This window comes from Colletes gigas, unplaced genomic scaffold (genome assembly GCF_013123115.1).
Source record: "Colletes gigas isolate AHSC1104 unplaced genomic scaffold, ASM1312311v1 Colletes_gigas_Sc00011, whole genome shotgun sequence".
Lineage (NCBI taxonomy): Eukaryota > Metazoa > Arthropoda > Insecta > Hymenoptera > Colletidae > Colletes > Colletes gigas.
This window is the reverse complement of record NW_025106640.1, coordinates 8,109,859-8,387,957: the sequence shown is the minus strand read 5'-3', so window position 1 is coordinate 8,387,957 and position 278,099 is coordinate 8,109,859. Positions and strand designations below refer to the sequence as shown.

General features: G+C 41.6%; 26 protein-coding genes across 67 annotated transcripts; 11 read left to right on the top strand and 15 right to left on the bottom strand.

The window, feature by feature from the left end:
• Positions 1-56,953: 56,953 nt before the first annotated feature.
• LOC122398582 (multiple inositol polyphosphate phosphatase 1) lies at positions 56,954-59,154 on the bottom strand. Its single transcript, XM_043398609.1, has 9 exons — positions 59,024-59,154; positions 58,643-58,922; positions 58,270-58,580; positions 58,070-58,195; positions 57,853-57,997; positions 57,684-57,784; positions 57,474-57,583; positions 57,202-57,396; positions 56,954-57,122 (listed from the first exon to the last, which is right to left on the bottom strand). The coding sequence occupies exons 2-9, from the start codon at positions 58,809-58,811 to the stop codon at positions 56,954-56,956; spliced, it is 1,326 nt and encodes a 441-aa protein (XP_043254544.1). The 5' UTR covers positions 58,812-58,922; positions 59,024-59,154.
• On the top strand, positions 59,068-61,426 carry LOC122398583 (protein lin-37 homolog). 2 transcript variants are annotated; one of them, XM_043398610.1, is made up of 7 exons: positions 59,068-59,113; positions 59,429-59,462; positions 59,565-59,643; positions 59,817-59,955; positions 60,021-60,239; positions 60,459-60,642; positions 60,750-61,088. In XM_043398610.1, exons 3-7 carry the CDS (start codon positions 59,565-59,567, stop codon positions 61,086-61,088), a joined length of 960 nt encoding a protein of 319 aa, XP_043254545.1. In that variant the 5' UTR covers positions 59,068-59,113; positions 59,429-59,462. The 2 variants fall into 2 exon arrangements, with proteins under 2 accessions (XP_043254545.1, XP_043254547.1); XM_043398612.1 differs by lacking the exon at positions 59,068-59,113 and having other exon boundaries at positions 59,326-59,462; positions 60,750-60,898; positions 61,027-61,426.
• A 791-nt stretch (positions 61,427-62,217) lies between these two features.
• LOC122398581 (ankyrin repeat domain-containing protein 13D) lies at positions 62,218-66,889 on the bottom strand. 2 transcript variants are annotated; one of them, XM_043398607.1, is made up of 14 exons: positions 66,620-66,889; positions 65,743-65,878; positions 65,544-65,668; positions 65,425-65,470; positions 65,207-65,350; positions 64,987-65,058; positions 64,306-64,486; positions 64,003-64,228; positions 63,795-63,923; positions 63,554-63,704; positions 63,308-63,469; positions 63,099-63,199; positions 62,935-63,023; positions 62,218-62,457 (listed from the first exon to the last, which is right to left on the bottom strand). In XM_043398607.1, exons 1-14 carry the CDS (start codon positions 66,716-66,718, stop codon positions 62,220-62,222), a joined length of 1,899 nt encoding a protein of 632 aa, XP_043254542.1. In that variant the 5' UTR covers positions 66,719-66,889; the 3' UTR covers positions 62,218-62,219. The 2 variants fall into 2 exon arrangements, with proteins under 2 accessions (XP_043254542.1, XP_043254543.1); XM_043398608.1 differs by lacking the exon at positions 64,987-65,058.
• A 275-nt stretch (positions 66,890-67,164) lies between these two features.
• LOC122398109 (kinase suppressor of Ras 2) lies at positions 67,165-72,322 on the top strand. 2 transcript variants are annotated; one of them, XM_043397709.1, is made up of 16 exons: positions 67,165-67,507; positions 67,998-68,138; positions 68,225-68,372; positions 68,438-68,701; positions 68,799-68,952; positions 69,060-69,238; positions 69,361-69,624; positions 69,691-69,830; positions 69,975-70,098; positions 70,187-70,374; positions 70,453-70,629; positions 71,057-71,242; positions 71,380-71,513; positions 71,587-71,724; positions 71,836-71,965; positions 72,102-72,322. In XM_043397709.1, exons 1-16 carry the CDS (start codon positions 67,355-67,357, stop codon positions 72,252-72,254), a joined length of 2,673 nt encoding a protein of 890 aa, XP_043253644.1. In that variant the 5' UTR covers positions 67,165-67,354; the 3' UTR covers positions 72,255-72,322. The 2 variants fall into 2 exon arrangements, with proteins under 2 accessions (XP_043253644.1, XP_043253643.1); XM_043397708.1 differs by having other exon boundaries at positions 70,166-70,374.
• A 12-nt stretch (positions 72,323-72,334) lies between these two features.
• Positions 72,335-74,292, bottom strand: LOC122398110 (lys-63-specific deubiquitinase BRCC36-like). Its single transcript, XM_043397710.1, has 7 exons — positions 74,152-74,292; positions 73,677-73,842; positions 73,375-73,579; positions 73,190-73,278; positions 73,016-73,120; positions 72,844-72,946; positions 72,335-72,770 (listed from the first exon to the last, which is right to left on the bottom strand). Exons 2-7 carry the CDS (start codon positions 73,788-73,790, stop codon positions 72,625-72,627), a joined length of 762 nt encoding a protein of 253 aa, XP_043253645.1. The 5' UTR covers positions 73,791-73,842; positions 74,152-74,292; the 3' UTR covers positions 72,335-72,624.
• A 644-nt stretch (positions 74,293-74,936) lies between these two features.
• LOC122398312 (E3 ubiquitin-protein ligase TRIM37-like) lies at positions 74,937-80,400 on the top strand. The gene is made up of 17 exons (XM_043398046.1): positions 74,937-75,060; positions 75,143-75,314; positions 75,568-75,833; positions 75,913-76,123; positions 76,191-76,507; positions 76,568-76,777; positions 76,887-77,066; positions 77,192-77,306; positions 77,368-77,558; positions 77,632-77,956; positions 78,042-78,156; positions 78,709-78,811; positions 78,894-79,408; positions 79,493-79,685; positions 79,774-79,946; positions 80,028-80,100; positions 80,288-80,400. Exons 2-17 carry the CDS (start codon positions 75,246-75,248, stop codon positions 80,322-80,324), a joined length of 3,093 nt encoding a protein of 1,030 aa, XP_043253981.1. The 5' UTR covers positions 74,937-75,060; positions 75,143-75,245; the 3' UTR covers positions 80,325-80,400.
• LOC122398313 (F-box only protein 21-like) lies at positions 80,342-84,700 on the bottom strand. Of its 2 annotated transcripts, XM_043398048.1 has the most exons (10): positions 84,287-84,700; positions 83,578-83,850; positions 83,061-83,496; positions 82,841-82,971; positions 82,617-82,767; positions 82,323-82,538; positions 82,161-82,244; positions 81,832-82,078; positions 81,541-81,759; positions 80,342-81,319 (listed from the first exon to the last, which is right to left on the bottom strand). In XM_043398048.1, exons 1-9 carry the CDS (start codon positions 84,451-84,453, stop codon positions 81,569-81,571), a joined length of 1,896 nt encoding a protein of 631 aa, XP_043253983.1. In that variant the 5' UTR covers positions 84,454-84,700; the 3' UTR covers positions 80,342-81,319; positions 81,541-81,568. The 2 variants fall into 2 exon arrangements, with proteins under 2 accessions (XP_043253983.1, XP_043253982.1); XM_043398047.1 differs by having other exon boundaries at positions 80,342-81,759.
• Positions 84,701-87,860: 3,160 nt separating this feature from the next.
• LOC122398179 (general vesicular transport factor p115) lies at positions 87,861-91,767 on the bottom strand. 2 transcript variants are annotated; one of them, XM_043397845.1, is made up of 12 exons: positions 91,595-91,767; positions 91,139-91,379; positions 90,809-91,065; positions 90,515-90,716; positions 90,287-90,438; positions 90,011-90,201; positions 89,760-89,932; positions 89,247-89,674; positions 88,991-89,171; positions 88,707-88,891; positions 88,223-88,606; positions 87,861-88,138 (listed from the first exon to the last, which is right to left on the bottom strand). In XM_043397845.1, exons 1-12 carry the CDS (start codon positions 91,670-91,672, stop codon positions 88,028-88,030), a joined length of 2,583 nt encoding a protein of 860 aa, XP_043253780.1. In that variant the 5' UTR covers positions 91,673-91,767; the 3' UTR covers positions 87,861-88,027. The 2 variants fall into 2 exon arrangements, with proteins under 2 accessions (XP_043253780.1, XP_043253781.1); XM_043397846.1 differs by having other exon boundaries at positions 91,139-91,367; positions 91,595-91,766.
• Positions 91,768-98,424: 6,657 nt separating this feature from the next.
• LOC122398535 (protein charybde-like) lies at positions 98,425-101,960 on the top strand. The gene is made up of 4 exons (XM_043398506.1): positions 98,425-99,350; positions 100,004-100,190; positions 100,282-100,437; positions 100,532-101,960. The coding sequence occupies exons 1-4, from the start codon at positions 99,302-99,304 to the stop codon at positions 100,620-100,622; spliced, it is 483 nt and encodes a 160-aa protein (XP_043254441.1). The 5' UTR covers positions 98,425-99,301; the 3' UTR covers positions 100,623-101,960.
• Positions 101,961-102,010: 50 nt separating this feature from the next.
• LOC122398534 (glutamate synthase [NADH]) lies at positions 102,011-123,284 on the bottom strand. 7 transcript variants are annotated; one of them, XR_006259194.1, is made up of 35 exons: positions 118,918-119,157; positions 117,796-117,924; positions 117,269-117,399; positions 116,470-116,596; positions 116,262-116,387; positions 115,989-116,132; positions 115,825-115,913; positions 115,552-115,756; positions 115,318-115,478; positions 113,376-113,481; positions 112,394-112,516; positions 112,132-112,134; positions 111,644-111,867; positions 111,420-111,519; positions 111,005-111,339; positions 110,661-110,901; positions 110,428-110,565; positions 110,029-110,214; positions 109,674-109,960; positions 109,426-109,591; positions 109,155-109,355; positions 108,684-109,073; positions 108,269-108,603; positions 108,049-108,187; positions 107,653-107,966; positions 107,414-107,573; positions 107,164-107,327; positions 106,821-107,086; positions 106,336-106,733; positions 106,013-106,258; positions 105,756-105,923; positions 105,573-105,683; positions 105,344-105,500; positions 103,316-105,246; positions 102,011-103,236 (listed from the first exon to the last, which is right to left on the bottom strand). XR_006259194.1 is itself a non-coding variant. In XM_043398502.1 (35 exons), exons 3-35 carry the CDS (start codon positions 117,913-117,915, stop codon positions 105,107-105,109), a joined length of 6,201 nt encoding a protein of 2,066 aa, XP_043254437.1. In that variant the 5' UTR covers positions 117,916-117,924; positions 122,830-123,055; positions 123,154-123,284; the 3' UTR covers positions 102,011-105,106. The 7 variants fall into 7 exon arrangements, 6 of the variants coding, with proteins under 6 accessions (XP_043254437.1, XP_043254438.1, XP_043254436.1 ...); XM_043398502.1 differs by lacking the exon at positions 118,918-119,157 and adding exons at positions 122,830-123,055; positions 123,154-123,284 and having other exon boundaries at positions 102,011-105,246; XM_043398503.1 differs by lacking the exon at positions 118,918-119,157 and adding exons at positions 122,830-123,055; positions 123,266-123,281 and having other exon boundaries at positions 102,011-105,246.
• A 233-nt stretch (positions 123,285-123,517) lies between these two features.
• LOC122398533 (afadin) lies at positions 123,518-145,522 on the bottom strand. 10 transcript variants are annotated; one of them, XM_043398489.1, is made up of 26 exons: positions 144,972-145,522; positions 140,599-140,710; positions 140,317-140,509; positions 139,859-140,143; positions 139,492-139,775; positions 139,224-139,323; positions 136,572-136,668; positions 135,828-136,122; positions 135,569-135,687; positions 134,766-135,053; positions 134,187-134,466; positions 133,406-134,062; positions 133,071-133,319; positions 132,865-133,005; positions 132,718-132,783; positions 132,562-132,635; positions 132,372-132,490; positions 131,847-131,999; positions 130,092-131,693; positions 129,423-129,527; positions 129,007-129,148; positions 128,652-128,915; positions 126,600-128,581; positions 126,243-126,514; positions 125,907-126,019; positions 123,518-125,816 (listed from the first exon to the last, which is right to left on the bottom strand). In XM_043398489.1, exons 2-26 carry the CDS (start codon positions 140,707-140,709, stop codon positions 125,528-125,530), a joined length of 8,280 nt encoding a protein of 2,759 aa, XP_043254424.1. In that variant the 5' UTR covers position 140,710; positions 144,972-145,522; the 3' UTR covers positions 123,518-125,527. The 10 variants fall into 10 exon arrangements, with proteins under 10 accessions (XP_043254424.1, XP_043254426.1, XP_043254422.1 ...); XM_043398491.1 differs by having other exon boundaries at positions 140,317-140,469; XM_043398487.1 differs by lacking the exon at positions 144,972-145,522 and adding an exon at positions 142,448-143,124.
• Positions 145,523-145,623: 101 nt separating this feature from the next.
• LOC122398526 (general transcriptional corepressor trfA-like) lies at positions 145,624-149,945 on the top strand. 3 transcript variants are annotated; one of them, XM_043398476.1, is made up of 4 exons: positions 145,624-145,706; positions 146,070-146,312; positions 146,393-146,586; positions 146,653-149,945. In XM_043398476.1, the coding sequence occupies exons 2-4, from the start codon at positions 146,250-146,252 to the stop codon at positions 149,501-149,503; spliced, it is 3,108 nt and encodes a 1,035-aa protein (XP_043254411.1). In that variant the 5' UTR covers positions 145,624-145,706; positions 146,070-146,249; the 3' UTR covers positions 149,504-149,945. The 3 variants fall into 3 exon arrangements, with proteins under 3 accessions (XP_043254411.1, XP_043254409.1, XP_043254408.1); XM_043398474.1 differs by having other exon boundaries at positions 145,647-145,782; XM_043398473.1 differs by lacking the exon at positions 145,624-145,706 and having other exon boundaries at positions 145,941-146,312.
• A 378-nt stretch (positions 149,946-150,323) lies between these two features.
• On the top strand, positions 150,324-152,183 carry LOC122398532 (novel acetylcholine receptor chaperone). Its single transcript, XM_043398486.1, has 4 exons — positions 150,324-150,583; positions 151,614-151,752; positions 151,861-151,967; positions 152,045-152,183. Exons 1-4 carry the CDS (start codon positions 150,473-150,475, stop codon positions 152,156-152,158), a joined length of 471 nt encoding a protein of 156 aa, XP_043254421.1. The 5' UTR covers positions 150,324-150,472; the 3' UTR covers positions 152,159-152,183.
• Positions 152,184-154,406: 2,223 nt separating this feature from the next.
• On the bottom strand, positions 154,407-156,226 carry LOC122398528 (vacuolar protein sorting-associated protein VTA1 homolog). Of its 3 annotated transcripts, none has more exons than XM_043398478.1 (7): positions 156,127-156,226; positions 155,958-156,047; positions 155,846-155,891; positions 155,539-155,669; positions 155,012-155,446; positions 154,641-154,805; positions 154,407-154,569 (listed from the first exon to the last, which is right to left on the bottom strand). In XM_043398478.1, the coding sequence occupies exons 4-7, from the start codon at positions 155,645-155,647 to the stop codon at positions 154,415-154,417; spliced, it is 864 nt and encodes a 287-aa protein (XP_043254413.1). In that variant the 5' UTR covers positions 155,648-155,669; positions 155,846-155,891; positions 155,958-156,047; positions 156,127-156,226; the 3' UTR covers positions 154,407-154,414. The 3 variants fall into 3 exon arrangements, with proteins under 3 accessions (XP_043254413.1, XP_043254415.1, XP_043254414.1); XM_043398480.1 differs by having other exon boundaries at positions 155,539-155,665; XM_043398479.1 differs by lacking the exon at positions 156,127-156,226 and having other exon boundaries at positions 155,958-156,120.
• A 260-nt stretch (positions 156,227-156,486) lies between these two features.
• Positions 156,487-158,057, top strand: LOC122398531 (39S ribosomal protein L46, mitochondrial). Its single transcript, XM_043398485.1, has 4 exons — positions 156,487-156,860; positions 157,002-157,337; positions 157,427-157,569; positions 157,642-158,057. Exons 1-4 carry the CDS (start codon positions 156,803-156,805, stop codon positions 157,912-157,914), a joined length of 810 nt encoding a protein of 269 aa, XP_043254420.1. The 5' UTR covers positions 156,487-156,802; the 3' UTR covers positions 157,915-158,057.
• Positions 158,058-158,352: 295 nt separating this feature from the next.
• Positions 158,353-159,882, bottom strand: LOC122398530 (probable 18S rRNA (guanine-N(7))-methyltransferase). The gene is made up of 5 exons (XM_043398483.1): positions 159,572-159,882; positions 159,471-159,508; positions 159,212-159,390; positions 158,595-159,021; positions 158,353-158,512 (listed from the first exon to the last, which is right to left on the bottom strand). Exons 1-5 carry the CDS (start codon positions 159,608-159,610, stop codon positions 158,368-158,370), a joined length of 828 nt encoding a protein of 275 aa, XP_043254418.1. The 5' UTR covers positions 159,611-159,882; the 3' UTR covers positions 158,353-158,367.
• Positions 159,883-160,198: 316 nt separating this feature from the next.
• Positions 160,199-168,214, bottom strand: LOC122398525 (GTPase-activating protein and VPS9 domain-containing protein 1). Of its 4 annotated transcripts, none has more exons than XM_043398472.1 (16): positions 168,206-168,214; positions 167,264-167,397; positions 165,830-167,177; positions 165,311-165,510; positions 165,005-165,164; positions 164,750-164,923; positions 164,520-164,681; positions 164,184-164,451; positions 164,031-164,119; positions 163,509-163,939; positions 162,903-163,380; positions 162,558-162,790; positions 162,203-162,459; positions 161,915-162,126; positions 161,452-161,837; positions 160,199-161,374 (listed from the first exon to the last, which is right to left on the bottom strand). In XM_043398472.1, exons 2-16 carry the CDS (start codon positions 167,393-167,395, stop codon positions 161,243-161,245), a joined length of 4,662 nt encoding a protein of 1,553 aa, XP_043254407.1. In that variant the 5' UTR covers positions 167,396-167,397; positions 168,206-168,214; the 3' UTR covers positions 160,199-161,242. The 4 variants fall into 4 exon arrangements, with proteins under 4 accessions (XP_043254407.1, XP_043254406.1, XP_043254404.1 ...); XM_043398471.1 differs by lacking the exon at positions 168,206-168,214 and adding an exon at positions 168,102-168,191; XM_043398469.1 differs by lacking the exon at positions 168,206-168,214 and adding an exon at positions 167,508-167,954.
• Positions 168,215-168,313: 99 nt separating this feature from the next.
• On the top strand, positions 168,314-171,404 carry LOC122398527 (sec1 family domain-containing protein 2-like). The gene is made up of 11 exons (XM_043398477.1): positions 168,314-168,435; positions 168,529-168,866; positions 168,951-169,193; positions 169,276-169,545; positions 169,608-169,793; positions 169,900-170,157; positions 170,245-170,373; positions 170,448-170,679; positions 170,754-170,862; positions 170,963-171,112; positions 171,197-171,404. Exons 2-11 carry the CDS (start codon positions 168,666-168,668, stop codon positions 171,402-171,404), a joined length of 1,986 nt encoding a protein of 661 aa, XP_043254412.1. The 5' UTR covers positions 168,314-168,435; positions 168,529-168,665.
• On the bottom strand, positions 170,734-172,682 carry LOC122398529 (DNA repair protein XRCC2). 2 transcript variants are annotated; one of them, XM_043398481.1, is made up of 3 exons: positions 171,435-172,682; positions 171,040-171,273; positions 170,734-170,848 (listed from the first exon to the last, which is right to left on the bottom strand). In XM_043398481.1, exon 1 carries the CDS (start codon positions 172,278-172,280, stop codon positions 171,441-171,443), a length of 840 nt encoding a protein of 279 aa, XP_043254416.1. In that variant the 5' UTR covers positions 172,281-172,682; the 3' UTR covers positions 170,734-170,848; positions 171,040-171,273; positions 171,435-171,440. The 2 variants fall into 2 exon arrangements, with proteins under 2 accessions (XP_043254416.1, XP_043254417.1); XM_043398482.1 differs by lacking the exons at positions 170,734-170,848; positions 171,040-171,273 and having other exon boundaries at positions 171,441-172,347; positions 172,517-172,682.
• A 586-nt stretch (positions 172,683-173,268) lies between these two features.
• LOC122398523 (protein purity of essence) lies at positions 173,269-197,980 on the bottom strand. Of its 4 annotated transcripts, none has more exons than XM_043398464.1 (45): positions 197,444-197,980; positions 197,190-197,287; positions 196,651-197,102; positions 196,034-196,558; positions 195,799-195,962; positions 195,454-195,688; positions 195,257-195,374; positions 194,962-195,137; positions 194,689-194,857; positions 194,376-194,605; positions 194,174-194,297; positions 193,871-194,097; positions 193,292-193,501; positions 193,011-193,198; positions 192,782-192,923; positions 192,421-192,698; positions 192,023-192,329; positions 191,778-191,935; positions 191,458-191,691; positions 191,148-191,359; positions 190,900-191,077; positions 190,541-190,798; positions 190,262-190,453; positions 187,696-190,177; positions 187,443-187,603; positions 187,209-187,358; positions 187,071-187,103; positions 186,755-186,956; positions 186,485-186,674; positions 186,019-186,414; positions 185,347-185,936; positions 185,137-185,253; positions 184,735-184,947; positions 183,698-183,877; positions 183,454-183,628; positions 183,200-183,350; positions 182,753-183,131; positions 182,361-182,663; positions 182,065-182,297; positions 177,702-181,974; positions 177,156-177,610; positions 176,758-177,082; positions 176,515-176,674; positions 176,369-176,443; positions 173,269-173,392 (listed from the first exon to the last, which is right to left on the bottom strand). In XM_043398464.1, exons 1-44 carry the CDS (start codon positions 197,563-197,565, stop codon positions 176,382-176,384), a joined length of 16,227 nt encoding a protein of 5,408 aa, XP_043254399.1. In that variant the 5' UTR covers positions 197,566-197,980; the 3' UTR covers positions 173,269-173,392; positions 176,369-176,381. The 4 variants fall into 4 exon arrangements, with proteins under 4 accessions (XP_043254399.1, XP_043254398.1, XP_043254401.1 ...); XM_043398463.1 differs by lacking the exon at positions 173,269-173,392 and having other exon boundaries at positions 176,334-176,443; positions 197,444-197,718; positions 197,783-197,980; XM_043398466.1 differs by lacking the exon at positions 173,269-173,392 and having other exon boundaries at positions 176,334-176,443; positions 194,962-195,116.
• Positions 173,283-175,776, top strand: LOC122398524 (protein will die slowly). Its single transcript, XM_043398468.1, has 8 exons — positions 173,283-173,418; positions 173,486-173,582; positions 173,670-173,833; positions 173,911-174,000; positions 174,378-174,517; positions 174,597-174,828; positions 174,906-174,993; positions 175,062-175,776. Exons 1-8 carry the CDS (start codon positions 173,323-173,325, stop codon positions 175,160-175,162), a joined length of 1,008 nt encoding a protein of 335 aa, XP_043254403.1. The 5' UTR covers positions 173,283-173,322; the 3' UTR covers positions 175,163-175,776.
• A 2,029-nt stretch (positions 197,981-200,009) lies between the features above and the next one.
• On the bottom strand, positions 200,010-205,642 carry LOC122398190. Its single transcript, XM_043397857.1, has 5 exons — positions 205,071-205,642; positions 204,317-204,547; positions 204,013-204,162; positions 203,079-203,298; positions 200,010-202,691 (listed from the first exon to the last, which is right to left on the bottom strand). Exons 1-5 carry the CDS (start codon positions 205,290-205,292, stop codon positions 202,375-202,377), a joined length of 1,140 nt encoding a protein of 379 aa, XP_043253792.1. The 5' UTR covers positions 205,293-205,642; the 3' UTR covers positions 200,010-202,374.
• Positions 205,643-206,590: 948 nt separating this feature from the next.
• Positions 206,591-210,444, bottom strand: LOC122398128. Of its 8 annotated transcripts, none has more exons than XM_043397757.1 (14): positions 210,363-210,444; positions 210,060-210,213; positions 209,817-209,945; positions 209,640-209,698; positions 209,351-209,492; positions 209,139-209,267; positions 208,962-209,020; positions 208,673-208,814; positions 208,461-208,589; positions 208,284-208,342; positions 207,999-208,140; positions 207,787-207,915; positions 207,654-207,703; positions 206,591-207,147 (listed from the first exon to the last, which is right to left on the bottom strand). In XM_043397757.1, the coding sequence occupies exons 2-14, from the start codon at positions 210,201-210,203 to the stop codon at positions 207,126-207,128; spliced, it is 1,335 nt and encodes a 444-aa protein (XP_043253692.1). In that variant the 5' UTR covers positions 210,204-210,213; positions 210,363-210,444; the 3' UTR covers positions 206,591-207,125. The 8 variants fall into 8 exon arrangements, with proteins under 8 accessions (XP_043253692.1, XP_043253685.1, XP_043253689.1 ...); XM_043397750.1 differs by having other exon boundaries at positions 206,592-207,118; XM_043397754.1 differs by having other exon boundaries at positions 206,592-207,118; positions 210,060-210,210; positions 210,363-210,426.
• A 1,173-nt stretch (positions 210,445-211,617) lies between these two features.
• On the top strand, positions 211,618-213,426 carry LOC122398603 (torsin-1A-like). 3 transcript variants are annotated; one of them, XM_043398652.1, is made up of 4 exons: positions 211,618-211,947; positions 212,065-212,316; positions 212,428-212,693; positions 212,810-213,426. In XM_043398652.1, exons 2-4 carry the CDS (start codon positions 212,130-212,132, stop codon positions 213,410-213,412), a joined length of 1,056 nt encoding a protein of 351 aa, XP_043254587.1. In that variant the 5' UTR covers positions 211,618-211,947; positions 212,065-212,129; the 3' UTR covers positions 213,413-213,426. The 3 variants fall into 3 exon arrangements, with proteins under 3 accessions (XP_043254587.1, XP_043254586.1, XP_043254588.1); XM_043398653.1 differs by having other exon boundaries at positions 211,651-211,719; XM_043398651.1 differs by having other exon boundaries at positions 211,618-212,316.
• A 672-nt stretch (positions 213,427-214,098) lies between these two features.
• LOC122398602 (protein vav) lies at positions 214,099-218,485 on the bottom strand. 2 transcript variants are annotated; one of them, XM_043398650.1, is made up of 9 exons: positions 218,196-218,485; positions 217,500-218,020; positions 217,355-217,423; positions 217,028-217,154; positions 215,770-216,132; positions 215,374-215,694; positions 214,903-215,307; positions 214,558-214,829; positions 214,099-214,467 (listed from the first exon to the last, which is right to left on the bottom strand). In XM_043398650.1, the coding sequence occupies exons 2-9, from the start codon at positions 217,907-217,909 to the stop codon at positions 214,110-214,112; spliced, it is 2,325 nt and encodes a 774-aa protein (XP_043254585.1). In that variant the 5' UTR covers positions 217,910-218,020; positions 218,196-218,485; the 3' UTR covers positions 214,099-214,109. The 2 variants fall into 2 exon arrangements, with proteins under 2 accessions (XP_043254585.1, XP_043254584.1); XM_043398649.1 differs by lacking the exon at positions 217,028-217,154 and adding an exon at positions 216,329-216,518.
• Positions 218,486-219,067: 582 nt separating this feature from the next.
• Positions 219,068-222,624, top strand: LOC122398165 (plancitoxin-1). Its single transcript, XM_043397828.1, has 7 exons — positions 219,068-219,163; positions 219,655-219,771; positions 219,997-220,174; positions 221,387-221,879; positions 221,943-222,045; positions 222,115-222,253; positions 222,326-222,624. The coding sequence occupies exons 2-7, from the start codon at positions 219,665-219,667 to the stop codon at positions 222,428-222,430; spliced, it is 1,125 nt and encodes a 374-aa protein (XP_043253763.1). The 5' UTR covers positions 219,068-219,163; positions 219,655-219,664; the 3' UTR covers positions 222,431-222,624.
• The last annotated feature ends 55,475 nt before the right edge of the window (positions 222,625-278,099 follow it).

Below are 278,099 nucleotides of genomic sequence, written 5' to 3'. Positions count from 1 at the left end.
TTCCTAATAAAATGAATATTTATTTATTTAACGAGAACTCGCGAGATAAGAACGCGTACACAGACGGGGATGGTCGATGAGATTCAAGCCGCGTTAGACCTTCGAAACAAGCTGTTCGGATAACTCTGTTAATACGAAACCAGCCTTGTTTGGAACAGTTGCATCGGAAATCGTTACGTCCGAAAGAGCTGCGACAAACAATGCGTAACAAGCTCGCGTCGCGTTACTTTCGTGCGCGAGGGAAAAAATTGCGTTTCTCATTTTCGAAACGAATATTACTTTTAATACGCGGCGCGCGCACGGGCCGTTTCATTGCGGAAAATTCGTCGTAATTAGCGCATGGCGGCGAATTATACGCACCCGCGTATCAGCGAGTATTAAATTTCAATTTATCCGAGTTGGTCTGGCTGGTAACCGCCGAGACACCGAAACTGGACGAATTCGAAATAGAGAATTTGCCAGCGGCGGTTAAAGGGGCGGCAGCAGGGGGAGGGGAAAAAAAAGAAGCAAAATAAAGTTCATCGCGGGGGAACGAAATTTACATTTTTAAATTGGATTTATCGCTAGCTACCAGCATAGCTATTCAAAAGTATTACAGAAAATTGAAGCCAACTTTTCCTTTCAGTGACTCGTAATTATTCCACGGGAGTGCAAAATGTAAAATTTAGAAAATCGTTACCGTCAGGGAAGAGCTGGTCGATTGTTTTTTGGGCCTTGATAATAGAAATTCGTTAGATTTTTTAAGAGAGAAAAATAAAACTCGCATAATGGGTACACTTTGAAAGTCCTGATCGGTTCTCGAAAGTTTCAATGAGACTTTTTAACTTCGAACAATAATTAAATTTACAACTTTGTAAATAAACTTAAATAAAATCGGGTACGAGAAGCGATCGATCAGGGGATGACCTTTTTATTATTAAAACAATTAGAAATTAAAGTAGGAGAGAGTAGGCGATTCTCTAAAAATATCGAACGTTCGTAAAAATGCAGGCAAATGGCCGCCGACATTTTAAGCCACTAATGGTATCGCGATAATTAATTTCACGGTGAAATTGCACGACTCGCGCGGACACGGAGAAAAGGAGAACGCGAGGAAGTAACAAGCGCGAAAAATAAGAGAATCGTGAACATTTTTTTCTTCCAACCTATTTTCCCCTGGCCGAGAGGAACGACTCTCGCGATAGAAGCTGAGAAGCTGAGAAGTTGCATCGCCGAAAACTCGCGCGAGAGAGAAAATAGCGAAACGCGTTAGAGTAGGAAGAGAATACAAGCCGTCGGATTATACGCGGCGTGGAAATTAATAAGAGAAACGATGTAAACACGTGCCACTGTAATATGCTGAAGAGACATAATTAATTCAAGACTCTTCTCCGGGGCTGCTCGTCCGTGGATCATCGGGTGAAAGATTAGAGTCACGTGACTCCGTAACGTGACTTAACCTTTCATGCTCTACGTTGTTGCTGGCTGCGGTAGCTCGGCGTCGAGTGATTTATTTAATTAACATAACGTAATTTCAATCGCGTATTCCGTTTTACATCGTCCTAAAAAAGACTAAGTTAGATCTAGAAGGTTAGGTCTAGAAGGTTGTTTATGATGTATGTTGCAAGATGCAGCTACTGTTTGGATGATTTTAGCTTACTGCAACGCGAAGCGCAAGATAACGTCGAGAGTTTGCGAATCTTATTAATAACCGATGCTCTTTGAGGTATTTTAGCAAATTGCTAGGCTTTTGAATATAGAATATCTGTACTTTCGAGACTTCATGAATAAGAATAGATGGTATTGAAGACGGTTCGCGATAAATTATAGCAAGATAATAATAAATTTCCGCAAGGGATGGTTTTTATACACTCGTGTATATATTTTTCTCTTTTTTTTTTGCTAGGATGCTTATACATTTTTATCTCGTGTATCAATGTGATATACGCGAGAACGGGGGCGTATAAATCTAGTTTAAATCTGGGAAAAGCGTGTACCGAGCTATGGGTACACACATATTTGCGCGTAATACAAGTACGTTCGGGGTTTATCGAAATACGAGCAACAAAAGTAACACAAAACCCATTCAGATCCCGTCTTTTATACGTTCGCGCGTCATTTGCATACGCTTTTGCAACCGTCGACGTTTTCCGGATACTACCGAATCGTCTACAGCCACCTTCGCGATCCAAAGGATACAAAGAGCACATATTAGAGCCGATGCAAATGCAACAACATCGCGGGGTAATAATATAAAGCCAGAGATTTTTCGTGAATGGGCTCCGGGGGGGAAAAAAGCAGGCAAATGATAAAATGGAGATTTTCGAGGCAACGCAAATATTGAAATATTGGGAATCACCTTGATACTAGGGGAAACGATCACGAAACGAATAAACAAATGAGAATTCTATAAATATAGATCTAAGTCTAATTTATGTAGGCACCGAATAACTTTTGAGCTTCGATGGGATTTTTTTACCTAGTTTTCGGACAATCGAAATATGAAATTATTCAAATAATGGGCCAGCCCCTGAACGAAACGCGACGATATCACGGATTCATTTCGAAACACGCGCACCGTGGCGCCGCGCCATTAATTTCGACGCGATCCCTGACCGAAATAAAATTACACGCTCGCGCGTTACCGCGCGAGCGAAACGGACGAGATCACGCGCGACAAACACGGGTCTGATTGATACCTGACGCGACAGCAACGCGAAATTCGTGTTCGCGATGCGATTACGACCGCGGCGCTGGAAATGTCCGCGCGGAATTGCCGCGGCATTACGTCTGCAAATAAAATTACAAAATCGTCATATTACACCCGTACACGGTCCGACGAGCGTGGGAAGAGAACTGTTCCTGCGCGAAATATAACATTTCACACGCTGCTACGGTCCAACTTAATTTTGTATAACCGGGGGGGAAAAAAAGGATATTGATTTTGCCCGGGTACGAATCGAATGACTCCATTTTTAAAATCAAACAGAGAAAAAGAGTCGTTGAACGATTCACGGTACACATCGCTCGACTCTGGCGCCGTTTACACGAAATTTTTAAACCCTTTATCTGATATTTATGATCGCTGCAGCTAATGAAATATACATTTCGTTAAATTTTCCAACAACCGGGGATAGAGAATTGATAATATTTCGACTTTGCAGAGAGCGTGATTAAAAGTAAGCGTCGATACCGCGTAAAAATTTTGCCTTCGCGATGGGAAAACGTGTCCAGCCAGAAATCCAATTCCCAGGAGCGCATCTACTCGGAGGTGCACGTATATCTCACCGCGCGATTTCTCTGCCGTGGATGTTTCCGTCGTACGTCCGCCAATCCGCTCGAGGAAATCCTCGGGCTGACGGATGTGGCAATTCGTCGGTAAAAATGCAAAGATGTCGCGGGAAGGGGGAAACGAAGTTCTCCTAATTCAGGTTTCAGGGTTTCGCGAATATCGACAGGCTGTTTCTTAGCCCGAGCATTTTACCGCGACGCGATTTACGCAAATTCGCGCCAACAACGATGAAGGGAAGCTCTTGGAGCTCGTATGTACAGACAGTAGGTAGAACGATTGCAAAAGCCTACGAGACGAATTCTAGTCTTATCCTCGAAGCAACTTACACGTGGACTCTCCTTGTAAGAATAAATTTATTAGATGTATTCGGAGTACAATTTTCTCTGATATCTCAAGAAACCCTTCGTGGCTAAGTAAGATCTGTGAACAGAATCGTTAAGCAATCCTCCAACTTGTCTCGCAGAGACGCATCTAGTTCGACTCCTTCCTGGAACGCAACTACTAGGCCAGTATTAGGTAACTTCAATAGAATCCCTGAGGGAATGCTCTGAGCGGAGCGTAGACTATCTCCTAGAGCTGTATCCTAATTAGAGGATGGCGTATAATACTGTTTGAAAGAGTCGAACAGAATATTTTGATCCATCGTCAACAGAAACAGAAGACTGAGGAATGTTCGCTCATTTTTGTTTGTTCTTTTTTTATTCCGCGCGGACAACCCGCGTTCCGTTCCGTCACGAACGCCGGACGAATCATAATTTACGCGCGCTCGTCTCCGTTGTCCGCGAAACGGCTTTTTTCCCTTCCGCTTCCTTTCGCCGGCGTTCGTCTGGCTCATCGATCGCCGGATAGACGAGACTCAATTTGGTAAAAACGATCCAGATACCCGCGCGAAAACGCGATCCCCTTGATGGATCGTTGCTTTTTCAACGAGGCGACGATCATCGATCCCCCGCGCGTTTTGTCGCGAGCACGCCGATGACGAGATTAGAAAAGAACCGACATAGCCGGGGGATCGAAAGCTAGCGTCCGATAATCGATGTTTCGGCGAAATCGGATTTGTTGCAGCGCGCGAAACCTTCTGCAACGTTCCCGTTTCCTCTTTTATCGACAAAAATTGCGAAGAATACGTTCTCGCTGTGTTCTTCATATACAAAAGCCGCGCACTTGACGTTGGTAAATTCGACGTATTTGTCTCGATTAATTAATTAGATCGCGACGGTGTTTCACGAGCAGGTATAATCGTCGAATTATCAGAGGATCGGTACCTAAAAACCGACAGGAGGGTCGTGTCGGAGACCCGGGGAAGTAAATTCGAAGGGAACGATAATCGAGAAACCGTCGGAGAGAGCTCGAGATCGGGGTTGCAGTCTCCTTCGTCTTCCGATTCATTTCCGTCTGCCCACCCTTCCTGCGCCGTTGTTGCCGAAACTCTCGGGGTATCGTGCCGGCAAATACCGCGATCCGCAGGTACCCACATAGGTGGTTGTGTGGGAGTCACCTTGCTGCGCGAGTGTCGGTACTGTAACGCGCCGCGGCTGAGGAACCGAGATTCCGCGAGTTCTTCGTTGCTGTTTACACGAGATAGGGGTATCACCGGGGTACTAACTAGGGCGTCGCGCCGCGCCACGCCGCCCCGACGCTGGATATTAATTTTCGAGACGCGTCTAATCTCGCGTAATGCGCGCGTGATTAAATAGCGTGCCGTCTACGGCCCCCCTCGCGACCCCCGGCTTTTCATACCTGCGCCTCTTTGTCCCCCTTTTTCCGCGTTAAAAACAAATCGCGAGGCGATACCGAGTAATCGATACCAACGTGTAAACTCCGCGTGATCGAAACTGAGGTAATCGCAAACGAAACCGTGGAAGAGGAAATCCTCGAGTTTGGTTATCAGCTTTGGCCGAAATTTCTTGCGAACGTTCCCCCCGCGTTGCTTGGCTGCGTTTAATTTTCCAGCGCAGGGAACCGATATTCTGATGCCTCGAGCTTTAATCCTTCCCTTAATGCGTTTCATTCGCTGCAATTCCACCGTGTGGAAGGAAATAAATACGGGAGAATACGGTCTACCGTCTAGCAGCGAATTTTTCACACGTATTCTGGTTATATTTCATCTGGATGCACATCTTATCCAATCCGAGACAGCATTCTCGTTTCTATATTACTAATTTCACCGATGAATCCTTGCCAGTTCTTATCTAAATTGTTGCATCGAACGTTCCTTTCCTTTTTACAAAGTAACTGCTGGGTCGTTCGATGATGTGTTTGTTCTTACGTGACGGCGGCCAATCAGCGGATTCCATCCCCTCCCGCGGTAATAAATTAGGTAAATTACTCAGGATCGAATTGTCGACGCGGTTGAATGCACACTCGAGCGCGTACGCTGGTCGAGCAACAAACCATAGGGAGCAAAAGTGAAACACGAGATGGGAAGAGGGAACGATGAAAACCTAGCTTTATGGAGGGCCATTCAATCATGTAAAACGAAACTTTATTGCTCGCGCACGCAGTTACCTACTGAGAGAGTTAGGATTGTCATGGCAACAATGCACACGGTGGTTCGCGTAATCATTTTCACCATCTGACGCCAGACATAGTCATCCGATGAATTTTCACGCATGCACGGCAGTGCATCGTGTATCGAAACACCAATTATCCGAATAAGATTTACTCTCATGCTCGCTATAATTTAATATATTTAAATATTCGAAGATTCGAAAGATTCGATAAATTCAGAATTAATTTCCCGTGGAAAATAGCGAGATAAATTTTAATTCGCGCGTCTCTTATACGGGATGAATTGTTTTCTGGATCATTTGGAACGGAAAGGGGATGGAAAATGTTTTTGCTGCGGCAAAACAGAACGTTCGATAAATTTTGAATTTATTTTGTGCGAAACACGAGGTATTAAATTTTAACTCATTCTTCTCCGAAACGGAAATAACATTTCTCAGGATATTCCTGATGGAGGGCGCAATTCAGAAGCTTTTACTCCTCAAACAGAACGTTTAATAACTTTCGTTTCATTTATTAACATATTATAATATAGGGCGTTCCTATATAATTTACCCCAACTTCCTCCTCAAACAAAACGTATAATAACTTTCAATTCCTGAATTAATATAATCGTAGAATGTTCTATACTATTTAACTAAACTTTCTCTTCAAACAGAACGTATAATAAAATTTAATTCATTAATTTACACAATACAGAGTGTTTCCATACTATTTAGCCAAACTTGCTTTTCCAAACAAGACGTACAATTAATTTTAATTCGATAATTATTATAATATAGGGTATTTCTACGTTACTAAATTCAATTTTAACAGAACTTTTAATAGCTTTAAACCTCCTCTTGGAACAAAACATAATATACAGATTATTCCTGTATCGCCCAAACTTCCTCTTCCTGAACTTTTTCTAATAGTATTCGTAATAAAACCAGCTGTTATTTATGAGAACGGTGCACCTTTATTTTGACGAATGGTCCGTTTTCCTACAATTGTTCGTATTTCGTGGAATAGGATCACGGCGAAACATCGTCCGTGTTTTCCGTGTCGGGTAAGGTGAGGATAATGTTTAAAAAAATGATTGCGCAAAACGTGGGTGGTTAGCTACCGTTGAAAAATCACGGACCAAGGAGAACGTTAATTTTTCCCTTACTGTCTCATTCCACGAACATTATCTCGCTATTTATCTATCCCCGGTGGACGGTTTTCTGTCTGAAGGAAAAGCTGAACGTACACCGGCCAGATGAGAAATTGCGCGATTTAATAAAGCGGCCAGTTCTTTTCTAGAAAATAATTGCTGAAACGAGAGCGTTCGCGTCGTTTCCTTCTAGCTGGCAATTATTTCGTTTTTTCTATTTTCCCTTCCTTCCCCCCACCTCCCCACCTCCCCTCCCTCCCTTCCAGTCGTTCCTTTTATTTTTTTCCACTCGGAGCCTGCCGTTCTTTTCAATTTCAGTCTGTCCGCGACAACGCTTCGTCGAGTTTATTTGCGATTTTTCGTTCAATCGAAAGACCCCCCTCCAACAACCCCGGGAACGGTCCAGAATGTTTTTCAATTGGAAATTGTCCGAAAAACGCGCGGTAGAATTCGTTTTCTTGTCGACTGCCGTTCGTGCTGAACGCGACACCGCCAATTTTACATGCTGCAAGAACTTAGGCGGGCTCTATCGACCGGATAACGAGAACACAATCACGACACCGACGATTCCGAAACGGTTCGATAAATATTTACCTTTCATTCCCACCCGGTGTGTATCTTACATTAATATTGGTTCCGGGTGTGTTCTCCCTTTACGGGGCGGTGAAAAACACACGGCAACATCGTCGAATGCGTAAAAGAACGATCTTTTGTTGGCGTTTCCTACAAGACCACCGGTAAAGCCTTCCGCAAACCCAAGTTTATGGCGCGGAAAGTAGAAACACGGTATTTGGAAGAAATATACTGGGTGTTCGGTCACCCCTGGGAAAATTTTAATGGGAGATTCTAGAGGCCTAGAAACTTACGTAGAAATACGTACTTTCGAGACAAAAATTCTTTACCGAAAATATACTCTGTGGCTGGAAATATTTCTATAACCGACGAAGCCCCAATCAACAAATTAGTATCCTCGATTTTCCTCTTATTTTGGCCCCCAGAATCTTCTGCATATTCGAAGTTTATTTGGTCTGTTTTGACTATAAAAAAAAAATAATAATTTTATATTTTTCCTCGACGAGGCGATAGGCAGCCCCCGTTTTATCAATTTAAAAAATTTACCTTTCACGCGCGTAAATAATAATTCAGCTCCTCGCTGTATCTCGTTTAAATTTTTATTCAAAAATATTCCATAAATTTGTAATTCCTACGACAGTCGGGAAACTTAGCCCACGCATCGCCGAGAATCCTCAAATTTCCCACGGGGCGCTGCTCCAAGTCTCCGGCTAAAAATTCAGTAACCGTCTGACCGCGAACGAAAGTCGCGATGAAAATAGAAATCGCTCCTATCAACTTCCCCCGCGCTATCGTCCCGGTCAGGCTTTTCCTATTCGAACCGCCACCTAAATTCAATCGCGTTCCTAAATAATTTACATCGATAAAACAACCCTGTTCGATAGTAAAAACATTGAAGCACCGGTGCCCAAACTTCTCTAATCCCTTGGTCAATTTCTGGACGTAAGATTTCGATGATGGAAAACTTTCCAAACCTACATTTCTGACCTCTTCTCGTCTCCAGAAAAATTGGAACACGCGAAGTGACGTCCATCTTGGACAGAGAACGCATTCGAACTTTGCAAATTCGTTGTCCAGGAGTCGGTAGATTGCCTCAGCGTTCGAGGACGTCGTCTGTTGGTCGTCGGAGGACTTGGACTGCTGGTCTCTGGCGTTCCATTTGCGGGTCGGCCCTTTTTGCGGGGCTGTTTCGCATAAGAGCGGTAACGGAACACGATTTACAGGTCGAAAATAGAGCCGCGAGTGAAAAGCTTTTAGTCCTTCGTACGTCGGCAAATATGTGACTAACCCGGAGCTCCGGGGTGCACGTGGGTCAGACCCGCTTTCATCCACCTGTGTAATCGTTCCCTCTGCCACCACGCCTCCCCCCTCGACGTTCCACGGCCGTACCTACCGTGTCTGACCAAAATCGCACCCCTTTGACCATCGGGGTTCCTCTGTTCCACGGCCCTCCATTCGCAAACGAGCTTTTAATAGACCTCGTGCTCCTTAAACAGAATAATTCTACGAATAAAGCGACTGTTCATCGAATCGTCGCACCTTCTTCGAGGCGTCGGTCCCCTTGGCGATACAACGACTATCTAGGTTTACCCGGTGCTCCTACAAGATCTCGTATACGTAGATAGAAGGTCCTTAATCCGCGTAATTGTATTTGCTATCGGGTACCTTGCCTATACATATAGTTGCTAGATGATACAGGTAAATATCTAGGTTTGCAAACCTGGCGGTTCTACGGGATCTTAGACATCTAGTTTAAGTAATTGTAACGGATATACGATCCCTAATCTGTGTAATTGCGTTTGGCATCGAACACTCGGCCCTAGACATCCGTAGACAGTCGCAATTTCGATGGGAATTAGCGTTAAGCTTAGATTTGACAGCGTGGTGCGCGAGAATTATAAAAATTTTTCCAATTTTCGCGCAGGATAGACCAGTCCCGGAAGTTTCTGTGTGTCTTGGGTTCTCGATCGAGCCGGTGGAAGTTTCCTATTATATTTTTCAACTCGAAGTCCCGCGGAGGAGGAACTTACCGGTGAAAGTTTCTGTTTATCTAAGAAGGGAAACTCCGAACTAACGACCCGGGGATGCAAATAGTCGGTATTTAAAGAGAGAATGGGCCGCGTCTAGTTCAAAGCCGAGTGATTTTCTTTTCCATGTCGGATCTTCCGCGTCGGCGGTTCCTCGCGGAAATTTAATTACGGAGAAGAAACGTTCGACGTTGCCCCGTTTTAATCTCATCGCGTTACCAACACCATCGGCTGATCCGATGAAAATGAGAGTCGACGAGTTTTAATCTTTAAGCTTTAGCCTCGTCTCGGTGCAAAAGATTGCAAAGTAGTCGTAACCAAAGAGTTTCCAGGACACGCTCGAACTACAATATCGGTTATGATTAGGATCCCTTTGGAAATTTTCAAACAGAGCCAGAAGTTCTCCGATGCTGAAATAGATTTCTAATTCCGTCTACGAGAGAAAGATCATAAATTTGTTCTACCTTGGAGAGTATTTGCGACTGAGAGGGAAAGCATCGTCCTCCTGCCTCCTCTTTAGTAATTCCCTTTGGCAGAAAGCCGCGGACATTGTCCCAGGGAATAATAAAATCTGCCTTGGTCCTATCGTTCGCATCCCTATCCGGTTAACTCGTATTTCACCTGACAAATATTAATTACGGAATGGTAAAAGGGATCCCGCTCGTACGTCCCAAACGGAACGATATTAGCGGGAAATTGGAAGTTACGTGCTGACGAGAATTAAAGGCGAAGTATTCGAAATGGGCTTCGACGTGTATCGCGGTAATCTAATTAATGCGCGAGAATTCGATTCATTACAACGACGGGTAGCTCGAACACGCCCGCGCAAGTCGCGAAAACTATTCCGGAACGAACCATTCGATGCTGCAGTTTCTACAATATCGTTAATCAGATTTGCAACAAAATGTATGACTCCGTTTAATCTCACGGCATCAAACTTATACAAAGTATACGTACTAAATTAAGAAATATACTCGATACACGATACATGTAATTAATTTAGTCCAAAGGCAAAGTAATATTTTAATATCAACTGTTCCGTTTTATTCGTTTCACGGGCAATTTACGAGTTTTTTTCAAGCAGATTACACGTACAGTCGACATAAACAATTATTTTAAACGCAAACAATCGTCCCGGCGTTCGTTCGAACACGCGAATGCGCGAGACAGAAAAACTGTCCGTCGCGTCAAATTTATTAATTGATTTATTTCGATCCTCCGCAGTAATTCAGTTTGTTCCTCTATCACTATTTTTTTGTATTGGTTTATTTCCATCCGTATCCCATTTATATCGATGTATCGCCCGATGGCCCTTCGATCGATTATCAGTGCATCATCGATTATCGCGCGGACGACAAAATAGCCGCTCGCAGGGGAGTCTCTGCTTTCGAAAAACGTTGAATCGGTCATTCGCGTTGAATAAAAGCGGCGATTAGGATAATCTCGGATCTCGAATCAGAATTAAAAGTTTAGCAGAAACGAAAATACTTGTACGAAGGGAACACCGATGCAACAGCGGGGAAATTGAGGGAACGAAATAAGAATCGCGGAATAACGGGTGAGAAATTTAAAGCGGATCGACGAAGCGGAAGGTAGAAAAAAAAAAAGAAAAAAGAAAAAACGGAGAAGCGGAACGGGGAAGCGCGTAGAAAAAGCAGTAGAAAAATTAAAAACATAAAAAGGCTAGAAGGTGGAGGACGACAAAGGAACGGGGGAGGGATGGACCGGGATAGAGGGGAAAAAAGATAAAGGGAAACAAAAAATATGCGCTCTCCGTGCGTCGAGCGGGTTCAATTTGTTACGAGTTCGCCGGTCGTCGATTTTTCCTCGTGCCGGTCGGTCGGGAATCGAAAATCGCCTTGGAAAAAGAGTGGAAAAAGGTGGAAGCCGCGAGTCGTTGGCGGACTCGTTTTCGAGTATCGGATCCCCGGACCCGGGGTCAATCCGTCGAGTGGCCGAGCTGTTATTTTCATTTCGAGGGGGACACGTGTTGTCGCGGAAAATGGAATCATTCCCGGTGCAGTCTGACGAGCGTGTTGTCGCGTACACGCATTAATTTACGAATTACAGCGCCTGCCTCGCGCACCTATTTAAATTTCTGTTAAAACGAACCGGGAACAATGCGCAGATTCACTCGTCGATCGATTAAAATTCCAATTCCAAAAGATTAACGCGTAAAATTAAAACGGTTAATCGTCGAGAGAAAAGCGGCCCGACGTTTTGAACTTTCGAACGACGCCAGAAATCACCGAGGTAGCGTTCCCGACCGTAAAACAGACGCGTTTTATTTATTCCCCGAGAAGAATTTCGACGATTTTCTAAAACCGGAGTCCGGCGTCTTGGATGGGACGTTATTTAAGTTCGACGACAAGAGGAGCCTTCCTTTTCCGATTCGCGAACGGGGAAAAAGTTTTTTGACGGCTGCTTTCGAGCACCGTCCGATTACCTTGTTTTTCAGCAAGAAAGTAGGAGGACGGAGGGGGATTTAGGACGAGGCAGAGACGGAAAGAGGGGAAAACTCCATCGGTTGGGAAACTTGAAGGAAAATTATGACGTTCGTTCGACGGAGAGGGTCGGTTTACCATGACCCTTTTGTGACCGCCTATTGTCCCGTAATGAAAACCTCCGCGTCTCTGGATCTTGTAAGCTCTCCGCCGACACGTTGATCACTTCCGCGTGCCCTTCTGGCTTTCATCGTCCTTGCCCCGTACGATAATCGTGTATATTCCCCACGGACCTTGTCCCGATCGAGTCCAAGTCCTCAGACGGTCGTATTATCTACGGCAAAACTTTCTTATGGCCCGTTTCCTTTCGACGATTTCCCGCTCGGAGAGAGATCCCTTTCGAACTAAGTTGGAATGATCCCTGTTGAGTCCACGCCTTCGTTGTTAAGAAGGTTCAGAAGACGATTTCGCCTCTTCGATTTCGACTCTGGTTCGCTTCCACGATTCTGTCAATTCTGGTTAAAACGTTCTTGATCAAATCAGAATATAAATTTGCATCGTATGATCGAAACTATAGTCGACAACTCCTACGAGTTCCATAATTAACTTGCATCCAAGAACTGCAAGTGATCCTTATCGAATTTCCAGAAGAAGAAGTCGGACGACTTTTAAGCAGAGTGGACCAATAATGGGTCAGACATGGAGCCGATTCCTAAGTAGAACGGATCAATCATAACTGCGCCAAATTTAGTTTGCTCGACGTCCATTCCCCGCACGAACCAGAACCGTAAGAAGCGTTTACCGTGCACTGGTAATCGGGAAAATCGTTTCAGTCAGCCGTGTTTCTGTCACGAAATGAATCAATTCCGTTTAAACTAGTCGCCGATTATTATCGCAATTTGCGACCGGTCGATTTGTTTGCCACGTTTGCGGCACAGTTAAACGCAATAATTCTCAATTAATTAGTATACGCGCCGCAATATGAAGTAATAAGTACAATCAGTGTTTAACCATTGCGCCATACAACGCACGGAGTGCGCCGTAATGGCGCGTTTGCACAAGAATTAGCTAAATTAACGTACATCTGTTAAATTAATTTCGACGCGTCGGCATCGCGGAAAATGTAACCGCTATCGTAACTGCGTTTTAAAAAATTCTGGCAAAGTATCTCTCCCGTTTATGAATCCCTGTGCTGGATGGAAACCAACGTTACATCCTACGCTTACGATTTATTTTTTTCAACCGTGTCTTCTCGATCACGCCATTCACCGCGAGGATTATTTCTAGAAAATTACACGGGGTTCGTACGTCTCCCGCTGTCTAGTTATCCTCGTAATCGTTTTCGGATACCACCGAATGTCTAAAAGAGTTTCTCCAAGGGTATTTGCATGTCCCACGGGATCCAACCCCTCGTATAAACATACCGGTATCCCCTTTTCTTTCGACAAGTAAATACCCAGATGTGAATTGTGGCTGTGCCACGAACGATACCGAAAGCTCGCCCTAATAGCTGATCCTTAATTCCGTTAGCCCTTCATCTTTCCCAAGGTAAACGAGTCTGACGGATAAGCGAGTCGACGGATTATCGGAATTTATCGATAACTCGATGAAGACGATACCGCCGGGACGAAACACATCTCTGAAACGAAAAGCACCGATAGACCTCCGTAATTCTCGTTCGAGCGGAATTTTTGCTTAGACGATCGACCCCCGTTTCTCTCGTCCTCTTTGCTCGGAGAGAATTTCATCGGAGTTCAGAGGAGCTATTTTCGAAAGTAAATTCACCGGGTCCGAAGTTCCGAATTTATTTTCACTCGGTGAACACCACGTTTCATATTTCCCCGGCAAATTCGTACGATCTTGTTCTACGTTTTATTCTATAAATTTTTCGTTCGTCCGCGCAATTTTCGAAAATGCACGAACGTCTTTGATATATTCGTTCCTGTCGCCTCCTCTTTCGCCGCACTTGCATTAAGTCCTTCGCACGGGATCACCGTTGCTTGTCGCATTTGCGGCGCATCCTGCGTGATTGAAAGCTGCTCCCTTTATGCATTTTCTAAGGCGAGCGTCGGGGTGGCAAATGGTATGGAAAAAACAATCGATAGAGTCGAAAAAAAAAAAAAAGAAACGAGATTGCAAGGATACGCTCTGAAAGCATCGACGTGCACCGTTATTACGCTGATCGATCGACGAGCACAGAAAAATGAGTCGAGCAATTAAAAACGAGAACGCTGAAACGTCTTCGTATATTGATAGAATCGTTTCGTAATTTCTAGACGCGTGTTTCTTTGGAAATATTAATGTACAAGTTGATAGAAACAGGATTCAATAGCCTTCGTCCGTACAATCGCGTAAAGAGGATACTGAATAATGATGGTTCGAAATACAATTAGCGAAACGTTCGTAAGGAGGGCGAGACCGTTCGACCCGGTGATATCGTATTTTAACCGGGATCGTCTTGTTTAATATAATTCGTCGCCAAGGTGAGCGCGCGAACGCTCGTAAAAGCCCGTGGAAACTGTCGAAACGAACGAGTCCGAGCAGTTACTTCGAAGAGGTTTAATGGCCACTTGAATCGAGTTTGCGGGCTCTTTGCTTCTCCTCCGCTTCTTTAAAAAAGAGGAGGAAAAAAGGAAAGTAAAGAGCCGGAGGAGGAGAGTGATGGGGAGGGAGGAGAGAAGGAATCGTGAAACGAAAGATCCAATTTACTCGTAATCGCGTCACCGCTTTCGGCTCGATTAATCTCTCGTTTCTCCTTTTATTCCTTATCTTTCCTTCCCCGGGACGATATCGTGTTATGTTTTTCCTTTTCGGCGACGAACGTACTAAGAAGATTTCAGACGGTTTTTGTCCCGGTCCTATTGAAATCGAATCGACCGGCAAGAAGCTGGTAATAGAATCCGACGAGAACGCGGGAAACATTTTATTCACTGGCAGGACTCCCAAGTTTTAGGTGTTTTTGAAACATTAAAAAGCATTTATTAATTAATTTCATTTCAGTTTTATTCTAATGAAATTATTTGCTAACGCTGATAGGAAATCCCACCTTAAACGCAATTTCTATGGTCTTGATCCCCTGCTTAATTAAGATATGAATATTGCCAGCAGATGTTTCTGCCAAATATCGTGTTCCTGGAGGCCTTAACACCACTTTGTTTACTTTAAACCGCGCATGCTAAATCGCCATTTATTTGCATCAATTCCAAGTCACACCCGTATTAGGAACAATATCGCTGCAGCCAGTTAATTTCGAATTCCAGAGACAGTTTTGTGGCGTCGCCTCCCATGCTCGCCACCAGAGGGGTCGCGCTCTCACAAGCGCTCGACCGGCCCCTCCGTTGCTATATATACACTCCTCGAACGACTTCCCAATATCCCAGTCGTCTAAGGCAGGGCCTGCTAGAAAGCCTTACTGATGAGTCCACTGGCAGGCCCGGACGAAACGCGCCCCCTCCTTTCCTTTTCTGTCCTCCTACGAATTCTCACGAGATCCCCTACCCGCAGCGAAGCAGCGCCACAGTTTGATAATCCAAAGAAAGCCCTTGCAGAAGCGAAAAACATTTACTCGAACGAATGCTCCCGTGTCTCGATCGAATATATCTCCATGCGGCAGTTTATAATTGAAATTCTCGATGTCTCCCTCCGAGACCGTGCAACTAAAATTATTTGAGAAGCACGGAAAAGTTCCGAGTCGTATTATTAAACTTCTTTAATCCCGATCGGAGATGTGCAGATAATACCAAAGAAAAGATGCATGGTAGCCCCGCGTCTCGTAAGAAATAAAGTTCGTATCGCTGGAAACGAATGGAAGTTAAAGGGTCGAGAGATTTCGTCACTTTGCTCCTTCTATGGCCGGATTGTATAGCCAGTTGTATCGGTTTCGGAGCTCCAGTTTCATTTGAAACAGCCTCAACGGACCGTGGAAAATCTTTTACCCGCGAACGTCCGTCCATCTTTTCATTCGACCGTTACTCGATCTTCGTGAAAGTAGCTTCGTCATCCGGCGAGTCGAAATCCGCCATCCGTCTTTCTTTTCCACTCCCATCAGATAGTCCTTCATTTTTCACGGTTGCCCGATCCTTTTTGTTTTCCACGCGACCTTCTTGTTCCCGCGACCGAGCTTTGTATGTCATTTCTTTCAATTTGCTCGTTCCGTTGTTTGGTACGGTGCACGTCTCTCGAGCACCGCCCCCTGCTAATTTCATCGTTTTATTTCCACTCTGCTTCAGTTTCTCCATTTTCCGTTCTTACTGCATCCTTCCAGACTGAATCGTTTCGTTTGCTCCGTTTCTCCTTCCGTCTCCTTACACTCCCCGACGCTACGCCTCCATTCCTACCATCATTATGAATTAATTTTGCATTGTAACGTGCATCGTACGCTCCTAGCTTTCTAATTTCTTTTTCATTTATCGCTAATTCTATGAATACTTGCCAGGAACAACATTTTTCGATGGATCAAAGCGAGACAGATTAACAGCCGAGTCGTCAACATAGCTCATCCCCACCGTTCCGCTTCCCTGCCACGAATTATAAACACTACTTTTGTCGAACATTCCACAGACGCTCCTGGACTGACGAAGCGGATCGATCTATCGTCTTGGATCGTCATCGCCCATTGCTGACCAGCGCTGACCAAGGGTGAGGGTGAGTGCTACTTAACAATTCAAGCTCTACCATTTTGCAATATTTCTGCATTTAATTTTATTATTCGAACATAATTTTTAGCCATTTACCTGTTACAACATTTAAGTACACATGCGTACAGTGTTAGTTACATACCGATTATTTATCGTATCATGGTAGTATCGAGCTCAAAGTTCTCAACTGTATCGTTAGAAATCTCCTGGTTTACAATGCTCGAACGTTCATAAACATCTACTTTCGCGAATTGAAACTCTGCAAGTACCGCATCAGCGACTTAAAACTTTTAAAAAGTAAAAGATCCAGTGGCCTCCCTCTTTCTTACTACCATTTCTTACGTACTACCACGTTGACGGCCATGAGCGTGTTGGGTGCACGTACGTAGGGAATCAATACCCCGATGACTGGGAAGAAAAACGCCGAACTTCCATGGACAATTCCGTGCACAGTAATTTCGTTCGTCGACGTCCGTTCTCAGCGGGCAGAAAGCCCGACGAGACCAGGAAGGAAGTGGCTTCGTTGTTTCCCGTTGTTTCTAGCGAACCCTGCTCTCGAGAATGTAGGTACACATTTACTCTTCCTACCCTCCGAACCCCCCATCCCATCGCCCCTCGCGTTATCCAGTTCTTGGAGGTAATATTACCGAATTAGCAGCCGAGCCGACGTAAATCGATAATATCATCGACCCGGGTCGACGTTTCATTGCGATCTCTCGCGATATCCCGGAAGTTGGACGGCCCGTTTTTCCATCTCTGCACCGGGTAGTTGTCGATAAGCATTACTCGACCCTGTAATGGGCTTCGCGAGTTGTTCGAGCGTGCAGAACTCTCTCGCGAGGTGGAGAATAATTTTATCGACACAGAACGACGCACTGTAATGAAAAAATTCTTGATCATCGAACCGTGGCATGCTCGGTGCCGATCGTGCTCGCGTCTTCGTCGCAGTTAAATCCAAGGAATGCGAAATTGCGACGGGAGTTTCGAATTTTCTCAAATTTCGTACAGTTTCACGAAAAAACTTTCGCCCCTTTTTGTATTGAATTTTTCTTTTGGTATAACTTCGAGTCGTTTGCTCTAGTATGAAGCCAACATTCAATACAGCGAGCTGAATTATCCGCGAAGGAAAAAATCAATCAATTTCGCAAACAGCTCGATCAACTTTCATCCGAAAAAATAAAGCCAGCAAATTGGCCGATACATTGTGCTCCGCGCGTTCGCGTTTATCCTAGAATAATTCCGTGGATAGATTTAAACAGCTGGCAAACTGGCCGGCAAAGGCTGAAACGTATTTCACGGTAATTTCGGGGTTTGGGGGAGAAAAACTGGAACAATGGCCGGTCTAGAACGAACGCTGGAAAGCTCCGTTATCGCCGCAAAACAACGGAACAATAGGAAACCCACCGACGATCTTTATTATCCCGAATCGCTGGAAATAGCGCGCCCGGGCCGCAAAGATTGAAAAAGAATGGCGAATTCCGTTTGAAGTCGCGCGAACAATCGGGGACGAACGAATCGTGCCAAAGGATTGTGCGTCAACGTGTCCCATGATCAGACCAGGATCAAAGTAGTGGCTAAAAACTTTTACGAATGCCCCAAACGAAACGATTAGTTGATTATTTAAAGTTTAAAACGGGGATCGGGTTTCCCCGTTTTTTGGAAAATACATTTTTAAAGATAGGAAAACAGGGCAGCACAGGTGGTAGTTTCTCTATCCGTGTTTCAACCAACCGTACCCACGACTCTGTTTTCATTCTCCTGTTGTTTTCTTTGTTCGTTCTTTTCTCATTAAAATATTCTTTCCTGCTGGCTGGGTGTTTCTGTGAAACTCTATACATTTTAATACACTTCGTTGCTAAAATATCAAGTAATATCAACGAGAAAATTGTTCATCTTGTTTGTACGTTTAACTGATATTCTATGGAAAAAGCACAGAGTCAAGAACTTTTCCGTGCAATAACAGTTTTTTAAGGAATTTATTCGTATTCAATTTACGACGAATAAATTTAGTATAGTTTCTCCTTTCTCAAGTCGCGCGGGAATGGTGGGCGCGATCTATCGGGACCATCCGGATTAAACCGGTGAAAAGTTCGATCGAAAAGGCGTGGGATCGTTTCGAAAGGGCGCGTTTTACGTATTCGTAATCAGCGTCAGAAATTTCGAAACTCTCGTGACGCGGACGAAAAAGAGAGAGATCCGAAAAGCCGTCGCTTTTGAAACGACGTGTCGTCGGCTCGGTCGGAATTAGTTTCCAACTAGTTCGACGGGATCGCTGATTGGTCGTTAGGCAACCGGAAAAAGATTCAAAGGGTCGCGTTACGTACACGTGGACAGGGTGTATCCGGTAATCGTGGCACAACCGCGAAACGGATGATTCTACGTGCAGAAACTAATTGAAAATGTAAACTGAAATTCCGCCGCGCGACCCTTTGTCATCGAGAAAAACAACTATTTAAATTTATCGAGTTTATACGCGCGGTAAACAATTTTCACGCGACGAACGCAACGTTGTTCGCAATTTTTTCGATTATAATTAGTTTTAGGAGGTAATAGCTGTCTGTTTTTTTTTTTTATCATTTCGCTAACGAGTAACCCACATCGTACGTGGAATTTTAATCGAACTTTCGACGACGTAGTATCAGTAGACGCAGTATCAGAGCCGACTCGATGCTACGAGCCATTAACACGAGACGTCTTAAGTTCGTCACGCTGCTTGACTTCTCCAAAGCTTCCAATACGCTTGATCATGATCTGTTGATTGCCGAACTCCGAGCTATTGGCTTGTCGACACTCTCTATCTTGTGGTTACGTTCATACCTAACTAATCGCGCAAGGTAGATCATGGCCAATGTTAGTGCTCCTCGATTCCCATCCGTTCGTTCAACTACGCGTGGAGCACCGCAAGTGTCTACATAAGACCGCTTCCATTTGACGTATTTGTCGCAGATCTTGGAGCTCGCGAACACCTCCAGATTTATTCGAGGTATTTAACTACAAAGATGATCTCCGACAGAGGCAATTTCATCTGCCAAAATAACTTCGCGTCTCTGAATAAATATTTCTACTTGGTTTCCTCGCAAAGCATCTTAAGAGAACGTAACGTTGCGATTAAAATCGAATCGGTCCCGTTCGACTACCGATTTCCAAGAGAAAATAATAATTACCGGGGCGTCCCGTGCATCCTGAGGGATGAAAGTTTCGGGTACGTACGGGGGGGCGGATGCGTGGCCGGTTGATTGTCGAAGTGTGAAATCGCTGTGATTCGAACAGCTTCGAGAGCTTCGCTGGCAGAACGCCGGGGCACAGGAAGCGTGTAATCACGGAATTCCGTGGAATTAGCCCGGAACTCCGGGGAAAATTCAGGCCGCGGAATCGATTTCGAGAGTCCGGGAGGTTTTCGCTGATTAACGCACTTCGTGGAACGTCGAGACCCAGTTTTCGAGACCCCGGAACCCTTTAAACGGCATCAGGAATCCGCGGCGAATGGCCAAGTCCGAACAGGCATCGCGACGTCCAACGGCTGTGAACAAAGGATTCCTTGGGCGTGTTTACCGGAGGGGTGGAGTTCTTTTAATAACGAGAAAGCTAATTAAAATCTCCGCGGAGATGAAGTTGGGCGTCGCGATATAAACGAGCTATCTTTTCCCTTATTCTTTCTGCCACAAAGGGAGGAACAGGAAAGGGACCTCTTTTTCAGGCACAATAGTGGGTTAAAGGATGTTCCTTGGAACGAAAGTATGTACCCTCGGTCGTGATGGAATACGCGATTAATTAAGACGGGTGCCCTTTATTATTTATTTATGCATTCGAGGGACGCGTCGTTTCGAGACGAAGGACTTTACTTCTTTTCGTATTTATTATCGGCCGGTTGATATTTCTTTGAACCGTGTTTTCGAATCGAAACTTTATCGAAGAATAGGTATTAATTCTGACTGCGAGCGAAAAACGCAGAGAATCTCTCGGTGATACGCTGTCTCTCGTGATTTCCACGACGACGCGTAACCGCAGCAATTTCCGCAGGCTGTTAGCGAGGTGGTAAGGCGGGTAAGGCGGCGAGGTGGTAAAGGGATGCACACGAGCGAGCCTCTCGTCGACGTTAATTAAGAGGCATTAAGAGACTCCGGGAGACGATGCCGGGCCTTTAATATCTGTCGGTCGGCGAGCAAGCCGTAACCGGCGATTTTCCACCCGACGGTTGGCCCAGATTTCGTTATTCATAACTGCTGCGCTCGCTACTCGTCTCCTCCAAGGCCTCTCGTTTCTTTCCCGACCCTTGGCCTCCACCACGCTGCTCCGTTCCCGCTGTTTCCTCGAGCGTCCTCTTCGCCAGCCGGTCTTCGAACAATCTGGCAAACTCCACTGAAAATCATTAACTCGATCAACCCCTAACGCTCAACACCGAGAATCGAATCTATTCTCTTTTATAATTTCTTCTAATAATATCCCCAACGTCGTTCGTGTCCGAGATTAAATCGTCGAACAATAAAATATTCGATAATTCCAAGATTAAGCATAAACCTTTCGAACGGAAAGTTTTCTAATCTGAACCGAACGTCGGGGGCTAGGGGTGGGGAGCCGGAAGGATTAATATTTTAACGAAAGAGCCGGGGGAGTTGGTCGAGAAACGACTTCCCGGAACGGCCTTCCGGAGAGTCCCGAAAGCTCGCGAAATTTTTTAAGCTTCGAGGAGTGGCTGCTCGACGTTAATTCGCCGAGATCGAGATTAGTTCCGCGACCGGGGTAAAGAGAGAGAGAACAAGATGGTCGATGGGGAAGAATCGCGAGACTGGGAACACACCCGGGGAACAAAGCAGGAGCGAATACTCCCCGCCGGGTCGGAGGAAAGAAAGGACGGGAATAAACTGAGAAAACGCCGGCGTTCCCCGCAAGCTCAATTTCCACGGAATGCGAGCGCCGCGCGATCCACTTTTCTACTTTATCGTTCGAAGACTCGCCCGTTTAAGCTATCCGCGCGATCGACAAGGAAATTTCTGCACGAGTTCCTCAGGATTATGTTGTTCTCGGAGTCGTAAATTGCCGGGTCTGTAGTTTAATAAATTCCCGAGGACCCTTCGAGACCCTGGCTACTTTCTCTGCGCTTTTAGCCAGTCACGCTTTCGCGAACCACTTTAACGCGAACGTTCTCCTTGGTCCGTGACCAGACCGGTGTGAATATTAACTTACTCGATACCTGCTGCCTCTTACCCCGCCGCCCGAAAATTAATTCCACCCCGGTGTCCTTTTGCTTCTTGGCAACCCTTTAGAGACGCGATCATATTTCTATTTTATTCCCATTTGCTCGAGTCCCGAGCGAAATTATTGGACGATCGACCCTTTCCGTATACTCTATTTTTGAGAATGAAAATTTCCCCGCGAAGATACGGAAACTCGTTGGAATAAATCTGGATCGATGGTTTCCGTCGAACGGGTCAATCTCCCCCGGAAAGTTCCGAAGATATTCGACTTGGGGGAATGCATGGTCAAAGTCCCGGTGCCATAAACGCGCGGACCGGCGACGTCTCGAGCGGAGAGCATTCAAAATTCCCCAGGATCCGTCTGGCAAAGTGGATTCCGAACGTAGACGTCCCATGGCCCACGGAATGGATTGTCTCGAGTCAAACGTCCTGTCGTTCTGGCCTCTAATCCTCGGCCCGGAACGTCTGTCTCTCTAAATGGCCATCCACTCGGCTGTAGCGGGATTTCACGATCCTTGCGGCGCATTCCGGGGCTCGGGGGGGTGTACGGATGTCCCGTATTACATCGCCGCAGCCACACTCGAATCGATCCTCGTACACTTTCCCGACATTACTTAACCGTACCGTCACGCTGGCAACCCTGGGGATACCTAACGATGTAAATTACAGGGCCAACGTAGTTTCCCTTCCTCTTACCTCCGTCCTGGCTCTCGTCGTCCACCTCGAATTAATTTCGAAAGACCGATCCTCTTCGCGAACCATAACGCGTGAAACGGCAGTATCTCTTCGTCCTTCGTCGTCGCAGGACCTTGGTCCTAGCGCCTGTCCCTCGATCGGTTAACACTAAACCTACCGGCACTTCATGTATATCCATTCCAAATGACCAGTCTTTCTTTTTCTCTCTTACGAAACAACGTAATTTTTGCATTATATAGATTATATAATATATTATATATATGCAGGATAAAACGCCCTTTAAAATGAGCGTTTGTACGAGTCGATAGCTTTATTAATTCCGAAGATATAGCGATTTTAATTTCAAGTCGATCCGGTGGCTAGTTCCGGAGATATAAGGGTCCGAAGCGTTTGTTTACTACGGCCTTGTCAAGGTCGTTGACCGGCACGTGACGCGTGGGAACTAGGTCATTCGACCACTCGGTCACGAGTCACGTGCGAGAAAGAGAGGTCCGGCGCGACGCGTCAGACGGAGACAGAGATAGTCGAATTAGAAAAATTACCCCTTTACATAAATTACGATATCTCGAAAACGGCAAGTCGGATCGTCAAAAACCAAAAACCATTTTAAAGAGGAAGGTTCACCGCTGCCAACAGTGGATCAATAATTAATAAATCACTAGTGGTTTCGGAACTGCACTCGTCTAAAGTTTAACTATTTTTAATACGCGGTGTTAGACTGTTTTAAGACAGTGGAAACTGAAGATCCTCTCCTTTCGTCTTTACATCGGAAGTTAATCAGAATTTAGTACCAAATTTTGTCCAGTCTTTTACAAAAAAAAATATAAATCATTCAACCGATCATTTGACGGATATTTGGAACATTCTAATCCTTCGAACGGTGGCTCGCAAATAATGTCTGCGCGAGTGGATCCAGTATGCATGGAAAAAAATGTGTTTCCCCTTTTTATCGCTGCTCAATTTCCTTCGCCATCGAAGGATTCGTCCCACGGCGGCGACGTTTTATTGTGTTCCCCGCGCGACGACGCGCCGATACGTTTTTCCCTCCTCTTTATGGCCGAAACGAAATAAAATTCGAATAATATTCCGCTCCCGTTAGCCCGGGATATTTTAGTTTGCTCCGTGCGGGTATACGATGGCGGAATAAACCGAACGTTTCGGCTTTTACACGAGCAAATAAACACTGGGAGAGTTCGTGTTACAAATATTTTTCTTTTCCAAGTTATGCGCGTCGCTGGGCGGGAGTATCGCAACGCGAGTTTGATGCAGATTGAGTCGAAAATATCGTGGAAAAATACTCGCGTTCGGCGCGTAATCGTTCGCAGAATTTATTTAATTAAAATTAATAGTTCCCCACGTCCTCTCGAAATCTTTGTGCGCCCTCGGGGTCCGGAATGTTCCATAAGACTAACCGTTGTCCTTCGAGTGGATAAACACTTATGAACGTATAGTGTGTATATTGCTGTCGGTACTGTCACAGCGTGATTCGAAGTTTGTTCAAGCAATTTGACACTGGAGGGCTTTCGGCGAAATTGATTCCGGGTCGGGGAAGTTTACCGCCGCGCATACACCACCTTCCTGATTTACATTATTAAACCGGGGCTGACTTAGCCGAGTAATTTCGTGCGCGGAATTACCGTTAATTACGAATATCATATTCCCTGCAACGTAATCTGTCGTTTGATGCTGAATCAGTGGCCACCGATGCCGCTGATTAAACTGACCCAATTACAGACCGAAACGCCACGAATGCCCCCGATTAGAAATTCTTTCGCGATTCCATAGTTTGGTATCTCCACCCTTTCGATACTGGAATATATGTATAACAACTCTAGCCACCATTAAAAGAATCTTCTCGAGTATCATCGAAGCTAAGGACTTTTTCCTCTGATCCAAGTATACGTGTAAGTCGAGAAATAATTCGAGATCGTTTAACGTGTAATTCGACCACGTGTCTTCGGACTTAATTACCTCCCCAGAGCCGGTCGGGGAGAATTCGTTTGTTCGTCGCGTAATTACGTAAGCACATATTCGGTGTCAAAGGAAGAGAGAATTGGCCGTTTCCTAGGTTCTCGGTTGTCCCAGTTAGGAATTTTTCCCACGAACACGCTGTCCCTCGTCGGCGGAAAGGGTCGTAGTAACAGGAAGCGAACGTCAGAGAAGAAACGGGATAATACAGCTCGTTAACATGGTCGTCTAAATGCAAAAGTGTCCGGTAACGATACCTCCTTGTAACTCTCGCGGCAGTTTTAATTCCATTCCCTCCTTTCTCGAAGTTCCAGGGATCCCCCGGAGAAAAATTGTTCCCGGCTAGGTTTCGTTCGATGGGAAAATTGTTCGGTCTTAATCTTCGCGGTTAAACGTTGATTAGCTCCTCGTGAAAGAAGTTTGCCCGACGAGGTTGAAACTTTGACGCAACAATTTAAGGTAATTTCGACTTTCGAGCAACAATGTCTACTAGGCGACCTAGAAAGCACGAGGGTATCGCGTTCGAGATTTTAGACGACGTATCGTTTATGAAACTGTACGTTTCAGCGTCGTAAAATATGGTTTTTAATAAATAAAGAATATGTGGAGCAACGATGAAATTCTATCGATACCCGTGCGTTGGAATGTAAAATAATAAAATTTAGATTCGAGCAACGGATCGGATTTCATTCGCTAATGAAAGTTAAAATTTTTACAGTTGTCATTAGACTTTTACGAGATGAAATTTTACGCGCCAATGAAAATAAAAATATATCGCGAGATACATCATCGCGTGAGAATAACCAATGGATCGGTGAGGTTTTTGTTCGACTCTTCTGTTCGGAAAATTCATAGTTCGTACTCGTTTCACGGTTTACGTTTTACGCACAGACGTTATTGTTCGTGGTTCAGACAATGCTTGGATGGGCTTTCACGATATTCGAATTAAACGTATTTATGTACCGTAAAGTATCTCATTGAAGTTGCATCACGTTTTGTCGCTTTCTGTTACGGTGGTGCTGCAATTATTTTTATTAAGTTTTTCAAGAATCCGCAAAATTAGAGACGTAATGTTATTTCCGACGTTTGTCCTTCCGCGTGATTACTTAATTTAAATCCACGTGACATTCGATACTGGGAATTCTCGACACGGGATAATCGAGATTCGACCGACGCATCGATAAAACACATATACAGAGTAATGACTTGTATAATTACCGACCGTTTCGCCGTGTAACGGCGAACAAAAACCTATTATTATATAGCAATAGAATTTGAATATCGTCTCGTTAATTAATGCAACTGAATCAATTATCGGCGCTGATTTGGTTACACGGTAATATTCATGCGTAATGCATGTGGATCAAACGGTTTCCACGCGACCACGTTGTAGCTTGTGTTATCTAATGGATCTCTCGTCATTCTCCGGTAATACATAATAAACGATACTGAAACAGTGGCTGAATCCAACGCAACAATATTGAACTACCAAACGTTGCCTTTTATTAGCAACAAATATACACGTTCGTAGTCTTCGTGACTGGAACGCCAAAAATTAGCTCGTGACACGTTTCGTAACGAACAGTCTGCTTCCATAGAAAACCAGAGTCGCGTCGACCAAAAAATTTGATTATTCCTTCCTCTCGTTGTCCTTATTTACGTCTGTTGGAGGGCATCGTGTGCAGCCTCTGTTCTGTTTTGTGGCCCCGCGACACATCAAAGGATCAGGGGCCCTCAAAAGTGGCTCGCGAAGAAGAAACGTCGACTAACGCTAATTAGAACCACTAGAGGCCGGCCACTCAACCTCCTAGACAATAATTATCGCCAGAAGTACCGAGGCGCCGTGACTGGCAAAACGCGGCAGCCGCCAGCAGCCGTTTCGAGACCCGGAAACGGATGCCAAACAACGCGTTTCCGAACGATCGTCGACGAGGAAGCTTCGACTTTGATTACAAGTGCGGCTTTTAATTAGAAATATCTTCGAACGCGTAAAACGCCTTCTCTCGTCGAGACGCTAGGATTTTCACTCCGAAACGTTTTCAGAAGTGGCCCGAGGTAACTTTTTACATTTTAACGCGAGGAGATTGAGTGTTTCCGCTTTAAAATACGGGGCTGCGTAGAGCACGCGCGGGGCGAATATAGAAACGGGACGAAATTAACTGAAAGATGAAACTCGTACGACTTTTATTCAGACAGTTCTCGCGCGCGGGGGTCGTGAAAGGTGTTAGTAATTGCTGAAGCCGGCCGAACTTTTAAACGCATTTAAACCGCGCTATTAGGGTAATGGAAGAAAAAGTAATTTGCAGGAGTTTGAATTTTAATCGCGCTCTAACGACACGGCCCATCGAAAAACCACTTAATGCGAATTAGCGCGTTTAAACAGTTCCCCGTGAACGTACAGTTTGAACAATTGTTTTGGAAGTCGAGCGCAAATTACCCGTGCCATCAAGAATGCTGATAAGAACGTTTCTCTTCGGATATTCGTACGCGATTTTAGTCGAGAAAATAGATCAAAGTTGTACGAATACTCCTACCCACCCACTTGTACCGATGATATTTTATTTAATCGGTCGATTCATGCTATAGTATAACTCCGACCCGATAAAGATGCGTTATTATCGCGATTGTAAATTTAGTTATGGAGGTCCCGTGGTCAGGTCCAGCTTCGTCGAAACGATGATCCCGAAGTTTCAGCGACGCGACGGTGCAGCCAATTGCCCGGAAAATGAGAAATGCCGACTCGCGCTAATTAGGGTCGCTGTTCCGACTTTCGACCCCCCCGTCCCCCCGACCCCGGTGTATACAATAATTATTACGAGAAATCCCCTTTAATCGGGCGGAATCTGAAAACGTATGCAACGGGACGTTCCATTAATAAGGGATCGCAGTTTACGGAGCTTATTTGCAAACGTAATCTCGCGACTGAACAACAACTACGTTCTTTTCATTCCTTTCGTAACAAAGTCTTGAATTAGTTTCGAGATACGTAACACGGAATCCCTCTGCAGATCTCTGAGCCGTTAAAGATAATCCTCGTGCTTTTCTCGTGGATATTTCACGTGTTAAGAAATCATGTTTGCTGCGGTGAAAATAACCAAAGTTGAAATATGAATTTAAGACCTCAAAACAAACAGAAATTTCCTGTCTAAGTGCGTTCGCAAACGCTTCCGTTCGAGAGATATTGACTTCCGAAGTTAGAAGACTCCCGGGGAACGAATACCGATATGATTTTATTTGCGCTGTAAACAAAGTTTCTTTCCACGTGAAACGGATTTAACACCGTCGAATTTTTTCTTCGCTCAAAGTTTATTGTGCATTTTAATTAATCGCAGAGAGACTAATAAAAGCTCGGATCCTTTTGGAAGGTTGTTAAATTTCATAACTTCGTTTCGAGCGATTTTCAATGCATGCCGTGACAAACAATCATCCCCCAATTCGATGGGTCATTATTAGTAGAAACGCGTGCACAAAAGATGAAAAGCACGATGGAGTTTACCTCGAAATTGTTTCGAAAACATTCTACGCAATATTTAGGTCCATACAAATTTTTGAAACGCGTTTCGTTCACACTTTTGGTGAAACGCGTTTGAGAAAATCGAATTCAACGACGTGAAATTATGAGGTGGGCTAAGTGGAAACGCGCGATAGTAATAATGATAAGAGGATGCAGATTTATACGCGGATCGGTGGTTTCGTTGTCGATCTGTCCGAACCTTGGAAGTCCCACAGCTTATCGCGTGGCGCAAGGAGAAGTAATCCCAAAGTTTGATCCCCGCGAGCCGAGTCGCCAAATTGCCTCGCAAATGAGGGACGCTCAGGGACGGTTAATTAGGAGCGTCGGACACGCGAGCTCGCGATTGCAGCATCGTCGTTACATCGATTCAAGGTTCGAAACCGGTGGCTTCGTTAAAACTTGCCAAGCGGCTCGACAATGTTCATAATATCGCGTCGACGTCGATCGAACGAACGATACGCCCACGCGCGACCAACGGATGTATCTAATTAACAATTAACGCCGGCGATAAAAAGGCTCGTTCTGCGTCCAGAGGAGGGAGAGGGGGGAAGAACGATATCGAAGCGACCGGGAGAAACTTTTTTAATCAACCAGTTCCCTTTAATTTCTCACTCTTTATCCGAGGCTCGTCCTTTTATCCCCACGAATTGGCTGTCAACTGTTTTTACGCTGGTTCGAGAGGATTTTCAAACAGCTTGTACCCAAAGCGAGGCTCGCCAGGTGCCCGACGAAATATTCTTCCTGTAGAGCATTTTCAGCAACGCGAGTTAAAGCCAGCCAGACGATAGGTCATTAAAATGCAAAGCGAGGATCAAAGCACGGGATTGGATCTGCTCGGTGTCACGCCACGCGGAACTCTTCCGTACACGCGGATCGAAATCGAACGCGCCCGGATACCTAAGGGTGGAAAGTATTCGTAATCAAGAAAACTGTTCGGGGGAATCTTTCAACATTCCTGGAAGGGTTAAGAAGGACCGTCGTTTATGTTTGTTGTTTCATTCTTTCGTAAAGTTGGAGAAATTTTCGATATCTCGGAACAGAAGGCTGTAAATAAAGCGTTGAAAAATCTTCGGTGATCGTTCGTCGAGATCCAATAACCACCGCCTGGCACGGCGCCTTAATTACTCGGATTTAGGTTTTTTTTTTTTCTTGTACCCATCACGACTCGGACGTTAAGAAGCGTCGATGGTCGGACGCCGCGGGGCGAAAATCGCCGTAGGGAATTCCGTTCGGGTTTGCAAAAGCAACGACATCCTTTTTCCAGCGTTGGCGGGTCCCTCGAATATTCCCCCTTGGGCGAGGACCGTGCGCAAACCGCCGACCCACACGTACAAACACGCCGGGCTACGAAGGGAATAGACACACTGGGATGGAGTGACAGGAAGTGGAAGGATATTAGCCTGGATGTCACTCGACGTAATAGGAAGAGGTGAGCAGCTCTCCCTACCCTCTTCCTCTCTCGATGCGCCCATTCTCTATACGTCCCGAGGGTGCGAGACACCCCCAGAAGCGGAAAGAGGTCTCTCCGGTAACGACAGCTCGGCGCTTCCACGCTTCCACCGATGGATTTTTCACCCAATATCGATATCTTTTTCTTCACCCGCGTCAGCTTTTATTTCGTTCCCTAATGGCGCGAGTACTCTCCCACCGAATTTCGTCGAGCCCGTGTTGTTCCAACCTGTCGACCGAGATCTCCATCGCGGTTGAAAACCAGCCTCGAAAAAACAGTAGCTCTTACAATTAATTTATTATTAGTCCCACTAGTCACCTTCTTGCCGATGCACAGTAGGTACATAGATTATTTCTCTTCTCGTACAATTTATCGAACCGAAGGCTTTTACCTGACTTTTAGCGCAATATACGCGTTTCAACGACCGCCCCGAATTTGTGCGAACGGTTTTGTAAAAATGTTTTCCCTGAATTTCGCCTAGAAGTACGCGCGAAAGGGAATATCGAACGCGTCGGCCGTCGATTCGCGCAGCTATCCTTTCAATTACAAATTTACCGACGGATAGCAGAAAAAACAAGCTTCGCATTCAAATGTAAAATACGCATCTGGCCCCGTCGAAACTCGCGGAATAGAGATAACGTAAAAATGCTCTACGCAAATGCCGGATCAATACGCGGATTTTCGGGGGCTAAAACTTTTGTACGGTCGATCGCGCGACCGTTCCAAAAAATCATTCCAGGGGGGGGGGGTAGGGGGGAGGAGGGGGACTGTTGGAAAATACCCAATGGAATCCTCTTAGTTGGGTCTGGTATCGGTTTATAAATGAATTTTTTAAATTGCACGTTAAATCCGCTAATCGATACGAGGAAACACGAAAGAAAAGCGCAACGATTCGGTTGAATTTCTTCTCCTGGTTATTGCGAGAAACTTACGTAAACTGTGCGAGCTGATACCTTCTCGAAGAACCCTTTCGGGAAAAGTAACCAACAGAATTTGAAAAGTTAGACTTTTTCTGTCTGGTTCCCCGAGTAATCCTTCCTTGGAGTTGGCGGAATCATTGGCACAGAAAGGGTTAACAAGCCAATACTCGGATACGCGGCATCGATAATCCGTTAATGTATATCGCTCAGCCGGAAATCTCATTTGGATCCCGACCACAGCCACCGAACGACTGTGCTTCCACGTTCGCGTCGTCGTGCCGGGCAACATTAATTCGCAAAACGTCGACGGCTCCTGATTTCGCTCCTAGCTACGGAGCCCGCGAATATTCTCGACGCTCACTTCCTGCCGGGCGGAAGTTTGAACGTGTCCCGGCCGAAAACTTGCTACTAACGAGATAATAATTTTGACACGCGCGGAACAGGAGATAGACGAAGTTACGAAGGAAGTTGCGTGCGTAGATACACGAACGAAATTTCACCGAGTATAATTCACCTTCAACCGGCGCGAAAAACCGGCCCCTCTTGTTTAGAGCTCGCGAATAATATCATTTATTCGTGTATAGCTTCGTTTCTAAAAAGATCGATTTCCCAAGACACGTGCGTCTGACCATTATGGGTTATTTCTACTTAAATCGATGCTTTTAAACGTTGATACCAACATCTACAACATGCAAGTAGAAATGGCAAATAATGATCAGACTTTTCAGATTTGTCTGCCAATTAGAGGAAATGCTCGATAACGTTATGACGTTGATAACATTCATTGACGCGTGGTTTCATCTTTGGAAATACAACTCTCCCGAAATAAAAATCCAGAGAATTTAATCATTAAACACGAGATATTCCTCTGCTCTAACGAGCAAAAAAGGATATAGAATGTTCCTCTCGAAAAATTATTCCGTCGAAATATCTGTGTGAAATGATCAGCTTGCCGATATAAGAAGAGTTTGATAACCATAAGCAAGCGTCCACCAGAAAATTTCGAAGCGTTTTATACCAGAGATGAACTTCCCCCGACTTAAACGGACAGGTTACGATGATTGTTGTTAAGCGGTATCGCCGGGATTGAGACTCGACGGGCAAGAAGGGATAGTAATTATCGTGTACAATCAAAGTCGCGCTTATTAAAGCAGAATTGTAAGCCACGGGATTGCGAGATCGCAAAACCGTGAGCCCGAATTGCGCGAACCCTCCGAGCGTGAGGGAGGAGCAACAGATGCATAGAAGACAGAATATTCGCAGTTACAGGGGCAGTCGAGCGTGCAAATGAACGGCAAACGGCACCGACGAGCCGCGTTCCAGCGATCTTGGCGACGAAACGACGAAACGACGAAACGACGAGGGCGGCCCCGATACAACGGAGACGATCTCTACGCTCGCGGTTGTCTCGTCGCGTCGCGACGCGCGGAATACGACGTCCCAATTACGCGGGAACACGCAGACGGGGCTTGTTCACCTTTTTAAATCCTTGTACCGATGACAACCGTACGGCGCAGACCGTCGTGAAAAATGATTCCAACGGGCACCGAGCGTGTGTGATGCTTTTGAGCCCGTCGCGCGAACATCCTGCGGTAAATTGGAAAGCCACCGCGGCATTCAGACCTTTGTCGAGCAGAGCTTCCCGCGGATCAAAGCCTGGCGGGAGTTTCGTTTCCATGGTGCGCGCGCGACGCTCGAGAGCTTTTCTTTTTCCTTTCATTTCGAAAATTGTAAGGTTCCGGCGCCACGGAATATACAGGGTGTTCGGCCAACCATGGGAAAAATTTTAATGGGAGATTCTAGAGGTCAAAATAAGACGAAAGTGAAGAATATCAATTTGTTGATTGAGGCTTCGTTAAAAAGTTATTTAAAAAATTAAATTTAAAAATTTCAAATCATTCGCGGAAAAATTATTTTCCGTTGCGGGGGTCAAATACAATCATTTTTTGTGAATAGACATACCCCCGAATTCCTACGCACTTTCGAGAAAAAAATTCCTTACTGAAATGTCTGACCATACCTTGATACGTTTCATTGAAATTTCGTGCGAATCTATAAAACGTCATAACTTTTGAACGGAGTGGGCGATTTTAATGTTTAAAAAAGCAAACGACGCGTATTTTATTGTAGAATATGTAGAGATTCTAAAAATATTCGGAAAGTTGTTCCTTGACTCCGTAAAGTTAGAAAAACCCCATAAGAATGGTTCAATTTTCAAATTGCCATAACTCCTACAATAGTGAACGTATCTCATTGAAACTTTTTTCTGAAGTAGAGCTCATGGGTACCTACAAAAAAGTATTAAACAACTTTTCCGTACAGCGGCAACCAAATGTATGAAAAATGAAAAACGAATTTCTAAGAAAAATCGACAGGGGGTAGGTGCCTAAATTTTTCGGCGAAAAAAAAAACTTTCAAATCGTTCTAAAAAAATTATTTTCAATTGCAGGGGTGGATTACAAGTATTTTTGGTGAATAGACATACCCCCGAAATCCTATCCACATTCGAGAAAAAAATTCGATAAAGTATGAAATTTTTTGACAAAATTAAAAAATTTCAAATCGTTCTGGAAAAATTATTTTTGGTTGCAGGAGTCAATTACAATCATTTTTGGTCAATAGACATAATCCCGTATTCCTACGCAGTTTCGAGAAAAAAATTCAGAAAGGTGCCTTAATTTTTCAGCAAAATTGAAAATTTCAAATCGTTCTAAAAAAATTATTTTCAGTTGCAGGGGTGGATTACAAGTATTTTTGGTGAATAGACATACCCCCGAATTCCTATCCACTTTCGAGAAAAAAATTCGATAAACTGTGAAATTTTTCGACAAAATTAAAAAATTTCAAATCGTCCTGGAAAAATTATTTTTGGTTGCAGGGGTCAAATACAATCATTTTTGGTCAATAGACATAATCCCGAAATCCTACGCACTTTCGAGAAAAAAATTCCATACTGAAATGTCTGACCATACGTCGTTGATATGTTTCACTGAAATTTCATACGTATGTTTAAAAAATCATAACTTTTGAATGGATTGGACGATTTTAATGTTTCAACCGGCAAACGAAGCGTATTTTAATGTAGAATATGTAGAAAAAAATTCTTTACCGAAAATATACCGTGTGACCAGAAATATTTCTATAACTTTTTAACGAAGTCCCAATCAACAAATTAGTATCCTTGATTTTCGTCTTATTTTGGCCTCCAGAATCTCCCATTGAAATTTTTCCCAGGGATTGCCGAACACCCTGTATATTCCAAACGACTACCGACTCTGCACGTAGCGATTCGAACCACTGTAGTCCTCCAGGTTACCTATTAGGGTCGTTCCGCCAGCATCGATCAACTTTTTGCGGTCGAACTGCCGGGGGTCTCTTGAGGTTTGAAAATATTATTTATTTCATTAAAGTTACAGTCCTGGTCATTTTATTTTCTTCTTCGCGATCTTCTGATCGACGAGGTATTCACTGAAACGCTGAAGAGGTTAATTATTCTCCAAGGCAGGGGAATTTTCAGAGGTCGTCGCTAATGATCGATCTTGCGAAAAGATAAATTTTACCGACGGGATACAAAGAGGATTCCATTCCGCGTCGAATCCTCGACGGATAAACTTCGCGCGGCCACTTGATCGATGCGTCCGCGTCGCAGGTGGGGTGAAAAAAAATTCAGCCCCGGCAATCAAAGTTCGAGAGTGCATCGACGTAACGTTTTACTCGCATTCTCGCGGCAAGTTTGATACGGAGGTCTATTTCAAAGCAAAACGGAAGGAATCGAAATAAAAAGCGGAGACGATCGAGCTCGCGTGTAAAGTCGAAACTTTTTCCACTGGGAAAACAAACTGCGCGAAAAGGAGGGAAGTCCTTGGCGGATTATCAGCATCGAGTTTCGGTATTCGGTCTTTCATTGCCGTTTAGAGTTCTTCTCGCTTCGAACCCGGGTCTCGGTCTCGTCTCTTTTCCGCGGAGAAGCGGCAACCGTCGGTCGCGTTTGTCCCTCGATAAAGTTTCACCGTGGAAAATCCTTTGGAAATACCAGCCTCCTGGTTAGATCGCCGGAAAAATATCGCGAATAATTTACACCGTCCGTGTGGAAAAGTTCAAGGTCCTGTCCCGCTAGAATTTCGCGCGAAGACTGTACAATCGCGACTCTATGTAAACTGCTTTATCTCGAAGGAAAAGTTAAAGGCGAGTGTTCTTTATCGTAGTCGGTGCTGATCGTCCGACCGAATTCAAGTTTGTCGAGCAATTTATTATGCAAGGTGGTCCCTTTAACCTCTTCGGTTACACGATTTTTCTCTAACCGAGTAAAAAAATATCTTCTCTACGCGCTTCGAATAATCTCTTGGACTATAAATATAAATGGATCTTTTTCCCGTGCGAGGTAATTAATAATAATAAGGTCTCGAATTATTTTATAGATATCGACGTTCCGTTTAATTAACTTGAATCGATTGCAATTAGTCTTACGCATTTTCTCGTCGTTTGAAACGATTAACAGATGTACGGTGACTACACCGAACAACTTCCAGACGTCTGCTACTATTAGCTCTGTTCCCATCGAGCGGGGTAATTGTCACGAGGAAACATTTCGACACGGTCCCTTGAGTAGTCGAAACCGATTTTCACGCGCCACGGAGCAATCGACCAACGATTCGCGACCAAACTAAGCTAATTCAAATGGATGCTCTAATAGCAGTCTACTGTTTATGCACGCATATGAACACGATTTAGTTGACACGGTTTCGAATGTTAATGATTAGAATTCTGATACCGTTCGTTCACGTCCGACCAAAGTCGTACCGGATTCACTTTCCACTGAAAGTTTTCAAAAAATTTCTATGGAGAACACTTTCCGGGTTTGCATTTAGTTAACGAGAGACCTTGGCTATTATGCATGCATACGAACACGTTCGAAAGTATGATCAGAATGCTGACGCTGTCCGGACATGTACGACCAAAGTCGTACCAATTTCACTTTCCATTGCGGACGAAGTTCTCGATGGAAAATATTTTTCAGACTTGGTCAACCGTGACGCGTTCTAGTGTGCGTTTGCATAGTAATTAACTTAAATAGTGATGTCCGACCAAACTCGTACCGAATTCACTTTCTACTCGCGAAAGACTTTTGGACGGAGTTATCGATTTCATAGAGCAGTGGTTCGCAACCATCTTTGGAAACTCGATCTCGGTACAGATACAGCTAACGATATTTGTGGAAGAGGACCGTTGGAATCGATAGCCCCGGACATGGACGCGACAGTGTACCGTTGGTATGCAAAGCTAGGAGCGTGTCTGCTCGCAATCCTCTTCTTGAGCTCCCCGATGGCGCGTGGAACAAAAGGGTGGGTGAAACCGAGTCGGAAAAGAGCCGGGCGCGCGGGAAGACCGGTTACGGAAGGGGGTCGATGACAAAGGTGTTGGATGGAGTCGGACGTTTGATCGATAACTCGAGGAGTCCTGGCGCACAAAGCTCGCGATCAAACGGCGAGCTGGTTAACGCTGCTTTAACGTCGACCGCGCGTTGCACGCACAGCCTCGTCGCGGCCACGGTTGTGAGCGTCGTCTGTGTTTATCCACGCGCTCGTGCGCGCAACGATATTTGCCATAGGAAACCGCACAATGGTCCGTCACACCGCACCGCGACCCTACCCAAACGCCGACGAACCTACGGCAATGCGGAACACGACGGCGATATACCTGAATTCGAGTGTCGATACCCGACACAAACCAAGCCTCTTCCCCTCCCACGCGCGTTCTTCCCTTTCATCCGCGAGTCGACGAGAAATGAGGATGTTAACCGGAGGCCGTCGTCTACTACCCGACCACTCTTTTGTACGCCGGCCACGCGTTGTCCCGAGGAAACGATTACCACTTTGATTTGTTGGCAAGGCGTCGCTTTCGAAACCGATCCGGACCATCGTCTCTTTCTTTTCCATCCACCCGGGATGGGGACGTTGAAACTACCGATGGGACCAATCCAACGATACACCACACGGTTCTACAATGGGGAGCGTTAGAACGTCGTTCGTCATATTTTATATCGTATAGAAATAGAATTTTGTTTTTGTCCATTCTAAAACGAAGCAGATAATGGAAATCGGGATTACGGCGGAGGGAGTTATAAAATTGGCTCGCGCCGGCGGTCCACAATGGGGTATCCATTTGTTCGAAAATACTGCTAATCAAGCTTCTAATCCGTCGCGTAAAACGGCTTGAAATGAGGAGATTAATCGGTTTTTTTGTTCCCCCCGACCTGTCAGCTCTTGTAAGTACTTACGAAGGATTAGAGCGCGCGCGCGCGCGACGCTGCAAAAAAAATACGAAATCCTGCAAAAAAGTGCAATTTCGAACGAAAGGGAACCTCTACGATCCATTCGATCGATTCTCCAACCCCTTCGATTACGAATCAACTTTTTCTTTTTAATATCTCCAAGGTATTTAACAAATTGTTGCGACGATTTATTGGAAAAAAGTTCGAATCGAAGGGATTTAATATTGTAACGTGATTCGAGGTAGAACCAAGGGTCGCGTGTTTTCGAACGAACGTTACCAATGTTATGAATTCGCTGGGAAAAAAAAGGGAGACAAATTAACGAACGCATTTACAGGCTGTTAGTATTTTCATTCAACGTATTTTCCGCGTTCCAACAAGGAAATTTGTCGTGCACGTGTTGCTCAGTTTCACATGCAAATAATTGTTCGATAACAATTCAACGATCCGCAGTCGCGCGCGCTTTTACGCGGAACAGACGCAATCGATGCAGCACTCGTGCCAGGTTTAAACGCCGACACACGGCCCACAAAAGCCATCCATCCCGGCTCGATACACACCCGTCGAGATCAGAAAATTAATTTACATCCCCCTGCCACTCGTGTCTAGTGTAGGTTTCACCGAGCCCGCGGTAATTGTACAAGCCTCGCCCGGAATACCGTAGCGAAGCTCCATGACGAGAGCTTTAACGAGACTCGCTTTGTTTTACAAGAAGCTAGTCGCGTCGGCGATGATCGGTTATCGTAACTTTTCTAGCCCGGGGAAACGAAGGACGAATCGTATTTTTTCGCCTTTCCAAAGCATAAGTATTAGTCTACGAGAGAACATTTTGGGTAGTCGATGATGTAAAAAGGCTCGAGTTCGACGACAGAGAATAGGCTTGGTTGGTTGAAATATTAGGTGGCCAGGACACGGAAATACCCTTGATTCAGATACTGCGTAGCCTGGTATAAATTCCAAGTTTCGGCTGCTGGCTAGAATCGCCAAGCCGTTACGTCGTAAATGTATTCGCGTTAGGAAATGGAACTGTTGGCCACAAATACCTATCTGCGGGCCTTAGTTTATGATAGCACGGTTCTACAAGGTCGGTAATGCACGTACGGGAAGCTGGGTAGTCGGTGCCGGGGCGCGCCAGCCGAAATTCGATAGCGCAATTCGATGCATTGACCCGCCAAAGCTTCGGGTAACTACGTATACACTCAGAAGCAAATAGTGTCTCGTGTTCAAAGACAAGAGATCAATCGATTCCGGCCACCCCTCCCCGACCCATCTATCTCTTCGGTACGTTTCCCGGGTCACAGGCCAGACCGCGTCCTTGTCAATCGAAGCAGTAATTAATTCCGGGGACCGATAAAGCGACCCAAAAATTGCTCGTCTAATTTCTTAGCGGCGATTGTCTGAGCCCAATCCTCCACTCGACCTTATTGGAACGTCCGCTCGCTGAACCGAAGAAGCACGTTTTTATCCCCGGGGACCAATCGACTTCGTGCATCGGGTTAAAAAAAATTCGTCGCAACGAAATTTCATTCCGGCTCGAAAATCTCTTGAAATCGATTGAATCCCGGGTTACGAGAACGTCAGAGGGTAACAAAGCGGAAGAGAAATATTTTATATCAAACTCGAAACATCCAGAGGCGCGATAATACGTTCTAATCGTTTCTAATCAACGCGTTCGACGTAGCAACGGAATTAAACATCGCGATACTCGATCGCGAATTAGGGGCGTTTCGTCCATTCGCGCGACGATCGATGCAATATGCATCCCGGTCTGCATCACGCTCGATGAATAAGTTATAGTAATTAGTCCCGCGTCGCTGGCGAACCTCAACGTCAAAACGTATCAACGACGTCGGCATTCTTCGTTCGGTGTCATGAATTCGTTACGAGCGTCTCCCTTTGACGGCGTCCATTTTCATCGACGGGGCCAGCCCCGGCGCACGTTTACATATTTATACGTCCTTTCGCGGGGGCTGTCGGAACCGTGAAACATTGAAACCCCGATGCTGGCGGAAAAAATCATTCGCAAGATCGCTGATGGAGACAGGGGGGGGTCTCGAGTGCGTACTCGTGGCTCGAGGCCCCTGATTGCAGTCTGGACAGAGTCAATTGGCCGCTGAAGGTCACTGAGAGCCTCTGCCCCCCCATCCAGCGTTTGGTTACGCCCACCACTCTTGTATCAACTCGTTTTCAAGATATTCCGCGATCCATGTGTCCTCGACGGAAGCTCCCGCCTAATAGCGGAACTCGAGAGGGCACAAATCACGTCTCGCGACGCGGTGGAAATTTTTACAAGAGTTACAATTCGCGGGACCATTATGAAAGTTTGTAGGAACGTTTTTCTCCCTTTAATACGCAACAGGAAGCGAATGCAAATCACGGGAAGACTCGTCTTCCGCTCTGGCCTGGTTGGAAACTTTCTCGGCGACAGCCGCTTCTTCCGAAAGCAGTGTGTATGATATTTCACCGGGTTTCTCCCGCGGCAGCCAGTCCTGTCCTCCGTTATCCGCGTTTGGGGTCTTTCAATCGTATGCCCTGTTTCGTATCCGTGGCACGGAAGCTTCCTTACTCTTAATCCTTAATTAACCCCAATTCGAACCAATTCCCGGCAAGCAGTTCCAGTTCAATTCGAACTTTAATCTCGACCCGTCGAGCGTTTCGAATAACCAGCACGGAAACGTGGAAGTCGTGTTTTACCTCTTAGGGCGTCGTGGAATTCCGACGAAACAATAATTCCAACTTTGGGGACGAAGTGCTTGGGAAAACATGGACCGTCTGCGCGATCCTTGGTCGGATCGAATCTGGGGAATCTATCTGTCGACCGCTTAGAAATGGGTGCACGATATCGCTCAAGCATCTAGGTCTTTTATTCTTTGGATAAGGTATAAACGGGTATTCTAGGAGATAGTAGTTGTAGTATATCTTTTAAATGGACACACGATATTACCGAGTTATTCAGGTCTGCTTTAGATAAAACGTAAACAGGTATCGTAGCATGTCTTAACCCTTCGATGAATGTTATTAAAAACTAAGTAATAACAATATATGGAGAAAAGTTAGTCGGTACTCGGTTGGCAAGAAATTGCAGCAGCGAACTTTCCGTCGTATCAAGATGATGCGTTGCTCCAACGATGCCCCCGCGTTCAAGGAAATAATAATAATAGTCATCCCCTCGTTGGTCGTGATAGCAAGAGAAATTGTACCGGCGGAAGCCCTTTCTTTTCTTTACTGCCACTTGGAAGCCCCACCTCGAGTTGTTTCATCGAATTCGAAGGCGTAACGCGATCTTGCGCAACGGTACCGTGGCCCCTTTCGTGGAAGTTCGTTCTCATCGCGATCAAACCGTTCCGACATTTGCATTAAGAGCATCGCCCGGCGAACAATACATGCTAATTACGAGGTCGCGATTATAAGTAGTCGCCTCGCTCTTCGATGAACGTATATATCTGGGATCCGGGTGAAATATGGTGCAAGCCGGGAGAACTTTCTTCGAGTGTAACAACCGTGCAGTTTAAAAAGGAACAGGGAGTCGTAAAATTGTGTAACTTCCGGCCGCGGTAGCGAGTTCGATGGAAGAATTACAGGGAATAACCGGGGAAAAAGGAGGCGGAAGCGTGTCGTTTGAAAAATTGGAAAGGTCCGTAACGACGATGCAGTTAAAACTGCTTCGAATTTATTGCTTACCTTTGCCATTGCTCGATAATTCCCTTCCTTTATAGTTCGGCTTACTCGGTGACGTTTTTCCCTTTTTTTTTTTTTTTTTTTTTGGACGAAAGAGTGGAGAGCGATAAGATTCGTTGTACAAACTACCCTCCCTCGGAAGGAAACTCTTAGATTTTAAGAAACGGTAAGACACGCTCGGGTAACAATCAGCGGCTATTATTGATTCGAATACCATTAGGCTCCGCTGAATAGGGAGTTATCGATACCTGGTATTCCGAGCCGGGAATTATGGTAATCCGATCTCCTCAAGTAGGGTTATCGCTACCGAATCTCTAGAGTCGAAGGGACGTCAATATCCATGCTCGTAAATCAGTCATCGTCGATATATGCTCCGCTCGAACGAAGATGCAACGTGTCGCGCGCGAATACGCGTGTTCTTTCGAATCTTCCCAGTGTAAAGTTACTCGGTGCAAAGACACTTGACATTAATATCCGCTATTAGTCTTGGGTCATCGATATCAGCTTTTTACTGTTGCACGGATGACAATACCGAGTCGTTAGAGAATAAAGCACCGCTGCCAGTGGGGTATTGGCCGCTGTCATAGTTACGCGAGTCATAAAGGAACGAATTATCGAAGATTCGTCAGTCTCTAGCCGGTGCCAGGAAGTTTCCCCTGGATTCTTTTCATTGCTGGAGCATAATAAAATTCCTCCGAGGATATCCCCCGAGTCATTGTCGTTCAACGCCGTTACGCTCTAGGAGTACCGTAGCTAAATGCAGCCTCTAACCTCCTGGTCCAAAGGACTACCCCTTGGCTCCCCCATTACCAGGAGATTATTGGACCCGGAATAACTAGCCCTCTCTTCGTAAACCGAGTCGTAAAAAGAACAGAACAGGTCTAGAGGAGACCTATTCGACCCTAGCGTACGACTGTAACGACTCCTCTCCGACAGAGCATGTGGACGACTCTCGAAAATATTGGATACTCTGCTTTTTAGCGTAGCTTAATCATCGCCTCCAGTTAGTTCGAGACTCGTCTTCGGGGATATCACCCAACAAGATGTTCCCTCGAATCAAATATAACCGGCGATTTGTAAGGTCGCGAACTACATCAGCTTTAAATCCGAACATTTAACAAATGGCTCGTCATTATTCTCGTTATGTAACCGCCGGTGCTGGCCGTCGCGCTCAGTTTATTTTCCCTGGGTGCTTCAGCCCGTCTTCCTCGCAGAAACTACCCGCATGATCTCTCCCTCGCGTTCGCACACGTACGGAAGATGTTCGTTCGGGGGCGTGTGCGGGAATCGCGCACGGGAGAAGAATGGGACACCGTGGCCGCACACGGAGACGCCAGCCGGGGCACGTAGCGACGACGCCGAGCGTCGGATTCGCCCGAGGGTGGCGACGACCGTGTGCGTACCGTAGAATACTAGAAGGGATTTAGCAAAGTCCGGCCATAAAGAGTAAATTACGATGTCGGTCTCGCTTCACAGTTTTACGCCGTCCCGCGCTACCCGTTGTCGTCGCCGTGCATTCTCTCGTATTGTGAACCCGCCGGCACTTTCTGATGTGCCACCGTCCTCCAAATAAACTGAACTCGGTTCGCGATATTGCGCATGCAGAACCAGACCGCCCCATCGTTTCACCCCTAGCAACGGAAAAACTCGTTCCTCTTTCGAAACTCTTTATGTATTAGAATACATAAGTACACGAACGCTTTCTAATCGTAATTATAATATTCGAAGTTTCCTTGGCGGCCCTCGAATGCCTAGGAAATATAATACCCCCCCGCGGATCGATCGTCGGAGAACTCGAGGGTCCAAACAATCGAGGATTTTAGGAGAAACAAGAAGCAGACGGTATTGTTAGCCCCGGGCGACTGAAAAGCAATTAATCCGCGAGCTTTTCAATTTCTCGTTTGCAGAAGTCTGGATGTTTCGAATTCGACGGAGGGGAATAAAAGACCCGTGAGCTTTGTTCCGGCTGGGAAATATAAAGTGTGAAAGATACGCGCGCGGGGCCGTATATTATAACGCGAAAATTAATTCCCCCGCGGTCCCGGCCGTTACCGTGAAAATTTGTAATTCGAAGAATTTGCCGCTCGCAAAGTACTACGCTGAATCCGCTGAATACTTTTCGAAGTAATTCTCTGGCACCAATTAAGTTTGTATTAAACTACGTCGCGTGTCCGTTCGAGGGACACATTTTGCGCTGAAATTGCAGCCATTCCCGAGCAAACCGCGCGCGTTTACAGGCGCGTGCAACGAAAGGGGTTGCGCGAAACGTTCCATCGTGCGTATTATTTCGTTATCGTACATTTTCATAAACACTTCCCTTTCTTTGTTTCGCGCAACTGCTCGCCGCTCGCGTGGTTAACCTTTACAGGAGTCCCAAGTTAAGTCAGTAAAATTAACGTACAGTGATTTTTTACGGTCGAATACAAGTACAAGTCGGTCTTATGGCAATATAGCGAGGAACAAGACTTTGATCCAGGAAACTCGTCGATAGGGCTACTTGGTGAACCCTTCGCCGCAAGAAGAAGACCCCAACTTCTCTGGCAACGGGAATAATGCCTAGCCTATGAAATTTTCCAATTCGTTTGCTATTTATATCGCGATCTATGAACGATGAGAAAGCAAGATATGAATTCTGGAACCGTGACGCGCGTTACAATTTTCTCCGGGGCAGCCGGGATCGAACAGTTTTTAATTGAAAGCACGAGTACAAAGGGAACGAACGAACGACGTTTCCCTGACCCCGAGGTCTCCTCGCGGCAAGAACACGCCCTGTCGAAAGAGAAGCGAGGCAAATCGAACGCTTGGACGATCTTCCAAGAGCAATTAAGATGCAATTTACAATTTCGAAACGAATCGCAGGACGCTCGAACGGGTCTTTCTCGATAATATTCCATCCGGCGAGCAAGTCGCCGCTTTGCATATTTTTTGCATTACGTCGCGACTGTTTCTGACCGACCGAAATTTAAACAATCCCGGTGCGTTGGCAACCTTTTTCCCCCGTGTTTTTTTTTGTTTAATAGGCGAGGACGTCGCGTTACCGCAGGTGGTGTATCGTTTTCGCGAAGCCCGCCATATCGCGGGAGCTGGAACGGAGTGAGTTACCGAGTGCCTTTTATAAACTGTACACGCTCAACTAAAACTGAAAGCGAGACAACAAAAAAAAAAAAAACGCCTGGCGCATTTGCATGGCTATGCAGCTCTCCGGGCGTCGAAGCAGTCAGGTGTGACCCACTTCACCGCCGACGCTTCGTTAATGCTACACGAGTCGCCTTTCTTTCTTCGTATTCCGCGACGGAGTGCCCGCGAAATTGCACACCTAATTGCTATATTGTTCCGACGGTATTCTCAATAGTCGTTGAAACGAACCAATTTTTTTTTTTTATCACGGAAACGAAAGTAACTTTCCCGATATCGTTGTCCGCGATCAAAATTTCAATACCCGCGCTAAATTGCTTAAAAAGACTGTGAACGGGCGCGTGTGACTGTCAGTCGATACACGACGACCCGGTTCGATCATTATGGACGTATAGGCACCAGTGAACTCGATTACATAATCTCCATAACTGATTATACACGAATGTAATAACTAATCCAGGTTTAATCAACTTCGTCATCGACAATTCATTAATACCATATTAGTCGTAGCATCCTTAATTCCAATACCGTGCACGAAATACTGCACGATGAATATATGAAATATGAGGATATTTGTGTCTCGATTGTTTGAATTTAAATACTCCACCCTATTAAATACGAAAAGAAAGGGAATTCGTGCAGTACAATTTGTTGCGTTGCAGTCGCCTACAAAATGCCACGGAACACGTTTCCTTCCAAAATTGCGAATAATCGATGAAAGAGTGTATTTGTTCGCCGGGGATACAATGGACAATGTCGCTATTATTATTTAATCGTAATTAAACGGGAAACCAATACGCTTAACAGCCGCGCGTACAATGATCGTTTTTGAATGAAACGCGGCATTTTAATCGCTCAGAACGGGGCAAAAGCCTGGCGCTTGCCTCGTGAGAATGAACGATAACAACGAGGGAACTTCCGCGAAATCGCATTCCGGGGGCGAGACGACGCCGACTACCGCCTGGCGAGAGCGCAAAACGAATTAGCAGAAAGCGGCCGCTATGCCGCATTTGCATGTCTGCCACGGTTTTCCTGTCGCCCCGCGAACCAGAAGAAGACATAGCTTCCGCCTCCGTGCCCGCAGCTTGCTGGCTTATCTTGGCCCCGGCCTGGCAATGAAAGAACTCCTCGAACGACGCGACGCGACGCGACGCCGGGAATCAAGAAATTTCCCGAGCTGGGAAAGAGCGAAATATCGAGGGAAAAATCTTATTCGACCCCTCACCTTTGGATTTCATTTCGTCCCGTAAAGTATATCCCCCGGAATAATTTTTTTTTTTTAAGCCGAATAAAAAGCTCCCTCGATACCGGAGGGGAACCGGCCTCGCAGGGCGAATATTGAACTGCGAAAATTTCAATTCCTCTCGAAAGAATACATTCGTCCTCTGGTTAATCGAAATTTCTCCACCTTCGAGTCTTCGCGCGTCCCCTCAAATTCGATTTCACTTTTGCTCGGTGCTGAATTTTTCACGAAATGTGACTGGCTGGTGGCTACTTTTACGATAACGTCGAGCGATGGAAAATGATTACCACGAGAGCAAGACATACAGTTCTTTTAGATTCGTTTTATTATTTATCGATCGCTGTAGAGGCTTCTTAACATGTTCGAAACAAGGGACAAAGAATTTAACGAAGTTGCCGAAAAAAACTGTTTGGGAATTCCTGAGAGATTTTTCCGAGACGTGAGACGTATTTGGAAACAAAGATCGAACGAGGGAGTTTCATTTCCTTTCGAAAGGATATTGTGGATATATAAGAAACGATAGAAATTATTCACCAACTGTAACCTTAAAGAACATTTATTGTGGCCTCGGAGAAATCCAGCGTGGCCCACTGGGGGACCAAATGGGCCCCGTTGAAAATCCCTGTACCAGAAGGCTCATCAGTAAGGCTTTCCTGGCGAATCCTGCCTCAGAGACGCGCCTCCCAGTTGGAAACCAGTTTCCTCTAACAGACTTCTTGTCACACAGTTTGATCTAAGGGCTCCTATAGGAGACTGTTCCCAACCAAGGAAGCACGTCTAAGGCAGGATCCGCTAGAAAAGCCTTACTGATGAGTTCTCTAGCGAATTTAGGACGAAACGCCACAATATTGTTGCTACCAACGACCTACAAAATCTCCAGCGAGCATGCTTCGTTCCTACAACGAAACCCCTACGTGATTTCAGCCCTGAAGTTATAAACAATCGAAGTTTATCGGTGCACGTAAAATTCTTTCGTGAAACCGCGGAAACTCCTTCTCCCACGATCCACTCGAAAAAAACGATTTGAGGGTTTCTCGAAGGATTTGTATGGAAACGCGTTAACTACACGTGAAAGCGCGAGGAACCAGCAGCCAACTTATTTGCATGGCCTTTGTGTGCTTTGCACCACGAAAACACGGCATCGTATCTTATACATAATGCTCGCTCGCGTACGTGTCCTACGAAGACGAAGTAGAAGAGTGGAGAACGGGCAGCCTCAAAATTCAAGGACCGACGTCTGCGTTATCCGGGCTCCACCCTCTTCCCTCCGTTTTTACATTCGAGGGGAAAATCGTGGGATTGAACGGAGACACCCTACGATGGTCGAAGCCTCGCGTGGAAAACGAAAACGAGGCGCGAAGCTGAAACGAGGAAACCGACTATTAATTTTGTTCGTTGAGATCCACGTATCAACGTAGATAAAATGTTAATGGAATATAAAAACGAAACGGACAGAGTACCGGGAGACCTACTGTTAGCAGTTACCCGAGACAGTCAGGATATGGAAGAAGAATATGTTTCTGGAAATAACATCGCTAGACATTCTAAAGCTCTCGTTGCTTTGGAAGCAGACCTTGGGTGATGCGAAGTACAAAAGAAAAGCAGCTCCGCTAAAGCTGCCATCCAAAGAAAAATATCCAGCTCGGGGGGGCTAGGAAAATAGAATGGCGCGCGGAGAAGACTATTAAATCATTGTTGCTATTTTGTTTCGTTCGCAAAAATATTCAGACTGTTAATAATTTTACAGTGGAAATCAATTGTTCAAATATCGTTAGATCGTGCTTAGAATTGACATATCAGTTTTGGTTTTATTTTCTCTTGCAACTGGTACTGCTCGCTAATTGATCAAGGGGGGAATGAGTTACACGTTCGGGGGATCATCGAAAACGAACGCGATCACGCGTCTGAAATCCAATAATTTGCAGCCTCCGTCGAGAACCGGGAGTCCGAGACGAGATCGAAATCGTCGGGAAAATTTTGAACAGCCCAAGAACCCGAGCGCACAGCGATGAATAACACTCCGCCGTGTCTGGAAAGCACAATGTTTCATCCGCATCGTGGAAATCCCCCAACTATAACCACATTTTACTAATTCTTTTTTTTCCCCACCCCTCCGCCCGTTCTTTCTCCCTTTCTCTCGGCGAGTCTACGAACCGGCTGTATTTTTCAGCAATAAACAACGGAAACTTTTATCCCGTGATATACAACGAGCGAAGCTGAACCCGCGCACCACCCTGTTCCAGAATAGTTTATGAAAATATCTCTCTTCTCTTCTCCTGCGGGGTCTAACACCGAACGTAAACAAATCGAACATTTTTTAATAGAACAATCAGCAATATTATTTTGATTTATCTATTCCACCGAGAAGAAAAGAGCTTTCATGTGGCTCGTATGGATCATTCCTTGTAGTCAGCCATTGTAGGTAAAAAATTACTCATCCTGTCTACGTTCTACTTACTCGTAGTACCATAGTTTCTGGAATTTGAATCTGTTCTTCCTTTCTTCCTAAAAACTTATCGCTTAATCGTGAGTTTGCAATTCGATTAGGATTGTTTAAGCAATTGAGAACCCTTCGTTCACTGAACATTATCGCGAAGAGAGAAGCCTGTTTCTACGAAACTCGGGGAATTAATTCTGAGAAATAGGGGCGTAAGGGGTTGCCTGTACGGCGGTAAACAATTTTTCCCGGAGAAATTAAATTATTCTTCATCCTTTCCTGGTTCTATTTGTTGAGAGTCAACACAGAGGGAACGCAAGCGGGGAAAAAAGTAACCGACAAGCGTAGAGGCACGTTGAAAGAACAGTGTACGGCGGCATAATATTTCTAATTTCTGTTTTTCTTTTGGGCGGCTTCCGAGTGATTCCTAAATTACCGCGCGGAATTCTTCTTCGGAGTGTCGTGTCTGATTAATTGCAATTGTCATTTACATAGAGCTTTGTACACTCGAGCTTCGGTCCATTGTTGTGTTTTGAGTCTCGTAAATAATTGAAACGCGCGAACGTCGCGCAAACAAGACGTTGAAATTACACGATAATCCGTGCCGTAAAATGGAAAAGATTGTTCTTGCTCGGGGTACTATGAATTTTTCCAATTTTCTCAGGGAAAAAATTGAACGAACGACTATTTTCGAATGCACGGGTATCTTCCTCGACATCTCGAAATTACTCTTCTATCTCTGCCCGCGACGAGGGCGTCGCGCCGTCGATGTCGATGTATTTGAAATTCATGAATCTATCGACAGCGGAACGCGTCGGTTTAAAATTCCAATCATATTCAAAATAAATAATCAAATATGCATTTTATTGGTCTATATCGTCGACGCGCATACGCGTTCGTATTTATATTACATTCATGTCGATTTAATTGGAAATGGTGTCTGACGCTTGGCTAGTGTGTTCTTCCCCATCGATATTAAACGCAATAACAAATTTCGACAAGTCGAAACGAATTTATGAAAAATTATTACACTACCTTCGATCGGAATATTCAATCGATTACGTGACACTAGATTTTATGTTTGCGCAACTTCTGTAACGTTTCGTTTCAACAAATTCACCGAATTTTTAATATACGGTCGTATTTGTAAAACACAAATCAACGTGAAAGTAACAGCGTTTGGTTATTATTGTTTGAAATTTCGTACAAACAGATGGATAAATTTAAATTTCAAATTTCGTTTAGTTTGTATTTCATGGAATAAATCGGTTTTACGAAGAGTTTACGGCCGTCGAACGTTGGTTGGAATTTTTTTCCACCACCCTGTACAATCCTCCCTTAATTCGACGCGCGGAGACGTTCGAATAATCACGATCCGTGCTGTGTGTGCAGCTGCACGTGCACGTGGTTGCAGGGGGTGCGTTAACGCCTACGTTGATGCACCGACGGAGGCATCCTCCATCCACTTGTCAGGTAATTGCGTTATGTATTGACTTGGTTTACCGAGGCGAACGGGAAGGTTCACGTAAGGGAACGAAAGGGTGGGGCGCAGCCGACGAGTTGCATATTAATTATCTGATAATTTCCAGCTTAACGAGCCCGCCACCCTCGCCCGTTCGCGACTTCGTCGAGCGTCGCGCTTTTTCGCGTACGCGTTGCCGGCTCGAGGGGGCTGCGATTGTTCGATCCCGGAGTCTCTTTGTCGAGGAACGTCGGGAGATCCCCTTTCGAGGGGATGAAGTCATCGCTCCGCTGAAAACTGACTCTTACTTCGACGAAGTTTTTAAGCTGCGCTCGACGATCTCCAACGAAATTTCTTCTCGAGATCGGGAGACGCTAAACGCGAGATTGATTTGGACAAAATTAACTTATTCGAGTAATTTACATTTAAAAATAATTTCTTTATTGTTCAAAGTTATCGGGGATTAACTCTTTGATGATTCCCCACTTCTCTGCATGAAAGATTCCGCGTTGTTGCTCGCCAAAGATTTAATTTGCTCGAAAAGTTTCGCGGTAATTAAGAACCACCGGAACGAGGGATTAAAAATTGTAATATAGCCCGAAGTAGATTTCATCTGGTTTTATATCCATATTTCCAGACACAGGGGTGCTAGAGAACGCATTCATCCATCGAAAATAATGTCGTTAATACAAGGAATAATTATACGATTGCAACGGGGCTAGAATCCGCCCGTCGCTCGAGTAATTAATTATTGGGTAGCTACGCACACGCACCTGCGTGCCTCGATCGCAGACCTTGTTTCCTGAGGGGCGGGGAAACAAGAGACGCCGTCGATGAATTCGTGCAATCCGGTCGAGGATTTAATGAAGAATCGTTCAGAGACCCGGTCGTCGACTCGTTTTTTTAAGCACGCAATTAGAGTAATCGAGAGGACTCATTGTTTTCATTTCGCGGGACGTCGAGTCCCCCGCTGGGATAGGTTCGATTTTTGTCGGAATCGAATGGAAAAGGGTATCCTTCGTTTCGTCGACGAAATTATTGGTACTCCCGTTGCTCGATGAATTTCTACCGAAAATTGGGAATAACGATTTCGACGTTTTAGTCAAGAATCGATTGAATTCACCGCGTGTACGTAGTCGCGAATATCGTGTAAACTTTTTTATACACCGAAAGTCTGCTCGATGATCAATTGCCTTAACGTATAGACGACAAATTGCTTTGCCTAAACAATGTCATGCCCATAAGTGACTTCACAGACAACGATCGAACGTGTTCAGACAATTAGTCTTTACCAAAGGGAATATGGAATGGAATTGCATGTAGCTTAGAGATGAATTTAACAGTGAAATCGGTGAGAAATTGGTATGTTAATTCCAGAATATCGTTAATTACGTGTTCCCATTGAATAAGTAAACAAATAGATGTTTATTCCGTCGGTACGCTGTTAACCCTTTGCACTCCGGTGGCTCGGGAACTCGGTTCGATCGACGAAATAATTAGAACTTTGTACCGTAACGATTCGTCGCTAATTACAGCGTCGATAAAAGTCACGGAAAGAAAAGAGCTCGAATCTCGTTTAATATCAATCAGTCGAGAATCGGTGGTCTATTGGAGATCCGAGGTTTCCCGATAAAAAAAAAAGAAAGTCGTACCACCTCCCCCCCGTAAAACAAATAAATTGATGGACATCCGTTGGATGTGCACCGATACGGTTGACTTTAGCGGGCCGTGTAAGCGATATTGCTCGGCTGATAGATGCGCGACCGTGCCCGCGATATCGCGTACAATATACCGGATGATAGATGCCGCGTATTTAAGCGAGAGAATACGGAAACGTGCGCTGCCCGAGTAAGATACCTTTTTATAGGCGATCATTGATTCCATGGATACGGTATCGAAAGCTCGTAAAAACGGATTTACGGTTGCCGCGAATATAATGCCCCGGGAATCCGAGGCGAGGTTAAATCACGCGTTTCTGCTCGACTTCTGCGAAAAGTCCCGACAAAAACTCGGGAACAACCGTACTCGTTAGCGATCCGGGGATGCTGCGTTCCGCGCTTCACGACAGACGTGTCAAATACGCGATCCCGATCCATCTAATTTCGCTTATTTAATTTTAAATATCAAGATCTCTACCTTTCTTCAATTTCGATAATATCAAATCTCTATAGAAGTATTTGCAAATTTAAACGCGACCCGAAAGTTTCCATGCTCGAAGAGAACATTTGCCGCACCAAAATTGCACGCCTAACGGCTTAACCTATTTCACCTACTAACTAGGATTTAATCCGGTCGTTGCCCCAATTTGGTTTCCTCTTTCTCTCGCTGATCAATCCGCCGTCCCCTTTCCTTCGTCCAGGGTTATTAACCTATTTTTACCTTACTGTCGCCTAGCCTCTATCGTCCCTCTTCTATCTTTTTACGATCCGTTTGCCATAGCATTGGAATCTTTTGCATTATCATTTATGAAGCGATCGTAATGAAACCTGGAGCGTATGTAATATCGAGTACAAGAAAGTATGAAACAAGCTTTTGCATTCGAACGGTATTTCCTGTTCCATGGAACTTGGGAATAACTCGGCTAGCGAATCGTATTATTAGATTCCGAATAAACGGTTCCGCCTTGCCATCGAAGCGACGCTCTTTACACAAGAGGATTAGCGAAACGAGACAACCGGCGGAGAACACGTTCGATTGGTACAGGATATATGTATAAGCTCGCGCGCGACCATGCGTAAACGTCATCCTAAATGTAGGCTGAAGAGCGTGTTTAACTCCGTTCAGCCGTGTAACCGCATTGACTTCCGATGCACGTGCGATGCATCATGAGTCTAAGGAGCCGATATAGCGCGACGAATGTCTTCACTGCCTCGAGAGAGCGCGCAAAGTTTGCGATCCCAACGATGCGCGCGAATTAAAGCGCTCCCAATTATTCAAACGACTATGTACTCGCTGGCAATCGAATTTATAGCGTCGCTTTATTTGAATCGCAACAGAGATCAAGCGTTCACGAAGAAACACAGGAGATCCAAAATATGGTAAAGAAATCATTTAGAAAACTGAAAAGAATTCTCGTTATGAGCGTAAAACAAAATTGGTTTCGACGGGACGCGATGACAAAACATTCCATCGAGAAGAGAAATTTTCAGTAACGCGATACAGAAGATAGAACAATGTCAATAACGAAAGGAATGCTTTTAACGAAACGTTTGATTTCAATAACAACGCAAACTCGCGAGGGAAGTAATTTTTATCGAAAAGCTCGGCGTTATTAATAAAGAAATTTTTATGGGACGGCTCTTTTCGTATTTTGTTTTTGAAAAAAATAATTTTTAATATTCGTGGGATTTCGTGTCCGACTATTGCTCGATATTTCTACTTTCAGCATACCGGAGTATGTTCCGACTCTGTACAATTTGTAAAGCAATAGGATCACGAATATATAAGTCGAATAATGTTTTTAAAACTTGACGCTTCGAGCGAAGGTAGAAAGGAAAGGGTAAATTTTTTTTTTATCTCCTAACTAGACAGACTCTTTAACGAAAAACCGATATCGCGGCAAATGTCCCGAACAATAGTCGTACTCGTGCCATTGTCGAGGCGCCAACTCTTCCGAGAAGTTTGCAGTTCGAAACGTTCGCGTCTGTCAGACGTCTCGATGTCGTTATGGGAACAAGATGTTCCTCCTATTCGGAGATTCTACGTAATTATCTCGTTCAGACCCGTCGACGAAGGCTCCGCCCGCGGAACGGAAACTCGTAAGGTGGAAAAAAAGTATGCCCGAGAGAAGAATTGCGTAACGAAAAGAGAAAAGAAGTTCGTTTAATTAGAAACGGGATTACGCGAAGATGCAGGTACGCCGATGAAAGTACGCCGAATGTATAATTAAGTTGCGTTTCAGCTGGAGCGTAGCCTGTTCTCCGTTGATGAAATAACGTGGTCGGCGAGATTACTCGGACAGACTTCTATACAGAATTACGTCTCGACGACTCCTGGTATCGTGACAGAAGTTTGAAGGGAAAATATCTGTAGAACGTGGCGAACGCCAAAGGGTACGGTTTAATCACTCTTTTATGAACCAAGTTGGTATACCGTAACCATTGATAAAGGTACTTTATAACTATTAATTAAAACCCTCCGACTATGGGACGCGCGACACTATCGCGCATAGTGGACACCTGGTTATATTTGACCAGCAAAATTGAATTTCATATTGAGTCGCTTTCGACGTTCAACTTTTTATCAAGGGTGGTTCAACCGATTGAAAGAAAAATTATGCGCGAGAGGATTAAATTTGCGTCATTAATCCCAAGCAAATCTATGACATTGTATCGAGTAATTATGCTCGAATTGTTGCCTTCTTTGCGTTCCCATTGGCAAAGTTGGAGACCTTCGATCGGGTGAATGGGTGCGTTGTTCCGTGGAAAATGTCGCCCGACGGAAACCATCGACCCCCGTTCTCGCTGGGCGTTCATAACAGCCCCGGACGGGGTGATGAAGTTTATAGAGAGGGTTTTGCGCGTTCAAAAGGGCTCGATACGACGTGTCACGGCCGCCGTCGACGACGTTCGTTCGTTCAGAAAGCCTAGCCCTTCGGGGGACGCTTCGTTAATGGAGCGGCGCGTGATCATTAAAGTGATTGCTGCCACGAGAATCGCGTGGAAATCGTGGAAACTGCGCTGCGTTTTGACGACGAACACGTGTTGCCATGCTTAAATGTGGCTGGCTCGGGGATAATTGAACGTAATAGCAGTGGCTGAATCGCGAGGCACCGCGTTTAATTTATTTAAGGATTGCGTTATAAAATCTAAATCGAGAAAAATGCGTATCGGTTTATCAGTATTTTTTAAGGGTCGAAAATGTATCGTTTGCTCGATGAAACTAACGAGCACATTAATTTTGTTTGTTTCTTCGGTCACTGTAGTTATTATCGTTATGCAAAAATCGAAACCGGAAACTTTTCGAGGAACGTTGCTAATGTGAAACGCGTGTCATGCTTTAGTACATGCAGTTTAGCAGCGTCGAACATTAAACTGCAGCACGCGCGAGCGAGCCAGTTCATCCTGCCGGTAGTTTATCGTTGCAGGATTTCCTCCTTTCGTCGTTTGCCTGCCGCGGCCTAATGGGAACATTTACACCGAAGGACTAAACCGCTTCTGAACCCGACGTTGAAGCATTACAAGGTTCCCGTGAAAAATCGATAGCCGGATGGCTGTTGCTGCGTTTGAAACGAAGAATTATTCAACGTACTCGGTCGCCGACAGAGTCTCTGTTTTTGAAGCACGGTGGCTCGCGCGATTTGTTCGAACAAATCTGGATTAATAAACTATTGCAAGACCTGGCGCGACGAAACGAAGACTCGAGCTTCGAAAAAGCCTTGGTAAAATAATACGTAAAAACTTATTATGGAAAATTTAACCACCGAAAGCGTCAACCACCTGGGTACGTGGTCAACTGCTTGGTACGTTTACTTTACACGGACGATGACGGTACGATAGCCGGAGGAATCCACGCAAACAGATGGAAACGTTAGATCTGAATTTTATATACTCCCGGCGACGCACAAGGAGAGAGCACGGCAGGAAAAACGCTGCGGGGCTTCCGGTGACAGCCGAGCAGCCTCAGGATTATAATAATTCGCGTCACTGCGTCCAATTTCAATTTACCTCTGGCCGTGCAGAATGCGTCGCGCGGGGGGAGCGAGACTACTTCGTTAACCGGGCCAACGGCGTGCTCGGTGTCTCGAATCAACGTTTTTTCCAGTTTATAAGTATCCCGCGACGATCAGGTCCCTCGAAAGAGAAACGTAATCTGCGAATATCGAGTTCGAATTAACCCCCGACGCCCAACTTCCCCTTTCGCGAGTCTCGACGATCTCTTCATTTTCCTATCAGATCGATTCGATGGTTTCGTTGCTTCGAAAACCGGTCACTGGTAATTTTAAAATTATTCTTCAATTCGCGACCGATTCGATGAATCACGAGATCGTTTAAACCTTCTCGTTGCCGCCTCATCCTTGCAAGTTTGAGTACGTATTTTCGGTTAAAACCTTCCGTGGATTTGACTGGCTAGGAAATCCACTTACGACTCAGCAGACCCTTCCGCGTTACGTTCCCTCCGGTGGTTACCGGTAAAACGAGAAAGTCACACGTTTGCAGTTGAATTTTCGAAAGAGCACACCCGAAGGTGGCTTCAATCTTTCTTGGTCGCCCGAGGGGGTCGTCTGGACCAGGGGCAAGTGTCGATATATTGGACGTTCCCCGTTTGTATGTCTCATATTTATATCGCCCTCCCTTGTTGCTTTTTAGATTCCGACTACGGCCTTACGTGCCATGTATTGAAAATTCGAAACCTATCACCATTTTTCACTCGGGAGCCTTTTCATTGTGTATTTCACAGCCTTCGATGACAGACACTTCCCTTCACAAAACGATTTCCATGGAGGGATTTGAAACATTCGATAGTCATCGTATTAATAATAACAATTCTTATAATATATTTGTAAATTTTTGTAAAGATATTCAGTTAATTATTCGATGGTTATTCTTAAGACAACTGGTCGAAATAATTGTCTTATTTTATTCGAACGAACCGACCAATTCTATTCCTAATCCCGCGGTACGTTCGTCGCTATTTGTAGGCGTTCGACGCTGACGAGCGTCACCGCGATTCGCAATATCCGCGAGGAGGAAATACGAAAGGAGCCATTTCCACGTTACTCCAATTTCGCGGCGTGACGAACCGATTAATAGCGGGCATAATATCCGACCGCGATTTTTAATACCGCTCCGAAACTAGCAAGAAAAGCCGCGTCGAAAGGGCAAAAACGACGAACAAGGGGGAACAGGAGCCGATAAAGAGGAACGAGGATACGAAAAGAGTATAGAGCGGAGGAAAACGAGGACGCGCGAGTGCGCGAAAGAGATAGAGAAATTCCATCGTAAAGCAACGCGCGGAGGCAGTGATTTGCGACTGGTCCTTCGGGTATTTCCGTGGCTCCGATAAAATAAATTGTTGTTCCCTCTTGAGAATTCGAGGAGGACGAACTTCGTGCCCGCGAATGCCCCGAACAATATCGTTAGTACCTTCGGAGTTGAGGGAGAGCTGGTTTTCACCTCCCTTTCGCTGGTCTTCGTCCCTCTCCTCCTCTGCCTACGCCTCCGCCTCTTCCTCAACCACCGAGACTGAAATTTATGATACGTCGCGCATTTATATTCCCATACCTTCCATAAATTGTATTTAACGCGCATGTAAGTGGCTCCACTTTTGTCCATAGATTTCTACGACTGCCAGATTTATGTCAGCGTGCGTGGCACGGTAAATGTTGTCGTGTATGTTCGATGTATATCAGTCCGGATCGCGTTCGTAACAGTAGTGTTTCTTCGAAGAATGCGATCGTGTCTCGACACCGCGCTAAGAAGAGTTCCATCCCGAGTAAGTGGGAGGCAAAAAGTTTTCATCGTTCGAACGCCGCGAGGTGAAAGACCTTTTCGAAATAGAAATCCAGCTTCGACATCCGTTCACCCTTGAAACCCGTTTGGTAAACCCGCGAACTAATCCCGGCCCGTACCCTCGATGGATCCCGCTTGAGAAAAGGAACACGAGATCGATCCCGTGGCAAGCGTGGATCGAACGATTCCCGTGGAAAAAGTTTCGCCCTGCGTTGCTCTATATTACATCGACGAGCTGCGAGCCATGATCGATTTACGGAAAATCGTCGGGTTCTCCGTCGTCGGACCGTTTATCCTCGTAAAAAGGTGGAAGCCAATCCGAAGGTAACGGACAGCTTGCGAGGCAGAGGGTAAAACCATTCTCCTTAAGAGGAAGCTGAACTTCCCCGGCGTTCTTTTTTTTGTCGTTACCTCGCGTTTTCTCGACCGTTCGGTATTATTAAAGCCGCGCCCCCAATTTCCATGGATCCCAACCCTCACGGGGTGGAACAGCATCCCTGGATAATGGGATGAGACCGTATATACGTTCGGTGGTTGCTTGACGCGGCCATCATCAGTATTTCAATCGGTGGTACACCGACTCGGTCGCGAATTCATTCTCCTTGTACGAAACGCAAGTAGATTTCAATCGTATAGATTGAAAGTGTGATCGATTTCACGTGGAATGGCCCCGATAATGAAAAAACTTTTCCCAATCATATACGGGACGCTTCCGAGCCGATGATGCAACCAAAAAAGACGCGAATCTGTTAGGTCGTTCCCATAAATTCGTGTCGTACTAATGGGTTTCCCAAAAGTGTTCAACGCTAATATACGGGAGGTATAAATGTTATTAATACAATTCAATGACTCAAAACTGTTAAGAATATGAAATAATTTATTTAGAAATTTCTTTAAAATAATGTAAAAACAGTTGAGTATTAATATAATTTACAAAATTATGTGTTTTCTTCTATGTTACACATTGCATCGAACTGACACTCTACTTCGTGGTCAGGATACAGTGCCTTCATAATGGACAATGGGCATGGTACATTTAAAGGACACCCTGGTAGATAGAGTGGTCTTTCTTGATGCATGGAAAGAATACTTGGACCGCTTGAACAGCTGAAACAAAAGATACACGCGTCGGGAATATAAAAAAGCATAATTATCTTTTATGTACAAAATAATAATTAATACTTACTTGTATAAAACAAACGCGATATTAGATGCGAACGTATCGATAATACCGGTCTTCCATGCTCTATCATCTCCATACAGAGAAAAGAGATCGTGCATTAAATGTTGATCGTCTTTTGCAACGCCCAATAAAGCCAACAATTTCAAAATGGTGCCCGAATGGGTGAAATACGCTGATACCAATGGCCCATCGGCCGATCTGCGATTCAGAGGGTTTGTGACTTCAAATGAACTTTTTTAACTTGGATAAATTTTAAAAGAAAAATGTATTCTTACGCGACAAAGGTAAACATATCTCTCAATGCAGAACATGCTTGTTCGTAAGTTAATTTGTGACCATATCCGTCGATCCAATATTTTCTTAAATCCTCCGCATACTCCAAAACCTGAAAAATTTATATTTGGAATTCAGTTAAATCGTCGGTAGAATTTCACAAAGAAAGTGTGTGACTATTACAATGATAAAAGTTTAAGCATAAAATTCACCTTAAAATCATTTAATGAAAACATTCTACACCAAGGTGACTCTGTGCTTGGCTGCCATGCTGTTTCAAACCCACATATCATATGCATCAAGTATGCAGTTTCTGAAATACACTTTTGTCTCAAGTACTTCATGAATTAAATTAAATTAAGTTAGATTTATATACCTTACCATAATCAATCCGATGACCAATATGTTTTGAGACATCTTGCAACATCTTGGTAAAAATTTCACTCTTCAAAAATCTCTCTCTCTCTATTTGTGCACTTTGATTTTGGTGCACCTCAACTAACCAACGATGACAACGTTTGTAAAACTAGAAACTTAAAATAAAATCATTAAGTAATGGAAAATCAATTATTGATTAAAGTAGGTGGTTGAAAATTACTCTTAACACAGGATCCTTATCTTCTGCTTCTGGATACCAAACTTTGTGACTACTGTATCTGCCAAATAAACCAGTGGCAAAGTTTCTGGCACTTTCTTTGGTACGCTGTGTAGCAGTATATTTGAACTAAAATTTAATATTAATATTTAATACATATAGTAGAAGTATACATTGGGAATAAAGATTCTATTCTTCTTTACCCTATAAGTCTCATTATTGTAATCATCTGGCATAAGAGTAGGGAACCTAGATTGATATCTTTCCCCTAAATCAATCATCTCATTTTCACCTTCTTCTGCTAGTTTCATGATATTGTCCTTGGTGAAGGTAATCTTCCAATCTGCCAATAAAACTGCATCATCAGCCATAAGACTTGTTTTATTTTTTTGATAATTATCTAAAATGATTTGTTGTAAATTTGGCAGTTTTTCAGTCATGGATGATATATACTTCATGCTAGGAAATCTTGTACCATGCCTTAAAATTAACCATATCTTCTTTGGCACACAACCTAAAAATAACATTAGTATAAATTAATTTGTTGCACAGGTAATAATCAAATAATCTACATACCTGTATACTCGAATGGAGAATCATTATAGTTAGCTATAAATCTGTATGGTGTTTTTGTTCCTAATTTACATCTGTAATCTCTGTTATGTAGAAAACAGTTATGTGCAAAAGAAACCATTATACTTATGCTTAAAATCAAAAGTACTTTTATATTCGATATTTGTTGCATCTTATCAATATTTTATGTATCTACAATACACAAAGTTCGTATCCGACCTAAAATTTTGGTTTCAAATGCTTGTATTGACCAAACAATAGCAGCTTGTATCAATCTTTAGCACTACAAAATTTGTAAAAATATCACTGGTCGAATTTTATACGTAACATAAAGAAAACGCAATGAAAATCATTTAAAAAAAAATTGAAAAAGTCAAAACGTACTAACGAGAACCTCCAGAAATCGGACGATCCGGTAATGAATTGTGGTGATCTTTGAAAAGGATCAACGTGTGACATTCAACGTGATTCAATGTACGAAGTTACTCGAAGTTGTTTTACTTGTAATTTTTCCGAATGATCATTTTACTGTTTAAATAGCATGACAGTAACTTTTATTCAAAAGAATTGAAACTAAGGCAAAATTATAATACAAAATTACTTTGCATTATTTTCAAAGCATCGCATGTTGTTGAATCAAGTTATATTTTATCACTTAACCTAACACATTCGAATCTTCGACAATACAAAAGTTGTGAAAAAATAAATATATGCATTAACTTTTCCTATTTTTTCTTCGTAACAATATCTTCGAGTAATTCGTGAAATTATTTTATTTATAAATTATAGTGTCATATGTGGATGAAATAGAATATTTACAAAGGTATGTTTATGATAAATTATTGTTATACTATAATTACTAAAAAGCATTGCAGTTACTTGTAACATACAATCAATATATTAATTAACTTTTGTTGCAACTTAGATGGGAAAGAAAAGAAATATTCAACCAACACCTGCTCCTCTTCCTGGACGGGTGAAAGTGGAAATAAAAGATGAATTGGGTAATAGAAAATATTTTATTTATATCTACCAATTTTAGCAGTAATTATTAATTCATTATTGTATTACAGTTTTTGGTATAATAATTTATTGAATTACATTAATCTTCAAAATAGCTGCATTCTTTGTTATTGGCAATACGAATGTTATAAACTTGAAATGAATTTTGCTATAGGAGATAGTGATGTACTTATTGCAAGAGATCGTTTAAAAGGAGCACTTAGAGAGCTGTTGCAACATAGTGATACAGGATCATCGGCAGATTCGAGCGAAGAAAATTCATCGCAAGATTATAAACATCAAATGAAAAGAATGTAATATCACTGAAATATGTACAGATATTTTTCTTTTACATAAACTAATGGGTCTACTATTCTAGTGACCATATGTTTAAAACAAAATCAATGGGTAATCAACAGCCACGAAAAGTAAGACGTCGCAGACAAGTGCAATTGGATACAGCATTTCATCATACTTATGTAATGAAACTATTCGATCGGAGTGTTGATTTAGCACAGTTTCAAGAAGACACGCCGCTTTATCCTATATGTAGGGCTTGGATGGCTAATCAACCAAGGAATCCTAATCTTGTTCCAAAGTGAGAAATGCAAAACAATGGAAAATTACAAATATCTAAATGTTATTCATTCATTTTGATGCTTGCTCGTACATAACAGTCTTAATTATCTTATTAATGCTATTACATTTTCATATGTATTTATGTTAACATTAACATCATTTTAAGAATATTATTCGTAGAATATTTATACAGATTTATACAGAAACAACGCAATTTACATTTTGTATTTGCGTTTAGAGTGCGCAGCCCAAGTCCCGAAATAGTAAACGAAGTTAATGTAAGTAATAATATATTGGACACAAACGGAGATGTTCGCGACGTTTATTATCTGCCGCCTCCGTTACCTTGCGAAGAAGCTATGCCTAGAAATCGTATACCTTCGCCAACATCTAGAGAAAAGGAAGAATTAAATTTAGATTATGTAAGATATTTACCCGGATAAATTCACATGTTTTATCCTCTTAACGCGAAAGTACGATCATTAACTATCGTAATAAATCTGTATGCATTATGGATAATATATTCTAGGACGGACAATCTTTGAAGACGCGAGAAACACTGTTAAGAGAACATAGAATACATTGGAATATTGTACGTAAAAAATGGCATCAGCAAGCGCATAAGAATGAACAACGTTTTGTACAGAGTGCAAATATATTAAATACTATATTTAAGAGGTTTGTATCAAAGATGTTGACGGGATTATATCTAATTATTAATTGGAATTCTGTAAAAATATTTTTCAGATTAAATTTTATGCTGCAGAATGCACTTTATTATAAAAACATTATTATTTCTGTTTTAGGGCACAATCAGAATTTGAATAGCCGATCTATGGCAGTATTGATACTGTCGGCTATTCATTAACAAAATCTGTGCTCGATCAGCATATATAACATTTTTTTTTTTTCAGATTTTTCTACATACGTTTTATTTTATACACTTAATTATACCTGTTGTATACTACTTGTAGAAATATACCTTTTTATTACAGTACAATTAATATATAGCAACTATATTTTATGAGTTTATATAAAAGGAATCGCGTGACAAGCAATAATTCGTTTTTCTTTCCATAGAAATTATTGAAGGACAGTGATATGTAGTAAAATTATATTTGTATTTCGATACAAATTGCTGTATGATAACAACAGGTTAATTAATGGTTTCTTATTCCGTACATAATTTGTTTGAATAATAAAATAACTTCAACGAAATTATTTATCTAGAATGAATAAACTATAAAGAATAAATAACAAACTTTTATTATATTACTACTACTCTTAATAAATTGGAACGCTACTTACAATTATTTTATCACGGGTATAAAAAGGAACTTGGAATAGTTTTAATTGCCCAAACACTAAGAGAGGCAGTTTTCAGCATATTGTTACACAGAATGTTAATGAAAACAGTAATTCATTAAATATAATTAGACGATTGATGCTAGAAATTTCGAAGAAAATCTAATGCTAGGAGAGAGGACAAAACGAATAATTGTTGAAGGCTTGAGAATTACAAGCTTTTTATTTTAAATATTGACAGTCGTAACTTACAGTACGTACTTTCAACAAGAAGATTTTATCCGTATTTGATTGGGTAATTGTTCGACCTCAAACATAATTTGAGCCAAAGAAAAATGTTCCAACTTTTTGCCAGAGCTATATTGTAATTTTCAAGACTTCTGAGTGTTATGTACCACAATCTTCATACTACTACATATTTCCTCCATATAAAATGTAGCTAAGAAATAAATAACATAAGTTAAAATCATTTACTTTCATAGTTAATGCTATATGATTTTCACCATTTGACCTGTACGCTGTAACTATATACCATAACAAATGTCTGTTGCAAACAACAGTTTTACTTTACGGATCGTAGGAAATGATTTCTTGTTTGACAGTCTCGATATTGCGCGGCCGGAAGATTTCTCGTGATCGTGGAAGTATAGCTTGATCAAGTTTCATTTATGACTATTGCACATTTTTTTAAAGTTCACTTGTCTGTCAGAGACAGCTCCAACACTTGCCGAAACGTTTCTTCTTCCAGCAATCGGCGCTGCTCTTCTTCCAATTGTTGTTGCTCCGACAATCTTAATGCTAATCTTAATTGTTCCGTCGTATCTTCGAGCGCGTCGGGATCTTCTACGTCACTAGCTTTATTCATATTACTTTGACCACTCGCACATGCAACAGTACTCTCCTGATACAGCGCCAGGCTTGCCTGAATAGCTCTGCATTAAACAAAAAATCAAAAATTTATCGTTTGTTCATTGAGATCAGAGGTGGGCAAAATTCCCATTTCTGATAAAAATGTTGCACAATAAAAATATTGCCTAGCATTGTTATTCTATGTACGTCGGCGCGTACAAAAGTTTCAGGCTGCTAAAATATACGAAAAATGGGACTTCTAAACAAATTGAAAAACTATTTCACTTCTAACACATCGTTCGGTTTCTCGCGTTTAGCGCAAGAATTTGTATACATTGTTACACGAACGTTCTAAATATTTATCAATGGTCTAACAAAATACTTTTTGGAATTCGCTTTGAATGATTATCGTGAACCAACATTTGTTAGAGGTATCCTTCACCCACCTTCCTGAATATGAATTGTTGAGCAAGAACACATGCAAAATAAATTTTTTAGAACCTTTAAAATAAAAGCAAGGTATCCGAAACGACATTCCTATGAGTGTTGTATTTTCGTACCTTTGTAGTTGCCTTTCCTCTTCCGTTGTCATGTTGGGTGTCGTTGGTCGTGATGGTTTTTGAGACCTTAAAGCTTCCCATATATCGACCTTAATAATTCAAATTAAATAACATGTTAGAATTTGTCTAAATTAATTAAGTTGGAAGCTTAAGCATATGCATACCTCGTCGCGTTCGCTTCCAGCTTCTAGTAAACTCTGTTGAATAGCAAACTGTAACAGGTCATCTTCTTCCTCAATACTGAATTGTGTTCGAACTTCAGCACCTGTAAAAAATATATATAATAGTAGCGTTAAACTAGATTTCATTAAAGTTCTTTAGGCTCGAACCTTGAGCTTTTATACATGATGTACATTATATAAGTAATGCTTACCCAATTTGACATATCCCATTGGTGCTTCAAAGCAAGTGTCATCAACTAAACAGGTCATTCTATTAGTTTCTTCTAAATGACCTACATGCGGTACTTCTTGATCCATGCCAAAAATATTTCCAAACGTTATTCTCGCGTTTAATATATGGAACAGAGGTATTTCTAAAATAACAAAACATAACTACACGTTTATCAAACATTAGTATATCAAATGCATTTTTTATTCCGAAAGACTACAATATTTACCAATTTTAACAGGAAATCCAGCTGGCAATTGCATTTGAATAAAATCCTTTAATTTTGCAAAATGCGAACTGGATATTGCCATAAGATCAACAATTGGCATAATTTGTTCTTGAAGACTTAATGGATATTCTTCACTTAGCCACAAAGTTGCCTGTAAGTTCATTTGATATCTAATTACATTTGATCCAATATTGATTAAGATTACATTCTCGTAAAAAAATATAATTTCAGCATAAAATACCTTAAATTTCTGAATTTTTGTATTTACTTCCTTTGGTCTACCTATATCTCTTCCGTTTAAATCAACATCCGGATCAAAATATTCTTCAGCAGTAATGTTAGACGGATTTCCAACATTGTTATATTCTTCCTAAAGCAAATATATTATTAAATATAATTCCGAAGTTATCCCGTAGTTCGTCATAAAATATTTAAGAAAAGAAAGTTACGCTAGTAGTTGCACTGATGCAGTTCTCTTGTTGTTGTTCTGCTATGCCAAGAAATGATTGTAGAGGCGTACGAGGAGCGCGAGCCCTTATTTTGTCAGGTTCGGACAAGTGATCTAATCGGGTTTTCGTTATTAATTCTACATTACTTGCACTAAAAACCTTACACTCGTGTCCGTTTACTACCTCACTTTTATCAGATCGCCAACCCCATAAACCAGCTTTATTTCTATTTAAACATTAAAAACGTTGGTAAAAAAAAATATTTACGTGAGATTCTAACGGTAAAATGGAAAGTATAATTACCGTTCAAAACTAATCTTATCCGTATCTATATATGTAGTAACTATAGGATTTGTAAGGCGAGCTAATACACCTTCTTCAGAAGGATCCATTAGTTGTATATTATCCACATCTATGAGTTTCATATGCTCGACGTATACTTTCCGTGTTTCGTGATCTACTTCCATCATCGTTGCTCCATCGTCTGTATAAATAAAAATTCTATTTTTATATTAAAATAATTTTTTATGAAACAATTACTGAAATAGAACTTACATATTGTTCTACAATGTAATACTCAAACTAATTAATTTTATGGATAACTACTACTAATTGCATAAAGTCTAATAATAACATGTTTTCAAATATTTTATATTTAAATATATATGTATATTTAAGTACTTACTTGTACGAAGATATGAATAAATTACATATTAGAAGCAGTTATTTATATAATTATACAGCAATATAAATATTATTATAACGACTATAACTAAATGACACATATGCTTACCCATTGCAAGCTTTTGTGTATTACATAAACTTTTAAAAAATAATAAAAATCGAAAGAAAATAATCATAAATAGAATAGAAAAGTAAATATCTACGTAACGAATCTATTGAATAAATTTGTTTTTACTTTGTAGAAGTGTATATTCCCTAAAGTCCTGTACACCACATTAATTGTAAAAGTAATTCTGTCACCTGACTCTTGTCCCACCATACTGAACACATAACTCCGTTCGCATCTAATTGCCACAGGTACATTTGATGCAGCTTGCATTTAATATACACAATTAAAGAACAAATAAATGATTCTACTATTAATATAAATGAAAAAAAAACACGGAAAAAAACCTGAATATTGAAATAAACTATACGAATATTAATGTTCATGCAAAATAATGATCTCAAAAATATTTACTTTGTCCTTTGAAAACATAACTGCGATTTCCACGTTGCCAATTGGCATGATCAAATCCCAATAATGTTGTATCGATTCTCACGTTACTGCCTTGTTTGTATACTTTATAAGTGTCACTAGGACACATTCTAGAGGCAAGAGGAACTAACGATAAGCAAAATATTAGTTTTATGCCTGTACTTAAAGAAAATGATAGAATTATGTGTTTTTCTAATTACCCCAACTAGTAAATTCCCATTTCATTTCTACGTAAAAATCAGGAGCCTGAAAATATTTGATTTTGGTTTACATTCTGCAAAATATCACTATGCTTTCTGGATTGTTCTAACGAACCCACTTGTTTAAGTTTATGAAGTAATTCTGGAATACCGGCTACCCGATTGCAATATCTTTGATAATCTCTACGTGCTAGCACCATCTGCAATAGCTCAGGATTTCCTGTGCCAACTGCTTCATGGACCACTATAAAAAAAAAATTACAAATTATGTACATATTTTTATAGAAATTTGAAAAATGTAGCAAATGAGATTATTACCACTCCATCCTTGTGTATTTTCTGTGTTGACATTAGCTTCATGTTGCAATAACACTCCAACGCAACTAATATTACCCAAAGTTACAGCTAACATCAGTGGTGTTCTTCCCCTATTATCATGCTTCTCAATGTCATGCTAGATGAAAATGATTCTTTGTTAATTATGATTCTTATGTTTCTATTAACTTACATGTATATTCTTAAAATAATTATGAACATTTTTTTTTTGAGTAGATCTGATAAAATTTCATTGTATAATATTTTATTATTTGTAATATTAAAAGAAGGATTGACAAGGTTAATAATTTGTGATACAATTATTATACTATATCAAATCGATCGGTGATATATTCAAAGTATAATATCGAAAGTTAGAAGTCAGTGAACATTTATGGTTTCCCACATACATGAGGCTTCACTCATAAAGCTCTCTTGACAGCATACCAAATAATGTATTCAAATCAATAGGATGTAATTGATTTTAATAGATTAAAATAAATTCATCAATTCTGAGATTTTTTTAGATATCCTTGTATACCAATACAAGGGGGCATTACTAAATTTGCATACATTAGTTTGTTAGCATTTGTCATAAAATAACATTCGAAAAACATACTTTCCTATTATTTTTCAGAATCACACAGTGCATGTGCAAATTAATTTCTACTTTATCACTGTTATTATCCAATACATGGACAGAGAAACGAGACATAAGGGAAATGTCATTTATCATATTCGGTTAGTAAGGAAAAAAAAATAGCAATCGACAAATTTCCAAGACTCTTCTCTTCATTAATGCATCTGCTTAATTACAGATGCTACTGACGATATCTTCGAACGCGGTTTAATAATCGGATGACAATTTTTTCGTACGAACCAGCTTCGAAGATAACTCATCCTCGAGTTCTACATAGTTGTTATTCCATACGAGCCAGTGCAGCGGATAATTCTTTTGTATCGTATCTATATTCACCATTTCTATCGAGTCCTTCTTAACGCTGACATATAACACCAGTAATTATACAAAATTCCACAATTCAAACACACGACACAGAATTTTGTCAGACGAATACATGTCACCGAGCCAGATATGTGGCGAGCAAATGATCATTACTCATCGACCGGGTAAGACAGCTAGATAAGAAACTCCGAACCGCACGCTGAGTGCATAAAATGAAAAAAGGAAATGTTGCAAGTGGCGCTTATATACGTTCTGTTCAGTAAACATTTCCAAAACTATGCAGTTCAGCATAAGTTACAAATAGCTTTGTAGGGGGCACGTAGTCCCACCCTAGGGAGGCCAGCGAGTGGCGTGGTTGGCAGTAACGTGGCCCGCTGTAATCATGTAAGTCACGTTAACTTAAGAAAGCGTTTTTAGGAACACCATAAAGTCGCTCGAATGAACCTGCTGAGATCCCGGATTGTTGGGCACCGATTGACGTCACCGATAGGCGGCCAAGATGGTTGTCAATGTTGATAAGTGATTTGGTAACACGGAGAGCCAGTGATAAAGCCGTGACCGATACGGACCCCGTGCGAGAGTAATTATGCCCGTGAAGTAGGTGTCAGGGTTCGCGGACAACAAAACAGGGGGCCGTCATCGTGGCGCGGGATGGCGGACGGCGAGGATGCGGAACAAGAGATTCGTCGAGCCTTAGATGTCGTTCAATCCATGATTGACATCTCCGCCGATCGGCTCGAAGGCTTGAGGACCCAATGTTCCACCAGCGCGGAACTCACGCAACAGGAAATTCGCACGCTCGAGGTACCGCGAAATAATTCGCAGCCCCTTCGATTTTTTTCTCATTCTTGTTTTTCGTTACCTTCAAACATGATCGCCTTGACCTCGTGAAGGGCTGTTCCGTGTGATTGTCAACAAGTTGCAAATGCATTTCTTTATCGACTTTGAGTTTATATCTGCATGCACGCGAATAATTTTACGCTATTGTACCCCCGTTTATCTTTTCACCGCGTATCCGAGACAATGATACAATGTCGCGTCGTAAAAAATATCGAACTTTTTATTTCCTCCGGTGTGGAATACTTTTCAAATACTTTGTTTCGGTAAAACAATTTCGAGCGATCGAAGTGGGAATTATTGTAATTATATTTTCGCTTACTTCATTATCTTTTTATGAAAAAAAGACGATAAAAATATAATTCAATTTGATGTTGAAAAAGATATTGCATGCTTACTTTGTGAATCTATTGTTGTTATTCGTTCTTATCATTAATATAAGTGATTTATATTTCAGGGAAAACTTATCAAATTATACTCAAAGCAACTAGTAACCAAAGCCAAACTGGCTGTAGAATCATTGCCTGCAGAGATGAGGCAATATCCATCTTTGCAGCAATGGTTACGGGTAGTGGGACTTACACAAGAGTCTATACAGGTACAAATAATCTTTCAAAAATATGTTTCTGTAATCTTTATTTTAAAAATTTCATAGCAAATACGTACATTAATAATAAATTTCAGATGGTCTGCTCTAAGGCTAACTCATTGGAAGCTCTCAAAGAGAAGTCTGAACATGAGTTAGGTAGTATGTTGGGTGAAAATAATGTTAGACACAAAGAAGAACTTCGTAGACTTTGTAGGGCATTGCACAATCTTCGTCGGTATATGGGTAAGAGTTCATTTATATTGGAACAGTGCACATTGTATTTTTATTTAATATTATATTTTGTTTAGATGTTCTCTTAAGAGGAGATATGGATAATAGTGATATGAATTTGTATTGGGATTCTTGGGATAGACACCATGTACGTACTGGAGCATCTCCTAGGCCAGCTCGATGCCGTACAACCAGATGTTCTGTTCCTTCAGAAGACAGCATTCCATATCATAATAACAACAATAATCTTAACAGTGATATATTAGCACAAGCTTCTTCCATTACGTCTTTATCTTCAACTAGTCCTCCTTCTACTCCTCTTTTACAAAGGTCAGGACGTGGTAAGTAACAACTTTCTTTCAAATATATTAATTTATTTCACGTTATAATATACTTATACAATTTTATAATCACCGAAATTTTGTTTTCTAATAATAGGAATCAAGTTTCCAACAACTCCTCCTCCTTGTAAAAAACATCAAATAGGTTTACAAAATACAATATCGCAACCAGAAGTGTTTCCATTAACTAAGTCAAAATCTCATGAATCACAATTAGCAAATCGTCTTGAAAATGGAGATACAGCTTCAAGGTAATACTTTTTCGTTATTCGGCAAACATAATGCAATATCAGAGACCGATTCTCTTTTAATAAATTAATGTAAGCATTATACATATGTTCGTTCATCGTTTCCGTAGTTGCGGGACCGATCCTGTTGGTTCAGTGGGAAGAAGAAATCGTCTGCCTACGGAATCAGGATCTTACAGCAGTAATGCAGACATTACAGGGGAAAGTCTGTTACTGAATAGTAGTAGTCCCGTTAAATCACCACCTTATTCTAGCGCGGAAAGCGATGATAACAGTTTTAAGGGAACAGGTAAATGCATTTCTAATAAAAACGTTAGGCTTTCCGGATCAAAAGATGTATAAGACGGAGAAGATAGTTAGTGCTTCTCGTCATTAAAATAAATTGCAAATGATTACTTTTATCTTCCATAGTAACAAGTCTTCAAGTGCCAAAGTCACCACGTACTCCGACTGTAACCCGAGGAATGGGCCATATAATTGCTCACCGCTTTACCAAAACTTTCAAAATGATGACGACATGCGACTATTGTGAAAAGCAAATGTTTATGGACACTGGCTTAAAATGCAAAGAATGTAAATATAAATGTCACCGGGAATGCGAATCCAAAGTACCACCTTCTTGTGGCTTACCTCAGGAACTCTTCGACGAGTTTAAAAGATCTGTACAAGGTGACGGTGCGTATAAGCTTTAAAGTTTTATCGATTCCTTCCGACAAGTTTGACTAAAACAAAATTTTTTAGGTATGGTAAATGTTTCTCCAATATTAAGCAAACCTGGTATAACATCCCCTAATCATCACAACTCAAATTTATTGAGCTCTTTAAATCGAAGGGATCGAAAACGATCCCATCCACATTCTTCTGTGAACATACCTTTTCAGGTGTGTTGAATATGGGTTCACGTTTCTTTATATTTTTTCTTCGGTCAATGTGATCCTTGTTTATGTCAGAAACACATACCTTGAAATTACAATCGAGATGAAAACCATTTAACACTTGATACTTTACGAATGTATATTCATCAGGGCGCGGATTCTAGTTCAAATACCTCGAGCTGTAATAGCTCAACGCCTTCTAGTCCAGCTTTGCTACCTGCCAATACGAGCCAAACTCCACAGGCACCTGCCAAACAACAGTTCCATTTTCCAGGTACCAAAATTATCGTACAATGCATTTTATCGCGATATAGAAAAAATTGATCACAATTCACTTCCAGATGTTGTGCTCAATGATAAAGGTGTTACATTGGAAACCCATCGACTCGAAGGTACAAATATGTCGAGCGATAGCGAAAGAACAGTGAGTGTTTCTGGATCTGGTAGCGTTAGCACAGATTCCGAACGCACACCTGTTAGGGTTGATTCTCAGGATTCTCAAGTCTCTGACGGAGAACCAGGAGACAGTCGTTGGCCGCGGCAGAACAGTGTACGCAACATCAATGTACTTAGAAGAGAGCTGTAGCTTTGTATTACAATCGCGTCTAAATGGGATTTATCATTACAGTTATCGATGCGAGAATGGGACATTCCTTATGACGAATTGAAAATTGGAGAACCTATAGGTACCGGAAGATTTGGTACAGTGTACAGAGGCTATTGGCATGGTAATGTTGCGATTAAAGTCTTGAACATGGACTATTATTTAGACGATGATAAAACATTGGAAGCATTCAAGTTAGAGGTATAATAAATTTTTGTGCAGTTGAATTACATTTACTAATTCGATTCGGCCGTGAAATTTTCATACACGTTATAAAAAGTATTCTTCCGCTGGGAATAGCTTGTTCTAACGCTTATACTTTCGCTTTTACTAATTACAACACGAGCAAAATAATGAATCGATTGATTTCGTAGCTTAATTGAGAATTTATATATCATTATTTCTAGTATAATGGTACATATAAAATTAATGTATCGCATGGAACTATTATTCTTGATTTAAATACTAATGCACCGTTTTGTTTTCAAATAAAAACTTTATAAATTAATAAATGTAGCATGATATCATGTCTTATTGTAAATTAATTATTCTCGTAACATCATTTACTCGAATAAAATGTAATATCATAACGTTCATTATTTAAATTATATTACGTTCAAATTTATAGGTGGCTACATTCCGAAAAACTAGACATGAAAATCTAGTTTTATTTATGGGAGCTTGCATGAAGCCTCCTCGCTTGGCGATAGTGACTAGTATGAGCAAAGGCATGACTCTTTACACTCACATTCACCTGCGTAAAGATAAATTTAATATGAATAAAACCACTATCATCGCTCAACAGATTTCTCAGGTATATACACGTAAAAAGCATTTAAACAAATCCTTTGGTGTAATTATCATTCCGGGTAGAATTTATCGTCATTTTTTTTTTTTTTTTAACAAATTTAAAAAGAAAATAAATCATGAAACGCGCTTCTTATTATCTAGGGAATGGGATATCTTCATGCTCGTGGAATAATTCACAAAGATCTTAAAAGCAAAAACATATTTTTAGAAAATGGAAAAGTTGTCATAACTGATTTCGGTTTATTCAGTGTCACAAAACTTTGTTATGGAAATAGGTAAACTTTCAATTTAAACGATGTACTTGATGTAAATCGTAATTCTAATTTATATTTATTATTTTTTGCACAGACAAGGAAATGCGTTGAGTATACCGCCTGGCTGGTTATGTTATTTAGCTCCTGAAATTGTTCGACGACTGAGACCGCAACAAAATCGAGATCAGGAAGAATTACCTTTTACAGAGGCTTCTGACGTTTATGCATTTGGGTAAGTATAAACAAAATTGGCATGAAATATAACTTTGCTTTATAAGTGTAATGCATTCTATCTAATAAACATAGCAAAGAATATTGATCTAAAAGAAGTGTCCTATCATAGGACCGTGTGGTATGAGCTTTTATGCGGTGAATGGCCGTTTAAAGGACAACCTCCCGAAGCAATCATTTGGCAAGTCGGTAAAGGAATGAAGCAAACGTTAGCTAATTTACAAGCCTCCCGTGATGTAAAGGTATATTAAATTGAATATGTTGTAAATTTTATTTACAGATTTTTACAAGATGCTGCTTAAAATATTCGTCGACTTGTTCGATTTCATAGTTTCTATAATCTTTTAACATTGATTCTTTTTCCCCACATATTTATAGGATATCCTAATGCTTTGTTGGTCATATCATGCAGAAAATCGGCCCGATTTTGCGAAATTGTTAACTACTCTGGAAAAGCTGCCTCGCAAAAGGTTAGCACGTAGTCCTTCTCATCCTATACATCTTTCTCGTTCTGCAGAATCCGTGTTTTGAATACATTTAAGTCTATTTAAATACACTGTTGTTCTCGTAGTGTAAATATAGAACTGTGCAATTATTGCCAGAACTTTGTTCGTGAAAGGTAAAATAAAAATAATCACTGAAAGGTTTGTTTGTCTGTTCTTATTTGGTTGACAAAAAAAAACTCGTGGAAATTAAACAAGAAAGAAATTCATTATATTTCGTTATCTTAAGTAACTTTACATTTTGTACATGAAACTTGCTTTCACCTTGCACAATAAATAATACGAAAACCGAATGAAAATGTATTAGTACAAAGTGGAAAAATACTGAACTTAATATACTTATGTTTATTACGCATAAGAAAAAGAAAGAAATATTTGTTTTTTACAGGAAGAAATTTTTATTCGTTGCTCACTTTTTGCAATTCCTGTAGCTGCCTTTGAAGAAGCGCGGCGCGTAATTTATTTAAAGCTATCCTCTTCTGAAACGTCAATACTAAAGGCTTCGTAATTATATCCGTTATGTGAACCAATGTACGCGTTCTCACTGTAAATAATAATCAAATGCATTCTTTCTTTGTTGCAATGAAAATCGCAAATATTTAAATAATTAAACTAACCGGCGTTATTATGTATACTGGCGAGAATATCCTGATGATTTTTACATGTTTCTGCCATCTCTTCTTCTTCTTGAACCAAAATTTTCGGTAAATCCGTCATTGTCTAAATCAAATATATGAAAATTACATTTATATCTAAAACTAGCTAGAAATATATCCTATAAAAGTTTACCTTTAAACATTTATCAGATATCAGAGATGAGTGTACAATTTCTAATGGAATCTCTGTTGCTTCTCCATTACATGATTGAAAACAAGTTAAAGAGATCTCTTGCTCCTGTTATTTAAACAACCACAATAAATGAAATGTACCATAACAGTTGGATAACTTTCATTCGATACTTACCTTAGATTCTTTGCTTTCTGAAAATACTGAGAATATCAAACCCACAAAGGTACGATCCATTGTCTGATATGTTGTTTGAGTTCTAACATCTAGAAAGATATTTTTATTATCAAAATTCTGTGTTGAATAAAGTTTATTTATTTTGTTATCTATATATGAGTAGTAAATATAATTTGTACACCTACCAAGGTGTGAAGGGCAAACAGTTATGTGTGGATGTGAATGGTACCAACCAAGCACACGTACAGGATGGTTTAGTTCATCTGTTAATCGTTCTGCTTCCACAACAGCTTTCAATAATTGTTCAGATGAAATTTCAACTCTGTCTTTCTTTTTGTCCAAACGTCGTAAAATAATAACAGCAATAATTTTTGTAATGCCACATACTGTCTAACATAAATTATCATTGAAGCAATAGATATATTTTTTGCAGAAATGAAAAATGTGTAAAATTGCATCAGGTAACAAAATATAATTATGAACATACATCCCCGATCAATAGTCCCATTACTTCAAAACTTTCTGTTGACAAGGCATGCTGTAAACATGTCATGTACACATCAGTTTGTAATTCTACTTTTTTCAGTGGAAATGCAGCCATTATGTAAGTCTCTGTTGTAAATATAATTGAATATGTACAATCAAAACTGAATCTGAAATCAATTACATTTATTAATTTTATGTAATTTTAATAAAAATACGGGACTACATTATAGAGTAGCCTTCTTTGAACAATATACATTTAATTCGTGTTTTAAGTTCTGGAAAGAAAGCATATAACCTCAATAATATAATAATATTTCAACTTTAAGTTTGAATTCACATTTCAAATCGGTATTAAAAATGATAAATATTGTTTGTAATTACTTTTGCAATAATTTTATACAGTACAACGCGATTGTTTTTTTGGTATTCTTAAAAGTTAAATATTCGTAGATTCGGTATAAATTATGTATACGTACATATAAACATTAAAGTTTTCCAGAAACGAAGAAATAATATTATTTATATGTTAGTGCGTTCTCTTTGGTTCTTTTCATAAATGATATTTTATACAATATCAGTACGGTTCAAAACAAACTTCGTCGCCATTTGTCACTAATTGTGACGATGTGCAGTGCAGTTGCATTGGTGTTATATACTTCCTACATTATATTTGAAACGTTCTGTATTTTTAATACGAATTTGTGTATGTGTATACACCCTTCTTTTTTTTTCATTTATTATACATATATAAATAAAAATACGTCAAATTAATGTTATTGTACAAATTAAGAGATACGTAAAAGCAGATTGCAAAAGTTACCTTAAAAAAATGTTAATACTAATTAATATTTAAGTTTCTAATAATAACATATTTCGATAAAATTCCATTTTAAAATAAACCCATGAAACATTTGTACACGCGTATCATTTGTTTCTTATCTAAGATTATAGTTTTATATTCTATATAATCCCTATTTTTTATCTCTCGTGAATATTTTATTACTTGTTTTATTGTATTTAAAAATGTTGACTTTGTAGAATTCATTTTAAAAATGTTAAATGCTGGTTCCAGGACGATTTTTTAAATGAAAAAACAGACATCAAATCGCAAAGATTATGTACCGAACATAAAAACTCGCAAAAATATTTTTCAAATATCTTCTATTTCATATGTCAGTTTTTTTTTCTATTCCCAATTAAGGAATAATTTATCAAGATAAATTCGGTATTATTTTTAAAATAATTTCAAAAGAAATGGTCTAACGGGATCAAATGTTTCCTAGACTGCTTACCGTAGAATATTTTTACTTCATGGCAAATCACCGCTTATAACAATATTGAATTCTCCTCTATAAATTTTTCAGAGTACCTGGAAAGCATTTCGTGTATGTCCGACCAGTTGATAAGTAACAATTGTTAATAATGAACACGTTTAGGAAATAACGTTTTGTTAAATCGGTTATATAGTTGAACGAACCGCACGGGATGAAATGTCGGAGATTCGCGTAGCTTTGAGTGCTGGTGATACATCTAACGATCGATAACATCCGATTAAATTTTGTATTAATAAATGTCAGACAGGATGGCTAGCAGAGAAACATCTATTAATTCAAAAAATTCGGATGACCACAGTGTTGAGGTTTGTAAATACGCGATGTAATATTTTTATGTTCGAAACTGTATAATAATGTTGATGAAAGTTGTATATCTCTTGTAAAAGTAACGAGAACTGTATTAATGCACCATTTACTTTTTATTTTTTTAATATAGTACATTTTAAGTATACTTGCATAGAGATTTCAAATATAAATAAAACCATTACACATTCCTGTCAAGTTATAGGTCATATACTTAAAAATTTATAATATATAATAATTACAAGTTTATTTTAGACACTGGCAGAAGTTTTCCGATGTTTCATCTGTATGGAAAAGCTTAGGGATGCACATCTTTGTCCTCATTGCAGTAAATTATGCTGTTATACCTGCATCAGACGATGGCTCACGGAACAGCGTTCTCAGTGCCCCCATTGTAGAGCTTCTCTGCACTTACACGAATTGGTAAATTGTCGATGGGTAGAGGAAGTGACACAGCAACTTGATACACTTCAAGCTGTTGGTATATCAAATTCAAGGCACGATGATTCCAACAGAGATAGGTATCTTCTTTGTAATGAAAAGAAGAATTGGTTGGCCGATGTCCAAGTCTGGTTTTAACATCTATGTATTTCTTTTTAGGTGTACCGTGCATCATGAGAAGCTATCTGTTTATTGCTGGACCTGCCGTAGATGTATATGTCATCAGTGTGCCCTATGGGGTGGAACTCATTCAGGACATACTTTCAAGCCATTAGAAGAGGTCTATGATCAGCATGTCACGCAAATAAAAGCAGAAGTAGGACAATTGGAACGAAGATTGATGGAGTTGATAAGCCTTGTTCAAGAAGTAGTATGTAGAAATTTTGTAAAACATATTTGGAGATTTTTTAATTAATATCGAACCAATCTTTTGCTAGGAACGTAATGTTGAGTCTGTAAGAGCTGCAAAGGATGAGAGAGTTAGAGAAATTAGAAATGCGGTGGAATTAATGATAGCGCGTTTAGATTCTCAATTGAAAGCTAAATTGCTGACATTAATGGGTCAGAAGAATTCTTTAACGTTAGAGACAGAACAACTGGAAGCTTTATTGCAAGAAGTGGAACATCAGTTGCATACTTGTACTCGTTCCGAGCTTATCATCAAAAGCGCGGATCTTTCACGGATGATACACCAAGTGAGAAAGAAACCAATGACGAGTTTTGTGACCGCACCTGTTCCTGCAGATTTTCATAGGTAAAGCGTTAATTTACTGTACCTTCCTACAAAGATATAATCATATGTTTATTATCGTAGCGAAATTGTACCAGGATACGACAGTGCAACGTTCGCGATGCAAAATTTTACTCAACTACAATTAAAAGCAGATCCAGTCTATTCTGCACCTTTGCACGTGAACGGATTATGCTGGCGATTAAAAGTATATCCAGATGGAAACGGCGTTGTACGCGGAAATTATTTATCTGTTTTTCTGGAATTAAGTGCTGGTCTACCAGAAACATCAAAGTAATTACAATGAATAATACCATTCTCACTTTTAAAAAAATAAAGCAATTAAACAGCCTGTTTCTTTGAACTTTTAATTAGGTCTTTTTATTATTGTTCTATTTTTCAGATACGAATATCGAGTTGAAATGATACATCAAGGATCTCGTGACACAAGTAAGAATATTGTTCGAGAATTCGCGTCTGACTTTGAAATCGGTGAATGCTGGGGTTATAATAGATTTTTCAGATTAGATTTACTTGCAACCGAAGGGTATTTGAATACAGAATTGGATACTCTCATATTGCGGTACGTCTAATGTTTTCAAATCGTAATAACTCGTAAAATAACGTTTTACTGTACACAATAATTTCCTTTGTCTACGATGGTTCAATTTATTGTCGTTTAAATTATAATATAAAAATGGACAATAGATTTCAGGTACGGCCACCAACGTTCTATCAGCGTTGCAGAGACCAACAGTGGTATATTAGTCAATTAGTTACCGTCCAAAATCAATATGCCACTCAAATCAATGAACTGAAAGAGGTAATATCTGAATTAAAAATTTACAGCCCCGCATTTACGCGTAACTAACATTTGTTCATAGCGACTGGCAATCGAAATGTCTCGGAATGCTATGACGGCAACCAGAGTATCCAGTGGGGCTACATTGTGTGGGTCAACATCAAATGTAACATCTTTGGTAATGCAGCAACAGTCGCAAGCTGCTGGAGATCCATTGCTTATCTCAAATTCTACTCGTTCGATGGAAACGTATCCAAATGGCACGTCGACGAGGTGAGTCGTATTTTCTTTACAGCAATAATTTATCACAAAAATTGTATATCTTAACATCCTGTTTCTCTGATAGATCAGTACAGAATGTCCTTCCTAGTGGAAATAATAATGCCACCATGTCAGGAGATCAATTAATGCCTATGTGTGAATTAGGAGAGCTATCAAATATACGTCCACTTGGATCCTCTTCGACGTTATCCTCTATCTCGTCGAAAACGAGTCTAAAACAACACAGAGTGAAACCTGAATCACCGAACCTGCATAGTACGAACGACGGTCTTCCGGGAGATTGTCAAACTACTGGAGCTCATTCTCCATCCCCATCATTTTCTTCACCGACGGTCCTTAATCAGCAACCATTGAATCTTCTCTCCAGTAGTAGCAGTAGCGATAGCGGAGTAAGTTCTATAATATAGTCTGGAATACAGGATACGTCTTTTGTTATGACTGCATATTTAAATTGACAATTTTTATTTGTTTCAGGAACTAAGTGAACACGATATATATTTGGAAGAGTGTGACCATAATGAGCCACATTTAACACTTTTAGATGATAACTCTAATGACGAAAATGATGTGGATGATGAAACCATGTCAGGTACGAATTGAAAACATCGTTAAGTAACTTAATAGAGAAGATAAATGAAATCCTTTTTCGTCTCTATGTATTAAACAATATAAATATGAATGATGTACTTTAATTTAGCCTATTAGGACAGACTATTACAATGTCATTAAAATTAGGTACGAGTTCGAACAGAGGTTCTATAGATACGCAGAGAAATAAGCAGCGACCGTGCAAGTTAGATACAGGTGTCAAAAATGAAAAACCTACGAATGAGAAGCCAGACGAAGATTTTATGAAAAAGAATCCTACTTCCGATCACTTTCAAGCGGTTTCATAACAAAATTTCCGTCTATTTCTTAAATAATCTCCGTCTTCTTCTTACGCTCGGTTTTATAATAAAGGATATTTTCATATTTGTGCTGTAATAATCGAAGTCACAGGTTTTGAGTAGAAGATTCATTTTATTAAATTTTAAACAACCATTTAAATGAATTACAATACAAGTTCTTAGCTTCTTATATTCATTACTTTAACAATCGATAATAATTTTATTTTTAATAATAATCACTGTAATGTTTGTAGGGGAAAACGACGTAGAAGTTGCAGAATCATTAACGCCATGGATTCAAAACAAACAGCGCACAAAGCAACAGAACAACCGAGACAGTGCAGGAGATACTTGCAGGTATGTTGAGAGTAAAAATTGAAAATAAGTAAGAAGTAAGAGGACTGCGACCAAGGGTGCAAACACTTCAAATTTTATACAGATTGCGGGGCAATGATAGTTTGGAAGACGAGATTATGCTGTTGCATTTGTTTGAAATGCAAGATCGGAACTCCGCTTGGACTTCTTTGTGTTTCAATCAACATGTAGACGACACCAGTGATTCAAGAACCTCTTCAACGAGTTTGCAACATCATAATGCTAGCCCTTTGCATTACACCCCTACACTGCCTACTCACGGATCGTCCTCGTTCTTGCATAAACATCACGAGCTCGACTCTACGTGCAACGAGCAATTTTCCGACAAACGTTCCACGTGCCCCTCGCATCTTTGTCAACCTCAGCTTATATGCAGCGGTCGGCCAAAACTGGGGCAACTACCGAACATCTGCCAGCAAGAAGTTTCTGGATTAATAGCTTGCGGTAATCAAACGAGGTCTGAACCCGCGACTTGTTCGAATTCGATAGATTGCGAGAAAGATCTTCCAAAGATATCTGTAGTTAATAGAATTAACCACGAGGTGGAGACATCCAGGTCGGACTTAATAGTGCCAAATGGTAACTGGAACACCGACAAATTTACCGTATTCGTAATTGATTATATTTCATGCGCGTAATAACGCGTAACGTATACATTTTCAGTAGTGTTGGACAGCAATAAAATTGTATCTAAACATTTGTTGTCGCGACGACAATCGTCGCCGTCATCCTCTGTCAACGTTAGTGTGATAAGCAATGGAAGCAGTAAAGTATTTGAATTTGAACAATTGCTGGAAACCATTCAGTTGTATCCGATATCTCAAAAGGACACCGTCGGTTGTTTCAACAAATTAAGGTAGAAATCTTTCTTTTAAAATAATTGTAATGAAAAAAGAAAAAAAGTTCAAATAAGTGGTAATTTTTTGTTTACATATTATTTGCAGGAAAAATATTTCCTCGGAAGGAAAAGGTAATAGTTGCGCCACCGCCACTATCAAATCGGCTGCCCTTTCGTTGAGCCACGATATTGCATCGTCGTCGACGAGCAATGCAACAGATGCTGTACCGAGTCCTAACAATTACAGTTGGGCTCCTGCGTTGTACCAACACAAACACAGTAAATATAATTTATATCGTGAGAACAATACGAAATTTCTATGATACAAAGTCATTGAAACAACATTCTTACACGTCATAGGTCAAAAGAGTATTTTGGAGGTAACTATGCAACCCTCTTCTAACGATGCTGCCAATAAATCTGCTACCGAAAAGTAAGTAAAATTTGATATTTGTAAAAGAAATATTATTCACAGACGGTTGATACATATGTTTAATAATTTAAGTACTTTTTTAACATTGGATCGATTAAATGTATACTCGAAGATACTTAACACAATATTACAGAATTATACAATATAGAATACTTATAAATGTAACATTACATTATTATTATTACAGGTCATTAGAAGAAACTAATTCTTCAAATTCTCCTTGAATTATATTTGTCATACTTAATATTACAAGTGTACTGTGATTTTTGTTCATTTAAACGTTAATTATTCTTATTAGAAGTGATAAAAAAAAGAAGTGAGAATGCTCAGATTAGAGATCTGATATTTGAACGTATTTACCATGGTAAGTGTAACTATTTAATGAAATCAATGTCTTCTAGCGGGTACGAAACATTATCCGGGAACATAAAATATAACATATTGCGCGTATATTTTATAATTATTTAACAATAATTCACTATTTGCTTTGACAATAATTTTTTGATTTTAATTCGATATTGGTAACACGGATCAATTTTTCTTTCAGCTTGAAAAGCATACACAAAACAAATATGACTTCAATATCATTCCATACTAGGTAGTGTAATTTACATTATTTATCATTATTTATTACACGCACATGTTACATTTTCAGAAAAATTCCACTTTCTTTAGACTTGGATATTAATGTATAGTATCAAAATACTCGAAACGTTTACTTTATTTCTTCAGATGGTTATGGTATTGTAAGTATTATGAAAACAAATTTTGTACTATTTATACCTGATTGCTTGTGAATATACGTAAGTGGAGCGCAGCCACGACATTGAAATAGAATAAAGAGCACACCTAAATAAATATCTTTTGCTATTTTTTTGTTTTTCTGGTTGTATATTTGAACGCCACTTCGTTAATTTGCAGTCACTTATAATTTAATAAAAAGTATAAATTGATTAGTACACGGTACTTACGAATATAACGTAGTGCCATCATAAAAGTGTTGACCACTCTCTCATTCTTATTACAGATAATAATTAAATTCAGATACATCTATATCACATATGAACGGGCTAGAAATCAAAAGGTACTCTTTGTTCTCTGAACAATTATATAGTATTATTAATTCTATATAATACGTATTATCTGTAATTAGTAGAGTTCTTTTTTTTTTTTGCCTTAACTCATTACAACTCAAACTATACATAACTCCTGAGCATTCCTAAAGATATACATAGAATAAATAATAACTATCGTACTAGTTTATTATTGTTCATGAAACTTTCACGTATATTCAAATTTAAATTTACATTCAGTTTTGAAAAAGAAATTAATGTATATTATTTTTTGATTTTTCTTTCTTTTCCTATGAAAATATGATTTCTTTAGCATCGAGCATAAAATACGTTGTACGGAAATGAACATTTGTTCTATTAACGTTACCTTGCATTCCGCGTAGATAAGAAAGTTGTTACGTGGTATTATTTTCTACGTGACTTTGCATATATGTAACAAGTATTTCATTGCGAGCTTTTTCATCTTCCGGATATTCTCGTGCTGTTTCTTCGTTTGGTACATAATAAGTACCATTGAATTTATAAAAATATCTACCAAGGGCATGATGATTTATCCATTCGGGGTTTGGAGCCAAACACAGGTTTTCTAAATTTAAAAAATTCATATATTACATAAAAAATGCTTCATTTTATAAAATGAATATAAAATCAGTGTTACCTTGAGCCTCGTAATGACACGATCCAGTGTCTACAAATATAACATCATCTACAAATATATTATAAAATGGTTGATTCACGCCTTCGTCCGTGTCGCTTACATCCACTTCAGCCATCCAGGCTGTGGTTGCCTTAAAGGGTGCATCCCACCCTGTTATCACGCAAAAATATCCTTGTATTTTGTGCTTCATTATCAGTCCTATTGCATACTTTACACCCGGTACTCTTTTCTTAGGTTCCGTTTCTTTCTAAAAATGTGCACAATCATTAATTATTAAATCTTAATCGATACTAGCGAAAAGGTACAAAACATAATTCGTTTATTCGTACCTCGGGTGGTAAACCTGACATTACATGTTGCTGAAGTGTCTGTAAAACAATATTTGCTTGCCTTTTGGATATCAATTCAGAGGTCTAAAAATTTTTAATACAATTTTCATTCAAATTTGTACACGGTTTTTCGCGATGTATAATATTAACACCATGAAGTACCTTTTCATTTTTTATTTTTTCTAATATTTCCATCAGTTCTGTTACATCCATATTTTGTAAAATATATATGCGAGCTAGTTTTGAAATTATACTAGCATCATTGGGTAATACCATATGTTGTAGTTCAAGAGCAGACAACAGTCTTGCAGTTCTATCATAAGGATGAGTGTGTTGTCTGGCAGCTAATTCTAAATTATTCGCCATTCTTCTTACTACCTGTTAGAAATTATAATCATCAAACTCAAGTAACTATAGAGAATGAGGCTTCTTAATTTAAAAAAAAAAATGACAGACCTCCACGGCAGTCGCTGCCGCGTGGACGTTATACTTTTCTATCGGACATTTTGAAACCCCACCAATTCTAGGGCAACTTTTCTTAGTTAAAAATTGACCACCATTGAAAACATCAATATAATAATTCTCTGCATCCTCGGATTCAGAATCACTAAAATAGCAATGTATAAAGAAATTAAAATTTATTATTAGATGACTTATATTTATAGCGATTGGAAACTTACTATGACTGCTTCCACTGTAATAGGAAGTGGGATGGGAAGCTAACAGGCTCACAACGTATACCAAGTCTACGTGCAACACTTTCAAACACTATAGCCAGTGTTATAGGAATTCCATGTTTCTGTTCCAAGACCTATTCCAATATATGTATTATTTCTTATGTAAGACTAAGTTTGCATTTGAAAATTATTATTAACATTATGGTTCCAATCTGAAACTTACACGATCTATGAATAAATTTTCCGACGAGTAATACATTTCACTGTTCCCATAGAATCCTAATTTCTGAAATAATACTTGGCACAGTGCATCTGTTACTTGTCTAATTTCTGTTGGGTTCCATTGATTGTCATCGATAATATTATTTTTCCAAAAATTAAATTGCTCCACCGGAGTTGAAAATATCGAATGAGCTGGGTAGTGCTCTTTGAGTAGTTCTTTAGTTTGTTCTGCAATATTATCTAACAAGGATGATATATATGAGTATGATATATGTCTTTTTGGTTGACTCCATTGAGCTACAATGGCTGCACCACGTTCTAAGGTTTGTTCCTTTGGTTGTAGAGATATAAACTTCTCCCATTCGTTTCTCAAATGACGATGCTTTAAATATCTGACAACTTTAAGTGCATAATATGTATGTGTTAAATTGCTAGCCCTAGAAATATAACAAAAAAAAAAATGATTAATCGTTACTCTGAGAAAAGATGTGCGAAGATCATATTTAAATTATACTTACATTGCAGGACCTTTGATTAAATTGATAAGTTCATCCACAAGAAAGTAATAAGCTGATGGATGAGCACCTTCTTCCAAAAGAAACAAAGGATCAAATTCTTTAAATGCAGAATTTGGCAACTCCTGCTTTTTATAGTGTTTACTAGACATCATTGATAAATGGTAAAGTAACTTCATTCTAATGTTTAAACTAGCTTTTGCCTCTTCCCTCCAGCTTATCGCACGACCTTCTGCTTCATTGTTTGTTTGATAAGCATCTTTCAGAAGAGGCCATCTGTCGTTCAAAAGAATAGTGTATTTTAATTACAACTAATTTTCCAAAAGAAGGAAGATGTAAGCGTTCTCGTATTAAAACGTAATCTTTAAAATGTTTATGTTTTCAGTTCTGTGACGAAGAAACGAAACAACAGACGAGTGCATGCCAAAACGAAGTGTAAGCGCATGTATATGAATTACGCATATACACGCCTAGTATATAAAAGTTGAAATTTATATCACGATTTAAAATAACAATCTACGTTTTAAAAAATTGGCTAAACAGAGCATAAAAGTGTCGTGTCTATAGAGGGAATTATTGAGAATCTCGCGATAGTTGAGATTGATGAGAAGGTGCGGTCGCTTAAAAGTCAACACTGCGTACAATAATTCATTTCTTTTTTTTTTCGTACTATACGCAACACTTTGATACTTTCGATAGCGAATGAATGTACCTTTGAAAAAACTTTTTCTTCCAAAGTTGATTATTGTCGTTGACAATTTTGCGCAAGTGTCTACACGTCGAACTGAAATTAATCACATCCAAGAAGCCGAGTTGTTTATCTTCTAAAATGCATATAATTATTTCCCCGGGCAACGAAATTATTGCGTCACTTGCCATTTCTTGTGATTTAGCGATATAACCTCTTTAAGAACGAATCGTCTAGTCGTAGCGTATGAATATAATATCGAGCAAGAAATAATTTCGACGTGCATCTGCCATAGAACTTTATCACCCCAACGTCAGTATCTGCCAGTAGTTACTGTTGAGAAACAGATGTTGACACTTCCGATTTGTGACGAGCAACGAGAGAACACTCATACTACTAAATACGGATCACACTTCTATTCATTACGTATGCATGTACGCGGAGCTTCAGGAAATAGCAAAAAATCGATATACCAAATGTACCCTTTCTTCTTCCAAAAGCTTCTAGTTGTAGCATGAATGGAACGCTAGGTGGTGTTACTTCAATCTTATAAGTTATCAATTTAATCTACGTGTTAATTATTTATTACCCATGTATTGTTGCTCGTGAATACACTCGCGCATATGTCGTTTAAATGAAATATGTAAAGTATTATTTACGCATATCAGAATTTGTTCCCAAAATGATATGATATAAACATGTCTCCTTTAGATTTATAACCTATAAAAAAGTTACAACATCGTGCAGTTAGATACGTCATATAGTGGTTGCCGTGATATGTATCAAAATTAATTTGTAAAACGCAGTGATGTATATTTAATTAATAGTGAGACAATCGATAACTAATCGATACCGGAATCGCGAGCCGCGAGTCGTCGGGGGGCAGAACCCCCCCCTCTCTGAGGTACGAATGCACGCGAAATTCGGCAGTCGCGATCAGGATGATTAACGAGTGAGACGAGTGTGATTTCAATCCATTATTATCTTGTAATCCTTCAACTTATAATAAACTAATTTCTAATCTTGTAACAATAGTAGCTCCGTACTAATATAATAAATGTTATTTTGGCCTCTAATATTTCCTATTAAAATTTTCCCCGGTAGTCAACGAAATCGCTATTCATTCAATGAAAAAATCGCTCTAACGCCATTGATATCAGTTTAGTTCATGTGACACTAATTCTCGTGCCAAATACAATGTTTAATTTCGTTCCATGTCTGTATATAAAATATACAATTGTAACAAATATTATATCGTGATCATATTATAACTATTAAAAAAAAAATTCTTCTCACATGTTTGTTATCCATCAATTTAATTTATTTATAAAATGTACTACCAAGATTTCGAGGCATGTTTTTATTTAATAGAGTTAGAAATGTGCAATACACTCCTTATGTTTACATTAATAAAAGGCCAAAGTCATAATACATGTTTCCCATGCTTCCTCTTTATATTCTCCTTTACCTTTCCCATTAATTTCCTAATTTTTATAAATTCTAAAGCTTTATAATCCCTTATAACTACTCCAAGTATTATTCCAATCTGATTAAGTTCTTTAACCACCTGTAATTAATAAGTTATAAACGATTACTGGAAGCGACAGGTATGTATTTCTCTTTATATTGAATTTTATTCTATCCACATCATATATGTATTTCAATTATATGCGCGAAAAAGTGACAAACTACAGTATCGCCATCTAATATCAGTGTTTCGAAGTCAAAAAATCGTCCCAGGATCACAGAATGTTAGTGGAGGTATCCGGAGTACAGGTTCCCCCACTCCTCCTACTCCTGATACGCAGTACCTTGATTAGTCGCTAATTACTCCTTTCCTGGGAACAAAATATGAACTTTTAGAATTGAAGAATATAGTACAGACCCTTGGCTACATTCAAGGATACTTTTTAGAAGCATTCCGCCTGTAATTAACAAGTTATTAATGAATATCGGAAGTCGGAACATTTACGACTGTGTCACTGTCTGCTTTAAACGATTAATTATCAAGTTTTCAACAATAACAGACATCTTTTAGTTATTAGAGTACCAAGTAGACATCCCTGGCAACATTTAAGGACCGATTTTGCAACGCTAGATGCTCTAATTAATTAGTTATTAGCGATAAATCCCCAAGGTGTCACTTTAAAAGGTTAGAAACAGTGTGCCGGCTTCCGATATTTGTTAATAACTATTTAATGAGGCACGGCATGGTTGCGACAGGTATCCTCGAGTCTTGCCAAGGGTTCATACTATATTCTTAAACTCTAAAAGTTCATAATTTATACCTAGGAAAGGCGTAATTAGTAAATTAAGGAGCAATTGTTCGTTAAATACGAAGAAATACATAGTACGCTATTTCCGCCACTACGCGGCGCCACATGTAAAAATCAATAATTCACCGGTTTTAATGAACAATTGCTCCTTAATTTACTAATTACGCCTTTCCTGGGAATAAATTATGAACTTTTAGGGTTGAAGAATATAGTATGGACCCTTGGCAAGATTTAAGGATACTCTTTAAAACCATCTCATGCCTTATTAAATAGTTATTAACGAATATCGGAAGGCGGCACACTGTTTCTAACCTTTTAACGCGACACTTTGGGGATTTATAGCTAATAACTAATTAATTAGAGCATGGAGCGTTGCAAAGTCGGTCCTTGAATGTTGCCAGGGATGTCTACTTGGTACTCTAATAGCCAAAATATATCTGTTAATGTTTAAAAGTTGATAATTAATCGATTAAAACAGACAGTGACACAGTCGTAAATGTTCCGACTTTCGATATTCGTTAATAACTTGTTAATTACAGGCGGAATGGTTCTAAAAAGTATCCTTGAACGTAGCCAAGGGTCTATACTATATTCTTCATGTCTAAAAGTTCATATTTTATTCCCAGGAAAGGAGTAATTAGCGACTAATCAAGGTACTGCGTATCGTGAGTAGGAGGAGTGGGGGAACCTGTACTCCGGATACCTCCACTAACATTCTGTGATCCTGGGACGATTTTTTGACTTCGAAACACTGATATTAGATGGCGATACTGTAGTTTGTCACTTTTTCGCGCATATAATTGAAATACATATATGATGTGGATAGAATAAAATTCAATATAAAGAGAAATACATACCTGTCGCTTCCAGTAATCGTTTATAACTTATTAATTACAGGTGGTTAAAGAACTTAATCAGATTGGAATAATACTTGGAGTAGTTATAAGGGATTATAATACTTTAGAATTTATAAAAATTAGGAAATTAATGGGAAAGGTAGAGGAGTATATAAAGAAGAAGCATGGGAAACATGTATTATGACTTTGACTTTTTATTAATGCAAACATAAGGAATGTAGAACATTTTATAAATAAATTAAATCGATGGATAATATTCTACAGAATATTAATCTAAAACATTTGTGGTACACATGAATCCATATACATATAAACAATATTTTGCATATTTTATTTAAACGATATATACAGGAATAGATTAAAGTACAATGGTACATATTTAATAAATATTCGAATCGTTGATTTGATTAAGAACCTATTACAATGTTTTAATTCTTACATGGGACGAATTATCGGATCTCCGTGTACATAGAATTTTAGTTTAGGAATAAAAATTATATTTGCTTTCTAGTTTTCACTGCATGTTGCATCGCAGTGTTATACGTGTAATTTGTTGCTGTTGACAAATTAGGAGATTAACAATAACAAAAAAATGAATGCTTGAAATTAAAATCTTTTCATTGTCAATATTACTACAATAATTCTTGATTTTGAGGATGATGGTCATTAGTTCGTTCTACTGAATTGCTGGATTCTGGTTGATCGTCAATGTCAAGTTCGACAAGGCTCTCATCCGTTTCAACCTAACAGAAAATATACTGGTAATTGTAAGTGACGTCGTTCGATGAAAACGTTTCAAAAAATGTATTTAAAAGATATATATATACCGTTTCACCTAGCGCAGCCAATCTTTCCTTGTATAATATAATTTTACCATCTTGATATGTTAGGAGTTCTAAAAGATCTTCTTGATCTTTTTTCAGTTTCTCTAATTCCTCGGATTTTTCTTGTAATTTACGTTCAAAATCAGTCTCATTTTTTTCTTCAAGTTTCTGCTTATACTCCTTTATCGTTGAAGCGTGTTCTGTTAAACGGTTTTCAAGTTCTGTAATAAAACTCTTACATTTCTCTACTTCCTTTGCAGAATCCTCGTTGTTCACTGCGCCATCGGATTCTGTTTCTTCCAGTAACATATTACTTTGTGTGGCTCGTAATACTAAATTTTGATCTTTTAAATGATTAATGGTTGACTGAAGATCATGAACTTGTACCTGTAGAAACAATCAATGATCAGAATACTATAAATACCTAAGTACATAGTTATCAAATTTCATTCGTGAATATCGTTTATAAATATGTACTGCACTATACTTCGAGTTCGTGTTTCTCTTTAACGAGTAATGCCGTAATTTGATTCAGTTTCTGTATCTGTAAATCTTGCTCCCGAATAACTTCTTTATATTGTGCGACCAGAACAAAGTCCGGCGGTACAGGTATTGAATTTTCACTCTTATGATGCGAGCTACTTCCATCTAGAACCGACTTTGTAATCACACCTAAATATAAAATATGCAACGTGATCAAATTGCTTTCAGCTATTATCGATTTGATTAAAAAATTGTTATTAAAGTACAGTAAATTATAATGATAAATACCCTCTAGCGCTTTCGATAATCTACAAAATTCATGGTCCAATAAAAGCTCCGAAGGATTCTTTGCCGAAGGCTGAGGATGTTTCAATGTCCTAGAATATACTTCGTGTCTACCGAGGCTACCAATGGCGTCTTGGAATCTTTCTAATCCTATTCTATTCTCGACTAAATTGCATAATTTTTCCTGGGAAAGAGTACAATCGAGTCTATACATAAACATATCGTTTCTACTGTTCACTTTAGGGTTTCATATAAATACCTTTGTATAATTAGAAACACTGTTATCGTTAAAATGTATACACAGTCCAATGAGTATGGCGCACATACTTTGTAATAAAGTCTCTTGCAAATCATCGTTGTTCTCCTGCGACGATAACAGAGCAGTTAAATATGATACGGAAGAATCGATAAGCAAGAAAGATTTAACAGCGGCTGGACAATGAGCGGTCCATCTGCAAAGCAGCATTAAAAGACCTAATTTGCATTGCGTTTTATTGCCCTGCTGCAGCAACATAACGCATTGTTGCATCAAGGTCACCGGTGGTTTCCCAATGTTCGTTGCGAGAAGTACACGCAACAGTTGTTCTTTCTGTGTACTATCGTCGATCAGTGCGTGAGACAATGCCACGGCGGAAAACCAATTCGACGAGGAATCCGGCGAGAATAAACCTCGGCACAACAACTGTCCTAGCAATATTACATTTGTAAAATATTTCTCGTTCGTTATGCATCAAGATATAAAAAAGAAATAACAATGTAGCTTTCCACAAACCTGTTGTCAATGATGGCATCTCATTGCCTTGTGGCAGTAAAGTCTGAATAAGCTGATTTTGTCCTACCTCGTTTTTATACAGGAAACATTGAAAACAATAGAGAACGGAACATCTTAAAACAAACGGTTGTTTTTCAGTTACCATGGACATAAGTAAAACCACGATTGCAGGTCTGTAAAGTGATACATACGCGTTTTAAAAAAATGAACAGTTTTTTCTCGATCGATTTACGATAAATCTGTAATGTTACCGTGGAGGGCTACTGGGTGCCATCACGCCTGCTATAAATTCTTGGTTACTCGTATTTCCTCTAATAACTTCAGCTACTGTGTTAATTGTCTCTGTCAGCACATCGGCAGGAACACCATTGGCCATTAAAATATTACATAAGGCTTGTAATAATCCACAGGCTCTCATGATTTGTTGGCAATTTGCTACAGCCTTTGAACAGGTTTTTGGTAATAACATAACAGCTCTCAAAGAAACAAAAAGAATGATTCAAGGTAATTTGTACTCTTGCACTTACCTGAGCAGGCCCGCTTGGTGCTACTAATGCACGTATCACTTGTACCATGGAATGAACATTTAATACTTTTTGTGGACTCCACCCACTCATAGGGCTATCTTCAGATTCTGGTGGTATTTGAAACATTGGTGTTAACTTTTGTATATAACTTCCTACAAAACAAACAATTCATTATCATTTCTATTAGACACACCAGATTTGGTACTTTCATTCGATCGAGCGTGTTACCTTCTTTAAAAAAATTTTGGTTACTTATATTGCCCCTTAAAAGATTTAACATAAGCACGAGACAATCTTCCACTACGATACCTCCCTCTGCATTACCCTCTTGTGCGATCACATCAAAGATGCGATCGAATGCATTTTCAAATGCAACAATTTTTTGAATATTTGCATTGCCCTTTGTTAATTGAATAAGAAGCAACAGAACCTGCAACATTATTTGGTGCATTTCAACTGTTGTTCAATAAATTATTAAAAGATTACAATTTATTGTATAGTTTGATTTGAAAAAAAATGTACATCGTTACGTATGACTTCTCTGGTATCGCTCAGGAGATCCATTAATTTAGAAACACCCATCGGGCTGATTAAAATTATTTCTTGTATATCCTTTGGTCTATTAGTTAATAAATGCATTAGTAACTTCAGTGCTGGCCATCTTACATTGAAATCAAATTCTTCTAAGAGTGTTAAGAGCAATCCCACGCTATCTGAATTTTTAATAAATATTTCTGTGAATTGTTCTCCTACTTGGTTCACAGGTCCAAGTTTATCCACTAAAAGAAATATTTATATGACATACAATTGAATTTATAGAAATAAAAGTATATGTACAACTATGTATACTACCTTCTTCATCGAATGTTTTAGGATTAGTTATATTACAAAGAGTATCTAATGCTAAACCAATAATTTCACAATCAGTTCTATCCACCTCCAAAATTTGTTTTAAGGCATCCATTCCTTGAGCACCCACTTCAACGCGGTAAGTACGTGAAAGAGCTTTGAGTGCTCGACAAGCATCCCGTCTGTCATTTAATAATGTTGACGATTGTAATCTGTCTACCAATCGTTCTACCTGCGTCAAATGCTTCAATGAAAAAAGTCAAAAAAATAGAGAAACAATAGAAAAGTAGAAAAGTAACAATAAAGATTTTCAATCTATCGCAAAATATTAATATTTATTTAAATCGTGGTTTACAATCGGTCTATTTTACATTGGTTATGCCACAAAATATAAGTACCATGTGTTACCCGATATAAAACACGAAACGTAAAGATAAATTGATAGAAAATAGAAAATACCGTGTCAGCGCCCGTTGGTTCATTTTCTACGGGCGTGGAACCTAAAACAGACTTCAAACTACTTTTGAAATATTCCATTTTGTTGACAATGTAGCAGAGAACAGTTAGTAACAGTTGTATACTACATGATACTACACGTCGTCATAAGAGAGCCTCAAATCAGAGGAGCGCGAACCCCGTTGTCGATTGTAATTGGTGCTAGGCAGAGATACCAGACGGAACACCGGGTGCACCGGGGGACACCTCACCCACTTTCTCACCTATGCCAGATCACGCGTACGTGAGATCGTGGAGTTTCGGCAAGTCGACAAAGGCAAACTGCCACATGACCCCTTTCTCGATTCTCCGAAACTGCCCGAAGTAATTTCGGACCGTCTCGTGGGAATCAAGAGAGGAAGGCTCACATTTGCCTCCTCGCTCTTGAACAACTAAATTCGACCTCACGTCAACAGCATACGACACGTTTTAAGACCCCCCGATCATATTTGAATTATTGAAACAAAATAAATTCTTTTTTATTATTCCTATATATGAGCGTAGATATGTATATCATTTCAGATATCACTTCTGATACATCTGGCAACGTATAACCATTACTGCTGGCTACTGCCAGCCTCTCACAGCCACTGCTGGCCTCTGCTGGCCTCTGCTAACCTCTGCCAACATGCGCGGGCTTCTGCCTGCCTCTGCTGGCCCCTGCTGACCACTGCTGACCACACCTGATGCTTCCGACAACGTATAACGATTACAACTTACCATTGCTTGCCCCTGCTGGTCTCTGCTTGCCACTCCTTGCCACTGCAGGCCTCCGCTAGCCTCCGCTGGCCTCTGCTGACCACTGCTGACCACCACCGATGCTTCCGACAACGTATAACGATTACAACTTGCCACTGCTTGCCCCTGCTGGTCTCTGCTTGCCACTCCTTGCCACTGCAGGCCTCCGCTAGCCTCCGCTGGCCTCTGCTGACCACTGCTGACCACCACCGATGCTTCCGACAACGTATAACGATTACAACTTGCCACTGCTTGCCCCTGCTGGTCTCTGCTTGCCACTCCTTGCCACTGCAGGCCTCCGCTAGCCTCCGCTGGCCTCTGCTGACCACTGCTGACCACCACCGATGCTTCCGACAACGTATAACGATTACAACTTGCCACTGCTTGCCCCTGCTGGTCTCTGCTTGCCACTCCTTGCCACTGCAGGCCTCCGCTAGCCTCCGCTGGCCTCTGCTGACCACTGCTGACCACCACCGATGCTTCCGACAACGTATAACGACTACAACTCGCCACTGCTTGCCCCTGCTGGTCTCTGCTTGCCTCTGCAAGCCTCTGCTGTCCCCTACTGACCACTGCTGACCCCTACTGACCCCTGCTGACCCCTGCTGACCCCTACTGACCCCTACTGACCCCTGCTGACCACTGCTAACCCTTGTTAACAACTTCTACCATGATATATATGTATTAGAACATTGTGTAATGTAAATCTATGGCAATAAATGATATAATTACAAAGAATTCTATGTGTTCTCATCATTTTTTACCTTTCTCTTCCTCACCAAGTCATTACCTTAGTTATAAGACTCCCTGAAACTCCTTGGTTTCCCTGAACCCACTAGGAAGTCTTGAAACACCTCGGAAGTCCAAGAAATTCCAAGTTTCCAAGAAATTCCAGGACTTTCCAGTTGTTTCAGGCTTTTTCAGCTGTTTCAGGGCTTCCCAAAGTTGTTTCAGGACTTTCCAGCTGTTTCAGGCTTTTCGAGCTGTTTCAGGACTTCCCGAAGTTGTTTCAGGACTTTCCAAAAGTTGTTTCAGGCTTTCCAGCTGTTTCAGGACTTCCCAAAGTTGTTTCAGGGCTTTCCAAAAGTTGTTTCAGGCTTTCCAGCTGTTTCAGGACTTCCCAAAGTTGTTTCAGGGCTTTCCAAAAGTTGTTTCAGGCTTTTCCAGCTGTTTCAGGCCTTTCCAGCTGTTTCAGGACTTCCCATAGTTGTTTCAGGACATTTTTGGGAAATCGGCGAAATTTTCGAGCAAAAATTTTTCGACGAAAAAAATGAATTCTCGATTTTGCCAAGAGGTACGAGACTGACGGTTACAGAAAAAAAATTTAAAAGTTAATGTTTGATTTTGGAAGCAAGTACGAGAGCTGGACACTTTGGGAATCCAATTTTAACCGGAAAAACGGACTCTTAAAACTAAGGGAATGATTAGGAGAGGAAAAGAAAGGTAAAAATGATGAGAACGCATAGAATTCTTTGAAATTATATCATTTATTGTCATAGATTTACATTATACAATGTTTTAATACATATATATCATGGGAGAAGTTGTTAACAAGGGTCAGGAGTGGTCAGCAGTGGTCAGCAGGGGTCAGTAGGGGTCAGTAGGGGTTAGCAGGGGACAGTAGAGGCCAGCAGAGGGATGTAGAGGGATGTAGAGGGATGTAGAGGCATGTAGAGATCAGCAGGAGCAAGCAATAGCAAGTTGTAATCGTTATACGTTGTCAGAAGTATCAGGAGTGGTCAGCAGAGTCGAGCGGAGGCAGGCAGGGGCCAGCAGAGGCCAGCAGAGGGATGTAGAGACATGTAGAGGCATGTAGAGATCAGCAGGAGCAAGCAATAGCAAGTTGTAATCGTTATACGTTGTCAGAAGTATCAGGAGTGGTCAGCAGAGACGAGCGGAGGCAGGCAGAGGCCAGCATAGGCAAGCAGAGGCATGTAGAGGCATGTAGAGGCATGTAGAGATCAGCAGGAGCAAGCAATAGCAAGTTGTAATCGTTATACGTTGTCAGAAGTATCAGGAGTGGTCAGCAGAGACGAGCGGAGGCAGGCAGAGGCCAGCATAGGCAAGCAGAGGCATGTAGAGGCATGTAGAGATCAGCAGGAGCAAGCAATAGCAAGTTGTAATCGTTATACGTTGTCAGAAGTATCAGGAGTGGTCAGCAGAGACGAGCGGAGGCAGGCAGAGGCCAGCATAGGCAAGCAGAGGGATGTAGAGGCATGTAGAGATCAGCAGGAGCAAGCAATAGCAAGTTGTAATCGTTATACGTTGTCAGAAGTATCAGGAGTGGTCAGCAGAGACGAGCGGAGGCAGGCAGAGGCCAGCATAGGCAAGCAGAGGCATGTAGAGGCATGTAGAGATCAGCAGGAGCAAGCAATAGCAAGTTGTAATCGTTATACGTTGTCAGAAGTATCAGGAGTGGTCAGCAGAGACGAGCGGAGGCAGGCAGAGGCCAGCATAGGCAAGCAGAGGGATGTAGAGGCATGTAGAGATCAGCAGGAGCAAGCAATAGCAAGTTGTAATCGTTATACGTTGTCAGAAGTATCAGGAGTGGTCAGCAGAGACGAGCGGAGGCAGGCAGAGGCCAGCATAGGCAAGCAGAGGCATGTAGAGGCATGTAGAGATCAGCAGGAGCAAGCAATAGCAAGTTGTAATCGTTATACGTTGTCAGAAGTATCAGGAGTGGTCAGCAGAGACGAGCGGAGGCAGGCAGAGGCCAGCATAGGCAAGCAGAGGGATGTAGAGGCATGTAGAGATCAGCAGGAGCAAGCAATAGCAAGTTGTAATCGTTATACGTTGTCAGAAGTATCAGGAGTGGTCAGCAGAGACGAGCGGAGGCAGGCAGAGGCCAGCATAGGCAAGCAGAGGCATGTAGAGGCATGTAGAGATCAGCAGGAGCAAGCAATAGCAAGTTGTAATCGTTATACGTTGTCAGAAGTATCAGGAGTGGTCAGCAGAGACGAGCGGAGGCAGGCAGAGGCCAGCATAGGCAAGCAGAGGCATGTAGAGGCATGTAGAGATCAGCAGGAGCAAGCAATAGCAAGTTGTAATCGTTATACGTTGTCGGAAGTATCAGGAGTGGTCAGCAGGGGCCAGCAGAGGCCAGCAGAGGGATGTAGAGGGATGTAGAGGCATGTAGAGATCAGCAGGAGCAAGCAATAGCAAGTTGTAATCGTTATACGTTGTCAGAAGTATCAGGATTGATCAGCAGCGGTCAGCAGAGACGAGCGGAGGCAGGTAGAGCCCAGCAGAGGCATGTAGAGGCATGTACATAGGTCGGAAAGTAAAAATGCCTGAGCATTCGTGATTCCAAATCGCATGGCGTTGGCGTGAGGTCGGATGTTTAGTTCAAGTGCGAGAAGGCAAATGCGAGCCTTTCTTTCTCGACTCCCACGAGGCGGTCCGAAATTACTTCGGATAGCTTCGGAGAATCGAGAAAGAGAACATGTGTCGGTTTGCCTTTGTCGATTTTCCGTAACTCCACGAGCTCACGTACGCGTTATCTGGCATAGTGTTGAGTAGTGCACCCGGTGCCCAATCTAGCATCACTGGATGCTAGACGAAGCGTGCTGGATCATATCGTTCGAAGTGGCTCCCTCTACCACTACTATAGCACCATTCATATCTATATTCACTCCACTCGAACGCGCCAATTTAACCTACTTTGGTTTCGATCAGAACAGCTATGAATTACAACAGCGAAATGTTTTATCGATCATACATTACACTTTCGATTTGTTACATTAGATCAGGCTAGGGTTTGTTATAAAATTGACAGTAATATGTTGTACGCGAATGCGTGAATAAATGTGTGAAAAGATGAAATCTTTTACACAGCTCTCGTATAACACTTTGATAAAGAGTAAAGAAACTGTTCTATCTTAAAGTTATAACAGGCTACTGCTCAGTCACGAATAAAATCTGTTGTGACAGTGCCGGGTTCATTAAAACGAGAGCCTGTAGATAGCGTTACTATTTCCTTTTCTGGACCCATAACCTGTTGAAACTTTCGGGTTAATAATTCTATTGGCACAGTTTAAATATCACATAGGCAAAACTTGGAAAACTAAATGGACACGTTCTGTCTTTGGTGTTCGCTAACCGAGCGTCATGGATTCTTTTTACACAATGGCCGTGGTGCTACACGTTAACGATCGACCCGTTCGCTGCCAGGCGGGAACATTAAACGTTTAACACATATACGTATACATATATACGCTTACTTATTCTAACATTATGAGCTGCTTAAGCGTAGAGTTATAAAAATGATGCAATAGGTGAAAACAATATTGTTCCGACGATTCTGACGTAAGAAAAGCCAAATCAATATCCGTTGTTGTTGCATCATCATAGCGACAGAAAACTCGGAACTTTTCGAATAATTAACGCGAATATAATTTAATATAAAAACAAAATTGTTACGAATCGACTACGTGGATTTTTCATTTGATAAACTCGGCACAGTAGGAAGCACAATGGATTATAAATTAAAGACGAAATAATCGAAATACGAACAAAATTTGTGTAAACAAATACATGACATTTGCCAACATACTGCTTATGAAATATTTATTATCATTGTATCATCCTTGTTGTATATTCATTTTGAGTTATCATTAAGTAATCTAAATGTAGTTGTAAATTGCCATCAGAGATAAGCCGATGGTCGGTTACGCATAAACTAACAATTCGATATTGCTCTAATTCTTACCAACGGTTCAATTATATCGCGAGGGTAGTTAAGACGTGTAATTAATAATACGACGGACGCGATATCTAATTCTGCAATCCCTTTTAAAATAAAGTAACAACTATCTACCGATGTTTACGAGAAACGCTATCCTTTGATTTTCCTATTGAGTCTCTGCTTGCATTCTGTTCTTTATCCTTTTCATGTCGCAAAACGTAACTAAATATAGTCGCCGTTTTCGTCAATTTACTATCGTCCCTCTGTTCTCTTATGTGATTACGTGGTTGATACTCCCTCCTTTCGTTCTTCCTTCCTTACTCCTTTCCTCTTTCGTTGTTATTCTGGTACTTGGTCGTGTAAATCTCATTTTCCATTTGCTCATTAAATTGCTTTGCTCCTTCTTCTGTGTACCCTTCCTTTCTCTACAGTTTGTTTTCGTATATAATACGAAAATCGTTTTAACCAAGGGCGTAGTCAGAATTTTCTCTAGGAAGTAGTAAAAATGCTAAACTGAAACTTTATTATCAATCACTTATATTCTAGTATAACATATAATATTTAAACAATGCTTTTGTATCGAATGCTTGTGATTCTTACATTTTTTTCAATGCCACAATTGCATCACGTTTTTCAGTAATTCGTTCCAAAGAGAATCGAATTAAAAAAATTTATTTATTTATAGGACAAGTGGTTTTAACTGTTTGGTCGTTCTTTGTGTCCACGTATTTCAATGTGAAGTCATCGCTCTAGTAATAGCTCAATTGTCTTCATTCTGTATGTTACTGAATTATTTTATTTTTAAAAATAATACATACTTCAGAGATTAGAAACATAGATTACACGTCGACAACGTGCGTGGAAATTCACACGAGCATAAAATTATAAATTTGTGATAACGAAGGACCAATTGTTAATCCATCGACATATAATATTATAACTACTCCTATAATATTAACTGTTTTAAATTACGCTTGTGGCTATAGTTACGCACACTTTATACTACTAGATCGTGCGTTTCGAAGTATCTAGAATTTCGTTGATCGACGTTTCCTTCGTACACTTTTAACTTTCGCTTATTTACCAAATTAATTAGCATTGCCTATCGTTTCCGACCATCATTTCCACTTTGTTCGAACGAGAAACTGTACGATAATACCGATGAAATGTAAAATTTTGTTCGTCATATTAAATTTGTTTAAAAAGAAATCCACCGAGTAGTAGGTACTATAAATGGGAGATAGTACCGGTAATTCTCAAGTCCCAGCTTCAGCCGAGAAACCGAATGAAGTATAAAATAAGGCAAAAAGAGTAAGGAACAAGTCACTGGGCAAAGAGAGTAACAAATAAAGACATGGTGGAGAAGGCAGGAGGTTGTGTGTGGGGCAGGGGAGTGATAGTAAGGGTAAGAGACAAAGAAACCGTACGTCGTCGAATAAGAATTGTCGAAGCTACTGCTGTTATTTATGAAAAAATAAGTAATTGATTTTGAGCGAACGTAGATGAAAAAGAACGAGTTCACGAAACGTTTTAAGTATGCATCGTGGCTGGGATACTACGGATATCGTGCAGTAAGATCAAAAATGTAAAGAAAGATGATCGTATCACAAGAAGTATACAGTAAAATAAATGATTCATGATCATTTGAGAAGTCGATTACAATTGGACGGGTTCAAAAATTGATATGAATATGGAAAAGCAGTAATGTAGAGAAAGGGGAAATAAACATCGAAAACACCGGTAGGCCACGATTATGCCGAGATAGAACTGCCTTGGTCGTTTCGTTGATCGTTCGGTAGATGATGGCGAAGGAAAACGGTATTAAGGACCGAAGATAACCGAACGACAAGAAACGGAAACACCCGAAGTGGATGCAGTGAGAAACATCACGTAGTCTGTGTTGCTAGGCGGCTTGTGGAGGGCGATGCAAGGGAAAAATTGACAGAGAGGGGGATGTTGGTATAAAAGTCGCGTCATCGATGCCGGCGAATCAGTTGTTCGAATGAGATATGTGTAACTGTTTGTCTTTTGTTGCATGGTGTTGGTTCAAGTGAAAGTTTAGGAAAGAGCACCGTTTTAATTCAGATATTTGGCAAAAGTGATATCGCTCGTATTGCAAAGAGTACCGGAAATTTGTTATCGGTGACAATTAAAGCATTAAACGCACTCGCAACGTCAAAGAAACAATATCATCCGTGTTGTAATCCCGAAAAGATTGTTCTGACGTTCGTAGTATCTGCCTTTGGAACATGGAGGTTTTACCATGTCCCGTGAACGTGAATTTCAGCAACACGAGAGGTAAACGTCCCATTATTTTCTATCTTTTGTCCGTTGTTTTTCGCTTATGACATTACCGGCACTTTTTTCCACACATTTGCGTGCATAGAGACAATCGATCGTCGAATATCGGGAACTGGTGTTGGAGTTGTTCGTTTCAGCTGATTTTGCGAGTCAGCTGATTTTTCACCGAGAACGTATAGATTCCATTTACTCCCGACGACACTGTTTAAACGAATGTAATTGCTTCAAGTTCATTTTTCAGTTTTGATATTATCTATTTCCTCGATTTTTCTATTTTAACATTTTTATATGTGTTTGTTCGGTAATTTGTTCTTATACGTGTGACATGGTATTTATCAAGAGAGTAAAAAATGATCGTAACGTTATGATATTAGTACGTTTTCGAATAATGGTTAGAAAGCCTTGGGTCTGTGAATAATAGTAGCTTGGTTGCCGGTATAGCGGCGTCGTTATCGTCATCGTGTTGTTCGAGCTGTATATGCGTGTACATAAATACACCCATAGATACGTTCTCTATAGGATACGTATCTTACGAACGCGAGCTTACTTACCGGCCATAATGACGTATCGCGGAGGAATAGTGCGAGCCGCGTAGGAAAATATGAGCAAAGACGGACGTTTCTAATCGTCTGGTTATTACTCGATTGTAGCTGGAACTGTGACTGACGAATTAGTGGACGGAGCTTGCCAGGCTCTGGCGAAACGTCTGGAAGTCGAACTAAGGAGGGCCAAGCACGCTCAGTTGGCTTGCGGGGAAGTGTTGCTACCTGCCGATCTTTTACCTAGAATAGCCAAAAATGTTCTCAGCATGGCTGAAAATGAACCTTGTGGTCTTCGGTAAGTTATTTCTAATTACAATGACATTTTTATTTCACTTTTTATTTTCGAATGTTCGAAATGTAACTCGTACGGATTTCGATCGTTACAGAGGTTGCACCTTGTTTATCAGTTTTGAAACCGACAGTGTATGTCGCAAATTGTCAAAAATACAATGCGACCCTAACGCAGTATCAACCTTCGAACTTTACTTGACGTTAAAGCAGGATCATACGTCGTGGCACATTCTCTTACCTCAATTTTTAAAGTGAGTAGCAAAAATTTATAAGAAACGAGACAAGAGCGAACAGTTTTTGATGCGAGTTTTTTTTAAATTTTTACGCGTCCTTTTCTTTTGGCAGAAATCTTACGCGAGGAGGTACCATCATGATCAGTAGAGATTTTACCTTGGAAAAAAAGAAATTGTACAGATCATACCAGCAGACACAATGAACGATTTATTTGTTTCTGTGTCATTCGATTTTCTTGGTAGATACAGTTATTCCAAGCTCCTCCAATAATTTCATAGGATCAAGAAGATGATCATCTTAGAGCCTATATTTTCCACGCAGAATAGCAGATCGATATTTTCGATGTGTGCATATTTTGCAGTCGTCAAAGGAGGAGAAACGAAGAAAAGAGAGACAGAGGGAAGAGAGATATAAAATTCGATATGCTAAATTTTTAAGATATCGATATATCTCCAGACCATAATATTAAAAAGCGATTGCAAAGAAAAAAAAAGTTGGAAACGCGTCCCGTTGCGGAAATGCAGAAATAATAACGTTGCGTTTAAGTCCAATCTGCGATGGCTCGAGATAGATTCTGCGAGATTTGGCTGTGTTTTTAGCCGCTAATATTGCGATCGGTTTGAAGACAAAGTTCGACTATTGTGATAGTAAGACAAAACATAAATTTCACTATTGTTAAGGGCGAAAAAGTTTCTATACGCGATTCTTGAACTTTGCATGCTCCTTTAATCGTAAAATTAACAAGGTACCGGTGTCGTAGTATATCCACGCAAGGAACATTAAAATGCAAACGTATCCAACCAATAGCGATGCATTTTTAGATAAATGTACGAAAGATAAAAGTAATCGGATAGATTGTTATAATGCTATTTTAAACCTACATTTCGCAACTTGTTTATGGAACTTATTGGGAGTGTAATAAACATGATAATAAATTTCCGGGGTCGCGTACAGATACATTCTCACGTTATAAGAGAAAACGTATCTTCGTTTGACGAAGCGATGATTCGTTTATAGATTCTCCGTGATAACGCCTAACGACACCGGTTAGTCATAATAGTCTAGGTATCTAGTTAGATACGCTATAATTTTTAGTTTGAAAATCGCCATCTGATACCTAAACTGACACCCGTTCGATACACATTCATACAATTTGTTTTTAATCATTCTGGTCCGTGTTGCGCGTTTTTTTTTACCCGAGGATGTCGATCATCTATCGTTACACTAATCTTGATCAAATTCCCTCGTTCCGACGCCTCGTCTAATCACGATAATTTAGGTATCGATTGGTAATGATGTTGTGATATTAATAAAAACAAAAGTGATTAATAAATAACATATATCTAATTCGCGCAACATATTAAACAATCATGTACGTAACTTCTCCTGTATTAGCAACAGTTTTCTAGGACAAAACAATTATGTTTGCTGTTCGCGAATTAACATAGTTGACGACTTTAATAGAATATTTTGTTTAAACATTGAAATCATTTTCGTCCGAAGAAAATATGTATCGGTTCTTCCGGGAGGACGTGTAATATGTACATATATATGTATATGTGTATGTATGTATATGTGTATGTGTATATATATATATATATATATATGTATATACACACACAAGCGCGCTGAAATTTATATGTATGAATTTATAAGACTGATCAGCGATAGATACTAAATTTGTCAGAATAAGTTTTCATACAAGTCATACAAAATCAACAGATGTGCATGCGGTATATCTTCTTTATAATAACAGGGATACTTTGAGAATTTGTATGTACGTGGAACACCGATCGCTTGGCGAAGTTTCGCGGGATTGAGTCGTTGAACGAAATGATCTCCCTGATCACTTTGGAGATAAAAGATAAAAGCAAAAAAAAAAACAAAAAAAAATATGACGTATGTGTGATGTTCGTGTCATTATTGATTACGTAGAAAACAGAGTATATAAAACGCTGTTACGTATATTTTGTACTTCGTTAAAAAATTAGAAATAACAAAAAGACATTTAGAAGCATAACGCCGTAGAATATTTAATTTTTTTTTTTATATACGATATTACCATTAGGTATTGCTTGCTTATAGAGAAACATGGCGGAAAGTTGAACAAGAAACAAAAGTTGTGTTACGAAATTCAGCTACCGATAGTGTAAATTTTTTAATATACTTTGATCAATTTCTGCAATTTGTCTTTCCTCTTGCGTGAGAAAAGCGGTTCCCGTTAATGAGTTTGCACTCGTTTCATGGCTCGCTTCAACTCTTCGCTAGTTTCATCATATTTTCTTTTTGTAGTCGGAAAATTGTATAAATTTCGACCTACTGATGTAGGGGAGTGTGTAATACTTCGTTGTAAAATTTATTCTTGCGAGACGTTTGTGATTATTTTCTTGAACCCTTTACCGCCTATATGTGATGTTAATTTTAATTTGTGATCTTACTGACAAATAAGAAAGACAAGAAATAAAGAATTATGAAACTTTTAATAAATATTGCTGTTTAATTCTTTGGAAATTATTTATTTATGTACAACTACGACGATGCAGCGGTTTCTATTGCTGTATTTACAAGCGAGGAAATTGGTGCAAAGGTAAGATCAAAGTAAACCTATCAACTTGAATAAAAATATATCCACCATATTTCTGTAAAAATTAGTAAATTAAAAGACTTACTGATGCGAACGTTTTTTCAAGTCGTACGGATTAATTTATTTACGCAGCGGTATGCTATTTGCTATTGCTTTGTTTCAAATACTTTGTCGATCGATGGTTATTTATTGTATCGCCTTGCCGTTCACGGTTGCCGCCATATCTCAACGTCTTCGAACACAGAAAGGATACGATTTCAACAACGAAAAAGAGGTATGGCGGTGGCACGTAAGCTGTATGAATTCCTTACCATCGGATGATCCATTCCGAGTACTTTTCTGGACGAGCTTTCAACAGCAGGTTGTTTTCCGATGAATTTTCTTTTTTCACTAACATCAGATCGATCGTTCGTGTCTTTGATCGATGCATCTTTCTCGACGAGTCGTTTAGGCGGCTTCCCAGCTCTAATACTGTTTTGCTTCGTTTGTTTACGATTCTTTAACGTCATTCTCATGGCATTTTTGGACGGTAACAGTACGGGTTTCTCGATAGATGATTTCTGAACGAAAGTTTGCGACATTTTTCCAAAAGTCCACGAATCGATGGGCAACGGTTGCGGCTCGATATCGCCGATGATTGTATGTAGAGGTTTTCTCGAGCTATCGCGTTTCAAATAAGGTTCTAGCCTTGGGAACATCCACTACAAAATAAACGGAAATACTACAAAGTAAACCAAGTTTCGAGGATGGAGTTATAAACGAATAATAATAACTTGCATCAAATAATCGTATCCATGTCACACGGAGACAGCGACTGGTAAATTCGAACGCTTTTTTCTCCATATTATGTTCTTCGATTACAGTCGCTGCAATGTCTATGATTTCTTCGCAAATAGAAGCGATTACATATTCGATAGATTGCTCGTACGAGAGTTCTCGCCACTTCGAGTCCGGGATATCGAAAGGTACGCAACGAAACATGGTTGACAATGGACCATCCGATGGAACAGTTCTTTCGTTTCCCATTATCCGTGTTTTTGTGGCAAATTAAACGCTAATCGTTGTTGCTCGGCGGAGTGTCGGTCACAATTGACAGGATAGCTTACGTCAGGACTATTTATTGTATTCGTTTCATGCCTACAGTTACAACTTTCATAAAATGAAGTTATATCCTTGATATTTCAACGTTCATTATACGGTAGTCATTTATTGTCTCAAAGTATTTCCTTTATCATTGTGTAGAATTTACAATGATACGCGCAACAAACAAACAAAGTTCGTTGGTGTACGAAAACCTTGTGTACAGTTGAGAAAATCTGTACGCGCATTGTTACGTACTTCATAAATAAATATCCTACGACAAATTTCTGAAGCTGTTACGTGCACGGACGCGCGCACGCAACACCACGTTACAATACACTAACGACGTACTAAAAACTACAAAAGTTACAAAAAAAATCACGAGATTTAACGCGAAACCGAACGCTACGCCAGGCAATGCACCGTGTGCCTCTTCCGATAGTGTCAGCCTCGAAATACCATTATGAGCATTTGCGGTTCATACTTTCGAGTCGAACAAAGCTTTCCAACGAATGATTCTCCGTACAATCGCATTAATCGATGAAAGGCTATTACTAATTACGTAATAATTTGTATTACCTCGTAAAAGAAACAAGACACGCAAAGGAGGATACGAGGTAGATTTTGCAAAATATCTACGAGTATTTCCTCGACAGCTTACATACATAGTTATTTATGGTTACGCGGCGAACAAAACGTCGAATACCGTCGCCAATTTTTTTTTTTTCTTTCAACAAATGAACAACGCGACAACGATAACATCTCGGAATGGAAGTGCTAGAAAAATCTCGCGCGCGCTGTAATTTTTGTCGGAGAGACGAACGATCATTTTTGATTCGCTTTCGAACATTCGTAAATTTGCGATAATACTGGTTGACCTGTTCCCGCGTAAACCATTTCTCCCTTGTTCGTTCAACGGTACCCGCCCGCATCGCAATCGCGGGACCACCGTCGGAGGGATACAAGGGAATGGAGAGAGGGAAAACAAAAATCGTTCCTCTTCGTATCCCGTGTCGGCCGATTCAATCGACAACGCTGGTTATAACAACACCACCGGATACGGGAAGACCAGTCGATCCCATTAAAGCCATATCTATTTCTCTCGCGGCTAGTCTGCCCTCGGTAATTGCCCAAACAACTAACGACTGTCCACGCCGGCAATCTACGTGGAATCAACGCCATATCATCGTTAACATTGCATCTGATGCAACTGTTACCAAATAAAACAAGAATAGCCATAAAAGAATGAGAAAACTTACCCCCAGCCGCGTACGTGCCGGATAAACTTGTTTCGTATTTGCCAATTGCAGTTTTGTAATTACCCCTTTCATCCAATGTCGTGTCTAGTTCCGTCGCTACGTACTTTTCAGGACCCAAGAAACCCATTGCGAGTAAGACCAAGTCGCATTTGTATATCTGCGAAAAGAAAATGGAAAAGAGATTTAAGATTTAACGAATTCAATTCACGAAACGAATCTCTCTACTTACCTTTTCCGATTCGGGAACTTCCTCCATCTTCCAACGACCATTTTCCATCGTCCACGAAACCGACACGGTTTTAATGCCGCTCACGTGTCCGTTTCCATCGTCCAAAAATTCCTATGAAAAAAAAAAATATAAAATAATGACTGTTTTAAGCGAGAATTATTATTTTATTACAATCTTACTTACTTTGCTCAACGTACTGAATTGACGCGGATCGCGTCCAAACTTCAGGGAAACTTCCTCGTGACCGTAATCTACCTTGAACACTCTTGGAAATTGAGGCCAAGGATTATCCCTTCCCCTTTTGTTCGGTGGTTCTGGTAAAATTTCAAAAGTTGTGATTGTTTTGGCACCCTGTAAGAGAGAAGTATAAGAGGCGTATGAAGATAAAAATTTTCAATAATTTTTTTTTTTTCATTTATTAAGCTACCACAGAATTATACCTGTCGCAAAGATGTAGCTATGCAGTCACAACCGGTATCACCACCACCTATTATAATGACATCCCTGTCTTTGGCCATCAGACGCATATCGAGCGGAGTATCGTTTCCCATTTGTTTCTTTTGCCAATGCTCCAAAAAGCTTACGGCAAAATGGATGCCTTCCAGCTGTCTGCCAGGTATTGGTAAGTCTCTTGGCCAGGTTGCACCAGTACAAAGCAACATTGCGTCATACTGTTCGCGTAACTCCTACAATTTGTATACAAATATAAAAAGTGAAAAAAATGACGATCGAGAACTAAACTTGAGGTGAAATCGAATCTAACCTTGGCAGAGATATCTTTTCCAACATTGACGCCAGTTTTGAAAGTGATTCCCTCGGCGGCGAGAAGGGAGACTCTTCGCTGAACAACTTGTTTCGACAATTTCATAGTTGGTATTCCGTATTGCAGAAGACCCCCTATTCGGTCATTCCTTTCATAAACAGTTACCAAATGTCCTGCCTTGTTTAGTTGATGAGCTGCAGCTAATCCTGCTGGACCGGAACCAATCACGGCGACTCGTCGACCGGTTCTCGTCGTGGGCGGATGTGGCACTATCCAACCTTGCTCGAACGCATGATCGATTATAGCGCATTCGATGTTCTTTATAGTAACTGCTGGTTCAGATATTCCCAAAACGCAAGCACCCTCGCACGGAGCAGGACAAACTCTCCCCGTGAATTCTAAATAAGATTCAATTCGTTAGTTGACAAAAGTTTACAAAAACGATACATGAAAAAAAGAGTTAGAAAAATATTTATTGCATGTACCTGGGAAATTGTTTGTTTGTAACAATTGATTCAGTGCCTCTTTCCAATTCGATTGGAAAACAAGATCGTTCCACTTGGGAATAATGTTTCCTAATGGGCAACCATGACTACTTTGACAAAACGGTACACCGCATTCCATGCACCTCGCAGCTTGTACGCGTAGTCCTTTGCGGACTCCTTGGAAATTATATATTTCGTCCCAGTCGTTTACTCGGTTTTCAGTCGGTCGATAAACGCTCGTTTGTCTCTTGTATTTCATAAATCCTCTGCAACGATATTACGAGAATAAACGATCCGATCGATTCATTAGATTAAACAAAAGAATGTCAATGTTAAAGAGTACTTTATCTTATCCAATTTACGTTGTTCCATATTGATATCCGTAATGGCGTCTTCGATGTCCTTGATTTGGTTTTCCAATGTTTGAGAATTTCCATTCAAGATTGGTTGCGCTTGTTTGGCTTCCTCGACTTGTTTCAATGCTCTTTGATACTCATACGGAAATACCTTGAAGCAAAATAACGATTAAACAACGTTTACTTCATCCAGTTGGTCGAACAGATTGTTTTAAAGGTGATAAAAAATGATTGTACCTTCACGAATCGTGTCGTTGGTTCAGGCCACAGCATTAGTAGATCTTTTGCTATTAAGGAACCGGTCTTCTCGACAAATTCCTCTAAAAGTTGTTTCACGAAGTCTATATCTTCCGTCCTGTCTAGAGGAAGCAGCTCTACCATTTCAGGATTACATTTGCTGTACAAAAATTATGTACATCGTACACGTATTATTATTGCATTGCATACGATGCATACTAGTAACTAAAGAAGTATACCTCTTGAACGATCCGTCCACATCGAATACGTAGGCTATTCCACCGGACATTCCAGCAGCAAAATTTCGTCCGGTAAGGCCTAGAATGATCGCACAACCACCCGTCATGTATTCGCATCCATGATCTCCTACGCCTTCGACTACAACTACTGCTCCACTGTTTCGAACGCTGAACCTTTCGGCAGCGATCCCTCGGAAGTAAGCTTTCCCGGAAGTTGCACCGTAAAGGCAAACGTTGCCTACAATTACGTTCGCTTCGGAATCGAATGTAGAATCCTTCGGTGGATATATGACAATTTCTCCTCCGCACAGTCCCTGAAAATGATCATTTATAAACAGTGCTGGTGACCTTGAATGTCAAAGAAAGCATTAAAACGGGAGGAAAGATGTTTCTTACTTTTCCAACGTAATCGTTGGCATCTCCTTCAAGAGTAACGTGCACCCCTTTGGTCATGAAGGCGCAAAAACTCTGACCTGCTGAACCTTTCATCTTCACGTTTATACTACCTTCCGGCAGTCCGTCTTCGCCGAACAATCTATAAATAAAACACCGATTAATAAATCTGAAATCATTAGAGATTATTTAGAGAATCGAATGGAATAAAAAGAGCATTTACTTGGAGATATGATAGCTCAAAGTCGATGCAAACGCTCTACATTCATTATTGATATTCAACTCCATCTCGACGCGATCTTGTTTTCTTTCAAACACCGGTTTCGACAATTCGATCATGCGATTGTCCAATCTGTTTTCCAACTGGAAGTCTTGTTTCATCGACCCGCCTTTAATATTGACTCCTGGTCGAAATTCGAGCGCGTTGCGCAAAATATTATCGAGATTCAGCGTTTTGGCTTTCTCGATCGAGACATTTCTTCGAACTCTTAAGAGATCCGTACGGCCGATTAGATCTTGGAACTTACGAATTCCTAGACTGGCCATGTGCGAACGTACCTGAATATTAGCAAACAAAGAAATTATGTCGGTATTAAAATTGTTTTTAACAAAATTCTATTTTTTCAATGTCTCTGTACCTCTTCTGCCAATGCAAAGAAAAAGTTTATGACGTGTTCCGGTTTCCCTTCGAATTTCTTGCGAAGTACAGGATCTTGCGTGGCGATACCTACAGGGCAGGTGTTTAAATGGCACTTTCTCATCATGGTACAACCCATAGAAATCAAGGGTGCGGTACTGAATCCAAACTCATCGGCACCCAAGAGAGCTGCTACCACAATATCGAATCCCGTGCGTAATTGTCCATCCGCTTGGACAACAACTCGCGATCGAAGATTGTTCAAAGTCAGAACTTGATGAGTTTCAGCGACTCCCAATTCCCACGGTAAACCCGCGGATTTTATTCCCGTCCAACTGCTGGCTCCAGTTCCGCCATCGTGACCGGATATCACGATGTGTTCTGCTTTCCCCTGTTTCGGTGCAACGAGAAGAGTTTCAACATTTGCACAGATAATAGTTAGAATACCGGTCTGCTTATTATAACATATTACCTTTGCCACGCCCGCCGCAACTACGCCTACTCCTACTTCCGACACTAATTTGACAGAGATACGAGCCGAAGGATTGGCGCATTTTAAATCATAAATCAACTCTGCGAGATCCTCGATCGAATAAATATCGTGATGAGGTGGCGGTGAGATCAGCCCCACCCCAGGCACTGAGAATCTGGTCGCAGCAATTTCAGCGGTGACCTGCGCAAATTAAATCCAAAGAACTCATACACGCTCGATTTTATTCGCTACGTGTGCATTATCGACTAACCTTGTAACCAGGTAACTCGCCTCCTTCTCCCGGCTTCGCTCCCTGCGCCATTTTAATTTGAAGATCATCAGCGTTCGCTAAATAACTCGAGGTTACGCCGAAACGACCACTAGCAACCTGCTTAATAGCTGATCGTTTGTTAAATTCTGGTTCTTGATCTAAGTATCTAAACAGAATGTTAAATGATCGGAATTGTGCGGATATCAGGGAAGAATCGTGCATACTCTTCGGTGTACGCGTATATTTACCTGTCAGAATTTTCACCACCTTCGCCGGTATTAGATTTACCTCCGATACGATTCATCGCGATCGCCAGAGTCGTGTGCGCCTCTATCGAAATACTTCCAAAGCTCATGGCTCCGGTTGCGAACCGTTTCACGATTTCGGATGCTGGTTCAACCTCGTCGATGGGTATGGAATTCTCGGTCTTGTCCACAAATTCCAATTGACCTCGTAACGTACAAGCCCTCACCATTTCCATCGTTGTTTTTCGATACTTGTCGTACGCGCTCAAGTTCTTCGAACTCACGTAGTCCTGCGAGACAGAATATTTGGTTTTAAACGCCCCATACCCTCCTCAGAAAGATATACATACGAAATTACCTGCAAATTCGCAATGCTGTCAGGATCGTTTATGTGTTTCTCACCGCCGGAACGCCAGTGGTAAATGCCTGGATTGCGAATGACGAGCATATCCATAGGTTTGTTCCAATATGTAAGTTGATGCCTTTCGAATGCCTCTTGTGCCAAAATATCGAAGGTAACTCCACCAATGCGGGACTGTGTACCCTGTAAAATTTTAAGTTGATAATTGTAGAATGTATCATACCGCAAAAGTAAATGAAATACACCAAAGTCTATGATACCACGATAGTAAGTACGTCATACGAAAATGTTTAATCACGGACCATTCCATTCATTAATTGGATCCAATTTTTAATCATACATACTTCTATCGAATTGTATTATATCAGCATTTCGCGCAGTAAAACAATAACGTACCTTGAAGCATTTGTCGATGACCTCGTCGGATAACCCGACCGCTTCGAAAATTTGAGCTCCCTTGTACGATTGCAACGTGGAGATTCCCATTTTTGCCATTACCTTTCCTATACCCCTCTCCATTGCTTCCGCATAGTTCTACAACATTTGCAAAATGCGATTCGTACACAGTCTTTCTATCTTCTTCTTATCAAACTGCTAATAATGAATCGCAAAAAACATTTTTAACTTACCGCGCATAAAGCGTTATCGGTCAAGGAAGAATCCAGTACACCATCTGCTCGTAGATTTCTCGCCATCTCGAACACAAGATACGGACAAACAGCATCCGCCCCGTAACCGAGTAGCAAACAAACGTGATGCACTTCTCTGGCTTCGCCGGTTTCGAGAATAAGACCAACCTTCATACGCTGTCGTTCTTCGATCAAGTAGTGGTGCACTGCACCCAGTACTAACAAACTACTCACAGGTACTCTGACAAAGAAGTTATTGGTTATTGCAGTATAAGAAGGTGCAATTGCACTACTACATACTATACATATATTATAATATATGCATGCAGCGATGATCAACTCACCTTTCTGGACCAGCCTGTCTGTCGGAAAGAATGATAAACTGATAACCCTCTTTCGCAGCCTGATCCGCCTCCTGGCTGACGCGGTTCAACGTATTCAGTAACCCAGGCGGACCATCTTTTACAGGGTAAGTCATATCAATTGTTTTGGTCTTCCATCCACGGTATTTAGTCCGTCTGACTATCTCCAGATCTTCCAGGGACAGTATCGGTTGCGGCAAAAATAATCTATGCACTTGCATTTCGCTTGGTTCCAAGATGTTGCTCTCGGGACCGATGGGACAAAGCATCGACATTACGATCTTCTCTCTAAACGGATCTATCGGAGGATTCGTAACCTAAAAAAACGTTTCGGGATAAGGGAAAGGAACAGAAAGATATAATTTACTATTGGTAACATTGAAATTAGTGGCTCTACCTGGGCGAACAACTGTTTAAAATACTCGTAGATGAGCGGCTGAAATTGCGACAAGCAGGCCAGCGGTGCATCGTTGCCCATGGAACCCAGTGCTTCTTTTCTAAACAAGAAGTCCATAATTTTTTTAACGGGTGGTAAGAATTTGGGGCTCAACAGTGAAAGTTAACCGTTCGTTGCAGTGGTTAGAAAAACTGGGAGACTAGAATAAATAAAATAATACATACTTGCTCTGCATCATTGGCAAAAGCAACATATTAATGGTTTCTAGCGTGTATCCATAGAGGGACAGTCTCTTGTCGCCTCCCCAAACTCGATTCACAGCAGATATGGGATTCGCGTCGATCGCCGCGATTCTTCTCATGGCTTCGTCTTTGGTTTCCGCCGAGCCGTTCTCAGATGGCTTTGTTGCGTGACCGATGTCGGCAGCGCGTAGCTCTTCTATCGTGATCTGCACGGGCGAGAGCAAATTCGATTTCATAACGATGCACTTTCTGTCACATGGTCGCGTTCGTTCTCTCGAACCACCGCCGTGCACGGATACGACAGAGTAAGTAAGATGATCGTTGTAATAATATCGTTGTTCCGAATGTAAATCGGAAACATTCGTAAACAAGAAGAATATGAAACTTTTATTTATGTTATGTGATACGATGCATATGCACGAACTCTGCGTAGACGGTAAAAGCGGCAAGAGATATGCGACGAGACTCACCATCTGCGTGCAATACAGCACGATGACCGCGCGTAGGTAAGTTTGGAAAAAAAAGACAAATCCCTTTTGTATTAGACGTATCGACATGGATGATCGGTTACTTGGATTTTCTACACGATACTAGGATGGCATGTGTGCGATACGAGTAGCAGCGGAGGAAATGGCTTAGAGCAAACAAATGTATAAAGCACAATATGATTTTGATATGTAACGAAGGTATTCGTTACAACCGACGATGAGAAATAATGAAACGCGAAGATACCTGATCTTTCAGCCATTGGGAATGCGGTCTGCTTCTAGCAATCTGTAGCTTCAGTTCGACGTCTTGAATAATCCTCCGTTCGTGAGTATCGACGAGCAGCATTCTTCCGGGTTTCAAACGGCTCTGGAAATAAAACAAAACGCAAATAATAATCATCGAACAGCATCTACGACCGTTCAACGTTCACAGGACGGCTCTGGATGACGATCCTACGACTCTATACAAACCTACTTCCTAAATGAAAAATTATACATCACATATGACACGTATAAAAATAAATAAAATACAATATGACCGTCTATATGCGTAAAAACTAAAGCGATACGTAGAACGAATGAGATGAGACAAGACGGTAAACAGGTGGATGAATTGGACGGTGAATCGAATCGTCCGTTTTTATCGAGAGATACCTCATCTGCAAGATTCATTCCATAGAAAGGCGAAGCGCTGGTACACGCAACGCGTGACCGATTCGTAAGCTGTTCTTCGAGTTTGTGTCCATTATCTTCGAAGCGAAAAAATTTTTTTATAATACGAATCAGTCACGAGCGTAGGTGGTACTATTTGCAAACACTATGCTTCTGATCGGTCCCAAAATGATTCGTTGGAAGACAAGCACATGGACAAAGACGAGAAAAAATCGCGATCAATAGATTAGATGGAAGAAATACGAACGAAGCGTATAGAGACTGAAGAGAGCACAAAAAATATTAAATTGTCGAGAGCAACCGGATGTGTTTGACAACGCGTTCTCGATGGCGAGGTGCGAGTTCTGATCCGCGCGCATCGTTCTCTCCGTCCGTGTTCGTAAAAAAGGTTTCCTCCGTGCGTCTTCCCCCTAGAGCTGAAATTTTCTATGTCGAACACAATACAGAGGGAGCATCATATAGACGGGGACGAATCGCTCGTCACGAGCTAGCTCGGCTGGGGAACTTATCCGGAGGGTAGGCCTGTCCGATGATGCATTTATTTCCTCGTTTACCTTCAGGGCTACATTGCTGGGTGGAGTATCATAGACGCCCACTTCGGACGCCATCACCATCATGTTATCCTTAGTGACGTAGAAGCGCGACGGGCGCAGGCCGTTTCTGCCAAACAAAAATTCAAAAAAGTCTTTTGTATTACCACCTCAGTCTCGCGCGCTGTTATCAACTGTGACTATATTCTTGTTCGTTTTCTCGCATTGCCTTCCTGTTGGCATTCGCTTATATATATATATATATATATGTATATGTATGTGTCTATACAGGGTGCTCAGCCAACCCCGGGAAAAATTTTAATGGGAAATTCTGGAGGCGAAAATACAACGAAAATCAAGAAGTTATTAAAAAATTTCAAATCTTTCTGAAAAAATTATTTTTAGCCGCGAGGGTCGATTACAATCATTTTTGGCGAATACATATACCCCCGAAATCCTACGCACTTTCGAGAAAAAAATTCGAGAAGATGTCAAATTTTTCGACAAAAATTAAAAAATTTCAAATCGTTCTGAAAAAATTATTTTTGGCTGCGAGGGTCAATTACAATATCATTTTTGGCGAATACATATACCCCCGAAATCTTACGCACTTTCGAGAAAAAAATTCGAGATGTGAAATTTTTCGACAAAAATTAAGAAATTTCAAATCGTTCTGAAAAAATTATTTTTGGCTACGAGGGTCGATTGCAATCATTTTTGGTGAATACATATACCCCCGAAATCCTATGCACTTTCGAGAAAAAAATTCGAGAAGATGTGAAATTTTTCGGCGAAATAAAAAAATTTTGAATCGTTCTGGAAAAATTATTTTCGGTTGCGGGGGTCAATTACAATCATTTTTGGTGAATAGGCATACCCCCGAAATCCTGCGCATTTTCGAGAAAAAAATTCAATACTGGCGAAAACTTTAAACGTTAGTAATTTTTTAAATTGGTATTTTTGATTTTCGTCCTATTTCGGCTTCTAGAATCTCCCATTACAATTTTTTCCAGGGTTGGTCGAACACCCTGTATATGTATATACATATTCTCTCACGTGCACACGCATGCCCACATGCACACATTCTGCCTAAACTTTGCCCATTTACCTTTCGCACACATTACACACCCAACCTTAAAAGAAGGATGAGTATACCTATATCTCTATAAACATCAATTTTATAGGCACTGGATACGAGTGAGAGTTCCGCGTGTTCCTCTGCCTACGAGCCTCGGAGGGAAGCGAACACTCTCTTATTACGATGTTTCGATGTGTTTAAGATACTTCCTTTGCCGGATCACAATACATCCTCTGGAAATGCGTCTCGACTTCTTCCCTACCTTTCCAACATTCCATGTTGCAATCAATCTAGGCGATCCTACCTGCTTCCCTCCAGAACCTCAATAATCTATGTTTACCTATACTTTATGTTCGACTTACTCGAATCTTGTTATATGCATATAACACAGATTACATAGCATGGGCTCGTCGATTCTCTGGTTACATGTGTAGATATATAGAGGTTACGCTTCGCAAAAGCGTATATGTCTGTACGCGAGTACGGGATGACATATATGTATACGCACGCACACGATTTTTCGATTATTACGACAGTCGTGTGTAATCGTCGTATTTGATTCGTACACCGTTTTCGTAACAGTTTCTCTCAAAACGGACACCTCGAATTCTTTACAATAAATAGAACAAAAAAGAAACACACAAACATGAACAACGTAAATTACCGTGCACGTACTGCGCAGACACATCTTTTTAGTTGTTTCCAACACCGTTAGTTCGACGAAGAAATTCCATGCGTGCGTAGTTTTGTCGTAACTCCTTTACGAAATAATTACGCTAGAGAAATCGATCGAGGACCTGTGTATACGACTAGAACGAAGCTGCACGAAAACGGGTAGAAAGTGGACGTCGACTCGAATCGCGCGAAATAAAAAACGTTAGTTTCTACCTGTCGAGAATAGCGCCAACATAACGTCCATCCGTAAAGGTCAACAGGGCAGGACCATCCCAAGGTTCCATCGCGCAAGCGGCCCAATGATAAAAGTGACGCTTTTCCGTCGCCATCGTTAAATCATTTTGCCAAGCTTCTGGCACCATTGTCATCACCGCCTGAATTCAACAGGTTTCGTTCAATCTTCGTTCGACCGAATTCGATCAAATTTAACGTGTAACAGGCACATACCTCAGGTAAAGTTCGTTGTCCCGCCATCACTAAGAATTCCAAAACGCAATCGGCAGCTCCGGAATCCGACAAGTGTGGTTCCACCACGGGATAAAGTTGCTTTAATTGATCGCCAAAGATTTTGCTGCTCATCACTCCTTCACGGGCTTTCATGAAATTCACGTTTCCCCTCAAAGTGTTTATTTCACCATTGTGTGCTAACAACCTGCAAAAAACGAATTATTTGTTAGAAAGAATGGTAATGTATTAGCTGTATTAGCTACGATTGCTTACCGAAGGGGATGTGCCCTTTCCCAACTTGGAAATGTGTTCGTGGAGAATCTTGTATGAACTAACGCCAAATACGTCTCGAATCTTGGCGACTACAATGAAACAGGAATACTCCGGTAACCGACGAGTATATAAAGAATATACATATTTTAACAAATTCTAATCACCTTCAAATCTAAAAAATAAAGCCACAGCTGATCCGCCGTTAATTGGCCTTTGTATACGATCGTCCGTACAGAAAGCGAGCATATGTAGTATCTGATTCCGGGTCGTGGTATACAATGGGACGATCTTTTCCTTAGGACGAAAACCTGCAGTTAAAAATAACATATACTGGTTGAAACTCGCCAATTCTCCTACTTAATCGATATCACGAGCTAGAATTATTTTTCAACGTTCGAATAAAATTCAAACAAAAGATTGTTTGGAATACTGTTTACCTGGCGTTGAAGACTGGCATCATCCTGATCGCCGGTTACAAAAACTTGACGCATGTAAGGTTCGCATTTTCGCGCCACTTGACCAATCCGTGTGTTATCGGTTGGAACATCGCGCCAACAAATTACCTGTGAAACGAAGTGTCTGTTTAAAAGGATAACATTCGGAAATAGGCGAGCACGCGTAAATGCATGTACGATGATATCATACCCTCAGGTTGCATTCTTCAGCTAACTTTTCAAACGCAGCCTCGACTTCACCGTGTGTATTCTTGTCGAGAAATAGAATACCGGTAGCGTAGCGCTCGAATTTTGGCAATTCGACATTTTGTCCCTCGCTAAAAAATGATTTAATTTCTAAACAAAGGTACTCGTACCCTAAACATAGTAGTTGTAGAATTGCAACACTTTAATATGTACTAAATTATTTCAGTCTATCTTTATCTACGCATTAGAATGTTTGTAAACACGAGTCTAATTATCAATCGATGTAAGATTAATTTTCTTGTTGATAAAACGTATTTCGCATTCGACAACGTATTCGTTTGGAAATATCGAAAATTACACCCGGTCTGTTCCATATAAATACAATTAATATCAGGTACAATATATCCCCTTTTAAGCGAACGTCTTCCGTATACCGTATACTTACCTAACGTCGCGTTTGTCAAAGCATTTAAGCTATTATTAGCATCATGCTGCAAATGCGTAACTACGAGGAACGAGAACAAGAACGTGATACAAAGAAAAAACGAGAAATAGGTTGAAACGACGGGTAAATACTGCTGGTCATATAGCGGTAGACATTGTGTTCGCTTAATGGTGGTGATAAGAAGGTAAACAGACAATATTTCTGCACGGCTAACGACGTATGGCGCATAAAGTGATAACCTACAAATAACTCCATCGACCCGCGAGAATTATGAAATCGGACGCGTCATTACCAACAATACGTTGGGGAATGATAACGCGATAAAAGTGAAGGGCCATGAATCTTGATTATCTTTTACCGAACTTCATCGGCGTAATATTCATGCGGGATTGCGCAAAGAACACCGGCACCGTCTCCGGTGTCGTTATCGCATGCACAGGCCCCGCGATGGTTCATTCGCGCCGACAGGATCTCCGCATCACGAACAATCTGTAAACAGATCGCGCAATACGCAACGTATCAATGTAATCGTCGTCCACTTGCATAATCGCGTCCATTCAAACAGAATAGAACGCGTAGTAATGGCAGGAATTGGTAGCGCGTAAGGATTATTTCAGCCAGAATTAAACATTTTTTTCGAGTAATATTTTTAATTTTCCTGAAACTTGGATGTATTATATTTTGGAGATACTTAAACATATCTTAAAAGTGAATGAGTTTTTAAGCGCTTAAATACAAATTCTTTAAATTTAAAAAAAATAAAAAAGTTCAAATTCTTAAAAAGGTTACTATTTTCCAAACAACTTTAAAATCAACAATCTACGATCTCAAACAAGAAATGTATGTTAGAAAAACAATAAAAGTAATTTGTGGTGAAGGATCTACCTTGTGCGACTTTTGTCCATCTATAGAAACGATAAATCCAACACCGCAAGCATCCTTCTCGAGAGTTGGATCGTAAAGAGCCTGCTTTGGTGGTAAAGACCAGGGCTCGGCTACGTTCATATTTTCAATCTGAAACAGGTTACGGCGTTGGAGAGTTTAAGCTCACAAATTAGTCATGGAACGAAATTCTATTTGTGAAAGAATTGGGGAAGATTAGATATAACGAGGATACGATAAAAGAGATATTACACGATTAATAAACGCCAGCGGAATCGGTAGGACGAACTCGCGTGCGAGTTCAAGGGTTCTCCCTTATCGTCGCAGTTGCACTGGACGGACCTACATGATGCACTATGCACCGTCGAAAATCGAATCGAACGCGTGAACGTGCGCCGGCGCGCGCATACCCGAGCCAGTCATTACGTAAAGTCGTGCGCGTTCTTAATCATCTAATGCAATAGATAAACCGTATCCAACGAAAGAAACTGCAAAGAACATAGAGTAGGAGTATGTGACGACGTCATAAGTATCAAGTTCAACATATCAGTTAGACGCAAATCGGATTGTTTGGAGACGCGAAATTTTTCAAATGGTCGACCATGACTTTATATACAGACGTATAACGAAGTATGATCGATCGTGTAGCGAATGATATAGTTGGTGATGTTCCTTGCCTTTCTCCATTGGCGATAGGAAATACGTGTACATATTCGTCGAGTTTCTTATTTCTGTAACCGGTGTGGCCCCTCGTTACTCTCTTAGAACGCGTAAGTTGTAATACGATGTGTCGCGAATCCGATCCGGAAAATAATCGATAGAGTTGACATTGGAGTTCACCTCTGCGGTCGAGTTCGAGCTAGCGAGAAATTGAATCCAGTTATTGCGCGTTTCATGCCATGAAAAATCGCTCGTCTCATGGGTAAATATCGGGCAAGAGACCGGTGGATCTCGTACGTCACTCGCCACATAGCGGAATCGCATACACATCGTCGGATAGTTTACTTTCGACAAAGGCTGAATTGCAAAAATAATATGTTTGTCTCATCTTGGCTCACCTAACCCACCCGTCACGTATCGATTATATTCAAGATGCTTTGGGTATGTTGTATGTCTACATACTACCTTTGTGTTACGCCTTTTTTCATGATTGAAACGTGCACCATCTTGTACTCTTGTCTTATTAATATGTATTTCCCTGTTCATCTAAACTAAGCAATTGCAACAATTTTGTTCATACACTACATAACGTAAAACAGGAACGCGGAAGAACATTACGAGAACGTTGCATCGAGCCTAGATCATCGGTAAACCGTTTGTCACCCCTATTCCCAATATACGTAGAAAAGAAACTGCCAAACGAAAGTTTACACCACCAAAATGTAACAGGAACATAGTGTTGCCACCTCTTTCGTTTTTATCCCGAGACTTCAAAGTTTAAGAATACTGATTTCACCGCCATCTACCGTGAAAAAGCCCAAGTGTCGTACGAGTGAATGAACAAAACAGATTGAAAAAAGTTGTAGTATAAACATTAGCCAATTTGCTTGTTGTTTCATACTTGTTACTAGATATAATGTACATTTATTCTTTTTAATAAAGGCGTTTTCTTTCGCACAAATTTCACGAACTTCTTACATCCGTGCTAGTTATTCTTTGTTACTAGAATTTCCGGTTTTTGTACTATGAAACGGGTGGCAGCTCTAGAGGAAATTCGGTTTACCGAAAAATCGTCCACACGATAACGCCAAGTGTAGACAAATCTGAAGAATGTTGGCTGTCGCTCGACCAGAGACATGTGGTCTCACGGAAGATGGCTGCCAAGCCTTCTCCGAGAGTCGTTTTTACAGCACGGGTCTTCGCGTGGCTCGTAAAATATGACTATCGCGGTACAGTAATTAATTGTACATGCTTACCCCCGCGGTTTCGTGCGCGGCAGCGTCGACACACAAATTTCTTTACGTTTGATTCGTGTTTCTTCGATACAGCAAGGTAATTTCAGGAAAAACCGATCTCTCGAAATCTCAAGCATCAACTGATTTCCTGACCCTTTGACTGCTACTAAAAAGCTTCCGGCCTACTACCGTCGTTCCTTGCTCGCATTTCATCTTCCCTTCCCTTCTACCATTTTACCCTCTCTATGTTCACCCGTTCAATTTTTTCGCGACTTGCGTCGTGTTTTCTCCCCACCGATAGCTCAGCCCTGTCGATTCCACGTTTCCTTCTAGCCTCGCCTGTGTCCGTGTTCTATCTTGTCCCGTTCCGTCTTAAAATCTTCGGTTTCTTTGCTCGGTTTACTACGTATCGCTGCCGGATTTCGACTCGTCCCACCGTACCCCGCTTCACTACTCCTTTCTCGTTCTGTTCCGCCTCACGTCGCGGTATATCCCACTCGACCCGTCAAGCTTTGCTTAGCTTCGCCCCGCCTTCCCCCTCCACGCTACCACCCTACCCCCTCCATCTCATTTCCGCCGATTGCATCCGTTCGCACCCCGCGCTTCGCCTAACCCAACTATGTTTATCGCTCTTATGAACGTTTGCGGAACCTTTTTGCATTTCGTTACCAAAACACCGCGTATTTATCGCACAATATGATTTCGATCAAGATACATATCGCGGTCTCCTTTTCATATTTACGGAAATATCATCACTGATACGTTCTTATCGAAGATCTCAATGCCTTTTGTTTTACGAATCGATTGTGCAACTTTTAGTTTTTTATCTATCCAAATTGAAAACGGGAAAACCATTTCTAAATGATTATCGTTAACAAAAATGATTAATCGACAGTTTCTTCGTCTCGAAGGTTAAACAGTTACGCATTAACTGCGTCGCATTTACACATATACGTACGAGGGGAATAATTCAATTCCACGGATATATTTTCAGACAGACACAAAATGTAAAATCAAATATTGCATAAACTGTAATTGTAAACTGCGTTAATTGTATTGAAAATAAAGGAAATAAATCAGTTGAAAGTATATTAGATATTTGCGCCTAAACTTTTAAACAAATAATACGAGGTACATATAAATAGAAACCTAACCAATAAATTGTCACTTTTAGCGTAAGAGTAAATGAATTATTTTTTAAACATGAAAATTTGGTTCTTAAGAACCAAATTGGGTTTGTAAAAAAAAAAAAAACAACTAGTCGATTGAACACGAAGGGAACACCCACCACGATTTGTGGATACTTGTATAAATAAATAATCAAATAGTGTGTAGTAGAGATAGAATTCGGGATACTGCCAATGTTACGAAGCCTGTTTCTTTGCTAATCGAGAGTAGGACAAGGATAATAATCCAATGGTAACTCGCTTACGATCTCTCTTTTTTGTTCCATTCCGCTACACGTTTAAAAAAAAAATACTGGTTTATTCGAGATGGTAGATTTCAACGGCTAATCGATGCATCGTCCATATGTTCCGTTTACTCGGCAACTCGGTAGATAGGTAGGCTTGGCGATTGGCGGCTATATTTGGCCTGATGCCAAAGCGCCAATAGGACCTGGAAAACTCTAGGTTTTCCCTAAAATACATTTCTATTTTAGCAATGTGACAGTCATTGATAACGATTTTACTCTATTATCGTTATACGACTGACTTACTATTGTTGATTGTTTGGCTTTCGAACAGCACCAAATTGCAACGCAAAACATTAGCAGTTAAGAATTCCTATCACGTAAGTAATACTATTCTTATTAATTACATATCGTTGGAAATGTCAAGATTTGCTCTAAAGATTTTAAAATTGTTTCCTGTCCAACCAGCAATTAAGATCTTGAGTTTCTTTCACTCGATCGATGGTGTTCTCACTACGAGTCATTGAAAATCGTGAATCGCTTACTCATCCGAAATTTTCAAGAACGGTATGACCTTCGAGACCAATTATCTCTCACCAAATTTTAATGATACTAATCTGATAAAGGTAAACGGAAACTTCCACTGAAAATGCAGAGATTGAGACATATAAGCAGCTCTTAGACTCACGCAATGCTTTTTTACCATTTTTGATAAGATCTATATCAATTCGATTTTCTTTCTCGTCTTAATCGTAACATCATGTGCATATGTAGTCGTAAGAAATAAAAACAAATACAACCGCGACGCATGTACTTTCTCCCGAATCTTTACTGTTTTCAAAGATCGATCATCCAATTCCTTAAACATTTGTAATGCATAAAATATGACTGCAATTTTTTGAATCCATCGAAAACGAATTTGTTCGTCTGTAAATGGAATTGATAGCATAACGGTGACGCTTTAAAACTTGCAGATTTAATACAGAAAAAGTATGTGCGACCATTATTTACTTCGAAACGTGAAGTGCATTGCACCTTCGGCCATCATAGTTGGAATAAAACGCAGGTGGTAGTTAAAGTGTTAAACAAAATTGTTCACGAGCAACAATTATCGAAGCTCGACCGACCTACATGTGTAGACTCGAGGGAAAAAAAACCTGACCGCAATAACGCAGATGCATGGTCACTACCAGCAGAGAAGACGTAGTAATTGGAAATACAATACTTTCAGAGGAAGAATGTCAATTACTCGACAGGATTCTCATATACTTTCTTTGTAAAAATAGAATGCAACAATTTTATGCGCACCTCTCCACGAGCAGTAGTTTTTTTACCGAGTGCAGGGCACATGCCACGTAAACGAGACTTGTAACATTTTCCAAATAACACACACGCGCGTTGAACATTCTCATATATATGTACCGATATATGTATACTCATACGATCAATAGGACTGAACATAAGGAAATTTGTAGTTACTTAAAATTCTCCGCACGCACGCGTATAAAGTTGCTTAGCTTTTGTTTTTAGTTTGTACGATCGTACAGAAACAACTTTTCGGAAACAAACAAATTTCAAAGGATCCTATGCGTCTCTGGTCTATTACCATTCTTCGAACAAATGTCGTTTAACCAATTCACATAGACAGTATCGTGGTTCCCTTACGTTCGATCAAATTCGGGCCGAAAACATCACAGACGAATCGTATAAATAAATAAAAAATACATTTACCTTTCGAGTTGTGTCGCCGACGAATAGCACGCGAGCGCGCGCGCGCGCGCTCTTTCTACACTTTGGTTACTTTGCAAGATTGTCAATTATTTCACCTCCTTTGTCGATGCTCCCACTTTGTTCGTTTCCACCCTTACTCGCCCTAACAATTGTTCCTTTGCCTTTCTAACCAGTGCTTATCTCGACGTACACGATCCGAACGATTTTTCGATTCGAAGTATTTATGCTGAAAGAATGTTTCCTTGCTTAACTTTGCGAGAGGCAACTCATAAACGTGTCGATAGGAAAATATGTTGAAGGTAGCTCGACTTAGTTGTTACGAACAATTCACTTTTATAAATGTTATGGATTCGAACAAATTTGCGTAGTCCCTCTCGATCCGACCAAATCAATTGCTGAGGTTTGACTAAATTTGGACCAAGACGCCCCACCGTACCTTACAAATCGAACACAGGAATTCGTCGTTTCGACTGACGCGACAATGCCGCCTCCCTCGGCAAATTTCCAGTCAATGTCAGCAAAATTGTAGCTCGCGTCTGCGCTCTCTACCGTGCGGTTCCAGTAACGAAACGCGTTGGTGCGTTAAATGCGATTTGATTGGCTGTACGACCGCCCGAGTACAATTTAAAAACAAAGCCCAATTCGCCGCGTAAAATTTACAATGAATTTATTAATAATCGGGTAAGTATGGTTGATAAAACGATCGAGGAAATTTTCTAGCTGCTAAAATACTTTACAAAAACACACGGTGATGAAAAAGGTAATTACACACTAGACAAATTAAATTTATTCGTTCGTTATATTTTGTACAGATGTTAAAATCATTCGGTAACTACATCTACACAGAAAATATAAAATTTCCAATAGCGATGATTTAAAATAATCAAAGAAGATAAATACTGTATAGTCTCTTCCATTTTTTCAAGATTGGACAGCACTCCAAACAGTTGCAAATGGACGATACACGAGATGCGTTTCTGTATTACTATTTTTACGAATTTACTAATGTGTGTACAAATATTTGCCTTCCTTTGCGTGCAACAAAGATTTCTCCCTGTACATTGCCAAAAATTCTGTTATCGCTTTTACTCCTAACGTTGTTGAAATTTCGTTGTGTTCATACACACATCCCACCGAAATACAATGGACGAATAACTTTAACTTCGTCTAGCGTATCTTTTCCACCGTTTTTTGAAATTACAAGTGACTCTTATATTTCTCATTCGCATCATACTTCTTTACAATAGTTAAAAAATATGTGATCTTTAAAAATATAATCGGTAATGTATAGGATAATAAATTGTGACAATACTTGATAATAAGGTTTACTATCGCAGAGTACTTGCTTTAAGTCACCAACGAAATCAATTTTCGTTTCGACAGAACGTGAAGTACATTACAACAAATATAGTGCAAATGTACCACATGCTTGCTATACACAACAAAGAAGATACTTTACTACACATGTCTCGTTAACGCGTGTCGCAATCGTCCGCTTGCTCCACATACTAGCAAAACCAATGTGACGAACAAAAATGTTGAAAAAAAAAACCGTAATAACTAGACTGTTACCTCATCGCGCATTACGTGTATAAGCATAAGTGGACTATTTTGCACAATTAACACTAATCGTCATTCTATGTTCTTCCTTCGAGAGTTTTTTTTCCTTTGAATTACTTAAGAAAAAATAATTATCTAATTGGTCATCGTCGATAAGAATAGACGTGGAATGGAACAATGTGTGACCGTCGATAGAATAAACCTGTAATTACTATGCACACAACTTTTGACGTTCATATTAAAAAAGAAAAAGAAAAGAAAGAAAATCATCCGTCTATAAGAAAAATATATAGAATCCCTAGCGCACGCGTTTTTTTCTCATTTTGAAATACCAAAAATAAATATACGCCGGGGTCCCTAGAACCTTGCGTAGTATTTAAAGGTTGATTAAAACAAAATAGAATGGAACGAAAGCGGAAGACGGACAACTATCAACGCGGTAGGCCTACAACGCGTAACAGCCCAACCGTAGTTAAAAATTGTTAAACTGCCTTGGGTCGGACGCGTATCTTTTTTTTTCTACTTGTATAGTCTTATTTTAAAGCTGCCTGTTTGATTAGTCCGCGCGCGCGCGCACGTTCTATCGAACGATCGCATTAAAGCTTTCGTGCCGCTTGGCTGAATAATGAAAACGTGCATACGCGTAACGTCGAGACGCTCCGTACTCGGTACGATACGTGCGATATCAAATATAAATATGAAACAACATCGTAAATAACAAGTAGTTCTAAAAATTATACTAATACCATCTATGTACATTCGTAAAATATAATCTTTATTGTACGCTGCCTAGGCGAAGTCAACGTAATAGTTTTAAGTTACGGAGCGATAATTCTCGTAAGCTTTGTTCGTTGCGTGTAAATTTTTCAATGTTAACGTTAAATTGATCAAGAGATTACGAATCGAGTACATCGAACGTGGTCTGCCACGAGGACGAGAAACGATTCGACAGTGTACAATTACGTTTGTCCGAAATAATTCTTGTTATTAATCGTTACGTATGCGTTCTTCGTAGGTACGTAGTTTTAGCCAGAAACTCTGCAAACGGTGGTTGGAATGATTCCACGTAACACCCCATCTATTTGCGCCAGTAACTACACGACGTGCTTACGAATGAAATTGATTTAGGATTTCAGTCTTAATTCCTATTGTTGCTATTGTTGTTGGCGATAGAAGTATTGCTACCAATGTTGTTATTGTTGTTGGTGCTGTTGTTATTGCTGTTTAGGGCTGTAGGATTACCTATGTTATCAATTTCGCGTTGGGCGCGTGAAATCTTCACTTTATCACGAGGTGTCCCGTCTTCGCCGGTTTCCATCGCGAACATTTTCATCTTTTCTTTAAAGCTGAGTTTCTCAGGTACCGGCCCGATTTGAGAATTCTGTTGCAGTTTTTGCTTCTCGGCCAATCGTCTTTGCCTCGGATCCCTGGACAATCGAGCGATCAAAATATTTTTTTTACCGTGTATGCAATTGGGTCGATTTATACGCTGTACAATAACAATAACGTGGCGTTACTTGTAAACTTCCTGAGCACCTATCACGCCAGGTGTGCTGCCGGTACTTGGAATACCAGATCCTTCCGGTGTCTTTGGAGACGCCAATAAATTTTCCGCATCGTTGATGAAATTCTGGAATCAGGCGAGAAACTGATAATCTTTTTACGATCGTCCACTGACATGTTAATTCTGAAATACAAATGTTCAATCAAATTCAAATGAAACTTTTATCGCGATTAAAATCAAATAAAAACAAATTTTCTAAAATAAAGAAGACGGTAAAATATATGCAACAGGAAAATTGGGGAAATTCAGTTTTGTACAAATAAAAGAAAGGACAGTTCGAGAATCTTACATTTGGATCTTCCGCGATAATATCCATAGTTGTGGATGGCGGTGTGCTTAAATTTCCAGTCGAAACGTTTCGTTGCATAGCTTCCGCCGGATTCGCGTTCGAGTCGTGAAACGAGACTCTTTTAATGGAAGTTGGCTGTTGAGGATGGGCCAATGGCATCATATTAGACGCGTTCACGCTATTCGGTCTGAGAGCACCTTGTTGCGACATCACTGCATAGCTAGAGCCCCGTTCCGGTGGCAAAGGTGCGTCACTATTACCATTTTGGGTTGCTATAAAATATGTAGTTGGCTAGTTTATACACATACGAGTATATTTTTCACTCATTTTAATTCATCGTACGTAGTATGTACTTACAGGTTGTATTCGGTCCATTGATAACCAGATTCTCCAACCGCAACATACTAGGATGTAATACTTGTTGATTCTTAAGATGGGATTGCGATTGTTGTAAATACTGCTGCTGTTGCTGCTGATATATGTGTTGGATCTGTTGTTGTTTAGCCTCTTCTTCCTTCCGTTTTAAAGTTTCGTCGAATTCGATCTGCTTTCTTTTGATCTCATCCTGCCTGCGCTGAATTTCTTTGTCCTCGATGGACTGAGGAATGCCAAGAGAACAGGACTTCTGAGAAGTAGCCAACTGAATCAAGGATGACATCGGTATTTGCCCGACAGCGTTTTGTACTTGATTGGTATGTTCGTGTTGGAGATTTTGGGACAAGTGAGAGCCAGAGTTTTCTTGCTGGCTTAAAGAGATGTTTGAAATGCTTTGCGAGCATTGCTGAGCACCGACACTGTGCGCGGTAACACTCGTAGAATGCATCGATCCACCGAGAGATTGAACACCGTGGCTACCACGAGCAGACTGACTGGCAACGTTCACCCTGGACAAATTAGGATTATGTTGTTCCGGCAGATTTCCTCGCTCTTGAGTCGTAGTTGGACGAAGCAAACCCTGAACTCGCTGCATGCTTTCAGCATCCAGATCGTTACTTTCCTCTTCGTCGTCTTGCTGGTTAGCAACTTCCTCAGCTCTCTTTTGGAAATCTCTTTCCAACTGGAGAGCTCGAAGCTGCTCCTCCTGTTGCGAGGTTCTATGAGGCAATGCACTCAATTCCGCTATTTGTTGATCTCGCCACTGTCTCGCAGCTTCCCTCCTCAGCGCTTGTTCCTTTTCCCTTTCTTCTCGCTGCCAAGGATTTGTAGCGCTGTATTGATATTGTCGCGGTTGCAAAGTAGTCCCCGCCGTTCCATTTGCCGGGTAATATCCACCTCGAGGAGGATCTTGCATGCTCGCCGTGTATCTCGAATCCGATTGCTTGTTGTAGAGAGGATGAGTCGTGTTCGGTGGTGGGGGCGGAGGACTTTCTCTGAATCCATCCTCGGGAAGTACAGGTCGTATAGGAGCAATTTCATTCGGCTGGATGGACGCGGTTCCTTCCGGTAAAGTTTGCGTTCTGTTCGTGCCGTTTTCACTGATATACTGATCGCTTCGCGCATCCGAACCGCCGTTCAAATAATACTGCGATCCAGCAGCAAAGTGCCGAGTTTGGTCGGCATACGGTCTACCAATTTCTTGACCACCTTGATCCCTTCCGTAGTCAAGCGACATCCCGTTCGGTTGCAATCGAGTCGAGTCGTTCTTTCCCCTCGTCGGTTGGGTGTTGTACTGAACGTGTCCAAGGTTTTGTTGTTGCATATTTTGATGTTGATGCTGGTGCTGATGCTGCGATTGAAGCTGAGGCTGCGGCTGAAGTTGATGCTGATGCTGGTGCTGATGCGGATACTGATGTTGATGCTGATGCTGATGCGTGGGCGGAGACTTGCCATACTGGACCACGTACGGTCCGTAATGCGAGTCCATGTAACCGTAATTTGCAGCGGTCGTTTGCCTCGCGGCATGACCAGCCGTCGAAATCGTCGGCGAGGACACCGCCACCGGCGTATTTGATCCGAAATTTGGCTGAGAACTGATCGATTTCGTCGGTCGAACGACCGTATTGGTCGACTGTTGCGTCATATTAGATTTTATGTTGTACGTGGCAGGTCGACACTGATTCGGGGGGATCGGTACGCCACCTCGCAATTCGCGTCTCCTGACTTCCTCTTGCATCTCTTGAAGCTTCGCTTCCTGTCGTATTATGTCCCGCGAGGATTGCGATCTCGGAGGCGCCGCGTTGCCTTGTTGTTGCGATTGGCCACCGAAGTAAGACTGTTGCTGAGCTTGCGATACGTAGGCGGATATCGGTCGATCCCTAGGTTGGCTCGTTTCGAACGTACCTGGACGATTTAAAGAATTCTGAGAGCCCCTCGAACTCTTCTGCAACTGGAGTGGATTTCTGAAACACGAAAAATACGATCACCGTACGATCAACGAACAAATCACAGCAAATAAAAGCTAAAGCTTACCTTTCGTCCGAGTGTTGAGAAGGGCTATATCGCTGTTTTGCCGTTGCGTCTTGATTTCTGTAGACACTCAAGTTCTGATAAAATCGTTCGGCTTCGTTGCTTTGAAGAATATTTGCGGAGCCTGTTCCGATGGCAGTCGTCGAACTATTGCTGCTCGCGGTCGTCTGACCGGGATTTAAATTCGGCGATGATTGCTGTCTACTTACAAGTCCGCTTGGCGGTAGTGTTCCGATCCTTATCGGGTCATGCAAATTATGACTCGAGCTGTTTTATAGGATGAGAAAGTTAACGTATATTCTCGAGGGCAAAAATAACATATTCGAATAACAATGCATCTGATATTCATTGTACTTGCCGAGAACGCAGCGATGTAGTACCGTTGATTGCGGTCATCGACGGTGGTTGGGTAACCGGTGGTGTAACGCTGTTGCTGGACGATGCTCTGCTGTAACCAGGATTGAATACCTCGTGTTGTTGTTTCCCGTCGGTGCCAACGTCTGTAATAAGTCGCAAATATATAACATACTCCCTTTTTCCCCAATCATTCCTCTTCGCGAATATAATGAAACGACGCGGTGAACAAATAAAAGTACAATAACAATAACAAATGTTTATGTAAACATGTGGCTGATGACAAGTTTCAGGAGAGTAACGTCGAAAAATCAGAGCAGAGAAGAATGAACGAGTGAAAGGCAATAGCAACGACGGACACGGTGTTGTAAAAATACGATAGCAAATCGATGGGCCAACGTCAGTCATACTGTTACTTACTGTGCAACGCTGGCACGGACTTGCTGGTATGTATTTGTTGCTGAGGAGCGGTTGCGTCGCGTCCAAGTCGCGACGGTAAATCTCGTTCACTCATGCGACGAGGTCCTGCGATAAGCACAAGATGCAAAAACACGTATCTGTAGGTTTCTCGTACGGGACCGTACGAGAAGGTAACATCTATAGCTAGCGTGAGCAAGCCAACAGACAGCATGCAACGTGCACGTAGTGCGTATACGCGTGCAAGATGTTTTGTGTACGAAAACGAACGCGAACACGAACACGAACGAGAACGCATGTGAAACGAACAGTATAGGCGAGGCGAACGAAAGAACGTCAAACGGACTTGCTTGCACGTAGAACTAGCTCGGGCCATTGCTAGGATCTAAATTAAAAATTAAAACGTTTTTGTCATGGTTACGACACTGAATTCGATCGCGAATAAATTGCTAACTAAAAAGGGGAACCAAAAAACTGTGGTCGACGAAACCGTTTAATGAAAAAAAACCTCGCCATGCGTGGTGAAAAACCGATGGCTTGGATTAAAAGAAATTCGTCAACGTGTACATATAATTGCTGGGCGTGGATGTTCAGGCGTGTTGGATACAACGATCATGTCCAAACTCGGCAGGCAAACATTCAAGGAACGCGAGCAATGCGTCGTTTGCTTACGTAAAACAGAACCAACTTCTAGACAGGTTCGATTTGATCTTGGATAGATCGATTTCTGTCGATATTTGGTCGAATCGTTGGCAGAATCGTCACCAGGAATTATAGTACGTTCTTCCTGGTCGTTGTTACTCTCTGGTCGAGTCTCGATAGAGGTACGATCCTCCTTTCGTTGGGTGCACGATCTCAAATCTTGAGACGAACTGTTTTTCAATTCATGGATAACCCAATAGAATTTTGCGTCACTTGCTTGTCGTGATTCACCATCGACGAAAGAACTTTGCGAGCGTCGTTCTATCTTATTTTCTCTGCCTCTTAGTAAATCGATTTTCTTCAAACATGGATAAGAGCTCGAAAATTGCCTTGGAAATCGAGCGTCGAATAACTTCTCCTCCGTATAGTCATCCTGAACGTCACTGTGCTCGTTCACGTTCAAATCCAAATTTTCATAAAGAATATCATCCGAAGACGTGGCGATATTTTCGCAAGATGAACAGGGATGAACGACTGCGTCGTCGAGATTGGACATTTCTTCGAGCTGTTCTATTATTCGTCGTTGCTCCGACAACGACAATTTCTCTTTGCTGCTCGTCGATTTTTCATTCTTCTTGGTCATAATATCCTCGATCGCGCTACCGTGTCGCGCGTACTCCTCGCTGCTCATCCGCAAATCCAATTCGGACAGATATTCTTTGCCAACAACGGAGAAACGATGACCGGGTCTTGTCTCGTATACTTCCGGCGAGACAAAGTTCGGCTCGGATGCAAATCTTCTGGAATCGTTTCCCAGCCTGACTGTGTTCGATCTCGACACAACCGACTCAGCGTTCCCGAGCTTGGAAAAATGTTTAGCCAGAGCCGCCACCCGGCCACATCCAAGGCGTACTTCTTCCGGCGATTTCCAACATTTCTCGAAGCTCGACACGTCGCTGGACGTGTCGCTGTCCAGGCCAGACAAATCGAGATTTAATTCCGGGATCGTGGTGTACACCCTTGAGACATTAAACGCTTGGCTCTTCTCTCTCGTTTCACACTCCATCGATTCTCTATCCAACGAACTACTCGTCGAGGTAGGCGTTTCTATTTCTAACTTCTCTAATGTTAAATCAGTGTCCCTCGTTTCTTGTTCGAAAGGCTGTTGCTTGATCGTCGTCGTTGGTTCTCGCACGTCGAGTCGACGTAGCGATTCGATGGAACAGGACCTTGACATGGTGGTCGCAGTCTCAGTCTGATGATCGTTTATGCTATCGTTCGATTCATCCAGCCAAGTATCATCCGTCTGATCGATGTAAGGTATCGAGTCGAGAGAGAAGCTGTCGAGTTTGCTTTCCACGGTCGAGGATTCGTTCGCGTCGATAGACGTATGATCGTTATCCGCGACCTGTATTTGCGGACAGGTTTGTCGAACGTTTGTATCGGTTGGGGGGAGACGATCGGTCCAAGAACGCGGATCATTAAGCGGAACGTAAGAATGGCCTCGAGTAGACGCAGGCAGAGTCCCGAGAGACGAACAGAGAGCCGCACGAAGCGAAGCTTCTTCTTCCCGCGACGGACAAACTCGTTGTACCAAGATTGCTTCGTTGCGCCCGACGATCGAGCCACGATCTACGAAACCCCACGGATTTTCGTCTCGAAAACACCGTCGCGTATCCTGCGGCAAAACGCGCCACGGGTCGTTCGTTCGGTTCAAACGACACGCGGTATTCAAGGAATCGAAATTGTATGATTGACCCTCGGAAATCAGGGTGATTGTCGCACCTGATGGTACTGGATCGATCGAACGGACCGAATCGATCGCGTGCCTCGGTACGGTCAACAAATTACCCATCGAATGGGATGTAGACGGCTGCTCGTTCGCTTCCTGCGCCTTCGGAGCTTCCAAATGCTCGGACTTGGGTCGGGCTTTGTGCGCTGCTCGGGGAAGAATCAGTTAGTAAAGCGTTAATCAAGCGATTATTTACACCTCGCGGCCTCGCACGAGGCAGACCGAGATACGTAATGCGAGCGAGAACGATTAGAGAAAGCGTCATAAAGCATGGAACATTACCCCTCGAGCTGATCGCGGAACAAAGCGGGATTATTGGACGCGAGAAAGTCGGTCGGTCTGGTCGCGGATTCGCGCCACTTTTCTCTTTCGAGCTCGTTGCTCGACTCGCGATACGCGTTTCGATCGGAATGGCTCTGAACGGAATCGTGATGACCGTGTAAGAGAATCGATGGAACACCATCGAAAAAGAGGAGGAGGGATCCCAGATATCGCGCGGAAAACGAAAAAATACGCACCTCTGGTCATAACAGGCGAAGGCTGCGACAGTAGAGTGGCCAAACCATGGTATATGGCACCCTGTTTGGCAACTTCGAGGGTTACTACCGGTCCGGTACGCACCAAATATTCGGCAGCCCTAAAGAATAGGTGGACGTACATGAAAGTTACATTAAAATTGGTCACCAGTTGTCTCCAACGTGTACTCACTTTTCTTGAGTAATTCCGACTAAACTTTGTCCGTCCACCTTAAGTAACTGGTCGCCTGCTGTTAGTCTACCATCCTGTGCAAATTTCATAAGATAACCTTTATGAGGATCCCTTAAAAGTCGATGTGCGATCTTTTGATCATAAATCTGTACTCACAGCATCAGCAGCACCGCCTGCAACGACACTCTTTATGTATATTCCGAGCCTATCTTGACCAGCACCCTGCAAAACACGAACGAAAAATTTCACATAGATTTTTAAATATCAAAACTGTCTGACGAGCTTCAGAATCGTGGTACAAACTTTTGCTGCGACGATGCTCAAACCCATTCCATTGGTCGATTTATGTAACTTTATTACGTGAATCTCTGGCTGAGCCGAGCTAGGTCCAGTGTGACACGAATAGCCTCCAGACCTGTTACTCATCGCACTGGGACTACGAAACTGCGATAAAGATCGATTAAACATCATCCTGGTTAAATGTTAAAGACACGGAGGAAATGACTCACGTTGTTGTGATGATCTATCATATATATGGTCCAGTATCCACTGCTCGTAGGCTGTGGCGCCATTCGACACAAACCGTCTCGTTGCAAGGGAGCTAGAAATTCAGCCAAACCCGGTGGTACTCCGCGTATTACTTCGCAACTGTATCCGTCCTCCGGAAGAAGAAGAGCCAACGCTAGCGTGGGTTCCTCCTCGAGTCGAATTTCTCTACCATCGGCACGCGCGAGCGTATCGGCCACGCTTTCCGCCACCTGAAACGTTCGCACAACGTAACGCAATGCAACTGAACGTTATTGTAATACGATAAAAGATATGATGAATTTGCAAATCGACTTACCTTTACTACGTTTTCGATCAACTCTGCCGGAAGTCTCGGCTCGTCCGCGGCTGGTTGATACTTTTGCAACAACGCCCTGACTTGGAGGGAATTAAGCTTAAAACAGGTGGAGCTCAACGTGGCGAGCTCCTCCGCGTTATATTTCGGCGCTTGCAGGAGATGGGTCGCTTGCATGATCGTCGCCAGGTGACACTGACTCGCAAGCTCGAGGCCCTGCCTCTCGGCCCAAGTCTCGAGAGCGTTCAATCTCGCTTTCAGCCGACGACCGAACCACCTTACGCACAAGTTCGTGTTCGAGACCAACGCGTTGAACGCGGTTGCGTTTATCGTGTGAAACAGATGGCTGAACAACTGAATCGTGAGGGCGGCGTTCACTCGGCACCGCCTCAGCAGAGCCATCGTGCTCGAGAATATTTGCAGGACCCCGGCTTCCTTGGCGGGCTCGTCGGCGTCCGCCATGAACTGCGACATCGCCGGCGCAAGTTCCAGAGAAATGCAGCGCACCAACGACGCGAATGCCGCGTGAACCGCCTCCGTCAAAATGTCCTGTGCCCTCGTCGAGAACGCCCCTACGTGTCGATCATTTTTTAGCATGTTCAGCAGTTCCGATCCGTTCGCCAACCAAAGAGCCAAGGAGGACGCGTCCATGTACCGTTCCTATCAACATTTATAACATGCTATCACGGTTTCGAAATTCATCATTATTAAACAATTCGTTAAACGTATTTAATTTTACTCATCGTTTCAATCTTCCATTCTTATTTCTCTCCTTTACCATTACCTGTATCACTCGTTGTATCATACCGGCGACGTTCGCCAACATCACCGTCAATCTATGCGCCCTCTCCGTAGGTTGCAACTCCGGTCTATAGTGCGTGCTCGCGCGATATCTCGCCGCCAAGTAAAGCGTGTACGTTGGCGCGAGTTTAAACTGAGGCGCAGACGGCTCCACATCCGTGATCACAGCATGAAAGAAGGTCTCCTCCGTTTCCTCGAGAAACTCCAGCACAGCCGGCAATATCGGATCCGTTCCGCGTGGTTGTCGATCGTTTTGCAACGTTCTGTCGAAACAGGGAACAAACATCCATGTTACTCTTTGCTCTTACTCCTGCATTCGTTCTCCCCGAATCGAACGAAATTCGTGGTTGCAAAAAAAAAAAAAATTCCAGCGAATCGCTCCTTTATCGCGACCGAGTGTTTCGTGCCCCGTCTCCTCTTTCCAACCCCCCCGTTCGAACACACGCACGCACACACCCATCCACTCACGGAAGCACGCATATCTCCGTGCGCACATCACGCCACTTCGAGACAAAAGCGAAGCTTTTTTTTTCGTCCAGTGGTAAACCACTGCTTCCGTTACCTGTTACCGTCCCTGCTGCTGGTCAGACTGGCGGTCTCAACGTTCCCATCGAGATCGAAGGTAGTTTCGTAATTGTGCGTGGATTCCGGCGCGTGATTCGGGCTTCGAGCGAGGGAAACTGCGGCGGTGCCAGACGCGGCGGACTTGCTCGGACTAGACGGATGGGACGGTTGATCCTGACCCGGCTGGCCCTGGCCTTGACCTTGAACCTGACCACCGTTCGGAGTTCCGGACGCAGACCCGTATCTTTCCGCGTTCGTCTCTTGATTGGTCAAGTCTGGGGAGCGTCTACGGTACAGAAGCAGGCCGCGTGCAGGAGAAAAAGAAGCGAAAACCAAGAAACGAAAAACGAAAGAAAACTTGAGGGTGCCAGGGGACGAGAGCCTTCGGCGACTCTACGTTCTTCGCCGGATACACCGACCTCGTCAACTATACGTAATAAAAACAAGCGTGCTCCCGGAACGCGGATCTTTTTTTCCATCGCAGCAGCCAAATTCGGGCGATCTCGTCTACTCGCTACATCCTTTTACTCTCTCACCTGATACTTCAAGCGCAGACACTTCCCCCGGGGAGTTTTTCCTCCTTTTTCCTTAAACCTTCGGTCTCTAACCTACTCCCTAAATTATCTTGATCGTCCACGAGTTGCTACGTGGCCGTTTTTAACGTGTCTATCCATCTACTCGTTTATTCGTTGTTCTAACGTGCATCGTGCGTCTCGTATCGCGTATCTCATATTATTCATTCCGAGCGAAACAACGAACAAGCGAGACTATTCCTTTGCTAATCGTACTGAATGCACTCACCGGTCGTAGCCGTATTCGATTTGCCTCCCGGAATCGTGTCGTTGTCTGATGCGTTCCTCGGGCGCTGGGTCGATGAATCTGAAGGTATGTAGTCTGCCAAACTTGACGATAGCTCCGTTCTAAAAATGTTGGTGAAAAGATAAAGAATCATGAAAAATTTGTAGCATATACAGGGTACTATTTTGTTTTCTATAAACAGAATGGTTGGAATACTGCCCATCAAAACGTGTACACACAACACAATGCAATGAAACGTTACCTGGAGTATCGTTGTCTGATGTATCCTCTGATTGTTAACGTATGTGTGAGCGTCTCTGGAGCAAGGCGTAAGTGTAACAATATTTTCAGTAAAAGCAATCACACAATGCCTCGGCATGACCATCGGTCCCGTCAATGTTAGGGTTTGAGCTTGTACAGCCTGTGGACCTATGGGCCTTTCCGAGCCTACCTCCGTCACGTTAGGCTGCAACCGGTGTCGTATGCCGGCTCCATTCGGAACGTCACTTCCATCAGGATTTAATTCGAGCAAAAATGGTAATCTCTCGTCCTCGTACCTGCGGCAACCAAACCACGCGAACCGTAGACTCGTTGCATCGATTACTCACGGTAATCCATAGACGTAACGATTTGTCCTCTTTAATATTTATGATATTTATATGATTCTAATTATTTTATTAACCTGTCCATATATGGTTACTTTTTTTCTACGCGTTATATGTATATTTGAAACTATCGTTGGGAAGACTGTTTGAAAAATAATTATAAACGTGTAAGATTCGTATTGGATCACGGTACAACATATGACACACTAATATTATTGCAACTCGACCTATGACTATCGTACAATAAATCATTACATCCATGGTCCCTAAGGTCCGGATAGCTAGTCCACATGCGCGGGCACACGCCCTTCGATCTATGCTAGATCGAATCCAACGTCTTTGTAAAAAAAAATCTGTTCGCCAAACCAAATCGTAGGGAGATGGCTGCTTTCTTTACAAACCTGTGGTCAAACTCGTTCCACTTTCCGCTAGGTTTTTTCTTGCGCTTCCGAGGCACGTAATCCGCGGGTCTTCTACGTACATGGAACATAATTGAACCTGAAAACAATACGAAAGATTCTAATTAATCGTATCTCGTCACGGTTCATTTCATTTCTATAACAATCGTGTTTTGATCGAAACATCCACTACCCCCCCTGGTATAATTCCTAGTTTAGTTTATTCCTATAATTATATAATTAGATTCCTAAAATTTCATTCATTTCTTATTTCAAGCGGCAAAACAACGATCGCCTTATGTTTGTTGTCGGTATCGACGCGAAATCGTAACGTCTTAGACGTTGCGTGTCCAACTGACCTAGATAGTCCACGTGCGTCGACACAAGCGCACCTTTTTACTTCCATTTCCTACGATCGATACACTAACTCGTCGAACGATGCTTCCCCATCGTTGAGATTGCGAAATCAACGCAAACATAAAGGAACGGACACGAAAAATCAGGAACGTTTCTAACGTTATTAAATTTGGTTTATTTGATCTCTGGTCAAAGCTAACTTGATCCTACCATTGGACGAAAACGATATTTCGTTATTTCTCAAAGAAACAATAAAGAAATGGAAACTTTTGTAGGATGAACGTATTTGAAAAACGATCAATAATCAAAGTCACATTCTTTAAAAGTCGCTTGCACCAGACCTTCGACAGTAAAATCGATGTCGAATGTACATATATACGTTCTCCGATACTTTCATCGTAGCGTATAAACATGGAGATTTGACGATCGAATTGATCTACCCTATGCAAAGGTTACGTCGTGCGTGTTATATTTATATTCATGCACTCTGTTCCAATTCTCGAGAATACTATTCGACGGTTAAAAAAGAGAACAACGAAGGAAAAGGGGAAAACACGTGAATCGGAATTCGTTACAAGAAAAAGGTTTTAGGGCAAGATTCTTACGTCTAATCCCCCAATCCATCATGTTGCGTAAAACACGCTGATTTTACAGTTGTGGTCCCTGATTTCGTGATGTGGTCCCCTTTACGATCAAAGATGGTCCGTCAGAATTTTGGTCCTCTACGTTTCACGATCTTTCTTCTAAGGCGAATATACTTGACAAAATATATACTGTCGTCTTCTCTTTATTCCTTTCAGGAATTTACAAAAATCGTACAAAGAGCTTGCTTGTGAAAAATGATATCGTTTCCCCTTAATGTACCATAGCGATTTTTCGCTGGTTTGGTTCTTCTCTGCCCGGGATGCTATCGTCGTATGCCCTCGTCTATCCCTCGATTTTCTTACACCCCGAATAAACCCCGTCGTATCTCGCAAAAAAAGTCGTGCAGTTAGGTTTCCTCGTTTACAAATAATTACGATGAGTGGCACGTTTTCACACCCGGGCAGGCTGCAGCGATAAATACGTTTCCAATCACCCCATTTCGAAACGTATCGTCCCGATATTTCGACGATTTACCGTATACTATTCGTTACATTGCACCACGGTTCGCGGTGATCTTTCACGCGCGATATCGTACAATCCTGAACACCGGCCAACCGATCTCGTTTCATCGTGACAACTATTTCCACGGAAGTTCAGAACTGCCTGGCCAAGGTAAAAGCAAACTCTCTTCCTTACTCGAGCGAGAATTGCACCGAGACTTGTTCGCGTCGCGACCAAGTTCGAATCACGACTGACAAGAAGTATCGTTGCATTACGTCACAATGTTGCGCGAATGAACTTGAGCATTGCAGATAGAAACGGGGGTGGCCAGTCGTTGGTTAGCATGAACGAACAGAGGAGGAATTGGCGCACGCGCGTGTACCTATCGGTATACAGTGACGAGCAAAAGTGTAAACACATGGCTCTCTAATCTTTCGAAGAATGTTTTTTTTTATTTTATTCGGTAGATTAGAAAATCGTACCAGTCGATTGACGATCAAATTTTATAAACGAGGAAGCGAATCCTGAAACACACTGTGTTATAGTGTGCACCAAAAAGAGCACAAGAAAGGATCATGAAAGTCTGTGATGTGAGAGTACGTGTACTCCAATAGTTTGAGATTAATCGCATACATCATAATTTTTAAGATAAGCATTACGTTTCGAGATAAGCACATTTGTTTGAAGAATGATTAATTATCCACTCGTTGGTCAGCGATTTTTTGCGTGTTTCTCGATCAGAAATGAGTTACAGTCATCCGTGTTTAATAGACGTCGATGCACAACCATACATTGCAATCATGCGACCAACTTAACATTCCTTTGCAACGTTTACTTTACCGCAGAAAGAAATAAAAATTTTCAATGTATCTTCGCTTAATGGCCTCGCTCTTTGTTTCCGTTCCAAAGTAATCTATTGAACTGAACAAATTTCTTCCATTTATAGCGATGTTTTCGATATATTCGGTATTCGATTTGATACCCAATCGATTAGCCGGTCTTTCTATCAAATATCCAAGCTTAGCGAGTGAGTTCGAAAAGTTCCACGACGATTAACACCGAATATCTCTCGTTAATAAGATTATACCTACAACGAACGGTAATCGCATTCGATTTATTTAACTGGAACAGTCATCGTGTAAATTCTGTGCTTCTTAAATATTCGTTGACGCAAAGGATTCGAGGAATATTTAAGATTTTAAACCAACTCACCCCGTGCAGAAGGATGATTCATAAGAATGGCCAAAGGACATTCATCGTCGTCCAATATATATTCCTGCTGTGTTCCTCCGCTCACGTGTTCGCTGTTCACCTGTGGAATGTTCAAAATAAAATAGCAAAGGATTGGATACAATTCCACAATCGATAATATCAACGAATATAATCGTATTTATATATATGTATCTGAATGCGATAAGAGATACGTTAATTGAATTGTATTCGTTAAAAAAAAAAAGAACAAAGTAAAGGAGAGACTGACCTGCACGAGACAATATTGTTGCGGATCAACCTTCTCCAAACCGTATTTCGAGAGCATTTCCCGTACAACTTGAACCGCCGAATCCCGTACACTTAAAAGTAACGTTTTGTATGGGACGTCTTTGCAAAGCGCCTCGCCGTAAATCTTCAACGTTCCACCCGTATCAGGACCGCCGTCTTTGCTGCGAAATTGCTGCAACTTTCTCTCCAGCTTTTGTTGTCGTCGTCTTCTCATTACAGCTTCTGGATTCGAAATGCTTCTGGTAAAACTAGTTTCTGGTAGCTCTGAAATAACAAACGTCTCCTTACCAAAGCGTATTCGTTTTTAAATATATTTTAACAAGCAAAATCTGATCGACAGTCATTACCCGTATACAGTTTCTCCGCCACTCCATTCTGATCAACGGGTACCGCGTTTTCGTCCTGTTCCAGACTCTTCAACCGACTGAGCTTCTCTTGCTTTTTCATTTGCTTCTTCTCGCGTTTGCTCAGCTTTCTGCGAAAGCTGGATCCGTCTGAACAAGAAAAACCAACGCCCTGAGCGTTGGTTTTGTCGTCGATTCTTCGTAAAAGGAAACGTCCCTCGCGGTCGTCGATGTGCCAGTTCAATTGCACCAGCAACGGTTTTTCATCCAGCCTGAGCTTACGTTCTTCTGTAAACGAAACTCGATTAGTAAATACGCTTAACTTCCGCGCGTGTAAGACGCTCGATCGAAATCGATGTCGCGTTATGTGTTCCCCGTTGTCCCCCCAAAACATGAGCGGGGAAAAAGAAACAGGACAAGGGGAGAGGGTACGTTATCTTGTATACGTTATATCTACTTACCACCGTTCTCGTGAATTTCATAGAGGGCATATTCTGGAACCGAAAGCATTCGCATATCTGGACGGAATTTTTCGATAAGAGTTTCGATCACCGCTTGACTCGTCGCATCCGATGCTACTCTGATGCACTTGGTCGCGACTTTCTGACCACTGTCTTGAAAGTAAAATCTCATTACTCCGTGAAACTCCAAGTCCTGAAAAATCGGACAAACGTCAGAAAAGATCTCGATCGAGCGATTGAAAAACCCACCGGACACTGACGAGAAACAATACGGAAACTCACTTCGTTCGGTTCCGAAAGCTCGAACAGATCCAAGCGGTTGGCATTCCATTGTTGAATCACGCCACGCAGTGCCTCGCGTTCGGCCTTCTTACTTGCCAACTCCGTGGCCATTCTGAAAAAAAAAAAGATAAAAACGAGTAAGTATAGGGAACAAAAATGAACGTTAAAGCTTTTCAATATCCCGACGATATTAAGCTTTGCTTTCCTGACCTTTTTCGTATACGAATAACAGTGACATTTCGTCGTTAGTTTCTCCAAATTCTATCCCGTTTTTATGCGCCAATTACTATCTACGATGCGCATTAAGAACCTTTCTCGACGATCGTTTCGCCAAGAACAAGAATCACTAATTACCTTCGGTAAAATTGCTAATGGACAGTCGAAATCTCAAGTCGTTTGATACGCGAAAGACAATCGACGACAGTGCACCTTGTCACTCGTGTAAAAAGGATGCACCGTTATACATCAATGCTTCTCAATTTCGCCGCGATTCGCTGCCAAGCGTGCAGCTGTACCCGTCTTGTCTTATCGATATTATTCCAGCGATCGTTTCTTATCTATAAACTTGAAAACGCGATAGCGAATCATCGATAAATTGCGTTACTTCGAAACTTGTCTGTTTGTTTTTGGGTGAGTGTATTTATTTGAAATTACGCGTGGCACAAGAGATTAATAAAAACGGAGAGAACAGCTTACCGAGAGAATTTTCCTATGACGTGTAATGGTTTACGCATCTAGCAAGGTGAGCGAGGAAAAATGCATGACGGAACAGACATGGTCCTCGAACGATCGGTAAATCAGGGTCACGAAGCGTTCGAGAAATTTGCAGTCGAGCAACAAAGCAAAGGGACGTTTGTCACAGTCGGCAGGAAAGGGATCGGTTTGAATCGGTCGCGATCGGCTCGACTCGGCCCTCCTCGGCTGTTGTCGTCGAATCGAATCGGGCCAACTCGGAGTAGAACGCGTCGCAACGAACAAGTCGCATACCATGCATTCCTATCTCCTTCGACAGCATTCGGTCTTAAAACCTTAAAAGCGCGCTCGAGTAACTCGAACACGCTCGAGTACCCTCTGCATGATACAACAACCCTTACGAGTGTCTGCGATCGTTCCAATGCTCACCCGAACCAGATGTTTGTACGACTAGAGCCGATCATTCTTGGCGCGAAATTTTCTCACCGGATAACATACCAACACGATCTCATAGAATGTTGCCCTTCGTTCTTTTCCTCCTTTGTATCTCGTACTTTCAATTTCTGTTTAAAATAACACGATTTGCAACAACGATTAGACTCTTGTATGCTCGATGCTAATTGCAAGATTACTATCCCTCTAATTACTTAAAAGCATTAGTAATACCGTGATTTCCGATAAGCCGTTGGACTCTATTGCTAGGTATACGTTAAAGAAAATTTCTACTCGCGTCTCTCACTCTCTCTTTTTTCTATTCTACAAGCCAATTTCTTGTTCATTCGTGATATGTAGGTCAGGTGAATATTTGTCACAAACACGATACGAAGGAGGTAAAAGTAATAGCTTGTGAATAAACGTAGCAACAGTTTTTTAGTGAAAAAATGCACTGTACAGTTTGTCAAAAACGAACATTTTGCTATTATTCACGATTACTGTAGAACGTACAACATTCAATGCGAAAAACACATGGCAAAACTCGCCCATTGTTAGCGTTAAATAAGTAATTTATAGAAATAAATTATACAAATGTATGAAACGGCAAACTCAATACTATCGTGTATTAAATGCTGTTAAAACTGTAAAGTATAAAAATCAGTCAGTCAAAAAGAGAGAGGAAAAAAGGACAGGAAGTACTTCGATGCGTCATCGTACTTACTCTTCCGAGACTGTCATTCTTCCGATGCGGTTGAACAAAATACGGCGGACACGAAAGACATATGATGATCCAAACACAACTTGACGCCTCCAAGTAACAAGTAACGGAGATTTTGTCGGTTTGGAAGGAGAATACTGGCTTGCATCGAAAGTATCGGAAACAATGTGATCCGACTTACGAGGCACACGAGAATCCTCAGAGCTGTAGAGGAAAGGTTGCGTGCATGCAAAATCTTCACTATACTCGTGGATTCGAGAGACTATCGTTCCTTGCAGCATTTACAAAATGTAACGTTGCCCGAGAAACACACGTAAACAATCTTCCCGTTGTACTAACTCGACAATGTGAAAGCATATTTCTCGAAATCCGTCGAAATTGCAGCATTTTTCTACCTTGGAAAACAGGTGGTATTCAACGGTTTTAACGTTACACACTCCGTTAGCGGGAACACTTTCAACGTACGTAAGCTTAGTCCAAACTTGCAGCCACCACTGTGAATTCAAACTTTTCTTCCTTTTGTAACTACTGAACAGTCTTCGATGAGAATAATTATCGACGATGTTACACCAGATCCTATAAAAACAAACGCCACACCCAAACAGTATTCAGACACGACCAAGTTCTACGGTACGATACCCAACCAAAACGTATCTCTCGTCGTGTAATTACTAACGAACTGGCCGACGCGAACGGACTCGGTAAAGCTGGGGCCTCAAGAGTGGGAGAACGTTACGTCTTGCTATTGCCTTTTCCCCACCGACCCTACTGCCAACTCCCCTCCACCAGTCGCCCCTTCTCTTCCCCCTCATTCTCTAGTCCTACTTTCCCTTTCCCTATACTGCTCACTGCCATGCAACGATACGGTTTGGTCCGATCTGCTCCGATCCTAACCACTCTACATAATTCGTTCCGTTCCGTTCCACTCCATCCCGTTCCGTTCCTTCTATTCCAATCCGTATCTTCTCCGGTTCTTTTCTTTCATTCTTGTATTATATTTAGTATTTTACACGTGCAAACGCATCTTCGTGTCCTTAAAATGTTACTTTCCACGCAGTATCCGTATGCCCATTTGTTTTATGAAATACATTCGCCCATTTTGTTTTCACTGCGTTACTTCGCATCAACTAAAATTTGTAATTTTAAACTTTCCCTCGAACGATATTTAGGACAAATGTTTACAGAAACACAACTTGCAACAAATTACTATTCTATTGCTAATAATAATAATAACAACAAGAATTAAATTATGGAAGAAATTACAAGTTCTTTGTTCTCTTTCAACTTATAAAGTACATATTACTCGCTGGCGTATATCGACACGCTAGAAAACGAATCTAATTTTCTTTGTATGGCTTCCTTCGTAACTTCATTACGTATTGCACCATTAGACACCAAACGACCTCCTCGTATTCCATATTATGAAATCGAACAATGTCAAAGGTAATAATATTCGATGATGTACTTCGAATGCATTTCCCCCTTCTACTTTCTTCCGTTCGTAACAGTGTAATGAATGCAACGCATATATCAGATTGGTGGAGTTTGTTTCGAGATAAAGCGTATGAATTTTTATGAAATGTTCGTTTGTAGCGCCGAACACGACACGTGACACAGGACAGCTACAAATCTAACCGCAAAATGGTCCTCGTGCAACGCATTTAACTACGTAATAACATTACGCCATCGAGTTACTAGAGCTCTGTCGAGGGTGGATGCCTGACGGTCTGTTTATTGCCCTTAACTAACCGCTTCCTGCTTATTTCGTTCACACGAATATGTTAAACGAATACGTATGCACGCATTTACTTTGCATCTACAGTTTATTGTAAAAGCTTCAATTTGTCTCTCTCTCTCAAGCGTGCAAACTTGTGCATACTTAAAAGCTTCTGCGATGAAAACTCACAGACGAAAGTCTGAGAGCTTCCCTGAAGAAACGAGTTCCGAGGACGGCTGTTTGTAAGTATATGTACGCGGTCAACGTCGCAGCGTCTCGAGCTCGATCCGTTTTATTATTGAAGCAACCTTTAGAAAGTGTTCAAGAGAACTCTTTTCACAGCTATATCGAAAAGATGAGCTTCGAAAAAAGTCATAAAAGTGATAGCAGGCTTTTCATGTGACCATCGTGACACGTGAAAAACGTTCCTTTCTTTTCTCCTCTCAGCTCTCTTGATAGTAACATTTACTCTTTAACTACTACGCAATAGTCATTTTCTATTTACACTTAATATCACATCGATCTTAGGGAGCTGAATATTTGGCGGCAAAATCTATCTGAAGTATTCAAGGCACGTTACATTTACGCGCGAATATCGTGCTATTGTTCAGAATCCACGGGATAAAATGATATTCATCACAGTTTCGGAGAATCATATTGTAAACGTACAAGATATACAAAAGCAGATTTAGTAAAAATGAAGTTTACTACTACGCAATATGTTAAGGATAAAAGTACAAATATTATATCTAGTATATTTCATTCGAGTTTATTGAAATGAAACAAATCCTGTTGATCAATTATACGTACCTCCGTTAAACGGATCGCTTCTTCTTCTTGAAAAATAGAATATACTTTTGGCGTCTACGCCACTCTTCGTGATCTTGACTTCAGTGGCATCGCGGGAAAGTGCTTCCATTCGATGAGTACACGACATTACCCACCACTATTTCGACAAGTACTCAAGGCACAGACACTTTAATCCACAATGGGATTTCGATGACATTAATCTGAGCATAAATGCGTAAGCATCACAAACACAGCCTTACAGGGCATGCTCGTACGCGCGCACGCAAGCGCAGAGCGCGCGTATGCTCGCGCGAATACAACGCTACGCACATGCACACATATAACCGGTACGCGGTTCTACTCAAGACCGGCCTCGCACACTGGTACCGTTGCCAGCTGACACAACGATCGCAAAGACCAGAATTACGATTGTTAGCGTCGACTCCTGGACTACTAGAACTTGTTCTTTGTCATCCACGCATACGCACACTCGTTTTAAAACTTCGTCGACGCTTTAACCAACTTTTGGTAAGTTTTGACGCGAAACCATTGCAAACGTACCGTCCAATACCACCGCGTGCCGCATACTACATAGTTCGCCCAACTAAACGTATCGGAGCACCACTGACGACTGAGTAAATTACGAAACGCGCATGCGCGATTCGTTCATCAGGGACAACGCAACGATATCTCTCGATCGAGTAATGTTTGCTGTTCGACGAGAGTATAAAAAAACAGGATAAAATTATACATTAGGTATGACGAGAAATATCAGCTTCCAAGAAAATTTGAAATATTTTTAATAACAATTACATACAACCTTACGTAGTTGGTAAATAAATTAAAAATATATCCAAAATAAAATGCAATATTTTTTAGGTATATCGAACACAATATTCTTATTCTCAGCACTTATAAAATTTAATCATTTATTTCATCCAAGTTATGTTATGATACATAACAACTAATAGGTATAGTGAGAATGATAAACGTTTACACATTTTTTATTGGTCTGGTCATTTAGACTCCTTATAACCGCGTGTTTAAGACTTTACATAGAGAGACAATTATTTATGAATTTGCAATTGGCATTATTAATTAAACCACAATGATTTTCAGTACATAGAGACGAACGATAAGATCTAACCAGATGTAATGTGTAACATGCGCTTTTGTAAAGTTTTGTATAACATGTAAAAAATACAAGACCTGCCGTGATGTGTGGTGTAATCGAAAAGGGCGCAGAAACAACAGGATGATTGTATTTCAATTAAATTTACGTGCGGGAGAATAAAAAAGATGGAGGATGATATTGACATTTATGCAGATCTGCCAAGTTTCGAAACGAAATGTGACGAGGACGTAAGTATCGCAAAGCAATATTTTGTTTTCTCATAAGATTAGGTTAAGTTTTACATCATAAAATCATATGGTATTTATAGTTCGTGCCAAACAATGAAGAAAACATTACGCATGAACACGAGAAATTAAAGGAACAAATCGCAGAGCTCTCGGTACAATTGGAAAATTTTCGAAAAATTAACGAAACTATGGAGGTTAATATGGTTTCCCTATTAAAAACGGCAAAAGCAGAAATTGCACGAAAGGATAAGATGATCGAGGATTTGAGAAAACAGTGAGTAGATACTTTTTCTTTTACTATCGTAACAATATTTTCTTAACAGAGATATGTTCATTGTAGGCTCGACGATATAGCATTCAAGAGAGGCATCCATGCCAGAACCAACGAGAACTTGGCTCGCAAATCAACTAACCGTGGAGGAATTACAAATACCTGCCACAAGGCAGTTGACTTTCCTTTGCCATCTATTGAAATTAAACAGGAACCATTAGAAGTAGATTCAACATGTAACATAACTAAAGATCCTAACTCGATTAAATCTACCTTGACACCTATTACTGTTTTTGGTGAACGATTACGTAAAAGACTTGCAGACGAGCAAAATTTAGAAAGGAAGGACAAACAACCAAGCAAGTTCACTGTTAATGGTAATAATGGAATGTGCGTTGAGGGATATGTAGCCGAAAGCGATAAGGAAAATGGTTCTATGCGCGATACTAATTCCTGTAATATGAGAGAAATTGAGGTGCGCGTTGACGCGCAATATTCTGAAAATGAACGTACAAAAAGCCCTAAGATAACATCAAGAATCAGTTCAAAGGATTTCCTAGCTAGCGATAAAAATGAAACCGATACAAATCTTCAACGGAATTCGGTGCTTGCTGTAAACTGTACCGGGAAAAGAGCAAACGACGACCAAAGTAAATCCATCCCTGCTAAACGAATAAAATTTGAGGGCGAGGAGTATTTTTCAGGATCGGCGAATAAAGAAGGAAATGAGAATGTCGCCGTTGAATTCAAGAAAAAACGTGATTCTGCGAGGTATAATAAATTTGAGCCTTCTGATAAATTTTGCAAAATGGAACGCGTCACAAAAAGTTCAGATAAAGAACTTGACTACAAGATGAATGCAGATATTAAGAAACGTGGATATTTTAGCGACAATACTGTTAAAAAAGATAAAAGAAAAAATGTAAAAGACGAGGACGACGTATCGTGCGATAAGAAAGTCACAAAAGTACATTTTACGAAACGACATAACAAGCACGCAAAAACTCCGATGTTTAAATTAAACGAAAGAGACGTGAATTATCGTTGCACCGAGATAGCGAGGAAAGAAGATCGTCGCGGGAGTGATGCAGACGATTATCGATCGCGCACAAAGTCAACCTCATATAAATATTATCAGGAAGAGAAAAACATTAAAAACAAATATAGCAAGCATATCACTTGTGGTGACAAGGAGTCTTGCGATCCAAGAAGTACGACGAAACATTCTTCAATGGATCGAAAGACCAATAATTTGCAAAGTAGTAAGCATTACGATGATTCTGGGTTTCGACGATTGAAAAGTGTTGTCAAAACAACTAAACCGTGCAAGAAGCAAAACAAAATCGACGAATGTTCGTCACATTTGAAGTCTTGTGTAGTAAAATCTGTCGCGCGTTCACAATATTCCGAAGCTTCAAAACGCGAAAGAAGTCGAGAAAAGAGCTACGAGAAAAGTCGAGAAAAGAGTCGCGAGAAAGTTCGTGAAAAAAGCCGCGAGAAGAGTCGAGAAAAAAGCCGCGAAAAGAATCGAGAAAATATCATCGAATCTAAAGAATGTCTGGCAAGCGTTGTACAAGTTAGACGACATGTACTAACAGAAAACGAACTTCCACAGAGACCTCACGATTTGGCCTCAACTTCACAGAAACACGATGATCGACTGCAAAATTTGGAAGAGTTAGAGAAGGTTAAGATTAAAGTTACACCAAATAATAGCCCAAGCATGGATAATGAACGCGAAGGATTAAAAAAACGCCAACACGACTCTGACGAACTGAATGTTTCTGTAAAGATTGATATAGAGAAAAAGGAGATAGAATGTAATAACGTACAAGATGAATTGGTCAAAGATTCGAACGTACTTTCCAACGATGTTTTGACGTGTTTACCAATTCCATCCCCGGGCAAACAACGTCTTGAAAATAACGAAAGTATTGACAATGTAGAAAATGTTGAAAACATTGAGAAATTTATTCGCAATTATGCTTTCAACGATGAAAATCTCGAGAAGGCAGAATCGGTATTGGAAGCTGCTGGCAGAGAAAACCACTCCAAACACACAAAAAAATGCGTATCAACGAATGATAATGCTTACGAATGTAAGAAAAATTCCGGAGAACATCATGTACCGGAATCTAATGTTCGTAAACCTCTTCCGTTTGATGGGAAACAAGAAACGAACGTGAAAATCAACGCGATTGAACCGAGCGATACGTCCCCATGCGGCTCCGAACATTATATCGAAAACGATCGCATTGAAATGCAACTAGCGTTAGAAACTCCTGTGAAACATATTGAAAATTTCACGAAAGCGAATGAATGTGCATTGCAAAAATCCATCGAATTATCGGAAAAGGAGTCTGATCGTTTAAAAATAGAAGGATCTGTAGAAAATACCTCGGAAGTTCTTCGAAATCATTCTCTGAAATCGTACGAGAAAACGAGTAACATCAATGCTGGTGATGTAGGCGTTTGTAAAGATTCAAACACTAGTAACCTGGTCAACAACGACGATCAAAACATTCGAAACGACTGTGAGAATGATTTAAAAGGAAAAAGCAGAGTAGAAAATACATGTGTTACGATACAATCGGTCCAAGAGAAGAAAGATGAGATCAACAAACGACCAATTAAAGAAGAACAATTAAACGAGTTAGAGATGCCAACCGAGAAATCCAACGTTACAAATGCAAAGAATACGTCGACGAAAATTCACGGGAAAGTAATTCTATTCGCTCGTCGCAAGAAACCCGTGTGTTTAGCGAACAACAACGCGAACATGACTGTTCTTATAAATAACACTTCCGATTCTAGTATCAATTCAACCGACACAAGTAATAAAAAGGAATGTAATTTTCCTTTAAAATTAAGAGCCCGCAGGCGTTCGCGACGCGAAGAAAATGATGTAGTTAATATTTGAGTAACGAGAATCAACTACACAGTAATTGTTTATACGAGGGGGAGAAAAGAATCCTGCAAAGGAAAAATGCGCCTTTAATTGGTATTTTTCGCATTTATAAATTCATTAGGATACGATACTTATCGATCGAACCAACATCGTTGAACTTTGTACTTGGTTCTACGACTATTCACGCTAGAGAATAAAATGTATAAAATTTTGTAAATAACACATGTGCATAATATACAACAGTTAAATAGAGAGCGATTTCTAAAAATCTCTCGAACGTAGTTGACGTAGGCGAGCGTGCTATTTTTTTATCCTAGGTATAAAGACTTTAATTTGAAATAATATAACATAATCAATACTAATAAAGCTGTCTAACTATTAAGTATTGTTAAGATCAACTATGCTCCCGGGAATACATTAAATGTTATCATGAATATTTATTTGAAATAAATAATATCGTGAAATGATTTATCTGTTAATTTTGTTTAGCGATTACAATCGGTACGAAAAGCTGGCGGAAAATTGAAAAGAAATGTATATGTGGTTAAAATTGCAACAGATGCTACGACGGCTAACTTGTCTCTAGAAACCCCACCAATTAGGTTACAGGACGGAAGGTAATGCGACGCGACGCACAGCGTCCTAGCGTCGCGTCGTACACGCTCTGCGCTGTCGCAGTCGGAATAGACCGAGCAAAACCGAGAGAGAAAGAAAAAAGGAAGTATGAACAGCAATATATCGTGTCCATAGCCGTCATTTGTAAGATTCGAATAATTCTTAAGGGCGCTCGTGAGAATAAGTTTTGAAAGTCCGTAGATATGTACATATAGGTAAGAGACGGACGGTTTTACCGAGCGTACCCAAGTCGCGCAACTCCCCAAATTCGCGGCTACAGCTCGTCGTCCCGTCCAGCCCAGATTCCGAATCGATTCTTCCGTACGACTAGCGTTCGCGTCGCAAACCGTTTCACGTTGTCGAAATATGGGCTCGATCGTTCTAAAATCTCTCTCAGTCCTTCTTGGTATTTTTTTTGTCTTCGTCGGTACCATGAAGCTGACTTCGCATATCAGCAAGGATCTTCACAAGGACTTGGTGAGTCAGAGCTTGCTCTTCGCGTAATTATGTAACAGAAATTCACCCTGTGTTATGATTCGCGTTTCACCGCGCAATCTTCTTTCCTTCCATGTTCAATTCACGGTTCTTGAACGAAGTCTCGAATGTGCTCCTACGTTACGTTTGTCCCTGGTTTTCGTAGCCCCGCACCACAAGTATTTTCTTCCTCGCCTTTTCACCGAATTTACTCGGTTAATCGTAGTTGCGCCGTGTTGTGTGGCTAGCTGTCAACTCCGCCGATCATCATTTCCCTCTTTCGTTCTGTCACGTTCGTGGTGGGTCCCTCGCTTTCTTTTGCTCCCGTTTTTTTCACGCGTTTCCCTCTCGTTTCAAAGATCCGTACGGCACACGGTGCTCTGCCTCGATTCGCACAGCCGTTATCTATTTGATCAAAAAATACTCGTCGATGCGTAACACGTACAAACGCGCGCGCGCTCGCGCCCATTTGTTCATTTCATTAGCAAGCATGTCAAGAAACAAAACTTAATAAATACTAATAAGAACATATTCTCGTTTTGTTTTTTTTATATTACCAAATAATTTTTCGGAGAACGTAAAACGTACGAGGAAAAGGAGGGAATTCGGCAATAGTCTTCAAGCTACGAGCCACATTGAATATTTGTCACTTGTCAAAACATTTGTTACTCGAGATCATTCCATGCGTATCTTTTTTTTTTTTTAAACGTATGCAGTCATTCGATGGTCTAGAAATAATAAAACATTTGAATATCTGAAATTCCTTCTAGCGCGATCAAATTTTAATGTATGTAATTCGTTTTCCTCGATACGCCTCGTGAGGAGATTATTTTTGTCTCCTGTTGTTACCCAATGTCCAAAGTTCTAGTAAACCGTCAACCTTTTGGTGATGCGCCAAATATCGCTACGAGTGCCAGCGTGCGATGTTTACTATAGCCAGAAATTGTGATAATTTTCCACGCATCGAGTAAATCCACTCTCTGCCCGTCAATCTGCGGCTTTTTCTCAGCCGACTGATTTCCTATGTTTCTAGAGAAAGGAGTATGTCAAATATGCAAAGGTGTTCCCTCTTTCTGGTACCCTGGACTTTAAAGTACCGAGCAAATGGTATAGAAGAGTTGTCGGATCGCTCGAGATTATCTGCGGACTTGCAATGGCGATAGTACCGAGTCGTAAGAAAACATTTTTTTTCCTGTTCCTCCATTTTTCGTGTCTACTTCCATATCGCCAATAAACAATACATTGTCAAAATATTTCCTATCTTACAATTATCTTTTCAGACAAAATAAAGAACGCATCGAACGCGGTATTACTGTTGTTGATGTTAATGGCCGTATATTCCCACTATATGGTAAACGATAAATTCGAGAGAATTGCTCCAGCATTGGTGAGAATAAAACGAGAGTTCTAAATATTCCGTAATAGTAATGGCGGAAGTTTGTTCGAATCCGACCGTTCTTTTAGGTATTCTTCTTCATGCTGACAGGACGATTGGTGATAGACTGGCAACTTAGACGAGAGGACGCGCAACCGGTAACGGCGAACGGAGTCGACGACAAAACCAAAAAACAGGATTGAACTCGTGTGTCAAGACTTTATTTCGTGTTAAAATAATTACTGATAAAAGGGAAAACGAGTAAACGTTATGATCTTCTTCATCACGGAGCGCGCGAAAATGCCGATGAATTCGATCGACGTTCGATTTCTCATTTATTAGCTATGAACGCGTACACGACGATCGAGTTGTATTCGTTCAGCTTACCGAGCACATTTTTCGAAAACAAACTCACAACCATAAAGACCCTGGATCATTAACCTCGTACCTCGAAGAGTAAAAGTATCGCTTCGCTCGAACACGATCGGTATATTAGTCTAGTCGCCTACGGTGGGCCATGAAACACAATTAGCTCAAACACAAGGTATTAACTGCCATTTGAATTAATGTGTTCTCCTTGATATCGTATTAAGATGTATGTATGTACATGTCCTTAGATAACGATTAACGATATTGACATTGTAATACACGCTTGTGTTCTCTCTATTTTCTTGTTGCTTTCTGCTTCTTCTTCTTCCTAGGTATGCACTTTTTTAAAAATATGCAAAAACGGTCAAAAAGTAAAACCGAACGAAATTCGTTTACTTACTCGGTGGTTCAACCAGCTGCGACCTTAAATATAATAATTTTACGATCGCACAATTCGGTTTAATCGTATTTATTTTTAATATCTCAACTTTTGTATCGAAAGGGACGGAGATTTATTGAGAAAGTAACGTGAAAATAAAGAGTAAAGCAGGCACAGCACATTCACACGTACGAACAAAAACATGTACAATCTTTTGGAAACCATTCATAAATTGAGAGTATTGTTCGTTTTCTAAGGTGGTTAATATTTTTAGCACGTAAGGACGGCACGAAATATTTTAATTACGAAAAAACTAATATTTACGATAGTTACTAGTTACCTTCACTTACGAACTTTACACGCTTTAAAGAACGCACGTGCGAAGTGAATACAATTATAACATAAAATTAAACATATAAACGTATAAGAGTTAAATAACAATGGAAAAATCCAGGCGATCAATGCCTGGTTTTCACTTTTACCGATGTTCATTAAAAATTTTTTAATGCCTTCTTTCCTACGACAGCCAAGAACAAGCACGAGCGACGATTCATTCTCGATTTTATACGCGTACAAGGACGAGTTCTCGATACTCATTCCTTTAAGTGAATTATGTAAAGTGCCTAATACTTTATTGTTCAATTTACTGTTTAATTATATCTAGTGCTCACCTCGATGCAATCTTTTCACCGAAATGGCATCAAATCAAGAAATCAACGCTTCTACTATTAGCAGACCACGTAGCTATACAAGCATAGTTCGGAGCAGCTTTTTCTAGCAAGCAGCTCTAGCAAAGAGTGGCAGCAATTTTGTTTTTACATGCTGGCATTCCAAAAGATGGGTTTATTCACATTTTTTATTACTTACTATCAGACGACCTATTGGATTTATCTTTCTACAAACTCTTTAAACATGCTTAATTTGCAAATTGGAAGGATATGTGGGCAAGGCACTGCAAACATAATGAAAATAAAAACTTATCAGATGCCTGACTAATCGAACAAGAACCAAAGAGATAATATGACTTTAAATTCCAGCAATATGGTTGTAACTGAAGAACCAATTAATAGCATAAGTAACATTATTCATGGTCGGAAATATCTGATAATTCTAGTGATCTTCTGGACTTATTAAGTGGTTGTAAACGGCCAGCAAAGATGCTATGTTCCCGTTTAAAAAATCCTCCTATTAAGAATTGATTTACCAAAATTGAAACGCTTACTAAAACCACCCCTAACTCCCACAACTTACATTTGCCTATAAAAACATATTCCTGGATTTCTGCTCATGTTGGCATAGTCGGAAACGAAGAAACAGACATAGTAGCTAAACATGCTTGCACCACATTAGCTGAAATAACACATTTCTGTTCTTTATTATGATCTAAGTAGTACCATTCCATTCTAAGTATCACCACTGGTTAATCTAATCGTGGTCACTAATAACCGAACAGGTTGGTGTGATCTTAAGCTTAAAAAAAAAAAAAGAGACAAGTTTATATTCAAAAGATTCTCGATGTTCGGCGTGGCTGTAATAATGTAAACGATTCAATAAATAACTTATTGATTTTGCTTCTGTATTAGTTAAATTGCAGCTACTCGTGTTTACATTACTGTTAACAAAGCAATAGAAGTCAACGAACTGCATGTAGATTTTATCGCGAAATATAAATCGTCGATCGAAATAAGTTCATCATTGAACAAGATTACTCCTAATCATCTGAGTCCTTCGCCAGTGTCAATATGTTTAAAGCCTTTCGAAGGTTTGTCACGGTTAAAGGTACGTCATCGTAATTCAAAGCGCCTCCAGCCCATTTAATAAATTTTTGTGCGTTGTTAATCTGCTCTAACGACAATTCAACTCCTCCTATTGAATATGCATTCTTATCGTACAAATAATTGCATACGAATCGATTAAATTGTTTATTTGTGATTTACCTTCAGTTTTTAAAGACGTATAGTCGTCTTCTTTGATATCGGAAGGCAATTTCCCCGCGTTCCCTTTGCTAGTTGAATTAGTTTGACTATCAGTTGATCCATCTGTATTTAATGGTGCTTCTTCTTCTTCTTTTGTTTTCATTGTGGCAAGAGAATTGTCCAATTCTGTTAAAAGACAAAAAAAAAGGTAAGACGAGATTTAGTTATTACAACGAAAGAAAATCAAACGATTTTTTCATTAATACAAACATTTTTATAATTTAAAAATATAGAAAATTTTACTATTCAATAAAAAAATTCTTTTATTAGATAGGTCTGCAGCATGATGAAATTTAAAAAATACTGATGCAAGTGTGGTGCATTTTCTTCACCTTCTTCCAAACTTTTCTCCAAATCAATGTTCTCTGTATTTTCTTCAATTGGTCCTGGTATAGGTGTTTCACCATTTTGCAAACAATTATAAATATATGTTGCCTTCCATTTAGCATACTTTCTCTTCTGCGTATCGGATTCGCTTAATTCACCGATTACAGTTAAAACATCGTAAAGCAGGCCAGCTGTAAAAAAACTCTGTGCTACTTTCTTGGTAATATTAGAAGCTCTGTCGTTTGTATCTGCAAAAAGAAAAATCTTCTCTGCCCAATTCTCCAAATGTGCCTGAGCAGCTGCATCATTTGTGATAGCTTCGTTATCGCGCGACTCCTTTTTGGTCATTTCCAACCAATCCATTAATTTTAATAAAAAATTAGTTTCCTCTGGTGTTTTGGTTGAAAGCTTCAACCCTGTTTGAAGAGCATACAGTCTACCTGTATCGATAAATTATAGTTATACTTTGAAAACAATTAACGATCTGAAATTGTTTATATGGTAAAAAGTTAGGTCAAAAGCAAACACATACACCAATAACTAACAACAGGATCTCGTTGGTCATAGACTGATGCTATTCTTAAAGATTGTTCGATATTCTTTAAAGGCTGTGGAATCTCTGGCAAATTTAGTCCAACCATGTTGAATGATCCTTGGTCCTATCTTGAATAATTTTTAATTCTTTTTTATTAGCTGTTCTATTTTTTCCTTCTGACTTTGTTATAATTGTACTTTTTAAAAAATGTTTAAGCACTTTGTAATTAATACATAAGTTATAACATAAACTCGACAATTCGATGTGTCAATGAATCTAATTGATAGATGATTTATCAAATTACCTTATCAATGTAGATCGTTCCTAATCTTGTGAGAGATTGAAAATTGCTAAAACAATAATAAACGAATTTCCAGCATTAATCAAGTTTATTTTTTACAGATTAAGGTACTTGCCGACGATGTCATGCGACTGTCGATTACTTCCAATTCTTATCACGTATTACGTTGCAGAATCTATCAGTCACATTGCCCAAAAGACAGGTTCTATTTAAAATTATAGTTATGATAAATAATAATAGAGAGTACGACAATATTAAGAACAATCTAGATCAGTATGTATTACTCGTTTATGCGTCTTGACGGATACGTTGTTGACTTAAATTCAAAACATTGCATTCTATGCTGAAATAATCTCTGCTGGGGAAACTTCCTCTCGCTTCCTCCTATAAACATATATAACAATATAGGAACTTGTGTATGTTATGTTGCATGATTGCATTTGCGTGGATGTGTTATATGCGATGATTCGATGTAAAGAACAAATATAATTAAGTTTTTACTAATTAAATTTTGCTTTATAGCCATTTAAAGACGAATTAATTGTACTATGTACTTTGAAAAGTAATCAAAGAAAAAAGAACTATATAGTACTTGATAGCAGTTTTAGAACTAGTTTTGTATGTTTAAACATAATGTGCATTAACATAAGTTCGTAATACATATTTGGTATATGGATTAGTTTGATCTAAAACTTATTTTTGTTTTAATAAAGAAGAAGACATTGCTATATAAAGGTTGATACTTCTATTACAGCAAAACTAGATGAATATTCCGTTTTCTTCACCGTTAGATAGCATTACAGGATTGGTGAAGTTTAGACTTTAGACTCTAAATTCTGAAACTATATAAACGACAAAACTACTATCGTTCGGATATTGTACCGCTTACGTAGTGCGTATATATGTATAGTAATTATACGTCTCTATCTGCTGTTATCTCTTTTAATTTAAAAGTGAACAATGTTGAAAAAAATCTTAACAATGCATACACCAAATGGTACTCCCCTCGTAACGGCGAGTAAGTTATGTTTCATCGATTTCAATATTCTGTCAATTTATTGAATAACATTCATTCCTGCTGCACGATCTCGTAAATACACCGTTTTAAATTGAAAAGGTTAAAGGTAATTCTGTAAATCAAAGGAAACTTTTCACACAGGTGCTTTATCAACATCTAAGGTTATATCTCGAGCGTTATCACAAAATATTGAAACTGTAGGAACATGGGACTTGTTAAGCGCCGTTTGTTTGGAACGCCACCCAATAATTACAAAACCAATGCAAGATATAGAATTTAGATTCAAAGAGTTGTTACTACAGGAAGAGTATGAAAATAGTTTATTGTCGGATTTCGAGATACAATCAAAAAAGGAAGGCAAACCGACAAAAAAAGTGTCTACCAATGATAATCCACGTACTTATCAAACGGCTCAAGAATATGAAGATGCTACTAAACAAGAATTAGAAAACTTTAAATTTGCTCCAAGAATATCTGGTACATGCATCTATAATTTTACCTCTCAAAATTATTTAAGTACAATACCTTCTAAAATGAAGCTCCTATCATACTTATTGTAATTATAGAATTTGAAGAAGACAATAAGGTTGTATCGTTAAAGCGTAAACTAGATAAAAATCTAATATTATTGGTAGAACAAAGTGTTGGAAATGCTAATTTTTGGATTCCTCCCCAAAGTGTAAGAAAACAAGAGGAAACAATGATACAGGTAAGACTTGTTATTTGTTACATTTTATTGAACGGAATACCAACAGAATATTACTTTGCCTTATTGTTTCAGACTGCGCATAGAACTGTGCAAGAATTATGTGGGAATGATATAAAGGTAAAATTTTATGGCAATGCACCAATTGGCTTTTTTCAATATAAATATCCAAAAGATATGCAAGATAAAGGACAGAATGGAGCAAAAATTTTCTACTTTTTGGCAAAATATATAAGTGGTGATATTTCTTCTAATGTAAATTACTGTTGGTTAGATAGAGAAGAATTAAAAAAAACTGTCCACCCTAGTGTTCACAACAGTTTATCTCAGTTTTTGATACCCGAGTAAATTACCATAGCGTGCAATAGAACTTTAGTTAAAGTATATTATAAATTGTATAATTTCCATATAGAAATATTATATTTAAACAGATTCGTTTATGCGTTTATTTTAAAGTAATAAAACATTTATAAAATATATCCTTTTCTGCTACCTTAAGTGCATTTTACTCGCTATACGAAGTATAACAGAGATTTATTATATACTCATTGAATCAAATAAATGAGACAAATTGTGATTCAGGTACGTTTATAATTTTTGTAGTTCTAATTACTCGTGCTGACGAATATAGAACTAATTATTTATAATGCTAATTCAAAAAGAGATTAAAATAATTACTTAAAACTTTACACTAAATCAAGTATTATACATGTAAATAAAAAATTTTTTCAGTTATAAACTCGAACTTTATATGTACATTCTTGTTGAATTCTGTATAAAATATATAAAAACTATTGTATATTAAAATTTATTACATCTTCTCCTTCCAGTATACTTCGAGTCTTCTCTCACTTTCTTTCCCTGCTTTCTTCGTCTTTCTTTCTTTTCGGCAATCCAATCTCTGCTCTTTTTTAACGGTTTACCTCTGGCTTTCTTAATTTGCTCTCTAAAGAGATAAAATAAATTACTTTACGCGAAATGAAAATAAAACTATGATCAAATTTACAAGTTTAATAAAAAAAAATAACCTTCTAGATGCATAAGAAATAACTGAGTCATCATCGCCGATGCCTAAAGCTTGTGGTAGAGCAGCAGGTCCACCTGTCATTAAAACTAAAAAAAACTTCTTTGCCTTAGTACTATTTGGAAAATCAATGACTACACCTCCATAAAAGCCTGCCTTTGTTGCTTGTGTCGTAACTAGTTCGATCTGTTCACTGTTTTCAGGATAAAACTGAAATACAGCTCTGGCAGATCTTGACAAACACGAGAACAATGTGGAAAAAAATTTATACAGACGTTTTGATGGATTATGTGAACTTTTATCAGCATTGCACAACCACTGCAGAGCTGAAATGCTAATTGCCCCATCAAAACTTCCGGCTCTAAATGGCATTCCTTGGCCCATATCTCCCAAAATTAAATCTCCATCAACTTCTCTTTCCAAAGCTACACCTATGGTTGTAATAAAAAAGATTGCAAATGATCACGGTAGTTCATCTAATTACTATCAATGGTAACAAATTAACAGCTAACATTTGTGTTTTTCCAAACTGAAAAATGTATGAAGTTAAACTGTTCTACAACTGCCACAACTACAATTCCACAACAATATTAAATGATTACAGATTTCGTATGTATTTACCAAGCATTGCCGAAGATATATCAATTCCTATCCACACGTGTTCGCATTCTTCAATTACGCTGCCACTTAGACCAGAACCACAGCCAATATCCAGAAGTAAACTAGTTCTCTCTTCTGACAACAAAAGAAGCTCTATAGCACGTCTACACATTTGTTCTTGTATATCCATCATTCGAGAGCTGCAGAATCGGAAAATATACTTGTTACTATGGTTTAAATAGAATATAAGGGATATGTACATAAATATAAAGCAGTGTACCTTTGTGTGTACTTGCGAGCTTCAGTTTCACCATAAAACTGTGTAAAAAAGAAAATCAGTAAAGCATCGCAAAGTAATAAATTGAATATAAAACATCTTACCACTTCAGGTGGAGCTAAATGTTCTGGTCGTTTTGCCATTTTTTCTTGTCCTCATCAATTAATTTCCCTTATAAAACTCTTAATACAGTGAATTGTTACATATAATACAAGGAGCATGTACTCGAGTTCATTGGTATTTTCGTCTTCGGATAATTTAATGTCAACAAACGTTCAAGATGCAATTAAGTTTACTTAACAACACTACAATTCACTTTTTAAGACACTTAACAATAGCTCCTTTTGAAATACTTATTCAAAATCAGATCACGTTTTAACGAGAGTTGGTTAGAATAAGGTTAAGTTTAACCTTCGTAACCACATTTAGTTAGAGACAATACGCAATACCGAATACGTTCAGTGTGGCGCTTTTTTTGAACATGAACATGAGCAAAATCTATTTTTCACTTATCGAGTATAAATTCAATTAGCTATTTATACTCAATCGTATTAATAACATACAAATATCTATACATATGCTTGTTCATAGAAATAATAACAAAAATTTCTTTTTTTTTTCAATAGTTGAAACATGATCAGGGGGTCTTAAAACGTGTATTTCTTAAATACGATATTTATTCTAATTTAATAATAAAAGGTAAATAAAATTGTTTGTACAGCAAACGGTTTATAATATATAATTGTAACAAATCGCAAAATACATTTTATTTGCAAATTTGAAACGTATTTAACTAAAAAAAAATTATAATGCTATTACTCGGAACGACTATTCTAAGTTCTGTTGCAATTTCTGACCTATTGTTTATACACAGCGTTTAATCTTTCTCGACATCTAAGTCGATTTTAATAGAGTAATGTGGGTATGTACTAATTTAAAAATCTAACGACGAGGTGTATGAAAAAATACAATATGTGGGTATTCCCTAATAAAATAAAGCCTTTTTATATAAAAGCAAGTTATTTTTGCTAGTTTAAAATAGAGTAATCATTCTCATGATAATGCATAGGGTAAAACTCAATTGTAATACATCAAATGAATGCATCCCTTAAAAAAAGTTGGCAATTTTTTTTTTTACATTCAAGTAGTATATGATATTACTTTTACTTTTGTAAGATACCGAAAATATTCGATTTTTTAGTGGGATGAAATTGATTGACATTTAAAAATCATTGTCAATGGTTCTAATAGAGGTACTAACAATAGTAACAGGAAAAATAATGATACATGTAACAATGAGGTTGAGAATAATTGTAATACTAGTTATAATAGTAATAGCAATAGCAGCATTAAGGACAATAGCATTCATATTGATAATGATAATGATAATGATGATGATGATGACAATAATAATATTTGGATCGTGTTTAATTAAAAATCAAGTTTAAAATGATAATTACGATATTCGTGGTAGTGAAAGCAATAATAATACAAAGAATAATGGGCATAAAACAAGTAATTGGTGGGAGTAATAGCAATAATAGCAGTGGCAGCTTTAGCAAAAGTACTGAAGTGCAGCAGTGCTAATAGCAATAATAATATTAATATTGTTGACGATGACGATGATGACGACGTTGATCGGCATAGGAAAGGAGGTGGAGGAGTATGATAATTACGATGACTATAACAATGGTGATTATTACGATGACAATGATGATGAAAATTATGATACACTATTTCTACAGTTCCAACAGTATCTTGTTACTAAATATGACTTAATCCATTGTTTTTATAAACTCAATTGCAGAACAGAATTGCGTCCACCAATATTGTTCTTCGCCTTCTAGTCGGTTTCCATAGAAACTATCCACGTATTGTATAGTCGAGAGCAAGGACGGTGGATTAGTCTGAAAAAAGTAGTCCAAGAAAAGAATAGTTTATATGGCAAATCAGTAAGTTGCGAATAATAACAAACGTAACTTGCCTTTATGATAACGTAGACCAAAACAGGAATAAGATCGTCGGCGGCGGGTACTCCCCTCTCGGTTGCCATTGAAAGCAAATTTATGATAGTTGTAGCACAACGAAATACACATTGCAGTTTATCTCTAGGAGTTTTATACGCTGATATTACAGCTAGTTCGGCCTGTGCCCATGGCCAGGGGCACTCATAATGGTATATCTTAGGAATTCGTAGATCTTTATGATTAGGCGTCACAACTTTGGCCAGTTTCTTAATGTGATCGTGAAGCAACTGATCCCGGTAAACATCACCGTCCCCGTTTGGATAAAGTGCATTATGATAAACGCGCGCCATAACGGTTCTTTCCACCACGACTCTGGCTAATACCAGTTGATTTTCGCTCGCGCCTACAAATGTCACTCGATCGTAATCAATCAACACAATTTATTAAGTCAGTTTCGGGGTCGAAGAAATTCTTACTCACATTGCCATATCGGATCATTGTCCATCTTCGAGTGAACCTTTCCCAGGAAGGTATCGACCAAATCTTGTTTCTCATCCGCCAAAGTCAATTTTTTGAATTCATCGCAAAAATGCAAAAGGAGTGACTCTTTTTTTTCTAAAAAGACTCTCACGCAAACGGATACGAGATGATTGTTAACGGCATCACGGTCGCATTTTACTCTAACACACAACCTTTACACAATCGCATAACATTAATCCTTGATGTTACGATACACCGAATCTAAATTAAATTGATGAGAAATTATACCTGTCTAAATGAGCCAACGTGGAAAGTAATCCTTGTCGACATCTAATTAAATATGCAACGTAAGGTGATCGTTTCTGATAATCCTCGCACAAGGACTTAAACAATTTCCTGCATCCGTCGTCATTAAACAATCTAACACAACGCAGCGTTTCGTGCAGATGAGCTATTAACGCTCTGTCCTGTAAATTGATAGCTTCTGCTAGCTGTAATTGTAGAAAGGCGACCAATTCGTTCTCTTTCTGGGACCAAGAATTTCGCTGTAACAGAAAGATCGTCGTGTTTTGGGTCACATCAACGACAAGCAACGAAGTTAACAGGCACATAGGAAACTTTAGTACAATTCTATAGAATTTACCTCGGATGTAGTGGTCCAGGGAATATGCTGAAGATCAGCGGTACTGAGAACCATACGTAACTTTCTTTTCGCATCGGCGAATGCATAAGAGAGCTCAATGTTATTTGGATCTATCAACAGCCTCTCGTCCTCCGTTGTTTCCTTTGTACGAGAGTGATTGCTCTCGGTCGATGCCGTATCGCTCGCTATACTTGGTTTCCTCCTGTATTTGGCCAATATGTCGTCTGTACTATCTAAAAAGTTTTCATAAATCATTTTTTTCATTATTTTCTCTTCCTGGTTTAATGTATACAATCGTGACAAATGTTTAATATCGGTGATCCAAATGTGGAAGAACATGCTTACCATTAATCGCGTTACCAGATGATGTTACATCTTCGGACATTATTCTACGTAATCTGTGTCGCCCTACATCAACACTGTCCACGCCGACATCTCGTTCGTACCACCTACTGATAGTACCATCGTCAGAACCACGGATTGCCTTGCCCCTCCGATTTCTCAGGGACATTTTCAATTTCCCAAAGAAGCTTCTTTTATTTTTTTGTTCGTCATCCAACAGTTCCTTGTCTCCGCGTTCCGCGGTCATATCGAAACTGATACTTTTTGGTATGGCACCGCTGGATGCGTTAGGTTTTGGAGAGTCGCAGTTTCCATTAACCAATAATGTCCCCGACAATGGTAACTCCGAGCTTGTGTTCTTCCCTCGAGATTCAGAACCAGAACTACCTCTGGACATCAAGTTATCAATACTCAATCGAACACCTTCCAGGTCAGTTTCGCCAACCGTTTCATTAGCCGAACCAATGCAGTTTTCCAATTCCTGCAAAATTATTTGAACGACGTTTTGAGAAATGAATTATTATTATATTGGAGAAATTAAGTATCGTCGATGTACCAATGAAAATGACAACACATATATAATTATGATAATAATAATTAGGAACAAACCTCTGATTTTGCGTCGATGTTTCGCGACTGTTCTGCCCTCGACAAAACCGGTGGTGAAATATGATTAGCTAACAGCAAAGCCGGCGCAACAGCTGCTACCCCAATATGATTATGGGTCGAAGTCTGCTGTTCCATTTGACCCTTTCCATCGTCGATGTGAAGTTTGTCCATGAGATGAGCCAATCCATCATCGCGCAACGATTTATCATAATCCCTAACGCTGCCAATATTGTTGGCATTTTTGTCGACATATTCCATCGTACCTCTTTGATAATCAGACCTATTTTCATTTTGTCCAGTTATATTCGAAGAGGATGCCGAAGGGGATGTTGTCGGCGAAGGAGAACCGGTCGCAGAAGATCGTGTATCTTCTCTGTTAATTGGTATCGATTGAAAACCTGTTGCCGTGCATTCAGTCGATGTTGTGTTTTCTAGAGACGAATGAAATACAAAATAAATATTGCAATTTTGACAATCGTGTCTCAACGCGAAAGATGACGCTTAAGATAAGACTGTTCTTACGGGGAATCGCCTGTGTAAGTGTTTCTTCCGTAGCCTCTGCTTCGCTGCGTGCTTCAATCTCAATTTCAGATCTCGCAGTATCATCGGACCTGGAAATAAAACCACTTTTCACCTACTCCGTTTCATTCTTTAACCATTTTATTTAAAACATACCTTGCAACGCTAGCAGTGTCATCAGTGTCAACCTCGGTCAATCTCTCGGAATCGCTAGCTAGTACATCGGTACTCCATGCTTCAGACGCAGTTTCACTGACATCTAATGCCATTTGTGGCATCGATTCCGACGTTGTTGATATAACCGTTGGGTTTTGCTCCGACAGAGGAGGATACTGTATCTTTTCTTGCTGTTCGACCATTTCACTATCCGAAGCTAGAACGTCCGTCGACCACGTATCGGACACCATCGAGACAGTCTCGTCACCTAAAAATATACAATGGTTGAAACTTGACATTTTCTAGACATTACGCTTATTTTCTTCTTCTCTGTACCTTCGATCAGCTTTTTAATCTCGAATTTGCAAAACTTGTCATCTATTTCAGACCGACTTTGTTTCGTTGGTATATTCGATGGAGGTAAATCCAATTGTCGTGCTTCGCCTGCAGCACGTCCTTCGTCTCCTTCGGTGATTTGAGACGATGGCGTATCACGACCTGTAAACATAAACGCGAAAATATCTGTAGAACTTTAACCTTTTCCTATTGCACGTATACCGACAAACCTGATATATTGGGCGTTCCACGTCCTGAAACGCTGGCAGACACCATATCCGATAAATTATCGTTTTGATCTTCTGTTTCTAGTTCGAGAGAGGAAGCAACGCTGTGATTTGAAGCAGCTTCTGAAACAGCCTCCAAATTGTCCGAGGTATTTCCGATGAAACCTTCGAACAAAACTAACAATATTCTAAGTTAACGTCCGTCCCTTATAAGAGAAATAATTACTATAACATGGATATAAATTCCAATGAAAATACCTTCATCATGCGACAATGAAAATCGAGTCTTCTTTTCTTGAGTTTCTATGCGTTCAACCCCACAACTTCCCCGTCTGTCGTGCACGTTTGGTATGTCATCCGAAAGATTCAGAGTAACAGGTCCGTTTTCCATATTGGATCCAAGTTCCATACACAGGACCTACAATATCGAAGAGAAAAATGATCGACAATATACTCAGACCTATCAAATTGTAAATCGAGAAATTTCATTTAACGAAATCGATTCAATTTACGAGTCAGGGGAAATTAAAAAATGTTTTATAAACGGAAAAGAACATTACGTACTTTCTGTTCGCTAAGAAGTCCCACGAATTCTCCGGTATTTGGTTCAAACGGAATGACGAGAACATCTTGAGAATTTTTCTCGGTCGATTCTTCCTCGGGGGTTGAAGTACCGTTCATTTCGTCTCCTCCGTCATTGGTTGCATTGGACGAGTACGATGACGACGATGACGATGCCGACATTCGTACTACACGTCCTTTTCCTACCGCAGAAAGCAAACTTCAATACGTCTTCTTCTCCATTATTCTTATACTTCCAGCTTTCTTGCGTTTCTTTTATCTTTAAGGCACAGGAAGGAAATAAGAATCAGTTGTTCGGATAGTTAGATGGGAATTAAGGAGATGTAAGAGTTCTCCAAGGCCGTAAAACATATTCTTTTAGGACATACGTGAACTGTGAATTGCAAAATAATATTGTTTCTTTATAATGCGTATCTAAAGAACATTCGACGGACAATAAAAATTGATGAATTGTATAATGAAGGATGAACAAGAATAGATGTAATTTCACAACATAATTACCTTTTCCTAGAAGGCCCCCACGTCGGTTGCTTGTTTCGACGTTGACGTTATTAGCCAGTTTATTAGTGATTAAGGAACCGGAAGGTAATTGAAAAAGCATATCGATTAATTGCTTTGCATCGAATGCCGTGGATCGTGAGACGTTTTCTGCGGTAGTTTCAGCAGCTATAGATTGAAGAAATATAATCAAAGTGTTTAGTTCTGTTGCCGTAAACAAGGCGGCAGAACGAGAAAGGCCTCGAAATTTATTATTGTCAATGACGTTAGGCTCGTCCTCGAGTTCTTCTGTTGTACCATCCACTATTGCATCTATTATAGAAGAGACAGAATCCTTGTCGAATTTCTTGTAAAGATCGAACGTTTTACTATCGACTGTTTGATACTTCATTAAAGAAAGCATTTGCAAAATTTGTCCAACTTGCATAAGATTGAATCTAGCAACGTAGCTGATAGGCGCGTCAGTGATACCGTATGGTTCTGGATTTACTATAGCAGGACATATGAAATATGTAAAAACCAAGTCAGTGCACATTGCATGCACTTCCTTTGGATCGATGTTCCCATTTTTTACCAAAAGTCCTGCCATTTGTCTAACCAGCCAGCAGACACTGCTCGGAAAACAATGCATATTTTCTTGTATACTAACTATGAATCTTTGAGTTATGCGAAACAATGAATTAATCGTCCACAATCTGTAACGCTGCAACTTCATTTCGTACTCGGGAGTACCTTCCTTTCCAAATTTCTTCAATCTCTCCGATGGAGGAAATCTTACGGGTGCCTTGTCTGGGTCAATATCAAGAAACATTTCATCCTCCATTAGTAACTGTACAATAGGATTATGCAAAGCAGCTGTTAGGAAGAATTTGGCCGAAAAAACACTCTCGTGAAAGACAGAGTAAAATCTAGAAAATGCACATGTGCCATGTCTGAGTAACCTTCGAGGATTATCCGAGGGTACAATTTGTAGCAACATCAGATGTCTAAGTAATTTTAGAACCAAAATTTTATCTTCTGGTAATAAACAATTGCCGTATAAACCTGCTGCCAATGATTGAACGATATTTTGCACTAAATCTGGTAATAATTTGTCTCCCTCTACCAAACATGATGCAAGAAGTTTAGGAGATTTTCTAAGGTTGCCTAGGAATTCTCCGTAAGACAAACAAGCCTGGTAACGTAAATACTTATATGCATCAACAAAACGTGAATTTTCCAAAGTATTTGCTTTTTGACAACAAGATGCCGGAGTACAATCTGGTCTAGACATTATTAATCGATTTAGATTAACTCTTTGTTGCGCTGTGATCCAGGCCTGCTGTGACAAATTTGATGACGCGTATAATACCTGAAACAATTTGTACAACTCGTTGATATTATTTTTCACGCATCGAAAATATATTTTCTCTTCTAATAAGCAAAATTAACACGCACCTTTTCATTGAGTATTTGTAAATTTTGTTGTTCCGAACTGATAAACAGACGCTCTTGACGCAGATGACTGGCCAGTTCGATCATATCCCACTGTAGTGTTCCTAGGGATTCTATGCTGTTTGCCGACGACATTGCTGAGCATACCCAGGAAAACAACAAATATCGCGAAATTAATCCAATTTGTTTTTAGCAACTAATAATCAGCTAATGGTTTGTGGGTTTTTATAAGATATTACTCAAATACCCAAAAACGATGTATTATGCCACAACCAACACAACCACTGTTTTGTATCAATCAGTAAGATTTTTACTTTCTATCTTCTTATATAAGATAAAATTTCTACAAAATGATCAAAAGATAAAACAGAATGGTTCGAATGTTGGAAAATACAAAAGAAAAATTATAACAAATTGCTTCTGGTGAAAACTCCGTATCTTCTCAAAGCGTGGTATATATTTCTTCGATCGACGAACGTATTTCAATAATCCGTAGTTAAGCGTTGCTCACAGAATCATAGTACTTTATTGTTGTCCTTTTTATCTCGAAACAACACCCCCCACCGACACACAATCATTTTCTGTTTTAGGTTAGAATTTTCTATGACAAATGGCTGTGCTTGTACTTTAAATCGAAAATTAAATGTCGATACATAACTGGTTATTCGATTATTCGAGAACATATCGAGTTTCAAACAAGAATCAAAATGATCACGATCAATTAGATATTGAAAATTTTGATTTTTCCAAACATTGATAAATTTCAATCTATTCGTTAAACAATCGGAGATACTTATTACATTTCATTAAAAGAGATTCTAGGCAAACGAAATGTTTCTACCTGTTCTTCTATTTGATTTGTTATATAGGAGCTTTCAATATTGAATGATTGTAATATTTTAAATAAAATTACAATCACATTACAATTGTTTACGTAACTACTACCTGAATTACCTAGCGTTGTCTGGTATATAAAATTGTTTACATCCAAAAATTGTGGGATCGATCGATATCTCAGTTATTATCGATTTCATCCGAAATTTATGTAATTCTATAAAAAAATTTAATTTATTTACATTTGTTACGTGTATATTTTTATTCTAAATGTAATTTAAAGTAAAGGTACGCGAGATTCATCATGAATAGTTTCATTGGTTTTTGCTTCATAATTGCAAGTATAGCATTTAATTTTTGTATTTTATATTTATAATTATGCTCTCACAATTTCCCCTAGCACCAAAAATTTTGTAATTGTTTGTGTAATTTAGATTCGAAATTGAGCTACTCTATAGACACGCTTCAAATTGGAGCAAATTGAAACCTCCAATACGATTCGCCCCTGTTCGACACATTTGTATAATGAGAAACGAGGAAAGTTGTCCATAGTGAGGTTAACAAAAAAATAATGACAGATATTTTGTTTGAAACGAGAAAATTCATCTCGGAATGTTGGGAAAGCATATTTGCAGAAGTACGCGGTACAGTGGTTTACATAGATCATTGTGCAGCCGAATGTTTACATTGGTACACAGCTGGTAAAGGTTATCTGGCACTAAAAGATGCTGGGGCAATTGCAGTTCATGAACTCGGCATGTATCATTTTCGAGTGGGTATACACAATTTATATTCAATCATTGAAGTTTGCATTTTAATGTCACTATGAATGTAACAAGTTTCACGTTGTTTGTAGTATGTTGAGGTTAGAGAAACCAAAAAAGCTGTTATCGTGTCCACTGCTGATGATCCAGTGTTTTATCAACGAACGATCAAAATGATTTTAGCAAAAAATGCATTTGAAAGCTGTACGATATACTGTAGCACTCCTTGTTGCACTACTGATTATCTGGAAATTCTTCCAACAGAGGAGAAATTGAATTACAATAAATTAAGAAGAGATATTAAGGCTTGGATGTCTTCAAAAAATCTATTACAAGTTTGTGCATTACACATTTTTGTTATTATTATAATTACAATAATAATTACAATAATTTTAAACGAAATAAATTTATTTTTAGGAACCTTCTGTTGACATCATCCATGTTCCATTTTTTATAGCATTGTTAAACAAAGATCTGATTGTAACACCTCCTTTTGGGGACTTAATGCCACCTTTAGACACAACTGTTCCCCATGATACAGCTGCTAAATTAAATCTTCTAGCAAATTCTTTTTACAAATTGTTTGCTAGTATAAATGCCAGATTAGATATTTATGCAATTGGAAAATTGAGCGATCGTCTTGCAGAGAATTTAGAAAACTGCATTGCTAATGCAGATCATCGAAACGTAAGTAGTGAAATGATAGAGGAAAAGTATGCAAGACAAACTACTTATAATCATTTTTATAGCATTCATTAGGAGCTCAAGAAATTGGAGTATCCCTTGTTTTAATGGACAGGACATTAGACCTTTGTACACCAACCAGTAATAATATGGAATCATTTCTTACAAAAATATTACGAACGTTTCCTCGTTTACCGCAACACAATAATGACGTAGCAATTAGCATGGCACCTATACTAGGAACAGTAGAGGTAAATTTGTTTTCTACACAGGCACAATATGTTTATGTACAGCTTGTTAAAAAATCAGCTTTGTTTAATTATTTTGATTAAATCATCTTTTCTCATGAGTGTTAAGGGAGTTTTACGAGCATGCGAAATACGAGGATGTTTGGCGAGCATAGAGAAAACTACAATCGATCTTTTTATTTCGGAAAAAGAGAAAAAGTTACTAGCCGTGGCCCATCAGTCGCTAAACGATATGGTTTCTACGAAGGATAATCCGAAATTGAGAACACCAACGAGAATTTCTGGTCATTGTTTAGAGAAAGCCCTTAGTAAAATTCGAACTACAGACAGTATCGATTCTTTTATGGCCTATAGAAAAGAGCTGCAGGTGATTTTCTAGCTTCCCTTTTCCACTTTCCTGCATATACATTCGGTATCTTTCAATTCCGTTTAATTATATTTTTCTGGAACGCAGAGTATCTTGGCGATAACCGGGGCAACGACGTCGCAAAAGACAGGCCAACTTGAATTACTTACTAGTTTAGAGAAACTAGTGTTCCAAAGTCTCTCCGTGAGCCGTGAATCTTCGAGTATACTCGCACAAGTAATCAATGGTTCGATTCCAGCCACGTACGCGCGACTTATGTTCCACCGAGTAAGATAAGTTAATTGTTTTAGCTGAGCAATGTCATACGAACACGAATTGACAGAGGACTCGACACTGAAAACCTATTAGCACTGTTAATACACGTTTATGCCCTTGCGGGAACGCAAATCCGGTTTTCTGCACAACAAGAACGCCAATTGGAAGAATCAATCGCGGACGCGGTCTTTGAGGACTTAGAAATTTTTAAAGAAAATCCATCTACTAATACAACATCGACCTATCAACGAACTTTATTACTGTTAGGTATGCATTATACAATATACGCTACTTGTATGCCATTAGTTGCAAGTAATTTTTGCTTATTATTTCCATGTTAGGAGTGAATGACGTAGCCGCAGCACGAGAAACTTCGTACAGGATAGCAGCACGTATTATTAGTATACTTCAATCAATCGCGGTACAACGTTCGAATCTACAAGATTACAAGTAAATTTTCAATTTTTTTTAGCTTAAAAAAGAATGAATTATTCGATGCTAGGTATATTCGATTTACACGAAATTTCATCGATATTACAACCATTTTCAGATTTTTTATAATAAAACCAAGCTCGCAAGAGACGATTCGACGAGTCAGTATATTGGAGCAAATAACTAGGGACATACTTTGCACGGGCGTAGCTCGAGAGCTGCGGGATTTTCGTCAAAGATCATCTTCATTTATTTCTGCTGGTTTCAAGTAAGCATTGTTCTAATGGTTGATGAAATTTGCCTAGCTATGATGTAATATGTTAAAATTTGACAAATTTCCTTCTTGTTGTAGTTTACTGTTAAGGGGTAAAGCAAAGCGTCATCCTCGCGATAATCCCTATGTTTTAATATACATTATTGGTGGAATCACTGCAGAGGAGTCAAAAATAATTCAAGAAATGAGATCAGAGCATAATAATGATAAAACACCATACATAATGTTAGCAGGATCTAGATTGTTAAATCCTCTGGATGTAGTGGACAAAATACTGTTTCAATGATATATCTTGAAATAAAATCTGTATATATACCGGAGTTTATCCTTTTTCTTCTCCTTTGTTCACTTTCCATTTTATACCATTTGACAAAATAGAATAACGCACTCTTCTAACAGTTTGCTCTGTTTCCAATGTACACATCAGATCTTGTGAATCGTGTATCTTATGCAAATGTATCTTATAATATTCACCAGTATCCGTTAAGAAATCTGTCATGAATTTTTTTCCTTTGTAATTGACAATACTTTCGGGAGGTCTGGTGTACATTGTTGCAACATTGAATCGAGTTGTGTGTACTGTAGCAAGCTGTAACAATTTCCTTATATAAGTATTAACTGTAATATTGCTATTATTTTCACGATCTTGCCAATAATATGCTGTTATACTGTCAATAGCTAACAGGGCAATTTCAGAATTGTCAAGGAATACATCGTCTAATGTACGTAATGTTAGAAAAAATTGTTCGCTGTTGTAACAATTAATGATATACAGATTACGCAAGGAATTTTGTACAATAGATATCTTTTCTGAATTTGTCTTGAACGTTTCGGATTTTAATGGTACAGTGCACGCAGCGTCCACGATATTATTCATTACATCGATTAATTTTGAGACTTGAAAATGGTGATCTGTATTTATTAAAATGACTGAAGCGTTACAGCCTTTAATTCGAACGGATCCATAATAATCCGGTAGGATACACTTTGCGAGCATTTGAGAGAGGAGAAGAGTCTTTCCAGTTGAACGTTCTCCATTGATTTCTATGATGTCCGTATGTCGAAAACCTTCGGGAAATAAAGTATCATCGAGTCCACGCAGGCTCGGTTTACTGTTTAATCTTACAAGCAATTGCGCACCGGATTCTATTTCCGATTGCATAAATTTCACTTTTCTTTCTCCTTTCTTTTTTCATTTATTTTCTTCAAACACGTTTAAAGTTTTCGTTCTAAAACGGACACACTTTAACTTTATGGTGAAATGGACACAATGCATCGTGTATCGTTTACGACGATCATTTGATCAATGTAATACTTCGTAAGCAAAAGATTTAATTCGATAAACTTTGCAAATAGATGTAGATTTTATATAGACTGTAATAATATCCGTATACTTACAACATAATAATGAAACGAACAAGAGTAAATACTACAGTCGTATTAATATTTGGAACAATTTGGAAGAAAATTGTTATTATGAAAGAATGACGAAATTATGATATCGATAATTGATCAAGATTAACATCGTCCGAAATTGGAACACACCTAACCAATACAATTTCAACCCTTTCCGCGCCTTTTATTTTACACGGTTGTAAAAGATGGCGTTGGCTATAGCTAATTCTCGAATGTCACGAATATAGCGGTTTTATTGTTTTCCGTTTTTATTACGTACATACTGTACGTATGTATGAAGTACCTGAGTTGGTACTTGCCTGTAAATAGTTAAAAAGTTTTCACGCATGAGAAAATTATTTTCTTGATATAGGCATAGACAAATAGAGACGAAAACGTACATTACATAAAGGAGCATAGAATACGTCGAAGTTTGGAAGTTTTATGAACTACGATTTCGTGATTTAACGCTCGGTAGGTAGCAATAGTCAACAAAACGGTTCCTCGATCACATGTGCGTTAGCGACTCGAAGAGAACGAAAACATAATTTTGCTAAGGATTTTTGGATATGTCACGAGTTTAAGATGTGATATGATATATTCATTTTAAACGAATAAACTAACAACAATTTGTCGTTTTAACGTGAAGTTAGAAATTTCTTTTGGATCTTTAAACGAGGTTCGAATGGCAAATGCACTGAGAATCGTCAGTGTTTCTAAGTGTAATCTACCGTAACATTCATTCATATGCACATATCGGTTAATATTCCGTAAATCGTTGATATATTGTGATCGAAACTCATCCGAAAATGGTACCACTTGGACCTTCACCAGGGCATCAGTCATCCGTCAATAATACCGCAACTGCACCTCCTGCCACTGGAACAAAAAGCAGTTCCACACTGGTTAGTATTATTTTTCCTTCGCATTCCATCATCATTAAACTAACTGTATTTCCCATTTTTTTTTCAGAAACCAAATTATACTCTGAAATATACATTAGCAGGTCATACTAAAGCAGTTTCTTCCGTGAAATTTAGTCCTAATGGAGAGTGGCTTGCAAGTTCTTGTAAATAACAATTTTTTCAATTTAAATGTTACTTTATGCTTTGTAATAATTAAGTTAAATTAACAGGGGTTGTTTTTGTCTTTCTAGCTGCTGACAAATTAATAAAGATATGGGGATCCTACGATGGAAAGTTTGAGAAAACCATATCTGGCCATAAGCTTGGTATCTCAGATGTAGCATGGTCTAGTGATAGTAGACTATTGGTATCTGCATCTGATGACAAAACTTTAAAAATTTGGGAATTAAGTTCCGTAAGTTTCCATCCGGCAATACATTGATCGGGGACTAATAAAATTGCTAACATATTTTTTGTCTTTCTTGCTTCCAGGGGAAATGTTTAAAAACATTGAAGGGTCATAGTAATTATGTTTTCTGTTGTAATTTTAATCCACAGTCGAATCTTATAGTTTCTGGCTCTGTAAGTATTTTTTTAAACATCCTTGTGTATATACAGCTTCATGTATTGCCGAGTATGCAAGCTTCTAAATTACTGTACACGTAAACGTACCTAACGTCGCAACAATCGGAAACTATATTTTCTAATGCAAAAGGAAAATCAGTAAAAAGGTAAAAAAATAAAATGTAAAATAATGTTTTATATATATTGTACAGAGTAGCAAGGTGTATCATCATGGACAGAGTTAATAAGTAAAAATATAGAGAATCTTTAAAAACGTGCGATAAATTATAATATCACAAAAAGGTAGCTTACGTGTTCACGTAAAAAGAAGTTTGTGCGCATAAATCTTTTAAAAGTACGTTTGCCTAAAATATTGATACGACGTATATTATTAGTTCGACGAAAGCGTTCGAATATGGGACGTAAGGACCGGAAAATGTTTAAAAACGTTACCCGCTCATTCGGATCCCGTAAGCGCGGTACATTTTAACAGGGATGGATCGTTGATCGTGTCTAGTAGTTACGACGGATTGTGGTAAGCACATGATTTTTAATTTTACATGGACATGTGGATGTATCATGTATATGTAATTATACGATACACGATTATATAGTCGAATTTGGGACACAGCATCAGGCCAGTGCTTAAAAACTTTGATAGACGATGATAATCCTCCAGTATCTTTCGTAAAATTTTCACCAAATGGAAAATACATTTTAGCTGCAACATTAGATAACACGTTAAAACTTTGGGACTACAGCAAAGGAAAATGCTTAAAAACGTACACTGGCCATAAAAACGAAAAGTACTGTATATTCGCAAATTTTTCCGTCACGGGAGGAAAGGTATGTAGCTCTACTGCGTTTTCTGTGAAAGCTGCTGTACGCATTCTGTAAATTATTCAATTTTATTATATTCGTAGTGGATCGTTTCGGGTTCGGAGGACAATATGGTATATATTTGGAATTTGCAGACCAAAGAGATCGTGCAGAAACTGCAAGGACATACAGGTACAGCAATTGAACTACAGTTAACACTTTGGTGGTATATTAATTGCAATTTTTTTTTTGTTTCGCAGATGTCGTACTATGCACAACGTGCCACCCAACGGATAACATTATAGCTTCGGCCGCTCTTGAAAATGACAAAACTATCAAATTATGGAAAAGCGACACGTAGAAGGGACACGTCGGTTATGGATGGTTTTATTGAAACTTTCAAGGTGCTTTTGCACTTGTTGAATACACACTCTCTTTTTTTTTTTTTTGTCTCCGAGGCTTTCTTAATTCTCGATCGCAGCACTATTTGTAATTTCGACGGTCGATTCGTCTTCCGTGTTACCGTGGAAAGTGGAATTTCAGTTTCATAAGCGTAGAGCTCTGGATGTGGTACCGAACGTTAATTCGGAAAATGCAACTTCAAACGCCATACACGAGTGCGCGCACAATCTAATCTACATAGGATTCTAATTAAAATCCATTAAGCTGAGTAGACCATGTTAGAGAACAGCAACGCTTGAACTAATGGTTTAAAAGATAAAAGGGCACAAGCATAAAATGTAAATGGCAAAGTTATATGCTTAGATGAACAATTTCCTCATTTTTGATATTTATCGTATAGTTAGTCACTTTATTCTTGCATCTATGCGCCACTTATAAAAACACGTATATAGTTTTTCGTGTATAGTCCAAAATAAAACAGTGCGTAGAGATATTATTAAACAGTTAACATGTATTAAAAAAAAAAAAATAAAAAGAATAAGGAATCAAGCGAATCAAAACGAATGCTTGTAACATGCAGTTATGTAAACAAATCGAGAATAAAATATATATTTTCGTACCTGAAATAACGTATCGTGAATTTGCAGTTTTTTATTTATGATTAAAGAATGCTGCGATTGCTATTGATTAATTTTTGTCATTTAGCTCAACATAGTTGAAGGGTTGATCGAAGGTCAAATGCGATCGAACAGAAACTTTGGGTCGAAGTAAAAACTGCAAATTGATATTTTGTATTTTATTAAAGCACAGATTTTTTTTAACGTACAATTACAGAATCGTATAACACGCGCGGTACAGTGAATAAATGAATTTCTTCCCTATCGAAAGCAAAAGTTAACTCGCGATTTACAAAGCGAGTATATTGATTATAATTACCTATATTAATCGACAAGATGACCGGTGTGATTTACCAGACGAATCTTCATACACTCTTCGAAAGAACTAAGGGTAGACGCGAGCGGACAACAAGTACGAAGCAAAGAACAACAAAAATAAAAGGAACGAAATTCAGGTGTTCGAGGAAAACTGCTATGTTATAATATTTATGTAAAAGAGTTTGTTTTTTTTTATCAACCGTATTCGTATTTCGTATTCTTTAATATACCTTTTTTTTTTCTCTAACCGAGACCTCGCAGAATCTCATTTATATACGTGGAAGGATTCACTATTTCCTCCAAGTCTGGAACGAAAATCAAATTAGAGTTTAAACATTTGTAAAACTATTTTTCACATTAACCTTTTTTCGCTTACCGATGACGTCACAGAATTCTTCGAAAGACGTACAGAGTAACAATTCGTCGCGATAAGTAGCAAGCACACGTTCCGAGGCTTTCAGCATGGCTTCGTCGTTGTGCCTAATGTATTCGGCCAAAACCGAAGGCCACTGATCATCCGACAATACGTTCACTTTCTAAAAAAAGAAAGAACGAAGAAAGAAGCTAACGTCTTAAAAGATAGAACCAAGCTAATTAATATTCAATTAGAGAAACGTACCTTGAAAAAATTAGCATAAATACAGTTAACTAGTCCAAAGAAGATTAAGGCGCTTTTGTATATCGCATAATCCTTGACGGTAATGTCGACAATTGTCTTCGTGGCGGCTGAAGGCGAGACGTATCGTTGGTGAGCAAGAACGATTAATCTGTTCAAAAGAGCGAGCCTGTTCATGTTCCAGCGGGCCGGCGTAAGAAGCAGAAGAGAAATGGTGCATTGATAAAACGGTCCTTCGGCGTCGTAACAACTTTCGAGCCAATTGGGACCGGGAGGTGTTCGCAAAAATCCGGTCAGCGCTTTGTCTTCTCGCGTGGCCGATCGCGTGCTAGAAAAATACACAATAAAATAAGCTGATCATTTCGAAAGAGAGCACCGCATACTCGAATTAATTTACATACGTATTGATTACGTAAAGGGCCATGTGAATCAGATAAGGAACCATGTGCATATTCGATTGAGGTCCTCCTCCCCCCGTATCTTCGTGAAAACTTTTTTCCTGAGCAAATCGTAATAATAACAATTTCAAGTCGTGAACAGTCGAAGCGTAAGATATGTCGCGATGACTGGTACACTCTTGCAAATAGGTATTGTGTCTCGCTAAGCAACTGGCGAAAGCAGACTCTGGAACTTGAGGACCCCACAAAGGCAAGAGCCCGTTGCATTTGGTGTTTGCATTTTGCAACGCTGCGCTCTCCCATTCGTCCCTGGCTCGTGCTAATATTATAGCCGACATATGGCAATCGACGTGAACAACGTTGAAATGTGTAACAGTCGTGTAGCCTACTGTTTTTCTTTGCTTCGTTTCAAATTCTTCTACGTTGCAGCGTTTCGTGAATGTGTAAATGCCCAAAACCTGTGAACAAATGAACGTTCGTCGTTAGCAGCTGATACAGATGAGGGAGACCCCACAGATTTACAATTAAATTCAAAGTTACGATCCTTACCATGTTTGGTTTAAATTTGTATCCTTCGCGGCAGATAACGCAGACCAGTCCCGTCTCATCACCCAGATCTTCCATTTGTTGAAGGATCGTTCCACTGGCCATCACCTGGCCCTTGTCGTTCGTCTGCATGCCTAACGCGCCGAGCTGTCTTTCTCGCATCGCCATTGCCAAGCGTTTCTTCTCGCTGCGCGTGTGCTGTCGAGCCTCGTCGATCAACTCGGCCACGCGTTTGTTTGTACATAACGCCTCCAACAAATTCTCTGCCAACGAACCGACATGCTCGTCCGAAGATACTTGTTCCAGTCTGTGTATTATACTGATGGTAACTTGCGACACTGTCAGCTGAGTCGGCTCGTGATCGGTTGCTAGGCCAGTAAGAAATCGCAGAATGTATTTGAGCGCAGGCTTGGATATAAAGTCCTTCAACTCGTCGCTATCCGTTCGCAACAACGTGGGTTTTACGCAAGGCGCGTGCACTGTTATATATTCGAAAGCGTCTTTTACAATTCCCATACTTATGATATAATCTTTTAAGGTATTTCCAATGGCGTTACGTTCGATGGCTTGTGTGAGAATGCAAAACAATTCGAGCTTCTGCTCGTCCTCCGTTGTGTGCTCGAAGTCGAATTTATAAAAATTTAGTACAGGTTTAAAGTAATCGCAGAGAAGAGCCATTTTCTCTTGATTGCCATATGTGAGCGCAGCCAGTACACGAGCGAGATGCGCCAATACGTTGTTGCTCTGTCTGACTGCCGTGGTTTGGGTACAAGAAAGTAGCGCTTTTACGTGGTCAGGTCCACCTAGGGTACGCGAGAAAGCTTCGAAACTGAACAACGGTTGCGAGGCTGCGTGCGTTAAAATTGTTTCTATGATGTCCAACAGCTGTTCCGTGATTTGTGCCTGTGAATTCTCCGACTCGGTCGCGAGACAACGTTGCAGAACGTCGAGGAACACCGTAACCGCTCCTAACTCGGGCTTACTTAGGACTTCTTGGTTCTTTTTGACTTTAACCGATAGTCGGAACAGTTTAAGGAGAACTTGTAGGAGCGGTCGAGCTCGATTCACGTCCTGTATGGCGGCCAATCTGTTCAACATTACTCGGAGGCCGCCGCAATCCGCCAAAACGTTCGCCATTTTGTAGACTTCTTCGTTGTTCACTTCCTGCTCGGTACTTGCGTTTAAGCTTTCGACGAACTCTTCTGTCGCGTCTCCAAGCAGTCCTCGTACTCGATACACTACGCGCATCGCGTCGCAATCTCCGCCTTCCAACACCCAGATTTTCTTGTAGACTTCTTTCACCGGCAGATCGAGGCTGATGATCTTGTTGTTGACCAACAGTTCCATACCGTTGTCATCCTCCAACAACGTGACCAATTCGCAGTCCTGACAAATTTTATTTTTAACGTCTCGCATCACTGGTCCCAATCCGGGTTCCAAGCTGCTGTATGGATTCCCCACCATTCTGCCTTGAAGGAAATCTTCCTGCTGCGAATCTTTCTCGAGGGTCAGAAAGAATTCCCCGACATCGTTCTCCTCCGGATAGATGATCGAGCAGAGTCTTTCGAAGATGAACACCGGCGTGCGCACATCTTCGAGGCTATATTTCTGTACAGTTTCGACACAGATCGCCATGAACGCTTTGGTCTCCTCTTCGGTGCCTGTGGTCATCTCCTCGAGAAGTTCCAACAATTTCTCCTGAGTATCGTCGATGAGCCTGGTTCGTTGAACGACCAGCCTTCTGAGGGAAAGATAACCGTTAAGGACAGCTCCTACCAATCGACCTTTATACTGTTGCTTGATGTTCTCATGCTCGAGGAACGACGCCATTAGTTCCGTCAGCATCTTCAGCGAGTAACCTTGCGCCAAATCGCTGGTCAAGGTGGTCTCCTCCAAACGATGGAGCTCTTCGATCTCTCTGGTCAAGAGATCCGCGAGCAAGGTCATAACGCCCTGCACCGCTAAAAATTGTTTCCAAGGCGGTTGTCTGATTAAACTTTGGTACAATGTGAGGAACTCGGTGCTGCTCTCGCCGGCCGAGCGCAATTCTTCTAAGTAACACGTGAGCAGTACCAGTACCTCCTTCTTGCGTTCCGTGCCTTGACAAAGACTCTCTATCATGTTGCAAGCAACCTGCCGCGCGAGTCGCGAACTTGGATTGAACAGAACTTCCTTCAACCAAGCACCGTCGGCCAATTTCAACGGTTGAATGCCTTGCTGTCTCGCGCATCGATTGCGCCATCTGTGCCCATATTTCTCCATTAGATAGAGTACACGAGTCTCTTCCTTCTTCAGCGGTTTGCCGCCAGCGGGTGGTTCGATTTTCTTACTCGGCATACGACGAATCCATTCCGAATACGAATGCTTGAGATCTCCGTTCAGCCATTTGTTTACATCGATAGTTATACTACCTTCGGGTGGTTGCACGGTCGCCAGAGTCTCGATAGATTTGTCTTTGTTCTTTTTAGAGACCGGTTGATCCGGCTTCACGAGACCTTGCAGTATCTTTAGACACGGCAGAATGATGTTCTCCATAACGACAGGGCTTTTCGATTCCTTGCAAGCCATCAAGAACAACTTCATGACACATCGTAGCTTTTGTTCCCAGCAAGAATCTTCCTTTTGTACGAGAGCGGCTAACAGCGCCATTTCGTGACGCACTGCCAGAGACAGATCCGACGTGGGCACGCGTCCACGAAGCGTCAAAGTGATACGTCCAGTCAACAGAGAGCAAAGTTCTTTGGTAGATTGCGAATTGTCTTTGGTAACAAGGCAGAGCAACTGTCTGACCTCCTCCTGCATCTGTACCGTACCTTTACGTAAATTGTGTTCGACCAGTTCTTGAATCAGTCCCTGTTTGCACAGAACTTCTTTGGCGATTTGGTTGGTAGCAAGGGAGCGTAGCAGAGTCAGACAGTGTTCCGTAGCAGCGGTTGCACAGCCGTAGCAACGGCCAACCGTTTGCGGTGTCGCGGCAGCTACGATCTCGATTGGTTGTGTCGCCTCTTGCGACGATTCTTCCGTGGCGACGGTAGGCGTGGCTGTGTCCGTTGATGCAGAACCGACGGCGACGGTCTGACCTCGCTGTTGGCGATCGTAAGCCACGAGCTCTCGTCGACAGGCTAAAACTCTCTGTATAATCTTGCTCAGTTCTTCGAAAGATGTTTTACATTCGCCACAGTATCTCTGAGCCAAGAGTTGTATAGCTCTGTTGACTTGCGTGCTTCCGCTCGACACTTGAATGGCGGCGGTACCGGTGCCGTCCTCCAACACGCGATGCTCCGATATTTGAACCAGTAACATCTCTAACGTTGGCTTGTTCGAAATAAGAGTTTTGTACACTCTGTCAGCCTTCTCGAGCAATGCATTGATCGTTGCCACCGTTTTCTTTCGATCGTCGTCGCTCTCAATCGGATCGACGGCGCAACACGGTCTTCCGGTGAGCGTGTAGTCGAATTTCGCGTATTTACAGAAGCCACATGCGTGACAGAGGAACGGATCTTTCTCGTCGTAATTAATCGCTCGACATTTGTGACACTGGAACACGTTTTCTCCGCAATTGGCGCAAACGCCTGGATTCGCAGGCACGCTCGCGGAACACCGTGGACATTGCAGAGTCTCGGAAGACGCTTGAATGTTCTCGTAGAAATCCGCGTATTCGATCATCAGATTGCAAGCGACGATCGGAAGGGGGAACTCCATTTTGATCTCAATTTGACCTTGAGCCAGCGTAATCTTCTTCGCTTTGTGCCACATGGCGGGTCTGTTTTTCAATTCGACCACCGCCTGAACCGATCGATTGTTGTAATATATATTGATCGTGCGCACCATTTTCGTCTTCTTTAGATCGCCTATCCGCAGCGTGATTCGACCGATCGTATGACTTCCAACTAATTTCACGATTTGCGTGGTCGTCGTAAACTTGGAATCAACCTTGATCGAAGAAAGCTTGATCGTCGACATCGGAACTTCGGGATTACTGCAGACCAAGCAAGGCTCGCTCTCTAAATAATAGCCGTCCAATTCGACGAATTGCGCGAGATTCGCATACAGATTAGCGTTCGGATGACGCGCGAGCAACTGATTTTGCGCGCGTAATACCAGGACTGCTTGTTCCATGTAAGAGTGCATCTTTTTACCAGCGTGAGGTGTCTTTAAAGAAAAGTAACCGAGTAAATCTACGAATTGTGCAGCCTTTCGACCGTAAGCAGGTAACAGGGGCCATAGTCGCCACATCAAGTCCAGTAGAACTTCTTGATCAGCCGGGCCACAATTCCTACAAAGAGACAGATTTGGCACAAGATGCTCTTAATAAAGTTCCAAATTAACATTCATGTTGAGCAGTGTTATTTGCAAAGTTGCTTACTTGTAAATAGCCAGTACAAGAGAGTGTGCTTGCCAACGGACATTGGTGTTGTTGGTTTCAAGTAAGAAAGCTTGAATGAATTTTGTCAACAAGCTTGGCGACACTTGTTTCTGAATTTGTTCAACTAACGCTAAGCATTGAGTTTCCTCGAATTTGGCTTCCGTATCAGAATCTTCGGACTTTTCGCGTTCTCGTCTCTCCTTTGTCGCTCCTATAGTTGCGGATTTTGATTCCTACACGGAAAGTAAGCGAATCGGTGACTATCGCTGCACTGCAGTTTACCAAAAGAGACTTACCTTGGTTTTGGTATCCTTTGTATCCTTCGACTTATTGCTCGAACATATAGCGCATTGTAAAAGCTGTAGCACCGTAGGACTGACGCCTTCGTCCAAAAGCGTTGATATAGTAAACAAATAGGATAACACAGTGTTCTGCTTCAAGCAGAACCGCTGCCAATTTCCAGTACGGCTAGTAGCAATTTCGACGCAGCATTTTAAATGTTCGATCAATTCTACCAACGAATCATACGGTAGGTTGATGGAGTGTGGACGCGTTTGATGGGGCTCAAACCCGCCAGTGGCGCAGCACTGTTGCACCGACTAACAAATGAAAATTTATTTATTTAATGTACTATATTTCAACAAAAGTTCTTCTCCATTTATATGCAATACGACAGCAACAACTTTACCTGAGCGTGCGAGATCAAAGCGTGTAAATCGCGCAGCTGTCTGTACTTTTCTTTATTACCACAAATGAAGAGAAGTAACTTGCGCACGTGACGTCTAACGACCGGTGTTTGATAAGACATCATATATTCGCAAAGATAGAAATACCACGGTTGTTCGAAAGCAGGTTGGGCTGCTGCACTTTCGGAATATTTGTGTACTTGGTATGGCAACCGTAGTACTATTTCCGTCAGTAACTGTGGATACGGTTCGAACACGTCACCGGCATGCCCTTTAACGTACTGCCGCAAAAAGAATGGTGACATATCCGGCGGAGAAGTTGAAAAGTGTTCCTTGAGCAGCTGACCGCCGAGGGCAGTTCCTGTTTCTTCAGTCAATGTCCTATGAGATGTAGTACGAGTTAGCATAATATTCTATCTGTAATACAGACACGCATGAGGCGAACTTACGTTTTCCAATACTCCAATAACGCTTTCAACAACGTCAAACAATAGTCGATTATTCCTGCTTTACCAAGTATCGTAGCTACCGTTTGAGAAACGAAATTTGAATTCTCTGTTTGAGTCTTAGCAGTGTGTTTCAAACGGGACATTAATACGCCTAAACAAAGAAAAAACAAAAAAAAAGAAACAAAAAAAATAAGAATAACATTGAAACAATATTGTCTACGCGTGTTTGTCGCATTATTAAACTCGACACTCACTCAGTAAACGCATGATGACCAAATGAACCTCTCTCTTGTTAGTACGTTGACATATATTAGTCGTGTCTGGTTTATCTATTTCCAATTCTTTCACCAATATTTGAAGCAATCGTTCGACGCAAGCTCTGTCTTTCTCCTCTTGCCCGTCCAAGTCTGACGTTAACATTAACAGAACCTGAAATGAATATTAAGGTAAAGGAGAAAAATGTTAAAAAGAACATTTTGTAAAAAAATAAAAACATACCTGCAACAGTGGAACGGCCAAAACTCCGGGTACGTTCATCAGATTTGGCACAAACTGCATGAGCTTGTCGAGCAGTAACAGTCGCACGGTGTGTAGTTTCGCGGTGACTTCGCAGCTCGTCGTATCATTCTCTTGCTCAGCAGCGCGTTCCTGTTCCGTGTTCTCTTCTTGTTCGGCGACCTAACAGAATGATTTAGCTTTTGTACAATTTAGTTTCACTAAAAAAAATACAATGAGAGGAAAGAAGAAAATATGGAGAGTACACGGTATGGATCACCTCTGGTGAACTTTCGTTTTAGACGTTTACAATTATAGATGATGAAACAAATATAGCAACTTACTTAAGTCAGTTTCGGGTAATTGTACAAGTGATGCGCTTCTTGTTAGATATGAGACTTGGACACAACTTGATACAAATCGATAAATATCACTAATATGTGGCGTACGTTAAGAGCAACAGTTGTAATTAGTGTTGAATATGTTTAGAAGAGACAGACGATCCGTGAGAAGGAAAATTTCGGTTTACATATGTATATAAATACCAAGCAGTACTATTATCTTTTGCATTGATCGAAGCCTGGGTACCCATTGTCTACGTCCGCAATATTGAAGATTATTGGAGTTATAACAATCCAAAGATTAACAACGTTTCAGCCAACTGTCCTAATATTTATGAGCGACAGTGTACATGTAAAATTTTAATTGCTTTAGGAATTAAATTTTACTCATTTTATAGGAATTAGTTTTTAATAAATTGGAACATTATGAGCGGAAAGGGGAGTCGGAGGTCGAGATAGAAAAAAGTCAAAAACAATTTCGACCAAGAACTTCTGTGCGCAAATTGGTGCAATACGATACGATGCATAACTATAGTTACGCGCCGTACCGAGTATCGACAGTCTACCGTCATCAAGGTAAGAAGAAGGTAAGCAAGTAACGATGCGGCAACGGTAACGGCGGACGACAACGATGGCAACGATGGCAACGACGATGACGATGACGATGACGATGACGATGACGATGACGATAACACTTACGGTTAAAGTCGCGTGAAGACCCACGGAATTAGTTTCCGAACGTGGCACTTGACTGACTCCATTTCCTCCGATCGGAGGTACAGAATCGGGAACGTTGTCTCCGTACACGGAGCTCCTTCCCGATACATTATGTTCCCCCATCATGCTGTCTACGGCACTTCCTCCGCTCTCGCTTCCACTGCTCTCGCTACCCTTGCTACCACCACTACGACCCTAACATAAAATGTGTCCCATAACGTTACTACGACCTGATACAATTTTTCATGGTTCTCCCTTTCCCCTTCTCTCGCTGTTTTTTTTCTCTTATTCTGAGTAAATAGCAACAAGAGCAGAGAGTAGTGAAAGTAATCGCCAAACAGCCTCGAGTACGAGTCGGGAAAGCTAGGAGTGGAGCAAACTCACTTGTTCCGCCGGGGACGTCCTCAGCGTGCTCCCGTCGGTAGCAGCAGTCGATCCCTCGTCGTCCGACCCACCGGCGGATGCAGTCGTATCCGAATAATGTCCCCCGCCTTCCTGACCCTGAACGATTCCGCGTAAACGCAAACATTATGTACATCTCGATAAGATTTCATTCAACAGTAGCGCATCCAGCAGAAAAATTAGTACGTTTACCTGATTGGTTCGCTGAACTTGAACCAATCCTTGGGCCGCTAACGCTTGCAAGCTCTGTAACGCCGGTCCAGTCAAATTCTGAAGGCTCTCCAGTCCTTGCAAGTTCGACAAGCTTTGTTGGAATCCTTGCCGCAGTGCTTGCAATTCAGCGCCACCCCCTCCCTCGTGATCTTCCAAACTCAGCGCGATCGCTAGTTCCACCATTGCCTCGTCATCGGTATCAGGCGGTACGTCCAGTATTTGCGGGAAATTTCCAGCACCTAGTAATGTTTCCAACGAGTTTACTGTTCCTCTTGTCGATGGTCCGCTGCTGCTATCGGTGACGGAACTGGAGCCACCGGTACAATTGCTGCTGGTCGTAGCGATGGACGACGTTGCTGCACCGGTCATTGAACCACTGCTGGAACCTTGATTGCTGTTTGTCGCGAGCATAACATCCAGTGAATCGATCTCCAGCCTGATTGGTTCGATGTCAGGTATTCGTTCCATCTCTTGATCTATCGTCGATGTGGCCGATGTTGCCGCCGTTGTGATATCCCGATGCAGTTGCTCCGACGATGTTGACTTTTCTTCCGAGTCCACGATTGCACCTACACGTTCAAACATAAAACGCGATTAACCATCTCGAAAAATTTAAACCAATCGATCGTCGCCGTTGATAATTTTTCTTACCTGGAGTGCTACAGTTAGGGGGACTCGGTATATAAACCCTCCTTCTTTTACACCTTGGCCTGAGCACACGAATTATTGCCTGTTTAGCGCCGAAACTGATCGTCGTGTCCGACGAAAGCAGCATTTGAAGGTACAGTTTCGCGGCTAAAGGAACGTTCTTCTCAACGTCGCAGGTTGCGAATGCGTGAATTATTTCCACCATTGCGTGAATCGTTCCCTCGGCATGGGTTAGACCCGGAACAACTACCGGCGCAAGAGCCATGTTTTTCGGATAAGCCATATGCAAGGACCACAACACTTCCATAAGTTGCATGACCAGATGCTGTTGGTGACTTTCGTCCGCATTTTCACGCGTCTGATTAGCAGCATTTAGTCGATCTTTTTCCAAAATTGGTACTAAATATCAAACAATAAATACAGGCTGTTAAAAAGAGTGTTTCAAAAAACGAAAAGCTATTCGTCTTACCATCGGCCTCATCTATCAGTTTATTCGTGTACTGTTCGGTAAAGTTGGCAAGATTTTGCGGTCGCGAAACGGAAATGCTTCGAACGATAAGCACCAGTCTGTAAAAGTTTTCCGCGTCTATATCTCGTGGATCGGTTATCTCTCTCATCGATTTTAAAGACGACAGTACGTGTGATAACAGTACGTGGTCCTAGAAACATAGTTGTTTTACTTTTTTTTAATCAGGAGACCGTTTTATTCTTTTTACAAAATATAGTACAGTTAGCTTACATTGTGAAGATGATATCCCTGTTTGGATTGATGCAGAGATGCCAGGAGCGCAGTTGTATGCATCTGTACCGATGGCGGAGTCGGTAGTATCAGTAATCTCGATGCCTTTTCGATAGCCGTGCTTTTCAACGGCTGTTTATTTTCATCGTTCGACGATACACTGAACGACAATTCTAGAACTTCCAGGATGCCTGCGATCATTCTACGATATAAAACAACACTTCGAATAGTACGATTATCGTTCGTATAGTAAATTATTAGATGTCTCCTATCGCTCCAAATTATCAAAACCTAATCGTATTCAAGTTCTTCTTACCTTTCGATATTAAGGGAATTGTCCTTCGTGGAGCTAAAGCATTGTGCAACGATAAAAGATTTCGTTTTACACGATAAACGAATTTACTATATTTCAAGACAGAATTTGAATACGTTTTAATCATTATTCTTTACATACCTATCGACAGAGGACAGTGGAGCAGGCGTAGCGAGAGCATTGTCTGTATCGCTATTTATCGTTGTTACTGGTGCAGATGTCGATTGACCAGTCACTGGTGTATCTTCTATTTCTTCGGGCCAACCAAAGGCATCTTTCGTTTTACCGTATCTGAATGCGCGAAGACATAAAAATTTTTACACGTCAGGGTATTAAAACATAGAGATATTAATATCGTGCAATGGTGATACGTACATCTTAATAGAATCCACCATAACGATACCCTCGTGATCTTGGGAGGGCCCGAAAATGATAGTTAACTTCTTGTCAGCTTGAAGACTCTCTTCTCGAGTCAAGGGAACATCAAACCAGCGACTTTTGTTCAAGACCGTTGTATAAATAGTTCTGCCGAATACCTGAGATACCGTGCGACAGAAACGAGCAAACAATAACATAATTTTGCGTAAATAAAGGAAATTCAAAGGCAACATTCGTTTGTTATAGATACCTTGAGGTTAACCGGAGCTCTTTTAACATCCTGACTTCCGAGCAATACTCTGATACCCGTTATAACAAGAACAGGGTCATTGTTGGTAACTTCGACGTTGAATCCCATTGCTTTTATGGAAACAACGTACATTCCAGGGGTGTTCAGCCTATGTTTGATTTGCGCGACATTGTAAATTTGTAGCAAATCATTGCCACCGAATTCAACATCGTTCATCACTTGACAATGCTCGAAAAAGTCGATAGGGAATACAACGGAACCGGACGGTTTTCCAGTTTTCGTTGCTTTCTTCTTTCGCGTGGGTTTGACCACGGCCATCGTGCCTATTGGTTGAACCGTGGGTGACATCCAGTATTCGGTTTGCTCCATCCCCGCCATATAAATTCTCAGACTTCCGTCCTCGCACAACAGTATCAAGGTAGTCCGGTGCTCGGCGTTCGAGCTTGGATGCCTTATCGCGACCATATCCATTATTTTAGCCTTGGCGGGAATAACTTTAATTTCCTGAATCATTATCGTATCAGGCTTGATCATCAATATCACAGGGTTATTGCTTGTCTGTAATACCGAGCAGATCAGTCCAGGATGATTCGGTACTTCGCTCCATTGACACAGCGGTTGCGGTTGATTGTTGTTAGATTTGTTTCCGTTGAAACTTTTATTGCCGGCGAGGTTGATTTGAAACACGACCGTCACATCGAGATCCATGTTCTTCAGAGGCGCGATGAAACTTTTACCGCACGCGTAACTGAAGAAGAGCAATTGCAAAACGTGCGAATAATAAATCGACACACCGTCGCCGCCAACCTGGCCGTTATCCTTTATTTCCGGGTGATACACTTTCAGAGTATTGGTCACGTAGAAAGATCCGTGTACCGCCAAACTTTCCTCGTCCATCCTTTGGCCGTAAATATACCCGGACGAGGACATAATCAGTAGATAAAAATTACCATCCTCCGCGCACATGAACGTACAGTCCCTGATCTTCCCGATCGGCAGGAGGAAATAATATTGAGGGAAAAGCGGGTCTTTCCCAAGGTCATAGATTTTCACAAAGTCTGCGGTGACCAATGCCAAACGAGTTTGAGATCCAGGCAGCCATATTGCTTTTATGATGAAATTACCGCTTTCCAGCTGAGGGTACAACACCAAATGATCGGATACTGTTCCCGAGGTATTGAAAGTTAACACGTGGCAATCTTTGAAACCACAGACTGCCAGGAAGTCTTCGTTCCAATGGTTACCGGTTACCGATAGCACGACAAATGGTACCGGTGCAGAAGCGAGTCTTGTTAAAGTCAATTTTCGTTTGGACGAATCGGCCTGTTTTAGCAACGCGCTTAATTGCAGCACCGTTATTTTTCCTTTCTCGTGCGAGACCGCCAGGTGTTGTCTTTTGCCGTGCGGCGATGACAGGCAACACATCGCAACACGGTGAATCATGTGAGCGGATAATAACTGTCTGATGGTTTGTCCCTGATCTCCCGAATAATTCATTCGTACATTTTCGAACGCACCCTCTTGCGAGCCCAATGTAGGAAGCATCAGTTGATCGGTATACTCGAATTTCTTATCGATCGTGTGTAATCGTTTAAGCGCGGCTTGCGCACGCGCGTGACAACCGACTGCCGAATTCTTTCTGCAAGATGCGTCCACGGCGGGTACCAGCGGACGCGTTAGATCCACCAACGACGATACCAAACCACTTTTCCAAAGATAACTGTGTATCCAGTCTTTCGATCCCTCCAGTTGTTTCGCCAAATGCGTGTGTCTCTGTTTCTCGCGTCCTTGTCTCTCCTGTTTGTCGTAAAAGTACAAGGGGCTGGAAGTTCGTCGACGCAAGCTGCTCGCGAGCAGCAGATCTCGGTTCTCAAGAGATGTTCCGTGTGCGTTGCTATAGCTTGAACCGATGCCACCGGTCGAACCGCTGGCCGACGCGCTCGTGCTTCCAGTCCCGGTGACACCACCGACATTATTCTGGTGTTCCGATGCTTGGAGGCTGCGTTTGATCAAGGCTTGACAAGATCCATCTTCTTTGGCACCGCAGTCGCAAAAGAAGTTTCCGTATTTCGCGTAAGTGACGTCGTGCTCGCGATGACATACGCGAGCACACACCGTACAAACACCGACACCGTCCACCATATGGCAGGTGTGACAGTGATACCAATGTTGATTCATGAACTCCTTGTGAGTAACGAGGAAGGTGCAAAGTTTATTGCAAAGATTGTCCTCGTCGGAGTCCTCAGCGGCGCTGTCTTCGTCTTCGTGCGGAATTTCATCGACCCAATCGCTATCGTTTACGTCGTTGATCGGTGTAGTACCTTCCCAAGGGGGACTAGTCGCTCGATCTTGAGAATGGATGGATCGAGGACACACCGCGCTTATTACATCCGCTATGTAGTTCAATATGCAGCAACCAGCTTCGACGAATGCCAACGGTTTGTCCAAATTCTGAAGATATTTGCTCGTCAATTGTTCCTTGCTATACAAGAACGAATACATCTCGTTTAATTGTTCAAAATGAAAGTTAAAAAAATATGGTGTCACAGGGACACTGAAACGTTACCATAGCTCGATCCATTCGATCGCGGCTTTGAATAGCAAAGTGTGTCCTTTCTCGGAACCGGCGTCGGCCAAAGTGGACATAACGTTCATCAATTCAGGGAAACCGTTACCCTCGATCGCGGGAGAGAGAATGTGATAAGCTAATGGTATGAGGGCTTGTAAAATCGTAACTGGTACACCTTCGTCCACACCGCTATACGATATTTGTGAAATAAGAAATTACATGAAAAACAACATCGCACAATATGCAGAGTGTTTGAAGAAAGTAGAAAAGCTTTACCTTTTTTCTTTAACTATATAATTCGTGAGAGCTCGCAAAAGTCGACTATTTTCGTGCATCGAATGTTGTTGTTGAAGTTGCTGCTGCTGCTGTTGCTGTTGCTGCTGCTGTTGATCGTCGGTGATACTTGCAGACTGGTTGTTACTTACGGAACCGTCCGACAACAAAATTGCCCATTGAACTTGTTCATTGTTTGGTGCATTATTAACGTCGTCCAATTTCTGCGTATCTTCAGTCGTACCAGCAACGGCAACCAACCTATCGTTCCACACTTTTCATTAGTTATATCCAGAGTCGAGTAAAATGTAATCAGACTAGATATCCAGAGAAAAATATTCACTACGTAGACGTATACTTACGCATTCGCTGTTACTATCGTGGGTGTTTGCACGTTTGTAGATGATGCGCTCGGTGAAATACTCGTTGCTCCTAAAATGACTTGTTTCAACCAGGTTTGTAATTTTTCCGTTTCCACGTGCGTCAGATTCGTTACAGATCCGCAAAGACGTTCCAGCGACGCATCGCTTCCTTTTTCCGCTATATACAAAAGATACAATATCATTTAATTATTTGTATCTCTAAAAAAATTGTTGTGAATGTACTATACCTGTTTCAAATAGCATGTTGAAAAAGCGTAAAACGTGAGTGGAAAATTGGCGAGATGTTTGCGGGGACGTTACGCACAATAAAATGGAAACAAGAGATCTGTCGGTATTTGGCGCGAAAAATAAGTCCAAGGCCTTGCATCCGACTGGCTTGTCCAGTAGTTGTTCCCAGTATTTGATAGACCGTTTTAAGATCTTCTCATCCACGGTTATGCTGAAATGTATAACCGTGAAATTGTTACATCAGACATTCTTATACTTTTATATAGAATTATGTTTCTCTTCTAGAAACTGTAGCCTACAAATACTCACTTCACAGGATCTTGGACATCGTTCGTATACTCGATTATCAAATTGTACGTGTGACGTAAAATATAGAGATGTTCTCGCAGTTGTAGCGTTTCATTGTCGTTGTCTCCCAGCAGTTTTGTCAAGGTTTTGCTCGCCATATCTCGAAGATAGTCCGTGCGAGCATCCATAGACAATGCGACGAGAATGTCCAATGCTTGCGAACGCACGTCCGAATTTTCCGGCGCTGTGGCTGGACTAACGAGAAACCCTATCTTACACTTAGTTGATACGCAACGAAGGAACATGAACGAACGAAGGACAGACACGGGATTGCAACTTACGTGACATACTCCACCATAAAAGCGACCAAGCTGTGCAGTAAATTCTTCAAGGATGGATTAATGGAGAACGTCGGATATTCGGACAGCGAACTCACGTGATGGTTCACAGTTGCCAAAATGTAACTTTCCGCTGGTATGATGTCGTTCGCATATGTGTTCTAATGTTAAAGTAAGAGATTAAAAAGCGTAAGAAATTTAAGAAAAATAAAAAGAAATAAACAAAAAGCTGTAATGTTTATACTCACCCAAGGAATATGAGCAACACCGATGGATTTCCATTTATCGAGGATCGACTTTACGGAGTTTGGTAAAAATGTGATCAGAGATGCTTCGGTCGCCCAATTCGCGCCTGCCATAGCAACAACGTCCTCGAGTATCGAGAAATCTCGTACACCGTATTTGGTATCTTGTTCGAAGGATTCGAGCATTTCGTGAAGTATACTCGATCGACACGAGGCTAAAATGGACTCGGTCAGCGAGAGAACACGAGGAAGAATACTGACGATCATTTTGGTCGCATTCGTGCCACCGGATTCCGAACTCTGCGAGCTCCTAAAAACGTTTACGATTGCTTAGTGTATCGTCGGGGCTGGGCAAATCTTATTCTCGATTAATGACTGTTACGTCGATCGATTCAACTTACTTCGAATTTTCAATATTCTCGTTCTGACTCTTCGATATACTTTCGTCGAAAAGGACTTGTAACTTTCCAACAACCGCAGCCAAAATGCACAAAGAACTGAGCTTTGGCAAAGCACTTTTTGGCATTACTTTGTCGCTGAAACTCATGTCCGGTTTTAAGGCAGTAATACAATTTTTGGCAACTGTAACGTCGTACTTGACGGAATTGACGGTGGACGATACCGTTTTCAGAAGATTCTCCGCGTATTGGGTATACATTCCCTGCCTGACCAAGCAGTCCTGCAGAACAATAAAGATTTTACATAAATGTAATACGTTTAAAAAGATCTGTCAATGCTACGATCGTAATCGATGGTGTTTACCTTCATCCAGCTGGTGAAAGTTTTGTACGCGGCTCTGGGCCCCCAAATCAGGGAATGAAGTAGCATCGGCCCAGCAGGGATTTCTTCACCGAGAGCCAATTTATCCATATAAGGTGTAGAGGGCGGTAACATTAACAATAGTCTGTGAATAGATTTTACAAATAAACCTGAATGGACGAATCAATTTGATAATTATTTCTTCGATAGTCCTTATCAATACGATACATACCGCCAACATATGGAAAAGCAGTATCGAATAGCGCACAGGCCTGTAAATGTGGGCGTTTTGTCTTTGCCGTCGGTCCCCACTTTCTTCTGCATATCCGTTTGATTCAACACGTTCAAAATGTCTATTAACGCGTCGACCAACAGCGGGTATTTCATCTTATCCGGCGCGCCCAGAATGAAATTGCATGCCTGTAAAGTAGGTGATTCCGCTGATTGTATCCGCGAAAAACATTCTAGAACCGAGACGAATTCATTTCCAGAGAATTCAAACGCGATACCAACCAATCCATCCAACTTTCGAGTATCTTGATTATTGAAATCCGTGGTAGAAAGATTGTAGAATCTGGGCTTCATTGAAAACTCGTCTTGCGTGCCGAATTTACGATAGTTGTCCTCGATGTCCGTCCACGGTGTAAAAACACGAGCAGTTTGTTTGTTGCCGTCTTTCGCGTCGCAAACCAAACTGGTAGCCGAAAATAGATTCCATTGAACCTGCATGCCGTAATTATCCAAAATATTGTCAGTAAATTGTTTCTCGCGCGTTGAGAATATGAAAATTTGGAATCATACGGCGGGGAAAAATGTACAAGACTCTTACTACCACTCAAACGTGCCTGTCGATTCGGTGGCCCTGTTATCTTGTGTCTCGTTCATGCACGAACTCAACATTGCTTTTGCATTTGATATTTTCATGTTATTCGGTATAATATTTAGAATAACGTGTAAAAAAAAAAAGGAAAAATGTGACGATGTAAAGAATAATGTGAATAAACATGGTGTAATGAAGTGAACGGGAAATAACATCAAATGCTTTCTATCATGATAGTGACGATCAACGAATAAATTATATAATTCGCTTACTTGTTCGAGTAACGCAGGAGGCGCGTCATATAGGTGTTTCATCATATATTCGAGCAATAATAACAAACGCGATAAGTGCAGTAACTGGGAATCCTTCATTGGAGTTTTGACTGCTTCGCTACAACGTACCGCACCGCTACCGGTCACAAGCAGTACCGATTTCTTTTGCATCAAATTCAGAGAGTGGAATAGTATCAAAACTAATTGAGCGTGTTCCACGTTTAAGTCTATAAAAAATTTCTCTATGAGAACTTAATCCAGAGGTCGTAAAGAGAAAGAAATGTTACAGAATTATGTTTATACCTTCATTTTCCGCTTCGAACGTGGAAGGTGGATTGCATACATTTTCTACCATAGTCGTTACTAAACGATGCCATATACTTATGCAAGCGGCTTCTTTTTCCGATTGAGGTTTCAATAAAAGTACCTACCGACAATAACGCTGCGCATCAGTAACAGCGAAAAAAGAAATTAAAAAAAACGAATACTCTAAAATAATACACACTTGCGCTAACACGCTCAAGGTCCTCGGGTACACCTGGAGCGGCCACGTGCAAGGGGTTGTGCCTTCGGTACCGGACCAAGGATTTACTCCTAAGTGATGAAGAAGCGTGTTTTGTAAACTTTCGCTCAATGTATTTCGAGCCAGTAAATTGTGAGTGTAACGACTCAAGGCTTGAGAGAACTCGGAATACATTGTGCCCAACGTAGCACCGTAGAATACCGAGATGGTACCTAAAACACAGCGAATACAAGACAATGATATTATCGATCATTCGCGTAACCATCGATAAATTTTTAGATGAATTCAGAATTACCGGTTTCCGTTCTAGCTGTCTCGTGATCTAAATCTCTGATTATCGCTGCTAATATGACCATTTGTTGTTCGACCAGGCCATTTACCACGTATTCACGCACGTACGAACTTCTGCTGCCGATTAAATGTTGATTCATAAATTGAAAAATTTTAGTGGCCAACGAAATGTACTGTAATAAAAGAAGAATCCAACTGTTCTATTATATTCTCATTTCTACATTCGTAAATGTAGAAGGAAAGGATAGAAGGCACGAAAAAAACAAAGGTTTCTTACGCCGTGAGGTTCGCGATTATCAGGAACGATAGTGGTCATTGTACGTTCGACGCTGGTTTCGTTGCTAGGTTCTTTTGCACCGTTTGCGGGTGACCCATCAGACGGAGCGATAGTTTCTTCGAACCATAAACCCAATATAGGTTCGCTGTCCTCCTCTATCGACAGAACAGTTTTTTCTGTATAGCGAGAAGACGCGTTTATTCTATTAATCATCTCGTTAAAACACAATGCCAATCATAAAAGTAAAAGACAGTGTTTCTATTTTGCATAATACGTACAAGCATAAATATCTTACCTTCGTCGATAGAGTTATCCGAACAGCTCAGCAGATCTTCGTAATACGTCGTGGAATCAGATTGACTTAAAGCATCACCCTCAAAAGGATGTTTTTGCACTCTTTTCAAGGTACAGGCCTGCAATGTATTTATAAAGGAATTAGAAAACGAAAGCTCGTTACAAAACGATCAATGAAATTTGCGAATTGCTATTGACCTTTCTATAACTGATCGTAGCCAAGTAAAACAAGAGATGATTAAGCGGTACAGCTTGGAGGAAAGTCACAGCTCTCTGAAGCGCACTAGCAGTGGCCAATATATCTAAAGGTGCCGGATCAGGAGGAACTGTATAATCGGTAACTGCTTCGACCGATACATCTTCTAAAAGAGCACTCATTAACGTGAGGGCGTGAGAAGCTAAGGCTACAGACAATACACCGAAACCTTGCTGGCTGAAATCCAAATATATAAAAATTTTCTTCTCGTTCTAATCGACTGCTAACACCACAATAGAAGATGCAAACTCAAAATATAATATATCGCGAGGAAGCAAATGTCTTACACTTTCATGAGATTGACACGAGCCGTTCCATCGCGTGCTTTGCTCGGCGATTTTCCTTTTTCTTCTTTTCCTTTATCCGCCGCGCTGACACTGCTCACCGAGAGTTGAGCTTGCAAGCCAGCTACTAACAGCCATACTCCAATGAGCAAATGATTTTGCAAAATCTGTTACGTATAATTAGTAAATTACTCGTACGAAAATCAGCGAAACACAGTCTTTGCGTAAAGTTTCTTACATGACCGCCTGCTCGCGTGCTGTTTTTAATCACGTTCGAAACTAGTCCAAATATTTCCAAACTCCTCTCGACGACTGTAATAGCTAAGGCATCGTATTCCTCTTCTGTATTTTTGACGCTCTGACTGGTTTGAGTTCCGGCAGAAGCATTTGTACTACATTTCGGCGACACGGCATTCGTTATACCAACGATACTGGACGCGGTTGCATACACGATCGAACAATACAGGCAAGACATGGTCAATGCGGACAACTTTTCCAATTTTGTCGGCGTTAAGGGTTCCAATAAAGGTAAGGACATTACATTGTGCACAACGTTAATATCGCTTGCCACAGAATGCAGACTATGACGTACAGTGTGTGCTTCCGAAGCATTTCCTGGTAAACTGAAACCCTTCTTGTTCAAATATGCGTGATATTTGCGAGTATATCGCGATAAATAAGATAGGTTCAAACACATATCCAAGAGGGTGTCACCGGCACCCATATTTCTAAGGATATTTATATTATTTGCAACAAACGTAGTCTGTAAAATAAAACAGTATATTCAACAAAATTATTCTTTACGTTGCTAATAGTAATACAATATTCTAGGCAAAATGATATTTATACACTAACCTTTGTGTCGAAGCAAACTTCATTACTAGTGCCGTCGTTTGTAGTTTTACTGGATCCGTCGTTAGAGTTGTCAACAATGAGAGGCATAGATAATGTAAAGTCTTGTAGGGGCATAGTCAATTGTTCTAGAATACCACTGGATAAATCCCCCCGAATTCGTACAGAATCTTTAGAGGACTGGGAAGCATCTTTTTCATTTCCGGATGGTGGTAATTTAATATAAGAAGGTATTTTAGAATTTTTTATAGTAGCTATTAAAGCTACTTCTTCAGCAGATGAAAGGAAAGATTGTCCAATGCAAAGAGCACGAATTGGAAGCAACAATTGTTTTGTACTGAATACAGTAGGAGTGCCATCGCCCAGTTGTACTCTATGCTGAGACAATTTTTCTACGAGACGACGCAGTAAGACTCTGCACGCTTGACAAACTATCGATACTTGATTTTTAGAAACTGTAACACACAAAGAATGAAATCAAAGACCGCATCAAATAATCGAAGAATGGTATTGTGCAGCAGGTGCGAAAAAATTAAACTTACAGGTACTAGCGCAACCGCTCAGGTAATCCGCCGAAAGGGCTGCTACGGCCGTATAAAATGTTTCGTATTGTTCCTCGTGGGAGACAAATTTATTTTCACTAAAAATGCAATGAGAACGTAAAGCAAAATCAATCGAGAAACCGTTTAAATTAATGATCGTTCGTTTCAGGGCTGTCACTGATGAATGTACGTTTCTTGGAAACATCAAAATTTCCGCGAAAAAATGTCTTTTCGACAAGCGATATTATTCTTACCTTTTCACAATACTCTTTGCCAATTCGATTATCTCAGTCTTGTCAAACGATCCCTGCGAAACCGCTAATATTGGTTTCATTATTGATGACCATTCGTCGTTACCTCCACTCTTGGCCGCCATTTTCGGAACTGTTCGACTTTGTTCGAAACTCAGTCCTCCTCGACAGCAATTTACCTATACACCTTTACGAATGTCGTGTAAACGTTTCTTTTACGTATCACGTAGTACCTTCACTCCTTCAACTTGCTCTGACTTAATACACACAGATAACACCTGCGCAATTTTGAATCTCTACATATTTATAGTGAACTTTATCCACATGCGTGTCTACGCTTACTTATTGTAAAACAACGCATTAGAAGTAAATAAAGAACGACGATGAATAACACAAAACAGTTGAGAAGGATAGATGAAGGATATCGGTCGTCACGCGTACATGTATACAGTCCAACTAAACAAAAAAAGTCTGTCTTCCTCGTCAAAAATACTCAGTCACTTTTTCGTGTGAACAATCAGAGATATTAATACGTTTCGTTTGAGGGGAATACGGCTGACGGCACGACCACGCAAATACATCCCCACCTTTCTCAATAAACTTGTAGTTACCACAGTGATAAAACGCTAGATGGCGTTAGATAAATTATAAAGAATATTCGACTAGTGGCCAAAACAATAAGCTTGTCGACACTTGTTTCACTATTGCATTCCATAGCTTTCAGAAATCAGAATGGAAAGCTCAAGGGATGCATAAAGATTCTTCATTCATTTTACGTTATTATAAACTATCTAAACACTCTTATACTTGCGAATACATTGAGACTCATCGTTAGATAAACTGTTCGTTCGGCGAGAAGAGTGAAAGACAGGATTGCTAGAAAAAACCTAATTGCGATCTTCCCGCTCTTTTCAAGCTCCTGGTTTTTCACTCTTCTGTGAACTTTGTGTTCCCCTACCACATTTTTTCTACTACGTCTTATACTCCCTACTACTACTAAGGAATATTGTAAGCCATGCTATTAGGGGATCCACCATTTACGATAACAATTACTTGACCATTTACAAAACCGTGAAACATATTTAGGAAAAAGGAAGGTACTATCTGAAAAAATACATCAGAAAATTGAGCCTCACGCTTTGGTAAAAAGTATATTCTTCTCAAAGTAACCGGTGACTATAAGCGTGTATAATTCAAAATTATCTAAGTTTATTTTGACGCTCGAATAGCTCAAAATTTACGTCTAATCGTAAGTCCAACTCGTTCGTATAAGCGACACGTGCTGCGGTTTTGATTGTTCGCTCAGCTATGGAGCTCAGTGACATAAGGCCAAATGATATCGCTACTTTTGGCAACTTTGTGCTAACTACGTAAACAATTTCGAGGAAAACAACGCAGTACATACTTCCGGATGGCTTCGCCGTTACCATCATAATTATTAAAGCACCGTCGAAAAACTCGAGGGTTTTCTTCCGTTTGCCAGCATTACTCCCATAAACAGAGTATTACGTTTGTTCTTCTCGTATACTCAAGTATATAATATACAACGAGTATATATATATACACATACATACAAAGAAGCGGTCAGCCTAAATTCGAACAATTTTTTCGATTGCAGTAGTAACATCGTGTTTACAGAACTACATCGATAAATAACAAATTATATTCGTATAACAAATGCATTTCGCGTTGTAACGATAACGCGATAACGCTGTCGTAAGGGCACAGCTGTGTACGTTATATTCGTACGATTTCGCCGAGTATCCCTCGAGTTAACAATATTGTTTATCGCGTACGATAAATAACAAACGATAGTCTCCGTTCAAGCACGCACGAATTTATATCGATTCGATCCATAAAAGTCGTACCTTTTCGCCAATATATTTAATTACAAGAAAAACGTAGAAAATATTTGTTTTCCATTTAGAGGCCATCGTCGTTGCCGAACATCGTCATCGTCGGTCAAGTAACTCGTGCGAGTCTAGTATTTATTTGGTAAAAAATTTTCTTTCATTCACGCGCTCTACCTATCGAGATCGTAGCCACTTTGATTATGAAATAATAATGTTTCACGCAATTTGAATACTTTCACGCACACGTCGACAATAATTTCTCATCTCGTTGTTTATTATCGGCGATTCGAATTTAGTCTGATGCTGACTCTACGCATTCGGCATACTGCAAATACCGAATGCGTAGACCTAGCATAACTCTTTACAACACGGTGGCTAGTTTTGTGCGACTCATAGAAATGGGCAAAATTTTTCCTTTAACCATAAAGACTAACGTAGAGCAATTTAACAGTGAAATTTGTATTTGTTCATTGCGGAGTATTTCGTTATATAATTGAAATTTTAATTATTAGTTAACGAGTAACGGATTAACACTTGTTTATCACTAGATAAGAATTTTGCTCATCTCCGGTGGCCACCTAAAAAATGTCCATTCGAGTACTGCAGATAACATCGATCATTACTTATTTTATCACCTTGCAAGAGATTCAAATTTTTGCGCCGCTAAGAGTTAAGCGAACGATGAATTTAACACTTTTTAACATTTTTGTCAGACTTCTTTGCGATTATGGAATCGTATCGGAGTTCGGAAGACTTACAGAACATACACCTATATAATTACATGTAAAAGAACAATACAACCAACAACAAGTAGAGAATCTCTGACCGACGGACGAATGTCCGCTCACCAAAATCCGATTACTGGCAGTATATTTAGAGGTACAACGATCGGAAGACGCTAGACTCGCCTAGCGACCATTTTACTTATTTTCGTTTGATTGCACTCGTTGTTAGTATACTCGTTAAGCCGTTCGATTGGAAGTTCTTAAAGCCTATCTTTTACCCATCTCGTAAGATAGCATACCGTTCTTCGTATTCGAATCACCAAATTCGATCGCGATCGAGTTGATCTCATCTTGAAAGGATGAGACGTCGACGTTAATTTCATCGTAGAAGCGCGACAAATAATGACGACCTTATTTGCGTTACTTTTAAACTACGAAGCAAGAAAACAAACATTCTCGCGATAAATTGTATCAAATTTTGAGCGGTTCGTTACGTATTTGTGTTAACACTATTTAAGCATAAAACGTAGCAAACGACGTTTCACGCCGGACGTGGAAAGAGTGGAAGTACTTTGACAAATTGTATTCACCGACGCATTTGGAAAACCTGACTAACTATCAGTAGCCAAATCTGGGCATTATTAAAACATCGGATCAAACAGCTGGATCGTACGAAAATATTTGTGATCTCTTTCCAGCGCCCGTTCTATTCGAGGTTTCAAAGCAATATACTGATTTTTTCAACGAAAAGATTGATCGATCTTTGCCCGAAACAGCAACACTAACGTTTATTCAAACGCACGATATGTGTTTGAAAGTGAAAGCTCCAAAAACGCAAAGGCGTATAAAAGTATCAGGAATTTTTAGAGCACTGCAACACGCGTATACAAACATACAATTGCATAATATTACTGTGACGGGAAAAGATCGATGCCTGAATAAAACATTTTTGCTTCGAGAGAAGACTACTCGCGTGTATGCAGTATTACATGGAACTTGACTATTACTGCATGCAGTTTGTACTCTTTTCGACACGCAGTTCACTACTACGTATAGACGGGAGATTGAAAAGTTAGTCATGAAAGGAATTGCGAGACGAATTGGGTCAGATGTTTCAGTCAACTCCGAAGGCTTGTGATTAAGCAAACATTACTCGACACTGTCCGCATTCCCCTCGATCCAGGACTGGTCTTTTAATCTCCCGTCCTTACACAAATCATTAAAAGCGAATAATACACGCAAGTACAAAGATTTCTGATTTCTTTCCTCGACGACTGCATTCGTCGTTGGTCAAGGAAAACATTTTCGTTCATTGCTTGCGCGACTTACAACACATTCTGAACTTTTCGCGGTTCGTACACAACGTGTGTAAAACTGTAACGTCCGCGTTAATCGTTCTTAGCGATTTTTATCACACTTTATTTGTCACGAATCGAGGTCTTTTAGAATACGCGCGTTACGCGTGAGAATTATCGATAAAAAAGTATTAGGACCCACGCAACGCATAATGCCTGCTCTACGATATTTGCACGCGAGTTTTAAATCGAGATTTTCAAGGTTCTCTCTCTTCCTTTCCCACGTTCTCACGTCGCTCGATTAAACAAGTAATAAATATACATATATACGAAGAAACGATTATATATACTTATTCACCCGTATATATTTATATTTATGTATATGTATTTATGTATACTTTGTAAGCGTATTTCTTTCTCTCAGTTCTTCGAATCCTCACGAAAATTAGATTCCCCCCTTAGGCCTGGTTTTCGTAGCCATATTCAGTGAAGTTTACGTATTCTCGATCAACACATTCAAAACCGACATACTCGCTTATCTGACTAACGTGATGCGTCATCGGCTAATCGTGCATGATGTTGCACCATTTATAGAGTAAGTCATCGGTTTCGAATATGTTAATGTACGCACAAGGAAAGGTGGGGGTAGAGAGAAGGTGAGGAAATTCGGGATGAAAAACAGGTGGCTGGATGCGAGGAAGACGGTAATATTGACTACGTTCGCACGGCCCGAATTTACGCCAAAGTTAAAACGTTCAAGCTCGAATAACTTTGAAAGAGTTCAACTTTGGTTTAACTTTGGTATAGTTCCCCCTTAAAACTGTCGCGTTTAACAATTTCGTTAAAAATGATTGTTCTCGAGATGTTTCGATTCAAAGCTCTCAACTCGGTTCGCGTAACCGATCAGTTTCTTTTACAGGGCAAGAGTGAACGTTCTTAAAGGGACGTCGACGTTCGAACTTTAGAATAAATTTGAACGGTGCAAACGTACTGATTGATATCGATCAACGTCCGTCCCATCCGCGCGTGCAAACGCAGAAGAGGCAATTCGGTCGTCTGTATTATTGCGCGGAACCGATGGAAGAACGATCGCTGTCCGTCGATGCGGTATCCGAAAGCGGCGCGGAGGGCGACGCTGGCGGCGGCGAGTCAGACGCAACGTAATTGTCGCGGAAGATTTTCTGAGACGACTGAGACGGCGGCGACAAAGTCATATTCAGATTTTCCGGCAAGGGTGGTAACACGTTACTCTGAAAATGTCCAGATATATTACCTACCGGCCGATAATTGGCCACCACGATTATTTTTCCGCTTCTGCTGCGAGCTTTTCCAACCCCGAAGTAACGACTGCTCGCCCAAATTAGTTGCGTGAAGTGACCTACAACGGGAAGTGCATTAGGTAAGAACTGTTATGCAGGGTGTTTTAAAAGAAAAGTTTCTTTTGTTGAATCAACAAAAATTAATAAATAAAAAGTTTTAGGATGCCCTTTCTATGCAAGGACCCGAAACTGAAGCTTCATTATCTTCGTGACGGATTCACCCCTGGGAATAACTAAAATAGAGAACCGAAAAAACTGAGCATATCGATTCCCGTTACGATTCCAATATTGGTTCTTTAACCGTGGCAGTTCTGTGCCGACTCTATAATTATTTTTCGGTTCTATAACGGTTCTAGCATTGATTCTCCAGGGGATGAAACGTCGGGGTGAGATAAAAACGTGCACATTTCGTATATCTTTCTTTTACAGTGCCGCCGGTCGGATACCTGCGTTCACGTTGGCATGAAGGATATCCGGTTCTTTTAAAAAATCGTACTGTTTCACCGCCGAATACCAATACGACGCGACGTCTTGTCCAGTTACATCGGTAGGAACTGCACCTCCGGGCCGACAATAAAGATTTTGCCCTACTTCTCGATCGTTTCTGTAGTAGAATGTGTTCGTATGCGCTAAGTGATTGGCCCATGTTTGTGCATACTCGCATAACTGTAAATACAGATGAAAATCGATTAACGCAGGTGATACATATTTAATTCCTGCAATTTCGATACTAGCGGCCATGAATTTCATTGAAATCGTATCATCGAATAGTTACGATCGGTTACTGTCTCGAAAGTTTCTAAATGTCAAGCTGCTACAGGCGTGAAATGAATCGAAAATATAGAACAAAGTTTTATCGCGCGAGGCTTTGTTTCCGAAATAACTGACGTTGAAAGTTCATTAGGTATTATATTGCCGTTTGTATCGTCTGTTATCGAGCATACCGCGTACAAAGTATTTTATCCGTAGCTCCGTACGCGCGCTATGCATTCGCATTATGTATATGTATGCACGTTGCAATGATAGGTATAATGCATGGAACAAATATAACGATTTCGTGAAAACTGTAGGGAACGAAAACGGCAGTACCCTTGAGTGCAAGATGTCAACAGTTCACGGTCAACCTGCAGTGATCCATATTGGGCTCTGGAATTATGATTCGCGTTGCGTTATAAAATTTTATGCAAAAATCAGGATTCTTTTTCATACGATATTGTACTTATATCGGTTGCATATCTATCTATAATATCGATTAAAAAAAATCATTCGAATATTCGTGTCTGCGTCGGAGTATGTCTCGACTTGCTCCACGATACAATTTGTCCCACGCACTGTACACGTGTAGGATTTTATAGTTTTTGAAAATGCTGTTATACTTACTTGCGGGGACATTGTTAACGGGGGCGCGTTGTGCCTCTGTCGATACACATTATGCCAGCACAAACATTCGGTAATAAATTCGCTGTCCCGCCAGTCAGTCTCCAGATCGTTACTGTCATGCGCGATACTCATCGGTCTGTTACTCAGGATCTACGTGGTATCGGTACAAAAAATAGAGCAGGACCAGTAAAAACGTACCGTTTCTTTAATAAGCAGCTAAACATCTAGGCACCCGCGTTTCGTCCTCGAACATCGTCCTACGCATCGGGGACCTAGATCATCGTCCACGGTTTCGTTCTCTCACCTTTTTTAAGAGCTTCGGCCGATTATCGAGCCGCTCGGCTCGATCGTTATTCAAGACCATAGAGGCAGAGGTCGATCCGCAGGTATCTGAAATTCGATTCGCTTTATACAATTTCGATTGTTCCACTCTTTTTCGAAGGTTTTCCAATGCTTTCGCCTCTTCTCTCTTTCTAGAAGGAGGCCAATTTGCGTTCGAAGTATGTATCATACTGATACCAACGCATGGCGAATCCTAAAATGCAAAAAAAGCAAACATCGTTGGTTTAAGAATTTTTCATTTCTGTTTTTTTTTTTTTTTTTTTCAGATCGTCATCAGTCCCGCCGATCCAAACGCGCGGAGAGATAGCAGCGTGTAATTTCTGCACGTCGCACGCCGGATGCATTTCACACGATTTAAAGACAGATTGCGCGAACATTTACGTGCGAGGTAGAAATATCGTTCGATTTCAATGCGGCTTCGCAAGACGCGATTTTAAAGAACGTACAGATCGAACACGATTCGAAGCGAAAATTGACTCGTTTTTACGGAGAATAAACGGGTTACCGAAAACGACGATAAGTGTAGCGTTTTACTCTGTCTCTCCGTTCGGCAATGCAACGCAAGTTTCGTGTCGATTCCAAACCAGATTAACGAATCGTCGTATTAGGTGCATCGGTGAAATTGGCCAGATTCGATGCGTTTTATTCGGTCTGTTAGCATTACGCGTGAAGATCATAGAAAGGGTTAGGTGGAAGGGATGGACGCGATACACCACCTTTTGATTATTACCATTGGCAAGATTGAAATCCGCCAAGTGCGCGGTTTGGCTAAGCAAACGACGACTGGCGGGGCATCGATTACGATTTATCATTTCCTTCTGAATAGCATACTCGATGAAGTAACTTTCCACTTCCGCGTTATCGCGATGGGACGGCGGTAGAAGTTCCGTGGTCTCTTCCGCATTGTCGAATATGCGATTCACTTCGCGCAACTCCATTGCTGAGAGGAGCTCGCTACACGATCTTTTGCAACCGACCGCAATTATCCGTAATTTTTTAATGTACTAGATTCACCGCAGTTGACCGCAACTACCGGCTGTCTAGAGTCGACTACCGAGCCACCACCTTCGGCTACCTCGATACACCCTCATCTATCGGCCTCTCTCTATCATTTCTATACTCTGTAGAGGGTTGGATCCGCGTCGACGCGTGTTCGACCGCCTATGCACTTGCGCGTATCTTGAATCCGTTTGCTGCTGTGCATTTCCTGGTCCGTGTACTCCTATGTGCGACCAGTGGTGCACCCAGAAATGTAGCAATCGGGGCGTAACAAATTCTTTCAAGGCGATTGTCAGGCAGAAGATAGGGTCCCCTAGATTTTTTAAAATGAAATATGGCATTAGTTTTCTGTTATTCGTTTAGCTCTTATCAAACTGAATATTTACTTGAACCATTTTTTGTTTGATTCTGAAAAAAAAATGAAGCCGACATCTTCATTGGTTTCTGAGAAAACAGCTTCTGGACTCACGGGTAGAGTCAAAATACGGCACACGCATATGCGCGTTGCACCATCGTCAACCCGCTGCAGTTCGCTGCATTTGATTAGCTCACTCACAAAATTGATCGTTTATGAGAACTGAAAAAATATTATAACTGTTATAGATTCGATTTCAACTCTTATAAGTGCTATAATATTTTTGTCGTTGTTATCAAACTCTTGACTCCCGACAATGTGTTAATATTTTCACGGATTCAATAAAAATTAAGGGATATTGAAATCGATATAAGAATGTATATAGATAGAACTGAAAAATAACAGTTATAGAACCGATATTATATAAAGAACCGTAGTCGAAATCAATATAGACTAGAACCGATATATCTGTAATAGTTACAACATTTTTTTAGTTCTTACAACTGTTTTAATTTAAAACCGATATATAACAGTTTGAAACAGTTATTTTTGGAACCGTTTCAACTGCTACGTGGAACTAGCTAGAGAATATGGAATTAAAAATATTCCTCGCTGTACGTGATACTAAAATAGTAATAGGATCTTAGGACTCGACAAACGGCGGATAGAAAAATGGATTGGAAGTTTGGTTTCTTCCCGCATTAATAGGTGCGTTATGTGCAAATTATTGTGTACAACACATCAAACATAACAAAAAGTAGTTTATTTTTATTATAAACATAAATTTACAATAAATATTCAATAGATTTCATCTGTAAAATGCAATTATCTGCGATACGTTGAAAAAGTAAAAATTTCCCACTTTTTCAGTGTATGTTCATTTACTATTTAAATCATTATTACAGTTTTTCAATTAATATTTTGTAATGTGTGCATCATTTATGTGTTCATTTTTCTTTACCGAATGTAAGAGTAAACTCTGTTCCTTTGTTCCCAAAGAAGACCAATGCAATGATATAAGTTAAATTGATTTATTCTTATATTCATAATGAATATATTGTGTATATTATTGGCATACTACATGTACATGAATCTGTATGTATGTATTTATTTATACATAAATTTGTTTAGTTTCATAATAATAAATGAACTTTCATGTCATATGTTTTCCTTATGATAGGCCAGTTTGTATGTGCAATTTTATGTCGTAAAAATATTGTAATAATGTGCATATACATAATATTCTTCTATTAATCACTGATAACAATTGTTTATGTATAATACAAATTACAAAAAATGTATATATTAGGAATGATTCAGTGTGCTTTGATAAAATAACGGTAGACAAGAGTCGCCAGAATTCCAAGGGCAATAGGAATCAGCCACGACCTCCAAGAACCACTGCAATTGCTAATCATCACAACACGATGCAGCATCGACTATTTACATATTACATATTTTACATTTTTATAATGTCACAGTTCTGGATAGCACAAACTTAACTCACAAATATGGTACACCTTGCTGCTATGTACAAATACAAAACACATAAGCATATTGTTGTAATTATAATAAGCATGTTTTTGTAATAGACAAAAGTTACACCTTCAATTGTGCTATCCAATAAATAGTAACATGAAAATGTGAAATGATGAATACGATATGGATACAGATTATGATGTACTTGTAACGTCTAAATTTATCAATAATATACAAGATGAAGCATTTAAAACAGGTCATCTGGGTAACTTGTTTACTTTTTACAATAGAAAAAATGTTTCAGATAAATGATGAATTTCATGGGTGACATGAAAATCAAACAAATTTTTTCTATCCTTAAAACTAAATAAGTTATTTATTGTGACTTGATTTAAAAGCCTCACGTTATACTCAAACAACAACATTAGTCAACATAAAAAATAATTTATAAAAGAAACATATTTACCTAGAATTATTTTCTTCATCTGATTTGGCAGTTTTCTCTGGTTCATCTTCCTAAAATGAATAAATAATTTCTATTTTGTAAAGACTAACATTTCCTTTTCATAGGTAATATCATAATCATTATTAATAATTACTTTGAGAATTTCTCCTATTTTGTATGGGACCATCATTAGTCTGGCATCGCTGGAGTGTCCGATATCTTCAAAAGCTTCTGTACTATCACGGCCAGCTTGGTCCACAAGAATTGCTGGCCCACCTGGATGCTAAGTTCAGATACAAGAACGACTATGTTAGCTAAAATAGACTAAGTACAAGATATTAGTTATAAACAGATAATGATATCTACCTTGTCTAAAAACGTAGTTAAATCGTAAACACTATTGTTAATGATAATCCACAAACTACTGGTATCTGTGTGCTCAGCAACTTCTGCAGTCGTGTAGAATTTGGTAGTATCGGTAGCAGTGCTCTCAGACTCCATGTTTTTTCTTCTCAAAACAAATGATAGTTTTTACGAAGTACTCAAATATTATCTGTATAACTTGTTTATTTTGTTACGTTAAGTTATTTATCGTGACTTGTCTTAAAACTCATTAATCAATATAAAAAATAATTTTAAAAGCATATTTACTTAGCATTATTTTCTTTGGACATTGCATCTGATTCTGTGGTTTTTTCTGGTTCTGCTTCCTAACATGGGCAAATAATTTATATTTTGTGAAAACTAACATTTCCTTTTCATAGATAATACCATAATCATTGTAACAAGCATTATTTACAAATGATTAGTATTAAATTTTACACCTACCTTGACAATTTCTCCGATTTTATATTGGACCATCATTAACCTGGCATCGCTGGAGTGCCCAATATCTTCAAAAGCTTCTGTACTATCACGACCAGCATGGTCCACAAGAATTGCTGGCCCACCTGGATGCTAAGTTCAGATACAAGAACAACCATGTTAGCTAAAATAGACTAAGTACAATATATTAGTTATAAACAGATAATGATATCTACCTTGTCTAAAAACGTTGTTAAATCGTAAACACTATTGTTAATGATAATCCACAAACTACTGGTATCTGTGTGCTCAGCAACTTCTGCAGTCGTGTAGAATTTGGTAGTATCGGTAGCAGTGCTCTCAGACTCCATGTTTTTTCTTCTCGAAACAAATGATAGTTTTTAAGAAAGTACTCAAATATTATCTGTATAACTTGTTTATTTTGTTACGTTAAGTTATTTATCGTGACTTGTCTTAAAAGTCATTAATCAATATAAAAAATAATTTTAAAAGAAGCATATTTACTTAGCATTATTTTCTTTGGACATTGCATCTGATTCTGTGGTTTTTTCTGGTTCTGCTTCCTAAGATGGGCAAATAATTTATATTTTGTGAAAACTAACATTTCCTTTTCATAGATAATACCATAATCATTGTAACAAGCATTATTTACAAATGATTAGTATTAAATTTTACACCTACCTTGACAATTTCTCCGATTTTATATTGGACCATCATTAACCTGGCATCGCTGGAGTGCCCGATATCTTCAAAAGCTTCTGTACTATCACGACCAGCATGGTCCACAAGAATTGCTGGCCCACCTGGATGCTAAGTTCAGATACAAGAACAACCATGTTAGCTAAAATAGACTAAGTACAAGATATTAGTTATAAACAGATAATGATATCTACCTTGTCTAAAAACGTTGTTAAATCGTAAACACTATTGTTAATGATAATCCACAAACTACTGGTATCTGTGTGCTCAGCAACTTCTGCAGTCGTGTAGAATTTGGTAGTATCGGTAGCAGTGCTCTCAGACTCCATGTTTTTTCTTCTCAAAACAAATGATAGTTTTTAAGAAAGTACTCAAATATTATCTGTATAACTTGTTTATTTTGTTACGTTAAGTTATTTATCGTGACTTGTCTTAAAAGTCATTAATCAATATAAAAAATAATTTTAAAAGAAGCATATTTACTTAGCATTATTTTCTTTGGACATTGCATCTGATTCTGTGATTTTTTCTGGTTCTGCTTCCTAAGATGGGCAAATAATTTATATTTTGTGAAAACTAACATTTCCTTTTCATAGATAATACCATAATCATTGTAACAAGCATTATTTACAAATGATTAGTATTAAATTTTACACCTACCTTGACAATTTCTCCGATTTTATATTGGACCAACATTAGCCTGTCATCGCTGTACAGCCCAATATCTTCAAAAGCTTCTGTACTATCACGACCAGTACGATGCAAACGAATTTCTTTCCTATCTGGATGCTTAAATTCAGATACAAAAACGATCATTTTCATACAACTTTTAATCAACAAAATAACTTGGTTAAGATATACTAAGTACAAGATATTAGTTATAAAATGATAATAATATTCTACCTCTTTTAAAAATGAAGTTACATCGTAAACATTATTGTCAATAACTATCCACGGACTACTACTGCTATTTGTGTGCTCAGCAACTTCTGCCTTCGTGTAGAATTTGGTAGAAGTGGTGTCAGTAGAAGTGTTCTCGGACGCCATATTTTTTCTTCTTAAAAAAGATAATAGTTTGTAAAAAGCATTCGAATATTATGTAGATACTACTGAAAGAAATGAATAAAGTATTAAGTACAAACGATCGTCTATTATTTGTGCTAGTTTCGCGTTAGTTCAATTGACCTTCAATCAGAAAGTACTAACATTCACAAAACTTTGTTCAATATCTTATCGGCTATCTGCAACTACAGCACAGACCAGTGTGGCCAGATCGGGCATAATTGAGTGCATCGACGTCGACGTTAGTAACGACGAACTTCCTTAGCGTTTAACGGAGTGGTGGGGAAAGTCGACATATCCTACCGCACGAGCCACATGTTACGCGTGGTCAGCGCTTCACGCAACTTTGAAAAATCGATAAAGAACGTGAATAAGACCTTTTCCTTCTTGATCTCGAACAGCTGAAGTCCGTCTTCGCAGCATACAATTTCGAATCTCGACTGCCCAGGCCTATTTTTACGTATCGAGTTATATGTATAGGCACATACGTATGAAATTTCAAGCGAACATTTCTGTATCTTTAAAACATTATAACTTTTAATGTTTCAAAATGCAAACAACGCGTATTTTGGTGAAGAAGATTAGTTATATTAATATTAGTTATGTGTATACCAAAGAAAATACGCGTGACAGTACCCCTGACGGTTCCAGGAGTACTGAAAAGAGTTGGTCAGCTGTGGTCACTTTTATGCAGTCGGATAAAGAAATCGCCCGCCAATCAGCAACCAGTCCGCTGGGGGCGACACTTGCTTAACAAAGTTTATAAGAGACCCCTGTGGCCCTCGCGGGGTAGTTATCCCCCAACCGCCAAGCAAGACGGACCGTATCGAGATGAAGAATTTAATTGAAGATTTCCATTCGATCAAAATCGAAGATGGCCAAGAAGATGGTTCACGAGCAGCGGCCAAGGGACAAACCGGTCTTTTTAAAGACCAAGAAAATCTCATTTGTGGGAACAACTAAACTGAACAACTTTTATATTTAACAACTCAGAGACTTTACATCTCTGTTATGGAACAACTTATGCAATAAAACTGAACATGGTATATTTACCTATATAGGCGAAAAATATACAAATACAAATTGAATTTATTGAATTGATATTAAATAAACATTCTTTGCTATAAAATCAAAAAATTATTATTTGAAATAATAGAACAATTAGAAAATAATTTCGAAAGTCTTACTTGATAAACTATATTCAAACGATTTATTTCCAAAGTATTGTTTTATGTCAAACATGATCAGGGGGTCTTGAAACGTGTATTTACGTGTCAATTTTTCATTTATGTCGACTTTCCCCGCCACTCCGTTAAACGCTAAGGAAGTTCGTCGTTACTAACGTCGACGTCGATGCACTCAATTATGCCCGATCTGGCCACAGTGCTACAGACTGAAATTAGCGAATCGATTAGTAAATGGTGCGAATGTTACGCGCATTTATAATAGTAATATTCGCCACTAATATGGTTTCTCGTAATAATATCTGGAATCTCTTAAAGTAGACGAAATTTATTTCACTGTTGCGATTGATCTTGATTAATAGTAAAATTCAATTTTTGTAAATGCGGCAAGACGATTTACTTAAAGTTATACATATTAAATATATAAATTAGCTATATATTTGTGATTATTTTATATATTTTCGAATTGATAGTTAAGAATTATACATTTCAAAAGCAGACCAATAAGAAAGCTCAATTTACGTGTATATCTAAGATTGATGCAGGTTGATTATTGGTGTTTAAATTGAATACGATAGCTTTATATTATGAAATGAATATAATTGAATGTTCTTTTTCATAAATTCGTACTGCAGTACAGAGTTGTCGACGTTTGATTTCAGATTTTGGCAACTGATGTCTCAGTTTTATCAAATACAGTTCTTTTACGATAATCAAATAATAGAAAATGAATTTTGGCGGTTTCTTGTGGTTCGGGATCCTTGTTAGTTTTCAAACGAATTGTGTAAAATGTGAATTATTCTCGTCAGAAACGTTAAAAACTATTGTTTCTAAATTTTATACTGTAATTTCGTATGTACCGTGTCGATTTATGGAATGTTGTTCCGATGAATATGTTTCTCCTGATATGAATAGTAAGTATGTTAACAAGAAAAATGTCACATTGTAGATACATTTATTGAAAATACTCTTTGTATATGTGCATAATTAACTACATTAATTCTACATATATATCTTTTTTGTAGAGTTAGATGATATTCTTAGCAAAGAATTATATGGGCAAGAAATTGCTCGTCATATAGTTGTAAATGCCTTACGTGGCCACCTAAGTTCATCTAATCCTCCAAAAGCTTTAGCTATGAGTTTTCATGGCCCTCCAGGAACTGGTAAAACTTACGTGACTCAAATGATTGCTAAGTCCTTTTATAAAAATGGGGATCGTAGTCAGTTTTATCATCTTTTCAATGGTCGTAATGATTTTCCTTTGGAAAGAGATCTAGAGCATTACAAGGTACATAATTATCAAGCAGCCTTTAAATTTCAAATCAATGAACGCATGTACATAATGATTTATTTTTACTTCCTTAAATTTACATTATTTTTGTCATATTACTTTATGTCTTGTAGGAAGAATTACGTAAAACTATTATTAACAGTTTAATAAAATGTGAAAGATCATTGTTTGTATTTGATGAAGTGGATAAAATGCCAGAAGGTCTATTGAATGTTCTTGTACCATTTCTGGATTATACAACATGGTTCAAATCATGGAAATTAATGGGCAATTCGTTAAACACAAGGAAAGCAGTTTATATATTTTTGTCTAATACCGGCAGTTCTCGAATAATAAAACGTTTATTAACTTTATGGGGAGAAGGGAAACACAGGCATACAACTAAACTTCATGATTTTGAGAATTTAATAAGCGTTGGAGCCTTTAATGAAAAAGGTGGCCTTTATCATAGCGAAACTATAGATACTAGCCTTATAGATCATTATGTGCCTTTCTTACCACTGGAAGAGGTACATGTGAAGAAGTGTTTAAAAAAAGCTTTTTTAAACAGAGATACCGTTCCTACTAATGCTATGATGGAGGAAGGATTGTCTTATGTGATTTTTGGACCTCCACCGCATAATCTTTATGCAACAGCTGGTTGTAAAAGATTAGAGCAAAAAGTAGCTTCTATTATATATGCCCAAAGGAAGATATCAATAAAACAAGAATTGTAGGATTGTGTAAGGAATACCTTGTTGTGTTAACATTTTAATAAGGTCTAAATTTTATTGATTATTCTCATTGGCACAATCAGAAAATACGCGTAACAGTTAAAAAAAATAGTACAATTAATTTGTTACAGTAATGCGTGTAGCGATATTCATATATTTGTGTATTTTTATATTTAGGAAATAGCTAAAATTTTTATCGTTAACAATACAGAATTACAATATATACAATTGAGGCTTGGCAATTGACTTTAAAATAGTCATAAAGAAAAAAGTTGTCTAAAAGTATATACATTTGGCAATGTAACTTTTTCACGTGATTTGAATATACAAGATTAGACAACTTGGATCGTTATGATTTATGTTTTTAAAAACTTAGTGGTATTGCCGTATCGTACCGAAAAATAATTATAATTTTTTTCGTCTATACAACTCGCTAAACACATTTATTTTTATACGTTCGGGTTCACGTACACGCATATGTACTTTCTATTTTTATAATGATGCTGATGTATGAAAATTAATTTATCTATATTTTATACAATGTAAAAATGTGTTATATAATTTATTTTTTCTTCTATTCTTCATTAAGAGGCGTTTTAATAAAGTGTTATGATTGCACGATGATGTGATTAATGTGTAAAATATTCTTGATCGTCGTGCCACCACATCGAGCAAGTATTGTAAGTAATATAATTTATATTTATTCTTCCTCGACGTACTCTTTTGGAAAAAATCCTACTTGATCGCCTATTTTTCCTTTCCACCATCCTTTGGCATCACCTTCTTTACTCAACACTACGACTCTACAGCCACGTCGCAAGCTCAGTTGATTGCGTTCTCCTCCACGAAAATCGAACAATGCCTTAGCTAATACACGTTTATACGGCCATAATAAACGTTGATCTAATTTCTCAAAATTTTCCGACAACGAAGCTCGTTCGTAATATTCGACGAGCTCGACTACACTTTTAAAGAAACGAGATTCACTGAGATAAAATAAATCGGCTCCATCGACGTCGCGTTTAAATACTCTTATATGTTTTACTGCTCCGTCTGCCCTACAATGATAATTAATTTTTCTGTTTTCAAGACGAACACTTGAAAAAAATATCTCAATTAAAAAGATATGTTGTACGAGGGGATCTTACTTGATACTAAGAGCATAATTAGTTTCGTGTTTCAAACGCGGTTGTCCGGCAGGCCGTACTCGCAGCATGTATGTACCATCTTCGCGGGGTTCTAATTTATTTGAAGCTGTATCTCGACCCATTTCTCCCACAAACCATAATTTCACTGAAAGAGCCCGTTCGCATGGTAGCGGCGGTGGAGGTGGTGGCGGGGGTGGTGCCGGCATGCATCGACCTGAATGTGCAATGCACTGTTTGTGCACGGAAATGCGACATACTTCGCACCGATATCCCTGTACGAATAAACAATTTGGTAGTAAACTTGTATTATAATATTTAACGAACACCCATCGATGACCCCTTTACCTGGAATATGCGACCTTTTAAAAACTTGCCACATCGCTGACAGCTCAGTGGACTATCGAACGTAGTAACTTTAAACTTATGGTTCGTGTTACGACATGCGGCAGGATTAACATTATCCATTGCATCTTGTAATGCCTTGATCCACATTTGCTTTTGTTCTTCTGTTCTTGCAGACAAAGTGTACGCTGTATATTCTTGTTTATGAACAAGTAACCATTGATAGCACCGTCGAGAATCTTTGCCGATTATTCGTCTTGCTATATGATCTTCCAATCTATAATCATCTAGTCTTAAAGTTTCGCGGTAACAGTACTGTTCACCTCTGCATGCTTTACAAATTAATATCACTTGCTCAAAAACAAACGCGTAACGAGCCTTTACCCGTTGGTCACCGTGAGCTTTTACCTAAAATGTAATTACCATATTGTATTAATATTTCATTTAAAGATTCACTCGTTAAAACAATAATACCTTAAGCTCTCCGTCTCTAAGCAGGCGTCCGAAATCTTTTAACTGTGCATCTACAGGAACAACCCAATCAATTATCGACGCCTGGATATCTTTTATAATGTCTAACGTGTCGGAATCACGTTTCACTTCATTAATGTATTGAGCTATATCAACCATAACTTCTCTAGCTTTTCCAAGATGATGTCTGTCTTCTAGCCAGTCACAAGGAGTTTCTTCTACTAGTTTGTCCAGCAACAAGTGATATTTTAATACTCTTTGCATCGGAACAGACAGTATGTCCCGTAGCTTAAATTTACCATTATTAGCTTCTCGTTGGCACCTCTGTAATTAACGTTCCTATGAAATTTGTCGATTTATAAATGATACCAAGTTAAGAGCGCATGTTGCAATACGTACAATAACTTCTTGATTTACTACTTCGTTTCGCGCGCAAGCTTCTTGCAATGTGTTTTGCGCAAGTGTAAGGTTTGCGCAATAATCTCCATAGATCAGGAACTTTTCTCGCCAATCGAGGAAAACTTGCGCTAAAGCGGCACCGGCTCTTGCCTTTCGAAGCTGGCTATGAAAGCCAGCATGAATCTCTGCAAGTTCTTTTATGCCAAAAAAAATTCGTGCTGAATCCTCAGGCCGTAGTAACGATGAGAGAGGTCTGGCGAAATGTCTGAGCAAACTGTTAAGGACGTCCGAATAATTCCGTTCTGTTTCGACCAGTTCCTGGATCACATAATCCCTCTTTTCACCTCCAGAGATTGCACCGTCCTGTTTTTACATGAACCAAATTAATTACAAAGACAACTCGTTTACAATACAGGAGGTGGAGATACAAAATACTATGAGGCGAAACAAGACCAATTATTAGCGCCGTGACTTACAAAATTTCAAGTACTGTTAAGACAAATGTGATTATAAAATGCCATTTAGATTGCGGTAACAAGAAACACAAAAATATAACGACCTGTGCAACAGATGGAGGAGGTGGCAAGTGTAGACTACAAAGGTCCTGGTAGATCTCTTCGCTTTGGGCATGGCTGCAAAATACTCCGTACCCATCTTCCTCTCCAACTGGATCTTCATTGTCTCCTCCTCCACCTGCTTCATTCCCTTCGCGCCTTCTAAACCTTCTGCGGCGGCCTTCATCCTCACGGCTTTAGCATAAAAATATGAACAGCCATGCACTATTCATGCACGAAAAAAAATAAAATTTCTGGCGAATTTAAACTACTTATAGCGACGGAAGATCTTGCTATTAACGGTAAACATAGCTTAGCACATACAACTGGAGCAAAAACAATTTAACTTTAAAATAGTGCCAGTTATCACTGTATTGAGTTTTATTTTTAATAAATATATGTAAGCGTATGTTACTTATATCGCGTATAACGTTAGAAAATATTTTTTAACCCTCGGACAGCCGACGGTTGGATGGTTTAACGGGCCACATGGGAAACGATAAATCCTGGATCCGTTTGGACTCGTATTAGCTCTTTTTCGATACACATTCTAGCCGTTTTTTAAACATTTTTTATGCTCTATATGATCAAGAGGTCCGAAGAGACCCAGGCATCGCCAGGCGAGGGTTAAGAATGGAATACAGTGATGTTTGGTACATTTCTCACAAAATATTTTCAACTTTCAAATTTCTGACAACAGATACCTTCTCTGTGGAAGGCCAGTCGTGATGGGAATTACTCGAGAAGCAGAGTAATTCCTGATATACTTGGGACTCATCTACATCCATACCCTTAGGTTTCATGGTAAATGCCACCACTCCTGTTGTGGGGCTAAACCCATTGACAGAAGTTATCATAAAGTTATAAATGTGCAAGGAACAAAGATATCTGTTATTCTTCATCAGTTTTTATAACGACTCTATAAATCTTTTAGCTTTAAGTAAATCTGTTTGTAGTATAACTACCATAATTTGCTGTAACGCTTAATAGGTTTAGAATACACCAAATTTTATGGAGATTGAAATGCTTACCCTGCACCAGCACTTTGTAAATCCTTATAAATATCTTCTTGCGATCTACTGTGTCCTACAGAAAATCCACTGTAGCAAAAATTTCTTGTTAGCTCAAATTAATAAAGCTTGCAATCAAACAATTATAGCGCAACAAATTACTTACGGAATACCCCTGCGTCTTAAACGGGAACATTTTGACAGAACAGATAAAGTGCACAGTACACGATGAAAATTTGATAGATCGAACAACATGGAGGGCTCGAACAAGTCAGAATTTGATAGGCCAAAAGTGGTTGAGCATGCAGATAAAAATACTTTTATATTCCTTAAGCACAAAAATTGTGCCATTTGTGGTTTCTGATTCACATCTTTCATGTCTATGCAACCAGGATCCACTGTATTTAGGAGATTGCATAGCAATACGCCGTCTCTTAATGTATATGCTAAATCAACTGCCACTGCTTTTGGCCAATTTGCTTTGTGATCTGCCCTTAAAGCTCCGCATCTGGTTAACCATTTGGCACACTCGTGCCAACCACCCCCATTATCCGAACTGCTCTCCGATCTGATCATTTTTGCTCCTCTTAACGAGCAAAATATTAAAGGTTCAAGATAAAGGTTCCTTTAACTTGTAAGACATTAGGCCACGAAGACTTTCTAAACAAGTTCCCTTACACTGAAAGACTATAGAAATGTACAATCATTATTACAATTAACAATTTAGCTAAATACATTGTTAATACTAAATAAAAAATGAAGATAAACCATATCTAGAAATGCAACTTTAATTGATAAAATTATCAGAATTATATTATTACAAGAAGTATGACTAATATAAATAATATTTTTAAACGCATACCTCCATTCGCCAGAGGATTTGCGAGATGTTCGTTCGTTCTTTTGTCAGTGTTAAGAATATTTTGTGATATATTCTGCAATAGAAAAACTCATTATTGCGTTCCGTGTAGGTTGCTAATGATATCTCAACGGAATCCGTAACGTCGCTTAAAATGTTCTATTGGTAGCGTCATTGTTAAGAAAGCATTTCGTTAAGCTAGAACTTTAATACGCTATTCCTTTCCTCGATATGCCTCCTTTTCTCATTCTAATATTATGACGTTCGACCCACTGTAGCTCACGACCGCCATATTGCTACTTCACTGCAGTCGGTCATATCATAAATTTTGTTGCAGTTTTCGTTTCGAATGCACAGTCGTAGATGGGGCTGCATGCCCCTGTAAATGCAAGTTGCATTCGGTATTTTGGGAGTTACAATTTTCCATTAAATAAATGAACGAAAAGTTTGTAATTACTCTTGTGCTTATGTTGTAAATATCTGTCGTGCACATCGTAAATCCAGAATCGATTTAAAGAATACGAAGATCTTGCTGCGTGCAATAGCTAGAACGTAACAATGAAATCGATGTAAATTACGAATAAATTTAAATGTACTCCCAAAGAGAATCATAACAATTGCAACAATTATTATTGTGCACGCATTAATTAAGGTAACAATGATATTCAATGGTATGCATATCCATTCATCAGGCGTCGTTATGTAGACAGAAGTAAAAAGTATTAAACGAATTGAAAGTTGTAGGATTTCTAATTAGTATCAGAAATACGAAGTGTGCATTATTCAGGAGGGAATGGTGTAATCGGTCAGCCAATAGGATGGTTAAAATTGTGTGACGTATGCCAGGCTTCGTTTACGGATCTTGCTACATTCTACAGTCACTTCAGTGACCATGCAGCTGGCCGATCGCGATGACAGTAATTTCATTACGTAAACAGAGTTGTGTTGTGTTTTAATTGTGATAAATCTCGGTACGTAAACATACACAATGTGTTAAACTCAACCATTCGTTTAAAGTGGTCGTATAGATTAAATAATTGATCGATGCCCGGTTCGTAAACAGTTCATATTACTTATCGAATGTGTAAATGTCAATTCGTTTAAGTTTTCTAATACGGAACATTTCGATCGGGTTAACATTTCTGTATAATTTTGTGTTAAGAAACTAATACATTGTAAAAATATTTTTTCCGTCAAGGTCACTCTTTCACCGAGCTTTCAAGGTTACTGTTGTTTTTCTTTCATACAAGTGCATAATGTGTCGAATTGAATGACGCGCATGATAGTAATTCAACTGTGATCGTCATCGTGGTATTTTAACGTTTCAGGGTGATTTCATCTCATGAATAATATTTTCAAATAACGTTTAACTTCACCTAAAAGGCTATATCATTTGTTTCGTACCCGTAAAGAAGATGTCTCTAGTAGGGTGCTGTTGAGAATATTCTTTTTTTTATTTTAGTATAGCGACAATGCGTAAGCTATTTTATGTGATCACGTGCCTAATCGTGTGTAATGTAAGCGTCGATTCTGACAATAAACTGCAATGTAAAGACGAAAACAACGCACCGGTTGATTGGTAAGTGTTTCGAAAGTTGTTGTTCATAATGATCATGAAATTGTATTTGTATTTGTTTAATATTGAACGAGACTCAGATCCCCACCATAAATTTAGCATGCTGGCCCTAATGTTGGTGATTACACCACTGGCTTTGGGCCATTTTTCTAACGGTTTAAAAGTCATTAGCGACGACAATACGAATCGAACGGTTCTACTACTACGATAATACTAATGCCATTTTAGGTACGTGATTTATAAGTTACCGAAAACTCCAATGAGTAGTAATCCTTTAATCAAAGACGGTAATGCTTATCTGTACGTAACAAGCGCAACAGTCGGAACCGGGTGGCGCTTATCTACTAGGTCTATCGCTTCAAACAATTCTATCCCTGGGATCACATTAGCGCCTATTTACAATGACGTAAGCATGAACAAAAACCATTAATTAGTATAGATTTATCGCAATTACTCGACAACAGTAGGACTTCGATACTTGCATACGAACACTGATTCGTTTTGTTAACAATTGGAACGATTATTTAACAACAAGTAGTTACAATTTTAATGGGAGATTCCAGAGGCTAAAATAAGACGAAAATCAAGAATACTAATTTGTTGATGGAGGCCTCGTTAAAAAGTTATGTAACATTCAAAGTTCCGCCCATACTGAATTTTTTTCTAGAAAGTGGGTAGGATTTCGGGGGTATGTCTATTCACCAAAAATGATTGTAATGGACCCATGCAACTAAAAATAATTTTTTCAGAACGATTTGAAATTTTTTAATTTTGTCGAAAAGTTTCACACTTTATCGAATTTTTTTCTCGAAAGTGGGTAGGAATTCGAGGATATGTCTATTCACCAAAAATGCTTGCAATTGACCCCTGTAACTAAATATAATTTTTTTTGTACGATTTGAAATTTTTTAATTTCGTCTAAAAATTTCACACTTTATCGAATTTTTTTCTCGAAAGTGGGTAGGAATTCGAGGGTATGTGTATTTACCAAAAATGATTGTAATGGACCCCTGCAACTAAAAATAATTTTTTTTGGGTGATTTGAAATTTTTTAATTTTGTCGAAAAATTTCACACTTTATCGAATTTTTTTCTCGAAAGTGGGTAGGATTTCGAGTGTATGTCTATTCACAAAAAATGCTTGCAATTGACCCCTGTAACTAAATATAATTTTTTTTGTGTGATTTAAAGTTTTTTAATTTTGTCGAAAAATTTCACACTTTATCGAATTTTTTTCTCGAAAGTGGGTAGGATTTTGAGGGTATGTCTATTCACCAAAAATGCTTGCAATTGACCCCTGTAACTAAATATAATTTTTTTTGTGTGATTTAAAATTTTTTAATTTCGTCTAAAAGTTTCAGTACCTATTCGAATTTTTTTCTCGAAAGTGGGCAGGATTTCGGGTATATGTGTATTCACCAAAAATGCTTGCAATTGACCCCTGCAACTAAAAGTAATTTTTTTAGAACGATTTGAAATTTTTTAATTTTGTCGAAATTCAATCCTGTTTTTCTGCGACTATCGGAGGCCCTACTGTACGAATAATTCCATATGTATAGAATTAATGTGTTGTGTACTTATGACCAGTCGTTAAATTTTAATTCTTGCACCACGTATAGAAAAACGAGAACAAGAGTATGTGGACTTTGTACAACGACGATCCGCCGGATTCGTCGACCGTTTTTAAATATGGCCATTCGAAGGGCGTAGTGGCGGTTAACAGCGATCAGGGTTTCTGGTTAATTCACAGCGTGCCAAATTTCCCTCCGGTTCCCAATGGCGGCGAGTTAACCCGCCCTTCGAACAGGGAAAACGTAACTATCGCGGGCAGATACGATTATCCAGAAAGTGGAAAGTTGTACGGGCAGAGTTTTTTGTGCGTTTCCCTCGGGGGGGATCAATTTAATTCTGTCGGCGAACAGTTGATGTACAACGAAATAGTAGTGTACGCGAAAAATATACCAGAAACGCTCGATAAAGCGTATCCGTTGTTAAGGAACGCGACCAATCAGAAACGGATCAGGTCGCCCCCGTATAACAACAAAGCTATCGTAAGATCCTTGGGATCGGTCGAGTTCGTTTCGTTCGCCAAGGGCAGCAAGTGGCAGAAAGGTAATTAACTTCGAATTGGAACCAGATTGAATTTATTGCATTGTACGACGTTCATTTGTTTAGGTTTATACACCGATTACGTTGCCCCACAGTTGCAGACAGATCTGTACGTGCAGTCGTGGTTGAACGGCCGTGGAAAGCTTCCATCCACGTGCAGTCGTAGAAAGTAACGTCAGTCATTTTACCGTTCAGCGTTTTCGTATCAGTTCATTCTTCACACGAGTTAATTTTACAGAGTTTACAACGTTAAGAGCCTCGTGTTGGAGGCAGCCAATGTCGATTTCTCGAGCAGTCGCGATCATTCCAAGTGGTCCATAACAGTCACCAACAAAACAGACGTTCATTGGGTTTGCGTCGCTGATATTAACAGAGCCGTAAATAAATATTTGAAATATTTCACTAGTTAAAGATTTCAAGGAATTTGAGGAGATTTCTTTTCTTTGTAGGATACGCAGTATTCTCGAGGCGGCGGAGCCTTGTGTTTCAAGCAGGCACAATTATGGAACGATTATCGGAACGCCATAAACGACGTAGAGCCTTGCACTTTATAAGCGAACGCGTGACGTTCTCCCTTTTTTGGGAAAATACTGGGAATTTCAAAGCGTTCGTAAGATACTCGGTATCCAGTATTAAACGCGTTCTTTCAGTGTAATAAATTGATTTCCGGTAAAATAAGATTCCCAATTACGATTAAATATAATTCATTCCTTTGTATGCGTTCTGTCTAGCGTAATAAAATTGTTGCAATTAATCGTTGAGCTGCCGCGTGATTCTCTTTGTTAATGTGAATTTTACGTGTATACGAGTCGGAGGCGGCAGGCGAGAAATATGCGAACAGTAATGTCCTGTTTATAATATTCCTCGTGTAAACGTGCATATCATCGAGCGTTGCGAGTGTGCTTATTGTTTTCGGTAAATTGCGAGAGATGATAGCACGGCAGAGATATTATCTAGATATACATTTGGCATTGTGCCTGAGCACTAATTTAACTCTAACTACAGTATGCCTGTAACGTGCAAGAATGAGGTGCGAACGCGTATTTATTGAAAGCGTCGACAACGATTCTAAAGTTGTACGATCGTTCGAACGTGGCGTGCACCTCTGCCGTTTACACGTTTATATTTTGGTCGTAATGACGGGACGAAACGCGGCGACGATACGCTATCGCGAAGCGTAGTCGTTTTCATCGGAATTTCTTATAATATCTGCACGGCGGATATTTTTCGTCGATACGTATCGTAAGCTTCCGTAACATCAATGCGAGTATACAAAGTAATAACTGTCATATTAAATGCAGTTTACTTGCGAGTGTATAAAGAAGAGGTCTCGGTAGTTCTTTATTACCGTGGAATAAGGACGGACGACGGGGATCAGAAGCAGTTCTTAAATTGGATTTTATGAAAGGCAGTAGCGGCTCCTCCTGCACCGAGTTCTCGTTTCGTCCTCCTTTTTCTCCACGGTGCTTATTGTCTACCTAAGGAAATTGCAGAGTAGCTCGACGTGCCGTTAATGAAAGAAAAAAGAAAGCAGCCGAGGTTTAGTAAGCGGAAGCAGAGAGGAACGATTTGCTCTTTAATGAAAATTTCAAGAAATCGACTGAACTTCGGCCTGCTCTTCATCGCCGTTTCGGGCTCCTCCATCTCTTTGATAGACTTTGTTTCAGAGACTTTCATCCGGCAGGGGGGAAAAAGGTTGTCTAAATACTTCATCGCGTGAATCGTAACGATCGATTATCAACAGTAATTACTCAGTCTTGTTACAAAACGTTATACTGTACACCTTTGCAGCGAACGAAATTTCTACGAGAATATCATGATTTATTTTATAAGCTTAGTTATTATTCTTTGCGTGGCGGTCGTACACGCCTAAACAACAAGATACGCGTTCTAATTTTAATATTAAAGATAGCACGTGCACGTATAATCCGATACGTTTAATCTTCATCGATAAAGATAAAGGTGAGAGATTGATCTCTGCTACTTAATTGTGTTTAAGTCTCTTTTGAGTTTGCGTCACGTATGTTTTAACATGTTGTACACTCAGGATATTCCAAGAAGCGATACTCCATATTTCTCCATTTCGATTCGATCGTTACAGAATTTATTGAACCGCGTATTCGTCGATGGGGAAAGAATCGGCAATTACATAAAGAACAATTGAATCTGATTTCCATTCATCGACTACGGCTTATCATTTGCGTGGAAGTTATCGACTAATTGATGGTAGAAATGTTAAGCGAAGCGTGCTCGAACGCGGTAGAGTTTGTCCTAGAAACAAGTGATACGAGTACGGTCGATGCAGCCTCGTCAATCATCAGAGGAATGTTAGAATAACTAAACAGGGAGGGGTAGGAGAGATAAAGAGGTTTGGATGAAAAGGTCGATGGATGGAAGGGGGGTTGAAATTCGCAGGTGTTCGTTCAGGCGTGAATCAATCGGCGCACACTGCCAAGAGACAAAACAACGCTGAAAACAAGAAGCGAGGGAGTTCGGTAAAGCATCTGGAAGCGGATGCTTGGAAAAACAAGCTGGCTGCCGCTGAAAGGAGATTAAGAGTAGGAATGCAGACGGGGATACCTTTAATACGGTGCCTGGCAGCTGGCATCATTCGGTCAATTTCTTGGTGCCTACATAGATATTCATCTGTTTTCCAGACTCCCAACGTGATCATGATTTCCCTGTGAAATAAAACTGTTTTCGAAATTAGTATGTATTGTCATCCGTTGTACTCCCGATACCAATAAATTTTTGTCGAACACTTTTTTTAGTCAGTGTCGCATGAGAGTCTGTAAAGAGTGGAAAATGATTCGCGCGGGCGTTCTCGAAAATATCCAGTTTTCGCGCGCGCACGATCACGTGACAGGTTAACGCGAATATCAACGATATATTTCACGTCACGTACCGTTTCGAGTTGGCGTGCTCGATGGGGCGCAGATTTCGGTTGAACCGCGTAGCGGTGTCGTAAAAGGGTATGAAATTTCGCCGGCTGGAAAGATGAGGAGACGACGCTGCAGTGTTCCCGGCGATATTTCAGCATTAAAGGCGGCCTGTTCTGCATACTAAAATCCTGTACATCGTCCAAATATACGTGCAACGTTATATGCATGAAACCATCGTGCGTCGTGTGCTCGCGTGTGTACTTAAGCAACGCGGTTACGGCGCATGCGCGAGTTACCGCCATCTTTTTCCCTCCAAAAGGCCAACATCCGGTTTCCCTTTCCGCCTAGCTAGGAGTGCCACAGGGTGTTTCGAGGAAAAGGATGCTTTTGGATCAATTAAGAATTTCGATCGATGGTAAGAGAAATTCTAAATCTGATACGGTTCATCTTGTACGCGTAATTTGGGTGTATATACAAGTCTTAATGGCTTCTGCAGCAATTAAGACTTGATGGGCCTCTGGGGCTGTACATTCCGAGACCTTCAGTAATATTCTCAAAAGAAAAAGTACATTTATTTTTATCTCGCGAATATAGTTTTTGTACAAAAATAGTTTTCGCGAATGAACTGGAAAGAATATTGTTTCTTGAATAGTCGGGAAATGTAATGTAAAAATTCGATTTGAAGCATCCGGAAATGCGACCGGAAATAATTTCCGGTAGCCATCTTTTAATCAGGCTTCCTGTGCCCGCCACTAGGTGGCTGTGAAATAGATTTTCGCGCGTTTTCCATCGACAGAACGTAGTACTTGATCGATATTTGTTCTAGTAGCATTTCTCAATACGTATTTCATAGAAACGTTTTTATTAATTGAATTTTTCACGTGATATCAATGTTAGTGTTTTATATATCGTGTTGAATAGCCCTACGATGAATTGTAATATTATCTTATACGTATTCGAATCGTGTGTGAAAGAAATCAATGTGCTGTGTTGTAGTTGGAAACAAGACTGTGTTGGGTTTTGCGGACGTAACGAGATTTCAATCTTGAAAGTTTACTGCAACCACCTAGGATCGGTCACCCTCTGGTAAGTGCAATATAATCATTGTTTAAAGTAATTCGAAAGTTAGGTTAAGATATGGCGAAGCACTTGGTCGCGAATTTGAAACGAATTTGGTGGATAGTTAATATTCCACCCAAACAAATTCATTTTTTGTTCTTTTGATTAAGAATTTGCATTCGTGGTTGAAAAAAAAGTTGCAAACAAACGCGCGGTTATTTTCAACGATAAGAACATAGGTTAAGGTCGTGGTTATGTTACACTCGTCTCGAGATTCGAGCGAGAGGTTATGCATATGTAACAAAGATATTTATAGACAATGTTTAATATTCATATCGTGGGGTGGCGAACGGTTTCCTATATTCAACAAGAAAACGCGTTGCGTGCTACATCCTCGCGATGTTATACTCGTAAAAATAATTAATAACCATTTGTTCTCACGCGAATGAAAAGAAATATTTTAATTTTAATTTTTATCATTTTCTAACTCGATAAATTTGACAAATAGTTTTACAAACAACAGAAGATATTTAATGTTTCGTAAGTACTGAAATCTGGTCTTGAATTCCTTGGACAAACTACGATAATTTTTAATTATCGCACGACCGTAATTATCTATTGTATAATTTTCAGCAAAAAGAAGACATTCGATTATAGAGCATCGATTAATTAATATGTAGATCAGAGTTGGGATAGGTCAGTTTTAATTAGAACAAAGCAAGGCTCAGCTCCTCTCTGTTGCCTAATTCCAGTCAATAGTGAGATTAAGGTACCTTGACCCGGATTAATGTATTAAAGTAAATTAGGTCACTCCGGTATAAACTTCCGGGACATCTGTTGGGTTCGCCACAGGAGTTTGACGAACCACATCGAAGTTTTAATAGCGTGTCTGACCCGTATCCTTTAAGTGGTGCCTTTGCGGGAACCTTCGTTACAACATATGAAAGCCTCTTTGCAGATTGGATGTTGAACGTTATATCGGTAACCTATCACGTTATAATTATACCGTGATACCAGTTGTTTTACGCAGCAAAGTAAATGCGCTCGATAAAATTCCAAGTACGAGAAAAAATCGTTGATCGATCGTTTCGTTAATTTGGGATTTCGATAACCAAGTTTCTACCGTCGTCTTATTTTTGCAGGTGTATATCGCAAGGGAGAATCTTGTTTGCGAGGAAAGATATCGCGCTATCTCGTCGGAAGGAAACGGAAACAACACTGTCTATAAAGATAAATAATACGTAAGCGTACGATGGACGAAGATAGTAGTTTTATTGTTACGCTCCATCGCGACTGAATCGTTGGTGTACCGGGAACTACATTAAGGTTGTAGGAACTATCAGGGTGGTTCTCTCCAGTTGCAACCCGCCGGGAAACTACCCCGAACAACTGTCTCGGCGTAACCGAACTCGAATGCATCACCGTCGTAGTTCCAACCAGAGGCTTCCGGTACTTACCGAGAACTTATCAGACGACGGAAGTGTCGTTGACTCATAACCGTCGACTTATTACTTCCACGTTGTCGAACCTCGGTGCCAAAATATAACGACCTTTTAATTTCTCGCGTGTTAGAGATTCAACGTTTTCGATGGAACGGCTAGCGGTACTGTATCTCCCCTCGAAACGTTCTTTCGCGTATCAAACCCGTTTCCTGTCGGTTCACACTTCCGTTTCTCCGATTATTTGCTCGGTACATTCGGTCGTGGAAGCTCTTAAAATGTTAGGTTGCTCCATAATTTTTCACGTTTTATCAAAGAAAATGATTTAACGTCCTTCGGAGTACCTACCGGATTTAGATAGGTTTGAACGGTTTTATAAATTCTAGACGGTCTAGTTTCTTCATAATAAATCTCAATAATATGAACCGTATGTGTTTCGACGATGGCTTCTGTTTTTCTTGTTGTGAAATCTTATGGTACCGTAGCGAATGAATATCGATAGAGTTTTATCGTCGGAGGTGGTTTTGTAGAGGGTGAAAAAAAGCGCGAAGGAAGGTTACGGGCGAGTAGAATTGCATACTAGCGAGTCAGAGACCCGCGAGCGCGAATGTTAAGACCGTGGAACGCGTCGGGGGTGGTCCGCTCTCGTACAGACGCGGCAGAGAATAATTCAAGTAGGTAGAAACTGGAAGGATAAGGGCGAGGGTTGCGTGGCGGTGGAAATTGCGGATGGCAGGGGTAAAGCTGCAGCACTCCGCTTAGACAAAGCCTAACGAAGCTTCTATTCAGCAACAGTAGGCACCGCGAGGCCCAACTTCACTTCTATTATACTTACTCGTCGGCACGAAGTGAATTCCATCCATCAACGGAATTCCAGGCTAAGCAGCTCTCTGCTGCCTGGCATCTCCATCTCTGGCACGAGAGGTATTCTCTCCTTTTTTGGGGTTGCATCCTCTTTGTGTTTACCCCGCCGCCTAAAGTACCCGGTGTTTTCTTCTTTTCAACGTCAGCGTTTCTATGCGGGCACGTGTGCGTGCATATTTTATCGCTTCTCGCGGCTCCGAGAACTACGCGCGAGCCGCGATTTCTCGCCCGGGCTTTTACACCGTCGTTCGACCAGATTTCAAATCGTCCGCGGCTCCCGGATAATGGGACTTTTATTTCCGGTCGCGGTTGTTCCGCGCGCGTACAGAAATAAAGCCCAGCGTCGGGGAAAATGCGAAATGACCGCGAAATCCGTCCCCGCAGCGCTTTCCAGTTATTTCTACTTGTTTTTTTTCGCGATGTCCTTCTTTTTTTTTTCTTGCACGAGCCTAGGCGTATCGACAGTCGGGGATATGTTGGCGCGAATCTGTGGCCGGGATAAGCGCGTCTCCGGCGTAATAAAACTCCCGGAGGGAAGCCCGGCACCGTTAGTCGGAACTTTTCCACGAAAAACGAGAAAAAGAACTAGAAGACGTAGAATCAATCCCGTAACGTCGCTCGGGTACTGCCCCCAGCCCCTTCTCCCCCTCAAGAACCAATCGTAACAAACTTTGGTTTTTATTATAAAAATCTCTCTTTATTTTAGTCGCAGTCGAACCGAACTCGCGCGATAGACGTTCCTCCGGAACGAATCTTTTCTTTCACTGTTAGGTTAGTCCATGGAACGTCGATTATCAGAATCCTGGTTATGCAAATGGTCAAGGGTCGAACACGTTCTCTTCGTGTACACTGGAAAAGTTCGATAAGGTTATCAGCGTGAACTCGATTACGCGTTATTTTATTCCAAGTTGGGATACAGTATCTCATTTATCGTATGGCAAATATGGATGTGGCTGATTTTATTATAAATATCCGACAGTGTTTATATCCTTTACAAAATTTTGGTTAGAAGGTAATGAATTGAACGCTAACTCAAAAGAGTACTTCAAGCTGTTGGGAATACTCGTCTTACTCGAATAAAAAATGCGAATACTTATACTTCTCGCTATAATATTTACACGCTGTGTTCACGTTGCTCGTATAAAATGTGGTCCCTTGTACTTGCACCATGGAAAAATGTTACATAAACGTAAGAATAATTTAGCAATATTCCCGTTTAGTCTGTGCAGGTTGCGTTTACTAACCGTGGAACGCTTTGAAGCGCCATTAGCAAGTCGTTGAAACGTCTCAATTATTAACGAACCGAGAAGCGTCGTGGACGTCTGACGAGTCGTGACTGGAAACTGGCCGTCGACGTGTTTCCGCGTTCGTGTTCGCGTTACGGCGTTTTTACGCGATTCGAGGGAAGGAAAAAAGGGGCCAGGAATATCGAGATACGAGGCAGGTCACGAAACTCGAGCGTCGACTTCTCGCAGAACTTACACGTTCTTCCTTTTCGGCTTTATCTGACTCCGTGCGCCGCAGGACGTCGGAGTTGTGACCGGAATTGCAATATTTCGAGACGTTGCTTCGACGTTTTCCACGAGGTTGACCCCGAGATGCCTATTTCATCGGTGACGACACGTCGTTGTTAGGGACCTCTACTTTATACGGTCCGCCCTTTAACCTCCCTGGTCCTGTTTTCTCCATCTTATCGGGAACACGATGACTTTTCGGCGAAATGAAAGGGACACGAAAAACAGCGAAGGCAATCTTCGGTATTCGGGTCAACGAAGCTCGAACGAAAAGAATAAACAACGACGTGTTGAAATTCGGGACTCTCGAAACTCCGTACGGGTTCGTCGAACCTTTCGATAACGTTGATACGTACAAAATGATTCAACTTAACATTCTCGTCAAACTTTATCATGGTTTAATAGCCCCAAGACCGCAATACGGAGAAACTTTAAACGTATGCCGAAAGTTGACGCGAAACGTGTGCTCCCCACGAGAAGACACGTACAAGTCGCACCGGGAATCAAATATGCATGAAGTACATGCGTTAACATTTTATGTACAGGGTATTCTTCCCGTATTTTCGCCCGGCGAAATTCACGGGAGCGTATGGCCGGAATTACGGAAGATTGATGAACGCCAGCTGCGCTTGGAGAACAAGTGGCAAGCAAGAAGGATCGTTCCGGCAAAAATGATGAAAACGAAGAGGAAATGGAGTCTGGCGCCGCGTTTAACGAAGAAATAAACGAAAGTGTCGCGAAACCCGGACGATTCTAGCTAATTTCTACGCTGAGCGCGTTCTTTGTTGTTTCGTCTCACGTGCAACGAAAGGATCCCATTAACTGCTTCGAACGTTCGAAATTTCGGCTATTCCGAGCTACGGATTCCCTTCGACCACGGAATAGTATTTATCTGCCTCGATCGACGAAGATTTTCCGGTGTGGAAGAAGGCGCGAAGATTCGTCGACGATCGTTTTGGAAAAGAACGTTACATCGGACGGGTCCGTTCGCGTTCATCGGTTTCGAAAGGAGGGGAAGGGAAAAAGAGGATCGCGGAGGTGACAAATGCAAGGGAATGGCTGTCCCTGAGTGTCTGGCAAGCTCCAGCCGAGTAATCGAGCGCGTGATCAATGGGCTTAACTTCTCAGCGAGTCCGGGCGAAAGGTGGAGAGAAGTGGAAAATAAAAGGAGTGGGAAGGAATGCTTCCCATTGGCAGCCGCCGTCTATCGTCAACAAGATCGTTTCTCGGTACAAACTTATCGCGACTAAGGGAATTGATTTACGCAGCGTTCATATCCCCGACCATTTGCGCGCGAATAATCTATTGTTCGCGAGTTTCCGTTGATATTATATGGTCCCGCGAGTCCTCTTCGCGTTACAAAATTCTAACAAATTTCTTCTTTCAGATGGACAACGGAGAACCTTGTTTTTCTCGACGATGGGGATATCAAATACGGAGAGCGGTGTTTGATCTCGCGGAAGTGTTCACGGGCTCCCGAAAGCCAAAAACAGGTAACGCGAACCAGAACTTAAAGCTCTGGTCGACAAGAGTCTCGAGAGAAATGGACCAATTACATGCTGAAAATAAATCTACAGAGCTTTTCGTGCCAACGTATGACTGGTGCGGGCCAGCGGTCGGAGGAGACAGAGTCGGCTTTATAAAGGCGCGAAGGATGAAAGAGAAAAGCGGACGAAGCAGGCAGAGGCGTTAGATGGGATGGCCTCCATTGTGTTCACTGGCAAATTTCGTTGGACAATGAAAAGGGTTGATTTGGCGCTCATGAATGTATATTACATTAGCGCCCAAGCTACTTTGGGATTTGAGGTAACAAGTTTTCCTGTCCTCCGTGACTCTTCTTGCCTCCGGTTCGTTTCGCCCTTGCGTTATTTCGCGTTCCCCCGCTCCTTTTCGCTGATTCGAGCAAATGCTAACGCGAAAACCAGCGTCGATCGAATCGACTGATACCGGAATTAAAGGATATCCGGGCGCGCAGCGTTCTGGAATAGAAACCCTCTATCCGCCGATCGAGGATCCGCTCGAGCAATTTTATTATTTTTAAATGTATTGTCTTACCCGATCGCGACTCGTGTGGATCCGTTAGACGCGTAGACTATTGCGTTCCACGGGTAACGTTATCAGCCGATTAATATTTACTCGACAGACACTCGTCATTGGTTATTGCCTCGTAACAGGCTTCCAGGCTCTTCGGAGGGTTTGATCGCATCGAACGACTCCCGAGTCTTAATCAGCGCACCTAATAAACCGACGGTGGAAAGAGGTTCGTTCCCGCGTCGGTAAACCGTAGAGGTAGAAACAGACGTTCACCGTCAGACAGACCGCTCGTAGATCCCCGACCGGTATTTACAGAAGGAATCTAGAACAGGCAAACCAGAATCACTTCGCTCCTATTCTCTCGCCGTCTCTCTTTGCCTTTCCCTTCTTCACTTTCGACGAAGATGGAGGTACTTGAAGAGCATTTGTGTGCCGTTTGCAAGGTAGGTGAGGCATCGCCGGATGCATTAGTGGTCTGAAAATGCGCCAGCGAGTGGCGCAGGTTTGTCTGACAGATAGGGAAATGCACGGGGGGTGCTTAAGAGAAAGAGGCTAAACAAAATATACGACGATGGGGAGCTGTCAAAAGTAATATACCCGGTGCAGCGTGACGAACGGGGTCTTCGCGAGGCTGCGCGTAATAGGGGATGGGAAGGGAAATTAGATTGAGGGCGCAACGGTGGATGCGATAGGACGTCGAGCGTCGCGACACGATTCACGAGTGGCTTTTATCGTTATAGAAAAGTGGTTCCTTAGCTGTTATTTAAAAAGGGACGAAACCCCGTTAAGATTCCTGTTTGTAAGGTTTACTCGATGTGTCAAGTAAAACGGTTTAGCGCGGCGAATGGACCATTTATCCTACTGTAAGCATGGCGTGAGGTAAAATATGGATAGTAGCGTAGGTGGTGATAAAAACTGGCAAACGGGAGGGGGAATTTTAGTCGCGTCAATTACTGGAAAGACGTTCGCGGATGCGGAGAAAAAGTGGCGGCGGAGCGGTTGCAACGCGGCAATAAGGGCGCAGGAAAAATAAGGGAAATGGACGAGATCGGGGAAACGGAGAAATAGAACAGACTTAGTGTTGGTTTACCTATATCAGGCGTACAGACTTAAGACAATCGGCAACGAACGGTACAAACCACTTACTGGTTTTAAGTGGCGGTTCCGCCTTGCTCGCTTTCCCCGTCTGCTCGAGAGCTCAGGGAGAGGAGGCTGCCACTCGGAAGCGTACCACGGGCTGCTAACCGATTGCCGGGACCCTTCGGATGGGCTTGCAACAAAAACAATCGCAGCTAACGGAACCGAGCAACAACAGCCCCGATACAGCCACATCGACGACCCTCGATAGTCGAGAGTCTTCCCTACCCCTTCTTCAATGGGAGAGTCGTTAACTATCCTACATAAAGGATACCGATTGAATTCGAATCCTTCTGGTTTTCAGATTTCACCAGGACCGTTAATTGACGCTTTAACGACCGACCCACCCGCAATTAATTCGAACATGGAGATTTTCCAGCCATTCTGAACGATCGCAGGAACCGTCAGCGTATCGGCGAAAAGGGACTCCTCCGGTGAGTGTTTTTTAAACTACCGATTCATTGTTTTGATCCTTCGTGAACCGTACAATATATTTTGCTTAAGGGTGAATTCTACCGTAAACCGCCAAAAGCCTTTTCGAAAGCTCGATATTTCCCCTGCTACGTTGGGGGAGATGATAAGTAGTCGGTGCGTGATAAGAAAGAATACGCTTCGTTTCGAGGAAATTAACGCGGTGTTAGTTTACACATTGACGCGTCCGCGTGTTGTGGTTGCTCTCGCGCACCGTACCTTTCTCCGGCTTTATTTTCTTCCTGCATTTGCATTTGCAAAAATAAATACGTTCTCTGTCGGTGGTTTGTACGCCGGCGAAGCTGTCTTGTTCGTGTAGCGGTGGAAAAAAGGTCCGAGCGGAAACAACGCTGCAACGCTATTGGAGAGAGAAAAACGCGAGTCAGATACGTTGCCGGAAGGAAAAAAGATTCGCGGGTTGGGGAGCATAGGTGGGGATTTTGTAGGATTTAGTGGCGCGGTATCACGGTTCGCAATGACTCTTCGGTCAGAGGTATGCCCGTTGCTTTGTTCATATAACCGCAAGAAGCGAGCCGTTTTCCAACAAATCGCTTAATCTTCTCCGTTGAATTTCAACCCCGCGCCGAGAAACTTCTCCCCCCTTCTTCCGTTCGTTTTTTTCTCCCTTTTCTTCTTTCATCAAGGTGTTCCCGTCGCGGGCGCGCGATTAGATTTAAAAGAAAACAGTTTAACCAACCGAATTAACCGCGTCGAAGGTGTTCCGGGGGTTACCGGGGTCGCGCCCCGGCGTTAAGCTCGGCAATTTTCATGCGTAATTATGCGGCCGGTTTTAATACTTTTAGCCGAGATTAAATAATACCGAAGTTGTAATTTCCATAAAACTGAAGGAACGACGGGGGTTTTAAATAACGCGATGTTTCTGCTTAACTTGATCTTTTCGACGTTAAAGGGAAGCTAAACGGACAGTAGTCTCTTCAGGATGTATTCGAAATTCTGTGGTACGTGAAAAGACCACCAAAAACGTCCTTGCACGCAATAGTACTTGAATTGAGGGGTGCACCCTTCCTGGATGATACCGTAGAACGTCGAAAGGGCTAATAATTCTGGGTATTTGCCCGTCGGTGGAGCGGTTGGGGGGTAGATTACATGCTTATGATCGGGTGGTTATAGGCCACAGAGGCCAGGTACGCTTGGCACGCGAAGCAACGCTCGCTGTGTATAACCGTAGCTGCATTCGTTACGAGAATGAAAATTTCTCCCCTGATTCGTGCCTTTCCAAAGCCCCCGAGGGTCGATCGACTCTTATCAACGAAACCCTAACCGACGATCAGACAAGCTTGAAACCCGCGCCGCGGTTTCTGTTTCTTTAAGTTTCCGGCGTTTCTCGCTGGTCTCTCGAAACTCGGCCACGCGGATGATCGAGTGTCGTGCTCCTTTGCTAACAACTGCCGTCGAGTTCGTCTGGCCGAAGAGACAGACGCGGACGGCCTCGTACGTGCTGGTTGGAGGATCCTTCAGCTCAAGTGGGCCTCTCTCGAGCGTTTCCAGTGCTAGCAACGTTGCCAACCATGTCGGCCAACCCCTCGCGAAAGGGGTGACGAAATAACCCTCCTGATTTACCAACTTTCCACGATACGCGCGAGCTCTGTGATTCATCGATAATTTCTTTGCAACGGTCCGGAGACACGCGGACAAATTGATTTACGAAAGTTTCCAGAACAATCGTTAAAACGAAATCCCCTCGCGGGATCGAAATCTCTGAGAATGTCCTAAACTCAAAGATACCGTCTACGCGGGGTGGTAACGTCGACTAGATTCTCGCGAGTCCGCGAGTAAATAACAACGTACGCGGCTCAGGATCAAGCGAATTTAGAGGTTGTCCGAATAAAGGGCGAAAAGGCGAGAGGCAAAGGTAAAAAAGACCCGGCTTTATCGCTGTCTGCAGCCCCTGTGTTTGTACGGATACAGGGGAGGATCAGAGTTTACAACGCGCGAGGCTTGAACCGCGTTTTATCGCTAGCAGGCTTCAAATTTTTATTAAACGAAACAGCCCTGAAAATGTCAAACGATGCAAAGTTTCGGTAACGTTCCGTCGGAAGACTCCGCCCACGTTCAGACCACCCCTCGAGGTAACTTTTCTGAGTCGTCGACGTATACGTACGAGGTGTTCGATGCGAGGCAATCGTCCGAACCAGGGGAACTCGTGTTACCATTTTTATAGACGGCGGTGTGGTCCGCGAGGTAATTTTTCGTCTCTTTCGTTGCGTTTCGCACCCTCGTTCGCGTCCCTCTTTCTCCGCGAGCGACGTCGAGTTATTTAACCCGCGCAGTTTATCAGCAGATCGTGGGCGGGGTCCGGTCGGGTTCGACGGGCCTGCGAATTAATTTTCGAATTTCCGGTTTTTCTAACTATTTTTTTTTTTTTGTTTCTTGTTGCGAACCGGTACGCGCTCGTTGATCACTCGGGGATTAATGGCCGATGGGAATGCGATTTTATCTCTCGCGTCTTTCGTGCGGGGGCCGGCGTTAGTTTCGATCGCGAGGATCGATCGCGCGCGCCGACAGTTACATAGATCCCGTGCGTTTGGTTGATCAACGTCGACGGCGGCGAAAGTAAGATTTAATCGAGAGAAGAATGAAATATCGGGGATGGAATTCAATCGAAAATCCCGCCGTTGAAATTGTAGGGAGGAATATTGACTTTAAATCACACAGGATTTTGTGTAGCTCGAGCGGTACGGACGGGATTACTAGGGCCCAGGTATCAAGTGAAAAACGGAAAACCGTCGGTGTTTTCGAATCGAAGGGATTACCGGAATCGTACGAGGATCGAATACCCCACGAAGGGCCGCGGCAACCGCGAAAGATTGCCCAAAGCTAAATTTGATTTCGCCGCCGCGGTTACGTTGTCCGCGAGATCTCTATTGTTACTCGGGTGTCGGTGGAAATAAAGAAAATCGGAAACAGAAAGTGCTCGGTACAATTGGCTCGCTGAAGCGTGGCAATAAAAAAACGAGGTCGATGAGAAAAGACGATGAAGACGGGGAAACTAGGACGACAACGTTTACTTTTCTCTTTTGTACGAGGTACTCTTGACAAGATTTGCGTTGGTATACGGTGCCGGAGGAGTACGAACACCGACGTAAAACACGATCTTCGTTGCCCGGGTAAGCAAGACCAACCGGGGAAACGTAGGAAAAGATGGAAGGTCAAGTGGGGAAAAAACAACTGTCCCTGCCTCGACGTATTCTTTTTTATTACTTTTCCGTAGTTTAGATGGAATCGACTTCATTGGTCTTGTGTCTCGTCCTCCCTTTTCTCTTATTTCCCCGCCCCCGTTCTTCCACCTTCGCCGTTCGTTCCTCGCTTTTCCGCTGGCCATGCTCGTAAACCGAGATCAACTCGAACGGGTCGTACGCTCTCGTTTCACTTGTCGCGAATCATTTTATTTATACAGTACGGACTGACGAGACGCAGATTTTACCCCCGAACATTTTTTCCAACTATATCCAGGAATGGATAATTAACGAAAATCTATATTACGAATCAACTTCAGCGTTTAACGAGTAGTGAAACGGCTAAAATATAATTTAAGGGTTGCAAAAAAAGTAACGTTTATTACGAGTCGGAATCGTCCACCTGAAATTAAAAAGCGATCGTTCTCCCATTCTCTTTTCGTTCCGCGCTGTACCGTAATTAAAAAAATTAATTTACCAAACGTTCCTCGACGGTGGAAAAAGTCGTTCGTGGAACCTTGCGGAGATCTAAAGCGTACCTCGGATTCGCATTAAAAAAAGATACGTCACCCGAAGCGATAAAGTAGAACAGGAATTGGCTTTCCTTATCGAACGATTGAAAGCTTTTACCGAAGGATTTCGAAATGTTTCCCGGGCGCGGATCGTCCGCAGCGACGCGGAAGGAAAAATTTACGGACCCGCAGGAAGCCGGGGCCAAGAATCGAGGTTACTTTGACGGACGAATACCGGCGTTCCTCCACCTATCAAGTTGTAATTGCGGAGACCGAAACTTCCTCTTCGAGAGCTCGGACCGAACTTAAGCACGGAATTCGTACGAGTTCTTCGAGAACGAAGCTACACGGTGTCGTCTTTTGAGAAACAGAGGACGAGGAAATCTTTGATCTTCTCGGTCTGCTATATTTCGTTAAAAAGACTTGGTAGTTGTAGATTTATTCGATACTCTGTGGGAGACGGGTTATAAAGATATGCGAATAAATGACGGGAACTTGAAACTCCTCGCGGTCGTTCTGATCGTTTAACGACGAAACAAGAATTAACGAGTATGTCGTTGGGCTCGTCCCATCGGGAGGCGTACAGTAAGAACGTAAACAAGTTGAAAATGCGGCTGTAATCACGAGCTGGAGACCGTAATAGACCGAAACAAAAAGTTCCATTGTTGTTCGCGTTCCTGATGCAGTTTCATTTCTCTCCGGAAGCTTCTATGCACCTTGGCGAAAATAGGGATGGAAAGAGGGGCGCCGGAGGATGGAAGGTTCGCGTCTTTTCCACCTGGAGTGCATTCGAGAGGGTTTCCCCGGGACAATAAGCGAGGGTGGAGCGTGGCAAAACAATGAACTTCAAATGCGAACGACGGACCAGTGGCCCCTTCCGAGCGGCTTGGCCTCACAAAGGCTTAAACGGCTTCCCGGCCCTTTTTGCTTCCTTAAATTGTTTCTTTGCCCCGTGGAAAGGAAGATACCATAGCAGCTGGCCGCCGTTAGACGCCATTACATTCGTTCCGCGAATTTCCACAGTCAGCGTCTCGCTTATTTCCATTTCATCTTATCGCTTCGCCACCGCCGCTGCGAATAAAGACCCCGTGGGAAACCGCGCGCCAAGAAAGCCTTTTCCTAAGAACTTAGATAAATATGTATTTTGTTCGCGGAGTCGCGAGCGTGGCCTCGTCGGGGTATTTGTAAATGGAACGGGGACAGAATTTCGATGCACGTGGGGCTACGGTTACGTTTCCTTTCGCCGAGCAAACACTACGTTTAATTAATTTCGCAACCGTCCGTGCAGCCTCGCGATAGAAAAGTCTATTCTAGCGACTGCTAAAGAAAAGGAAAAACCTCCCGGGAAACGATGAACCAAAACCATCGAGTGCACGTAATCTGATAATGGAATAGCCATTACAGCAGCTATTGGTAACTTTGGTAAAAAAAAAAATATTGAATCCTCGGGCGGACGCGAAATCGAATCGAAATTAGCGGTCTGCGTGATCGTGAATAATGTATTGTACAAAAATATGGACGGAAGTGGGCGGTTGATTTTTTATAGGGGTTACTCGTACAGTCGTTGCGAAATCACGTATGCCCGGAATCTCGTTGGAATTTAAAGAATTCGATCCCGTTGGAAATTTATTTCGTCGTTCGCTCCGGCGCAAATTGATTATTTTATTTTATTTTTTTTTTTTTTTTTTTTATCCCACGCTGTATCGTTGCGAGCAATGAAATTTCCTGGGCGACATACGGGGAAAGGAGGGGGGAGGGAAGTTTGAAACATATCAACCGTAACGTCCACGCTCGTTCGGTTAATCCGCTGGCGACACCGGCGGAATATTCAGAATCACGACCCTCGTAAAAGTAATAAGGAGCGCAAAGACCGTAACGCGACGCTTAAATCCTTTGAAATTAAAACTCCTCGACTCTGAAACTGACTCCACCCGTTCGGGGCTTGTTACAATTTAAACATTTTCTTTTTTTTTTCCACTCTATATCTCCCCCGCCATTGTCGTCATTCTTTTTCGCCTTCTATTCCGGAGTGGTTCCGTCCCCTCGAATTCCCTTGATCTTTCATTCAGCCCCTTATTTGTTGCAAATATGAGACTCGAGGCTCGTTAGACACCTTTTTCATCTTAGCGACGTTATTTCTTTCGCTAAGATGTTGCCGCGACGCCGCTATCTTCTTCTTATCCCGTCCGCCTTCCGTTGCTTCTTCCTCCGACGCTCATCCCTCTTCGCGCGATTCTTTCGTACCGGGCTGTCTCGAAGAGGCATCGGGGCTCAGACATCTAGTTACTCGGCGACGATCTTCGTCGTTCTCACCTTCTGCAACGCGATCTCTCCCTACCTTCTCGTCTCTTCGCGCGAGCAAGTATAAATCAATAATGGTTGCGCACCGAACTTTTTCTAAACAAACTCGCGACACCTTCTGATTCTTTTCTTCGACGATCTCCGCGAAAGATACGTTTCGTTCTCAAAACAAAATCAATAGGACTGTCGAGCAAATATTTCTTTTTGTATCAACATTATTATAAACGCGAAAGCGTTTCGGTCGTATCTACGAATTGAGATCATAGAGGGAAATTCGGTCCCCGGGAAAGCTCCCTGCGTACTCGTCGAAATCGCATTCGCGCGGCGTTTAATTGCCGAATAGAAACGACGATGTCGGCGCAAACGTTCGTCTGGAACGTATCCTTTGTTTTCGCGGCCGACCCAAATTCACCCCTTGGCATTTCGCGGATTGTAGCAAACTGGCAACATAAGATTGCGACAGCAACTACGCGACGTTAAAATTCTGCAATACGGTCGGAATTGAAACGATCGTTGAACGCGATTACGAGATATTTTATAAATCTAATGAGATAAGAGTTCGCGAATTAAATAGAACGTTAAGCGTTGTTGGTGATTTTTCGGCCGGAAGTAGGGCTCGGGAGGAGCCGGAAACGTAATTCCGCGAATGGCCCGAAAATCGAATCTGTCGTTCGCACGCGCGCTCGCTTCAACCACATACTTAGTCCGACTGTCGTCGGCGTGTGTGGCCGATTCCAAAAATCTCGTTGTTCGAGCTCGATTAAACGCCGGCAAAGCCCTGCACGGAAGTGACGTCGAACGATGCGGGAGGAATGAAAGCGCCATTAGAACGGACAATGAGCGATTCACGCGAACGAGAACGGGGGAAGAATAAGAGCACGGGGGTTCTCGAAGTGGCGCGTTTCTGACGAACTCTTTCTTCCCCCCCCGGGATTATCGCGGTAAATAGTGCAACATCTCCGACCGTGGTGCACGCTACTTTGGATTACCACAACCCCAAGAAAATAAGTCCTTCGATAATTTCATTTCGGTGGATAAATCTCCCCATATACGCTGGCGTTAAAGTTTCGTTGGGGGTTAAGGAATCGCTGCGAACGAGTTTCTCGAAAGGCGGCGCAACTTGTTACTACGTTCTCGGAGATTCTTTTGTTCGCCGTGTTGTTGGACAGCGTTACACGACTCTTTCCGGGTAAGGATACTCGATGGTCGAAAGCGGCCGGGAAACGGCGGGCTGTGCACCCTCGACGAGGCGAACGTTCGCGCGAACTGCCCCTCGATCGCGTTCGAACCACTCACCGTTGGAAAAGTCTCCGGTACGACCCAAGTGTCCGGAGAATTAAGTGGAAAAAATAGAGGAACACCCGGTCCACCTGCACAGGGATAAACTGGCGAACGAAAGGGGAAACGGGGGTGTGTAGCGAGAAGACGGAAGTTCCCTCGCGAAACTTTGAGCGGCAAACTTATCGCAAGTCGGAGAACCGGTCTGATATGAACAAATGGACATGGGAGATCCCCCCCCCCCGAAACTTTGGTCGCGTTTCCGTCCGTCTGTCTTTTTGCTCGTGACACTTTATTCCGCTATAACGAACGTATCGAGGAAGTTCCCAGAAGAAACAGAATTTGACCTGAAAAGCTCGCCGGCAATGGAGGCTCGTCGATAATTCGTCCTAAGTTGGTTTGTGCATCCGCAGCGTGGATCGCGACTAAATCGATTGGGCAAGTTCCCCTAGTTTCTTTCAATAAATAGCAAATTTAATCGAGTGGAAAGTTGTATGGATATCGTGTAAGAAATGGGCGTATTTTGTCGAAAACATCGACAAGCTACGTGCGTGCGTTATAAAAGACCGATTGTCCGGATATCCCATCGTCGGATGGTCGCGTGTTACGCGGGAAGTTTGTTAAAAATTACAACACGTACTCGAAGCGTTTATTCTCGTCGTTCCCCCTTCGCGGGAATTGCGCAATTAAAAAATACTCGAATCGATTCCAATTAAAAGTAATAAACGCAGCATTCACTCGTCACCGCGCGGATGATAGCGGCTGAAATTCACAAAGTGCACAGGTGTTTACAACGAAGATTTGAATGTGGCGTAATTATCGGAGAGGATTAAATCAACATTCATTAGTTCATATTATGCGCGTACGTATTCTATACAAAGCGAATATCTCTAAATCTCGAACGAAAATCTGAAAACCATCGACGCGATCCTCGAAATAGTCTGTTGCCAAATTTATTCGTTCTCGTTGAGCCCTGATCCGTTTCCCAAACGAGATTTAATTCGGCGTTTAAGAATTGTATAATTAGCAAAGGAAGAAGATAATTGGTTGAATGCGCGAGAAGGGCGCGTCGAGTCCGTGAAAAAGTCGAGGGTTTCCTACTTTGGAGCATTTATTAGAGACTCCCGTCTGAAACGGGCATTTAATTCGTAGCGAGTGCCCATTGATCGATTCAGTTGTCGTTTCAATCTACTTAGAGCAAACTATGCGCTCGTCGCTCGGCTTCATTTGGTTTAAACTTGGAATTCTCTTTGAAAGTGGTAATTAGAATGTATTTACATTACGATGGTTCCAATTTTGGGAATTAGAGTCCCGGGCGAAAGTACGTATAAATAGAGCTTAAACGTGGGAGGATCGCGCGACGTTACGTTCACCGGTGTCGAATTCGACGGGAAGAAAATTTAAAGGAGGAAAGCGTTTCGATCACGCGCCGACGAAACAAGGATTAACGAGTTTTGGAAGCGGACGAAGCAAATTTTTCGGGTTGATTTCAGTGTGGTCGGATAGTTGGATTCGGTGCAGCGAAAGAGAGAGAGGAAGAAGAGGACTCGAAACGCGTAATTTAAATAGGCAGACAGCCGAGGAACGCGGTGGCGGATTCCATTAAAACTTTTCGCTCGGCTCGTACGAGAGGTGACACGTACTCTCGCATACTCGAGCGAAGTAATACATTTTAAAGAATTTCAGACAAGAAAATTTACGTTAGAAAAGTTTACCAGAGGAATTAAATAAAGGGCAGTTTGAAACGCATTACGGCGCGCTGCTGGCGAGAAGTACTATGTATTCGCCGCCATTATTCCTCGTAAAACAGTTTACGAATTTTATTTTATCGGTCGAGCGCGTACTCTCTCCGGTAATCATTCTCAGAGTTTCGTTTAGCAATGTTTGATGTAATATTTTGATTCTGCGTGAAATATCGTGGGTGTCTTTTCGACACGGTAAAGAGAGTTTAGTCTGACGAAAAGCATAGTAGACGCAGGGAACGGATAACGAGACGCAGTTAGAATATGGCCGAGCCACGAAGTCTTGTAATCCGAACGCAGACATCGTTTGTTTGATCTTGCCTTAGATTTTGCTAAGTCGACGGCAAAGCCGGTTCTCCGGCTAGTTCACACGTTTCCACGTTGAGCAAATACACATGGCTGCTTGTTGCCTGGCGAATCTCCTCTCACAGGGCTCCATCTTATTTGCCTCGCGAGGAATTTCCGCTCTTGACTTTCCGGGATCGCGTGTCATCTTGCGCCCCCCCCATTCAAAAATTCTTTCGAGTTTGAAAGGACAGGTTTGAAATAATTTAAACAGAGTTTATCCACCTTTTGAGATTTAAATCGATCGAGTGACGAAAGGGAATATCCATTTCCAGGATTCGACGGGGCATTAACGAATGCGTTATCGGATCGGTCCGGTTGATAGCGCATCCTGCGAGCAAGCAGCGTTGATCTGCGTTAAGTATCGCCTGGAATATCGCGGGGAGATCGATCGCGGGGATCGATGCGAGCCGACCAGCGGGTGGCGGCCGGTGTCTCTCGAAAATTTAAAATCCCTCGGCGAAATTGTTTCCTAATAACCCGGTAACACGCGACCTGCGGCTTCGCTCTCGTTCGTTCCCTGTGTTCTAAATTCTTTCGAGGGGGACGAGGATCCGGAACATTTTGTCCCTCGAACCCGGCACTGTTGCGTAATTACGGGAACCGCTTCAAATTTATAACGACTACCCTTCGCGTTCGCGTAATTGTATTTCGGTTTACCCCAGCCGTTGGAAAGAACGAAACGGGGGGGTCTTGGCAAAAATAAATTATGCCTCCGAACATTCTGACAACCTATCAACGGGGTGTTAAGATCCCCGCCTTGGAGGGACTGGGTTCGCGACCGAAATGATTTATGGACTCTCGGAGAGTGTTTTTCTTTGTTTCGTTACGTAACGACCGATTTTTCACAACTTTCCCGATAATAAATCTCGTTCGAACTCGCGAAGTTTGAACGGAACTTGTTATATCCTAAACGAGACGTTTCAGTTTCTGATTGCCGCGGACAAATATCCGCGAGAACGAAACCCGCCCGACCGAAAAAATCCCCAAAACCGTTCCCGCCTATTTTCCTTTTTGTTTTCTTTCTCCCGTTCGTTTGGCTCTTTCGTTCGCACGCGCGGCGCGTTCAACGTGGATTTTGATGGCCTCTCGTCCTGCCGTCGCGATATTTCAACGGGACTGCGATCCCGTGTTCCTCCTCGATACGTGCGAAATGTAGAACAAATAGACCGGGATCCACTGCGAAAACGATAAATCCCCGCGTGACGCGGACAATTTGCCGAATCTCGAGCCAGCGCGAACCGAGGTAGGAGCGGGCGAAAAGCCCCTCGAGAGGATTTTTCGGAAAAGGACAACGTCGATCGCCGTTGTTCGTCTCCGTCTCGATCGTCGCGCGATACGAATAACAAATAACAACGCGGAATAATGATTCCACCGTACCGACGGATACGCGTGGATCCTGGACAGTCGTTGATCATTTTTTCGTCGACGATCGGTCCTTTTGTCCCCTCGGCCTTCCTTCCAGCTTGACGGATGTTCCGACGCTCCGTTTCTCCTTGTTCTTTTTATCGATCGTTCCGCGTCGTTGTATCGTATTTTTTCCACCCACTCCTCCCGGCTTTCCCGCGACAGGAATTATTCACGCGTTGCTTTCAGTCTTCTATCTCTCGTCGTTGCAGAAGCTCTTACTCCCGTTCCAGTCGAAGCGATATTTCCTTCTTTTTTTTTTTCGCCAGACTCTCGACGTTCATTCTGAGATTTTTCGGTAGATTTATCGCGAACGCGATACGCGAGCCCCGGCAACGGAGCGCGAAACTTTCGCGAACGGAAAAATAAAGGGTACTTATTAATATTGATGACGGGCTCTCGCAGCGTGACGTTCGCGCGCGACGCAATTTGGGACGCGATCGAGTCGGCCGAAAAATGTACGGCTACTAATTGGGTTGTTCTTGCAAAATTAATTACCGCGATTAATACCCGTTCGACTCGTAACAAATTAATCAGACACGTTGCCAGCACCGGACGAAAATTTCGTTCGATCGATCCGGTTTCCCGGCATCGACGATGGAAACCTCGACCCTCGAACCTGTTATTTTCTCGGTTGTTCGCGTAATCAACGCGTTACGCGATAAAAAATCACCCCCCCACGACGGATTATAACCGCGTTTCCGTCTGGTCAGGAAGCGGCTTCGGATTCGAGGCGATTCGACTTTTAGATAAAAGATTACAGGGTCGCCGTTTATGCGACCGGGAGGAACGTTAAACTTCTTTTCATGAAGTTTCAGCCACGGACGGTAGTTTCCGCTTGTAATATCGAAGTTTGTAGAGGAAGCTTTAAAAATAGTTATGCCGGTTACGTGTGTACTACCGCTGAGAAATAATCGAAAACCCAACCGTTACGGCGTCGTTATTACCGAGTCCCCGCATGCTACGTACCTCTGGCCATTACCGGCTTGTTTATTTATGGCGTCGTGTTCTACCACCGGTCATTTTCTAAGGTTTACTTGCTCGTTACGCACACACATAAAATATTCGTTTATCCCTTCAAACTGTGGTGGCAATCCTTCTATTATCGTCAGATTTCTTTTCGTTCGCCCCTTTCAAACACGCGGTAATTTATATCACTTCTTCGGGATAAGCATATTTGTTTCTTCGTCGTTTTTCAACGATTTTTCGATTCCTACATTTTCACTTTACGACTCTCGTTCAAACTGTTCTCCCTTTTTGGCTGCACCGTTCGTGTGAAAATGGAAAGGTCGCTGTTAAAACGGTGTCGATGCCTCCGGTCGCATGTCCGGTCGACGTTACGTCGAGCGTTACTACTGGCGTCGAACGTATTGTCGGCTCTTACGCGTATAAGTAGCCCCGGCAATTACGGTCCGGCGTATTAACGCCGGTAATATCTCTGTTCCAGGCTTCCTTCGTTCCCGCTATATCGTTAATAAGCCATTTTTCGCAACAACGACCTCGAGAATGGCCGGTGTCACGCGAAACCGACCGACACGTTTCGCGCGTAAGTGCATCGTTCGATTGATCCTCGGAAATTTCGATCGAAAGCCACGGCACGGGAGACGCTCGAACGAGTTTAGTCCAACGCGAGACGGGCGACGGAAATGTAAATTCGCGTAATAGACGGGTATCGTCTGAGGCGAAAAGAGGGAATAAGGGATCGCTAATGTCGGCCCGCGATGGTTTCACGAGGATCATTTGCCGAAAATACGGCCTCTCGGGGTGGTAAACGCGCGCGGATGGTGCAGCGGGGGATAGCTTGTTCGCCTCGTTGGCCTGGGTTAGCCGACTTAGAAAGCCGCGCACGTGTGCAGCCGTGTGCAGTTCTCGTGACACGCCAACCACGTACTACGCGGACCCACGGTGCCGCTACGGTGCAGGCTAAACGAATAACTTATGCGTTCTGAATAAGAGACCAGCGCCGTCTGGCCCGACGCTCCGTATTACTACTTCGAGGAACGCGCGCGCCACCCTATATGTATAACTCGGAAAGTTTTATAGTCTGTCAAATAACCGCCTCGGACCACGAGCTTTCCGAGAAACGTTTCCCGTCGCGGTTCTAACAACGACGCGACATCATTATCGTACCTACAACCTGGCAATTCCACCGTTCCGAGAAAGAAATCCAATCGAGCGCGTCCCGTCGATCGATACGCTTCGTTCCCTGTATTCGTTTATCAAATGACCCTCGATTTTCCATCCGCGTTGTCCCGTCCACGAATGTCTCGTGTACATTAATAAGAATTTAAACACAACGACACGCTGTAACAGCAAGAATGTATTCAATGAACACACGATTATATTCGTTGACTCTCTCATAAAGTTTGATCTACGGCGTATGCACGTCTCGATCAACGCGTCTATTCTCGCCGGCGGTTTCTTAACAATACCAGGAAGAATTGCGTAATCCGTGTAGGTCTACGACCCATTTCCAGGTCGCGCGGCGTGTCCCAGTGAGACACGTTTAAATCATGCAGACACTGCAAACCTGCCCGTGACGCGCGGAAGTACATTTCGGTTTAATCGTGAACTTTCCTCGGCATTCGTTACACGACGAGCAAGTAAATATAAGATACAGGACGGCGACAGTGGTTCGACGTTCGGTCGAAATCCGATTAACATCTGGTTCGCGACGCAGAACAGAAACAGACGGAGGGGTGAACGAACCGCGTTCGGGTTATTTGGGTCGAAAGTTCGCAAACCCTTCTTTGTAGGATTTTGCGAGCCCCGTCCCGGCCTCTCCGCGTCCTCGTGAATTATTCGAACAAAGCTGCATCGACGTACCGATGCTATTATCAGTCAATCAGCTGGCAAGCACGCGTTGCGACAGTCGGGAAGGCCGGCAGCGACAGGATTAATGCCGCGACGCGACAGAAACCGCAATTACTGGATCGAAGGCTATGGATTCCTACGCGATTCCCGTCGCTAAATCTGCCCCAAATTTTTCGCTTCAACGGGTGCTTGCGCGATCCGAATTAATCGGCTCGATGGACGCCGAGAAGGTGCAATTCGCGTGTCCTAGGTGTTCACGATACTGGGAATAATACGCGGTACGCTTATCCGATGTCACATCGATCACATTGTATATAAAGCCTCGAGCTTGAACCTCTGGACAACTAAACACGAGCATTCGCAATTCGGGCAGTGTCGCTGGGCATAATACGCGTGACAGGGCCTTTGTCGACCATTCTCGATCCGATTTTGTTACTATCAAAGCCGACCTGACCTTTACTTAAACCTAAGATCACGCGATCGAAACTAGAAAATAATTCAACGATACGCGCAGTTTTTGTTTATCGAGAAACGTATAAGTAAATTACCGTGCCTCGAAGATTCGATTAAAAGTTCCCGTTTGACGTTCACCGTCGGGGGGGGAAAAAAATAAAATGCAAGCGAAACACAAGCCAGGCGAGGCGGAAGGCGAATGGAAAACGAGGTTCTGGAGTTAAAAAACGAGCAGGACCGAGAAATTGGAAGTTAAGTAATGGCTTGATGTTTCTTGCATAAATAACCCGGCGCCGTGGCTGTTTCCACGAACAACCGCCCCTGTACAAAGGTTTCGCCCGAATCGCGGGTTTATCGACCTTCGACACGTTGACCTACGTCGCTGTTTCCAACCTACTCGCAGGAGTTTCGATCGAACGATGCGATTTGCGAACGTCCTCGGCCATCGTGTCTTTCCACCTCCGCGTACATTTTCGTCGGCTCTTGACCGTGGAATCGTCGAACAGGACCATTCGGAATCCCTCTTACCGGTGGCTTCTGTTTTATTTCGATCCGAGCCGAATCGAATTAATTAAAACGCGGCGATCGAGATTTTAGAGCGGGTTCGTCCAACCGCCAAACCGAAACCACGGGATCGCCGCTAATTGCGACGTTACTCACGCTACATTAAGAACGAACGAAGTCGCGAAAGTAACGGCGGAAGATGTCACGACGATAAAAATTTCCAATTGGATCGTTTCTTGTCGGTGGCCCCTCTAAACGATGCCCGAGAAACGAGCTCGCAATTATCGGCTTTTTCGTATTCTACAAATTTTCCGGCTCGTTCGCGGCAATTCAGAGTATCAGTTTCACGATCAACTTCTTGCGGTACAATCTGCCGGCAATTAAAATTAGTTTGCGTCCGACGGGGATGAATTATCATTTTCTTTTTCGTCGGACCGGGGAAGCCCCGGGAAACGAAAGAGCCCGGACGAAAATTACGTTCGCAACGTCGTCGACCTTTTCCGAACGTGTTCGCGTTTCGTATTTCTCCGGGCCAAGGAAATTCTGTTTCGTATTACAGGCGTAGGATAACGATCTTTGCATAACGAACTTCTGTTAGGACGAGTAGCCGGTTCGGAGAATAAAGGGTCTTGTCCGGGTCGCTGAGATAAGAAACAGTAAAGCTTCCTCGGAAAAAAACGAGGCTATGCTCGGCGTATTATCATATAAAAGAGTCTGGCTGTAATTCAGTCATAAGGGGAGTGCATGGGAAACGGATGAAAACTTATAAATATCGTACACGACTCGGGAAATTCGGAACGAGCAAACCTAGACTTCTCTCGAGCCTATATATTCTTTTGTACCGTGATAATTCTTCGGTTATATCGTGTCACAAATTATTGAATTCGATCGTCAGGTGTCAAACGATTGCACCACCTAGAAAATATTCGTTTCACGCGTTTTCGATTGATTTTTTATTCGATTCGTTCCGTACAGTCAAATGTCAAATCTGGCTCACTGTGTGACAGCGCGATTCTAAACATTTTTATTTCGTTTCGATGCACGATGCCCGCGGTGTTTAATATTTTATGGCCCCGGAGCCGCGTTTCGGAACGGGAATACAAAAATAGCCCGTCTGACAAGCCGCACCGCGAGCAAAAGGAAACCGTAGTCGGAAATTAAGTCGAAAAATTTCATTAGCACGCCGCGAAATTAAACTTTGCTTTTTAATGCATATTCATGACGGCGGCTGTCTTCTCGTCAGTAGAAAAAAGAAACAAAGGCGGTCGCGCCGGAGAACAGACGTGTCTGCTGTCCCGTGCATCCGCTTTCCATCGAATAAACTTTGTTCTTACACCGACGAAACAAAGCTAAGCAGTACGTCACGTCCCATTGAACACGATTTGTCTGGCATGTCTGCCCATTAATCGACACTTCTACTTATTTTCAGATAATAGGGAGCATTTATATTTACAAAAGGATATCGTGTCGTCGCGTTCTTGTAGAGCAGATTGCAATTCGCTGGCAATTTCGAAAAGCTCGAAAGTAGTCGCAGAGATCGTTGGAATCGACTTCGCGCGATTTGTTCGCAATCGATGCGACGGTTCGCGAAAATATCGAGGATCATAGAGCGAGGTTTGTTCGAACTTTCGGAGCGTCTTCCTCGTCGTTCACGACGGTTACTTCCGCCTCGTTCGGAGATTCTGCGCGCGATGTTCCGTTTTTTTCCCCCCCTAGGTCTCCCCGTGAAATTCGTTTTTCGGGAGGATCTCGCCCCGGCTTGAAAAAAAATGGCCGCGCATTATCGAGGCTTAAAAGCGTCGTTCGTCAAGTCGCGTTGAGCGGATTTGGTGGCCCGTGCAAGAACGATTACGCTACCGGACTCCATCTCCGTAGTCCCGGCCCCGTTTTTCATACTTTTCGACGAATTTGTACGAGGGCATTTCTCTCCCGCCTTCTTCTATCGTCGCTCGAAACGATCCTCGTTCGCGACAGATTCTTTTTTCACGCAGCCCCGAAGCCACGCTCAGCCCTTCGTAGGCGATTTATCCTAGTCAACGTTAACGGGAACGATTAGTTCGCGTTACTCGCTGTCGGCGCAACCGTTGCATTATTAATGCTATATAGTGACGAGCAGTTAGCGATACGGCCGAACCGGTCCGATACGGAATTCAATTTTAATAAACAACCGCGATTCGTTTCGCCCACCTTCGCCCTGTTCCGCGTCAATTTCAATTTACCCTCGTTCCCTTTCCTCGATCTCTGACCGACCATTCCGAGTCAGTTTTCAGCTTGTGCAATCTCGAGCGTTCGAAACGAACGGAATCGTTAATCGAGATCCGCGCGGCTAAGAACTCGGGCCGAATTACTTTCTTCGTCTCCGAGTCCACCCTCCTTGCCCCCATTTTTTTCCCTCCATTTTTGCCCGTAGGACAATTACTCGGGTTACCGCGACAACGTCACAAAGACCTCGTAATGTAAACGAACCGGCGCGAATCGTTTCTGCGTTTCACGAGAATTGAATCGTTTCCACTCCCCCGCAATTCGTAAAACCTCCAGGGCGATTTCCAGCCAAAATGGGTTCCAGTTCTCGTTACTTTCTCAAAAAAGAAAACCGAAGAAGGGGCTCGAAATGTTTTCGGTGCTCGTGCATTGGAAGCAAAAAAGACGCGTGGAATCTAGTTAAAACTCCGTCGAAACTGAAATTTAAATTAAACCAATCATCGTTCTTGCCCGCGACGTTAAGCGGGGTCGAAAGTTCCGGGGCGAGTTTTCCGGGCGGGACGCGAAAGCAGGTCTAAGAATGCGGGATTCTTGCAGGTCCGGATGCCGAAGAAATTTCGAGGTTAGAGAAGAGGGGTAAGAAGAAAGACAGAAGGGAGAGTTAGCGAGCCTGGAGATGGTAAAACGGGCAGCGTGCCAATGGAGCGCCAAACCCCTCATTGATCGCGCGCCACCTCTGGCCCTCCTGCTTTCCTCTCTTTCCGCTCCTCTGCCCTCCTCCTTCTATCGTTTCTCATCTCTCCTTTCGCCTTTTCGCTCTCCTCGAGCCTGAAATTCACCCTGTTCCCTCTCACACCTTCGACGGGGATGCACGTATACGCAGATCCGTGGGTGGGCAACGTGCCAGTACACACTGATGTAATTAACACTCCAGCCTGACTCTGACTCTGCCCTCCGACCGTTCTCTCTGTCTCTTACCCCGGTTTCCCCCGGTCTCTCCTCTCTTTTCATCGTGTTCCCGTTCCAACCCTCGAGTTTTCTCCCGGCCGTTACCCCTCGGGAGAACGAGGACCAGCCACAGTCGAGTGGGTTAGGGCCGTCCACTCCCTCTTCTGTCCCATTCCTCGCTGCGGTATTTACAGCGGAACAAATGAGTCGTGGATCTTGGAGAATCTGGTCCTTCCGACGCGCCGAGATCTCCACCGAATAACGTCTTCTTCCCCGACGTTGGACGATTAACGAATTTGCGGAGGAGACGTAGGAATTCGCTTCTTTCACCCCCCCTCGACGACGGGGAACACGACACCGAATATCCGTCGATTCGGAATATTCCGTTCAGGAACGAGGCGACGATCTTTCTTCGCGCGCCGGATCCGTTCGCGGAGTCGCTAAGGACGACGATAGAATTCGAAGAACTCCGCTCTCTGATTCCCGTCGCGGCAAAAAAAAATAAAAAAAAAAAAAGAAACAAAAAGACGGCACCCGGAAGGACCGAGATTTTTCCCCCTGGATCGACGTCGCCTCGGCGCTTCGTTATCGAGACACGTCGAGAGCGACTGCGACAAAAGCGAAATTCCCGGCCGATTGTTAACGCTTATGAGTTCAAAGGAACGGAGGGCAAAAATTACTTCCGTTCGCGTAAATAAATTGTGACCCGGGCGTCGCGCGAAGTACCAGATGATCAACGAAAACGAAAATTGCCCTCAAGACGATCTATCTCGCCTTTCACCCTTGGAGACTCGCCGAGTCAGTGAGCCGCCGCTAATACTCGCTCTCGGAATTAATTATCCTGACTAACGACCTGCGGGCTACCATCATTCTCCTTGTTCACTTTTCATCCTCGATTGTCCCTCGACTCTGTCTCTTCATCGAAAAAAGTTACGTTTCTTTCGGCTCGAATAATTGTAATTCCATCTTGCACCTTCGACAAAACGGTTTTAACGCCAAAAAATATCACCCCTCGAAATAACGAAGCACGAAATATCCGCGGGGGACGATACCGGGATCCGTACACGGGATCGAAAGTTTTCTTAACAAAAGGGTTCGGCTGGAAAGCCGGTGGTGGAGCTTATTACAATGCGAGCGTGAATACGGGCGAGACACCGTTGACAATGAACGAGTGGCCAGCGGCAGTGCGGAGCCTTTCGATTCCCGGAGGCATCCCCCGTTCCTCGAGACAGCCAAGACGAGCGAGAGTCGAGGGTTGAACGAAGAGGTCGACGACGGTGGGAGACGGTAGGAACCAACCTGGGGTGCCAGTAACCACTAAACTAGGCGTCTAATAGTTCCTCTCGTCCGGCCACGAACAATAGCCTGTGGTGAACGCCATCAGCTTCCTACGACCCCTTCAGGAATAATACCATTCTCCTCGGTCACCCGGTACACCGTACACCCGCGACTATAAATTTTCTTCCGTCGATGTCTGCTCGCGAAATGCTCCTGGGGCTTGTTCGACGCGATACGCTCCTCCGACTGTTTCAATTTCAATTATGAGTAGTTCGCCTTTGTCGGAGGTAGGATAATTACTTTATTCCAGGACGATAAGTGCGTTTGATGTTCGCTGAAAGGCACGCTCCGTTGGACAAAAAATATTATTAATTTAACCTTTATGAACCTCAGAAAAAATTGAAGAGAAATCGAACGATTAATGGCGTTTTGTCTGGTCTTCACTCTGAACGGAAAGTATCTTCCCGATATACCCCCTGCACGTTTCTGCTCGCGCTGATTGCTTCGCGTTTTTTTCTTTTTTCCGTCGTACGTTCGGCCGCAACGCGAATTCCGCGGGCGCCGTTAATCACGTTCCCAGCCCGAGATACGCGAAACGAGACGAACAAAACACCCGACCGGTGTTTTGTAATGCCGGTATAATTTCTGTATCGCGGCGCGGGTCGAAAGTTTGCCCGTGGAAGACGGCCGTTCGCGGGATTTTGGGTTCCGGCGCCAAGGTTGCCGAGCCACCTCGGACGTGTACGTATCTCCATCCGCAGCCAGTAAATACTAACTACCTAACTCACCGTGCCAGGCGTGTTCGAACTCCCGAGGAATCTCTCTTGTTCCGGCGACTTATCCCTCTCCGCGTGTCCTTCCTCTTCCGTAACGCGTGTTCGCCGTGAAATATTGAAATAGCCGCTTCCCCAGCACGTGTTTCTCTCCGGCGCACGAAACCGACCGAATTTGTCGAACGGTTCCGCTCGTAGCTCCGCCGAATTCGTCTCGGAGATTTATCGTCCCCCATCGCGTCATTCCTTCGAATGTCTCGCCTATTCGTTACTAGGCTGCATTGTCTCGATCGTTCATTGTCTAATACTCTTTTATACCTATCCATAAGCTCTACATCCAGACTAAATTTCAATGAGATTCATTGACTATTGTAGGAGTTACGGCCGTTTGAAAATTGGATCATTTTTATAGTGTTTTTCTCATTTTTCGAGGTTAAAGAGTAATTCTTCCAATATTCTTGGAATTTCTACATATTCTTGATCAAAATACGCGTCGTTTGCCGTTTGGAAAAGTAAAATCGTCCAATCCGTTCAGAAGTTATGATGTTTCAAAGATATGTATGAAATTTCAGTGAAACATATCAACGTATGGTCAGACATTTCAGTAAGGAATTTTTTTCTCGAAAGTGCGTAGGATTTCGGGGGTATGTCTATTCACCAAAAATGATTGTAATTGACCCCTGCAATTAAAAATAATTTTTTTAAAACGATTTGAAATTTTTTTTTTCGCTGAAAAATTTCACACTTTATCGAATTTTTTTCTCAAAAATGCGTAGGATTTCGAGGGCATGTTTATTCACCAAAAATGATTGTAATGGATCCCTGTAACTAAAAATAATTTTTTCAGAACGATTTGAAATTTTTTAATTTCACCGAAGAAATCCACCTTCCCAAATTTTTTTCTCGAAAATGCGTAGGATTTCGAGGGCATGTTTATTCACCAAACATGATTGTAATTGACCCCCGCAACCGAAAATAATTTTTTTAGAACGATTTGAAATTTTTTTATTTAATTTTTTAAAATCTCTAGAATCTCCTATTAAAATTTTTCCCAGGGGTCGAACACCCTGTATATCGTTAGGTGCCCTAGAACTTCACTTTTTAAACCAAAAATGAAAAGATCGTGTTCCTGCTCGCGCCATCGTCATCTCCTCTCCCGTAGACGCTGGACCGGAAGTAGGGGTTAGTGCGTTTGGCGCGCGATATTCCCTTCAAGCGGGCAGGAATTAATGGACCCGTCCCGTACAATGCGGTTGAAATGTCATTTACAAAATTGAAACTAAAAACGTGAAACCGTCCCCCGCCGGTTCCCCGGCTTTTTCCAAGCAATTGCTGATAAGTTTCTGGCCCTGTTGTTCGCCGGGCGGTTTTCGTTGGCGTGCGCCGTGCCGCGTGAAAAGCTCCACTTAAATTCAAGCAAACTTTTTTGTCAACTGGGATTTAATTAAATTAAATTGCGCGTTCTATTCAACCGCTGGTAACGAAAGCAGCGACCGGTAGTGGGGGCAGGAGGGGAGCGAGGGGGGCGTAGAAAGAGAACGCATCCTGGGGGTCCCCGGGGGACGTGTGCTCCACGCGGTTTTCTCCTTTTTTTTTTCTTTTTTAGGTCCGCCCGTTAGGTTCATTACTTCCCGACCTTTTCTGTAGCCAGTAGGCAAACAATCAGGAACCTACTTCCATTTAGTTCGGTTTGGATAAACCACTCTTTGCCTCGCGCAGCCTCCCATAGCTTATCGCTAATTCATCACCGGCTACGGAAAACACAGCCGGAACGTTTAATTATTTACGATCCTATAAGCGCTCTTCAATTTCGCTTCGTTACACTTTAACCAGATGTACGCTTCTAAAAATGAAATTTTCCTCGCAGCCTCGTCCGGTATCGGGGTTTCCCCGGTACTTTTAATTTTTATACCCGTCCGGAGATGTTTCACGACCCCCCGGAACGTTTTTAGCGACCGATCGCGCTTATTGTTAATATATCGCGTCCCTGTCAGTTATTGTTTCGCTTCGCGAGATCCGAGCATCGATGGGAATACAGCCGCGCGAAGCAGAGCAGACGAATAAAAACGAAATTATTTATGGCCGACGGAGAACGCGCGTCCCTCGAATTCCTTCTTTCTTTTTTTTTCGCGCATTAATTGGCGCGTTTGTCGTCGTTGTAAATCGTTCCGAGTCCTTGGAATATTTACGAGTGTCTACGGGTTTTTAGCAGCGTGATCGACGCCGTGGTCGAATAATTAGAAACGTAAAGTCGATCGATTCGAAACATTATACGCGTCGTCGTTCCACGGGGAATTGCTCAAAGCGTTGTTCGTCGCTTTGCGTTCATTTCGATACGATGTTTAGCAAACGGTTAATTCCAACGGATCGTATCGTTTCGCTCGCCGATGGAAAATGGAAACCGATACGCGCGGGAAGTCGCGTCGACCCTGCAATTTTCTTCCAAATAAATAAAAAGCGCGCCCTTTTATAGCGGGGTTTCAAAACACTATCGCGTAACGTTTGTTATCCGCGATGAAATTCGTTACGCGGGTCAAAGGATCCTGGACGCTCGTTTCTGCGCCCGTCACTTTGTGGCTTTTCGAATGTTTTACCGTTTCTCGATGCAAAAGAATTTAATTTGCCGACGTTAAGTACGAAACACGTTCACAGCTACTCGAATCTCCGTTATAATCTCCGTTTGATGATCATTATGTCGCGTATGGTCTCTGTTCCACATTTTTATTCTATTTGTAAAATCAAAGTGCCCCCCTTTTGATACTCGTCTGCGTTTTATGGATGGTATTGTGCGAGTCGAGGTGAAATTTAGTGGAAAAAAGTCCGTGTCGATGAAACTTACAATGACCCGGTGATGAAGCCGCTGGGACGATCCGGGGAACGAAGATACGTTAAGTCGGATCGCAGGCATGGAAATGAAAGTATTACCAGCAGGAAGCAATTAGGAGGACGTAGTAGGTGTCTAGGGATTAATTCCAGAAAAGCTCGAAGAACGTCGGGGTGCGCGGGGAGCGGGAAAAAGTGGTGGCTCGGGCAGGATAGGATACGGTAAAAAGCGTTGAACGAAGTCTTCGTTGCTCGTCCAGTCGGTCTGTGTATCTTCTGCGCGATGCACAAAAGACGGATTATTAAAACTGTTTCCATTAAATACCTTCTGCCGTGCCTTCCGTGCTATTTTCTTGCGTCGCGAGTTTTTCACGCGAGTGTTTCCATTCTGACGCGTTAAAAAAACGGACGAAAGGATGGACCGTTCGTAGAATACGATTGTCGCGAGCTTCCACAAGATTTTTACGTACAAAAAGAACTTCGAAAGCTTTACTCGAAAATTAGGGAGGATATCTTGGTTCTCGTAAAAGATTCAGCGATCGCGAACGAGCGTTTACGTTTCTAACGGTCGGAAAAACGGTGATTCCGTTCCTCTTTGCCGGCGGGAACTCGAAGAAAAACCAGCACGCTGGAAATATTAGAAATGCTCGGGGAAACAAAGAAACCGGGCGACATCGCCGAGCATGAAAATATTACGGTGGAAATTGTTGGGAACGAACTTACGCCGATCGAGACGAGACGAGGGAAAAGCGCCAAAGGGAGAAAGGAAGTGGAGGAAGTTTCATCGAATTTCTCTGCGTCTTGGAAGAATTTAATCCCACCCCGTACTAAGGGGTTACTGGTGTCTGCGAGCCCTTTCGAGGGTCGCGTTTCGTTGGAGAGTTGCCAAGAAGTTTCGGTGGACGCGTGGCGATCGTAACGAGGCCCTATTTACGAGGCATAGATCGCTTGGGAGTTTTAACGGTTCGACGACATCGAGTGGAAAGGTTTCTTCCCCCGGCGACTTACATGCTGATTACCTCTCGATAACGACCGGGGCCAATCTCGAGAGTTTGGTTTCCCTCGACCTCGGGAAGTTGGATCGAATCGGTACCCGGTTTCCTGTAGCACCGGGTCCTCGAGTCTCGAACAATTAATTCTGGGTGCACGATGGTCGTCCATCGGCGGCTCAGCAGAGCCATTCTTATCGTAGACACGAAGATGAAAGCCTCGAGAAAGTCGAGCTGAAAATAAAAATACTTGAAAGAGCACTTCGTGCCGTCGAGGTGGCTTGATTTCTCGGGAGGTAAAAAACCATCGGTCTTTCGCGGAGGATTAATGTACAAATGGAACCCACCAGTCACGAAGAAAGGCGGAAGGAAAATCGAGGAACGTAATGAAAGGAGCGAGACAGCTTGGTAAATGTTTAAGGGCCGCGAAAAGCGTCTGAGAGAGAAAAATTGAACCGAGAGCCCCGCCGTATATATTCAATAGAATGTCAAGAAAAAAAAAAAAGAAAATAATAAAAACGAAAGGAGAACCGAAGAAAGTCGAGCCGCTGATTTCGTTCGATCGAATAATAAAGCGACGGGAAGAGTTTTCTCGACGATGGGAAACGTTTGGATCTCGATCGATGCGTTTGTTCTTCGCTTGGATCGTGCCCCGGCGAGCTTTTCGTCGAAGTTTCACCGGGGTCGATTGAAAAGTTTCGTAGTAATTGAAAAAGTACATCGCGATTCGAAGGTAGCCCCCACGCGAATTACAGTCACGGAAATTATTAAACCCTTTTAACGACGTTATTTATTTGTTTAGCGTTAGTTGGGCCGGGCAACGGCCGAAGCGTGGAAACCGTGCTACGTTTTATATTTTCCGCTCGACATCGATAACTTTCATAGATGAAGGGAGGGGAGAGAAGTAAATTTATCTTGACGTTACGGAGGAAAAATTGCCGGACTCATCCGTGAAACATTCTTTACCTGTTTAACACGGCGACCCGGAACGAGAGAGAAAGACGAAAGTTCGCGCAGCGTATTTTTCGTTGAACGAACTTGGACGTTACCGGGTCGCGGAGAAAACGCCGGAGCGTTTCGTTTCAAAATGTCTTTTCAGACGGAAATTAATTATTTCCTCGGGATCAGTTTTAAAAGTTATAAGTTTTCCCGTCGCTGCCGCGTCCGGGAGGAATGAAACACGAATACGGTAGCGGGCACGCTTCGATGGGAATTAAAGCGGGAAAACGTACTCGCCGGGAACTCGATTACGCGTCGAAGTTCAGAAAATACGAAGTTTTCGAGATAGTTTCGCGCTGCGAGACCGGACGAGGTATAGGGACGAAAGAAGAGCGCGAAAATCGATTGTCTTCGGTTGTTAGCCGAGTCAAGACGAGGGACAAAAGAAAAGAAGCGAACCGTGGAAGCTCACGGACGGGTCGGGAACTTTATTTTGCTGGCGCGTTTCGAGTCGGAAATTAATTATTTGCGACGGACCGATTGACAATTTCGAAGTTCCTTCGAAGTCCGAAGCTCCCGAAACGAAGATTATTTCAAGTCGAGGCGAAACTGGCGAGATCCTTGGTAGACAATGCAAAAAAATTGAAACCGTTCGCGGGATTTAAGCGGTCGCCGTGATTCGCCACGCTGTTTCGAGGAGCCGTGGATCGAGGCAGCTGCGCGGGTTCCCAACGCCGGCCGAGCCGACTCGATCTTTCTTTTGGAAACCGGGGCTTTCACGCAAGTCGAGGCACAAAATTCACCGGTGCCCGAGGAATCTTTTCTTTTGTCTTTTCCTCGGTAGAACGACGTCGAGTTTCACGGAGAAACGGGCTCCGCCTTGCCTCGTCACGGGTAAACCGGCGCAGAATTTTCTCCGCGGCGCAACGCGAGGGAAAAATTCTTCGAAGGGATGAGAAAGATTACTTTTCTCATTACTCGCGTTCGCTCGTGCGTTACCCGAGCATTTATTTAATTTTCCCTCGAGCGGGGAGACGGTTGGAAAATCGTCACCGTTTTGCGAAAATTTCCCCGCTAAGCTTTTTCCCCGTGGATCCCTCTCCGGGGAAACTGTTGTTCTTCCCGTTCGATCGTCGCGGGGAAACGTTCTTGGCTAAAGTGGACGCTCGTATATATGTGTTCGAACGTTCTATTATATCTGGCCCCGTCCTTCGGATCTCCCGGGGAATCTCAGAGGTCGTTTTGCTGACTGCGGTTTCCTCCGTTTCGAAGGCGAACCGCTCGTAAAGTCGGCCTGGTGTTTCCTTTGGTTCGACGATTTTGCTCCCCATCGACGTCCCAAAGACGACTGATTCCCTTCGACGAACCGCCGCCCGTGACTTTTCCATCCACCAAACCGCTCTTTCCTTGCTCTTTCGACCTTCTTTATATTCAGTCCGCGTCTCTGGTAATCGCGCCGCCCAAGGAACCTTCCTTTCGAGACGGATACCTCCGGCAACCTCAAACAACCTTGTTTATTACTAAATTTACAGCCCACCTTTCTTTTACTATCCATCCCTTATTTATTTCACCATACAACGCACGGTACATGCTACTATCAAACAAATAACTTACAATTACAGTGTATTATGTGTAGACACGCGTAAATGTTTTACGAGTATGATTAGAACTTACGAATGGGTAATTCTGGCTGATTTGGCAGTTCCAGCGTTAAGGAAGGCTATTAAAAATTGCTTTTGTTCGGGAAGTTCGGGATCCCCCGAAGAATAGCGTCTGATCAGCTTCGGTCAGCGTCGGGGCGTTAACAGTTTTTTCGTAATCGAATAAACGACTCGGGAACGTGATAGACGAAGCACGGGTCTGGTTTTTACGAGCGTCGGGGAAGTTGGCCGACGACGTGGCGAAGGTCGACGGTTTTTACCTGGCCGTGGAGGATGGTGGAAAGCTTCCGGCGTGTGTTGGGGAGTCGTAACGCTAACTTCGGTATCGGAAGCCCGTAATGCCCGTATGCGGCCTAACGAACCGTTTCGACGCTTATCGCCGTCCAACCAACTTTCCTCGAGGTTCGAACCTGAAAATAAGACGAAAGAAACGCCGAGGGCCTACGTAAAACGAAACGGGAGAGCCGCGAGGAAGAAGTTTCCCGAGTTTTCGCTTTCGGTCGAGTCATCGGTGCCACGACGATGGGGATGAAATACTTCGAACCGCTTTGCGAGTTTACGATGGGAAATGTTCATTAAGTCGAACCGTGCCCGTGACTTCGACAACTTCCCTTCGTCGTCGGACTCGAGAGAACAGAAAACCGTCTGTGTCTTCTCGCAGAAGTACGTGGTACGAAATAATTTGCTACCGTTAGAAAGTAAATAGTTCCTACTTTTGGGAACTTAGTGGCACGGAGGAGCGTTTTTCGATCGAGTTTACGAATCGGTGGCTCCTTGGTGGATCGAAGTGGCGCTGAAACCGTAGCTACGCTTTTAATTGCCGCAGTTCCTGCGCGTACTCTCCGCGAAAATTGATTTATCGCCGTCCTGGATTTTCGCGCGGTCAATTCCCCGAACAATGAGCCGTAATAGTCATTTAAGACCGGCGGAATCGAATTTTACCGCTCTCCGGCGCTGGAATTCTCAATTCCCACGTCGACTGCTGCGCCCGGATAGAATTCCGCCGAAGGATCGGCACCGATCCATAAATAAATCGTTGGACGCTTTTAACCAAATGGTTGTCCGGTCGAGCAGGAAATCCGACGGGGAGGGGGTCAGGTGGAATTTTTTGAACTTTCGTCGACGGTCACCGGAGCAGAAACTGCTTCCGGCTTTCGTTTTTCGGGTCCCGTTCGCCGCGGGGATTACGCTCGGATCGAAATGATTTACCGCTGGAGATCGCGTCCGAAAGATCCGATCCCCGCGGAACAAAACAAAGGGAAAAAGTCACGCGAGCACGAGGGGTAGAAAAAAGAGACGAAAAAATAAATAAAATACCCAGTACGGCTTCGCAATGAAAATTTTCAACGGCGAAATTCTACCGGCGATTTGAATCGAAAACCGAGCGTGACGGGCATCCTTTGTTTGCGACCGTTGTCCAAAACAAAACGCTAGAAACCTCCACCGACGATTTATCGTCGCGACGCGTGTATTTCATTTCCGCGCCGGGCGCAGAAATATAGAAAAATTATATTTCGCCGAGTTGCCTAGTTAAAAACAATTGTGTACCTGCCGTGATATTTCCCTCGTCGCGGTGGAATTTGATGGCGATGATCGAGGATCCCAAGTGGTTGAAGCTTCTTCCGTAGCAATCTTTTGTAAAGACACAGCGATAGGAAGTTGTTTTTAACCGGTTGTTATGAATATTAACGTATCGTTTCTCGTATAAGTGGAGCTAGTGTGATATTAATCCGACACCAGACAGCAGACTGAGTTTATCATTGCGACTGTGCGTGGTGAAATTTATGACGTCGTAAAATTCGTAAGGAACGCGAAAGAACGGTACAGATATCGAGCAATAAAAATGGTAACGACACCATTCTTCCAAATAGAGCGGCATCTCAACGGTCCACGTTGCAAGTTTCATGATCGCCTCGCTTAGAATAATAGTGTTCGGCTGTTTGTCGAACTAGCTCGCTCTTAATGTTTAACAAAGAAATGAATCTATAAAATATCTTTTGACAAACGTTATAGCCCGTTCTTTATTCCGACACGAGTTTAGTAAATAATTCACATCGCTTGAGAACTAACGAATTTAACGTTTTTGCGGCAGCGTATTAAAATAATTTTCCATATACGCGTAAATTGGGCCAAGACGAGCCGCGGCTGTAATGTTGCAAATTCGCTGGTTTTGTTTTCAACTTGTTGAACCGAAGCCAATGAAATAAAAGGCGGGGAATGGCTGGGGGAATCGGTGTTTCTGTATTTTTCGCGTCTCGTCCGGCCGTGGAACAATTAAAAAAGCGAAGAAAGGGGGTCGAGAGTAATGTAGGTCGGGGAAAAAGAGCAGCGTGAGGGTTGCGTATACATATAATTCATAGCCGGGTTCCGTATGCACGGGAACGGCATAAAATATGCAAACGTATACCGGGTTCCGTTATTTTTTGCCGCCGCTAGCTGACGAGGAGAATGAAGTAAACAACCAATGCGAGAACCGCGCGCGCCCGGGGATGATTTATCAATTTGTTTTAGGATGCGCCGCTGCAACGAAACCAAATATTTCCGTGCAAATGTATGTAAAATATATTCGACGTTATAACGGACGACGACGAATGGGTACACGGGGCCCCGGGTTAATGGTTCGTTGGCGCAGTCGATTTTAATGCTGTATCTTTCGGCTCGCGTTAATTTTAATTTATATCTAGAAAATCGTATTTGTAATATAATGACGGATAATGAAATGGTTGCCACGGTAATTTTATCCCGACAAACAACGGCCGCGCTTACATTTTGATATTCGACGTTGAACAGATTATGCGTGCATCGGGATTTTAATGGCTCTGTTTGAAATCCGGCTGCAGAAATTACTCGTCTCGAAATCGGCCCGGATTTAATCCGCGGGATAAAATCGTAATGGCAAAAAGGCGGCGGATATTTCGGGGGAATATTTGGCAATGGCGGGGAACGGGTCGATATTGAAAAATAAAGATCCCATCGAGTGTGTAGAAAACGAAGAACTTTTCTTTATTATATTCGTTGTGTCGCGAGACTTCGTGATGTCATCGTGTCCGCATTTACAAATTGTGTGCTCCAACAAGCCATCCATTCGATTCGAATTTTATTTTAATCACTCGCTCGCATACACGCCGTCTCTCTTTCATTCGCTCTCTGACACGCTCTGTACTGTACAGTCGGCTTGAAGGGGGGCAACAAACGGATCCTTATTTTGATACTCTCTGTCTTATATTTCTTCTTTTTTTTTATCTCGAATCGGTCGCGAAACTGAACCGCGAGAAGCAGGATCGAAAGTACTCTCGTTTCGGAGGTATAAAATCTACAAAAAATGCCGTCGAGCGTGAACTTGGGTCGCGAACGATGCGACGAGATCCGTGAAAGAAACGACGAACTAAAAATTTCAAGAGATTCGAGTGTACCGGGGATAATTGCTCGAAAATGAATCTGTCATGGACGTGCGGTTGTTTCGAATAGATTTCGCTGCATCGTGTGTTCTCTTCTTCCTTTACCACGAAATGTTTTTCGATCCTCTTCTCGGGGCGATCTCTCGATTTCCGTCGACACTTTCGTCCTCCTTCATTCCTACCGGTTGTAAGTGCGATATGTACCAACGGATAGTTACATCTTACGCGTTACTTGTAATATGTATATAATATATATATATATATTTATATCTATATTTATAATACTTTTCTGTTCGACTCTCGTCGCTCTCGACTGGCTACGTGTATTTATGTACACTCTGTATACACTGCCAAAAAATATTAGAAAACTTGGTCGGAACGTAGTCGATCTATTACATTCGTACAAAATGCTTTTGCATCGGGGGAAACGCTCGACAAAGTAAAATTTATATCCATAATAAATTTCCATCGTTTCTTCGCTGTTACTCGGGGGATAGAGTTTATTAATTACAGAAAAATTCACGTCTCGACCAAGCGTCCTTACATTTACGAGCGTAAATACACGTTCGGAAAAATTTCTGCGCCCTTTCTACGAAATACCGAATATAATTATCTAGATAAATCTGAGAGGCGAAGGGCCCGACCGAATCGATCACGACGAGGGGGGCGGTCGGCTCGAGTATGCAAATACCGACGCGTCGTTTGAATCATCCCTTACCCCTTACGTCGATGTTCGTTCGATTCGCTCGAGACGTTCCGATTATGCACTTTCAGTATACTTTTCGAGGACTGTCGATAGAAATATTAAAAAATCTCCCGGCGGTCTGCAGGCACGAGCCGGCGTTTGTTTTAAATCGTGGACTTCCGCTCGGCTCCTTTAGAAAAATATAAAAATTAATCGCGCCGGGAAAATGGATGAATAAAAATGTTCTCCCTGAAACAGCTCGACGTACGAATGGTTTTTTGGCGCGAAGGCAACAGGAACCGCGAACACGATTCCACGGAATGATAATTCTCGGTCTGTCTCGGGCTGGAAGCGAGCTATCGCGGAACAAAGTGAACAAGAACCCGACGGAGAACGCATTATTTAACGAGCAAACGGTCCGGGTCCGAGTTCGCCAATTAATTCATGGAAGGAGCCGGTGGACGCGTTGCTGTCGCGGGGGCAAATTTGAAAAATGCAATTTCCTGGACGGACTAAGCCGCCGTAAAAAATCGTCGATTTCAGGATATGCATTTCCTAGCCGGAGCCAGCCGGCGTCGCACCTGCGGATGCATCTTATAGGAGCAATTTAATCAGATCCTTCTGATCCTTAACCCAGCTGCGCTCGGTTCGCTCGCGAATTGCCGGCTCGTGGAAAAAGAACAACGAAGAAGAAGAAGAAGAAGAAGAAGACGACGGGGGCGAAAGCAGCTGGGTTCCCGGTGAGCAAAACTTATCTCTTAACCGTGAAATTTGTATGTATAACGCCTATTAATCGTTTCCTTAACGTTACGAATAGTTATCGATCGATAGAGCTTAGCGACTAGTGCGTGACGTAATTAATAGGATCGATTAATCTACGGATCCTTCGGTAAATGTTGATCGAATCGCGCGCAGCGTGTCGTTCACGCTGGATTCCCCCTCGGCCGTGCCCGAGCAACGTAAATTTTAACAAGAAATTTATTAACGAACTTACCAGCGCGGAATGATTTAACGCGTTTAATCGAAATTAATGGCCGACGAGTCTCGATGGAGTAACGATTCGCGTTATCTTGCGGGTCGCTTCAGCCCGACGCGACGTACGATTAAGCGCGTCCTTTGCACACGCTGCGCGCTCGTTGTAACGCGCAACCGCATTTCTCCGTGTTCGGTGCGTGTGTGCTCGTATGATGCATGCACTCGCGCGGCTGTGTCTGCTAGGCCAAAGCAATCTCGGTCCCATTGTAATAAATATTACTGATGTATACGCGCGGAGCAACCGTCGGTGAAACGAGTAAATCTTCGGGAACTCTTTTCCCAAGTGAGCAAACGCGATCGTTGTTCAGGAATAAATACGCGCCGGTAACACCCTCCCAATAAGACGAAACGTTGATTTGTTTTTTTTCGAACAAATTATACGGATACGATCGGTTCGCGAACACTCCGAGCGAGTAATCAATTTCGTACGCTTCTCGACGACGAGATCCGTCTCCGGTGTAAATTGATCTTTCGTCATGGGCGCGGAGAGAGCGTTGTTCCTTTCAGCGATCGTCGTCAAAGGAACTACGGACGGAGTTTCGCGGCGCACAAAGGTTCTCAAAGGACAAAAGAATCATCCCCTCTTGTCCTGTCCGGTTAGCCAGGAAGTCGGATCGGGTGAGATCCGCGAGTCGGGCGGCGGCTGGGAAACGCCGGGCGAAAAGGAACGCTGACCGGAAAAACCGATTCGCCCCGTGTTCGACGAGCGGCAAATCGGGCTAGGGAAGTTTTAAAACGCGTCTTTAATGAATTTCGCGAAACTTTCTGATCCGTGGATGAAAAGGCGGAATCGAACGTGGCTGGTTCCGGAGACGCGACGTCGAAAGTAGCTCGACGAGGGGGGGAAAAAAAGAGAAACGGAAAGGGTAGGAGAGTCACGGGCGAAAAAAGCTGGGATTAAACAAAAGAAGGGAAATAAGAGCAAGTGCTGGGCGGAGGAGGAGAAGAAGGAGGAGATCGGGGGTAAGGTGGATGACCAGGAACGGTAGAGGGTATGAGAGAAGAAAGGCACGAAGGACTCGCGAAAAGGGGTGGTTTCTAGTTTGGCGCTCGGCCCACGCCGCTGGAAAAGAACGTTCATTTGTCTTCCGTGCAGTGTAGCCCCCGTGTTTCGCCTCGACTCGAGATGCCAGCATGGCCCTTTTCCGTTCCGAAACAATGCTCGAGCCTTCGAAAATCTTGGAAAGCATAATAGCCGCCCTCGAAAACCACGGCCTCCGCGGCATTTTTATTCCGTTCCCTCGTTTTTCGTCTACGCGGGCACCACTCGTCCACCATCTTGAGCCCAAGTGGTATTCGTCGATCGGGACAGGAGAGAGGAGAGACGATCGTCGTCGCTTTTGTCTGAGCTCTTGAATGTTTCATGAGCAACCCAGCGACAGAAAACAGAACGGTTTTCATTATTGCGCCCACTTCTGACTTGTATTTTAGTTACGTCGATGTATAAATTATTCCCCTCTTTATCCCTCGTCTCGAAGCGATCCCGGTAAATACCGGGATGCGATCGTTTCTGTCCCCTATTATTCTCGATGGTTTACGCGGATCCGTGGTTTCGCGGGAAGGGGCGTGGAATCGAAATTAATTAAGAAACGGTTTTTAACGTCGATCGTTCGTCTCGAACATAGCATTTCCGCTCGACGTTCGTTTCGTATTTGGAACGCGATCTTACAATCGTCGCGCCTGTAAAGGTTAATTGGAAATTGTGCACGCTTTTTTATCGCCACGATGGCTCGTAAACGGGGAGAGAAGGGGGTGAAAAAAATTCGTAAATACGCTCCGTTAAATATTTCCCGTATCGGAAATATTTTACATTTTGTTCGTTTTAAACCTTGTTAATATTTAATCGCGGACCTTATGGAAACGCTCGAAGCGCGCGTAAGTCGCAATAAAAATTGCACCGAGGAAATATTGTCGATCGGAGAATGAAAAACCGGCTACGTCGAACGACTGATTGCGGTGATTAAAAACCGCGAGCATTAATTCCACGGTCCCTTTTCAGTCGTTGGGAAATTCGAGGCGCTGTTAAAGGGCAAGCGTCGCGTGTAATGCGACCGATAAAGCGATACAGTTCGATTGCAACGCGATTAATTACGACGAATTACCGTGGCCTGCAAGTTTTCCCTATTTCGCCAATATTCGCGATATTGAAATATTTTTAAATCGACGCACTGTGTAGACGTTCGCGTTCTGGAAGAAACTAATCGTAACTCGTAAACCAGTCTTCGATCGTGACTTTCAGTTTCCACGGCGACAACAATAATACCCTGTCGAGGTCGTCTCCCCTCTCCCCGTTCGTTCCCGAAAACCGGTAGGCTCATCGTCGACCTTGTTTTGCTACTTATCATTCGGCCAGTGTTTTCGTTGAACGTTTCGCGAAAGCCCATCAAAGGCAGAGAATTCGCGAGTTTTTCGTCGCTGACTGATTCGCGGTGAACTTTCGCGAAAATACTATTATCGTTGGCGAAAACACCGCCCGATATAGACACGTTTACGCTACCTTTAACCTCGTTAAATCCAGCCGCCGCGAAAGTTGCTCGAAATATAATTACATCGCGATATATACGGTAGCCCTCTAACGAATCCTCTTTTGTTTCGCCTTTCCGCCATTGATTACTCGCCGCGAGATAATTATAAAAGAAAAAGCGTACAACGGGCTCGGTTGCCGCGATTTCAAAGGGACTTGGACATTGTTATTCGGCGCGCGTTTATTTTCCTCGTGGGAGAAAGAGTTTTTGTGAAAAACGACCTGATCGGAGATATATACGAAAACGATAGTTGGCGTTAACGCGGGACGACGGGATTGGCTCGTGTCTTCCTCGGTGTTTTCTTATACTAGGAGTCATGTTAGCCTGGGGAGAGTGAACCTTAAGTTTGAAACGCGTTAAAGCTTACGAGTTAGCTGAAAAAATCATTAACGTGTCGCGAGTTTCGCGACCTCGTACGATCTTCTCTCGCGTCTCCATCGATTGTTTCTCTGTCCGGGGGAAAAAGCTGAACATCTAGAAAGAATCTACGAGGACTAGCAGTCGTCCTGAGTGGAGGAGGACTGCTGCAGAAGAGCCGCCAGTCGTTCCGAGAAGTCTCCCGAGGTTGCACCGGGACACTGAAACAGAAATACCATTGCAAAGGTTAGCTAGAATCTCACGCTGCTTATAATTACTACTATACATATTTAAGATCACTTAAGAGAAACTTAGTCCATGATAAAATTCTGCCCTTCAACGCCTTCGTTAATTAAGGCTCGACGTTCGTAGAAAACACAGAGTAATTATTCCTATCGCGCAAAGTGATCGAGCGATCGATAACAACTCCGTTTAAGCTGTGGTGTATCCGTTATCGTTAACATCGAGCAGAACCGCATTAACAAGTTCGTTCTCGTTAGGCGGAAGACTGTAACAACAAATTAGAATTAGGGGCAGAGACAGAACAGTAGCATTAAAGGGCGAGACTCGTGGTACCCGGGAGCTATTTAGAGAGCAGGGTTGCGCGAGAGGGTGGTTGAACGCGCGGAGAAATTTCATCCTAAACATTTTATCCCTCGCGAGGGGTACTGGAAAGCTGCAACTTTAACGCGGGCCGAAGGGAGGTGGTAACTAGCTGCCGCGGGCTGGTTTACAGTTTCCTTCCGACCCCCGTTTGCTCTCGAAACATATTTCATCGCTCGTTTCTCGATGCGTTCGACGGAAAGCGTTTCTCGAAAAGAAAACACGCGTCGCCCCCCGCGTGTTTCGAGCGCCGGGACGCCTCCGATCAAACTCCAGCCTCCTCGTGTTCGCTTAAAACTTTTCTATCCGCTCGGTGGTACCCCTTTTCCGTTCTCAAAAACTCTCCTCGTTCGACTCGATGCTGTTTACCGTTTTCTATCTCTTGTTCATAAATATAAATGCCACCATTATCGTCAACGCAACAGTGCAACACTATTGCAACTTCGTAGTCTATAATAATTGTGCTCCTTTTCTTTTTTCCACTTTTTCATGAAGTTTACCCGTTGAGCAAATAGATAAATCTATCTTTAATAAATAAATCCGCAAACTGTGAGGAACGTTGGGTGAAAACAATACGATTTCGTCGAGCAAAGGCCTCGGTTGAAAAATAGTTAAACGAATCTCGCGGGAATGGAAGTTTCGTTGCCGATGGGAAAATGTGGCGTGGCGGGATCAATTGTTATCGGGGCACGGTCGCGTTGCGGGGTATTGTTTAAACGATCGGTCGACTTGGGAAAATCCCCGACACCATAAAGCAACGAGCAAGAGGTGGAATTGTTCGGGCCGGCAATGAAAACTTGAAAAGTTCGTGCTTTTTCATTTTCACGAATGGCCCAGCCGCTCGCCGGGCGTCGCTGAGAGCACAGACGATGCTGATTTCCCAGCGGGTATCGTCCATCTATAAATCTATACCCCGAGGTTGTTTAGTCGGGGCTATATCTGTACGCGTAGCCGGCAACTGCGCCACCCTGTATTTTTCATTCGACTCGACCCCGGCCGCCAGCTCGCTTCCACCGCCGGAAAGAGAAACTTTTATCTTACCGAAACTTCAGTTCTTCCGGGTTCATATCGGGGCGCCGGGAAAACAAAGATTATTCCCACGACCGGTACGCGTAACCATCGATCCCGAATTTATTTGTTTCGGAACGGACGCGTCCGATAAACGCGTCCTGATCGACCAATCGTCCCCGTAAATATCCCCTTTTCTAATCTTTGCGAGAGTATTGTTATTCTCATCCTCTTGTCCGTTCTCTGTATTCAGGGTTCGTTCGAAAAATTTCAGCGCTTTTTAGTGAATTTTCCCGGTATCGAAATGTTTCTGGCTCGTCGGGGAACGTTCTGAAATACTCGCCGTCGGGGTTAATGCGGCGTGTAATTGAAATCGCGAGCAACGAAAGTTCAAGGCTAATCGACGATCGAAAAATGAAGAGTTGCGGTCTGTTTAATCGAAGTTCGACCGCAACGGGTTTTCCCGGCCCGATAAATGGTCGACGGTCGAATAAAGAGAAAAGCTTTACCGCGCTCCCGTTACGATTTCCGCGAGACGCGAAAAACGTATTTTCTCGCCACTTTTTCGTCCCAGAGAGAACCTTTGAAACTGGAAAATTGAAAATAGCGCGGATAAATATTATTACAAAACTAGGAAATAGCTAAAACAACTGGAGAACTAAAAATTCGGAAACAGTTGTGTACAGATTTAATGTAAATTGTCCATCGTGTCATAGAATTTTTTTTCCGGACCGCCGCCGGTATTCATTTCGAAACACGTTAACAAAAATCAATAACCGATTTCATTTATTACACTTGTATCCGCATCAATTTTCCCAACGGGCAATACAGATCGTGCTCGAGAGTTATGCTATTAGAAAACTGTATTCTCGTTTTCGCGCGGGGAGGTTTTTTTTCGGTTCTTTTTCCGTTGTTACAACGATGTCGTCAACGGCACTAACGATAAGAGAGCGTTCTAAGTTCCGGGTGCCGTTCGCGGCAATACCGGTTTATCTCGTCGTCGAGCTTTTCGAGGAACAAACAAAAAAAAAAAAATAAAAAAAGAAGCGAAAGGGGTAAAATGGAGTGGAGGAACGCTCGAAAGAACGTAACTGCACGATAGGGGAGAGTTGGCGAAAGGTGGTGTACACAGAGGGACCCGCAGAAGTTGAACCGTGGAACGAGGGTGAACTTTCAGCTTTTTAAGCTCTTTCGCTCCACTCCGTGACTTTGCGCGGGTCCGTTCAGGGTTACCATGGCCTCGAACTACTCAGGACCCTAGGGATATTTGTTTAAGCGTCTCCGTCGACGACAATTTCCCTGAGAGAATTGCTTTCCAAACGTTGTGCCAGTTTGCACCTCGTGCCGTACCCGGGTTCTCCTAGTTCGTTACCTCGAATCCTCTTCTTTTTCTCGAATTCTTAACACCGTCCCGGCAACTTCCATCCGCGGCCTCTCCTTATCGCCGCGGCAAGATTTTCGTTGTTCCCGGACAAAAATCCGAGACACCCATTCGCGCAGAAGTTCGGTAAAACGCGGGGAGATTACGAAGTTCGCGTTTCACCGTTTATTGTTCGTTCCACGCACGTGGCGGTAAAACCGGAACGTGACGGTACGGAATCGCGCAGTATTTGCAGCCTCAATTTATCAGCGTTACACGCTCTTTTTCTAGCGCTGGTTTGCGTTCGTGTTTCTTCTCCTTGCGTTTGTCGAGCTTTCTTAAACCGTTTCTTCGGTCGGGCTTGAAACTTTTGGCAATTTTTATTTTGCCTCTCTTGACAACATGAGAATATAGTTCTCGAATAGTGTCCACGGTGTTTTCCCCCGTTTACTTTTCATTCCCCGTGCATCGCGATGATGTTTGTCGGTCTCAAGTTTTTAACGTTGCTTCTTAGTCCGAGGTTTACCAACGATTTCGCCCCCGCGTTTGTTTTGCGGGCGCAATTAACCGTCGAACGGCGACGTATTGATACAAAAGGGAAAAACGTTTCCTCGAAGTCGGCCACGCCGCGTAAAAAAGTCTCGACGGTGAGTTTACACGCGCGAATTTATGGGCGCGGTAAGAGGGCTCGTAAAAAAGTCTGCCATTTTTGTCGCGCGTGCGCGCGCGCAATATTTGCGAAAATTAAATTAAACAACGGTGGACTGTTTTATATCTATCCGCGTCTGGATGGAAAGTTCGTCAAATATTTATATAGCCGGCTTGGGCGACCGCGACGAACGGAAAAAAATTTGCTCGTTGATAAAATTCCTCGCGGAAGATAAACCCCCGATTCAATCTTCCCGCGGGTAGTCCGGGGGGTTGGTGGCCAGGACGAGATAAACCAAACGGATGGCGGAAATATTGTAAAACGGTGGTAATATTTCAAGGAAGAATCGCTGACAAAAAGCGGAAATTTGCGGGAGCCCGCGGAGACTCTCAGGAGTCTCAGTTCTGTTTCCCCCTTTATTTTCCGCGCACCTTCGGTCTCTCCTATCGAGAACAATTACACTAATGCTTTCGCCGTTCTCATCTTTTAAGGGGACTTCGCGGGGAGGGGCCGGCAATTCGAGACTCGAGACGAACGGAAATAAAAAAAAATCGTTCTGGTTTCTTCGACTTGATATCGCCTCTGAAATTATTACTGTACGGTGAAAGAGTAACTCGCGCGCAGGATGGTCAGAATTGGCCGTGGAGCGAATTGTTCCGCTTTGCAACGTAAATTCCGCCCCGAATGGAGGGTATCGGTCGTTGGCTATTGTTCCATATCTCGAGTGTTTGCATAAAATTAATTTACCGAAACTAACTAGCACGGGTTCGAGCCTTGTTCGGCCTGGAAACACGTAACGGCGTTTCAGGTCCGCGGTTTATAATATTTCTGCGTGTTTACGTAGCGCCTTACGGGGAGGCGAAACGAACGAACGATACGTAACCATCCGTTGGGTACGGACGCGTTCGATTCTCGTCGTTCGGTAAATTTGGTCTAGCTCTGTACGCGTGTATGGGAGTCACCGTTTCGTTGGGCAATGATTACCAATAGTAAACGCGGTCACGGGGCGGGCGAACGATCGTCAAACGGTATCGGCTTTAGTTCATATCCGTACAATTGTTATGCAAACCGCGGGCGTGTTCTATTACGAAACAAATACACACCAAACAATTAACGTTTGCGCGAGTGACGTAAACGTTCGTGTCGCGAACGCGTCCGACCGATTTTCGATCGACGAAAATGGTTTTCGATGTAACCGGGGCTTTAAACCGATTTGCGGCCGTTACTTTTCCGTTAATCTACGCTCCGCGGCGAGAAAACACGAGTACTCGCCCGACCACGACCTACGAGACGATGCATTTTATTATCCCCGGATTTAAAACCGATTTTTAGCACACGCTGATTGGGAAAATCGAGACTCCGCTTCGCGTGAGCTGTTGGATTCGTGAAAATAGACGGAAATAATTCCTCGATTATTATCTCGAGCGGCTATCAGTGTTTTTAAAATTATAGCGTTACGTACTCTCCGAATTCTGTTCGTTGAATACTTCATTAGCAGGTCGATAATTACTCGGCATTCACCTAACGTTAATAGCTTGTTCACGTATTCATTGCAATTTGAAGTTTTCGAATCACCGCTCGTAGATACGGGATACCCTGTATCCGTTTCATTCGCGATCGATCTAAGCTAAAACGGTCGGAATAATAAACAGCCGGATGATTTTCGTGAACAATGTAAACAGTTTTGAAACACTCGACCCAAACTGTTTCCCGTTACAGCTAATTAAATTAATTCGCGGAGGAAACGATCGCAGGTCGGAGTTTAGAATTTCATCATTCCCAGAAATTTTCCGCCCGCGTAACGTTCCGCGGAATCGTATATATTTTTTAATAAAACTCAGAGAGCTTTATGCAAATTGAATTTGTCGGAACGGGGTATTAAAGCTTAGGGGTTACCTTTTGCGAGAAATTTACTCCGTCAATAAAAACTCACAACGTTTATATTAGGAATATTCCATCGATTTTTTTTTTAATTTTTTGCCCGGTATTGCGTTACTGTCTAACAAACCGCGCGCTAGAGAGAGCGTACGCACACCGAATAAATCCGAAAATCGCTTAATCTCGCGATACCAGGTAGTAAAAACACTATTTCATCGCCGAATCGATAGCGAAGCCTCCGCGTTCCAGCGAAAATTTTGGAAAATTTCGTTTGTCCGATGCTTTCGCGCGTAGTCCCATCGTCGAAATGAATATTTCAGCTCTTGAGAAATCTTCGTGCGGAGCTTCGTTTCCTCGTGGGAGTATCGCGAGGAGGGGAGAAAAGCACGAGACGTTCAACGTGTTCTCGTGGCTCGAAAAAATAATTTTTAAAATACCGTCGACGGTCCGGACGATACACCCTCGAGCGTAATCGATGCGCATGCAAACTTTTTTAAATCGATATTCAAGCTTCTTCGCGAACGAATCTGAAATCTGGATCGAACGGCAAACTGCGATCGTTCGACGTGCACGCGAGTACAGAGTCGAATTAAACCGCCGTGGATTGCAATGATATGCACGAACGGGACGCCGCGGAACGTTCGAACGTTTGCTTTAACGACAATTATCGCGGATATCGCTGTTACACGTTATTCGACGACGTTACATCCCGCAAGCCGAACGAATGGATTTCATCGCGCGTTAGATGAATATCTGATACGCGAGACGTCTAGGTATGCTCGTGATTTGTTCGTATTGAATATCACGTCGTTCCCGTCGTCGAGAGACCGGAATTTTTAAAAATTTGACGCGCATACGGACGACGAACCGAATAAATCACGCGACGAGAACCAATCAAGATTTTTCCCCACCGCAAATGGAAATAATTAAAAGATTGTACGAGCTTTCGAGGACACGTTTGCTGAAAATTCCCTCGAAATTTGGAGTCAATCGGCCTATTAGACTCAAACCTCTGCAAACTGCAGTGCCTCCTTCATTTAAACTATTACCATCGAATAGTTGAGCTTAATAAAGCTTCGTCGACGGATCCAAAATGTCTGTCTCGCGAATGGACCGATTCCATTGGCGAAAAAGTCGTCCACTCGTGATATTATTAGCCGCTAAGCGAACGTTTCCGATTTATCATCCCCGAGCGGGGCTGTCGGAATAAATGTATCGAAGGGATCAGGGAAAAGGGAGGAAAAAGATGCTGTGTGTCCCTCGGAGGTCTCGTTTCGTTTCCGCCCCATCGAGCTTCACGATTTCTTTCGACGCTTTTATTTCGTCGTGGGCTCGATTTCGCGCGCGGATCCCTCTTTCGCGACGTTTCGCCGACTGCTCGTATCTCACGAGTGCTTTCGATCAAGGAACTAGACGGTCAGGGATCTCGAGGGTCACGATCCAAGTTGTTACGTTACGACGTTTACGCGGAGCAAACGGAAGCGTTTGACTCTCGGGATACTTTAAAGTCGAATCGCTTTAAGATTCTTAATCCAGCTCCCGGAAGTATCTCGAGGAATTCGCGACACGAAGATTACGCGATTCTATCGAGGAGATTATCCGCGAACTGGTCTCGAAAAAGCAAGTTGTAAATAACAAAACGAATATTAATTCGTGAATTTGCCCTGTAACGTACTCTGGTTAAGGGCACGTTACGATAATGTACTTGTGTAGTAGCATGGTACGAATACGGTTTTCTTCGAATCCATATTGGATCCCTTCCAGTCGGCTTACGATGCACTTCGAGGCAAATCCCGTTGCCGTGACGACGGATAATCCAAAACAATGGTATATTACGTTCCCTAAGGATATTCTGCCTTTTCGTGAAATGTTAAAAAATGTAACGAAACATTGCGATTCAAAATTCTGCGCACGGTCGTAGCGATGCTCATAACGAGGATCTTCGAAGGGATCGAGGGATGAAATTGGCCGGGGGAGGGAATAAAAAGCTACCCGGAGTAGATGGAAAGTTAGTCTGGATAACCATCGAAACAATCCAGCGAGCAACTTGTTCGAAACGAATATCGCAAGAAGATGGTACAAAACACTAACGATCCAACTTCTTGATACCGTAGTTTGCTCTGCGGATACGATCCAACCAGTATCTACATACCGATTACATTAAAGCGACGAAACAATTCGCCCGGTGTTTTCCCCAAATTGTAGATCAACCGGGGATTAATTAGCAAAAATCACTCATAGTTCCGTGACATGCACGTTGTTACAGAGAGTTGTCGCGCAGTTACGGAAATGGAAAGTTGAACACACATTTTGGAGACAATTAGTTTGCAAACCTATTTGCCTCGTCTTGTCTGTTTCCGCGAGTTCCATTAGCCAGTTACGACTTCCGCCGGTAGTTCTGCCATACCGTAGTATTCCGTTTCGAAGTAAAATTAGCCTCCGTAAGAAAGTATATTCCCCAAGATGTACTCCGGAGCTCCGTAAGCTCGAAACGGGAATTTCACCGTGTCGGTTGCGCCGAATATGAAAACACCGCGTTGGAAAATTACTGGTAAGACAATTAAGCGTCCATGCATATGTATCGAAACCCAAGTTCCCCATCGGTCGAAGGATTAATTATTCAAGGGTCGAGGTTAGGGGGTCACCGGGAAGAAAGAGCCCAGAAACCGGGACGTCAACGAGAATTCACAGATTTCGGAGATTTGGTTGATCGAAAAATCGAAGCCTGCTTGCTATAGCGTGTATCGTGAGTTTGCTGATTAGACTCCCGGAGCAGATCGAAACTGATCCTGATTGTTGCGCCGCAAACCCAGCTACCCGGTAAGGGTTTACCTTAAGCCATAGATATTAAACATCTGGTCGCATGCTCGGGGCTCGGGAGCCAAATTTACCGAGCTGGGCCCATAAATCGGCACCCCTGGTCGACGAGCCAAGGACAGCTTTTGGAGCTTAGCAGTCGAAAACTTAGTAAAATCGTGAATTTTACCGAAAAAATTATTTAGGGGTTGAGACAACCCTCTGCAATTCAGACTATATTTCGTAGCTTTTGTTGGCCGATGACGATAATCTGGCAATGTGATCGGAGAAAGAAACGAGTTAAATGAAATTCCTATATCAAACGGATAATGTTTCCATCAGCGATTCCGGCACGGTGGAAGTTGTAAGATTGGTGGGTTCGTTTGGTAGAATGAAAAGCGGGTTGCGCAAGTCGGTTACCGAGGGTCAATTAAAAGAGTTCAGGTCCCACGGTCTCCTTTCGAATGCGCGAACTTTTTCCCGGCCCCGCGATAGTTTCCCCGTTCGCGACGTCGTAGATTTTCCCGCCAGGAACGGCAATCTCGCCCCGCAAGGGTAATATTCCTGCGGGCGGGGATGCCCGCAGGAAATAGAAGAGAAGTTGTTACCATCGATCTCGGGGATTCATTATTCACCGTGGTAAGGAGTCGGCGCGGGAGGGGGAAAACGGAAAGAAACGCGGTACCGGAGGTTGGCCATCCACCCGATTTCTGACAAATAATTATCGTCGGACTGGCAGACGTCGACGTCAGCGTTTACGGTCTCCGGGGCGTCTAAATCAACCGACCTGTTCCTCCTATCAGCCTCCCGCCCCCCCCCGGCCGATTCTCTTCTTCGATTAACGTCTAGCCGCGCGTCTCGATTTCAAGGTAGAAAGCGCACGGAACCGGAGCGTGTCGCGACGGGTTACCGAAGTTTATAAACTTACCGACAACTCCAATTTCATCGCGAACTCGCCCGGAGAGAACGTGACATTCACACCGAGCGCTAATTCTGACCCCGTCGCCCGCCGTCCCTTCGATACTGCCAACTTTCCGTCCCCGTCAGGACGTTTATTGGTCAACGACCGAACGCCTCACGACGATACAATGACTCCTAATGACTTCCAAGACACCGGCCAACCCCGAGTTTCATCGTCGATTCGACGACCCTCACCCCTAATTAACAGGAGGCGACACTTTGTTCGATGTCGCTCCTTGCCCATCGTCCCACGTAAACCACGAAACTCGTTCGAATTTTTCTCCCCCTAAATTCGAGCTACACGGAGTCGGTGGCTGGGAAATCCTAGAAGGAAAAAGCAATTCGATGGCAAATACGCGCGGGAGCCGTTTTCCGTTCGATCTCCCTTTGACGTAACGACTTTGACTTCGATCTCCGCGTCCCGCGGAAGGAACGGGGGTAGAACGGAGGGAAAGAAAGCGGAAAGAAAGGACCGATCTTGTCCGCGGGACGGTGGCCGGAGCGGGCAAATGAATGATAAAGAGGAAGGAGCGAACAGGGATCTCGCGATTTTCGCCAAACGAGATTTATGCCCGTCGGCGGCGAGCGCCGGCCGACGATAAAGAGGATCCGATCGGAGAAAAGCTGGAATCAACTTTCGGCTGCCGGCCAAATATTTGCCGTGGTATAATCCAAACCGCGCCGCTAAGGAGAATCGGCTCCTTCGCGGGAGTAAGTTTCTCACAGCATCTCGAATTGATTTCGACGCCAGACCCGGAAAGTAACTTCCATTTTTTCCTCGAGTCACAAACTCTACCTTAAAAGAAGATGCTAAATATTTTATTACAAAAGATCTAGATAAAAGTAACAAAAGCCACGGTTCGAATCGGTAAGTAAAAAGCTTGGACAACGACGCGTGTGAATGAAGTTGAAAAAAGAAAAGGGCGCGAGGTAGGTGCCCGCGAGGTGTTCACAAAGGCAATTAATTCGAACGCGTCTAATGAGGGTTGAGGAGGAAGTGTAACGTACGTCGGTACCCGCAACATGGTTAAGGCGTAACTGATACCAATTAAATCCTGAATGGGCACGAGGCTGGCGCGATGTGTACCTTATGTGCCTGGGAGGATCGTCCTGGGTGTATCCAGCGCTTGTAACACGAGACGGACGAGCCTCAAGCATATCCACGACAAGTACAACAAGAACAACAACGTCGGCATCAGCATCAACAACGTCGAGCCAAAAGCCCGCACTGACTTGAAACACGCCCGATCCCGTGGACTCGTTCGAAGGAGCGGAAACGAGCTTCCTGTTTAATCCTATCGCCGTGATTTCGGGCCATTTCCAGCAATTTCGCGGAAATACCGCTCGTCGATCTTCAAGACGAATGATCGGGTATTGTTGTTGGCGGTCGGTTGCTCTCGTAA

What these genes read in the sequence shown, in the direction of transcription:
- LOC122398582 (XM_043398609.1), bottom strand. Translation starts at nt 58,811, where the DNA reads ATGCAACAAATATCGAATATAAAAGTACTTTTGATTTTAAGCATAAGT. An exon ending in ATAAGGATCCTGTGTTAAGA is followed by an intron (nt 57,998 to 58,069) that starts GTAATTTTCAAC and finishes TTAAGTTTCTAG; the next exon opens with TTTTACAAACGTTGTCATCG. An exon ending in TGGTCATCGGATTGATTATG is followed by an intron (nt 57,785 to 57,852) that starts GTAAGGTATATA and finishes AGTGTATTTCAG; the next exon opens with AAACTGCATACTTGATGCAT.
- LOC122398583 (XM_043398610.1), top strand. Translation starts at nt 59,565, where the DNA reads ATGGGAAAGAAAAGAAATATTCAACCAACACCTGCTCCTCTTCCTGGA. An exon ending in GGAAATAAAAGATGAATTGG is followed by an intron (nt 59,644 to 59,816) that starts GTAATAGAAAAT and finishes ATTTTGCTATAG; the next exon opens with GAGATAGTGATGTACTTATT. An exon ending in AAACATCAAATGAAAAGAAT is followed by an intron (nt 59,956 to 60,020) that starts GTAATATCACTG and finishes CTACTATTCTAG; the next exon opens with TGACCATATGTTTAAAACAA.
- LOC122398581 (XM_043398607.1), bottom strand. Translation starts at nt 66,718, where the DNA reads ATGGTGAATATAGATACGATACAAAAGAATTATCCGCTGCACTGGCTC. An exon ending in CAAAAATTCAGAAATTTAAG is followed by an intron (nt 63,705 to 63,794) that starts GTATTTTATGCT and finishes ATGAACTTACAG; the next exon opens with GCAACTTTGTGGCTAAGTGA. An exon ending in AATGGGATATGTCAAATTGG is followed by an intron (nt 63,200 to 63,307) that starts GTAAGCATTACT and finishes TATTTTTTACAG; the next exon opens with GTGCTGAAGTTCGAACACAA.
- LOC122398109 (XM_043397708.1), top strand. Translation starts at nt 67,355, where the DNA reads ATGGCGGACGGCGAGGATGCGGAACAAGAGATTCGTCGAGCCTTAGAT. An exon ending in AAGATCTGTACAAGGTGACG is followed by an intron (nt 69,625 to 69,690) that starts GTGCGTATAAGC and finishes AAAATTTTTTAG; the next exon opens with GTATGGTAAATGTTTCTCCA. An exon ending in ACAACAGTTCCATTTTCCAG is followed by an intron (nt 70,099 to 70,165) that starts GTACCAAAATTA and finishes ATTCACTTCCAG; the next exon opens with ATGTTGTGCTCAATGATAAA.
- LOC122398110 (XM_043397710.1), bottom strand. Translation starts at nt 73,790, where the DNA reads ATGGCTGCATTTCCACTGAAAAAAGTAGAATTACAAACTGATGTGTAC. An exon ending in TGTTTGCCCTTCACACCTTG is followed by an intron (nt 73,279 to 73,374) that starts GTAGGTGTACAA and finishes ATATCTTTCTAG; the next exon opens with ATGTTAGAACTCAAACAACA. An exon ending in TATCTGATAAATGTTTAAAG is followed by an intron (nt 72,947 to 73,015) that starts GTAAACTTTTAT and finishes TATTTGATTTAG; the next exon opens with ACAATGACGGATTTACCGAA.
- LOC122398312 (XM_043398046.1), top strand. Translation starts at nt 75,246, where the DNA reads ATGTCAGACAGGATGGCTAGCAGAGAAACATCTATTAATTCAAAAAAT. An exon ending in CCAAATGGCACGTCGACGAG is followed by an intron (nt 77,559 to 77,631) that starts GTGAGTCGTATT and finishes TTTCTCTGATAG; the next exon opens with ATCAGTACAGAATGTCCTTC. An exon ending in GTTGTACCAACACAAACACA is followed by an intron (nt 79,947 to 80,027) that starts GTAAATATAATT and finishes TACACGTCATAG; the next exon opens with GTCAAAAGAGTATTTTGGAG.
- LOC122398313 (XM_043398047.1), bottom strand. Translation starts at nt 84,453, where the DNA reads ATGGCAAGTGACGCAATAATTTCGTTGCCCGGGGAAATAATTATATGC. An exon ending in AAGAAAAAGTTTTTTCAAAG is followed by an intron (nt 83,851 to 84,286) that starts GTACATTCATTC and finishes TTTGAACGACAG; the next exon opens with ATGGCCTCTTCTGAAAGATG. An exon ending in AAAATTTATTCATAGATCGT is followed by an intron (nt 82,972 to 83,060) that starts GTAAGTTTCAGA and finishes ATATTGGAATAG; the next exon opens with GTCTTGGAACAGAAACATGG.
- LOC122398179 (XM_043397845.1), bottom strand. Translation starts at nt 91,672, where the DNA reads ATGGAATATTTCAAAAGTAGTTTGAAGTCTGTTTTAGGTTCCACGCCC. An exon ending in AACCAACGGGCGCTGACACG is followed by an intron (nt 91,380 to 91,594) that starts GTATTTTCTATT and finishes TTTTCATTGAAG; the next exon opens with CATTTGACGCAGGTAGAACG. An exon ending in TAAAACATTCGATGAAGAAG is followed by an intron (nt 91,066 to 91,138) that starts GTAGTATACATA and finishes TATTTCTTTTAG; the next exon opens with TGGATAAACTTGGACCTGTG.
- LOC122398535 (XM_043398506.1), top strand. Translation starts at nt 99,302, where the DNA reads ATGGAGGTTTTACCATGTCCCGTGAACGTGAATTTCAGCAACACGAGA. An exon ending in GAATTTCAGCAACACGAGAG is followed by an intron (nt 99,351 to 100,003) that starts GTAAACGTCCCA and finishes ACTCGATTGTAG; the next exon opens with CTGGAACTGTGACTGACGAA. An exon ending in CTCTTACCTCAATTTTTAAA is followed by an intron (nt 100,438 to 100,531) that starts GTGAGTAGCAAA and finishes TTCTTTTGGCAG; the next exon opens with AAATCTTACGCGAGGAGGTA.
- LOC122398534 (XM_043398499.1), bottom strand. Translation starts at nt 118,998, where the DNA reads ATGAACAGGGAAATACATATTAATAAGACAAGAGTACAAGATGGTGCA. An exon ending in TTGCCAATGATGCAGAGCAA is followed by an intron (nt 111,520 to 111,643) that starts GTATGTATTATT and finishes CTTCTTGTTTAG; the next exon opens with AAAAGAAGCACTGGGTTCCA. An exon ending in ACAAACAAACAATTTCCCAG is followed by an intron (nt 106,734 to 106,820) that starts GTACATGCAATA and finishes AATCTTATTTAG; the next exon opens with AATTCACGGGGAGAGTTTGT.
- LOC122398533 (XM_043398487.1), bottom strand. Translation starts at nt 142,725, where the DNA reads ATGCTGCAAGGAACGATAGTCTCTCGAATCCACGAGTATAGTGAAGAT. An exon ending in AGCAGCAGGGACGGTAACAG is followed by an intron (nt 134,467 to 134,765) that starts GTAACGGAAGCA and finishes CTGTTTCGACAG; the next exon opens with AACGTTGCAAAACGATCGAC. An exon ending in GATCGATCCAGTACCATCAG is followed by an intron (nt 131,694 to 131,846) that starts GTGCGACAATCA and finishes GGGGTTTCGTAG; the next exon opens with ATCGTGGCTCGATCGTCGGG.
- LOC122398526 (XM_043398476.1), top strand. Translation starts at nt 146,250, where the DNA reads ATGGAGGATGATATTGACATTTATGCAGATCTGCCAAGTTTCGAAACG. An exon ending in AAACGAAATGTGACGAGGAC is followed by an intron (nt 146,313 to 146,392) that starts GTAAGTATCGCA and finishes TGGTATTTATAG; the next exon opens with TTCGTGCCAAACAATGAAGA. An exon ending in ATCGAGGATTTGAGAAAACA is followed by an intron (nt 146,587 to 146,652) that starts GTGAGTAGATAC and finishes TGTTCATTGTAG; the next exon opens with GCTCGACGATATAGCATTCA.
- LOC122398532 (XM_043398486.1), top strand. Translation starts at nt 150,473, where the DNA reads ATGGGCTCGATCGTTCTAAAATCTCTCTCAGTCCTTCTTGGTATTTTT. An exon ending in AGGATCTTCACAAGGACTTG is followed by an intron (nt 150,584 to 151,613) that starts GTGAGTCAGAGC and finishes CTATGTTTCTAG; the next exon opens with AGAAAGGAGTATGTCAAATA. An exon ending in AGAGAATTGCTCCAGCATTG is followed by an intron (nt 151,968 to 152,044) that starts GTGAGAATAAAA and finishes CCGTTCTTTTAG; the next exon opens with GTATTCTTCTTCATGCTGAC.
- LOC122398528 (XM_043398478.1), bottom strand. Translation starts at nt 155,647, where the DNA reads ATGGTTGGACTAAATTTGCCAGAGATTCCACAGCCTTTAAAGAATATC. An exon ending in GGAGAAAAGTTTGGAAGAAG is followed by an intron (nt 154,806 to 155,011) that starts GTGAAGAAAATG and finishes GTCTTTTAACAG; the next exon opens with AATTGGACAATTCTCTTGCC. An exon ending in TACGTCTTTAAAAACTGAAG is followed by an intron (nt 154,570 to 154,640) that starts GTAAATCACAAA and finishes CATATTCAATAG; the next exon opens with GAGGAGTTGAATTGTCGTTA.
- LOC122398531 (XM_043398485.1), top strand. Translation starts at nt 156,803, where the DNA reads ATGTTGAAAAAAATCTTAACAATGCATACACCAAATGGTACTCCCCTC. An exon ending in TACTCCCCTCGTAACGGCGA is followed by an intron (nt 156,861 to 157,001) that starts GTAAGTTATGTT and finishes CTTTTCACACAG; the next exon opens with GTGCTTTATCAACATCTAAG. An exon ending in ATTTGCTCCAAGAATATCTG is followed by an intron (nt 157,338 to 157,426) that starts GTACATGCATCT and finishes TTGTAATTATAG; the next exon opens with AATTTGAAGAAGACAATAAG.
- LOC122398530 (XM_043398483.1), bottom strand. Translation starts at nt 159,610, where the DNA reads ATGGCAAAACGACCAGAACATTTAGCTCCACCTGAAGTG. An exon ending in TATATCTTCGGCAATGCTTG is followed by an intron (nt 159,022 to 159,211) that starts GTAAATACATAC and finishes TTACAACCATAG; the next exon opens with GTGTAGCTTTGGAAAGAGAA. An exon ending in ATTTCTTATGCATCTAGAAG is followed by an intron (nt 158,513 to 158,594) that starts GTTATTTTTTTT and finishes TTATCTCTTTAG; the next exon opens with AGAGCAAATTAAGAAAGCCA.
- LOC122398525 (XM_043398472.1), bottom strand. Translation starts at nt 167,395, where the DNA reads ATGTCGTCGGCAAACAGCATAGAATCCCTAGGAACACTACAGTGGGAT. An exon ending in ACGTTGGCTCATTTAGACAG is followed by an intron (nt 162,127 to 162,202) that starts GTATAATTTCTC and finishes GATTGTGTAAAG; the next exon opens with GTTGTGTGTTAGAGTAAAAT. An exon ending in CAATGATCCGATATGGCAAT is followed by an intron (nt 161,838 to 161,914) that starts GTGAGTAAGAAT and finishes TGACATTTGTAG; the next exon opens with GCGCGAGCGAAAATCAACTG.
- LOC122398527 (XM_043398477.1), top strand. Translation starts at nt 168,666, where the DNA reads ATGACAGATATTTTGTTTGAAACGAGAAAATTCATCTCGGAATGTTGG. An exon ending in CTTCAAAAAATCTATTACAA is followed by an intron (nt 169,194 to 169,275) that starts GTTTGTGCATTA and finishes ATTTATTTTTAG; the next exon opens with GAACCTTCTGTTGACATCAT. An exon ending in CTAATGCAGATCATCGAAAC is followed by an intron (nt 169,546 to 169,607) that starts GTAAGTAGTGAA and finishes TCATTTTTATAG; the next exon opens with CATTCATTAGGAGCTCAAGA.
- LOC122398529 (XM_043398481.1), bottom strand. Translation starts at nt 172,280, where the DNA reads ATGCAATCGGAAATAGAATCCGGTGCGCAATTGCTTGTAAGATTAAAC.
- LOC122398524 (XM_043398468.1), top strand. Translation starts at nt 173,323, where the DNA reads ATGGTACCACTTGGACCTTCACCAGGGCATCAGTCATCCGTCAATAAT. An exon ending in TTTCCGTCACGGGAGGAAAG is followed by an intron (nt 174,829 to 174,905) that starts GTATGTAGCTCT and finishes TTATATTCGTAG; the next exon opens with TGGATCGTTTCGGGTTCGGA. An exon ending in GAAACTGCAAGGACATACAG is followed by an intron (nt 174,994 to 175,061) that starts GTACAGCAATTG and finishes TTTGTTTCGCAG; the next exon opens with ATGTCGTACTATGCACAACG.
- LOC122398523 (XM_043398464.1), bottom strand. Translation starts at nt 197,565, where the DNA reads ATGGCGGCCAAGAGTGGAGGTAACGACGAATGGTCATCAATAATGAAA. An exon ending in CGTGTCAATCTCATGAAAGT is followed by an intron (nt 195,689 to 195,798) that starts GTAAGACATTTG and finishes TTTGGATTTCAG; the next exon opens with CCAGCAAGGTTTCGGTGTAT. An exon ending in GACAGCTAGAACGGAAACCG is followed by an intron (nt 194,606 to 194,688) that starts GTAATTCTGAAT and finishes GCTGTGTTTTAG; the next exon opens with GTACCATCTCGGTATTCTAC.
- LOC122398190 (XM_043397857.1), bottom strand. Translation starts at nt 205,292, where the DNA reads ATGGAGTTGCGCGAAGTGAATCGCATATTCGACAATGCGGAAGAGACC. An exon ending in GGCCGAAGCTCTTAAAAAAG is followed by an intron (nt 204,163 to 204,316) that starts GTGAGAGAACGA and finishes GATACCACGTAG; the next exon opens with ATCCTGAGTAACAGACCGAT. An exon ending in TCATGCCAACGTGAACGCAG is followed by an intron (nt 202,692 to 203,078) that starts GTATCCGACCGG and finishes TTCCCGTTGTAG; the next exon opens with GTCACTTCACGCAACTAATT.
- LOC122398128 (XM_043397750.1), bottom strand. Translation starts at nt 210,203, where the DNA reads ATGGCGTCCGAGAACACTTCTACTGACACCACTTCTACCAAATTCTAC. An exon ending in AAATCGGAGAAATTGTCAAG is followed by an intron (nt 209,699 to 209,816) that starts GTAGGTGTAAAA and finishes TGCCCATCTTAG; the next exon opens with GAAGCAGAACCAGAAAAAAT. An exon ending in AAATCGGAGAAATTGTCAAG is followed by an intron (nt 209,021 to 209,138) that starts GTAGGTGTAAAA and finishes TGCCCATCTTAG; the next exon opens with GAAGCAGAACCAGAAAAAAC.
- LOC122398603 (XM_043398652.1), top strand. Translation starts at nt 212,130, where the DNA reads ATGAATTTTGGCGGTTTCTTGTGGTTCGGGATCCTTGTTAGTTTTCAA. An exon ending in TGTTTCTCCTGATATGAATA is followed by an intron (nt 212,317 to 212,427) that starts GTAAGTATGTTA and finishes TCTTTTTTGTAG; the next exon opens with AGTTAGATGATATTCTTAGC. An exon ending in GAGATCTAGAGCATTACAAG is followed by an intron (nt 212,694 to 212,809) that starts GTACATAATTAT and finishes TATGTCTTGTAG; the next exon opens with GAAGAATTACGTAAAACTAT.
- LOC122398602 (XM_043398649.1), bottom strand. Translation starts at nt 217,909, where the DNA reads ATGATCAGATCGGAGAGCAGTTCGGATAATGGGGGTGGTTGGCACGAG. An exon ending in TTACAAAGTGCTGGTGCAGG is followed by an intron (nt 216,519 to 217,354) that starts GTAAGCATTTCA and finishes TTTATGCTAAAG; the next exon opens with CCGTGAGGATGAAGGCCGCC. An exon ending in CTCCTCCATCTGTTGCACAG is followed by an intron (nt 216,133 to 216,328) that starts GTCGTTATATTT and finishes ATGTAAAAACAG; the next exon opens with GACGGTGCAATCTCTGGAGG.
- LOC122398165 (XM_043397828.1), top strand. Translation starts at nt 219,665, where the DNA reads ATGCGTAAGCTATTTTATGTGATCACGTGCCTAATCGTGTGTAATGTA. An exon ending in AACAACGCACCGGTTGATTG is followed by an intron (nt 219,772 to 219,996) that starts GTAAGTGTTTCG and finishes ATGCCATTTTAG; the next exon opens with GTACGTGATTTATAAGTTAC. An exon ending in TCGCTGATATTAACAGAGCC is followed by an intron (nt 222,254 to 222,325) that starts GTAAATAAATAT and finishes TTTTCTTTGTAG; the next exon opens with GATACGCAGTATTCTCGAGG.